Raw genomic sequence first — 225,531 nt, forward strand, 5'->3', positions numbered from 1 at the left:
CCAGTCCATTGTTCCATGTCCAGTTCTAACTGTTGCTTCTTGACCTGCATATAGATTTCTCAGGAGGCAGGTAAGGTGGTCTGATATTCCCATCTTTTGAAGAATTCTCCACAGCTTGTTGTGATCCACACAGTCAAAGGCTTTGGCATAGCCAATAATGCAGAAGTAGATGTTTTTCTGGAACTCTCTTGTTTTACAAAATAGATCAATGCCATTCTCTTTTACTTTCAATCCACTGGACAACTCAAGTTGCAGCTGGAAAGAAAAAATGTGTTATTGTTTTTTCTCAGTTGAAGATTCACATCCATTTAACCTGTATTGAATGTCTGCTATGGGCAGGGTACTATGTAAGTTATTTTCTTTAATCTTCAGTAACTTTCTGGTCTTTTATCTACTTAAATAAAAATTAATGGCATTAATTTAGTACAAGAGAGATGCAGTAACTGATTTCTTTTTACATCTTGGGGGATGAAAGCAGAACTTTTTTCTCATTTTTTTATTTAAAGTTATTAAAATTAATGCAAAAATTTTAAATTTATAAATCAAGGATATTATTAATAAAACAAAATATTAATTCTTGTCAATGAAAAAAACCTTTTTTATTTGTGTGTTTCAAAAAATTTGATAATTTCACAAAAAGCTTCCTTTCATTTTCATGCCTTTTAATTATAATGCCTAAAATACACTGTTCAGGGATTTTTTTGAGAGGCGATCACCCGTTTTAAATCGGTTTCTCCAGTTGCAAGGCCAGAAGAAACCACTAGGGGGCGAGCAAAGCTGTCGTTTCCCAAAGAACTCAAACTCACTGAACCAGAATAAGAGCAGGAAGTGACCCAAAGGTCACTGAATCCAAACTTCATATTTTATGGACATGAAAATGGAGAATCGGTGATAAAACCTAATTTTCTCAAAACCACATAGCCATCTATAGATAGAAGCAGCTTAGAAGTCAAGCTTTCTTATTCCTATCCAGCGCATATTTCTTCCCCATAGCAGTCAGTTCTATCAATATTTGGCAAACATTTACCATCAACTGATAAATCCCTTCTTAGCTCTTGTCTCTATTTGGGAAGACCTGAGGACTTGTGCTAAGCTTCTTGAAACTTCTTTCTGTGAGATCAGTGACATTAAGGACTGGAGCTGGAACTAGTAAGCAAAGTATGGACTCTCCTATTTCTGTCATTATTCAGCAAGTAAAGCATCGTCTTCGAACGTAAGTTCTGTGAATACTGTGGTTTGACATTGCTTTGATTTCTTCACCTATTTTGTATTTTGATGAATACTAAAACTCTTCGCTTCTCAGTTTATACTCTAGAGAAGCTTATGCACATGTACACAGGAGATGTGAATCTTAAAATCCCAGAGCAGCATCGCTCATAAAAAGACAAAAACGGAAAACGGTCCAAATACCCATCGGTAGTAGAATGGATAACTAGACTGTGGTCTACTCATACAAAGGAATACTGCAGAGTAGCAAAACTGAATGAATTGCAGCTTTGTGTATCAATGGATGGTAAATTTCAAACAGAAAAGCAAATCATACACAACCATATATGTTAGATTTTTTTTTTTTACATCAATTGGAAATGAAGGCAAAATTAGATGGTATATTGCTTAGGAATACACATATATGATAAAGCAAATAATAGAAACATAGAATTATTAACAAAGTTTCAACATATGGTTACTTGTGGTGAACAGGGAAAGGGGCATCACCAGGGAGAGGTAGAAAGGAAACTTCTAGGTATTGGGTATGTTCTATTTCTTAAGATGTATAGTAGATACATAGCTCTCCATTTATTCTTCTTCTCTGAATAGCACGTATCCATATACACACTATTGTGGCGATATGGTATATTTTACACTAAGAAAGTTTAAACAGTAACAGGCTAAATTTTAAAAAATAATTTGGATATTCTATATTGCAGTTACAAAGATATATCTTAAAAACTGTTTTCTTTTTTATTTAGAATTAAAGCTTGCTTTTAACTTAAATCTCAGAATATATTGAGAAACATAGTACAAAATATTGCAATAAAGACCATGTTTTAAGAAATACCCTTTTACTAAGAGTGGGAAGACTAAAAAATGGCTAGGTCTGATGTTGTTGGAAATAGCTGTATTTATATTGGGCCAACCCATTTGAAAAACCAAACTTTCTCTTTTCATTGATGTTTCAGGAAATATGACATCATATCTAGTGAGTGTTACACTGAAAAATCAAATCAACTTTATACTATTTTCCTCTTGTTTTACATGTGATATTATAAAAGCTGAAGTTGTCAAAGAGAGCAGCAGATACAATCTATTATCCAATTTAATACTTCTTCAGCCATTTGGATAACTGAAATTTGTTCTTACTGAAATTAACATTACCTTAAAATAAGCAACAACTATGTATGTGCGTATCTTAGCAACTTTAAAATTATTTTCTATTACCATGTGTGTATCTACTGTTGTAGATTATTATATTATATGGATATCTAGTTATATCACTAAGCTCTGCAAAAGTAAAGTCAAGACCTCTTGGCTGAAGGGTGAATCAATTCTCTATGTTAGTTGCTAGAGGAAGACATAGGACCTTAGACAGGAGATGGGAACTGAAGGAGTAGGCTCTAGGTTTGGGGTAATAGGCCAGAGAGACAGAACTCTCTTTCTCTTTCTAGACTTTAAATATTCTAGATGCCCATAAGCAAACTCTGGGAGATGGTGGAATGGCAGTTAAGTATCTTGTTACATAGTCAGTTTTTTGTGACACTTTCATAATCATTGAAAGTAGACTATCTTGAAGACCTGGGGACAGGGTACCTTTTCCACTTTGTACACATGTAACTTATATGCAGAGTACATCACGAGAAACGCTGGACTAGAAGAAACACAAGCTGGAATCAAGATTGCCGGGAGAAATATCAATAACCTCAGATATGCAGATGACACCACCCTTATGGCAGAAAGTGAAGAGGAACTCAGAAGCCTCTTGATGAAAGTGAAAGTGGAGAGTGAAAAAGTTGGCTTAATTCAACATTCAGAAAACGAAGATCATGGCATCTTGTCCCATCACTTCATGGGAAATAGATGGGTAAACAGTGGAAACAGTGTCAGACTTTATTTTTCTGGGCTCCAAAATCACTACAGATGGTGACTGCAGCCATGAAATTAAAAGACACTTACTCCTTGGAAGGAAAGTTATGACCCACCTAGATAGCATATTCAAAAGCAGAGACATTACTTTGCCAACAAAGGTCCGTCTAGTCAAGGCTATGGTTTTTCCTGTGGTCATGTATGGATGTGAGAGTTGGACTGTGAAGAAGGCTGAGCACCGAAGAATTGATGCTTTTGAACTGTGGTGTTGGAGAAGACTCCTGAGAGTCCCTTGGACTGCAAGGAGATCCAACCAGTCCATTCTGAAGGAGATCAGTCCTGGGATTTCTTTGGAAGGAATGATGCTAAAGCTGAAACTCCAGTACTTTGGCCACCTCATGCGAAGAGTTGACTCATTGGAAAAGACTCTGATGCTGGGAGGGATTGGGGGCAGGAGGAGAAGGGGAAGACAGGGGATGAGATGGCTGGATGGCATCACTGACTCGATGGACATGAGTCTGAGTGAACTCCGGGAGTTGGTGATGGACAGGGAGGCCTGGCATGCTGCGACCATGGGGTCGCAAAGAGTCGGACACGACTGAGCGACTGATCTGATCTGATCTCTGATGATGTGAGTGTGGAGGCCTGTTGGACCAGTCCATTGTTCCATGTCCGGTTCTAACTGTTGCTTCTTGACCTACATATAGGTTTATCAGGAGGCAGGTGAGATGGTCTGGTATTCCCATCTCTTTCAGAATTTCCCACAGTGTGTTGTGATCCACACAATCAAAGGCTTTGGTATAGTCAATGTAGCAGAAATAGATGTTTTTCTGGAATCATCCTGCTTTTTTTTATGATCCAACGGATGTTGGCAATTTGATTTCTGGTTTCTCTGCCTTCTCTAAACCAAGCTTGAACATCTCAAAGTTATCGGTTCACAAACTGTTGAAGCCTAGTTTGGAGAATTTTGGACATTACTTTGTTAGCGTGGGTTTCCCCTGTAGCTCAGCTGGTAACGAATCCACCTGCAATGCAGGAGACCTGGGATTGATCCCTGGGTTGAGAAGATCCCCTAGAGAAGGGAATGGCTACTCACTTCAGTATTCTGGCCTGGAGAATTCCATGGACTGTATAGTCCATGGGGTAGCAAAGAGTCGGACATGACTGAGTGACTTTCACTTCACTTGCTACCATGTGAAATGAGTGCAATTGTGTAGTAGTTTGAAAATGTTTGGCAATTGCCTTTCTATGGGATTGGCATTGAAACTGACCTTTTCCAGTCCTGTGTCCACTGCTGAGTTTTCCAAATTTTCTAGACCATCTGTGAAGGGCTTCAAAAATAAAAAAAGAGAGAGAGATTAATGCATCCCTTCCAAAGGCTGGCCCTTCCTGGAGATGTTTTGCAAGACTGAAGGCTCTTTTTACTTTACTTCCTCACTGTCTCTCTCCCTCTCTAGTCTGCCTTTTGACTTTAGTTTCTCCTTGCTTCTCTCTGGTTCTATAAAAGAATCTGGCACCCATACCCCCACAAGACGGTTATTTTAAGACATTATTTTGCCATCTTCTGGGTCAGCTGGCTTTCCAAATAGTCATATTCTTTGCCTCGTCTCTTGGAGGATTCATTGGCCTGTCATGCAATGAGCAGAGTGATCTTAGACTCAGTAACAGGAGTGTTTCAGAGATCCACTTGGAGAGCCTAGTGTGTGATTGGGAAGAACCAGAAACTAGTACCTGTCCCACAAATGAAAACTTTTGAGTGGAAAGAGACTTGGTAAAGGGGGCTGTGGTGGGAGGGTGATTGGAGTTGGTGTGATGGTGAATTTTATGTGTTAGCTTGACTGGACTGTGGGATGCCCAGACTTTTGGCCAAACATTATTCTGGTTGTGTCTGGGTGGGTTTTTCTGGATAAGATTAACATTTGAATTGAAGACTGAGTAAACTGGATTGCCATCCTTAAAGTGGGTGTGTCCCATCCAGTCAGTTGAAGAAGAAATCCTGAAAAGATGGAAAAGTCTGACCCTCCCACAAGTAAGGGAGGATTTCTCCTGGCTGACTGCCTTAGAGCTGATACATTATTTATTCCTGCCTTCAAACTGAATTGAAACCTCAGTTCTTCCCGGGTCTCAACCTCCTAGTCTTCAGACTAGAACTACACCATCAGCTTTTCTGGGTCTCCAACTTGTTGAATGTAAGTCTGGGATTCATCAGCCTTCGTAATTGTGTAAGTCAATTCCTTATAATAAATGTCTTGTGTTAAATAGCGCCCTGGGAGTTCAAAAAAATAACAGTGGAGGTGAAACAGGAGGGAAGGGGGTAGGGCACAATTTTTAAAATAATGACAAAACTTTTTAGAATTAACTAGATCCAAGATGGTGAAAGATTCGACTTCTAGTAGACCTTGAGCTTTGGTATACACTCATTGTAACACATAAGCAAAACAACACACCCATGGGTGCTTTAACAGTTTCAAGTGAAAGTGTTAGTCACTCAGTCATATCCGACTCTTTAGGACCCCATGGCCTGTAGCCTGCCAGGTTCCTCTGTCCACGGAATTCTCCAGACAAGAATATTAGAGTGTATAGACACTCACTTCTCCAGGGGATCTTCCTGACCCAGGGATCAAACCTGCGTGCTTTATGTCTTTTGCATTGGCAGGCGGGTTCTTTACCACTAACGCCACCTGGGAAAACTGATGGAGTGTGGTGGTTTAGTTGCTAGGTTGTGTCCGACTCTCGCGACCCCATGGTCTGTAGCCCATCAGGCTCCTCTGTCCATGGAATTCTCCAGGCAAGAATACCAGAGTGGGTTGCCATTTCCCTGTCCAGGAGATCTTCCTGACCCAGGAATCAAACCCAGGTCTCCTGCATTGCAGGCAGATGATTTACCGACTGAGCTATGAGGGAAGCCCTCTCATATTTAGAGAGAGTGTTTCTCTCTAAATAAGTCCACTTCTTACCTATCACCTTGTATCTCACTGAGTTCTTTCTGTGATAAGACATCAAGAACTTCATTAAATCCTGAGACCAGGCGTGATCTCAGTTAAAAGACCACAGGTTCAAGTTGCAGTCTGGGTTTTGGCTAAGTTTGAGTCCTGGCATGTGGGTTCAAGTCCCAGTTTGACTAACATGTTTTCAAAGGGAACATTATATTTGAAAAGACGTAAGAAATATCAAGTAATCACAATGTATGACCTTTTGTGGCTCCCCATTCAAATAAACCTTAAAAAAATAGGAAAATTAGGAAAAGGTAAATACTGACTGGGCATTGCACGGTATTAAGAATTCTTTTGTTGATTTTTAGTTGTAGCAATTTTGATTGTGTTTTTTATTTAAAAAATCTGTATCTCTTTGAACTATATAATCAAAAAAAGTGATTTACAGAAAAGTGATATGATAACCTGGAATTTGCTCAAAATAGTTCTGGGGTAGAAGGACAGGGATGCTGGTGGCTACGGGCATAGATGGGACAGAAATGACAGTGTGTTGATGATTGTGAAAATTGTATACATCAGTTCATTTTAAATTATTTCCTCATCTTTCATATATGTTTTTAAATGTCTATAATAAAGTTTTTAAAAATGTGAAAAAATTTTTCTGTATATAGCTACATTTATCTTTCTCTCTCTCATAGTGTTTCTGTTTGTTTGGAGAACTCTGATTAATGCGATTAGAAATAAGGGTCTGAGGACTTCCCTGGCAGTCTAGTTGTTAAGACTCCATGATTCCACTGGTTCGGGAATGAAGATTCTGCTAGCAGTGCAGTGTGGCCAAAATATAATAATAATCATCTTTTTAAAAGGTACCAGCAGATCTTGTGTCTGGTGAGGTGCTTAAAAAAAAAAATTCACTTTGAAAGCAAAAGAAAGAAGAATTTGAGGGGAGTAATAAAGGGGTTGTGTGGGGTGCGGCTGTGGTTTAGTCACTCAGTCGTGTCTGACTCTTGTGACCCCATGGACCACCAGGTTCCTCTGTCCGTGGTGGGATCTCCCACTCAAGAATACTCGAGTGGGTTGCCATTCTCTTCTCCAGGGGATCTTCCCGACCCAGGTATCGAGCCAGCTGAGCCACCAGGGAAGCAGCATGTAGGTTACATCAAAAAGAACCGGATTTGGGTCATCTTAAAAGAGACTCCACCACAACAGTCTTTCTAAAGGCAGGGTCGTGATCATCTAAAGGCTCAAGATGAGATGCGGTGGTTGGAGTGGGAAGTGGTGAGAATCCTGGTCATCAATCTGAAATAATTTTCTGTAAAAGGAAACTGGAGATTGGAGGCCCTCCATAGTAAGAACTCACAAAGTCAACTGCACGCGGCAGACAACACTGCCTTTGTCCTGGAATCCACCTCCTCCATTAATCAGACCATAGAGGAGCCACAAAGAGCAGATAGAAAGTGTAAAATTCAGTGCATCTAGGAAGAACCCCCTCCCTCACCCAACCCTGCCCCATTTCACACAAACCCACTGAGCCATTTCCCATTCAGGGCTTGTAGGCCTGGTTCAGGACTGAGGATGGAGGTGGCAGGGGTGGATAGGGACATAAAGTGAAACTTAGAATCCAATGAGATCATAACGTTTTAATATTAAATGGTACTGAGCTTTTAAATACATGAAATGACCAGAAAAACCCGAATGTCTGCCTCAGATTTCATCCAAGGTTGGAGTAGAATAATTTGACAGAGGAGATTTGAAAGAGCAGCGGAAAAAATGAACAAAGTGACTTTCCTTTGCCCTTGACTGAGTCCAGCTCATTCACTTACCCAGTAACATACAGTTACTCCAAAAAAAAAAGAGACAGAAATTTTGGGCATGCCATTTTATAAGACTCCCTTATGCCTACCATCACTATTTTATTCCTGAAAGTACAGTGGAAAGCTAACAGTTCCCTTCAGATTTAATCCCCAGGGGGTTCACTTTCCCTTTTGTTCTTCCAAAGACTGTGTAACAGGCCAGGGAACTCATTTCCTGAATCAATTGGATGATTCAGTTTCTCATCTCCAAAGTATAGCCTTAACATCCTTTAAGCAGATTGAATATTGTAGCTTTGTATGTATTGTTGCCATAATATATGCATCAAAATGACACTGAGACTTAATGAGCAAACAAGGTGTGTGATTAATTCAGGGTGGTAAGAGTGGTTGAAAAGGAAGGGGTGGTTCCTGGCTGGAATCTAATTTTTTTCTTAATCAAGGAAAGATACCTGCTTATGAGATGCAGATCCTGAAAGTTTTAGGGCTACAGCCTTCAAACACTGTCCCCTTTTCCAGGAAATAATACCTTCCCCCGTAAGTGTTCATAACAATTTCTCAGTGTTTAGCAACTCACTGCTTTTTGCCAGTCAGCAAAGTTCTCTGCTAAATGTTGTCAGATCATCAACCCACAAGCTATAAACCACCTACCCACTAGCTCTGTTCTTCAATACTAATTTTCTTTTAATGCCTGTTTGTTTGCCCGGGAGGTGGGGGAATAGGGAACTATTTTGATGATTTATAGCATCTGCTTGATCTCTAAGATTTGGTTTGTTTAAATATGGAGTCTGGTATTCAGAAAGCACTTGAAAAGTTTTGCAAATAAATGAATATCTTTTTCTTGAAATTAAGCCAAAGGAATGATTTAACCTTTTGGTTTCTTCTCGTTTGCCTAAAAGTGGAAAATTAGAAACAAGCATCAAAACGGAGGACGACCCTGATTTAAATACTCAGAGTATAAAACCTCCTGCATTATTAGTAATCTGGTTTTCCAAAGCATCCTCTGCATTCTTAGAACCTAATGAATGGGAAGAATTTTAGGACCACCAGTCTTATCTTGAATTTTCCACATTATGGTCATTTCAGATTTCCACATCCTATTTCTGTTCTTTCAAGAAAATCTTTATTCTGCTTCTACTCTGAATTTTCAAGTCTCAGGGAATGTTCCCTCTACACTTCTGCACATTGATAAAAAGCTAACATCTCCTGGTTATAGGTCCTTTTTTTTTTTTTTCTCAAAATGGGAACAAGAGAACATTACTATTACCAGTAATGACTAGAACCTCATCAAGTGCTCAGTGGCTGCTATCTCCAACATATTGGAAGCTCAAAGCCTGGAAAGAGTATATGACTTTATCTCTTTGGGTCACATTATACTTTGTTGTGGCTCAGTTAGTAAAGAATCTGCCTGCAATGCAGGAGACCTGGGTTCAGTCCCTGGGTTGGGAAGATGCCCTAGAGAAGGGAATGGCTACCCACTCCGGTATTCTTGCCTGGAGAATTCCATGGACAGAGGAGCCTGGAGTGCTGCAGTTGATGGGGTCACAAAAAGTCAGACACAACTGAGCAACTAAGTACACCACACACACACACACTTTGTCATAATTCTAGCTCAGGAACTAAAGGAAGTCTTTCTGCTTACTTTCACTTCAGTTTAGACATGCCATCAGTAACTTTTTTGGCCTAGCAGGTGACAATGAAGCTATTGATGGGCTTAAGAGGCAGGCAGAGAGAAAAATGAAAAAACAGAAGGAAATGAGATTAAGAGAGAGCAAGGAAAAGAGAGGCAAGTCCAGAGAAAGAGAAGAGCAAGAGAGGGAATGAAGAGAGAGATGGGAAAGGAGTTTCGGAGGAAGACTGGCACATTAAGAGTATCAGACATGAGATGTGTGACTAAGGATGACCCATGACCTCATGTAAGTAATAAGAGGCATGTGTATTGTACCAGCCTTTTGTACTTCCTAGTAACACAGAACTCACCAGAACATTTTATTTTCCTTGGTATATTTGATATTTTTGACCTCAGTCATTTTATTTTTGAAAGAGCAGGTGATACCTACTCTAGGTTTTGAGGAAAATTATATTAAATGGATAAAGTAGAGGTAGCATTTAGCTGAATGCCTGGCATCTTGCAAATGCTTGATGAAATGTTAGTGTCCCTTCCCTTTAAACAATAGGTAAAAGTTTTCTTGCGAAAGAAAAAGAGCATGAAGAAAAAGTAAAAATAAGGATGAAATCCATAAATAATTACATAACCTCTTTTATGTATGACTTCTAAACTCTTCCTTCATGACTTCTTCTACTCAGTGAATAATTAGTATCAACTGATTTGTGTTTTTCTTCTTCTACTTCCTCTATTAGACGTGGTGTTTGTTTTGCTTTAATGGTAGGGGAGAGTTATTTTCACAGAACCTTTTAATGCTCTGCTAAGAAGAGTGGTCTTTATTTCACAGGCAGAGGAGCCAAAGGCATTTTTCAACTGGAGAAGAGGGTGACAGGCTTTTCACTTAGAAATACTCATCAGGTGTAGGCATGGAGAGTGAAGCTGTAGGCTAGAAATCATTGATTCAGTCAACAAATATGTCCCAAGTGCCTGTTTTGTGTTAGGTCCTAGGTCCCTGATCTCTTGGAGCTGACCACATAGTAGGGGAGGCTGACTCACAAATAATTAAGAAATATGTACTTAGGTAAATGTTATGAAGGAAAATAATAGGTGCTATGGATGAAAGGAAACACTTCTCTGAGGAAGTGATGTTTGTGCCTGAGGATAAATAAGATTAAGTCAGATGGAGGAGCAAGGACTCAAAGGAAGGCCATATTTGGGAAGGGAGGACTTCAGCCTGCCAAGTGCTGAGAAGAACAATGAGGTGCGGGTGGAGGGAGCAAATAAAAGGTGGGCAAAAGAGGGGGCCATTTATGGTAGAAGTGATGGAATGTCACCTCCAAGATTAGGAGAGTGGTTGAGACAGAAAACTTCAGCTTCCATCTTGGGTTCTCTGTCTCTTTCTCAGATTTCCCATTCTAAGCAACCAGCTACCAAGTTTTATGAACAGTCTGATATTCAGTTTCTCTCCATGTGGGGAGAAACTGAACTCTGTTAGCAACAGCCACGCGTGAACGTGGAAGCCGACTGTCAGCCCCTTCACATGACTGCAGCCCTTGCCCACGACCTGACTCCGAGTTCATGAGAGACCCTGACCCAGAACCACACAGCTAAGCAGAAATAACATGAGATAATACATGTTTATAGTTTAAGCTGAAAAATTTGGGGGGTAATTTGTTATGTAGCAGTAGAAAAACTAATACAAGTTTCCATTTTAAATTTTTTCTCAAAAAAGGAAAAAGTACCTCCAAATAAATTTACGTCAATAAAGCTTTGAAATAAAAATAATACAATAATAGTAGTGCGAGCCTCATAGGTTTACTGTGAAGGTAAAATGTGAATCAACATACCGAAAACAATTAGAACAGTGCCTGTTCTAACACAGTGAACATGTTCCACATTTAGCTATTATAATTTTGACTATTGTTTGATTAAAAGGGAACTTAAAGATGATCTAATTCAGTCCCTTTATTTTGGAGAAGGAAATGGCACCCCACTCCAGTATTCTTGCCTGGAGAATCCCATGGATGGAGAAGCTTGGTGGGCTACAGTCCATGGGTCGCAATGAGTTGGACGCGACTGAGCGACTTCACTTCACTTATTTTGCAAATAAGGAAAATGTAGGCTTTTACTCACAGACCAAGTGGTAAAGCCAGAATTGAAGCTCAGGTCTTTTGATAACAGAATGAGGAACACAAGTACTTTTTTAATTGTTAAAGATATTTTATAATGGAATCTTTTGACTACAAAGGTCTTATGGACTTCTTTGCCTATGACCTTACAGGATTCTAGAGCAGATATTTTCTTTGTATTTCTGTTTTTGAAGTTTATTATGGGTCACTTTCATGCATTTCTAGGGATAATCAAACCTGGGATCTGAATTCATCTTTTCAAAGAATAAGTCTTATTTCCACAGGATGCAATGATCTGTCTATTTGATTTCAATAATACTCTTCTACTTGGTTCCCTATACTATGTTCAAAAGAGGAACATTTCAGTCAACTACTGAAAACTGGAAGTCATCTAATGAGATTCAGCAAATCACAAAAAGGCTCAAGAAATACTCCTATTCAGCTAAAACTAAACTGAAACCTAATATTAAGCAATTGTGATGCTTTAGTTTTGCCATTTGATTTTCCTAATAATCCTATGAAACACACTGAGATTTTTCCTTCTCTTATGGATGAAATAAAATAATCTCATGGAGTCAAAGTGACTTGCTCAGAGTATTATAGATGAGAAGTGGCAGAGTCAAGCCTAGAATTTTGACTTTCCTAACTGAATGTCCTTTTCAAAACATCTCTGTAAGTTCCACAGTAATTCTACACCTGGGTCCCTAACCTTTAAAAATATCACCAAGGTGTGCAAGAATATATGTACCAGGGTTTTCATTGTAGCATTATTTATAACAGTGAAGACTTGAAGACTATCTAAATATTCAACTATAGATGGTTATTTTAGAAAATTCATCCTATGGAAGGGACAATATGGAAGCGGCTATCTAAAACAATGAAGTACATGCCACACACAGTGACGTGAAAAACAGACCAAAAAATTGTTTGAAAAAAGCACGTTGCAGAACAATATATGATCCATTTTTAAAATTATTTAATTTTTAAATTTGTTTTTAATTGGAGGATAATTACTGTACAAAATTGTGTTGGTTTCTTCCATACAGCAACATGAATTAGCCATATATGATTCACTTTTATGTAAGGAAAAAAGCCTTATAGATGAATATGTCTGTGCAAGTAAGAGGTCTGAGAACACACAAAAAAAGTGTTAACAATTATAATCCTTCAGCAGAGGTAGTTAAGAGTGTGGGAGGAAAAAAAGCACATGAATTCCAACTTATATTGTTTACATTTTTATGATGGTTATGTGTTCCTTTATACTTGAATGTTTTAGGTTGAACTATTAACAGTTTTTAAGAAGTTATTCAACCTCTCAAATATTTACTGAATCCTTGCTATGTGTGTGTTCAGCACTCTGCCAGGGGTTAAAGAATTCACAAGGAAGTGATCTTGAGGAAGTTAGCATCTGGTTAGAGAGAAAAAGCAGAACTTAGAAAATAACAGGAGACAGTTTATATTTAAAAGTAGAGGAAATGACCAATTAGTATAAGGAAGAGTCACACAGATTTCATTCTCCATTGGACGTTGTATACAAGGGAAGTTGCCTCAGGCCCCAAATTTCCCTACTTGGGACCAAGTGCAACTCTGAGTATCACTAAAAATCAAAAATTTCTCACTATTACTTGGGCTGTTTAAAGTGGAGTAATTTGTCCTTTACTCATCTGTCATGTGTAGGTCTCAAAGAGACAGTTTGATTGGCTTCTTTTTTGTCGCTTGGCATCCACAGAAATTGGGCCAGTAGACAACGGTTGGGTGAAGCCACATCAGAGGCACCTGGTATCTTTCACCGCTACCCCATAGAGGTCATTTCTGGCTCGTACACCAGTTCTACATCCAAGCCAAGACGAATCATTATGGCTTGGGTGTCTGGGTTGGCTTTCCTGACAAAAGCATGAATTTGAGCCACAGAACTTAGAAGAATTGACTGGTGCCACTTTTCTTCATGGCAAATAGTATGGACTTCTCCTACAGTCTGTTTAGTGCAACAGATAAAGGAGAGAATAACAGAGGTGAAGGAAGAGCATCTTTGAGTATAACCAGGTTCAGAGAGAGTTCAAGAGAAATTTGCATCTATCAGTTAGCTCTCTGGGGCGGGGCTGCTCTGTACAGTTGAACAGGTTGTCCCTGCAAAGGAGTGTCTGCTGAGGCAGTGAGAGGACTGAAATACAGGCCGAGCTCTGCTGACCAAGGACCACACAGTGCTGGCTGTGTGCAGCCCTGTTGTGTGATTGGATATGTTTTTCCAACTAGCGTAAAAGCACATTGTGGGCTGGCAGGGGCCTTATTCTTGGGATAAGACTGGCTTGTAAATTATTAATAATAAACTGAAGGATCAGAACGAAGGGCCATTATGTAGGATAGGGAGGGAAGAAATTTCGGAGGAAATCTCAAGTAAATGTTTCCAACTTGACCCTGGTACATAGTAGGTACTCAATAAATATTTGTTAGGTGAATAAATGGTACTGGGGTGAGTAGTGAGAAATACAGAAGAAATCTTTGAGCTTTTGTAATATATTAAAGACGCAGACGGAGAAGGAAATGGCAACCCACTCCAGTGTTCTTGCCTGGAGTATCCCAGGGACGGGAAGCCTGGTGGGCTGCCGTCTGTGGGTCACACAGAGTCGGACATGACTGAAGCGACTTAGCAGTAGCAGCGAAGACGCAGAACAATATGTACTCTTTGGCACGATTTATATAAAAGGCATAATAAAATAAAATTGAGATATAGAAACTCTGTTACCCAGAAGATCTACTTCTAGATATTACCTAGATAAATTTGTGTAATTTGTACACCAGAAGACTTGTTTAAGGCTATGTTTGTAATAGCAAAAACAGAAAATGCAAACAAAACAAAATCTCCTAAATTGGAAATAACTCAAGTGTCCATTAACAGAATAATGGATACACTGTAGTATATTTGTAGAACAGAATTCCATGCAATGGTGAAAATTAACGATCTATTGCCACACACTGATTTGTGAATGATAGATACCATGCTTGGAGCTACGGCAGCCATCTTGACATCACTAAACCAAAGCTAACATCTGCCTTGTTGTTGTTCAGTCACTACCTTGTGTCTGACTCTTTGGAACCTCATGGACTGCATCACTGCTTCCCAGTCCTTCACTGTCTCTTGGAGTTTGCTCAAACTCATGTCCACTGAGTCAGTGATGCTGTCTAACCATCTCATCCTCTGCTGTACTCTTCTCCTTTTGCCCTCAATCCTTCCCAGCATCAGGATCTTTTCCAATGAGTCAGCTCTTCGCATCAGCTGGCCAAAGTATTGGAGTTTCAGCTTCAACATCAGTCTTTTCAATGAATATTCAGGACTGATTTCCTTTAGGATTGACTGGTTTGATCTTGCTGTCAAAGGGACTCTCAAGAGTCTTCTCCAGCACCACAATTTGAAAACATCAAATCTTTGGCAGTCAGCCCTCTTTATGGTCCAACTTTCACATCTGTACACGACTACTGGAAAAACCGTAGCTTTGACTATGTGGACCTTTTTTGACAAAGTGATGTCTCTGCTTTTGAATACACTGATTAGGTTTGTCACAGCTATCCTTCCAAGGAGCAAGCACCTTTGATTTCATGGCTGCAGTCACCATCCACAGTGATTTTGGAGCCCCCAAAAAGAAAATCTGTCACTGCTTCTACTTTTTCCCCTTCTATTTGCCATGAAGTGATGGGACCAGATGCCATGATTTTCGTTTTTTGAATGTTGAGATTTAAGCCAGCTTTTTCACTCTCCACTTTCACCTTCTTCATCAAGAGTCTCTTTAGTCCCTCTTTACTTTCTGCCACTAGAGTGGTATCATCTGCATGTCTGAGGTTGTTGATATTTCTCCCAGAAATCTTAATTCCAGCTTGTGATTCGTCCAGCCTGGCATTTTGCATGATGTACTGTGCATAGAAGTTAAATAAACAAGGTGACAATACACAGCCTTGTCATACTCATTTCCCAATTTTGAACCAGTCCATTGTTCCATGTCTGGTTCTAACTGTTGCTTCTTGTCCTGCATACAGGTTTCTCAGGAGACAGACATGTAAGGTGGTCTGGTATTCCCATTTCTTTAAGAATTTTTCACAGTTTGCTGTGACCCACACAGTCAAAGGCTTTAGTGTAGTCAATGAAGCAAAAGTAGATGATTTTCTGGAATTCCTTTGCTTTCTCTATGATCCAACAAATGTTGGCAATTTGATTTCTGGTTCCTCTGCCTTTTCTAAACTCAGCTTATACATCTGGGAGTTCTCAATTCACATCCTGCTGAAATCTAGATTGAAGGATTTTGAGCATAACCTTACTAGCATGCAAAATGAGCACAATTGTATGATAGTTTGAACATTCTTTGGCATTGCCCTTCTTTGGGATTAGAATGAAAATTGACCTTTTCCAGTTGTATGGCCATTGTTTTCCAAATTTGCTGGCATATTGAGTGCAGCACTTTCACAGCATCATCTTTGAAGACTTGAAATAGCTCAGGTGGACTTCCATCATCTCCACTAGCTTTGTTTATAGTAACGCTTCCTACAGCCCACTTGACTTGATATCCCAAGATGTCTGACTCTAGGTGAATGACCACACCATTGTGGTTATCCTGGTCATTAAGACCTTTTTTGTATAGTTCTTCTGTGTATTCTTGCCACCTTTTAAAAATCTCTTCTGCTTCTGTTAAGTCCTTGCCATTTCTGTCCTTTATTGTGTCCATCCTTGCATAAAAAGTTCCCTTGATCTCTACAATTTTATTGAAGGGTTCTCTAGTCTTTCCCATTCTATTGTTTTCCTCTACTTCTTTGCATTGTTCATTTAAGAAGGCCTCTTATCTCTCCTTGCTACTCTCTGGAACTCAGCATTCAGTTGAGTATATTTTTCCCTTTCTCCTTTGAATAGCTGCCTATCAAACTCAAATTAGCTTAGGTCATTGATTGTCAGGTTTTCTTATTATTTGTTGATGTAAACATTCTGAATACATAATAACTGAGAGGAAGTTTCAAGAATTATTAAGGGTGATTAATCAGGGGAACTTTCCAGTTTGCATTGTTGAAAATTTTTATTTTAAGAATATATTCATATATTATCTGGATAATTTAAATTTTTAAAAAGTTTAAGTGCAAGTCTATTTACAGTAGCCAAGACATGAAAGGAAGGCAAGTGTCCATTGACAGATGAATGGATAAAGAAGATGTATATATACACAATAGAATATCACTCAGCCATTAAAGAGAATAAAATAATGCCATTTGCAGCAACATGGATAGACATAGAGATAATCACACTAAGTGAAGTAAGCCAGAGAAAGACAAATATCATGTACTAGCACTTAATATGTAGAATCTAAAAAAAAGATACACATGAACTTAAATACAAAACAGAAATAGATCTACAGACGTATGGTTATAAAAGGAGAAGGGAAGGAGGGATAAATTAGGAATTTGGGGTTAATATGTATACACTTCAATATATAAAATAGATAACAAACAAGGACCTACTGACTAGCACAGCAAACTATATTCAATATTCTGTAATAATCCATAAAGGAAAAGAATCTGAAAAAGAATATGCAACTGAATTACTCTGCGGTACATCTAAAATAACACAATACTGTACATCAGCTATACTTCAATTTTTAAAAAATTCAATGCAAGAAAGCCAAGAAATAGAGTGATACATAATAAATCACATGGGCCAGCTTCTCAACCCTTCTCAACCGAGATTTTGTAATATTTACTTAACTTGCCTTCCAACCATCCACCCTTTCTTTACTTAGGATAAAGACTGAGCTCCTTAATGTAACCGATGATGCTCTTGCTTTCTCTGATTCACAGCTCTGTCTCACAAACCATTCTCTCTTTTGCTAATAGAGCTCTGGTTACACTGGCTTTATTTCAGTTCCACAAATGTTTCAGCTTCCCACCTTTTGAGCCTTCGACGTGTTTCTATTTCTTGAAATGCTCTTTCTTTTTCTCCTCCTCTCTGGACATGATTTGCATCTGCAGCTACCACTCCATTCTTTACTCATCTTCTCTGCCTTCTCTTCCCATTCTTTCCCCTTCTCACACAGGTTGAGAAGAAGGTCTTTTAGTAAAATAATACACCCAAGTTATACAATACTATAATAAGATAGCAATATTTTCAGGGAAAAAAAGTCACTTTAAAAATGTGTTTTGTGTGTTTCTTTTGTAGGCCCTTCACCCTAAAGACCCTGAAAGGCCTTGTGAATTAAAATAAACGTTTCATGGGTCTCACAATTGCCTTCCTAGGACTGTACTAAGGACTGGAATTTCCAATTTCCACACTTGACCACTGACTAGATAGAGAGGATACTGGGATATGGCAGAAAGGAAGATAAGGGAAGATGAGATGAGAGGAAAAAGGGACCCTGCCACATCTGCTGCTGTGTCTATATGGAGATAATTTCATGGAAAAAAAAATGAAGAAATAGTCCCACCATCCTTTGGACACTGCTTATAATTGGCTAGTTGGAGGGCCTCTCTCTGGGGATAGACTACACAATTACTCTTCCAGACATTCTGAGAGCAAAAGCAGGTTCACAGGGTCAGGATTCCATGCCATGCAGCATGTGGGATCTTAGTCCCTGACCAGGGATTGAACTCACATCCCCTGCATTGGAAGCACAGAGTCCCAACCTCTGGACTGCCAGGAAAGTCCTACAAGGTCAGATTCTTTGACAGCCTGAAGAAGTGAGGGAAAGAAGTGATTATTGGAACACACAGATGGAGAAGGCTTGTGGAAAAAGCTGCTTGAGACCTCGGTTATGAACACAGTCAGCCTACAATAACAACAGAGGAAGAAGCCTGGGGAGTAAACAACCCAACCTCTCTTTCCTCCCTTACTCTAATCTCCTAAGGCTCTAAGGCATTGATCCAACTCAGTGGGAAGCCCAGTGGGCAAGGGAGCCAGGTAATAGAGTCTATATAGGTCAATGTCTCTGGTAGAAAGTGGGGTGGGATGGGTGGACTGGATATGCAGGTCCAGTGGAAAATATCCAGCACAGTGCTGGTAGGTATGGTCATCCTCTCCTTGCAGGGAAGCAAAGCAGGAAGTCGAATTATAATCACAAAGTTGCTCAAAGAGTAAGAAATCACAGCAAGGAAAACTAGTTGGCTAATATTAAGTCTGATAGCCTCATATATACATTCCTGAGATTAGTGATCTTGCTGGGAGCTTGAATACGTATATCGAGAGAATTGCTGCTTCGTAAGCACAGTCATGAAATAATCTTTCTATAATTTCTTCACTCTTCATTCTTAGGGTACATATCTTGGCGCCTTTAGAAATCTTCAAATCACAAGTATTTCAGTAGTATGTCCTCTTTTTGGATAAAACTTTGAGTTAGGAAACACTTCTTAGTTAGACTGTTTCTCTTTTTCCACAGATCCAAACCAGCACAAAAAGTTGGCTTTCTGGTGGGATCATTTTCATAAACAATAATTTAAAAAAATTAATTCACAAGTTTCCTCTTTATATACAGATAAGAAGAGAACAACAAAGTTAATTTTTTAGGTATATTCCAAGCCATCCTCAGTAGGCTCATTCAGTAGCCAGAAATTCTGTGAAATTAGAATTTCTGTGTATAGAATTCAAGTTCTTACCACAGAAGAATTATACATCATTGAAAGACCAAGGATCTACTGAACAATTAATTATATTCACGATAAGAACTCCCTGAGGTTATGTTCATATTACTTTGGCTGGATTTTGGATGTTTGTAAAGCTTTTAAATTTCACGTTAATTTAATATCTCTTATAATGTATAAGTTTTGACTTTTAAGAATTTTGTCATTATTTATAACATATATAAAAGTGTTATCATTTATCATAATAAGTAAACACCCAGGTACCTGCCACTTAGTTTAAGGAATAGAATATTATCATTCTAAGTCCTCTTCTCTGTCCTTCCACTATTTCATCCTTGTCTTTCTTCCTTTTCCCCAAAGACATCTGCTACCCCTGAATTTTGTGTTTATCATTTCCTTGCTTTTCTTTATAGTTTTACTATATATGAATATATTACCAAATAACAAATTATTTAGTTTTTCAGATTTTGAACTTTGTACAAATGGAATGTGCTTTTTATTTTTCCTCAGCATACAGATTTCTGAAGTTCATCCATGTTGACATATATAGCTACACTTTATTTTCACTGCTGTATTTTGTTTATAAATAAACTGCAACACACTTTCTTGTCAACAGATATTTAATTTTTTTTCTGTTTGAAACAATATTGGGATTAAAATAATTGTATAGATTTCCTAGGTAAGAATTTCTTTACGGTATATACTTAGGAGAGGAATTGCTGGATTGCAAGATATATACTTCTTCAATTTTATTTGAAATGCCATAGTGTTGTCCAAAGTGTTTTTAAACAAAGTGGTGTTAAATACCAGAAGTATTTAAGGTTTTTCATTGTTCTGCATCCTTGTCAACACTTGGCATTGGCGTATTTTAAAATTTTTGCCAGAGAAGTCATTTTACAGATGGCTGAACATATCTTGATATTTTTATCTTTATATAATTCATTTTTGAGTTAAATTTAACCTCAATTGAAAGGTAACTTTTCCTTCCTTGCATCACTTATATTTCTTATTTATAATTTAAAATAAATCTACTTTGTAGCTGCTAAATAAAGAGCTGGATGATATTCAGATTGATTTAATAAATAATATTGATTATTTATCAGAGTGGTACCATCTGGGTAGTGCATTGGTACATTCTGATATATTCAGCATCCTTTCTATCCCTTTTCCCTCCCACCCATCCAACCCCCAAGAACAACAAGTCGTGGTCTGGGGAATCAAGCTTCTGTGATTTTGATGCTGAAACACCTAAAAGAGGTTGGCCTCTAAAGTTCATAAGTGTAATTTTAATATCATGATACATAACTCTGTTACGTGTTTGGAATTTAGAGCTACCTGCTGAATTCTGTGACTGCTAAAACTAAAATCTAAAAATTCAATAGATATTTCTCATAGACCTACTTTATTATTATTAATGCTGAAGTTCAACGTAGGGTTCTCTCCTTATGGTAGCAACCAAGTGTTTAGGTTGCAGGGTGAATCAGAAAGTACTTCTTATTCAGCGATCCTCAGTTTCACCTAAACATATTCTCAGTTTCATCTAAAACAAAGGGTCTGGTGGGAGGGAAGGAGTCCTGGCTATTAGTAGTAGTTAGGGCTAAAATAGGATGATACTCAGGAAAAGATGAAATGGACAAGAATCTGAGTTTAAATTGAACCATTTTAAATAACTACTAAGAATCAAATCCTCACAACCAAGAGGCAGGCAGATAAGGAAACTGAGATGTGGAGATATTTAAAATAACTTGGTCAAGAATCTCATGGGACTGGAAAGATGTAGCTAATATGGAAGCAAAAGAAAGAAAGAAAGTGAAGTAGCTCTGTTGTGTCCAACTCTTTGTGACCCCATGGTCTGTAGCCCACCAGGCTCCTCTGTCCATGGAATTTTCTAGGCAAGAGTACTGGAGTGGATTGCCATTTCCTTCTCCAGGGGATCTTACCGACCCAGGGATCGAACCCAGGTCTCCCGCATTGCGGGTAGAGGCTTTACCATCTGAGCCATCAGAGAATCCCATGGAAGCAAAACACATAGGCAAATAGACATTTTGTTTTTGAAGAATACCAAGACTTTTGAGTTATTTTTCTTTTAATTACATTTCTATTTTCTGTAAACCAGAAGCCCCACTCCAAAGCTTTATTCTTAGATTTCTGGCAGCTTGGACATCTACCCAGATGATTGGAATTTCAGTCATTTTTCTTTGCAAAGTACTTACTTGTAGGTGGCGGTGTTACTTTCAAACCCTACTTTGATTTTATTTTCCCCCAAGGAAGATTAGAAAAAGCCATCTGGTTAACATTTCCCTGAAAAATTCTCTGACTGGAGCTTCCTAAGAAGAAACTGCAAGAAATGAGAGTGTGGTATAGAGCTAGCTGGAATGCAAACAGAAAAATTTAGAAACTGAAGCATTACATTCTGATACCCATGAGAAATGATCAAATCAGTCAATCCTAAAGGAAATCAATCCTGAATATTCATTGGAAGGACCGATGCTAAAGCTGAAGCTCCAATCCTTTGGCCACCTGATGCGAAGAGTTGACTCATTAGAAAAGACCCTGATACTGGGAAAGATTGAGGGCAGGGGGAGAAGGGGACAACAGAGGACAAATGATTGGATGGCATCACTGACTCAATGGACAAGAGTTTAAGCAAGCTCCAGGAGATGGTGAAGGACAGGGAAGCCTGGTGTGCTGTAGTCCATGGGGTCGCAAAGAGTCAGACATGACTGAGTGACTGAACAACAACAACGAGAATTAGCTTTTTGGACAATAAGTGCACTTTAAAAATAACTTATTTTTGGTTGCACTGGGTCTTTGTTGCTGCTGCACATGGGCTTTCTCTAGTTGTGGCGAGTGGGGGGCTACTCTTCACCGTGGTGCTTCTCGTTGCAGAGTCCTCTCTTGTTGCAGAGGACAGGCTGCAGGAATGAGGGCTTCCGTAGTCGCAGCACAGCCTCATTAGTTGTGGCTCACAGGCTCTGGAGCCCAGGCTCAGTAGTCATGGTGCACAGACTTAGTTGCCCCAAGGCATGTGGTATCTTCCTGGAGCAGAGATCAAACCTGTGTCTCCAGCATCGGCAGGTGGATTCTTATCCACTGTACCACCAGAGAAGTCCAATAAACTCACTTCTCTTTCTAGCCCTCATCTTTACTTTTCCTTTTGAGGAAAGACTCTTTTGAATGAAACCCTGTTTTTTGATAACATGTTTTTTTAGCTTTTGTTGGCACTTAATCTTGCTCACATACTGCTTGTTCGGTCTTGAAGTTTGGCTCCTTTTCTAATTAGCTGTCTATTTTATTCAGGTTTTCATTACTACCATCCTCTACCTCCCAAGTATTGACATTCTTATTGTAACTATTTGCCTAGAAGACAATGGGTGATCAATAAATATTTGTTGATTGAAAGACTGATTAGATGAATATACAAATGAGTTAGTGACTGAAACCCTCCCAGGAGGGAAAGAAACAAGATTAAGAGAGAAAATGTGAAACAAATCCTCAGTGATGAACTATGTAAAGATGTGTTTGCAATATTGATTTTATTCTTTTACATGTCCCTAGAATTTGTCAACCTTTACATATCTTTGAAAAGTCTACATATCTACATAATTTCAGGACTCAGGTTAGAAAAATCAGATGCTATTTTTAAAATTACTCTTGAGTCAACAACAAAAAGGAGTTTTGGGGTTCTAATTGACTCATTTAACTGTTATGCTATTGAATTATCTGGAAAATATCACTGAGATTTTTTTAGATCCTCATTGTCTAGCAAATTACTCTTCCATTCACAGAAATTCTTTTACTTTGAATCTCTTACAATATTATTTTAGGTTGTTCAGTTCTTTTGTTTTCAAAGTAGTAAAAGTTAAAGAGTGTGATATTAGTCTGGGCCATATTGAATCATATCTGTTAAACATTTATGATGATGAAAATTGAGATTTTGATTGGCATTTCATTCTTATATTTGTCTTCATAAAATTAGCCTTTTAAAAAAAAGCCAGCTTTCAGGTCATACGCACTAGTTATACTGTATCCCATCAATTTTATTTTTTACTTCCTTCTTAATACATTTCTGTATTTTCTAAAATTTCTCCAGTAAGCTTTCATTACTTGTATAATCATTGAAAGCAGCAAATTTGGTTAACTCCTCTCCCCACTCAGTTAACCTCTCCCCACTAAGTTTATTACTCTGAGCAAATTGCTACTCAAATTTATATTTTACTAGAGTAATTTCTGAAGGCATAAGAATGAATGGCAGTAATTTCAACTTGAAATTTCCAAGAGCTTGATCCAGGTGAATGAATAGCAAACTACGTTCACAGTGTATTCACGTAGAGTTTGCAATTGTCTTGATTGTTCTGTCTATTCTCAGGCAATATCAAAGTTGAAATTACATGCTTATATATTCTAGATGATTTAGTACACATTAATTTATTTCCTTTTTCTCCATTGTTTTCTTTCATGTAAAATGAGGAGCATGGATAATTGCTAAATTTCATTTTAGTTCTAGTTCTCTACAATCATCTGCAAAGGTTGTTCTACAATGAATTTATTAAGAGATAGAACGATGGAGTAGTGTATTTTGAGTTCCCAAGAATACTGTTCAGTAGTCAGTACATGTTCTCTGCTACTGCTGCTGCTGCTGCTGCTAAGTCGCTTCAGTCGTGTCCGACTCTGTGCGACCCCGTGCGACCCCATAGACGGCAGCCCATCAGGCTCCCCTGTCCCTGGGATTCTCCAGGCAAGAACACTGGAGTGGGTTACCATTTCCTTCTCCAATGCGTGAAAGTGAAAAGCGAAAGTGAAGTCGCTCAGTTGTGTCCGACTCTTAGCGACCCCATGGACAGCAGCCTACCAGGCTCCTCTGTCCATGGGATTTTCCAGGCAAGAGTACTGGAGTGGGGTGCCATTGCCTTCTCAAGTTGCACCCAAAAGAATGCACTTTGAAAGTGTCCCATGACACGTAAAGGATCACACTGGATAGTGAGAAGTTGAGAAGTTTTAAGAGTTTTAATACTATAACAATCATCTAACTCTATCCTGTATCTCTGATTTCAGTCACTTCTTCCTAATCAGAAAGACATCTGTGTATCTCCATGTAGCATTACTTTAAGAAGAGGAACTTCCTAGGGTTTCTTTCAACCTCTGCTTCTCCAACTATGGAACTCAGTTTACAACATGGACTCCATTAATGACATCCTATCCAGTTACTTCATGACTTTCATACACATCACCAGGGCAATTCAGGATGTCTCTGGCCCTGTTTTTAGAAGAGGCAGTGCCCTTTAGATGGATTTTGAATTTTAAAAAAATTTATGCATATTCTTTTCAAAGCCCTTTTCAACTCCTCTGAGGAGAGTCAACATATCTGGGTAGCTAAGCAGTTAAAAATAACAGGCTTGGAGACAAACAAACCTCAGTTTGTCTCCTAGGTGTACTTTTCAACTGCTGCCTGACCTTGGGCAAGGTACTTTACAGTTTTGCCTCAGTTTTGTCATTTGTAATAGCAGTGATAATAATAGAACTCCCTTTGTAAACTTGTTTATAAGGAACAATTTCTTGCGCTACACAAAGCACTTGCACTCCATTTAGTCAAGCAATGTCTACTGAGCGCTAACCAAGTGCCAGGCATTGTGCCAAGTTTCTGTCTAATTCAGGGCTCTTCTCTTTCTTCCTTCAAATTTTCATCTAACTTCTATTCCTTCGTGTGCAAGCTCAGTTGCGTCCGACTTTTTGTAATCCCTTGGACTGTACCCCACCACGCTCCTCTGCCCATGGGATTTTCCAGGCAAGAATTACTGGAGTGGGTTGCCATTTCTTCCTCCAGAGTCTACTCCTTTAGATTTCGGCTTAAATGCACTTTCTAGGGAAGGCTTCTATGTTAGTTCAGGTCTTCCAAGAAGTGAATGTCAACACAGGATTAGACATGCAAGAGATTTACTAGAGGATTGCCGGGGTCCAGCCCCGGCTAATCCAGGGTATTCGAAGCGGGGACTGCGTCGGCGAGGATCAGGATACAATAGCTTCAAATAGATATTAATTAAAGATGTAAAGAGTAATAGAATGAGGATAGCTCAGTAGGAAAATTCAGTGGAGAAAAGAGGCTGAGTAGCTTGGTTTACGCGGGAGACCAATAAAACTTCAAGACCAGAAGCTTGCACCACTTACGTAGGCTGCAGGCGTCCTTCCGTTCTCCCCAAGGAGAGGAGACACTGAGGCCTCCCCGGTCGGATCTTAGAAGCCCAGGCAAAATTAGTAAGCTTCGTGGGTTCCGCACTCCAGATGGAGACTCAACCAGAGTTTGAGAGGGAGAAAGACATGGGGAGACCAGTATTTCGAGGAACTGATCCCAATTCTTTATTTTCCAGAGTCTGTTTTTATACACTGAGATGTTATACAAAAGTCATGCAGGGACAGCAGTCCTGACTTTTATTAAAGTCAGGTGCTTCACACAAATGTATACAGAGGTCTTAGGTGTGTTACATCATGTTCTGGCCAGAGGGGCCTGCTGACAATTTATGACCCTCTTCTTGTGACAGCGGTCAGTCAACACTTATTTCTCCAGGAGTGATTATTCTTAAAACAGACGTCACTCAAATAAAGTTACATTCCTATAGGGTGAGGGTGTAGTGGGTTTTAGTTAAGGAAAGAGTTTACTTGGCTTAAGGTCTAACGTGATTTATATCAAAGGTTAATACTTATTTCTTCTATATATTCATTAATGTGTATAAGGGCAGGGGATGTGGAGACTTAGCAGTAAACATTGGCTCAACAAATGAAAAACCCTTCACCAATACAATTTCTAATCAGCTCACTATACTTATACTAATGGTTTTCTAACTTTTCTAAGGAACCTGTTTTTAGAAGGTTTAAAGCATCTCATGCCTCTACAGTTGGGAGGCTGTGAGCAATCACATGTGGCCAGACAAGCCTGTCACGCAGGCTAGAGAACCTTCAGAGGAGTTTGTAGGTTGAAACACTCCTATCACGCCCAGGAATTATTATTAACTGGAGCTCTAAGTTAACTCCTTCTCTGAAAGAGGTGGTGGGGGACAGCCCCCCGTAAAGTCAGAGGTGTAGGGGAGAGCGCAAAGTAGTAAAGTAGGCAGGCTCTGGTTATGGGGGTAGATGCTTGAGGATTTCCAGGGGGACTCCTGAGGCTCCATCCCCCCTTTGCCTATGTCGAGCCTCCTTCCTCATGACCTTTGCCATGGGCGGAGTGCCTCACGCTGGCCCCCAACAGAGGATCCCTGTGGAAGATAAGGGAGGAAGCAGGAGTAAGCAGGGAGAGCCTCAGGTTCCAATGCACATTTGACATCTATTGAAGGAGAAGGAAGGAGAACTGGGTAGAAAAAGACTGCAGCACTCTTCTAAGAGAGTTCTGGCCAGGCAAAGGGGGAGTTTTCAACTCAGAATTGCCCTTTACAAGGGTCCTTTGTCCTACAGGAAGGCTGGCTCTAACACGTCTGCAGTGTTCAGTCACTGGCTGGCTGCAGTTCAGGAGGGGCAAAAACAGAAGATGCACTCAAGCCCCAGCTTTGGGGCAGAGTCAGGGAAGAAGGAAAGCAGAAAGGGACTTAGGGTGTTTTGATGATGTGGCTTTCATGATTGTTAAGGCTTCCCAAGCAGCTCAGTGCTAAAGAACCTGCCTGCCAATGCAAGAGACGCAGGAGACACAGGTTCCATCCATGGGTCAGGAAGATACCTTGGAGGAGGAAATGGCAACCCACTCCAGTATTCTTGCTTGGGAGTTCTACACTATCCCTGTCATTACAAATGACAAAACTGAGGCAGAACTGTAAAGTTCCTTGCCCTGGTATTCTTACCAAATGTGATGGTAGATCCACAGAGGCAGCAGCTGGGGTTGTCAGTCAACTATCCTCTCCCTACAGGAGATCTGAGTAGCACACATCCCTAATTATCATGCCCTCTGTTATTTGCTCCTATAGAAACATGCATTTTCTTTTCCTTGGTTATTATTATTAAAACTACATTTTTATTTTTTTAATTTGGAAAGGCTTTTTTTTTCTCTGAAATATATGTTACAGGAGAGTATGGACTGATGGATTGTGTTGTTTACTACTCCATCCCCAAGAAGCCCCAGAGGAGATGGCATGTAATAGGTACAAAATACAACAGTCTTGTATCTGTCATGCGAGTGTATGTTCCTCAGTTCTTTGTCTCGTCATAACAAAGATTTGGAGCAACGGACATTAAAGCCCTCGGCGCGTCACAGCTCTCGGGTCTTGGACAAACCGTATTACAGCTCCTAGGCAAATCAGTGTTACAGCTCCATTTTATTTAGAAGATAGCAGGAGAGTGAGAGAGAGAAAGAGAAAGAGAGACAGAGAGAGAGAGAGAGAAAAGAGAGTACGCACGCGGGGGAGAGAGTCCGAGAGAAAGCGCTTTGGCTCCTTCTTTATGTTTTTTCCTCCACCTGGGCCTGCCCTATGCAAATTGGGCTTAGCCAGGAGTGCTGTTTGTTCTGCCTGAAGTCTTCACTCTGGTCCTTGGACCTTCCTTGTCTTTTAGCCACCGCCATTTTGGACTCCTTTTCCCTATTCTACCTACCTAACATATCCATTCTCTCTATTCTATTCCACGTTACCATATCCACATGGAGAATGTAGAGAATATGCTACACACAGGCCTGTGCTATAATTAACAGGGCCTCTTTGAAAAATAAAAATGACTTTCTCATCACCCCCAGGCGAAGGGCTGGGAGCAGTAAAAAGTACATCCTGGAAAGACATCTTGCAAACAAGATGCTGAAGTACTGATATGACTCATGGAGAACTATTAGTGACTGTTCGGTAACCAGAGCCTTGAGGGAGTTGCTTGAGAAAGGGTGTTACTAGCCGAAGGGCTAAACAAAATCATGAAAGGCCTGAAGGTTTGACATTGAGGACTGTGCATTGTATATCTTTATCCCCAATCTGAGATTGTAAAGAACAGATATCTCTGAAGTGAAGTGAAGTCACTCAGTTGTGTCCGATTCTTTGCGACCCCATGGACTGTAGCCCACCAGGCTCCCTGGTCCATGGGATTTTCCAGGCATGAATACTGGAGTGGGTTGTCATTCCCTTCTCCAGGGGATCTTCCTGACCTAGGGATCGAACCCAGGTCTCCTGCATTGTAAGCAGACACTGTACCATCTGAGCTACCAGGAGAGCACGAATAAGGAAGTAGAAGTTAACAATAAAAGGCACGCAAGGATTAGGATCTGGGCTTTTGCCTGAGAATGGCATCAGCCCCCTGATCCCCACTTTATTTCTGAGTCTCATTCTTCATTCTTCTGCAGCACGGCTCCCTCAGGTCGGTTCGTTGTTGGGCTGGTACCAACAGTAGAAGTTGTAAATGACTCCACATGACAGAACAACTCATGATGCCAATCACATGCCAAATATAAAACTGTGTTGTGTTGTGTTGCGTTCAGTCGTGTCTGATTCTTTGTGACCCTATGGATTGTAGCCCTCCAGGCTCCTCTGTTCATGGGATTTTTCAGGCAAGAATACTGGAATGGGTTTACCATTTCCTCCTCCAGGGAATATATCCAAACTAAGGATTCAACTCCTGTCTCCTGCATTGGCAGGCAGATTCTTTACTACTGAAGCACTTGGGAAGCCGTAACAATCACAAAACCCACATCATCAAAACACCCTAAATCCCTTTCTGCTGTCCTCCTTCCCTGACTCTGCCCCAAAGCTGGGGGTTGAGTGCATCTTCATTTTTGCCTAGTCTTTTCATTTTCTTAAGTGTCTTGAAAGGAAGTACTTAATTCTGATGAAGTTTATCATTTTTTTCTTTTAAGGATAGTGCTTTAGGTATCATACTGAAGAAATCTTTGTCTAGCCTAAGATCTCAAATATTTTCTCTTGCTTTCTTTCAAAAAATTTAAAGTTTATATCTATAATCCATTTTGTGTTTTCACATACAGTATGAAATTTACTTATTTTTTATATGTATTTTTAAATCGAAAGATAATTGCTTCACAGGATTGTGTTGGTTTCTGCCAAACATTAACCTGAATTAGTCATAGGAAATTTACTTATCTATATTTACATATGGATATCCAAATGTTCCAGCATCATTAGCTGAAAAGTCTGTCTTTTCACCACTGAATTTTCCTTGGACTTTGTTGAAAATCATTTGGCCATACAGATATATGTGACTTTTAAAAAACTTACTATTTAATTTCATTGATCTGTTTGTCTCCCTTTACACTAATTCTATACTATCTTCAGGTTAATGCAGCTTTATAATAAATATTGAAATCAGGTGCTGCTGCTGCTGCTAAGTTGCTTCAGTTGTGTCCGACTCTGTGCGACCCCATAGACGGCAGCCCACCAGGCTCCCCCGTCCCTGGGATTCTCCAGGCAAGAACGCTGGAGTGGGTTGCCATTTCCTTCTCCAATTGAAATCAGGTAGTGTAGTATAAATTTTCCAATTTTGTTCTTCCCTTTTAAAGTTGTTCCAGTTATTCTAGCTCTTTTGAATTTTCATATACATTTTAGAATCATTTGTCAATTACTTATGAGATCCTCTGGGGATTTTGATTTGGGTTGCATTGAAACTATAGATCAACTTGAGAAGAAATTGACACTTACTGTATTGTCTTCTAACCCATGAACATGGTGTCTTTTTCTGTTTATCTGTCTTCTTAAATTTGTGTATTTTGTAATTTTTAGTGTATAATTTGTATAAATAAATGTATATTTATCAAACTCATCCATAAGCATTGGTATTTTTAATTTCAATTTCAGCTTGTTTGTTGCTAGTATAATAAAATCAGTTTACTTTTGTATATTGATTTTTATATAATGTAATCTTGCTGATCTCATTTGTGTTCCAGTAGCTTCTCATAGATTCTATAGAATTTTGACTGTATATAATATCAGTATATAAAACTGTATATAATGTCAGTATATAATGACTGTATATAAAACCAGATTTACTCCTTCCTTTATGATTTGGATGCTTTTTATCTCTTCTCACCTTATTGCACAGGCTGGAAATTCCTCAGTACGGCATTGAAGAGGTGGTGAGTGCAGATATTCTTGCCTTTTTCTGATGTTAGGAAGAAAACAGTTCTTTCCCATGAAGAACTACTTTTTACAGATGTTTCCATCAAGTTGTATGTATTCTCTTGTATTCCTAAGAATGGATACTATGTTTTTCCAATTCTATCATTGCATTTATTGAAATGATCATGTAGTTCTTCTTAGTCTTAGCTAATGCTCATTATATTGTTTGATTTTCCATGTTAATTCAGTCTTGCATTCCTGTGGTAAGCCTTCATCTGGACATAATGTACTATCCTTTTTAAATATTGTGGAACTAAAATAGGTAGAATTCTGTTAAGAATTGTTGCATCTATGTTTATAAGGCTATTGGCCTGTGGTTTTCTTTTCTTGCAACATCTTGAGTTTGGGTACCAGAATAACGCTATCCTTATAGAATAAGCTGGGAAGTATTTACCTCCTTCAGTTTCCTGTAAGACTTTTGTAGAATTTGAATTATGTTTACTCTTAAAATTAAATTATGTTAATGTTATAAAAAAGCTGTAGTGACTATATTACCACCAGACAGAGTACAACTAGAGAAAAGAATATTACCAAGAAAAAAGAGGGTGATTTATAAAGTGAAATTATTTAATAATGACAAAGTAATTTTCATATTCATTTCATTAAAGGTAAATTCACCTAAATAATAGAAAAATTCTAAATGTTTATGCAACTATTAGCAGAGCTTCATAACACATAAAGCAAAAACTAATAGAACAGCAAGAACTAGAAAAATTTGTAATTACAGTCAAGGATTTCAGTGTTCCTCTCTTAAATAATAAAATCAGTAGACAGAAAAATCAGTATGTTCTAAATCCCTCGCTCCACCCCACCCTACCCCAGGATTTAGATTTAAACATGTAGATTTACTAAGCTGCTTCAGTCATATCCGACTGTGCGACTCTATGGACTGTAGCCCGCCAGACTCCTCTGTCCACGGGATTCTCCAGGCAAGAGTACTGTAGTGGGTTTCCATGCCCTCCTCCAGGGTACCTTCCTGACCCAGGAATCAAACCCTGATCTCTTAACATTTCCTGCATCAGCAGGTAGGTTCTTTACAGCTAGCTCCACCTGGGAAGCCTAGTATCAGGCAAGTTGGTGTGATTGACATTGGTACATTTCACCCAACAGCTACAGAATAAACTTTTATTTTAAACGTACACAGAGCACTTACCAAGACAAACGAACCACACTGTGGGCCACAAGACAAATTTCAATAAATTTAAAATGATTTAAATTATATGAAGCAAATTCTTTGATGATAATGGTATTAAATTAGAAATCAATAACATATTCTAGAAAAAAATCTGATACTTGGAGACTAAAGAACACACAAATAACCAAAGGATCAAAGGAAAAAACTAATAGGGAAATTAGAAAGTATTCTGAAATGAAGTCAAATGAAAACACAATATATTAAAATGTGTGGGATGCAGCTAACAAAGTATTTTGAAGGAAACTTGTACTACTGAATTCCTGTATTACAAAGGAAGAGACATCTCAAATCAATGACGTCAGTTTCCAAGAACCTGGCAAATTATTTTAAAAACAACAACAAAAAAGAAAGGAAATAAACATAACAGCAGAAATCAATGCAAAAGAAAAACGGAGAAAACCTATGCAACCAAAAGCTGACTTTGAGATTTGCAATCAGTGAGGTTAATACGCCTCTTGCCAGATCGATCAGAAAAAAGCAAAAAAGACACAAATCACTAATTTCAGGAACCAGGGAGTGAGGTCCTATGTATTTTAAAAGGACAATAAATACTGTTAACAGATTTATCTGTTAACGAATAAATCCGACAGCTTATATTTTCACAACTATTAAAGCTCACTCAAGAAGAAATACTAAATACTCTTTGAATTAGTGAATGCTGATACTACGGACAGGGAGTAGTCCAGGCTTTACAGATAAATAAGGGTCCCCAAGCAGCTCTCAGATCATTAACGAGAAAAAAAAGAAATAAAGCTTAATACTGATCGGTGAAGAAGGGTGAGGGAAAACTTGGTCAGGAGGCCAGGAAAAGCTTCTCTGGGGAGGAGTCACTCCATGCAGACAGGAAGGACCGGTAAAAAAAAAAAAAAAATGCTTATCAGAATGTGAGCTTAGGGATGGGGTTCAGGGAAACCCTCTGTCTTTCTCAAAGAAGTCCCAGCCTCTACGCGCTCGCAGCTACGACCTTCCCGCAGCCTAACCGTGACGCTCCCAGCCGCGCGCCTGCACAGTCGAGCGCCTGCGCATTCGAGCCAAGAGCTCACAGGAGAGAGCGAGGCCGTTGCCGGAAGTATGACCTCCCGCTGCCTGTTCGCTGTTTCCATCCGGGTCACGTCGGTCTTCCGGGTATTTCCGATAGGGCTTTCTACGCCTCTTTTTTTCGGTTACTTTTCAGTCTTCCGTCTTTTGCCACCGCCCCCGAGCTCCCACACCCTTGCCGGCCCTGCCTTTTCTTGTGTTGCTCCTCCCTGCTGCCGAGGCCGAGACTTAGCGCTCAGCCCGGAGCCGGGCCTATCCATTCCGCGTGGGCACTACCTCCTTTGGCTCGGGAGGAAGCTAGGACCAAGCGCGCCAGGCCGTCACTCCTGGAGCTCCTGGGCTGGGGGTGCCGGTCGACCCTCCTGCGCAGTCCTTTCCCGAGGACACTTGTGAGTTAGCGGGTTTAAGAGAGGGAAGCCTCCGTGTAGGCCCGTTTGGGGGGCGCGGGGCGGGGCACCGCGGCGCGCCGGAAACTTTTTCGAAAACTAGTGTTTTGTGTGGGAGGTTCCGGCGGTATTTCCTCAATATCCCAGAGGTCTGGGCGGCCCCAGGACTGCTGAATTTGCTGAAGAATCTTAGAAACGGTGACGTTCTTCACTCATTTGTCTTCCTCGCGTCCCGTCCTCAAGTCTAGGACCAAACGAGGAAGAGCGTCTCGAGACTCTGCATGGGGTTTCAAAGGGTGGTGAAGAGCTAAGGTAAATACTTAGAAACTTAAGACTTTTCACTGAGTGGTTGTGAAATTGCCTCAGTTCTTCGAGTTACAGGAAAATGCACAGGTTAGGACTCTGTCCGATTGTTGTGTACCCGCTGTGTTTTGTTTTTGCCCCCTTCAGCCTTTGAGGATAGCCTCTTCAACTCTCTAGGCCAGAACGCGAAGGGGTACATGTGTCTCCCAACTTTTGAATCGTCCACGTTCCCTGCCTTGTTTGATTCTGTCTCACCTCTTTGTCTAAAATACCAGTTGTTTGTTTATATTGGTATACCAGTGAGGGGAACAAAAAAGAAACTGAAACTCAAGCTAAATTGGCAACTTAACAGGTGTGTGGTTTTCTACGGAAAGATCTTAAGTGAATACTAAGTCTGTGTGTTTGTTTTACAGGTAACATGCTACTTTTGTAAATACTCTCGTATGCTTCATTACCACAAGGCTTTTTAACATGGCATTGACAGCCTTGTACTGACAGTAACAATACTTTAAATAGTAGGAAATGTCCTGTAACGGGCTCTGTGTGGAATAGGCACTGAAGAAATGTTCCTTTGGAATCATGTGGCTCGATTATTTTTCAGCACTTGGGTGCGATCTAATTCTTAATCAAATGGACGTCTCTTTCACAACCTATGGATGGGTTGACAAAGGTTGAGCAGGATTTAGGAGTTAGACTATTTGTATTGTGAAGAAGAGTAGTAAGTTAAGGGGATCAGAGGCATTTGGACAAAGTGGACAGATAACTGCAGATTCCACTTCCTAGGAAATCTTGATGAAGGAGTTTATGTAATCTTGAGTGTTCTCTAATTCTTTGGAGGAGATCAAGTTTAGGATAGAAATTCCAATTTTTAAGTTACAGGACCAAAGGTTATGTCACTAGGAATTACTTTGAAAACTACTCCATTACAGCCTTGTCTCATGTATGATTATTTACAAATAGACCCGTATAATTTCTCAGTAGGCTTGCTTAGTCAAGAAGTAATCCTTAAAAGTGTCTCTTTAATCTGTCCTTAAGGCAGGAACCAATGCAACAGTTTTAAAGCAGTTCAAAATTTATTCCATTGTATAGTCAAGACAGATTGAGAAGTTGATAACTTTCAAACTAAGAAAAGTAGGATACCACTAACATCTGGATTTTCTTTATCATAAAATTTCTTATACCTGGTACTGTGGATACTGTGGGGTAATCTTTTTTTTTCTCTACTTGCTGAAAAAGCCTTTTATTCAGAATATAAGAAAAAAATTTAAAATTTTGTGGAAGTCTCCTTACATCTGGTGTGATAGTAGTTTTGCTGGATTTTATTCTCAGAAACTCTGTTTTGTTTAAAAAATGATCCCTTATATTGTTTATTGTTTGTGTTTTTTTTGTGAAGTTGCTAGGTAGTGTTTGACTCTTTGCGATCCAGTGGATGCTTTACCATCTAAGCCACCAGGGAAGCCCGATATTGTTTATAATAGGTTATTATTTTGGTGTCATTTTTATCTTCATCAGAATTAGTGTTGGAATGTATTAAGGGAGTAGGTTTCCTTGTGGCTCGGGTGGGAAAGAATCTCCCTGAAATGCAGGAGACCCAGGTTCGATCCCTGGATTGGGAAGATCCCCTAGAGAAGGGAATGGCAATCCACTCCAGTACTCTTGCCTGGAGAATCCCACGGACAGAGGAGCCTGGTGGGCTGCAGTCCTTGGGGTGGGTTGCAAAGAGTCAGGGACGACTCGGTGTGTGTCCTTTAATATTACTATCTTTGCGTGTCTTAATATTAAGAGAAATATTAGAAAGGAATAGAAATCCATAGGCTTTTGGTTTACTTCCTTATCTCTAGATGATTATGCAGGATATCTGTTGGAGAGCATTGAATGTCATGGGTTAAATTCCCTAGGAATGATTCTCCCCACTTCCAAGGTTGGCCTAAATAAGCTGGACTTGAAGGCCAAAATTCATCCTGAGGAGAACTGACAGATTCTTTGCTTTGGTGGTGCTCCAAAACCTTTGATGCTTATCTGGAATTTGGGATACACTGATTTAGGTAACTGCTCTAAAGTAACTAAGTATGCAATCATTCTTAGCCTTTAAGCTGTGGATAATTTGGTCATTAGCTTTGAAGAGTACTTCTGGGCCACAAAACATCTTTTGACTTATTCTGTCCTTATTCTGACCATATAATAGGATAGAAGTAAGCCCATCATCTAGGCTATTATGTCATTTTGGGTCTCAAGCATGAAGAAAATACAAACATATTTATACACATAAACAAAATATCTGGAGTTTTACCTATGGACTGGTTTAAATAAATCTGAATATAGAGTATTTTAATTCTAGTTTTTCTGAATACAAGTTCCTTCTCTTATTTGATCAGATCCATATTGTATGTCTGTATTACAGTAAAATTAAATATCAAGCACAGTTCTTTATAATGAATTGTATTTAATGTCATTTTCTCATGAATCCTATGACATAGTAATTGTTTTTTGGGAAGTTGGATCAGAGAAGCAGAGTCAGGGAGGCCAAGAAAGAGTGTGAACCCAAGTAAAGGGAGAAGGTGGCATTAGTGAGAGCCTTAGATCTGGCATTCTACTGTTATTGAGAGTACTTTTAATAAAGAATGCTGTGCAATCCTGCTTGGTTCAACATATTGTCTCTAAGCAGCAAACATCAGGCTGGAGAAGGAAATGGCAACCCACTCCAGTGTTTGCCTGGAGAATCCAGGGACGGAGAAGCCTGGTGGGCTGCCGTCTATGGGGTCGCACAGAGTCGGACATGACTGAAGTGACTTAGCAGCAGCAGCAGCAGCAAACATCAGAGAGTATAGTTTGGCAAACATTATAGGAATTAAAAAAAAAAATCAGTCTCCTATAGCTATAGAAAGGCCTTCTGAAGAAAGCTGACAAACTCTTGTTTTCTGGAGGTAGCACCTTGTCTCTGGTCCATGGTAGTCAGGCACCTGGGTTGGGATCTGATGGTGGCTTTTCTCCACAATCTCTTATGAACTTTAAACTGGTAAGTCTCACTATCTATGGCTAGCCTAGGAAATTTTAGTCTTTCAGAATTGAAAAGGAATAAAGTTTCTATGAGTGGTTTATTTGTTTCTTCCCAGAGCTTTCTTTTTTTTCCTCTCCTGTTGTCTCCTATTCTAGTTTTTCAAGCCATCTGGTCCCAATCCCCAGAGGCAATTACTATTTCTTTTAGTAGTATATATATTGTTTTCCTCTGTTGTTCTAAAAAAAAAAAAACACCACAACTTTTATAACTTGTTTTTTAGATTGACATCTATTAAAAATGAGGATTTAGCACTTTTATGTAGCCTCTCTCATCATAAACTATGATGTATATATACATGTAAATAATATGTAAAATATAGTATAATAACATACGTAATTGTAAATAAATACAATGTAGTAAGTAATATATAAATATATTATAATTTCGGGCTTCCCAGGTGGTGCTAGTGGTAAAGAACCTGCCTGCCAATGCAGGAGACATAAGAGATGTGGGTTTGATCCTGGGTTTGGAAGATCCCCTGGAGGAGGACATGGCAACCCACTCCAGTATTCTTGCCTGGAGAATCGCCTGGACAGAGGAGCCTGGTGGGCTGTAGTCTGTAGGGTCTCAAAGAGTTGGACATGACTGAAGCAACTTCACATGTATACATGTTATAATTTCTGTTTAAATCAATATGTTAAATATTCATGTTATTGTAAGAACTAAGTAGGTAACTGACTATATTTTCTTTTTTATATGACCTTTTGAGTGTGTTTTGTCTGTAGTTTCAGTAATTTATTTTTAACTTCTTGCATTTCTTTCTAAGACTTTATTTATTTATTGACTGGTGGGTCTTCAGTGCTGCACACAGGCTTCTTCTAATTGCTCAGAGTGGGAGCTACTCTTTATTGTTGTATGCAGGCTTCTCATTGCAGTGGCTTCTCTTGTTGCAGAGCACAGGCTCTAAATGCACCAGCTTCAGAAGTTACAGTGAGCGGGCTCAGTAATTGTGGCGCATGGGCTTAGTTGCTCCAAGACATGTGGGATCTTCCACGACCAGGGATTGAACTGACGTCCCTTGCATTGATTGCAAAGCTAATTATTGACCACTGGGCCACCAGGAGGCCCGAACTTGCTACATTTCTGTTCCTATAATTTTTTCTGCTCTGTTGGCCAAACTCCTCTCTGGTCAAATATATAAGGTAAACTACCAGTTCATTTTTTTCCTCCTTGCATATCTTCTTGTAGCCCTCTGTTGACGTGTTCTACTTTAAGCTGTCCCTTCACCAGCATCCTGGGGAATTTACTGTCTCTGACCTGTGTGAGAACTTCCCTTTTCCTAGATCTGGGATTTTCTTTTACTTTTTTCAATACCTTACATGTCTTGAAAGGGTTTTTATTCTCCTTTTGCACTGATAATATAATTGGGTATAGAATTATAGCTTGAAAGCATTTCCTACAGAAGCCTTGAAGGCATTCACTTCTTTGTCTTGTTTCCACTGTTGCTATTGAGTGGTCCAAAGCCATTTTGATTACCATCCCTTTGTGTGTTTCTTTTTTTTTTAATTGTACAGTTGACTTACACTGTTGTGTTAATTTCTGCTATACAGCAAAGCGATTCAGTTATACATATGTATATACATTCTTTTTTTTACATTCTTTTACATTATGGTTTATCTCAGAATATTGAATATAGTTCCCTGTGCTTTACAGTAGGACCTTGTTACCTATTCACCCCATCCCTTTGTTTATAACATTTTCTTTCTCTGTAATATTTATAAGCTTCTTTTACCTGGTATTCTGAAATTTCACTGTAATATGCGTTTATATATATATGTGTATATAGACGTGTGTGTGTGTGTGTGTGTGTATCTTGTGCTTTTTACTCATTGGATCCTTTCAGTCTAAGGCTTGGTGTTCTTCAGTTCTGACCATGTTCTTGTTTTATTTTCTTGGTAATTCCTTTTCTGTTCTTTCTGGAACTTAAGTTGTGTTGGATGTTGGACCACCTGGTCACTTATATTTTTCTCTTACTGTTTTGCCTCCTGTCTGCCCTCACCAGTTTTTCTTTCTTGTTCATTCCTCAGTGTTCTTTTAGCTTTCTGCTGGATATTTCTGCTTTTAATTTTGTAATTTCCAAGAGTCTTTCTTGTTTTTTAAACAACACATTCTTGTTTTACATATACAGTGTTTTTTTTATTAGTTATGAAATTAATGAGTTTTTTTTTCTCTCATCTTTTGTTTGTTCCAAGTGTTGTTTCTATTTATTACTAGGCCTTTTTAAAATTTTTAACTTCTGATGATCCATGACTTGTTTTTCTAGAAATCTAAATTGGAAGCTTCTGTGTGCCTAGGTAGGCAGTTCCGTAGTAGACTTCATTGTAGGTTTCTAGCAAGCTTAACATTTTCTTGGTGAACGACTGCTTCTATGTTACAGATTTCTTTGTTACTATATTATATGATTTCTCTTTCCATTATTTCATAGATGAATTTTTTAATTGCTTGAATTGGGAATATAAGCTGGGAATGCTATTTTTACTTTGTAGACTTTACTTAATATTTGTTTTCAGTTTGTTTTTTTATCCCACTCTTCTCTGAATTTACAGCCTTTTGGGGTCAGTCATTGCAAAGAATAAATATCTAGTCTCTTGGCAGGAGCAGGGAACGATTCTGATTGCGTTTTACATAGGTTTTCTCTGTTCCTGCAGAACAAGCTCTCTTATTGGCTGTTGTTTTTATAAGTTGTTTAAAATTTGAGGGGAATCTCAGAATTTTATAAATAGTTATTAGGTAATAAAATTCCATCCCTTGTTTGATCAGATCTGTAAGCTCTAAATCCTGGGACTTGGGTTGTCATATGAAGGCTTATGCTTTTGAATAAATTAAAATGGGGATAAATGTAAGAAATTGTAGATTTCATTAAATACATCTCTTGGGTGGTTTCTTTTTATTATCAAAGTATAATGGTGTTAACTTGATTTATAAGAGTTGTTGATAAATTTATGACTAATTTATCATGAAATTAGAAAATTGCAAAGATTTTAGTGTCATTTGAATAATATAGTTAATCTAGATTTAAAATTCATCATTAGTATTTTGTTATGTATTTTGTGACTTAAGAGATCTATTTGAGAAAATAAATTTATAAATGAAATTTGTAACTTGGTAACTTTATTAAATAGTAGATACTGGTTATCAAAAAGTTCAGTGTCTTTAATCTATAATAATTTGTCTTTAAAACTATTCTAGGTAGAAGAATACATGTTGTCTTTTAGTGAACAAGAGCATGTTCCCAAACTCAATTTTGGGTCGCCCGCCTTTCACTCCAAACCATCAACAACATAATAACTTCTTTGCCCTGTCACCAAGTCTTTATTCACACCAGCAGCTTATAGATGCACAATTCAGCTTTCACAATGCAGAGTAAGTGCACTGTCATTTTGGCCCATGTCATTTGTAAGTTTCAGTTTTTACTTGACACAGATCCTTTTTATGTGAAACATTTGGAGTTAGAGGAAATGTTACCATGCTCTTTCTTTGTTTTTGGTAGCTTGTCTAGAGCTGTGTCATTACAGCAGTTGACATACGGAAATGTCAGTCCAGTACAGACCTCAACTTCCCCATTATTTCGAGGAAGGAAGTAAGTATTTCTTAACTTATTTGAAAAGAAAAATGTGCAGTTTTGGGAACCGTTTAACACTGTATCTTGTATTAAGTTAAATGGACACTAACCTACATTTTGTTTCCTGGGGTCTGTGCAGTCAGTCATGTAACAGCATTTTCAAACTTCTAAGTATTTAAAATTTAGGGCTAACTATCTTCAGATAACTACTTTTAATTGCGTTTTTAACTAAAGCAGATGGGTTTCTGTATATTTGCTAGGGCTGCCATAACAGTTCAACAGAGTGGGTGACTAAAATAACAGATTAATTTTCTTAAAATTCTGGGGGCTAGAAGTCTGAGATCAGGGTGTTAGCAGGTTTGATTTCCTCTGAGGCCTCCCTCTTTGGCTTATAGATGGCTGCCTTCTTTCCTAATACTGTCATCCTCCTCTGTTTTCTGTGTCCTAATTATTCTTCTGAGGATACTAGTTATGTTGGATTAATAACCCCCAGTTTAATTTAATTACTTAAGGGCCTTGTGTCCAAGTAGAGTCACATTTTGAAGTACTGGGGTTAAGACTTAAATGTGAATTTGAGAGAACGTAATTCAGCTTATAACTCTTTCTATTAAAGTTTACTGTTTAATTTATCTTACACAGGTCAGGTTCCACAGTAAATATTATTATAGTGAAAGTTTCTATATGACATAAAGCTTTCTATAGAGAAGTCAGGAATCAATTCACTTGAACCAATTTGATTGAAAGAAATTGATGTATCACAGGGTAATCTTGATAGAACTTTAGGGGTGAGTATTAAAATAAGCCTTGGCAATATTTGCAAGATACTGCTTTTTAAAGCCTGTATAAACATTCCATAACTTTTATGTACAATTAGAAATAACACTAGATAAGAATTACTGTTCACCCACTGTGGCCTTCCCTCATACCTCAGTTGGTCAAGAATCCGCCTGCAATGCAGGAGACCCCAGTTCCATTCCTGGGTTGGGAAGATCTGCTGGAGAAGGGATAGCCTACCCACTCCGGTATTCTTGGGCTTCCCTTGTGATTCAGCTGATAAAGAATCCGCTTGCAATGTGGGAAACCTGGGTTTGATCCCTGGGTTGGGAAGATCCCCTGGAGAAGGGAAAGGCTACCCACTCCAGTATTCTGGCCTGGAGAAGTCCACGGACTGTACAGTCCATGGGGTCACAAAAGGTCGGACATGACTGAGCGACTTTCACTTCGCTATTGTGTTAGTTTCTGCCATACATCAACATGAATCGGCCGTCGGCATACGTATGAGTGAGCTCCCTACATCACAGAGCAAATTCCCACTGGTTATCTGTTTTATTCTTTACCCTGATAGCTAAGTTGGTAAAGAATCTGCCTGCAATGTGAGACCTGGGTTTGATCCCTGAGTTGGGAAGATCCACTAGAGAAGGGAAATGCTTCGCACTCCAAAATTCTGGCCTAGAGAATTCCATGGACTATACAGTCACAAAGAGTCAGACACAACTGAGCGACTTTCACTTTGCAGCTTCCCTGGTGGCTCAGTTGGTAAAGCGGCTACCTGCAATGCAGGAGACTTGGGTTCGATCTCTGGATCGGGAAGATCCCCTGGAGAAGGGAATGGCAACCCACTCTAGTATTCTTGCCTGGAGAATTCCATGGACAGAGGAGCCTGGAGCAACACAACTGAGCAACTAACACTTTCACTGTGTTCAGTTCAGTCGCTCATTTGTGCCCAACTCTTTGCGACCCCATGGACTGCAGCATGCCAGGTTTCCCTGTCCATCGCCAACTCCCGGAGCCTACTCAAACTCATGTCCATCGCGTTGGTGATGCCATCCAACCATCTCAGCCTCTGTCGTCCACTTCTCCTCCCGCCTTCAATCTTTCCCAGCATCAGGGTCTTTTCCAGTGAGTCGATTCTTCGCATCAGGTGGCCAAAGTATTGGAGTTTCAGCTTCAGCATCAATCCTTCACTGTGTAGAGTAGGCATTGTTCTAAGGACTTTGCAAATAATGGTTTGACAAAGTTTTACAACAATTTGTGAGGTAAGTACTGTTACCCCTCTTCTGTTGAGAAAGTTGAAGCACACAGAGGTAATGAATTGGGTAGAAAACTGTATCATGATGCTTAAAATATTGACTTCATTTAAATTTTTGTGTTCTAGAAATTGTCTTGATAGCCCCATTTGTGAATCATGAGTGAAAATAAATTCCATTAGTTCATAATTATATATATATTTAAACTTAACATTGACATTCTCAATAGAAATATTCATTATGTAAAGCTCTGAATTTTATGTTTAAAAATATTAAATGTATACTTATGGTTTTAGCACTTGTATACCTTTACTGTAAGTAGGAATTCTAGTTATTTTGTGGGTCTGTCAGAGAGAGAGAAATTGACGTAATCCCAAAAGAATATTAAAATAAAAACCTTTAGGTGGCTATGACCCATAAAATTTTAGAGTGTAAATAAAAGGATTGTATAATTTCCTGTGGTTTAAACAACTTAGTAATATTCATTTAAGTAAATACTATTTTTCCCAACAAATAATGACTTTTAAGTTGTTTTCTCTTTTTTATTTTGAATATTTTTAAGCTTCCAGAAAATTTTGAAAAATAGTACAGCGAGCACTTGTATGTGGTTTTCCTAGATTCATCAGTTTTGCTAAATTTTGTTTTATTCTTCCTGTTTCCTTCCCTACCCCACCACTTTTTTCTGAACCATGTGAAAGAAAGGTGACACTGTTTCACTTTATCCCAAAGCACATCAGTGCATTTCTCCTAAGGACAAGGACATTCTCTTGTATAACTAAAAATACATCAGTCATGACCAAGAATTTAACATGAATACAAGACTGTTATATTGTATATAATACTGTTATATTGAACTATATAAGTAGAGTTCATTTTCAGACTACTTTAGGTATCTAGTGTTTTTATAGTTAAAAAAAACAAAAACAAAAACAAAAAACAGCTCTCTCTTAATTTGGTCTTTCCTGCTGATAAACCAGAACATAGGTGGACTCCCAAGATCCCTTTTATGTACAGCACTCAGTTCACTTAATCTTATCCTCCTTATGTTAGAGTTTGGATCTTTTATTGTTAGTGATTCTATAAATAGAGATTTTCCTACCAAGTTTTTGTTGCTGATATGAAATATTGTGGTAGTTCAAATGCAAGAGACTAACCTTGATGTATATATTGGTTTGTTTTTTTAAAAATATGCATTATCATACATTTTTTCTAAAGGTGTCTCTTATACTGACTATTTTATGGTTCATTTAGAGCTAATAACATGGCCTTGCTGAAAAAGTCAGTATTTTCATCTATTATTTATATATTTTAAATTGTTTTCTATTTGTTATCAGAAAGTTATATCTTTAATCACTAAGGTATGTTGCTTGTTTTCAGGAGATTAAGCGATGAAAAGAATCTTCCTCTTGATGGTAAACGGCAGCGTTTTCATTCACCCCACCAAGAGCCAACTATAGTTAACCACATAGTGCCTTTATCAGATGAAAGAAGATACTCAATGTCACCATTGTTTCATACACACTATGTACCAGATATAGTCAGATGTGTTCCACCTTTTCGAGAAATATCAATTTTAGAACCTAGAGAAATCACACTGCCTGAGGCCAAAGATAAGGTAATTTTAATATAGACTTTAGTTTTATCTTTTGAGAAGTTAATATAAATAGTATATTAAAAGTGTCAGAAATATCTAATGTCTTGGATTAGGTAGAACATGCCCCTTTTCTGTACTATTTAAAAGACTCTTCAACATAGTTTCCTATCTAAATTTGATTCTTTGATTTTTGTGAGTTGTTCTTCTTTGGAAATGAAGCTTTCATATCAGGATGTCAGATTTTCTCTGATTCATAAAAATCTGGGATAAGAGCCTAAAAGAGTTGATTTCTTAGTTTAGAGAATTCTCTTGTTACCTATTCTCTTATAGTAAAACAAGCTTTCATATGGATACTGTAGTAAAGTATTAAAAAGCATGTTTTTCCTTGGTATATTTGTTTTTTTTTTTTTTGGTGTATTTGTTTTTATCTTGAGGTTTTTAATGTCAAGAATAGAGAACCCAGGAGTCAGTGAGAAAATAATACTTTCTTATATTACTGATATGATATGTGATATGATCAGGGAAGATTTATCAAAAACATTATTTGGAAAACAGTTTAAAATAAATGAAGCTCTTTCAGTAATACTTCTTGGAAAATGACATCAGCATTGGGGAATAATGAGTTAATACCAATATTAGAAGCATGTCTCTTCTGCCTCCTCATATTTAGTGAAACTCTTAAAAAAGCATTCTGGCTAATTTAGAAGAGTTTATAATATAAATATCTGCATTCTTTTGAATTGTCTGCAGCTTATATTTGTTGTTTTTGCATTTTCAAAGCTGCTTTACCTTCGAGAAATACCTCCTTTGTAGGCTAAGGAGAATGGGCCTGGAGAGTGTAGTGATTTTGTTTTACTCATCTTTCCATTCCTAGCAAGCAGCATAGGTCTTAAACATAGTAAATGTTCAGAAAATGTTGGGTCAAAAAGGGAATACTTGCTTCATTCCTTGCTTGTGCCACTTTTTATTCTGCTATCATTTTTTTTTCTTTAATTGAGATGCAATTTTATCATAAAATTCACTCCGTCAAAGTGTATAATTCAGTGGTTTTTATTATATTCAGAGGGCAGTGCAACCATTACCAATTTCTAATTCCAGTACCTTTTCATCACCTATAGAAGACACCTTGTACCCAGCAGCAGTCGCTTTCTCATCTCTGCCTGTCTCCCCCAGCCTCTGGCAACCAGTATTGATTTTTAATCTCTATGGATTTGCTTATTTTGAACATTTCATATAAATGGAATCATACAGTACGTGGTCTTGCTTCTTTCAGTTAGCATGTTTTCACGATTCATCCTTGTCATAGCAATTCTCAGTTCTTTATTCCTCCTTATAGCTGAATAAGAGGACACTTCCCTGGTAGCTCAGTTGATGACGAATCTGCCTGCAGTGCAGGAGACCTGGATTTGATCCCTGGGTAGGGAAGATCCCTGGAGAAGAAATTGGCGACCCACTCCAGTATTCTTGTCTGGAAAATACTGTGGACAGTGGAGCCTAGTGGACTACACAGCCCATGGGGTCACAAGAGTCGAACACAACTTAGTGACTAAACCACCACCATAGGGGAATACTATTCCATTGTATAGATATACCATATTTTATTTATGCATTCCTCAGTTGATGGGTTTGGGAGCTATTTCAGAATATTGCTGCTGTGAGTATCTGTGTATAAGTTTTTGTACACGATGTTTTCATTTCTCTTGGGTCTATACTCAGGTGAAATTGCTGAGTTATGTGGTAGCACTATGTATAACTTTTTGAGGACTTGCCAAAGTGTTTTCTAAACTCGCTGCATCATTTTACATTTCTACCAGCAGTGTGTGAGTGATCCAGTTTCTCTTCATCCTTGGCAAAACTTATTATTTGTCTTCTTGATTATAACCATTGTAATGGGTATGAAATGGTATCTCATTGTGATTTGGGTTTGCATTTCTCTAATGACTAATGGTGCTGATCATCTTTCATTTGTGTGTTAGCCATTTGTGTATCTTCTTTAGAGAATTGTCTATCAGATCCTTTGTTTTAATTTTTTTTTAATTGTCGAGTTGTAATAGTTCTTTATATGTTCTGAATACTGGACATGTACCAGATACATAATTTGCAAATATATTCTTGCGTTCTGTGCTTTGTCTTTTTACTTTTTTGATGATGCACTTTGAAGCATAAAAGCTTTTCATGTTAATGAAATCCAATTTATTTGTTTTTCTTTGGTTTCCTGAGCTTTTGGTATTATATCTAAGAAACCATTGCCTAATCCAGGGTCACAAAAATTAATGCCTCTGTTATTCTAAGAGTTTTATAGTGTTAGCTCTTAGATTTAGGTCTTTGATCCATTGAATTAATTTTTATATATGATATTAAGGTAGGGAGGTGTAAGTTCTTTTTTGCTCTTGGTCCAGTTGTCTCAGGACTATTTATAAAAATGGCTGTCATTCTTTATTCGTAATATGAAGTAGGAAAAGCATTTAGGCAATATCAGTGGGAGGGAAGAGAAAGCAAACTAACTTCGAAGTTTTGATACCCCATTTTTGTACCTCTCAGTTCTTTGTCCTTTCTTTGCTTTCTCATTTTAAAGAAACTTACGTAATATTATATTGTGAAAGCCTGCAGTAGAAATCAAATCAGGGCAATACTTTGAATGGAGATATAACAACCTTTTGCTCTATGTGGGATTTTGATATATGTATGTAGATAGGACCATATAAAAATTTTTAATTGAAGGATAATTACTTTAATGTTGTGTTGGTTTCTGCCATACATCAACATGAATCAGCCATAGGCCCATTTTTTATGGAATATATTATGCATAAGTATTGAAGCTCTCAATTTCCACTCTAGTATTCTTGCTTGGAGAATCCCATGGACAGAGGAGCCTCGCGGGCTACAGTCCATGCGGTCACAAAGAGTTTCGACACGACTAAGCAACTAACACACACACACATTTGTAAATAGTTAAATACTGGAACTGACTTCTGCATATGGATACGGTTTATTAATATATTGAGTCTCAGTAAATTTAATAACATTAGTCAGGATAAATCATCTAGTAAAATATGGTTCCATATCAATAACCTTTTCTTTGCTTACTAGCATAGAAAAAAATTCCCCTAAATCTTATGCTTTTGGCATAAGCACTTAACCTCAAGGGATGAAGATTATTAGTAGTATTCTATTGTTAAACCAGCTTCTTTGAGTGCTACTCTAACTTGCCAGTTCTGGGAGAAAGAAGGAAAGTTCATTTCTGTGTTCATTCTTTAAATGAACACTTTTTAAGAAAACTAACATTTATTAATGTCTCTTCTCTTCCAGGCATTCTACATATGCTATGTCATTTAGTCTTTTCAACAACCCCATGACATGGATATTATCCTAATTTTACTGAGGCTCAGAAAGCTAAATAACTTGCTCAAGGTCACAGCTAGTAAGTGACACAACGAAGATTTGTCCTTTGTCTCTAATAATATAAAGAGAAGGAACTTAAGATGCTTAAAATGAAGGGTAGGGAGATGACGTTCTTAGAATTGACTATAAAAGTAGGTCATCTGTGAGAGTAAAATCTAATATTTACTGAGTGTCTTTCTTTGTCAACAGTTTGTATGGTTTATCTCTGCTGGATTTTAAGATGAGTGGGAGGTTCAATGAGAAATAAAGTGTAGCAGCAGTTTGAGGCCTTGAATGCACAGTAGAAGGCCATTGAAGGTTTATGAGTAGAGGACTAGCGCAATTAGATTTGCATTTGGGAGAAGATAATTCTTGCAGTTTAGTGGAGTTTGGTTTGGAATAAGGAGGGCCTGGAAAGAGGTATAACTACCTTGAAGGCTATTAATTGTTAAATTTTTTTCAGATGAGAGATGCTGGAGATTTCAGTTATGGTGGATGGTGGTAAAAAAGATGTGAGAGACCATGCATAAGGAAAATTGATACCTGTGTGGAATGATTGAATGTGGGGGGAGAGGGAGAGAGAGAGATCAGCGACTTTAATGATTTGGACTGTGAACAGAGATGAGGAACCCAGATTTTGAGTGTTCAAGCTGATTGAGGAAGTAGTAGTCAAGAGTTATGTTCCTCAGTGCTTGGAACTATGGGAAATCTGCTGTAACATTTGTCTTCTTGAATGGCCTCATGTTCTGCAGATTGCATGCTAAGGCCATGGGAAATAGGGCTTGAGAGTACACTATGCAAAATCTAAACAGTTTAGGAACCAGAACGCTCTGAAGAACAATAATCAGTCCCTTAGAAAATGACCTGGATAGATCAGGTATGTGGCTTAGCCTGGTTGGGTGCTATTGCAAGGGATATTAAAAAATATACAGTATACACTTGACATATGCTGCCTTGTGGGGGTCACTGAGACAAGGCAGTTAAAGTGGAGCTGTGAGTGAGTGAGTCAGCTGTTAAGTAAGTCTCTGAAGGAAATATGCCAGCGGAGAGCTCCGTGAGGGTGGAGGTATGTTTAGTGCTTTTTGAGTGGGAATCCTAGATGCAGACACGTATCTTTAGTTGATTTAGATCTGTAAGGACTCCTTGTGTGCAGCCAAGCTAAGGGTTTTTTTTTTGTTTTTTTTTAAAATTTTTTGGTAAAGGTTACAATTCCACAATTTCTGCTCCACATACGAATCAGTCCAATTAATACATTAAATTGATACCATTGCCTTATTTATCAATCGTCTGTAAGCTAATTGGTATTGAAGAAAACGTGTTGTAGCTGAGCTGTCCGTATATATTTCAGAAGCATGGTTGGGGCCCAAGATACGAATACTTGCAATAAAAGTGACAGTTGAACTCCTGAAGTAGATTAGATCCTGTATTTTTTTTTTAAGTAATCAACAAAAATTTGTGAGTGCTGGCTATATGCTAAAATGTTGTGTTACAGCATTTTTCTAAATGTTCATGGTCTCTTTACCATGCACATACAGGATAGTGAGAGGGAGAGCCATTAGAAATGGTCATGCGAATTGCAGTTTTATATATTTATAAGTGTTATAAAGGACAAGTGCAGAGTTATCTCCATAATGGTGTGGAGGAGATAATATTTGAGCTGAGATCTGAAGGGTGAGTAGGAGTTAATCAGTCAAAGAGTGTTGGAGGTGGAGAGAAGGAACAGTGTGTCTGAAGGTTTACTGTGTGATAGAAAGGAGCATGCAGTCTGCGGAGAACTGAAAGGAGGCCATATGGTGGCTAGAGTTTGGTTGATTTAGGGGGAAAATTGCTGAAGTGTGGTAGGAGAAGTGGGGAATCAGGCAGATCATGCAAGCACTTTTGTATATCATTTTAGTTTTCACCTAAGAACTTTGGTAAGCTATTCAGGGTCTTTTTTTAAGCAAGAAAGAGATGAGTTAAAAATTGTTTTGACTTCATTTTAAGCAGTTGCACAAATGTGGAAGTAGGAAGTTATTATTGGGTACTAGGTAAAAGGTAATGGTGCTTTGAATTAGGAAGTGCTGATAGTTAAGATGAAGAAAAATTGATGGGTTTAAACTGTGTTGGGGGAAAGTGAAATTGATGGGATTTGATGATGCGTTATTAGATTAGGTCATCTAAGCCTGTGTACCGTTGATGTTTTAGACCAATTTTGTTTGGTATGGAGGGACTATCCCCTGCATCTTAGGGTGTTTTAGCCACATTTCTGACTTCACTCACTAGATGCCAGTAATCCTTGGTTATGAGAACCAAAAATGTCTTCAGACATTAACAGATGTCTCCTGGGGGGCAGAAGTGCCTCTAGTTGAGAACCACTGGTTTAGATAGAGAAAATACTGAGGATTACTTCCAAGTTTCTGGCTTCTGTAACTGGATGCATGGTGGTACCGTTCACTGAGACAGAACAAAAGGCAAGCGGAGCCAGATAAAGGAGTATGTGTGTTTAATAGGAATTGGAGGGTGAGCAGGTATCTTTTGAGTTCTGTGTACGTATTGTTTTAAACATACATTTGGAACATCAAAGTAGATATTAGGAGTTGATGGTTGAATGTATATAGATCTGGAACTCAAAGGAAAGGTATTGACCAGAAGTGTACATTTGGTGATCATTGGCATATAGATGATAATTGAAGCTAAGAATATGGATATGATTGTCTAGGGAGAGAGGAGAGCATGGATCATTGAAATAGGTTGAGGAAAGAGTAGGAAAATAAACGGAAACTAAGCATGTTTACAACTGTTTGGGGAAGTTTGGCTGTGAAGGGGAGAGCCAGAGATGGAAAAGTGGAACAAAGGAGTTTTTTTAAATTTTGCTTTTGAGGTGGAAGAAAGTTTAAGCACATGTAAATATTTATTGGAAAAATTCAGTCAAGAGAGAAAAATTGACTACTGTGGGGGAAAAAAAGTATAATTATGAATAAGATTCCTTAGAAGGTGGAAAGGGTGTGGGTCCTGCTTATATGTGGAGACATTGGCTTTAGGCAAGAGAGAATTTTTTTGAAACTGGAAGATAGGAGGAAAGGATAGGTGTAGTTACAAGAAAGTTTGTAGATATGGTATGGAAGAGTTCCCATAGTTGAATGGCTTCTTCATATTTTCTCTTTGAATTACTGTGCAAGGTCATCTGTTGAGAGTAGAGAGGATGAAGTGGGATATATGCGGTTTAAGAACAGTGGAGATGGTTTGAAGTAGTGTTTACTACTTCAAGTTAATTAGAGAAGCAGAGTGGAGAAGGTTTGACACAGTATTTGCTAGGTAGTGTAGAGGGCTCACTCAACATTGGTGATAATGAATTTATTATTAATAATAATGAATCAGCTGCTTTAGTAGGTTCCAGGGGAATGTATTAAAAGTTTTGATTAGTTTGGAAATTAATTCTGTTTTGAAACCTAAAAAATTAAGATTATGAAAATTAATATGTTTTAAGTTTAAATTGTTTCTCCATTTTAAAGTCTTTTCTGTTTTTGAAGTCATTATATTAGCAAACAAAACTTTTAAAGTAAAAAAATTTCAAATACTTTTCTGAATTTTAACTTTAGTTTCATAGTATCTTTAGATGAAGATGTAGTTGCCTGGACAAAAAAAAAATGGAGGTTTAGAGGAATCAGAGTTATCTGAGCTCCTGAATTCCATCTATTAAAAATGTTCTTCAGAAATTCTGGGTAGTTTGAAGATAACTATGTGAATTGAAGTAATTGATTCTGAATTTTGAGTTGAGATGAGGGTAGGCTGAGGTTTTCTTGGTACTGACTGTAAAGTAAAAACATAATTATGAGTGAATTGTTTAAGATATCTTGTGTAATTTTAATTTTGGAAAGGAGTAAGTTTTATGGAGCCTCTTTTCACCCTGGGGAAACATTTGTTTGGGGACAGTTTACCTTACAGATTTCTCAGAGGCTTTATCTTTAAAAATTTCAGTATTTGACCTTATTTAGAAATAACAAATTGAAAAAGGGGATAAAATATTTGTAAATTATTGGTTCACTGAATTTCAAGCAGTTGAAATATGTATTTGCCTGCATCTATCATTTTTTTTCCCAGCATTACTTAGATATGAGTGGCAAATAAAAATCATAAATATTTAAGGTATACAACATGATGCTTTGATATATGTATACACTGTGAAATGGTTACCATAATCAAGATAATTAACATTCATCACCTCACATTATTTTTTTTTGTGATCAGAACATTTAAATTTATTCTCTAAGCAAATTTCAAGTGTTCTGCACATTGTTATTAACTATATTCACCATATTGTACTTTATGTCTCCTTATCTAATTTATCTTATAACTAAAAGTTTATACCCTTTGGTCAACATTTCCCCGTTTTCCTTATCCCACTCCCTTCCCTGATAACTACCATTGCACTCTCTGCTACCATGAATTTGACTTTTTTAGATTCCACGTGTGAAATCATACAGTATTTATCTTTTTGTGTCTAGCTCATTTCATTTATCTTAATGTCTTCCAGATTCATCCATGTTGCAAATGGCAGAATTTCCATTTTTTTTTAGGCCAAATAATATTTCATTGTGTCCGTGCATACAGACACCCCACATTTTCTTTGTCAGTGGACAGTTAAGTTTCCGTATCTTGGCTACTCTGAATAACACTGCAGTGAACACGGGAGTGCAGAGTCCTTGTTGAGATAGATACTCTTTTCCTTTGGATGTGTACCCAGTCCTGGGGTTGCTGGAACACACGGTAGTTGTGTTTTTAGTTCTTTGAGGAGGCGTCATGCTGTTTTCCGATATGGTTGTACCGATTTACATCCTACCCGTGGTGTATACTAATTCCCTTTTCTCTGGATCCTTGCCAACACTTACCTTTTGCTTTTTGGTAATAGCCATCCTAACAAGTGTGAAGTGATATCTCATTGTGGTTTTGATTTGTATTTTCCTGATGCTTGGTAATGCTGCACATCTTTTCATGTACCTGTTGACCATTTGTATGCCTTCTTTAAAAAAAATGTCTCTTTAGGTCTTTTGTCCTTTTTTAAATTGGATCATTTGTATTTTTGTTAGAGTTGTGTGAGTTTCTTATGTATTTTGGATATTAACCCTTTTTTAGATACATAGTTTGTAAATATTTTCCCCCATTCTGTATGTCACTTTCTCTTTTCTTTCTCTCTCTTTTTTAATTGTTATTTTATAGAAATATTTTTGTTTTACATATTTCCACTTCTGGTTTTTGCTTTTGTTGCCTGTGTTTTTGGTATTAAAATCCAAAAAATCATTGTCAAGACCAACATCATGGAGCTTTCCCCTTATCTTTTCTTCAGGAGTACACTGTTTCAGGTCTTGAATTTAAGTCTTTAATTCATTTTGAATTAATTATTGTGTATGTTGTAAAGATAAGGCTCCAATTTCATCTTTTTGCATGTGGATATACAATTTTCTCAACATTGTTGAAGACTGTCCTTTTTCTGTTGTATAGTCTTGACACCCTTTAGTTAACCATATGTGTGTGGGTTTCTTTCTTGGACTCTCTGTTATGTTCACTGGTCTGTGTGTTCATTTTTATGTCAGTACCATACTATTTAATGATTACTACAGCTTTGTAATAGAATTGGAAATCAGAAAGTGTCATTTCTCCAGCTTTGTTCTTTTTGCTCAAGATTGCTGTAGCTGTTCTGGGTCGTTGGTGGGTCCATAGGCATTTTAGGATTGCTTTTTCTATTTCTGTGAGAAATGCCATTGGAATTTTGATAGAGATTGCATTGAATCTGTAGATTGCTATGGATACTATGGACATTTTAATAATTTTAATTCTTCTGATCCATGATCGGGTATCTGTCCATTTATTTATAGTCTTTAATGTCTTTCATCAATGTTTTATAGTTTTCAGTGTACAGCTTTTTTACCTCAGTGGTTAAATTTATTCTTAGGGCTCTATCTTTATAATGTATGTGTCAGTCAAATTTTTAAAGCCACTGAGATGTAGATTCATGTAAAAAATTTAGACCAATGTCAGCCCAAGAGATCCTCAAATGAAAGCTTGCTTTGTTTTCTCCATCCTCCTTTTATTAGGCAGTTTCCTCTTGACTAAGGTCAGGTAATTGTATGTGCCTAAAAACAATCAGGCTTCAGGGAAAAAAATCAGTTATTCAGACTGCCTAATCATTGTATTAGTTGATGAATTAGGAAGGCTCTAATTTGTGGCCATACAAAAAAACAGTACTTTAACATGCTAGTAAGGAGTGGGTTGTTTTCAGTATGATGTTTTCCTGATTCTATTTTATTTACTTTGAAGAGAAAAGGAATTCAGCATCAAGAATGAATTTAAACTTTTAATTCATATCTAGCTTTATTTTACTCAGTAATTAGTACCAGCTTTTCCTACAGTTTCATGTGTAACAAAGAATGAGACAATGAGAGAACCTGAGGAATTGTCAGTTTTTGTTGAAGTGTTTGTGACCTAATGGACTGTTTTCTGTACCATATTTAACTTTATTTCTTCTGTCTTGAAAGCTCATTGCTATTTTGTGTTCGTTTTTTGTAGATAGCACTTACGTTTAGCCAAAACCTGTTGCTCTTTTTCATGTATTGTAGAAAATGATCAAGTTTTGATACTCCCAGCTGAAAGGTTTATTTACTTTTATATGGGGACCCAGCTTCTAGGGACAGATGGAGAATCTACTGAGAATACCATGCAAAAGTTATACCTGAAGCTTTGCTGGCTCATTTAAAAACTTTTCTGACTCTAAATCCATACCTAACTTGTCTTTAGTGGCTTGTGTTGATCTCAGACAGTGATAGCCTTATTAGTAATTCGATTTGAGTTTGAGGAGCTTCCCTGGTAGCTCAGATGGTAAAGTGTCTGCCTGCAATGTGGGAAACCTGGGTTCGATCCCTGGGTTCAGAACATCCCCTGGAGAAGGAAATGGCAACCCTTGCCTAGAAAATTCCATGATGGAAGAGCCTGGTAGGCTACAGTCCATGGGGTTGCAAAGAGTCGGAGATGACTGAGTGACTTCACTTTCTTTCTTTCTTTCATTTGAGGATAGGTTATAATATTTTTTAGGAAAATTGAATATTGATATTTGGAAAAAATATTTTAATATTTTAAATCTGTATTAGGAAACTTATTTTCTTATGCAATTTTGCAAAGATATAATTTTTACATACAGTGGGAAATATATCTTGTACAAGTAATTTAAAAGTAATAGATCTGGCAGGCAGCCTAAACTGTAGTATTATAGAGATTTAAGCAAATTTAAGAATAATTTGTTTTACAGATACTTTGTTGCAATAGGTTTTTTTAAAACTAAGGAAAACAAGGAATGTTTTACTTCTGAATGAAACAAAAAAAGTTTTTGAAATGCCATTATGCATAGTCAGCTTGTTATTACATATACGATCTAAGTATTTTTTTGCTTAATTTTTAGCCAGGATTTCATATCAGACATTCTTCTTTTTTCCCCAGTTATAAGGCCATTGAGACATCTTTTGAAATATTTCTCTAAGTCTTGTTTCAGCATATATGTACATTTCTTTTTGTGTTTTTTTCTCATCTGGACTCTATATATCTGTTCTAAGATACAGTAACGTAATTTGACAATGTGAATCCATAATGTGACTAGACAGGAAGGAAAATTTACTTGTATAAAAATCTGTTAGATCTCCATTATAGTACTTGAGAGAGAAGAAATTTTCCCAGAACCGTAGAAAAGGGAGAGGAGCAAATATGTGGAATTTCATATTTTCTACCTAATAATAATTTTTTTCATATGTGAGTGTTTCTACATGAACATAGTCATTCTAATGAAAGAATTTTATTTTTTGGCTGTGCTATACAGCTTGAGGAATCTTGGTTCCCTGACCGGGGATTGAGCCGAGCCCTGGGCCCAGCCATGCAGTGAAAGCACCAAGTTTTAACCACTTGATCTCCAGGGAATTCCCAAGAAATTTTTCTCTTTGTTATTCAACAGATGTAGAGTATATGTTTTGACTTTTAGCAGTTTTGATCTGCCTGATTCTCTAGATCAAGGAGTTGACACAGCTTTTTTGATAAAGGGCCAATTAATAAATTCTAGACATGTGAACTACGTGGGCCCTGTCTCCTTTTCTTTCTTTTTTAAGCAATGCTTTAAAAATGTAAGAATCAGTTTTAGTTGGTTAGTCCTACAGAACAGACCAGAGGCAGTTTTTGGCTTACAGGTCAAGGTTTGCCAACCCTGCTGTAGGTAGATAAAACTTAATTATTCAAGTGCCATTTAAAATTTTAGATTAACCAGTTTAACTGGAGACCTTTTAAAAATCTTTTTGTAAATATGAATGCCTTAAAAAGCTTTTTATTATGGAGAGTATCAAATATATAAAAAAATAGAATGTAGTATTGTAAATCCTCATAAGACCAAGCTTGAACAGTTACCAACATTTGACCAATCTTATTTTGTCTATACCTCCCTCCCTTAGTAGTTTGAAGGAAATTACAGGTATCATAGCATTTCATAAATATTTCAGTATTCTCTTTTGTTATCTTTTTCATCTGTCCTTTTCCTAGTGCCATACTGTTCTGATTACTGTAGCTGTATGGTTAAGTTTAGAAGTGTCAGGTATGTTAAATCCTCTAACTTTTTTCTTTTATCTATTTATTTAGATGTTTTAATTTCTCTCAATATTTATAATTTTCAGAGTATAGGTTTTACATATCTTTAATACATTCCTAGGTATTTCATGTTTTTGCTGCTTTTGATAATTCTTAAAAATGTAAACTTCCAATTATTTTTTTCAGTTATGTATGCTTTATAGTCAGTTATCCTTTTAGGAAATTAATAATGAGAGAGAAAACCTTGGTTCTGCATATTATATTAAAATAGTCATTCGTTTTGTGAATATGTCTTTCTGGTGTGCTTCATTATCTGTAGGAATGTTACTCTTTGCATTTTTCTTACAAAAACTTTGTATGAGAATTGAATTGAATCCTTTTTAGGCATTATTTCTTCAAATATTTTTTCTGTCCTCCCATTCTCACCTCTCTTTTTGAGATTCCAATTCTTTTCTGTTAACTTATGTTTAAGGAAGATGGCTTTAGGGAGGCCCAGGTGGCTTGGTGGTAAAGAATCCACCTGCCAAACAGGCGATACTTGTTCGATCCCTGTGTCAGGAAGATCCCCAGGAGAAGAAATGGCAGCCCACTCCAGTATTCTTGCCTGGGAAATCCCATGGACAGAAGAGCCTGGCTAGCTCTAGTCCATGGGGTCTCAAAGAGTCGGACACAGCTCTTAGTGAGTAAACAACAATATACTACTTTCAGATGAGGTTGGGTAAGCTAGCTTTTTGCTAGGTTTGTGGCTGGGGGGAATCCTCTGCTGTGATGTAGTGTTCAAAAATATATCTTCTGAGACCTTTCCTCCTTTCCTTCTCTGCCTTTATCTAGATCAGGGTTTTTCACTTTTGGCAGTATTAGCACTTTTGGTCAGATATCTTTGCTGCGGGGAGTTGTCCTGGGCATTGTAGGATATTCAGTGGCCTTCTGGCCCACCCTGTGGTGCCCACTCCCCCAAGTATGATGACTGATAACCAGAACTGCTTCTCAGCATCGTCAGATGTCCTCTGGAGGGGCAGAATCATTCTTGTTCTAGACTTTCTTTCCTTTACCCCAGTGACTCTGTACTGCTTCGTTTAGATATCTCTTCCTGGCAGTTTCTGCTTGGTATGTTGCTGTGTCTTAGAAGGGAGTTTCAGTTAGTTTTGAGATTCCTGATGTTTGTGTGATTTTCTTGCCTTTCTTGCCTTGTGAGTTGTCGCCTGTGAAACCCCTTCCGAGTTTCAGTTGCTGTTTTACACTGAATTGGAACTGTCCATTTAAGGGAGGGGGTGGGAGGTAGTACTTCTAGGGAATTTGATTTCTGTTTGTTCTGGCTCCAGGGCTGTCCCAAATCCCTTTCCTCCTCTTGTTATGTTTCTGATACCATGTGGGTCTTGCTGCTGTTGGTGTTTGGTCCTAACTTGCAGTATTTTAGAATTCATGAGTAATATGTAGTCAATTGTGCTGTATTTTTTGGCCATTTTTATTTTGGATGGTTTGATCTGTTTGTTTTCTCCTAGTTGCTTAGTCTGTTTTGTCAGTCTGTCAGTCGTGTCTGACTCTTTGCTATTCCCTTCTGCAGGGGATCTTAATGACCCAGGGATCAAACTGGGGTCTGTAGCATTTTAGGGGGATGGTTATTCAGGATATTAAAAAACTATGTCTCTTTCATTGCCAGGTTATCCTGACTGCCTCTGCTTTCTTAAAATGAGTGTTCTAAACATGATAAAATATTTTAAATGATGAGTGAGACTTGTGCCTGGTCATGGACTTGGAGAAAGGCCTGGAGAGGGAGAGGTTGAAAATGCAAAAGACAGGTCAAAAAACTGATGGAGTATTTGTGCCCCAGAGGTGACCAAAAGGGGTGGATACAGAAGTATTTTTGATAGAGGGATTAGCTTTGGACCGAGAAACAGGACAGTTTATCAGACAGGAGAGGTAGGGATATGAAGTTTCATTCAGATAGTAGTTTGCAAGTTTGTAGTTGGAAGCTGAGGAATCTCACATTTGGTTTCTTCAATTTTCTTAGTAAACTTTAATGTGAAGTTACCTGCTGAAGGAAGTGAGATAAGTATAGGAAACTTGAGGAAAGGTATAAACATTTTGGAATGCTGATGGTGAAAAATGGAAGCGATATCTAACCAGAGACATTGAAGTAATTGCTGAGAGATGCTACGGGTTAAATCTTAGGTTCGTTTTTAAATTGTAAATTTGCAACATACCAATTTTGTGATTTTTTTAAATTTTTTTCCAGTTAGCAACTCACAAAAAAGAGCAGAGACAGTGGTTGTTTATAGGGAACCTAAAATTAGGATTTTGTTAGAGCATGACAGGGGTATAATGTTAAGGTATGATAAAAGAGAATGGTTCAAGGGATGCATTGTGGAGTATAGACTGGGTAGGGAAGGAAATCATGCTATTCCAGGTGCTGTTGGGTTGGGAGAAAGAGGATCCAAGAGAATCCAGGTTTGTGTGGTTCTCAAGAAGATGTGAGAATTGGACAGGAGATTGAAGCCTATCTTGTATACTGGAATTTAAAATTTCAAAGCTAGAGAAGTTTGTTTTGTTATGTCTATGTAGCACTGATGAAAAATAATTGAGTAAAAGAAGTTAAAATGGTGGGAGTAGGTCATGATAGTTACCCACTGTAGGTAAGGGAGTCACCTATGGTGATGGCAAGAGGTCATTTGGAGGGGAAAGTATGAACTGGAAAGGGGGATAAAGAGGGAGATCTGTCCGTAGATGGCCACAGGAAAGCAGGGCTCAGGGCAGTGCTAGAAGCATAGGAAAGACGGTGGTTTGCATGAGCACAGACAACCAGGGACTTCTCTTCTGAAGTCTGTTTTATTTGGTATTCATGGTATGAATACCAGGGGTTGGGTAACCTTCTTTAAAGGGCCAGAAAGTAGATTATTGTAGACTTTGTTTCTGTTGCATATTTTTGTTTTGTTTTTATAACCGTTTAAAAATATAAAAACCATTCTTAGTTCATGTCCCATATAAAAACAGGCAGTAACTGAAGGTTATAGTTTGAGGACCTATGAATTATACTCATGAATTCTCTGTGATTTGTCAGTGATACTTTGTAAAAATTGTAAACTATTTCAGATACTAAGTAATTATTATTACTTGAATAGTGGTCATTTTGTATAAGGAGATAATATATATTTATTTTAAAAATACTGTCAGTAATTTTATACTTCTCAATATGCTAGTAACTTCTACATTTCTGAATGAAATTTTTACCTTTTTTGTGGTGCATTCAAGTTGAGTCAGCAGATACTGGAGTTATTTGAAGCATGTCAGCAGCAAGTAAGTGATTTAAAGAAGAAAGAACTCTGTCGAACAGAGCTGCAGAGAGAAATTCAACTGTTATTTCCACGTATGTTTCCCTGTTTTGCATGCTCTTTTAATTATATGCATTCCTATTTTAATTTTAACTAAAACCTTATAATTCTCTTCTGTTTCTCTAGAAAGCCGACTTTTTTTAGTTGGGTCTTCTTTAAATGGATTTGGTACTCGGAGCAGTGATGGTGACTTATGTCTAGTTGTTAAAGAGGAACCAGTAAGTAATGAAACTTTTATTCTAAGTGTGCTTTTCATGTTAAGTCATTTAAGAAATTTCATATAAAAGTCATTGAGGGAAAAAACCCTACTTTGTTTTAATTGCTTCTTTAAATTCTTTGTTTATAGTAATTCAAGGAAAGTCAGGAAATGCTGCTTCTATTTTTTTTAAGGCATGTACAAAAAACAACAAATTATAGTATTAATTTATTTCTAAATTGTTAAAGTGAGGCAGTTTCACTGTGTGTTTTTAAAGAGCTCTATCTTTATTTTGAAATGCCATTGGGTTGGGTATGTTACCAGGATGCAGCAAAGAGGCAGAGCTTGTCTTATATCTGCTTGATTTATTTCCTTCTATTTGAATTCTCAGTGATTCAATTTTTAATCTGTATTATTTTTCCCTTGGAAGTACTATGGGATTTGGAGTTCTTATTATGGGAATTAAAAAAGAGAGATTTCTCTGAAATGTAAAATAAGACTATTGTGATTTAAAGTAATTATCTCTGATATTTTGACTTTGTTTCTTCATACTTAGCAACCAAATTTTATTTTTTATTTTATTTATTTGAATTTCCTGTTTACTGATACTCTTGTATGTCCTTAGTTCCACAAAAATTGCTGTTTATTAAACTTACCTGAGCAGCCTCTTGAATATGCTGAAGTCTCTTCTGAATTATCAAAGATTAATTTCAGTGTAATTTTAATATGCCTTGTATTTCACCTCTTAAAAAATAAAAAAGCCTCTATTGAATGGTAATATTATTCCTATTAGTCCAGTATCAAAAGTGACTTCTAGTTACTGCAAATCAGGAAGAGATTTATTCCAGGAAAGAAACTCCTGATACTTTCTAGGCTTTGAAATCATATAAGGGAAAACTGAAAAAAGAAAAGCCTCAGAAATAATAAAAATAATGAAGAATACTAGAGTTTTAATTAAAACTTTCTCTCATGCAGTTAGATTATACTTCAGTTCAGTTCAGTCGCTCAGTCGTGTCTGACTTTTTGCGACCCCATGGACTGCAGCACGCCAGACCTCCCTGTACATCACCAACTCCTGAAATCCACCAAAACCCATGACCATTGAGTTGGTGACACCATCCAACCATCTCATCCTCTGTCCTCCCCTTCTCCTCCTGCCCTCAATCTTTCCCAACATCAGGGTCTTTTCAAATGAGTCAGCTCTTCGCATCAGGTGGCCAAAGTACTGGAGTTTCAGTTTCAACATCAGTCCTTCCAATGAACACCCAGGATTGATCTCCTTTAGAATGGACTGGTTGGATCTCCTTGCAGTCCAGGGGACTCTCAAGAGTCTTCTCCAACACCACAGTTCAAAAGCATCAATTCTTCTACGCCCAGCTTTCTTTATAGTCCAACTCTCACATCCATACATGACTACTGGAAAAACCATAGCTTTGATTAGATGGACGTTTTAATCCTCCATTCTATTCACGTGTCTGAATCATGTTTGTCGCAACTTATAACAAAACACCATGGATTTGAACCTTATTTTTTAAGCATCTCGCAATCTAGATAGGGAAATAAAACATGTTACAGAAAGTTAAAATTCTGTTTATATTTCCTTGCAGATTATTTTTTGTACATTTATACTAAAGGAAAAAATAACATATAGCTGTTAAAATATTTCTTTTAAAGTTGTGCTTTCAAGTTTAAAATCAGAAATTGATTTAGAAATATTAATGTTAAAGATAGCATAAAGGTTGACTTTTAAATAGTGTAATTTACTGTATATTGAAAAATAACTCCAATGAAAAGTATACTTTATATGTTTTCTTTTTGTTGAGATACATTAAGAAAATAAAACATTGTTTAGAAAGATAATGAAAAAACTTTATTTTTAACTTTTCAGTGTTTTTTTCAGGTAAATCAGAAGACTGAAGCACGGCATATACTCACCTTAGTCCACAAACACTTCTGTACTAGACTTTGTAAGTCTGACATGCCTCACGTTCATATGTCATTTGAGATAACTGTTTATTTAAAATGTCTCTCACTGTGTTTATTTTCTGATAAGAATTGTTTTATTTTCTGGTGAGATTAGGTATAATGTGGATTCTTTTTCCCAAGTGAATTTAACTTTTAATTAAAGTAACCATTTATTTGACAATTCTTTGTACTGCAGGCTGTCCCACTGAAGGTAGTCAGGAATTCAGAGATGTGTAAGTTTTAGTTTATCCTCAAACAGCTGAGTGCTGTTAGGAAAGTTAAAGCATGAATGTAAGTAACTGCAGTGCAGAGTATCTCAAAAGCCAAAAGAAATATACAGGTCTTATTTATATGTGAGGAAGAGAGCATCTCATCTGTTTGCAATGATAGACATCTGTACTTGGTTTAAAAATATGATCACTGAACCCAAAGCCCAAATATATCACTCCAACTGAAAGCAAAATTAGTGACTTAGGCCATTTTATTGTAAGATTTTATACTCTTTGAATAAGCTGACAAAGCAGATTTTAATCCACAAGTTAAGCCATCTCAAATAATTTAAACTTCCGCAGAATATTGTGGACATTTGAAGTCACCCTAACTGTGTGATGTTGGATAGACTATTTGTCCATTTATTTAACAAATATTTCTTACGTGTTAGACTTTAAGATGGAAAATACAAAGTCACTTAACAGGTTATTGCCCTTGAACAACAACTTTTATCAGCTGTAGGAAAGAAATCAAGAGATTTATTTCAATGGACTTGAATTTTGCATTTGTAAAATAAAGGAGAAATTTGTACTTTAAGTGGATTTTTAATAATTATTAAAATCATAAAATATAAACAGTGAAAAGGACCTTAGAGGTCATGTAATTTAAATGAAAGGTTTCTTTTTTTTTTTTTTGATTAGTGTTTTTAATAATGGAGTAATCAGATTAAGGGGTAATCAATGAGTTTGGTGACTTACCTGAGGAGTATAGCTTGTTGGTGTCTGAGCCTTTACTACTTTTAACTCTTAATCTTATTTTTCATTATACCTCATTGAATTCCTGCACATAATTGTATTTGAAGCTTGATGTATATTATTATAATTTTGGTGGTAAAAGCACTATAACAAAATTTTTAGGTTTAACACGTGATATTTAAGTTTGGTGGAGTACAAAAATTTGATACATGTTTTTTTCATACTTATTTGAATTTTTCACTGTCCCATGTATTATGTTGCCAGCATTTCTATGTTTAACATTTTTTGTAAATATGATTCTATGACTGCCATGGTATCTTCCATGTGCTGTAGCAGAATTTAGCTATCCCCTTGCTGCTGGCCTAGATATTTCTCCTATAATGCTCTGATGAAATTCTTTATAAGTATTATTAGGTATTAGACCACATTTCTAAAAATAACATTAATACATAAAATCGTCTACATGGTATTGGAAGTTCCAGTCTTCGAAGAATTTGATAATGTCTTTTTGTCTTTGCTTCCTCTCTCAAAGACTGTATTTTCTTAAATTGTTTTAGCTAAGTAAAATACTACTTCAAAGAAATGTTCATTGGAATACTGAATTTGAGAAGCATTTACAGATACCCATTTTATCTTTTATCCTTCAGCTGGTTACATTGAGAGACCTCAGTTGATTCGAGCAAAAGTGCCAATTGTGAAGTTCAGGGATAAAGTCAGGTAAGTAATTACTGAATTTTTTCAGTTGCTTCAGATAATTTTTAGGTATTCTTCTGAGGTAGATAATTAAGGAGGGTGTGCTGTTCCCTAATAGCTTCATTAATTTTTGGAAATGATTTGTTCTCTTAGATGATTTTTTTGAAATAATCTGAGCAGTTGTTCATGTTAACTCTCTTAGCTATTCTGGTTGACATTTTGAATATTTGAGACTGTTCATAGCTGAAAGAATATAGTATTTTAGATTTTTAAATGATCTCTTCCTTTTGGAAATGTAATATGCTCTGAGAACATATCTTAATTCATGAAATTTGATGCATGTTTATATCAAAAGAGGTTGTTACTAGTATAATTATACATGTTCTACTATTAATAGTTTGGGTTCTGAATTTCTTATAGGCTAGGTATATACACTTGATCCTCATTATTCATGGATCCCATATTTGTGAATTTGCCTACTTGATAAAATTTATTTTGTAACCCCCTGAATTAATACTTGTAACACTTTTATGATTTTATAAAGAGTGGGAAAATTTTGAGTCACCTGATGTACATCTTCCCAAATGAGTTTAACAGTATGATACACTTGTCTTTTTGTTTCAACTCTGATACGCTGAACAGATTCCTTTTCACAGATTAGTTAGTGTGTTTTTCACAGTTTTGTGCTTTTGTGCGTGAATTTGCTCTTTAAAATGACCTCCCAGCATTGTGCTGAGGTGTTGTAGACGTTTTGTGCACAAAGCTGTGATGTGCCTTAATGGTGTGTTAGATGTGTTTTATTTTGGGATGAGTAGTGCTCTGCAATGGAAAAGGCAGTGGCACCCCACGCCAGTACTCTTGCCTGGAAAATCTCATGGACGGAGGAGCCTGGTAGGCTGCAGTCCATGAGGTCGCTAAGTCAGACACCACTGAGCGACTTCACTTTCACTCTTCACTTTCACTCATTGAAGGAAGTGGCAGCCCACTCCAGTGTTCTTGCCTGGAGAAGCCCAGGGACAGAGGAGCCTGGTGGGAGGCCATCTATGGGGTCGCACAGAGTCGGACATGACTGAAGCGACTTAGCAGCAGCAGCAGCAGTAGTGCTCTGCAGTGACTTCACTTTTATTGAATGAACAGTGTATTAAATGTCGTTAAATAGAAAGTTACATAAAACAAAATTACATACTGATCAGTTGATGAAAATGTGACTGTAGGCATATTGATAAATAGGCTGATGAAGCTGTGACTGGGGGCTAACCCTTTGTTTCCCCTAGGAGCAGTGGCTTAGTAACCACTAATTCAGTGTTTGTGATCACTATGTAGAAAATAACTACTGTAAATGATCAAAACTGACTGAATATATATATTTTTTCTATTTTTTTTTAAACAAATCTTTAGATAAGTGGTGGCTCAAACTTTGCCCTTCCTTCATCCAAACATCCATCCAGTCTATAAAGATTTACTAAATTTCTCTCAAGTAACAGTGGAACTTTATTTTTCAATGGTGGAGTGTTTTTAAAGCACAAGGATATAGAGAGATAAAACATATATGTAAACAAAACTGTTAGCTGATTATAATCATTTTTTAAAATGGTGTAGTTGTAATATAAACAATAAAACAAACAGTACATATAAATAAAACTATTAACTGATTATAATTGTTTTTAAAAATGGTTGTAGCTGTAACTATATAAACAATTTTATTCTTTTTCAATTTAAGATTATCATACATGGTTTTTTCATTGTTAAATGCTCTTTATAACCACCATTTTATCATCCTTCTATATATGCATCATTAAGAAAAAGGAACAACTGCATTTTGATCATTCAGATATAACTGATGTTAATGTTTTGGTGTAAACCTTTCAGTCCCTTCTTTATGCATATGAATGCATAAGAGCTTTTAAAAGTAAAATTGAGCTCATATTTATTACTTAGCAATATGGCATGAATGGTTGAATCATTGAATATCTTCTGGCTTAATTTTCAATCACTTTACAGTATTTCACTGAGTGGATTTACTGTCATTAACTTAACCATTCCCTGTTTAAATAAGCATAAAATTCTTTCCATGTTAAGGATTACTTCAAGTAGAATTGAAGAAAGCACTGGATATTTTTTAAGCTCTGGATTCATATTTTTGGAAAGTTTTTAATTGCAGACTAGTTTCCATCTAAGTGTTTTTTTCCTCTTTAAGTTACATAGAGGGAGTGCAAACTGGTTTTAGTGTACATTTGTACAAGCACAATTAAAGAATGTAACTCTACTGTTACACCATAAGTTTCCCAAAGCCAAATACATCTGAAATTTTAATATCACTACCCATGTTTATTAACATGCATGGATATGAAAGATTTTAGGATTTCTTTTCCCATAACAAAGAAAATCTGAAATGGTATATTTCAGATTTTACAGTTAAAAGCTATAGAAAGGAATTTTATGCTTTTTTTTAAGGCACTTTTCACAAAAAGACTCATTGTACAGAAGTTTGACCTGATAGTATATGAGCCTGTTACTTATGCATTAAGTAGTCATTTTGAGTTTAGCCGTTCTTTATATATACCATTGTTATTGCTGTGTTTTCTAAATTGTGAATTGCATGATACCCTTGGTTTCAAAGAAGTGTCCCTTCTGTTATGTGTTTGGCTCTAATGTTTTTACTGGACATCAGTAGCCAAATTTGTTATGATATTATAATTTGGTAACTCTTTTGGAGAGAAAATAAAGTAGATAGAGCTTTTATTTTTTTTTCACCTGTACTTTATTTGGCTTTTCATTCCTATTGTTTTAAAACAAATGTTGCTGTCATTCAAAATTGATTCAGAATTTATAACAGTGGGATAACTTGCCCAGAAATGTGTTTGGTCATACAGTTTTGTTTATCTGAAGAATATTACAAAATGAAAAGTTCTTGTGTTAAGAGTAATTGGAGCCTTATTGGTGTAATACATATCTTTCAACATCAGATCATACTAAAAGTTGTCTTTGGGCTCATGACATTTTGTATCATTGGATGAATGGATGGATATAAATTTAGTTACTAGGGAGTTAGTTTAATTTGTACTTGAGCTGAAATTTTTATCTTTTTTTTGAAAATAGTTGTGTGGAGTTCGACTTGAATGTAAACAATATTGTTGGAATAAGAAACACATTCCTTCTCAGAACTTATGCATACCGTAAGTTTTCTTTTGTTTATTTTCAGATAATTATTACCTTCTCTGTTTATCCTTTATTCCTTTATAAAGATGTGTGACACCTCTCTAATTATGTTTGTGTACAATGTGTCTCACTTTCTTACATATGTAATGTGTTACTGCACTGAAATCACATACCACCAGAGTTATATATAGCTCAGTAAAATGAATTTTGATAGTTGGTAATTTTGAAAAAGTAAAGTATGTTTTATATAGAAATAAGACATTTATGGTAAGCAAAATGTTTAATCGCAGGAGGGATTGCTCTTTCTATTGGCATGGAGTTGGGAAATAATGTAAACTTTCAAGGAAACTTGAAAGAAGAAATGTCTTCTTACCATTTTTAAGTTTTAATTTTACTTTCAGTTGAAAATCGAGTTCGTCCGTTAGTACTGGTGATTAAGAAGTGGGCCAGTCACCATGATATAAATGACGCCAGTCGCGGTACTTTAAGCAGCTATAGTCTTGTACTGATGGTTTTGCACTATTTACAAAGTAAGTATTATGGGTTTTTTTTCTAATTTAATTAAAAATGGAAATGCAGTTAAACTTGATTATGTTGTCTTTCCTGTTGATCTTATATTCAGATACCATTTTAAAAGGTTTTTTCTAAGGCACATAAAAACCTTCCTACTTTCCTGCTTTGAACAACTGTTTTAGGTAATGTTACCCCTGGAAAACATTATAAAGAAGTTTCACTGTATTTTTAAATTGGACAGTTTTCCTATATTTTCTTTAGTATTCAGAGAACTTTCACCACTGTATTATAGACCCATTGTCTTAACCCAGATGAATGTTTAGAGGCCTGTAAAAATAAACTCAAGCACCATTCATGATGTTCTTTTTATTTTTCACTTGAGCCAGGAATTAAATTATTTTCCTTTTTTCAAAAATGATTTTCTTGTTGGTTTAAAGGAGCTTTTATTTCTATGGGCAGTCATGGAGATTGGATGAAATACTTGATGTTAACTTAAGACCATTTACCAGTATATCTAGGCTGTGATGTGTTCTGGCTTAATGTTTCACAGTTTAGAAAGCAGTGTTGTAATATTTATGTTTATACCCTTTCGCTCAATGATTTCATATCTAGAAATTTATCCTCAAATAATGAGGGATGTTTATATGAATTTATATAAGGCTATTTTCATGGTATTTGTTGAAATAATAAAAGATTAAAAATAATTTAAGATTATTAAAAAACCATTAATTTAATGGTTAAATTATCATATATCCTAATATTAAATTTATATGAACACTAAAAGTCATGTTTTAAAGTTATTGAAATAGGAAACTCATGGTACGCTGTCATGCACAATAAAATGCCAATGTTATTAAAATAGTTGCTATGAATGTGTATATATTCATATGTATACAAATATTAAAAATGTATATGCCAGAAATTTGGGGTTATTTATAGACAGTAGTATTTATTTTCTTTATATATCATTATACTTACAGATGTTTTATGATATATATTAAGTAAGTATATTTTTAGCTGAACAAAGAAATCAAATGAATTTTTTTCATATTCTGAGAGGGACTTAAAATAGTTTAAATGGGCCAAAATTTTGTGATTCAGTGATGATCCGAAAGGTTAGATATTCTTAACTATTTCAAGCTAATTATAATATTTTTGTTGCTGAACAGTCTTGGATATATACTAGTTTGATGATTGATTTGCTGCGCCAAAGCGATTTGAAACATGATGTTGGCTGTTTTAGATGCTACTTTACATATCACCAGTTGTTTTTGTTCAGTTTTATAGTTCAATGTGAAACATACTACCTTTGATAATAGTGAACTCTGTTCTTTTGTGGATTGCATTTACTTTCATGAAAAATGGAATTGTTTAGAAATAATTCTTTTATAAAATACATGAAGAATAATATGGTTAACACTTATGTATTATCACCTAGTGTCTATTCATTTTTTAGTTTTAGTTGTGGTTTAAACATTAGGTTTGACTAAAACATATAACATGTATGAACATTCACAGTATGTGCCCTATCCCGCCATTCTTTTGGGTTACATTAGAAATTTTAATTTGATTGGTTTTTTAGGAAGTGTACTTTAATCACAGAGGCCCCATGGAGGTTTTGTAAGCAATAATTCAAATATTAGTGGGACTTCCCTGTTGGTCCAGTGGTTAAGACTCCACACTTCTGCTTCAGAGGACCTGGGTTCCATAACTGATTGGAAAACTAGGATCCTTCATGCTGTGCAACGTGGCCAAAAAAAAAAGACAAATTCAAATATTAGTATTTTACCAGTGTAATAAAATCATGTTAAAATTTGGTATAGATTTTGTTAAATATATTTTATTCTTGATAAAGTGGTTTTATTTACTAAGATGATTAGTAATTTATGGCACTCTAATCAGCCATTTCTAGATATTTGTTAAAAGACATCAGCTACCCAGATATACTGTGTAATTCTGTACTTTGGCAGATTTAACCCATTCCTCCCTAGAAGAAATTAGAGAGATTGAAAATAAGTAATTGCTTTTCTTGTCATGCAAGAGTCTTCAGGTGTATTGAGCAGTTCTAGCTCTGCCACAGTTAACTAATTTTTGTGATTTTGGCCAAGTAATTCTACCTCGCTGGCCTTAATATTCATCTGTAACACTAACAGTTAGATTAGATGACCCTTACGTTTCATTTAACTTTAAATGCTTTAATGTCTTTTCTGCCATGAACAGAGAAAGGAAATGGGTCCTCTCTATGTAGAAAGGATGAAAAGGTTAACTAATGCATTTCCTAGCACAAATTTCAACAATCAGGACTGGAACATGCCAGGCTCTTCTGTCCATGGAATTTTCCAGGCAAATATATTGGAGTGGGTAGCCATTCCCTACTCTAGGGGATCTTCCCAAACCAGGGATAGAATCTGGATCTCCTGCATTGCAGGCAGATTCTTTATTGTCTGAGCCACCTGGGAAGCCCCAATTACAAACTATGTATGCTTGAAAATGTGAAAGCATGAGGGGAAAACTCATTTGAGAAGAGAGTTTACTAGCAATCTAATATTAAGAGTTAATAGTAAAGGCAAAAGTGTCAATTGTTAAAAACAATAATATGAGTGAATGAATAGTCGTGGACTGTTTACCATGCTACCAGGTATAGATCTATCTTTAGGCATTTTTAAATTGTTCTTGCATTTTCACAATTAGTAGTGGTTTAGTGTTGTTGAAGATCTGCTTTTTTTTTTTTAATTAGTGTAATCTTGGATGAATTAGCATGGAATGTGAATGTGTATAAATTAGTGAAGGCCTGACAAGAAAGCTCTCATTCAAAATACAGGCAAAGTAAAATTGTATAGATTAAATCTGTTCAAGGTATTATCTGTTGATCATATCTTTTAATAATAAACTTATTTTGCTTTTGAGAGAGGAAAATATTGTGACTTCAACATAGATGTCATAATAGATGTTACAGAGATTCTTCCAGAATCTATATTGCTTTGGAATAAAATATTTGGAAAAACTACTAAATGTTTCGAGGTTACTATCAGGATAGCATTGATAAATAATTGCCAGAGTACATTAATTGCTTCTCTAATGACTAGTATTTTTATATCTTTAAGGCAAGGGATTTATCGAACGATAACCCTGCCCTCAAAAACTTCCACATTGCTTACTTCTAAAGACTCTTCATCTATTGAAAGACCCTATTCCAGTGGTTTGTGTTTATTTTTCTCTCCTAGCATTCTAGTTATGATTCTATCACTAGAATGAGATAATATTTTTTAAAAATTTTCTACGGTCTTTTATTTTACTGGGAGTGTTCAGTGGGTATAGAATTTAGATCTCTACACTTAAAACTTAAACTTTTTTAAATTTAATTTTATTTTTTATTATTTTTAAAATTATTATTATTATTATTTTTTACTTTACAATATTGTATTGGATTTGCCATACCAAAAAAAAAAAACTTAAACTAATTTCTAGTAAGAGTTTTCAATTTGACGTCTGTGTTATAATGAAAATTATTAAAATGCTATTAAAATGTTAGACAAAGACAAAGACTTTTAAGATTAAGTGACTGGGGCTTGAGTTTATTTGTAGGGTCTTCTAGAATTTGAGCATTTGAATGCCTTTAGGGAAAGAAAACAAATAGCCTTACTTCCTGAGGGTGATTCTGGTAAGTAATGAGTGAGTTTTTTTCCCCCTAATATTTTTAGTCGTATATTGTGATCGTTCCATACTATCATGGAAATTTATTCTAATTTTATTTTATTTATTATTTTGTTCTAATTTTCAACTTGGGAGTGAAGTGTGATACAGAAACTATATTTAAATAAAGCATCCTACGTTGTACTATGTGGTAAAAATTTAAACATTTATAATCATAGTTGGAGACCGTGTAAATTGATCATAATGGTTGATTTTGTGTTCATTAATGTATTCCAGTACTTATTTAAAAATTTTTGCTAAACAGCAGATTAAAAGTGAATTAATGATTCTTTGTTACTGAATTTATTTAATTACAGTTGACCCTTGAACAGCATAGGTTTGAATTGTGCGAGTCTACTTACAGATTTATATATATATATAGAGAGAGAGAGAGCAGTATTTATTACATGATCTATAGTTGGTTGAATCTGTAGATTTAAAACCTCAGGTATGGAGAGCCAACTATAAAGTTATATGCAGATTTTCAACTGTATAGGGGTTGGCACCCCTAACCCCTGAATTCTTCAAGGGTCAGCTGTATATATAATGTATTTATAATTCTTAAGCACATAGGTTACTATGGAGTATTGTATTATCTTAAAGAAATCTTATAAATGTATTATTTGATTCTTACCATATTCAAGACACTGTATTTTATAGTTATTTCTTATATTGTAAGTATTAAGCATTTTGCCTTTCGTGTTATTCCATCTACATTATAATGATGTGAAATTACAGTTAATGTATTTAATGAAGTTGGATTTGGGGAAAGCTATTGAAGGGTGAAGAATGGCAGTTAAAAACTACAGTGACATATGAAGATAGTGATTCTTGTGTATAAAATTTTATTTTATAGTGGATTGGTACAGATCTCCTGATTTAGATTTCTAAACTTTGCTGAGGTTTTCTTTTTTAAAATATATAAATGAAGTTGAAGATTTTTTTTCAGTTGTTTTTTCCTCAGTAGATCAATTTTCTAAAACTATCACAATTTTGATATTATTGTTAGAAGAAATTAAATAATAAAGAATTATGATAGAGCTGTTATTCTTACGATGTAGTGCCATTGGACTGCACTTTCAAAGGTTTTTTTTGATAGTTACAACCATCTTAACAGTGTCTGTTTAATATCTGTAGCACAATCCTTGTCTTGCTTATTTTGTGTGTGTGTCTAATGTTGGACCAAATGTGTGTCCATTTATTGGTGATCTATTTTTCTAAAACCATGTAAGGAACATTGTTTTACATAGAAGTATACATAACTTATTAATAGACCTTAAAATGTCAACTTTGATATATTTTGAATTTTAATTTTTAGGGATCAGAATTAATTTCACAAAATACGTGAAAACTGTTGAATTTTAACATAAACCCTTATAGTCTAGTCTTATACCTGGGGGTAGCTGACAAATTATTGCTTTGTAAAATGAATTACATGAATCACGGCAGCTTTAAACTTTTTCTTTTTATAGCCTTACCTGAACCCATCCTTCCATCCATCCAAAAAATTTACCCAGTAAGTGTTTCTTATAAATTATTATAATACCTGTTATGACAGTGTATGTGGAACTATTATGTGCAATATTATTGTGAATATAAAAGTAGAAATAGTTACCATCTAATATGATAATATTTTCTACATAGGCTGAGGTAAACATTGACCACTAGAATGTTAAAAATGTTTCATATAATTTTTTGGAAGTCTCTGCTATTTTATTTGATTATTAGCAGACAGTCTTGTCCTTTATGTTAATGATGGAACTTTTTGTATAACAGTCATGATTATCATTAATGGGAATTAAATATACTTAGTTGGTGAGGGCACTTTTGGACTCAGACCAGTTTTTTTCATGTTACCTTAAAATATAATTTTAGAACATTTCTTTAATAGCTCAGAAGTTTTATAGCCCAACATACGTGTAATTTGAAATCAGGGGAACATATTTCACCTAGAGCCAGACATCCCGGAATGTGAAGTCAGGTGAGCCTTGGGAAGCATTGCTACAAACAAAGCAAGTTGAGATGATGGAATTCCATCTGCACTAAGAAGTTGAAGAACTGGATAACCTTTTAATGTTTCATTTCATCTTATCAAGTAACATTCTAAGAGGTAACATGTACACTGTCCTTGTGTGTACATTATTAAGAATCCTGGTGAAGTTAATTAGAAACCCTCAAGAAATGAAGTGTGTCTACTAGAAAAAGTTTAATATATACTCAGTTTGAGTTTAGAGAAACCTAGGTAACGTACATATTAATAATCTATATGAATATTTTTATTTCTTTTCTAGTTTTAATGTTCTTTTCTTTTTTCCAGATTTCACTGTTTCTTTGTTTTATTTATATAAGTCTTACCATTTCTGTTTTCCTCCATAGTCATTCTTGTTCCTGGTTTTTTTGGAAATAATATTTAAGCTGCTTGCGTAGAATGTTTGACCAGCCTTTTAAAACCACATTTTTTACCTGTTAATTTATAAACTTTTAAGAAGAATTTTCTAAACTTACTAGTCATGCTGTATAGGAAACATAACATCCCTGTTGAGTGATCAAAGTTTTTCAAAGAACATATTTTATATGTATTAGAAAATATAATACATATATTGACATAGAATCTAAATTAAATGTAACATAATCTTTGATGATTGAGAAGTGATGTTCTTGTTTTTGAACATCAGTTATTGTAATGCTCACATGTGAGGTGCTGGATAATATGGGTTCACTGTAAATAGAGTCTTGCTGCAGTGGGGGCCTCTCAGTTCATGGGGGGTTGTCTGAGAAGAGACCATTTAACAAGAAGAACCTTCTGGAATCTGTATCTTCCTCCTTTTAAAAATAAATTTCTGCTATGAAGAACTATTATAATGAATGTATAGTATAGCTGGGTATCAGTATTTATGCTTTTTTTTAAGTAGTATGACAAGACTTCAGAAAGTGTAGACATGTAAGTAACGTGAACTTTTGGACCTATTCTTGAACGTTTTCTTCCCTCTATAAAGTATTAATTTTTTAGTTCATACTGAAAAGTCAAAGATAATGACTGGGTGTTTACTATTTCATTTATTGTCCCAACTTTATTGTTCTTTAAACACCTAGGTTTCAGTGTACAAGAGCTGCATATATTGTTCAACAAACAAAGGATTTAATAGTTTTAACTTATCCTTTAAAGAATCTATTATTGTGTTTTGAAAGATGCTTCTGTGGAAATCTTACTTAAAATGCTGTACTACATGGAACTCTTTTTACTATATAAAATGCTGATTAAGTTTCAGTTTAATAGCATTATGCTGAGAAACAGAAGCATTACTTTTATGATAAGATACTCAAATTCTTACTAGTATATTCTAGTTTAAAGAGCCTCATTTTTATTTCTGTGTTTCATTTTTCTAATCACCTGGCTTTCTCCCATCACTGGGTCCTGATTTCTGTTCACATGCACCACCTCTAAACCTATATTCTCCATCCTGTTTCGCTAATAATCTTATTTCTACACCTGTAACCAGGAAATAGATTTAATACTAGCCCAGCTCCAAGGCTTTGAAAAGTATTAATATCAAGCCCTGCTAGACTCAAGAATATCTAACTTGCTTTCATGTGTGGTTACATTGTCCTAAATATTTAAGCCACATTACCTTTACTATAAGATTGATACTTACATGGATACGGACTTAATACCCACTCTTCCACAGGTTTTTCTGTATTGTATGAAACCTGTAAGCCAATCAGTGGAGCATTTTTTTTGGTGGTCCATCTGATAGAGCAATTAAATTAGCTTGTTTCTTATTACTAGTAGTAACTATCATTTATTTATTATCTGTTTCATATCAGAGGGCTTCCCTTGTGGCTCAGCTGATAAAGAATCTGCCTTTAATGTGGGAGACCTGGGTTCGATCCCTGGGTTGGGAAGATCCCCTGGAGAAGGGAAAGGCTACCCACTCCAGTATTCTGACCTGGAGAATTGCATGCACTATAGTCCATGGGGTCACAAAGAATCAGACACGACTGAGCGACTTTCACTTTCACTTATTTATATCAGAACATATAACTTTTATATACAATATCTTCAGTCCTAAGCAAATATATTCTTCTGAGAAAGGTTACATGATTGATCCAAGCTTTTTAGTCACAAATTATGAATGCAGGAACTGGTGTTTTTCCATTATACTATGCTTGCTGGGGAAAGGCAGAATGATAGTAGTAGTCAATTTGTGTTGCTTACAACATTTTATTTATTATCTAATTGTTCCTATACAGATGTATTTGTATACCTTCAAGAAAAGCTGGTATGACAAAATTTCAGCTTGTAGTTTGAGAATAATTTTAAAAACTTTACAGTGACAGAAAAACTTTCTTATTACTTTACAAGGGAAGAACGTTTTAAATTTTGAGCTTCTCTGATATAGTTAAAATAGGATTAAAAACATATTGTTCAATATATTTTTTTGTCATTGTCATGCTTTTTTCAAAATTTAGAAAATATTAATAAAAAAGTTAGGGTAATATTTCAATTCAGTTGTGATATTGAATTATGAAAGAAAAGGATAAAAGACATCTTTATCTTTGAAAACTATATCATGATATATAGCATTATTGATTATTACTTCTTAATTATTGACTTAAAAAAAGCAACATCAGTGATAGAGGACAGAGTGTTGACTATTCAGTTAAAGAAATGAAGTTGAGAAGTTTAAATATATTAACTCAGATTAAGTGTATGAAGGGATTTTTATTTTAATGTAAGCATTTTATGAGATTTACCTACACTTAAGTAGATTTATCAAGACAACTTATATTTGTTTCCTTCCCTAGTGATATCTTCTTATTTTCAGAAACCAAAGTTAATTCCAAAGTAATACGTTGAAAGTTGCCGGAGGTAACCATAGTGTGTTATTGTAGATGTGCAGTTAAAATAATGATGATGCCTGGCATGTACTGAATAATTAACTTCCCTGGTGGTTCAGATGGTAAAGCGTCTGCCTACAATGGACCTGGGTTCAATCCCTGGGTTGGGGAGATCTCCTGGAGAAGGGAATGGCAACCCACTCCAGTATTCTTGGGGCTTCCCTGGTGGCTCAGATGGTAAAGCGTCTGCCTGCCATGCAGGAGACCCGGGTTCGATCCCTGGGTTGGGAAGATCCTCTGGTGAAGGAAATGGCAACCCACTCCAGTATTCTTGCGTGGAAAATCTCATGGATGGAGCCTGGTAGACTACAGTCCATGGGGTCGCAAAGAGTGGGACAGGACTGGGCGACTTCACTTCACTTCACTTCACTTCACTTCAATACTATTGTTACTTTTCTTTCCATATACATTGTATCATATAATTTGTATAACAGCCCTGTGAATGCTATTATTTTCCTTGTATTATGGATGAAGGAGCTTACCTTTGGAAAGCTGGGTAACCGTGGTTAAGTTCGTGTAGTTAATGGAAGAACAAAATTTCATACCTAGGCCTGACTCCAGAATTCAGGCTGTTCACCACTTTATAATAGTACTTCTATTTTGTGTTAAATACTTTAACTCCTTTCAAGAGTTGGAAGATCTCAGATCAAGTTTAAAGGCAATTTAATTATCAGTCTTTAATATACATCACTAGATTAGTGATGATCTGCATATAGTTAAATCTTGATAGAACTTCAGTGTTATCATTTAGTTCTGTGTCTATTCCTGTATAACTCCACTTAAATGCTCTGTATCAGTTATCCTTTTCTTTGAGATCTTCCTCAACATTTCTTTCTAGGCTTTAATAATTCATATTCTTAGAAAATTGTGCAGCTTGCATTTCTTTGCCTAGAGATGGGAAACAGTCATCTTTAATTTAAGCTATACCTTTCTTTAAAAAACAGTTACCAAGTAAACAAGTTAACCCAGTTTAATGTAGTCCAGAAAGTGCTTAATTGCTCACGTTTTGGACTTTGAAAATTACGACACAGCCTCAAAAAGTGATGGAGTCTGGCAAAAGGTGTTTTTGTTAGGCAGATATATGGACAGAAACAGACTTTTCAGATGTTTAAGAGATTACTTATTTAAATTTTTCTTAACTTGGTATTGTGACGAGAAATGGAAGATATGTGTCTTCAGTATTTAAATATCATTTGGACAATGTTTTTAGGAATTAAGCCATTGCATATCTGGGTATCAGAAGCCCAAAATAAGAACCATAAAAAATAATAAATATATTTTCTGTGTTAAAAAATTAAACCAATAAATATCAATAATCCAAAGGAAAAAAATGCTGTAAGAAACAGGTGTTGTATTGGTTAAATTGTTTTTCTGTGGATTTAGATTGTAGTTTTATAGGCTGCTTTTGTTTCTTTGGCTTTTGGATTACTCTTTCTGTGGTTTCTAATGTGTTAGCTTAAACTCTGCCCACCTTCATCCTAGCTGAAGTAACATACTCTGTTTCAGTACATAAATGCAATTGGGGAGGGCCTTTTAAAGAAATAAGTTGGATGAAATTTTTCTTAAAGCAGAAAATCTTTCTGTAATATGAATGATTACCAAAAATGGGGATTATTTAAGGTTAAGTAGAATTCCTTTTTACTTGTAGCTTCTTTTAGCTGGAGCCTATTTTTTGTTTGTTTGTTTGTGTTTCTCCTTTAGTTCTCCCTTAGTAGGTGTGATATGACCCTTTGTATATATGATCTTGAAAAAGAACAGTGGTGCTAAGAGAACACTGACCAGGGTCTTTCAGCATTTTAATACAGTAGGTCTTAAAACTCTGCAGTTTTAATCTCATAATTACTGATGTATTTCTTTAAATTACTGAAAAAAATAGAAATTTTAAAGGAGGTTCAAACAGTTTTAAACTTCAGGTAAGAAAATGGCTGCTCTGTTTCAGCATCATTTTGTAAATTGAATGTTTATTGTGCTAAGTGCTAGAAATCAAAATTAATAAGCTTTCAGAGCAGAAATTGTTAAACAGTGACCCACTTTTCTTTTTCCTGTCATTTGAACTTATAGCTTTTTGTTTAATTTGCTGGAGAATATTATTTAAATTTTACACTTTTAAATAAAGTCCTAAGCCCAATTTTATGCTTAACAAGTAAGAGAAAAAGTAAAGAGTAAGAACAACTGGGCGACTTCACTTTCACTTTTCGCTTTCATGCATTGGAGAAGGAAATGGCAACCCACTCCAGTGTTCTTGCCTGGAGAATCCCAGGGACGGAGGAGCCTGGTGGGCTGCCGTCTATGGGGTTGCACAGAGTCGGACACGACTGAAGCAACTTAGCAGCAAGACAAATAAGAGACCTGCTCTTCTTCTGCTATTACAAATCAGTGCTTGTCTCCTACTCCCCCTAGTCTTTGGGATAAATAAGATTTCTACTTGGGTCATAAACTGTAATATTAAATCTATTAGACTTGTAAGGCAAGTCCCACCTTTAGGAATGCCATCTTTGTGAATTGTGGTTGGAGTAGGATTTTTCTTCTGGCAGAAAGATAATCGCTTCTTGGTAGTTAAAGTTACTGATAAAATTATAGGTAATGGGGCAAGAAGAGATGTTTTTATTTTCTTGCCTCTTGTTTTTACTGATGTATTTTGAGACTACCGTTAAGTAGGTGCATTACCCTATTTCTGCACGTTACTGGGGTTATTCAGATGTTACTAATTGCATTAATATCCATAAGCCCGTTTGCTCTGTTGGGTAGTTGGGAACCTTAAGTGTAGTTGTCATTCTGCTGTCTGGTTAACCAATTCATCTTTTTGTTTAGTTGTTTTGTTTTTAAATCTGTTTCTACTCAGGTGGCAAAGGAGAATATTGAAAACCTTTTTTGAGGGCACTGTGAAAATTACCTGAAAAAGTATTTCCTAACATAACGGATATGTATTACTTGAGAATTTCTATAGATGAGTTTATTTTAGAGCCATAACTTGCTACTAATAAGGGAAAGATCAGATACGAAAATGAATGGCATTCCATAAGTACTCATTGGTGTTCTTTCTTTGGGCCTGGAATGCAAGCACATGATATCCTTCTTTATAAATATTGTACTAAAAGTGAATAGCTCAATATTGCTTGCTGATTTGATTTTTCAAGTTTAGTTCGTGTTGAACATTATTTCTGTTCCCTCTAAAGTGCAACATACAAAAATGAAATAAAATTGTAAAAAATCTTAAAATCAGTGTCAGTACTATTTATATAGTAAACTTTTATGACCTTTGTGAGAAATTTTAAGTGGCAGTTAGAAAAAGCTCTTACCTTGAGATATATTTATAAAGAAATCTATATTTATTGAATGGAATCTTGGTATGTACTGTAAGGTTTTATTTATGAATTAAAAAATCTTTTGCTACCATAAGAATTCATTTGGTTAATTGAGTGATATACCTCAGTTGAAGATTAGAATATCTTAGTTTTTCAGGTTCTTTCTGGCTTAGTCCATACATTGTTGAAATCTTTACTGGGACAAAATCTTCAAATTTCCAAATTGCCAACATAAAGAAAATTCTTTCTTCTCCAGACAGCCTTATATTAGGATTTATAAGGTTTTTTGGGGGGTGTGTTTTTAAATGGCCTCACACATTTTTCCTTTTTCTTTTTGATAGGAATCTTTTAGTCCTTCTATACAGTTGCACCTTGTACATCAAGCGCCATGTAATGTTCCTCCTTACCTCTCAAAGAATGAATCAAACCTTGGGGACCTCCTACTGGGCTTTCTGAAGTATTATGCTACAGAATTTGAGTAAGTGAAACTTCAAATTGTGTATATTTGTTTGTATATAAGTGAATGCTACAAATTGGGTCAGAAACTGTATTTATCAATTTCATTGTTAGAAACTAGTTCAGAAATGTGTAGTTTATAAAATGTAATACCTAATGTTTCAAGCTAATAAAAAAAATTATAGTTTAGTAAGCCTACTTGAGAGTCCCTTGGACTGGAAGGAGCTCCAACCAGTCCATTCTAAAGGAGATCAGTCCTGAGTGTTCTTTGGAAGGAATGATGCTAAAGCTGAAACTCCAGTACTTTGGCCACCTCATGCAAAGAGTTGACTTATTGGAAAAGACTCTGATGCTGGCAGGGATTGGGGGCAGAAGGAGAAGGGGATGACAGAGGATGAGATGGCTGGATGGCGTCACTGACTCGATGGATGTGAGTTTGAGTGAACTCTGGGAGTTGGTGATGGACAGGGAGGCCTGGCGTGCTACAGTCCATGGGGTCGCAAAGAGTCGGACTCGACTGAGCGACTGAACTAAACTGAACTGAAGCCTACTATTAGTTGATTTCAGTAGTGATCCCCTTTTATATTTAGTTGTCTCTTTACATAGTAAGACCTGAATAAATGTGTTGGTCCTGTGTCAGTTCAGTTCAGTCGCTCAGTCGTGTCCGACTCGTTTCAACCCCATGAACCGCAGCACACTGGGCCTCCCTGTCCATCACCAACTCCCAGAGTTTACTCAAACTCATCTCATCCTCTCGTCCCCTTCTCCTCCTGCCCTCAATCTTTCCCAGCATCAGGGTCTTTTCAAATGAGTATCACGTGGCCAAAGTATTGGAGTTTCAGCTTCAACATCGGTCCCTCCAGTGAACACTCAGGACTGATCTCCTTTAGGATGGACTGGTTGGATCTCCTTGCAGATGCTATATAATTTGGAATATATATTTTATAGGAACTTAAAATTTGTAGTAAAAAAATAAGCTAAAGCAAACTTGGAAAAAGATGTAGTTAATACTAGATATCTGGATAAATAGTTGTGTTTGTATGGTATATACATCAAAGAATACTTCTCATTTTTTCCTCTTTTGGTGAGAGTGATACTTAGACAAGAAATAGTAAAGTGTATGATTGGGCTGGCCATAACTGGAAGTTCTTACGGGAATTCTTAGTCCAGATAGAGTGGAATTAGGAGTTGTGTGCAATTCTTGTGATCAGTTTGGGAAAGCTTGAAGGAGGGAATGAGAGAATTTAGGAGTGGTAAAACATTAGAGGAGGAGAGCACAAGAACCATAGGATACTGTTTTGGAAAGGTTTGGAGAGGGGAACAATAATAGTAAGAGTAATAAATTGCTTTTACTTGGTGGGAAAAACTGTTCTAAGGAGATCATACACATTATCTTACTGAGTTTACATGAGTTGGTGTTATTTTATGCCTGTTTTACCAGTGGGACATACGGAGAGGTAAGGAAACTGGTCGAAAATCTCATAGGTAGTAAGGGGACTATTTCAGATCATTTTGAATGCGAAATTCACTCTCTTAACTATGATACTTTATTGAAATGTTGATACTGTCTGCTGTCATACAGTAGTTTTGAAGAAACCTGACTCATATAAGATGAAACATAGGGCCTGAAGAAGTGTTCTTTAAATTCCTTCAAATAAACTTCCATTTGTTTTGTTAATGTTTGTGTCTCCATTACCTTGCCCTATGTCAGATGATTGGTACTTGGAAAATACTTGTTATAGAATCATTTTGAAGGATAAAGATTATGGATATAAGTCAAAGATCCTTAAGGTGACTTAAAAATTACTGAGTTAGGTTAACAAAATGAGTAAGAAAAGTGCTAAAGGAAAGTAGTTCAATAAGAATGAAGTTTTAATAATTCAGGTTAAAAATGATTAGGACCTGAATGTAAGTCTAGGCAGCAAAAATATAAAGGAAGGAGGAGCCTTTGTTTATATAAAGGAAAAATTTAAGTCTGTATGGGACATAAGAGACTATAAAGATCATTCTGGAGTTAAGACTTTTTTAAGATGTTGCAATGATAATAGCTAATGTTTCATGAATGTTTACCTAGTGCCCTGCAGTATGCTGAGTGATTCCCATGTATTATCTCATTTAATCCTCACAATAACTCCCTTTCACGCTTTGGGAATTTGTGAACTTTGTCCTCTGATGATATAGTTAGATAACCAGAGAACCAAGACTCAGATTCCACTGTCTCCAAATGCTTAATGTGTCTCTCACATGCTTAATTGTTAGACTGCATCAGCATATCTGTGGTGTCATGTCAATTAGATATTGGGGAAAGTTTGTAGAGAGGGAAGGGATTCATAGAAGAAAGGTATTTTTCTGCCATGTTGAGTTTAGGATTAGAGCATCTAGGGAAATGCCTTGAAAATCACTTGATTTTCAAGTGAAATGACTGAAACAAAATGATAGGCATTCAGATTTGTGTGTTAGTTCACTTTGAGCTTGCTGTGTGGTGTGACATGGCACTAGAATGCTTTTAGATACACTTGTTATTACGAAGCATGATTCAGGTGACATTTATCTCCTGTTTGGTCATGTAGTGCACTGTTGTTTTGTACCAGATATTTTCAGAAATTTGACGATAGGGAGCATAGCCAAGAGTTAGTCATGGTAATAAACTAGGTGCCTGTTGTAGGAATCCTGGCAGCCATTAGAAGGGTTTGTAAGGATTTCTTCTGAAGTTTGAGATACTCAGTTAAAAAATTCGCTTTACTGAGAGACAAAGAATTAAATGCCTGTGAAAGGATGCTGGAGTACACGGTATAAATGTTGCAGAGATTTTTATACAGCCATTTAAAAATTGCTAAGATTTTCTTACCTTCTTCACTCCCAGTTTTCTCCTTAAACCTTGCTGCTGAAAATTACAAAAATGAAGCCAAGTTTCTAGAAATGTACCCCTCAGCAGGGAACTGACAGGATAGGAGAAAGGGGGTCAGATGGCTCAGGGAATCTGGGAGATGTACAGTCAGTTTAATCATTTATATTTTAGGAAAAAGAAAAATTTAAGTTTTAAATATCTTATAGACTCATAGATACTGGAGATTCTAGGAACCTTAAGAGGTATCTATTTTATAATCGCCTTTATTTTCTTGATGTCTAATCACACGTCATTACTGCTAGTCTGTCTGTTGAATTAAAAGTACATAATTATATACTTAAATACATACTTTTAAAAAAAATACAAAAGATCCAATTTTTTTATCTCCTTCTTATTTTTACTTATTCCTTATTTTATTTAGTCAGTAAATCACTGAGTGCCTACTGTATACCAGGCTATTTTCTATTCACTGGGGATATGGCAGTTAAAACTGTCTTCATGGAGTTTATGTACAGAGTCATGGAGAGACAGACAATAAATAAAATGTATACTATGTTAGATGGTGGTAAGTGGAGAAAAATTTTTTTTAAAAAGCAAAAAAGATTCTGATGTGTGTAGTTGTTGCTGTTTTAATACCTGTATTGCCATTTAATACCTAGCATAGAGAGAGAATATTCTCACCAAAAAGGTGACCTTTGAAAAAAAGATCCAGTGGAGTGGAAGTTGTGAGTTACATGTCTACATGGGAGAAGAACAGAAGGAAGAGCAACTGCAAAGACCCTGAAGTGGAGGTTTGCTCATGTTCAAGGAACAGCAAAGAGACCAGTGTGACTGGAACAGAGTGTAGAAGTTAAGGGTGTCAGAGAATTAAGGAAGTCCATGTCATGTAGGGTCTTATAATGAATTTTGATAGCTTTGAGTTTTTCTCTTGTAAGTGGGAAATCACTGAAGGGGTTTCAGTAGAAAAATTACGTGATCTGATTTAGTTTGTAACATTTTGCTGGATGAAAGTAAACTGAAGGGGGAGCCAGAGGCAGAAGCAGGGAGACTATTTAGGAAGGTATTGTGGTAATCGAAGAGAAACCATGTGACTTAGATAAAAGTGGTTGCAGCGGAAGTGGATGAGAAGTGGTCAGATTTTGCTTATGTTTTAATTTGCACCAGATTAATGTGACATAGAGAAAGAGAAGAGCCAAGAATGACTTAAAAGTTTGAGACCTAAGCAACTGAAAGTATAGAGATGCTCCTAGGTGCGATGCGAAAAGCAAGGAAGAAACACTACTGATTTTTAATGTTTTAAGATTGAGATACCCACAAAATATTCAAGTAGAGATTTTAACTAGAGAGTTGGATATGTAAGTCTAGAGTGCAGGAGAGAGGTCACAGTTTTAGGGGGTTTTCATCTGGTAGATGGGATTTAAAAGCTAGAAAGCTTTTTGATAAAACCAAGGGACTATAGATAGAAGAGAGGAAAGGTCCAAAGACTAATAAACCCTTAGATACTCCGATGTCTTAGGTATACAAGGTTAAGAAGATACATGAATGTTTTAAGTGATGCAATGAAGAGAGAGAGACAATTTAGATATTCTGTGAAACAACTGGCCTAATTTCTCAAAAAGTCAAAGTTTTAAAAAAGTGGAGGGAACGTTTCCAGATTAAAGAGATGGAACAATCAAATACAATGGATGAAGCTTGATTGCAGTCTGATTGGGGTGGTGAAATTATAAAAGGCATTTGAGTTACATTAATGTCTTAATGCTGCTGATGTTATGAAGGAGAATGGCCTTATTCTTAGGTATATGCCAAAGGATTAAGAAATGAAGTTTCTCTCTGCTAGAGCTTAATAAATGGTTTAGTTCAAAATAAACACATATAGGTACACACACAAGCAAATGTGGCAGAGTATTAACAACTGTTGAATTGCTTTTGAATTTTATGTTTTTTCATTTTTTTAAATTATTTTTTATTGAAGGATAATTGCTTTACAGAATTTTGCTGTTTTTTAATTTTTTAAAAACATTTTATTTCATATTGGGGTATAGCTGATTAACAAACAGTTCTGTAATAGATTCAGGTGGATAATGAAGTGTCTCAACCATACATGTACATGTATCCACTCTTCCCCAAACTCCCCACCCGTCCAGGCTGCCACGTAACATTGAGCTGAGTTCCATCTGCTATACAGTAGGCCCTTGTTGGTTATCCATTTTATATATAGCAGTGTGTACATGGCCATCCCAAACCTAACTATCCCTTCCCCCATACTTTCCCCCATATGCTTTTCATTTTTCCATTTGAAAAGTATCATAATATAAAGATGAACTAAAAATGAGATGTAGGTATGAGAAGGAACTAGTATGTAATGTAGTAGTCTAAAAAGGAAGACTCATTGAGAAAGGAGGGAAGCCAATAGAATGTTGTGTTTTGGAATCAAAGTGGGGAAAACATTTTGAGGAGGAAGGAGTGATTATTTGTGTTGCAGTTTTGATTGATCAAGTACGAAATGAGAACTAAAAGCTGACCATTGAAGCATTGGTCAATGTGGATGCTACTGGACCCTTGGCAGGAGCAGTCTTAGCGTAACAGTATGGACAAAAAGCCTTATTGGTGTGAGCGAAAGAGAGAAAGGGAGGGGAGGATTTAGATACAGGTGGTGTAGCGAATTCTCTCGGGGGATTTACAAACTTGTAAAGGGGGCAGTTGGTGATGGACAGGGAGGCCTGGCGTGCTGCGATTCATGAGGCCGCAAAGAGTCGGACACGACTGAGCGACTGAACTGAACTGAACTGAAAGGGGGCAGAAACAATAGGGTAGAAATTGAAGGATTAAGTGGAGTTGAGTATTTGTTTTTAGAAAGGAGAAATAACCCATGTTGATGGTAAAATTGGTGATACCAGAAAAGTTGTAAATTTTTAAAAACAGTTTTATTTATTTATGACTGCACTGGGTCTTGGTTGCTTTGTGTGGGCTTTCTCTTGTGACTGGGGGCTGCTCTTCATTGTGGTGCTCAGACTTTAGGTGCAGGCTTCACAAGTTGCAGCACATGGACTCAGTAGTTGTGGTACTAGGGCTTAGTTGCTCCACAGCATGTGGGATCTTCCTGGACCACAGCTCAGACCCGTGTCCCCTGTGATGACAGGTGGATTCTTATCCACTTTGCCACCAGAGAAGTCCAAGTTGAAGCAAAGTGTTGAACAGTCTTCTTGTTTGAATAGAGAAGAATTGGAATCTGTACCACAAATGGAGTAGAAGCACTGACGATTCATTATAATAATGGAAAATTATGTACAGACAAGTGTGGATTGATGTGGGAACTAGTAGATACTGTCTTTTGACTGCTTTACTTTTTTAGTGAAATGAAGCCTGGACGTCAGTGGGGAATGAGTGTGAGGGAGGAGGTTTGAGAGGTGGGGACAAGGCAGAATTGTTATGTAGAAGAGTGAAGGAGTGAGTGAACCGTGGAAATACAGGATGACTGCTGGGCAGCATTTAGGATTCTTTTGAGCTAAGTCATTATGAATTTAAACTGATCATAAATTCAAAGGTCAACATGGTTGCATTTTTTTTTTTCCAGTCCTGTTTCACTCCTTGGGAAAGGATTGGAATAAAGATTTAATTATAGTTGTTCAGTGCTGCAAGAGCAGGTAGGAGAGTTGAGGGATGTACAAGGAAGGGATTTTAATAGTTGACCGTGGACAGGGTATATTCAGTCTTGAAAATGTGGGCCCAGTGTTGTCTGCAGGATATCTTGTTGTAAATGTTGGTCTGGGGCTTAATAGCTGGAGAAAAAGACTTAGGAAAAGAAACATCAGAGTACGGAAGCCTGGCCTGGGATGGGTGGTCTAGCATTTGAAGAAGATTGAAAAAGACAAAGTCTTGATACTGGCATTTAAAGGGTCAGGCAGAAGAGAAGCCAGTCAAAACAGAACTCTAGGATTTAAGTTTTTCTGTGTACAGGATTTGAAATCCCTAACAAAGTGTTTGCTTCTCAGCCCTTAGTAATTACTAAGACCAAAAAAATAACATTTTTTCACTTAATTTAACTAGTTTTAGCATATATGTAGCCGTGTGGTATCAGACCCATCATTTTATCTTTGCTATAAGAATTTTTCTTTGTAATGTTGTTGAAGACTACATTTTGAATTTAATCAGTTGTCTCAAAATAAACTTTGTCACAAAAAAATGAGTACCAGTCCATTACCATTACTGATGAAAAAAGCCAATATCTTACCAATAAAGAGTCAGAAATCTGTTTTGTATTCAAAAGATTATTGTTATCTAATCTGTTTTAGATTAAATTAAGTCCCATATCTGTTGTTTTTTCTGAAACATCACTCTTTTATAGATTGTCTTATTTTATACTTTAATTATTGACAATAACAAATTTTCATATGGCAAGGAAGTTACAGTAGAGAAATATGGTATGACAAAAGGCTTACTTTAGAGCTTGTTTTAAAGAAGGAAATGTGTAGGGAAAATATTTCTAAATTACCATTTGAATTCTACATTGAAATTCACCTATAAGATTAAAAATTGTATAAAAGTTATGTATCATGTTTTATGATTTGAAATATTTAATAATTTAGACATATTTAAAAGTTCTTTAAAAATGTAGTCGTTTGAATCAGTTTAAATAGTAGTGATTCAAATATTCTTTTTTCCCCTCTGTGAAGTACTTCAGATGATACAGTCATTTAAATAATAATTTGGGCTGATTATAGGTTGAAGATTAAATAATATCTGGTTAGGGATGAAAAAGTGAATATGAATGTGTCACATATGTTTCTGTGATCCAGTTTAGAAATTCAGGGTTGAGTTTAATAGAAGTAAGGAGAGTCCTTTGACTTAAGGAAGTAAAAGTTTTAGTTTAACAGCAGGATGTGGTGTTTCAACGTTTTAAACTTGTCTGAGAGGGAAAAATCAGTCCACCTCTTTTTTTTTTTAACATAATGTTTCCAATATTAATTCTACTGCAGATTCACCTGTCCTGTAAGTTGACATTTGAAACAAGGAGTCTCAGGAAAAAGTTCATTTTTTAGTAGTGAAAGTTGTCTTACATGTAATAAAGTTAAGTAGCACAAGGTGTAATTCTGCTGTCCTCTTGTTTGGTTTGGCAATGTGATTATAGAACTCTCCCCTTGACGGTGTTGTCTTGAAGATTTTGGAAACACACTTGGGCCAGTAGAACAGTACTTCTTTTCTGTGTGAAGTCCATACTGATGGAGCTGCTGTACATTTAAGGACCTAAAACATCTTACTGTAACCAGTACTAAGTATTTCTTTTTGACAGCCCACTTACTTTTAAAAAGCGTAAATTCTGACATATATTTTTAAAGAACTTAAAACTGTCTTTGCAAGCTATTCCTAAACTGTACTCTGAATAAGAAAAAATAGTCATACTTTGAGGATCATTTTCAATTATGAAACTTCACAAGATGCAGTGTTTTCTTGCATGTTTAACATAGAAATTGGTCAGTTTTCCAGAAACAAATGCCATGTTGGATCCACGGTTATATCCTTATGGATTCTCTAATAAATGGAGGAATAGTAGGATGAGTGTTGCATTTGGAACGTCCCAAACTATCGTCTTCCTCCTCCTGGAATGATGGAAAAGCTGAACACAACTGAAAAAAAAAAGATACCAGCTTCCCCCAGACTCATTTTTTTCTTGAATACAAGCTGAGTAGTTATATGTTTTTAAAATGTTTAAAGGTATACAAAATTATTATAAATTAAAAAAACAACAGCGTAAGGTTAGGCCTTAATAAAGACTGGACAGTCAACCTTCAAGCATGCTGATAAAATTGCTTTGCTTGACTAAAACTTCACTATAAACAGCTACATCTGATACACAGCAATAACAGTATGTTTTCATAGAGTATTCTTTTTCTAAAATCTCTACCATAAATTGTATCGGTAGAGGTACACCTGAACAAAAATTACTTAATGATACTAAAAAACAACACAAGAAGATCACCTCTCTTAAAAAATAAAAAATTCTTACTGGGGTTTAACAAGAAACAGTTGTTTGCTTACTTACAGATTATTTTTCTTATTACATTTATTAAAAAAATATTTATTGAATACCTAGTTGATACTAAGCAACTAAATGAACAATAAAAGAACAAAACAAAAATAAATAGCTCAGCATCTTGGAGCTCTCATCTAGTTAGAGGAGACACAATAAATAACATACATAAGCAAATGATTAGAAATCTAAGTTTTATGGAAACAAAAGAAGTAGAGAAGGGGGAATGAGACTTGAGGTGCAGAGAGCTGAAGCAGATTTCAGTTCTATGAGAAAATCAGAGTATGCCTAACTATTGATATAATAAAAATAGTAAAAGGGAAGTTAAGAAAATAGTTAACATGATTAATGTTTTTCTTTTCTTTAAAGTTGGAGTACAATTGCTTTATCATGTTGTGTTAGTTTCTGCTGTACAACAACATGAATGTTTTTCTTTTTACAGCTGGAATAGTCAGATGATTTCAGTTCGTGAAGCCAAAGCCATTCCCAGGCCTGATGGTATTGAATGGAGAAATAAATACATCTGTGTAGAAGGTAGTTTTCCCACAACTAGTTTCTATTTACCATCCAACTTATATAGTACTGACAGAAGCACTTGAATAATTTCAGCATATATTTCATGTAAAAGTAATACATTTATGTCCTAAAGTGGTTTATAAGTTTTTTAATCATAAGATTTTAATTTTTAAAACACGGTTTAAGCTTCTTTCATTGTAAGAAATAATAAACAAATTTAGGTGTTAAATGTTTCTAGTCGATAAGATTTGAGCAGTCTGCATGCATCCCTCATGCTTGTAGTTTGCTGAAATTTATTTTCATGAGTTATAGGTGGAAGAAAATACTTTCTTCATGTGATGGTTCTTTGAAATGAAATTAGTTTTTTTATGCTTAAATATTGATAATTGATACAAGCTTGAGCTTGATTTTATGACTGTAAATTGATTTTTCTTTTAAAATTAAATGCTGTGAGATATTCTATTCTCTAAAATTAATTTACATGTAGTTGAATACTTCTTTAGGTTGGTGGAAACTAACTTCAAGAGGCAATATTGTTCTCACAGATTCCAGATTGATGACATTTGTAAATCTTGAGATAAAAAGGAATTAAAGGGTTGAAATATGGCATTTGTAGGAAAACACTCAAATTTAAAATATTTTAATCTTGAATTATAATGCAACATTTTAAGAGTTTATAAATGTGAAATTGAATCTCCTGCTTTAGTGTTTGATTTGCTAAATTGCACACTGTGTTTATATTTTAGTTACTTGGTTCTTGTGAATATTAAATACAGTTTTGAAGTGCTGCTGTACACTATGTGATTTGATAGTTGGGCATATGGCATTATCTGTTCTAAGAAGTACAGTGATAATAAACTCTTGTTTGAAATAGCCTTTCCGAGCAATTAAAAAAAGGAATTTTAAAAATTGTGGACCTGATTAGATTATATGACATACCTAAAGTTAACCTCTCCATCAGATTCACACTTTTTTGAGGTCTTCCCCCTCATTCTAATAACTTCATTCTCTTTCTGTTTAGTCCCTCCTTTCAACTTTATAGCATACATAGATCTTCTTATCTTTGAAAAATACTCTTGACTTGATCCTACTGATTGAAAATAGATCCTGCTGGATCTTTCTGTACTTTTTTTTCCTCTTTTTTAGTGCTAAAATTCGTAAACTCTAGTTTTAACCTGCTACTGGCATTATTTCAGCCCCCATTTCATTCCTAATGCCTTTAGTTATCCTCCCTTTCTCACTTTTATCTTCAGTTTCCTTGTTCTCTTAAATAGAATCAGTTTGTATATGAACTACTCTCTTATTTTGTGGGTGAAGGGTGAGTAGAGTAAGGATGAAGACATGGAAAGTAATGTTGGAAACACACACAAAATTTCTTCTTCTGTTCTCTTGTCTTGACCACTTGCTGTCCTGTTTTTCTCTCTTTCACGGCCAAGTCACCGTTCTCACTGCATTTTTTAAAGCCATTTAGTCACCCCATAATTCTCTGTACTGTCTGCCGTCCTCCCTGGTATTAAACCTCTACTTTCAAAGGCATTGACCTTTTTCCTACTAGACAAATCAGTGGTCTTCTAAGTTAAATTTAAAATTACCTTCCTGTGATATTTGACACTGACTGTATCTCTTGGTATAGTGGCTTTTATTCTTTTTGATAACTCTTTATTCTTTAACTTATATTTATTCTTTTCACAGTAGGTTCCTGACTCGCTAATTCTTCAGAAATCTTAGCAACTTTTGTGATTTAGACTTAATATTTTTGTTATTTAGACTTAATACCTGTGCTGGTTACTTCATTTTAGACATCTCACTTTAATTGTATCTACTTTGATAGTTCATAGCTATTATAAAACTGTTTTCTGTAAGCATAAATCTAAGAAGATGCAGTTGCTATTATGTAGGTCAGAAACTGTCAAAATATTGGCAGTTTCATGTAATTAAATAAAAAACTGAAGTTCTCATTTTAATAATATCTTGTTTATATGTGCATTTTAACATTGTAGAACCTTTTGATGGAACAAATACAGCAAGAGCTGTGCATGAAAAGCAGAAATTTGATATGATCAAGGATCAGTTTTTAAAGGTAAATAATGCATCAGATTAACTCTAGAAACATTAGTGCACTACTGTGCTTTGAAAATTAAAAAAAACAAGTATGTAATAGGAAAGAATAGCTCTGGTTCCTGTGCTGTGGAGCAATCAGTAGGGCACAGTGGGGACTTTATTACTTGAATTTAAAAATACTTTGCCTCTACAGAGATCTGACTCTGCTTTTACTCACATGGCTTTCACTTTGTGGATATAAGCATTTTCACAGTGAGCTTACTAACCTCTGAAAATGAGTGAATAAAATTTAAAGGACTCCCTTCTCTCCGTAAAATGTCAGGGAACCTGTAGCTTTAGAAGACAGCCATGTCTGTTCCATGTTTTTCTTCTGTATACCCAATTGTAACAAGGAACGAGGGCTCCATTTTATCTTTATTTATATTCTAGTTAAATATAGTTAAACAAGATGTGTGTGTGTGTGTGTGCACACATATTTTATGTATATATACTTTAGTCATATATATGTAGACTGTAGTTTATTCCTTAGCTCCCTAGTCCACAGTATGAATGTATTCATCAGTGATTTTGCTAAGATGGATTGACTCCTAGCTTCAAGTAATTCAACAGTACACAGTAGAAACACACTGATAGAAATATGTACTTTGAGACGTATAAGAGAGAGTGCTTCACAGAAGAAAGAGATCAAGGAATTTTAGAGGTTTCGTTTTTTTGTTATCAAGACAACCAAGTAGATTTTATTTTGATGATAATTAAAAATGCAAGTGTATCGTATTACAAGCTGTCCTTCAAATTAGGCCCTCTCAGTTTGTCAACCAGAATAGAAAATTTTTAATGAAATGGAATTCTGCAGGGCAAAGAAAGTATCCAAGAGGGAATATTTTGTCTATCAGATTAAATTGAGAACTCAAAAATAACATTTCTACATTGTCATTCTTATTAATGAGTGGGCCTGCATGCTTGCTAAGTCGCTTCAGTTGTGTCTGACTCTGCAACCCTGTAGACCATAGTCTGCCAGGCTGCTCTGTCCATGGGATTCTCTGGGCAAGAATACTATAGTCGATTGCCATGCCCTCCTCCAGGGGATCTTCCTGACCCAGGGTTGAGCCCCCATCTCTTAAGTCTCTTGTTTTGGTGGGTGGGTTCTTTACCACTAGCGCCATATGTCTCTACTTGTGATTGTTTAGGTATAAAACCAAGATTTTTAGTCAGTTGAACAATTGAAGTGAGAACAGACTCAAAGATTGCAGCCACATTTTTGGGTAGTGGGCCTAATTTTTAGCTTATAAACAAGAATTTCATTTTCCTTCTTTTTTTTTCTTCTTAAAAATTCTATTCACTCGTCTAGATTCATTGTATAAAATGCTTTATTTACTCTCTCCTTTATAAATAAAATTTTTAATTGACAGAGCTTTCTAGATACAAAATAAGTCAATCAAATAATTGAAGTAGTCTTTCCCTACTCTCTCAAACCCAAAGTTTTTGTATTACTTTCATATTTTAAATGACATCTAAATCTGAGAATAAATGTTAATATTGTCAGTTGCTTGTTTTTGTACCACCCGTGTGTGCACTTCTTTATGAATGAATTCGAACTATATAGATGTAAAAATTTTAAATAACATTTTGTTTCAGATGACAGAGGCAATACTTTTACTCTTGCTAAAAACTTGGGAGATTAAAAGCATACACAAAAAAAGTCACCCCAAATTTTACTGCCTAGGAAAATCACTGTTAACATTCTAATAACTCCCCTTTCAGTCCTTTGTTTCACATATATTTTAGGTTTTAAGAATGATTTTTTCTTTCTCTTCCAGTCATGGCACAGATTGAAAAACAGAAAAGATTTGAACAGTATACTACCTTTAAGAGCTGCTATCCTGAAAAGATAACTGGCCTCTATTTCTTAATAAAGAACAGTAGTAACATCATAATACGTTTTGTCTACCTTCATCGTGGTTTCTTTTTAATTGTTCTTGTTTTCATGTTTTATTCTTAAGAAGACATACTTATATAAAGAGTGCATATTTTATTATGATGTTTCCTAATAAAACCCTTTGATTTAAAGATGTATTTTTGAAAATGTTTACATTGGTGGTTAGTAATATTATGGCATGAATTTTCAGGAGATCAGATAAAATATTTTTTGGGGAATTATCTGAACAAATAAAAGGTTTTTGCTATAACTTTAATTAATTGTACCACGTGCTAACACTGAAGAGACATGTGGACTTTTTTGGAAAGGGTCTGATTCCTACATCCTTAAAGTAGGACCTTCAATAGATGGTTTGTTGCCTAAGTCTCTTCTAGTGAAGTGAAGGTTTGAGTCAGTTATTCAGTTACTTGAAGCAAAATGACATCTTTGATTTCATTCAAAGAACTACAGAGGCAGGAGATAGTGGACAGTTGCCCTAAGCCCTCACTTGACTGATCAGGAAAGACTGAGGCTCTGGTTGTATACATAATAGTATTTCATTAGTACCTCACATGCCTTTGGTGGACTCAAGATTGCTTTAAATTTTGTGTTGAACAACAGTACATTTTGCACTAGTAATATGAGCACTAACTCTATTACACAGCAGTTAGGGAATTGTTTTGAAGAATTGGTTCAGTGTAGACATTTCGAAAAGATTAAGTTCTCTGTGCTTTATGATAGCTTAGTGCAATATGCCCTTTTGCTTTACTTCCCATTTTCCTGCTTTTATTTTTCCTGTGATATGAAGCAACAGAAACTGAAAGATCAAAATTGAGATTATATCCTATTGATAGATTCAGAGTTTTATCTGTGTATAATTACAGGATTGTAATCTAAACTGGAAGTTGTCAGTAGTAAGCCACTATAAAATGTTCTAGATAAGACATAAAATTATTATAAATAAAAGCATAGCATTTGTAAAGGTTTCTTTTTTAGTATTTCTTTTCCACAAGAAGAAATAGTGGTGGCTGCTAAAAAAGCTACAGTGTTTATTAAGGTTGTTTTTGGTGTAAATATTTGTAAATTGGTCAGTGCCTGTAAATTTAAATATAAATAATCTTAAAAAACAGTTCTAACTTTTTCAAAAGGACTGTGTACAACTTTTTTTTAGACCTGCTGAGGCACAGTTTGTTACCTCTAATGTATTTGGATTTTTTGCAGACCAATTCAAATGCTAAGACTTGCTTTTTGACTTGTAAAAGGTGCATATTTTCATTTTTTTCTTTAAGTTTAAAATTTTGTATGATCAAATGGAATAAAGTTTATATATGAAAATTGATGATACGGTTTTTTTTGGGGGGCGTTGTTTGTTTTTTTCTGTGGAAGTCTTCACTTCTGAGATGAGATTGAGGGTGTAGTTCTCATCTGGAACTGAACTGAATCCGGTTATTGTGTGTAATTATTTAGATTATGCAGAGAATCTTGAAATCAAGTTCATTTTTGGTTAAGCCAACTAGCCACATCAGCACCTATTTCTCTGGCATTATTAGGAATGAAGCTTTCCACACAGATGAATTTTTTCAGTTTACTAGTGATTAATGCTTTTGAAGTAATTAAGCTTTAATATACTAATTTTTTTTCTGGAAATTTCTCTTAATTGTATTTTATACTGTGCAACTCTTCTTTATCAGAATGTGTTGTATTTAATATTCTAGTAATGACTCCAGGTAATAATTATAAACAATAAATAATAGCCATAGTACTCCATAATCCTGTGTAGCTCTCGGGTGTCTAGGGCATTATCCCTTTACAGTATTAACATTTCCTAGTAAAACCCCAGAATTTATCATGGACATCTTCACTGCCACTGTTTTCTCAGCTTTCAGTGACCCCTGGCAGCCCCATCTCAGTGCTCCTGCTTTTCAGCTGTATTGCTGTAACAAATAGATCAAAATGTTAATAAATTTATACCCAATTGTAAATCAATACAAACTGGGTATCAATACCCAGTTGTAAATCAAAGCTAAGATTATGCACTTGTGACTGCTAAGTATGTCAGATAAGTGGTATGTCAATATATGAGAAGTTTTTAGGCTTTTAAATTGTTTTCAATGTGAATTACTTATTTGTGTTGTGAATAATACATTCTCTTATTTTCTGTTTATATTGATCTGGCCATTTCTGTTTATTTGCATTGTTGAGAAAGTAGTGCCAGAAAGTTTAAAACATGCAGTTTGTACTGCAGCTCTAAATTGTGGATTGGTTTGAGCTAGGGTCTTCACAAATCTTGTTGACTGTACTTAGTGTTCATAACAGACTTTGAGTTAAATGGAGGGAGTACACAATGACTACCTGTGGTTTTGATTAGTATTTAATAGATGCCCATAGCTGTAATTGGTTCCTTTCTGTCCTAGTGAGCAGACATTTGGGGTTACTAATGCAAAAGCCTAGCTCCTGTAAGAGAAGGCATATTTCTGATGTTAAACCTGATTTAGTGAACGCTGGAAGACTGGACTCTGCTGTCTTCCCTCACATGGCCCCTGGCTGATGCTTCTGAACTGCGTTTCAACCAGCTGCAGGTCTTTTCCTCACAGACCTAATGCACACACAAAAGCTCATGTTACTGGGGAATACTGCCTAATTTACATTTATCATATTTAACAACTCTATGAATAGAATTTGCTGTAATTAAAAATCAGTGTTAGCTCTTCTAGCCATAAAATCATCCTTATAAAAAAATATGTATTGCAAAGATATCTCTACTTGTACATAGTTGGTCTTGGTCCTGGTCTCTTCAGTGCACGGGACATTGATTAAGCACCTAATATATGCTAAGTACTTTGCTAAGCTTCCATGCTTGTAAGAAATGGAGATAGTGGGACAAAGATGAGTAACAAACTAACCGTCTAGTCAGGGAAAGAGACACAATTTTAATATAGGATAATGTGGGAACTTGAAGCAGGAGTATTGAGCTTAAGCTGGGGATTCCAGAGAAGAGTACAGTCTTGAATCATGAGTATACAGGTAAATAAAGGCTGGAAGAAAGCTTCAGGGGAGAGGAATTTGTAAATAAAGACAGGGTGGTGTGACTTGATGTATGTTAGAACTCCTGACTTCTAAAGAAGAGAGCAGGCAGCTATGATGTGAGTTGTTAAGCATTTATCTTCCCAAGGAGCTTGAGCTTTAGTCCCAGAGCAGTGGAAAGCCATTGAAGTATATTAAGCATGGCACGGCATGATCTGGGCCTTTGGGTTGAATTTCAGACAAAACAGACTTTGGCCAATGTGGGGGAAATGATTCCTCTTCATAGTTTAAGATCTGTGGAGATAAAAGTTTCCTATCTGAATAATCCAAGGGTCACTCACTGAGAAAGAGAACACAGTTTATTGATTTGCAAATATAAAAGGAGACGGGTTCAAAACTGGGCTTTTGAAATGGGCAGACTTTGTCTCCCATTCGGTCGCTTTGCTAGCAAGGAGACCTTGAGCAAGCTAGGTAGCCATCCGAACTCGTCAGAGCCAAACCAGCATCAGTTAAACCTACCGCAGCAGAGTTGGCGGGGGATCATTACGAGTGCCTGAACTAGTAGGAAGTGCTCTGCTCTGTAAGAAAATAGTGGTTAGGTTGGGATAAGGGCCCATTGAGTAGCTCAGCTCGACCCCAAACCTAAAGCCTACCGAACCCACTCTAGAGCAGAGGCAGGGGCCAGGTGCCCAAAGGCCCGCCAGGAAGCTGCCTGGACTGGGGCGGGGAAGGCTGGGGAAACTGGCAGACGCCGGGGAAGACAGAAGCCGAGCCTGGGCCCAGCTCGGTGGCGAAACCTCTTGACGCCTTCTATTTAAAGTCGCGGGGCCCACCCGCCCCCGGGAGGGAACCCGAGCCGCCGAGCCGGGCCGGAGGCGCCGTCAGAGGGAGAACAGCAGGCGCGGCGCGGGCGGCTCCGGCTCCAGCTCCGGCCCGGCAGGCGCGATGGCGAGCAGCGACGGCAGCCACGCCGCGGAGAGCGCCCTAGGCGCCGACGAGGAGGAGACCCGGGCGCCGGACGCCGAGGAGCAGTCGGGGGGCGAGGAGGACGAGTCGGCCGGGGAGTCGGAGTCGGAGTCGGAGTCGGAGCCGGACGCCAGGTACGCGGGCCCTCGCTCAGGCCCGGGGGGCGGCCGCCGGGGGCGGGCAGGCGCTGCGCGGGCCGGCGCCGCACCCTGCCTTCCTATCTTAGGCGCCCGCGTTCGTTTCCCTCGAGCTAAGCGCTCCTTCTCTGGGGGCGCTGCCTTGTGAAGAGCTGGAAGGCGCTCGCTGTCAGCTGGAGTGACAGGCTCGCCTGCAGCGCCGAGTTCATCCCTCCCCACCCCTCCTCCTTCATTACCGAACCCTCACCCCAGCCAGCTCCTTGTGACGTGCGGCTCTTGTTTATTCCCGGGGATTTACTTGGGTCCTGCCTCACTGCACAGTTGTGCAGAAAGGTTTGTATTTGTCCCAAAGCCTAGGAACAGTCTTTAAAGCCTGAGCTAGAGGAGAAGAGTGTGTGTGTTGCGGGGGGAGGGGCAGGCGGAGAAGGCTTTTCTGGAAACTTCGAATGACTGGAGCTCTCCTGAATGTCTAGTGCTGGCCTAAGTCGCTAGAAGACGACTTCGTTTTGGGACAAAGGCCCATATATTCTCTGGAGAAAAGAAGTTTGAATTTTTGTCACCCCTGCTATTAAAATACTGTTTTTGTTGTTTGATTTTTTGGTCGCAAACATTTCAACACACATGAATACAATTAGGAAATACTATATACAGATATAAGTCTCCCTCTATTTCCGTCTCACTGCCTTCTTTCTTGTAGCCTCTAAAAATGAGAATAGCAGGAATCATCTCTTCTTGATTTGAATTTGGTTTTATTCTTCCTTGTTCTCTTTGAGTATGGAGTTTTATTGTTTGTTTTTAGTTTTAGGGTTTTCATTTGTTTGATTTTTGGTTTATCAGTCAGTCGTGTCCCTTCCTAAATCTGTTATTTCAGTAAATGGTTTGGTAGGTGACGGATGTGCATCACTGCAGAGAGCCCATGTACCCCAAAGGTAAAAGTGCTCCCAATGGAGACCAGCAGCGCTGGAGCTGAAATCGCCCACAAATGGCGCTGCTGAGGGTGAAGTGTCCCCCAGATAAGTCTGGAATGTCGGTCGCATGTTTACCAAGTGGGGAGCAGGCCCAGTCCCTGCCCTCAAAGACTTTCTGGAAGAAGTTAGGAAACAAATATGGGGACCGTGAGACGATGTGCTAGATGCACGAGAGCGGTGGGAAGGACAGCCCGGGTGCTGTGGAAGGTCAGGAGGGTGTGTAGGCCTGTGACTGCCTTCCAGATTGGTAGGCATGACGTAGGCCCTGGAGAATGGGCAAGAGGTGCAGGAAGGAGCAGCAGAAGAGAAGGCATCTGGAGATGGAGCAGGAGGAGGGACGTGTGGTTCCTGGGCTGTACTGGGAAGGCACGTCTGTCAATCCTAGCCTTGATAGCCCTTTTCCCTTAGTGGTGTCCAGGCTCCCCCTATCCTTGCCCAACCAAAATTTGCCCGCAGAGAATCTGAAAACTTGTTGACGCTAAAAAGTGAGCAGCTGGGACTTCCCTGGTGGTCCAGTGGTTAAGACCCCACTGCAGGGGGTGCAGGTTTAATCCCTGGTCAGGGAACAAGATCACACATGCCATGTGATGCACGTTCCCTCCCCCCCCCAAAAAGTCAAAATGTGAGCAGCTGACAGCAGTTCAGAGTACCACTTTGGGGTTGCATTGCCTTTCGACAGAGGTCAGGGTCTTCAGGTAAAGAGTTGATTTATCCGCAGTAAGCTTCAGCCTGCTGTGACTACACATGTAAGGTGGACACCAAGCCAAACAGAATACGTAGAGTGGAGGGAAGCATGAGGGGAGAGGTAGATGATGGTGGAGGTCTTGAAAACCATCCCATTAAAAAATTTTTGGATTTGATGACGTAACAAGAAATCAGTAAAGTTCTGAACAGGATTTAGGAGAACAGAGTGGTATTAATGAGACTCACTGGCAGATTGAAAAGTTGGGTTAGGGGAGGGCTCAGATCAGAGAGGCAGAAGCAGAGAGAAAGGAGATGTGTAGGGGTTGCTCCACGGTGGGGGTGGGGGGTAAGGAAGTGGCAGCTGTAGCGCCTTTCAGGAGAGAGACGCCAGGCAGGAGGAACTCCTGGGAATTGGGAGTCCCTAAACTTCTTCTTCCTTGAAGTGTGATCAAAACCCAAACCATTTTGATGGGCATGAGTTTGCAAATGTGGCCTAAAGTTCTTCTTTCTTCTGAGACTAGAATTGAGAGCTTGGGATATTCTCTAATTTATGGCAAGAATAAGGAGACAGTCTTCCTCTCAGCTCCTTCATTCAAGTTTTAGAGCCTTATAAGAGAGGGCTCCCTTACTCTTGATCAGGCTAGGTGCTAGGTGTTTGCATATGCTTTCTCATTTTATCTTACCTATTTTTAAAAATGTTTTATTTTAATTAATTAGTTAATCCACCTATTTGGCTGTGCCAGGTCTTAGTTGTGGCGTGTGAACTCTTGGTTATGGCATGTGGGATGTAGTTCCCTGGCTAGGGATTGAACACCGGCCCTCTGCTCTGGGACCGTAGAGTGCCAGCCACTGGACCACCAAGGAAGTCCCTGTTTTCTCATTTTAAACCCTCCCAGCCACACTGTGAGGTAAGTGCCCTGCTACATGTGAGAAAACTGAGGCTTTACATATTTGCTGAGGTATAAGGCAGGAAAATGCTGGTTCTGTTTACTGTCAGCCACTGTTAGACTTCCGCCACCTTCCTTCTTTTGGAGGAGAGACACTTCCTTGCAATAAGGAAACTTGAATGACTCCAACTAGCTTTTACGTGAAAAGATTATTAGAGGAAAAGGAAAGATCTCTTCTTTTGGAATAACAGTGGAAGTTTTTCTCTTCTTGAATGGAAACATTGTCTGCATTTCTTTAAGGGATCAGAACTATTCGCAGAAGATGAATTGCAAACGGATTTATTTAAATTGAGAGTTACATGAAAGTAACTGAATGGAAATAGCTTAAATAATAACAGAATGATTGATTATGGCATCTCTATGATGTGGAATTATTAAGCCATTTTTAAAATGTTACTTATGAAGAGTTTTAACGTTATGGCAAGTGTGTATATTGAATCTGAAAAAAATTTTGTATAATTTAGAATCTCACTATAAAGTACATTATGTATTGGAAAAAGGCTTAAAGGGTTAGTAAAGGTTAACATAATAAATAGCATAATAAAGGTTATGGTAACTTATTAACCTTAAGGTTAAAAAAAGTTAGTAGTGGTTGTCTCTGAGTGATGAGATAATGTCAACTAAACTTTTGTTTTTACCTGTATTTTTTGTTGTTTCTCTAATGAACAGATAGTGCACTTTATTATCAGAAAAAAAAAACTTCATTTTTTAAAATTTGAAAGATACAAAGCATCATCTGATTGTTTATCTTTTCTTTGTCCTTCCAGGAATAATATATAGAATTATCTATAGCCACCTTTGAATCCTGGGGGTGGGGGGAAGGAATCACCTTTAATTTTAAAGTAAAAAAAGAAAACCATTACACACACCAGTACTTATACTGGACCAGAGAGTTATCTTTCTGATGTATCATTCAGTGATACAAATATTGTTGGCAGGGAGAAGCCTGAGTGGAAACTCCGTTTTGCCATTCCATCATGGGCAAATTCTCTATCCTCTCTGAGCACCGTACTTCTCATCTGTAAAACAGTATAATTTTATAGATGTATGCAAAGGGGTAATTAGTGATAATTCCTAATCATAAAGTTGTCATAGAATTAAATAAACTATATGGACATGTGTAAGAGTGCTTTGCCTTTAGTAGGTTCCCAGTAAGTTGTAGTTTCTTACATCCCTTCAGATGAATCATTATTGGCAGTAAAGCTACCTTCTCTCCACCATTCATCAATGAGGGAAGAAAGATATCTCTATTTTCAGTATAAGAAATGGCCTTATTCCACTTGGCTTTCCTGTATTCATTCATTCGCTAAACATTCATGGAATGCCTACTTATAGCCATGGACCATGATGGGGATACAAACATTACTAAAATTCCGTTAACTGTCCTCAAGATAGTCACATTCTAGGTGGAGAAACAGATGAACATAATTATGTCATTAACTGTTAAATGAAATTTAAAGAAGGAAAGGTCTGTATAAAATACCTCAGAGCAGGTGGGAAGTCCTGGGGTCTGTCTTGCCTACAGGGATCGGGAAAGGCTTCATCCCGGGCCTTCGGAGCAGCATCTTCAAATCATAATGAACTGCCCAGAGGGCTCATTGATTGTGGGTGTTAGAAAAAGATTTTCATATTGCTAAAACTTCATACAAAATTTGTATGTTAAAAGCATCTCTATAAAACCTGCAGGATTTTAGAGCTAGGAGAGGCTATACAAACATCTTTTCCCAACCAACCCTTTTACACTCAGAAACTGAGTGTCAGGGGATATTTGTTTGAAATCACACAACTTTTTAGCCTCAGAATTAGGACTAGATCCAGGTGTCTGGACTCCAATGTTCATTTGTTTATTCATTCAATGACTATGTATTGAACTCCTACTATGCACCAGGCACTTACAGAGGATACAGTAGTGAACAAAAGGAACCAAGTAAGTCCCTGCCTTCCTGGGAGTGGCTTTCCAGGTTGGGGAGACAAATAAGCAAATATGTAGTATATCAGGTGGCATTAAGTGATAGGAGGACAAATACAGCAGAGAAGGGTTACGCTGTTTTGGATCAGGTGGTGAAGAAAGCCTCTGTGAGGAGGTGACGTTTGAGTAGAGACTGAAGAATGAGTATTCTAGTCAAAGAGGAGAGCTGGTGCAAGGATGCTGGGGCAGGAATCTTTGTGGCTTGTTTGAGGAACACAGGGAGGTCAGGTTGCCGGGGCAGATATGTATGGGGAGAGTAATGGGAAATGGGCTTCCCTGGTGGCTCAGACGGTAAAGCATCTGCCTGCAGTGCGGGAGACCCGGGTTCGATCCCTGGGTTGGGAAGATCCCCTGAGAAGGAAATGGCAACCCACTCCAGTACTCTTGCCTGGGAAATTCTGTGGACTGAGGAGCCTGGTAGGCTATAGTCCATGGGGTCGCAAAGAGTCGGACACGACTGAGCAACTTCACTTCACTTCACTTCACTTCACTTCACTTCAATGGGAAATGAGTCTAAAAGGTGGTGGGATTGCAAATCATGTAGGGGTTTGTAGACCGTGGTAAGGTCTTCAGATTTTGTTCTGAGTAATATGGGAAGCTGGGTTCTGCCTACCATACCACTCAGGGTTCAGAAAAGAAGAACATAGGGAGGGCATTATCCCATTAAATAGTAAGCATCTCTGTATATTCATATACTCACTGAACACCTGCTGTGTGCCACATGCTATACTAAATGTTCGAAGTTTATGGTCTCCAGTGTGGAGGGATATATGTAAATAGACATTCATGATTTTTGTATTTTTCTGACTGTAGTCTGATGAAGCCTGGCTTTTGGTCTTTCTCACAGATCACTGGGGCTTCCCTTGTGGCTCAGATGGTAAAGAATCCGCCTGCAATGCAGGAGACCCAGGTTTGATCCCTGGATCAGGAAGATCCCCTGGAGAAGGGGATGGCAACCTACTCCAGTATTCTAGCCTGGGAAATCTCATGGACAGAGGAACCTAGCATGCTACATTCCATGGGGTCACAAAGAATTGGACATGACTAAGTGACTAACACTTTCACAGATCACTTGGACATTTTTCAGAATTTTTGTTTTGAATCTTTTCTGTTGGTCAGTTTTAATTTCTGTATTTAAGCACAAAGGATTTTTGTTGTAGCAGTACCAAAAACTTAAAAATTACCTTCATTTGCAGCTTGAAGTGAAGTGAAGTGAAGTTGCTCAGTCGTGTCTGACTCTTTGCAACCCCATGGACTGTAGCCCACCAGGCTCCTCGGTCCATGGAATTCTCCAGGCAATACTGGAGTGGGTTGCCATTTCCTTCTCCAGGGGGTCTTCCCAACCCAGGGATTGAACCTGGGTCTCCTGCATTGTAGGCAAACGCTTTACCATCTGAGCTACCAGGGAAGCTTAGTGCCTGTTTAAAAAGGTCTGCAAAGCTGATAGAATTAAAATTATTAGTGACATTTATGTTGAATTAATCATTATAAGAAACAACCCTATCGGAAGGTGAGGCGAGTTTATAAATGGTTTTATCGGTGTGGAGCACTCTGTTGCCATGTATCTATTTATATGATGTCTCCCACTGCTGTACTTACCTAGGTGTTTTGACAAGGGTGTTATTTGAGACAGCCCTCTTTTGAGGTCAGTGGAAAGGGCTGAGATGGGACGGGTGACTGCTTAGGATGCCAGAGACTGAGGGAGGAGAGAAGATAAAACAGAGGCTCTTGAAGCCAGGAATTGAAGAGCTATTTAAGTGTTGGCTGCACGGGTATTACATGCCCTTGGTGAGACTTTGACTTAATATAGGGGACTACAGAAAGAGCTGGATTTTTCTTTTCCTTTGAAACAGCAAACCTACTAAAATGTAGCGCATTAACTGATAAAACTTTCCCAAAACAAATAAAAGGTGTCTTATCTTCCTGACATATTCTGAACATAGGCTCAATGAAAGCCTTGACTCATTTCAGACAGTGTAACCAAATCTCCCTTCCTTCCTGCTCCAAAACTTAGAGAATCCAATATTTCTATTGGATAATAAAATCACTATAATGTGAACTACATGTATAATTTAAAAATTTAAATTTAAATTTATATTAAAAAGTAAAAAGAAAAAGGTGAAATTAATTTTAATATTTATTTAACTCAATATCCAAAGTATTATCATTTCAACATGTAATCAATATAAAAACTCTTAATGGGATAATTTATTTTTTTGTATGCAAAGTCTTGAAATTTGTGTTTTACATTTATCACACATCTCAATTCTTGCCCCTCCAACTCCCCCAACCCCAGAGTGACATTTCAAGTGATCAGGAGCCGCAGATGGCTAGTGGATACCATACTGGACAAGAATGAGCTGGATAATACCTAGAAACCCACTAACTTCGCTGGGAATCCAGAGAACTGTTCATTGATAACAAATTCTATATGCTTGACCCTGTGATAGGCATGAGGGACCTACGTGATTGGATGGCACAGTTCCTTCCAAAGAAGCTCACAGCCTGGTGAGAAGCAGCAGTTAATTCCAACATAATGTCATAAGCACTACACTAAGGGCATTAACAAATGAAGGCAATGGCACCCCACTCCAGTCCTCTTGCCTGGAAAATCCCCTGGGTGGAGGAGCCTGGTAGGCTGCAGTCCATGGGGTCGCTAAGAGTCGGACACAACTGAGCAACTTCACTTTCACTTTTCACTTTTCACTTTCACGCATTGGAGAAGGAAATGGCAACCCACTCCAGTGTTCTTGCCTGGAGAATCCCAGGGACAGGGGAGCCTGGTGGGCTGCCGTCTCTGGGGTTGCACAGAGTCGGACACTACTGAAGCGACTTAGCAGCAGCAGCAGAGAAAAGACATATATTCTTCTTAAAATGAGATGTAGAATGATTCTGCCCAGGTGAACCTGAAGCTAGGTAGAAAGATATTCCAGACACAATATGTGATTACATATCCTTTAGTTCCTGGTTTTGGCTCTTGTGCTAATTCCTGCTCTGTCTCAGCTTTCTTTTTTTCATCCAGAATCACTTAGGCTCTTCAGGACTGGGAATATTTGTTGAATTAATAAGTTAACATTATGAATAAATGAGTGAATGGATGGATGAGTAGGTGAATGCAAGTCATCCAGACTCCTTCAAGAAGCACATTTAGTTGGGATGTTGAACCTGTTAGATTAAATAGACTTTCATTACTTGCTGACCATTCATTTTTCAATTGACAATAGCCAGGGACTCTGGAAATAAATAGCTTGGAGGGGACAGTGATAAGTACCAAGGATTGTTCAATTAGGATGTCTGTGGTTATCATTTCCCCCTTTTGTGACTTGTTGGGAAACCTCCCCTAGACTAACCTTTGAGCCAGATCATAGATGGACAGATAAGAATAGGCTTTACTCTTTGCCCAGAGTAAAGTCCTCTTAAGGCAACTGGAATGTACTCAGTTCCGAAATTCCATGTCCTGGTCTGATCAAGTCTAAGATATATGGGAAGATTAATTGATGCTGCCGAACTCTAAACACTCAAAGCCCTCTCATGGAGCCACTACTATGTTTTCTTAGTTTGGGTAAACTTCTCTTTACAAAAAAAAAAATACGCAGCTAAACCCAAAGTTTCATTGATCACAAATTTCTTCTTATTGGCTGAGTTCACTAGGGCACTTAAAATCGTTCAGTTGTAAATGAAATTAATTTCCTCCTATTATGAATTTGTAAAATTGACATTTATTAAGAGGAACATAGAGTGCTGGATGGTGAGCAGCAGTTCAGCAAAAAACTGCAAGAGAAATCAAGTCATGGAGGAAGTACATGGCATACCTCAAGAGACCACATGGGGAGGTCAAGGTAGAGAGAGAGGCAGAATCTGAGATACATGCCTTTATTAGGTCTATGAATAGAATGGTGTGGGTTCTTGGGCTAAGGTTGGAGCTGTCAATTTAAACCAAAATGAGTGGGTCTTTGGTTAACTTCACAGGGGTCTTTTTAAAGGTGTGCATAAAGGAGAAGGCCCTGGAAGGAGGGGGTGATGATAGAACACAAGAACTGTTGGGAAAGTAATATCAGAAATTTACTCTGAGGACTGTCTCCAGGGTATGTTCTTGCATGAAGAGGTTGTTATCAGTTTAAGGCCCCTTCAGGCCACTTGGAACAAAATGGATGCAGGAGGCGCAATGCCACAGTGTAGTTTTGCCAAATTTGAGGCACCTTGAATTTCAGAAATGTATCTACTATAAGAAAAGGCTCATTCATTCAACAAATAATTTTTGAGGGCCTATTGTGTGCAAAGCAAAGTAAATTAGACCTGGAATGGTGTTGGAGAAGACTCTTTAGAGTCCCTTGGACGGCAAGGAGATCAAACCAGTTGATCCTAAAGGAAAACAACACTGAATATTCATTGGAAGGACTGATGCTGAAGCTGAAACTCCAATACTTTGGCCACCTGATGTGAAGAACTGGCTCATTGGAAAAGACCCTGATGCTGGGAAAGATTGAGGGCAGGAGAAGAAGGGGACGACAGAGGATGAGATGGTTGGATGGTATCACTGACTCAATGGACATGAATCTGAGAAAACTCAGATCTGAGCAAACTCAGGGAGGTAGTGAAGCCCCAGGAAGCCTGGCGAGCTGCAGTCCATGGATACAAAGAGTGAGACATGACTTAGTGACTGAACAACAACAACAATGACAACAACTGGCAGAGTGAAGAAGACAGAGTTCCTAACCTTTAGAAGTTAGTCTCTGGAGAGGGCAGATGTTAAACAAGTAATTTCACAAGTACTTAGTTGAAGTGAATGTGTTGGTAAAATGAATTGGACCTGGAGAGCAGAGGCAGGATTCTGATAGGATACTGGTCCTTCAAGTCCTAGTCTCTGAAGCCTCCTTGCTCGTTTCTGTAGGAGTTTTCTGTCAGTCTCCCAGTCATCTTGCTAGCAACTTCTCTATCTGCCTACAGCAGAAGGTGTCATTGCCCTGTGGTCCACATATTGCAGGAAAGCCTGGCTGCTGATGATACTTAGGCTAGACAGGACTTTAGCACCATTTCCCTGACCTGTTTATGCTTCTGATGAGTAAACAAGAGACCCAGAGAAGGAACGGAAACCAACATCAACTCAAGGAATAGATAGTCTATTCCACGCATGGTCACTTGTTAGTTTGGGTTATTTCCACAGTAGCTCTATGATAGAGGTACTGTTTTCACCCCCATTTGATGGACAAGAAAAGGGAATCTTGAGTAATTTACCCAACGTCAGATGGCTAATAAGTATACTAGGATTATGACCCTAGTCTATTGGCAGAGGCAGTGCTGGAACTCTCATGAGTTCAGTGCTCATCTCAAGACTGTACACACATCTGTTTGTATTAGCTAATTTCTTTTTTTATTAGTGTATAAATTTACTTTTAAAAATATTTATTTCAATTTATTTCTCCTTTTATAAGCAAAGCATGAAAGTTCCAGATAATCTATGTAGTAGCTAATCCTAACTAGCACCTCAGCTATATTAAGTTTCCTACTATGTAATAGGGAGAGTAGGACTTAACGTTTAAAAATAGATGTTAGGCAATACTGTGTGCTTGAATTTTCGTAAGGTCAAACATAGCAACACCAAAATAACTTTGCTGCATGCTCTATGGGATCATATGATAAATGTTCAATAGATGTTTACTTGTAATATCTATAAAATTCAGATTCTCTGTTTAAAAGACAGAATTTGTATTTGATTTAGCATGATACACTCTGAATTTTTCATATCTAGTTTCTTTTTCTTTTTTTCAAGAGAGAATGAGGAAAGAGAGTGAGACAACAGTCTGTCTCTTCTTAGAGTTTTGGGATCTCCATGAAGGACTTCAGTAACTTCTCTCTTCATCCAGCACCATTTTGGGCATAACCCAGATTACAATGCAAAAACACTTGATATGATTGAAAAGACCTGGTTTATATTCTGGCCCTGCCATTTATCAACCATGTGACTTGGGGCAAGATAACCTCTCTTGGAACCCCATAGCTTCCAAGGCCCTACCTGACCTGCTTACTTATTGGCTCATCCTGTACCCTTCCTCTATGTTCACTGCATTCCAGCCACGCTGGCTTCTTTCTGAACCTCCTGTGTGCTGTGCTAAGCCTGTTCCTGCCTCCTGGAACTTGCTGTTTTCTCTTCCTGGGACCCTTCTTCCCCAAATCCATTTCAGCACAAATGCCACTTTCTTCAAGAGGCTTGCACGCTGGACAGCCTGCCCAGCGGGCTGTCTTCCCATCTTTTGCTATCCCTCCGTTCACTGTTTCACATTCCTCTTCACGGCACTATCACTGTCTGAATGGTATGTTTTTGTGTGGTTACTGGGTTTTGCTCCCGCTAGAGTGGAGACTGCATGAGGGCGGGGTCTTGCTTCTCTTCTCTGCTGCATCCCCAGCAGCTCGAGCAAAGTGTCAGGCACACAGTAGATGCTTAAGAAATGGTGGTTAGGCGAGGGGTTTGCACAACAAACTGTTTTACTCCAGGATCTCAGGTTTCCTCCTCTCAGATGGATACCACTTAGGTGTGGAGCATCTTGTTCTTAGGTGCCCAAACAGGGCCATGGAGAATGAGAACTAAGAGTGGGCTTTGAATTTGGAAGATGAAAGTCAATAGGAGAGGTTAATGGTGTAGAAATGCAAATGTCTTTGAGAAAGTTGATAGTTTAAACCTATCAGCATCTATTTTAGATTGAATTCCCTTCGGGAAAAGTCCCTTCAAATGTAGAATCTCAGAGACCCTGCTGAGAGAAGAGGGGACCAGGAAGGGGAAGGAGAGCACTTGAAGAGGAGTGAGAGGGCACTGCAGGCAGACTGGCACTGTGGCTGTGCCCCTGTCTGTCCTGCTCAGAGGGGAGAGCTGGGGGGACAGGTGCAGAAGGCAGCTTTCTCCAAACTCCCGGCCCTGAGAGGGAGCCATACTCTTACTTCCTTGACTCCTTAGCGTCAGGATACAAGAGAGGCACGGGGGTGGGGGGAAAGCATGCACAGAATTAGCAGTGTTGATATCTGAACTAAAATTGCCTGATAACCAAATGTGTAGTTCACTTGGCCTGAAACTGTGCAACTCACATTGGGGCTTGAACATGTGGGTCGGGACTCAAACACAGCCAAAACTCAGATTGGGATTTGAACCCCTGTCTTTCGTTGAGATCACACATTTGGTCTCAGGATTTGCTGAAGTTCAGGTTCTTTGTCTCAGTACAGAAGGAATTCATCGAGACACAAAGTGATAGGTAAGAAGTAGATTCATTTAGAGAGATACACAGTCCATAGACAGAATGCAGTGGATCTCAAAGGTGAAATATGGGGTGGTTGGTTTTTTGGGGTTGGATAATTTCATAGGCTAATGAGTGGGAGGATTATTCTAGCTATCTTGGAGAAGGGATGGAGATTTCCAGGATTTGGGCCACCATCCACCCTTTGGCCTTTTATGGTCAGCCTTGAAACTGCCATGGCATTGATGAGTGTGTCATTTAATGTGTTAATGTATTACAACGAGCATATAATGAGGCTCAAGATCTACTGGGAGTCGAATCTTTCTCCATCTTGGACCTAGTTGGGTATAACCAGTTTATGTTGCATCTTCAAGGGCTATGTCATTCTTTTCAAGATTGTGCCCTGCCCTCTTCCCTCCTGTTTCAGGCTGATCGAATCAGGAGTCTTATTTTATTTACATATTGATGCTTTGAAGGAAAATCCTCATGGAATCCCTGGATAGCAACCTAGATTGTTGACAGGGAGATGCAGGACCAAGGCAGAGGACTGCCAGCATCTGTCAGGGCCTTATCATCTGAATAACTTACAATAGTCAACAACCTACTTTATCTTGGAGGAAAATGGCAAGAAATGGCAGCCACTTCTTAAGGTTATTCTCTTTCTCTTTGCTCCAGTTCCTACTTGCTGCTCAGCCTGCTAAAGTTTCCACTTGTCAATCCCCTAAATTGCTGTGGAACTGAGTTTGCATAGTTTAAGAATTTAAAATCATGAATTCAGAAACTCAAGCTTTAGTAACAATACTGCCACTGAGCAAATGCCTTACGTGAGCAGAGCCTTAAGTAAGTGATTTTCTCTAGGTGAAGGTGCTGCTTTGGGTTCCAGAGTCTGTCAGTCAGGGTTTTCAGTTGCAATACAAACTACCTGTGACAGATTTAAGGAGAAAATGGTTTTATTCGAAGAATATTGGTAGCTCACAGAATAATGAGAACTGTGGAAAAGTAGGTTTAGGTAGTCAGGAACGACCTATAAAACCATGCCTTAAAACTGATCCAGTGAACTATACAACATAATTATAAAAAAGACAAATAATCCATCTTAAAAATGGGCAAAGGATCTGAATCAACAGTTCTCCAAGGAAGATATATACATGTCCAATAAGCACATGGAAAGATGCTCACCATCATTAGCTATCAGGGAAATATAAATCAGAACCACAATAAGGTACTACTTCATACCTGCTTCAGTTTAGTTCAGTTGCTCTGTTGTTTCTTTGCAATCCCATGAACTGCAGCATGCCATTCCTCCCTGTCTATCACCAACTCCCAGAGTCCACCCAAACCCATGTCCATCGAGTCGGTGATGTCATCCAACCATCTCATCCTCTGTTGTCCCCTTTTGCTCCTGCCCTCAATCTTTCCCAGCATCAGGGACTTTTCAAATGAGTCAGCTCTTCGCATCAGGTGGCCAAAGGATTGGAGTTTCAGCTTCAACATCAGTCCTTCCAATGAACACCCAGGACTGATCTCCTTTAGGATGGACTGGTTGGACCTCCTTGCAGTCCAAGGGACTCTCCAACACCATAGTTCAAAAGCATCAATTCTTTGGCGCTCAGCTTTCTTTATACTCCAACTCTCACATCCATACATGACCACTGGAAAAAACATAGCCTTGACTAGACGGACCTTTGTTGGCAAAGTAATGTCTCTGCTTTTCAATATGCTATCTAGGTTGGTCATAACTTTCCTTCCAAGCAGTAAGCGTCTTTTAATTTCATGGCTGCAGTCACTATTTGCAGTGATTTTGGAGCCCAGAAAAATAAAAGTCAGCCACTGTTTCCCCATCTATTTGCCATGAAGTGATGGGACCAGATGCCATGATCTTCGTTTTCTGAATGTTGAGTTTTAAGCCAACTTTTTCACTCTCCTCTTTCACTTTCATCAAGAGGCTTTTTAGTTCCTCTTCACTTTCTGCCATATCTGAGGTTATTGATATTACTCCCAGCAATCTTGATTCCAGCTTGTACTTCCTCCAGCTCAGCGTTTCTCATGATATACTCTGTGTATAAGTTAAATAAGCAGGGTGACAATATACAACTTTGATGTACTCCTTTTCCTATTTGGAACCAGTCTGTTGTTTCATGTCCAATTCTAACTGCTGCTTCCTGACCTGCATACAGGTTTCTCAAGAGGCAGGTCAGGTGGTCTGGTATTTCCATCTCTTTCAGAATTTTCCACAGTTTATTGTGATCCACACAGTCAAAGGCTTTGGCATAGGCAATATATCAGAAATAGATGTTTTTCTGGAACTCTTGCTTTTTCAATGGTCCAGTGGATGTTGGCAATTTGATCTCTGGTTTTCTGCCTTTTCTAAAACCAGCTTGAACATCTGTAAGTTCATGGTTCACGTATTGCTGAAGCCTGGCTTGGAGAATTTTAAGCATTACTTTACTAGCGTGTGAGATGAGTCCAATTGTGCGGTAGTTTGAGCATTCTTTGGCTTGCCTTTCTTTGGGATTGGAATGAAAACTGACCTTTTCCAGTCCTGTGGCCACTGATGAGTTTTCCAAATTTGCTAGGGTGACTGTAATCAAAAAGACATATAATAACAAGTGTTGGTGAGAATATGGAAAAATCATAATCCCCATATACTACTGTTGCAAAATACATAATGCAACATTGTGCAACTGCTTTGGAAAACCATCTGGCAATTCCTCAAACAATTACACATAGAGTTACCGTATGACCCAGCAATTCCACTTCTAGATAAATATGAAGAGAACACATATGTCCACATAAAAACTTGTACCCAAGTGCTCCTAGCAACAGTATTCATAATGGTCAAAAAGTGCAAATACCTGAAATGTTCAACTATTGAATGAATAAAATGTGGTATATTCATCAATGGAATGTTATTCAACCATAAAAAGGAATAAAATACTGATTTTTTTATAAAACATGAAACAATAAACTCTGAAAACAGTATGCTATGTGAAAGGAGGCAGACACAAAGGATCACAGATTGTATATTTCCATTTATGTGAAATGTCCAGAATAGGCAAATCTTTGGAGATAGAAAGTAGGTTAGCGGTTCCATAGAGGGAGATCAGGGAGGAATCATAGGAGGACTTAAGGGATGTGGGGTTAATTTTAAAGTAATGTAAATGTTTAAACTTGATAGTGGTTATGGTTGCACAACTCTGTGAATATACTAAAAACCAGTGAATTACACACTTTAAGTGGTTGAATTGTATGGTACGTGAGTTTTATCACAATAAAGCTGTTGTTTGTTTTAAAACAGTTTCCTGGTAAGGAAGCACTTGTCATTACCGTTGGGCACTAGATGGCATGGTTTGTACTGTTGCTGCTTCCATCCCAGCAGCTCTATATGGCCCCAGCTCTCACCTCGGCATTTCTTTTTTCTTGGGGATGGTCTTGATCCCTGTCTTCTGTACAGTGTCATGAACCTCTGTCCATAGTTCATCAGTTACTCTGTCAGACCTAGTCCCTTAAATCTATTTCTCACTTCCACTGTATAATCATTAGGGATTTGATTTAGGTCATACCTGAACGGTCTTGTGGTTTTCCCTACTTTCTTCAATTTAAGTCTGAATTTGGCAATAAGGAGTTCATTATCCGAGCCACAGTCAGCTCCCGGGCTTGTTTTTGCTGACTGTATAGAATCCATCCTAAGGGAAATCAGTCCTGAATATTCATTGGAAGGACTCATGTTGAAGCTGAAATACTTTGGCCACCCGATGCGAAGAGCTGACTCCTTTGAAAAGACCCTGATGCTGGGAAAGATTGAAGGCGGGTGGAGAAGGGGACAACAGAGAATGAGATGGTTGGATGACATCGCTAACTCAATGGGCATGAGTTTGAGTAAACTCCGGGAGTTGATGATGGACAGGGAGGCCTGGCGTGCTGCAGTCCATGGGTTCGTAAAGAGTTGAACACGACTGAGCAACTGAACTGAACTGACCTGACCTTTTCCATTAAATATCAGCTGCATCTGACTACCCCTGTGTATTCCAGCTTTAACTTTCCATTTTATGATAAATACAAACACTTCTTTCATTTAGTTCTTAGCATGGCCTATCTTGATACCTTGGTATCTATACTTTGGGGTCTCAAAGCCCTATTAAAATCTGTTAACTGTTTACTATTATCAGAAAATTAATTGCCTTCTAATTAATTTAGAAGGACTGACTTCTAGGTCAGTCCTCCTCTGGACAGTTGTGTTCTGACTCACAAGTTGGGCTACTCTGACCCTGGTCAGGGGGAGAAATGAGACTCAAGTAATGTCAGATTCTCTTTTCTGGTAATTTAGAAATGGAGACATGGATTCTGTTTAGCTAGTTTTTGAAGGGTTTGAAGACAGGTCTCAACCTTTTTGGAGGTCTATTAGATGTTATTTTGATCTTTTAAATAATATTTTGTCATAGAATATTGATTGTTATGTTTTTGAAGATTATTAGTTTATTTTTCTATTAGTCAAAAAGAAAGTTTTTAATTTACATTTGTAAGCTGTCCAAATTGCTGAGCATAATTTGGTGTCTGGGATGGTATGCAGAAAAAAAAAAAAAGGTATTTAATGCTAAATAAATAAAGCTATCTGTCGGGGCAGGGATCCAGAATACAGTAGTCCACTCTTATACACAGATCTTTTGCAGGACCCCCAGTGGTTCCCTGAAATCACAGATAGTACTGAACCCTATTACATGCTATGTTTTTTCCAATATACACATATGTACAGTAAAGTTTAATTTACAAGTTGGGCACAGTAAGAGATTAACAACAATAACTAATAACACAAATAGAACAGTTACAACAATATACTGTAATAAGTTGTGTGAATGTGATCTTTTTCTCAAAATACCTTTTTTAAAAACAAGCGTGTTTCCTTATTTGGCTGTTCAGGTCTTAGTTGTGGCTCGAGGGGTCTCCACAGCGCCCCGCAGGATCTTTTGCGGGGGCTTATGGACTCTCTCGTGGTGGCGAGCTCAAAGTGTCTTACTGTATTACATTCACTCTTCTTGTGGTCCTGTGAGATGGTAAAGTGCCTGTGACATGAGACAAAGGGATGTAGATGACCTGACACTGTGATGTAGACTACTTTAGACCTGACATTATGTCAAAAGGAGCATCATCAGCTTTGGGTGGCCCTGGGTCATGGAGCTGGGGTGATGTTGGTGGTTGGGTGTCAGGAGCAAACGATGTCCGTGTTGGGTGGGATGGAGTAGGGTGCTGCAAAATTTGATCATGCTGCTCTGAATGATATGCGGTTGGAAACTCAATTCTGAAATTTCCTTTTGGTATTTTTGGATCATCACTGACTGTGGGTAGCTGAAACATAGAAAGGGAAACTGTGGCTGAAGAAGGACTTCTGTATGGAGAATGGATTTTGAGGAGACCCTTTACAGAGAGGAAGGCTAGGTCTCTGAATACAGGATCACCCAAATGAGTTTCTAAAACCTTAAAACAATCCACCCAAAATAGAGCACCCACAAGGAATGACTGGCTCAGAATTCTGTGAGTACAATATTGTTTCCAATCTGTGCTTCTCTGGTGGCTTAGATTTTAAAGAATCTGCCTGCAATGCAGGAGACCTGGGTTTGATCCCTGGGTTGGGACGATCCTGTGGAGAAGGGAATGGCTACCCACTCTAATATTCTTGCCTGGTGAATTCCATGGACAGAGGAGCCTGGTGGGCTACAGTCCATGGCATTGCAAAGAGTCAGATACAACTGAGTGACTAATGCTTGCACTTCACTTTCACACCTTGTTTCTACCCATCTATAAGAGAGTGAAAGTTGTTTGAACCTGTTTGTTACCCATGAGGGCTCCGTCCTTCTTCAAAGCAGGCTAGGCCAACAGCCAGAGGTGAAATCACGTCACTTTTTCCATCCCTGTCTCTTTGTTCCTCGGAATCTAGAGATGGGAAGAGGGAGAAGCAATAAAACACATTTTCAGAAAGCCAGGAGCCTCTGCTTTTGCTTTTGGTGTATCTCTTAATCTCCTTGGGAAAGAATGGTCTGTTACAAAGAATTAAGAACTCCAGGATGACTTCGTAGACTCTGGAACTGCAGGTGCCATTTGGTGGCAGCTGTGTTGAGCCATGTGCAAGAGAAACAGAAGCAGCTGTGCTAATGGGGAGGGAGACACACACAGAGAGACAGAAATACAAGGAGTTTCCTTGTTCCTGGTGGCTTTCCTTTTTCCTCTTCCCTGTGAGGCCTGGACACCTCTCCTGCCTGCCCTGTGATTTCATGAGACATCTCTGTTTCCTAAAGATAAACCATCTATTTAAGCTAGAATGAGGGCATTTGCTTCTTAACATGCATAGTCCCTCACCTCTTCTTAACACTTCTAACAGCCTTGTCCCCCTACAGACCTTCGCTACACATGTGCTCTTTTCTCAGGGCTAGTCAGAAAAACCTGTAAAGCTGCAGTCATGACCCACAGTCCCAGAAATACTTTTTTCTCACCATCAGGACACCTTTGAATATTGATAGCCATGCTACTGAAACCCAAAGCTGCCATTGGTGTATCATGACCCCAGCATATTTTTTTAAAACCCATCTCAGATCTAAGGGTAATAATCCTTCCTATCCACGTGTCTTCCCATTGCCTATATTTTAAGGTCTACTAACATAGAGTTATAGGCCTGAAGAGAGGTTTGTGATGAACTAACACCAACTTTAGCATATACCATTCAGGTACTGGGAGAAGGAAGTGGCAACCCACTCCAGGATTCTTACCTGGAGAATCCTGTGGACAGAGGAGCCTGGAGGGCTGCTGTCCATAGGGTTGCACAGAGTCGGACACGACTGAAGCGACTTAGCATGCATGCATGTATTGGAGAAGGAAATGGCAACCCACTCCAGTATTCTTGCCTGGAGAATCCCAGGGACAGGGGAGCCTGGTGGGCTGCCGTCTATGGGGTCACACAGAGTCAGACACGACTGAAGCGACTTAGCAGCAGCAGCAGCAGCAGCATTCAGGTACTGGTATGAAAAGTTCCTAAACAATCTCAGTTTGACCTCAAGCATCAGAGCCTCAGAGTTTCTCTGTGTCTCCCTTGAAGTTGTTAATGCCCGAGCATGCACAGTTCTCCAGAATATACTGCTGAGAACCACTTGACCTCTTTGAGCCTCAGACTCTGCACAATGTATATGTGTGTGGGGATGGGGTGAATGAGAATATGAATGCACAGGGAAATCACGTGGGCCTGGAACAGAGCAGAGTGTGAACAAGTGTCAGTTCCCCTTCCCTCCCTTCATATAACTTGTCAGGACCTCTTGGCTTGAGTATTTTCTTGGGTTCGTACTGCCATCTCTAGCAATGCTATTCCCCAGAGAACACTCCTCACCCCACACCTTAGTTAGGGTGCACGCCCAGATGCGCAAATAACTCTCCTTGACTTGTGCTTTGTTTAAATTTTGAGGTAAAACCAGGAGTGAACTTCAACGTGGACTGCACCTATCTCACCAGGGTCTTTTCTCAATTTCCTTGATCAGGTTATCATAAAACGTCACAGCTTTCTTGTTCGTATTTGGATCCATTTCAAGGCCACATTAAAATATCCCGGTCCTAAAGCCCCACTGCAGTAAGTGTCAGCTTTGAACCAGAGGAGGTCTTGGGGTGACGTCCCCGCACTCACCGAGATGCACAGTTGGCCTAGCTCTTTCAGCATAATTTCGTGAATGGCTTTTCTCCAAATTCAGGTTTTGGTGTGATCAGAGAAATAGCATTCTGGCACTAAAAAGGGTTTCCTTTTACATTTCTGTTTTGTTTAGGGACTGGGTGTAATCTGTCTTTGGAACACACAGTACACACTTCTAGGTGCTGACTGACTGAGAGAGTGACGATTGAGTGATGCAGGGGGGAATAATGAGAAAGCTCGTCAGTTTTGCTTAGCTACACTTTCCAGAGGTAATCACTGTTAACGAGATGCCGTCTGTCTGTCTGAAGTATAGCCTTGTTCAGAAATCAAAGTGAATTTGCGGATCCTCGGAGTTCGGATTTCACAAGGTTAATTCAGCATTGGAAAGGGAAAGGAAGAGAACAAACGAATGGCACATTTGTTATTTGCCTAGTGTGGTATAATGTGTTTTACACATAGCATTGCAACACAGCTGCCTTACGAAGTGCATGTTAGTCTCCCTGTTACCATGATGACCTTTAAGCTCAGGGAAGGACAGGGAAGTCATTTGCCCCAGTTCGCACAGCTAGTAAGTGGGGAGGCCACGATTAAACCCAGGTCTGTCTGCTGAGGTGAAAAATGTTCTTTCCACGATTGCCCACTACTGTCTCTTCCCCATGTGTGTGGCCCTGTGGTGTATTCTGTGATAATGAGGCATGGCTTCTGTCTCAAGAAACCTGTTGTCAAGTGGAAGTATCACATGGGAATACTAACGTACTAATTCAAAGTGGCAGTAAATAACACCGCAGTAGAATCATCAGAGAAGTACTCTGTGAGCAGAGAATTCCAAGAAATCTCAAGTATTACGTTTCATCTAAGAGGGAGCTCGCAAACAGCCAGCTCAGTCACATTTTGATTTTCTAAAAACAGCCCTCAGGATGGGATTCACATGGTCTGCAGTGTTGATAGGGATGCAAATTAATAAACCTCTCTGGAGGGAACACTGACAATGTGTATAAAAAGTCTAAAAAAATAACTGGGTTTGATCCTTAAATTCTACTTCCTGAGGTGTTAATACTAAGGAAGTGAATGTGCAGTCGGGGCTGTCTATAAGGATGTTTGTTGTGGCTTCTTTTGTAATGGCGGAGACTCGGAAACAGTAAATGTTCAATGACACGGTGTTGGGTAAAGTGTTATATCCTGTGGTGGAATGCTCGCTTAACCATTAGCTAGGAGGCTCGGTGACAGTGGTTCTCAAAGCGCGGTCCGTTTCAGAGCGGTCCTCAAGGTCAAAATCATTTTCCATGTAATCCTAAGACGTTTGCATTTTCCACTTTCATTCTCTTGTGAGAATGTAGAATATGTATCAATACGAATTGTATTCAATATCTTTCTTTTTCCCTCTGAAATTTGAGAGACTTGCTTTTACGGAGTTGGTTTTTTCTTTTTAATTGGAGGATAATTGCTTTACAGTGTTGTGTTGGTTTCTGCCATACATCGATGTGAGTCAGCCACAGGTATACACAGCCCCCTCCCTCCTGAACCTCCCTCCCACCTCCCGCCCTGCCCCACTCTTCTGGGTCATCACAGAGCGCCGGGCTGGACTCCCTCTAATGTCCAGCAACTTCCCCCTAGCTACCTATTTCACACGTGGTAGTATATAGATGCCAATGCTACTCTCGTTTCGCCCCACCCTCTCTGCCCCCTGTGTCTACAAGTTCATTCTCTGCGTCTTCATCTCTATTCCTGTCTTGCAAATAGACTCATCAGTACCATTTTTCTAGATTCCATATATATATGTTAATATAGAATATTTGTTTTTCTGACTTACTTCACTCTGTATTGGAGAAGGAAATGGCAACCCACTCCAGTACTCTTGCCTGGGAAATACCGTGGACGGAGGAGCCTGGTAGGCTATAGTCTATGGGGTCGCAAAGAGTCGGACACGACTGAGCGACTTCACTCGCTCACTCACTCACTCTGTATATGGTGTTGGTCTTATCATCTTCATTTTGTGGTATATAAAAGGCTCCTTTTTTCTTCCTAGTGGTGGTGTTTGAGCCTGATGATGAGACTATCAGATAGGTCTTCACCTCCTAGTTCTCAACAGGCTGCTGCTGGTCTGTTTTCCACTTTCTAGGAACCAGGTACCCTACCGCCAACCTAACATGACAGAGTATATTAAAGTGTTCAGTTCAGTTCAGTCGCTCAGTCGTGTCCGACTCTTTGCGACCCCATGAATTGCAGCACGCCAGGCCTCCCTGTCCATCACCAACTCCCGGAGTTCACTCAGACTCATGTCCATCGAGTCAGTGATGCCATCCAGCCATCTCATCCTCTGTCGTCCCCTTCTCCTCCTGCCCTCAATCCCTGCCAGCATCAGAGTCTTTTCCAATGAGTGGCCAAAGTACTGGAGTTTTAGCTTCAGCATCATTCCTTCCAAAGAACACCCAGGACTGATCTCCTTTAGAATGGACTGGTTGGATCTCCTTGCAGTCCAAGGGACTCTCAAGAGTCTTCTCCAACACCACAGTTCAAAAGCATCAATTCTTCAGCGCTCAGCTTTCCTCACAGTCCAACTTTCACATCCATACATGACCACTGGAAAAACCATAGCCTTGACTAGACGGACCTTTGTTGGCAAAGTAATGTCTCTGCTTTTGAATATGCTATCTAGGTTGGTCATAACTTTCCTTCCAAGCAGTAAGCATCTTTTAATTTCATGGCTGCAGTCATCATCTGCAGTGATTTTGGAGCCCAAGAAAATAAAGTCTGACACTGTTTCCACTGTTTCCCCATCTATTTACCATGAAGTGATGGGACCGGATGCCATCATCTTCGTTTTCTGAATGTCGAGTTTTAAGCCAACTTTTTCACTCTCCTCTTTTACTTTCATTAAGAGGTTTTTTAGTTCCTCTTCACTTCCAGCGTGGTGTCATCTGCATATCTGAGGTTATTGAGATTTCTCCTGGCAATCTTGGTTCCAGCTTGTGCTTCTTCCAGCCCAGCATTTCTCATGATGTACTCTGCATATAAGGTAAATAACCAGGGTGACAATATGCAGCCTTGACGTACTCCTTTTCCTGTTTGGAACCAGTCTGTTGTTCCATGTCCAGTTCTAACTGTTGCTTCCTGACCTGCATATAGGTTTCACAAGAGAAACCTATTAAAGTGTGATAACCACTAAAAGGAGAAGAGTGTAAGAATGTAGAATGCCCAGATAATTGCTTGGAAACTTAAAAAGGAGAGACACAAAGTTATCAATGTAGATTTTATGAGCAGACTTCGTAAACTGTGTTCTCGAGAGATGAATCTTTCAGATTGCAATTCTCTAGTGTTAGGGCTGCATTGGAGAGGGAAATTAAAAATGCATTTTTAAAAACAGGTAAAGCATCCCACACAGTATTTATAGATCATTGATTTGAGAATAAGGAAAAATGGAGATTGAAAATTTTTCTAAACATTTTCTTTGTGCACAAAAGACTCCCTAATATCACACTTGCAGAAACTAGCAGAAAATGTCTAAAGATTTGTCCTTAACTGTAATGTCATGGATTAATTTTCCTTGAGGAATTATTGGCAGCATTAGTTTGGGGACTAGGTCAAAAGTCCATGGAGGAGCCCTTGGGAATTAAAGAGGAGGTGTTTGGTTGTCGCTGAGTCAGAGTGTTCTGGTCTGGCTTCTCTCCCTCTTCCCTCTTGTATCCCTCTGATTCCCTGGTGGCTCAGCTGGTAAAGAATCTGCCTGCAATGCAGGAGACCTGGATTCAATCCCTGGGTTGGGAAGATCCCCTGGTGAAGAGATAGGCTACCCACTCCAGTATTGTGGCCTGGAGAGTTCCATAGACTGTATAGTCCAAGGGGTCGCAGAGAGCTGGACGCGACTGAGCGACTTCCACTATAGGTAGCACACAATACTGTCTGTGATGGTCTGTCCATGGGTGGAGGGCACCCTCCATATGCCTCTGGGAGTGTAGCTCTGTGAGATTCATCCACATAGCCCCAGGACAGCCAGCCCACTGGCCGCAAAGCCTCTCTGCTGACACGGGCAGAAGTCTCCTCCCCTGGAATCTCCAGAGCTGGGAGGATTTTCACCTAGCCCTACTCATCTCACTTCAGTTCAGTTCAGTTGCTCAGTCGTGTCTGACTCTTTGTACCCCATGGACTGCATCATGCCAGGCTTTCCTGTCTATCACCAACTCCCGGAGCTTGCTCACACTCATCTCCATCGAGTTGGTGATGCCATCCAACCATCTCATTCTCTGTCGTCCCCTTCTCCTCCTGCCTTCAGTCTTTCCCAGTGTCAGAGTCTTTTCCAATGAGTCAGTTCTTTGCATCCAATCCAAAGTACTGGAGCTTCAGCTTCAGCATCAGTCCTTCCAATGAATATTCAGGGTTAATTTCCTTTAGGATGGACTGGTTTGATCTCCTTGCAGTCCAAGGACTCTTAAGAGTCTTCTCCCACACCACAGTTCAAAAGCATAAGTTCTTCGGCACTCTATTTATGGTCTAACTCTCACATCCATACATGACTACCAGAAAAGCCATAGCTTTGACTAGACAGACCTTTGTTGGCAAAGTAATGTCTCTCACTAGCATCTGCTGGAGTGAGGCTTTTGTGTATTTTATTACTGTTATTTCCTTTTAAAAAAACAACAGAGAAAAGAAAAATATTGCCATTATATGCTAGGCCTGTGGACAAACCCTCATTTCATCTAATAGAGGAGCTGAGTTTTATTTTTACATATATTACTTTTATTTTCAAGGCCACAATCTGATGGTTCTTTCTCTGTTGCAAACTTAAGAAAAAATTCAGAAGGATAACTAAGAAAATGAGGAAACGTGATCAGCTTTCTCCTACTTATTGGACCAATTAGCCCTCATCCTCTGTGCTTTTATGGAGTTATAATTGTAGTTAAAAAAAAAAAAATGTCTGCCAAACAGCAGGGGAGAAGTCTGTCCTGACTCACTGGTTTATTTTAAAAAGATCTCAGCCTGACATATTCTATTCAGATGAAGTGCTCTGTCTCTTAGTAACCACCACTCAACCCTCACAGGAATTTGACAGCCGGGGCTGGTGGGGCACAGTTTCTGTTCTGTGCTAATACTCAGTAGCTGTTGAAGAATTCTAGTGCTAAAGAGCTAAGCCTGTATGTAACTCCTCAGCTGGGAATCCCAGAATATGGAATGTTCTTCACCTCCATGGTTTTTTCCTTTATATCCTCAGCCAAGGTTAATGTTGCCTGTAGTTGATTATTTATTTTCTATTTCACTCTTAGGTCTGCCTATACCAGTGATCCTCAACTAGTGTAATTCTGAAGACATTTTTGGTTGTCGAAACTAGAGGTGGGATTCTATTGGCATCTAGTAGGTAGAGGCCAGGGATACTGCTAAACATCCTCAGCACACAGGCTAGCCCCCCACCCCAACATGTACCCCCAAAATGTCAGTGGTGCCACTCAGGAACTCCCACCCTTGAGGAGCTCCCAAGACCACAAACAGTTGACTTGCCCACGTTCTGCTCTGAAGTAGTCACTGAGCTGTGAACTAGCCCTGTCACACCATAGGTCATTGATTTTGGTTCTCTAGACCTGGCATCTTTTGCCCTTTGTTTTCTAAAATAATGGGGAGTTTAGTGGGTGAGTTTTTATATTTCTCTTTGGGGGATCCAGATGGATGTCTGCCTGTAGTTTGTTCGGTTGAGATATAACCCCCAGCTCTTGGCCAGACTCTGACCGGGTAGATACTCCGTAAGGTTTTATAAATTGATTACTCACTCCAAAATTCAGATTACTCTGTTAACGCTGGGCAGATGCATGACGTCTGTAATTTCATTGTTCTGACATGTCCTGTAACACCTCCCATAGCAGGTAGACATTCTCTTACTCTTCTAAGATTCCCATTACTTTGCACAGTATGAGTACTTGTTAGAATTTAAAAGCGAAATTTCCACTATTTATTTTACTAGGCTCAGTTTTTGTTTAATTTTTTTATTTGCAAAATGTTACTGATTAACTGCATTATCTCTGGTTATAGGACTGGAATAGGGGTTTTGTGGTAGTTATGGGAGACTTTTTGTCTATCAATGTTAGATTAATTTTTAATGACAAGAGTATTTTCATTTCCTTACATAATAAAAATTAACTTTATATTTCTGTATATCTCAAAAAATATTTTCTGTGCCAAGCAGTACAGATGTTTAATGTTGGAGTGAGATGTTTAATGATGACTGAGAGGTGTAGTTAGGGTTTAGACAAGAAGTATTAGATAAGATAGCCCTGGCTACTGTAACAAACCAGATGTCAGTGACTTAGAGTAATAAAAGTTTCTCTTGAGCTCAGTTAAAAGTACACTGCAGGTATTCCTGGCTAGGCAGCTCTCCTCCAAGCAGTGACTGAGGGGCTGAGGCACCCTAGCTCTTATAGCTCTGGTTTCTTCAGTACGTGGCATTTAAGGTTGCCATGCTTCAAGCTGTGCATGGGAAAAACTAGAGGATCACTCCTGGGAGATCTTAGCTTAGAAATGGCATACATTACTAGGGCTCACTTTCCATTGACTAGAACTCCATGACTTGGCTGCCATCTGGCCACAGCTACCTCAAGGGAGGCTGGGAAATGGAGACTTACCTGTAAGCCCCTCAAGAGCAGTAGAAAGTTAGCCATCGCTCATAGTGAGCAAAGAAACAACTTTTTGTATACCAACAGAAAATGCAATCTATTAGAAGAACTTTAAAGAGCTCACAGGTAGACTGGAGAACCCGGCAGGAGCCAAGGGAGTGCTGGGTGGAGCCCAGGGAACAAGAAAGACTGAGTATCTGGCCCAGGTGCCATTCTAGTCACTCTGCTTAAGATTCAAATTCCTGCTTGAGGAAGGGTAGGAGGATAAATGAACCTCAACCAGCCTGAGTAGCTGCCCATCTCTAAGTTGCTAGAAGATGGCAAGGCTGACAGTCCAGTGGCTTACCGTCTCATTTGGAGTGAAATTGAAACCCTTTCTGTGGACTATAAGCTCAAGTAAACTAGCTCCTGCCTACTTTTCTGACCTCATCTCTCCTTCTGCTTGCTATACTCCAATACATTCCCATTTTTACTGTTCAAGTTTGACAAGCAGTCTCATCTTAGCAACTTTAATGCTGTTGTTTGCTCTGCTCTTTCTCCTGCTATTAATATTTGCATGCTCACTGCCTTCAAATCTCTGCTCAAATATCTCTTTCATTGTGAGGTTATCCTTGACCACCTTCTGTATATAATATAGCATTCCAAATCATAACCATTGCCCTCTATCCCATTTATCCTGTTTTATTTTCTTCATAGCATTTATCACCACCTAACATTTGTTCATTCTCTGTCTTCCCCTCTGATAAAATTTAAGCAACATGAGATAGAGACTTTGTTTTGTTTACATGCTGAAAATCAAGACAGTGGGTGAGCATCCAAGAAAGCACTAGAATCCAGGTTTCCTTCTTCCTGTTAACTGATGGAAATTAGCCCTAAGCCAGAGCAACCTGAGGTATTTAAGAATACCAGCTATTATCTTTTTGCATTGTTGTTGTTGCTCAGTTGTTAAATTGTGTCCAGCTCTTTGCAAACCCATGAACTGCAGCACGCCAGGCTTCCCTGTCCTTACTAGCTCCCAGAGTTTGCTCAAACTCAGGTTCATTAAGTCGATGATGCCAGCCAACCATCTCATCCTCTGTCGCCCTCTTCTTCTTTTGCCCTCCATCTTTCCCAGGATCAGAGTTTTTTCTAACAAGTCAGCTCTTCACATCAGGTAGCCAAAATACTGGAGCTTCAGCTTCAGCATCAGTCCTTCCAATGAATATTCAGGACTGATTTCCTTTAGATTGGCTGGTTTGATCTCCTTGCTTTCCAAGGGACTCTGAAGAGTCTTCTCCAACACCACAGTTTGAACGCATCAATTCTTCATTGCTGAGCCTTGTTTATGGTCCAACTCTCACATCTGTACATGACTACTGTGTTTTTTTTTCTTTTTTGTATAATCTGAGTCATATTGTCAGTCCTTATTCTTTCCATCTCATGGACATTTTTTTTTTTTTTTTGCCATGGCTGTACCATGTATACCTGTGGAGGATTCATTTCGATATTTGGCAAAACCAATACAATATTGTAAAGTTTAAAAATAAAATAAAATTAAAAAAAAATTTGTCTGTGTTGCTTATAAAGCATCGTGTCAACTATTGTAATTACAAAGTTCTTAAAGCTTGTTCTTATAAAGAGACACATGCCTGTGTGCTTGTGAAGGATGGCTCTGCCATCAGGGTGTTGTGTTTCTGAGTTCTGATTGGTGAATTTCTCTGTCTGATAGGTCCCCATATCAGTTTATGGTGGATACTGACAAGCATATAGGTTATCTATCTGTTCTTGCTGTCCAGTGATGTCCTTTGGGCTTTACCAACTGCTGTACATGTGTTCATTTATTTATATTGGACTTTGGCAAGTATAATTACCTCTTTTCCCTGCCTAAGATCTGAAACAAGTGATAAGTAATCAAAGGAATAGCAGATAGAGATCAGAACATCAGCTTTATTACTGATAAAGCTAATATCAAAGAATGTGGCTTAGGTGTAGGACAACCGTGTGCTTTCTAATACCTAATCTCAGAAATGCATGGGTTTATATACCCAGTCATCACCTCTGAAAACGTACAGGCTTCTGCACATGAGGACCTACCTTGTGTATTTAATAGAATTAACAGTGTAGAATGGGGAAGAGATAGAGGGAAGCTAGCTAGGAAGGCGTGTTACACTAATAGATGTCCTTCCAAATGGAAAGAAACACCTGGAGTGAGAAATTAGTGTCCCAGCTAATAAGTTGAAATAAATTGCTATCATGTATTTTAAGATATTTTATAGATTGAAAGATTCCTTTAAAGAAGCTAAAAAGATGTGAGTAGAGTTTACTCGTACACACTTGTGTAGATGAAGCAGGAAAACGTTCACATACTAAGTGTTCTCAGGCCAGGCTGGGGAATGCTGATGGTGTCTAGTGGTGCTCGTGTACAGGTGAGGGCTGAGGCAAGCACCTAACCTGCTTTACCGTTGAGCTTCCTCTAGTAGTGGCAACACTGAAATCATCATAGGTTTCAAGAGAGCAAAATAAGAAAATATTAACTTATAGTTTGGTCTATAGCTCAGACCACATTGGTTAATGCAAAGTGACTGTAAAGATCTTTTAGAAAATTTGCACCAGATGGTTGTCTTGCTGTAAAAAAAAAAAAAAAATCGTGCCTAACTTAGCAATTAGTACATAATTGTAGCTCAATAAATAGTTGGATGAATGAATCTTGACCTTGGGCTTCAATGTGAAATCAGTTGAAAGTGAATGTTTCATAGTTTTGAAATTATCTGAAACAGAAATGTCATGGGCATAGATGAGTGGAAACCAGAAATGAAAGAGAAAGAAATATGAGCTTTTTCAAGTTATTTTCCATTAAACCTAATTGGCTGGTGTAACCAAAGCACCCTGATTTCTCTGTAAAACAGACTGATGCCTAACGCAAGTTAACCATCCCTCATAGCAGACTCCTATCTAATAATTCCAATTATTTAAATTTTTTTTCTTTGCTTTTAGTTGGAGGATAATTGCTTTACAATGTTGTGTTGGTTTCTGCTATACTACAATGCAAATCGGCTATAAGTATATACATATATATCTCCTTCCTCTTGAGCCTCCTAATACCCATCATTTTGAATTGCATTTTTACTAAGGATCAGCTGTGATTATTCCAAAGCTTTTTATCCTGGTTTCAGTTGCTTTTCAGATCAGTTGCTCAGTCATGTCCAACTCTTTGCAACCCCATGGACTTCAGCACATCAGGCCTCCCTGTCCATCACCAACTCCTGGAGTTTACTCAAACTCATGTCCATAGAGTCGGTGATGCCATCCAACCATCTCATCCTCTGTCGTCCCCTTCTCCTCCTGCCCTCAATCTTTCCCAGCATCAGGTTCTTTTCAAATGAGTCAGTTCTTTGCATCAGGTGGCAAAAGTATTGAAATTTCAGCTTCAGCATCAGTCCTTCCAATGAATATTCAGGACTGATTTCCTTTAGGATGGACTGACTGGATCTCCTTGCAGTCCAAGGGACTCTCAAGAGTCTCCTCCAACACCACAGTTCAAAAGCATCAATTCTTTGGCGCTCAGCTTTCTTTATAGTCCAACTCTCACATGCATACATGACTACTGGAAAAACCAAAGTTTTGACTAGACAGAACTTTGTTGGCAATGTCTCTGCTTTTTAATATACTGTCTAGGTTGGTCATAACTTTCTTCCAAGGAGCAAGCATCTTTTAATTTCATGGCTGTAGTCACCATCTGCAGTAATTTTGGAGCCCCCCAAAAATAAAGTCTGTCACTGTTTCAACTGTTTCCCCATCTATTTGCTATGAAGTGATGGGACCAGATGCCATGATCTTCGTTTTCTGAATGTTGAGTTTTAAGCCAGCTTTTTCACTCTCCTCTTTAACTTTCATCAAGATGCTCTTTAGTTTTTCTTTGCTTTCTGCCATAAGGGTGGTGTCATCTGCATATCTGAGGTTATTGATATTTCTCTCAGCAATCTTGATTCCAGCGTGTGCTTCTTCCAGCCCAGCGTTTCTCATGATGTACTCTGCATATAAGTTAAATAAGCAGGGTGACAATATACAGCCTTGACGTCCTCCTTTCCTGATTTGGAACCAGTCTGTTGTTCCATGTCCAGTTCTAACTGTTGCTTCCTGACCTGCATACAGATTTCTCAAGAGGCAGGCCAGTGGTCTGGTATTCCCATTTCTTTCAGAATTTTCCACAGTTTATTGTGATCCACACAGTCAAAGGCTTTGGCTTAGTCAATAAAGCAGAAATCGATGTTTTTCTGGAACTCTCTTGCTTTTTGGATTATCCAGTGGATGTTGGTAATTTGATCCCTTGTTCCTCTGCCTTTTCTAAAACCAGCTTGAACATCTGGAAGTTCACGGTTCATGTACCGTTGAAGCCTGGAGAATTTTGAGCATTACTTTTAGCGAGTGAGATGAGTCCAATTGTGTGGTAGTTTGAACATTCTTTGGCATTACCTTTCTTTGGGATTGGAATTGCAGTTGTTATTGCGTGATATAATTAAATTTTACCAAAGATGATGAAATGAGTGCAAAATAAAAGAGTTGTTCCTCTGAAGATGAAGGTAAATGTTTTGGAAAGACTTCACAGCAGGAGGGCTCCTGAAAGAATTGCTATAAGATATGATCCCTGCTCACAGGTAGTTTACAGCCTTGTAGAGTAGCTAAGATATATGACAAATAACTCTAATGTATGGTGGTAAATGCCATAGAAGAAGATTACATGAGGATTCTAGAATTTCAGAGGAAGAAAATTACTTTTGTCCTGAAGAACCATTGACAGCTACATGGAGAGGTTGATATATGAGCTGGTCTCTGAAGGCTGTAAAATTAGAAGCAGAGATGATTCATTTCAAGTAGGATGTAAGCAAAGCATGCAGGGTAAGGCCAGTGTTTGGCTGGAGCACAGGATTCATGAAGGGGAAGAGTAGAAGGTAAAGCTAGGAAGATGACTGTACTTCAGATAGTATGAGGCCCTAAATTCCAGTCATAAAATTTCTGGTCACTGGGACAATAAGATACTTATTCTTCTCATCCACAGTGAACTTGAGTGGTCTTTATTATGTTACAAAATAAGCACTTGATATTAGGGCATGATAAGCTGTATAATAATTTTTTCATGCATGGTTTAATGATTTTCTTTAACTCTCTAATGGCTTATAAGCTACTTTTAACCTATGCTATTTTATATTACTTTTGTTCAGCAATGCATAGGTTAATTTTCTGCTAAGGACATGGTTATTCAATTAATTCTTAGTGAAATATTAATTGTAGAGTTAGTGATTATGCTTTTAAGACCACTTGGTTCTTTCTTCAGGACCCACATAAAATGCTAACAAATCATAAGATCACACACTTGCTTAGCATTTTAGGCTTTTAAAAGCATGTTTTCAAAGTTTGAAACATAAGCAAGATCATATATGACTTCATTGCTGTGTTATAATAATTGATACTAAGTGCATTTTAGCAGATTTAGTAGGAGAAAATCCTATCTATTGCTTTCTTTTGTTTGATACACTTCTTGTGAGTGTACTATGAGTGCCGCACCTGAGGTAGAACAAGACATCGTAAAAAGCCAAGGTATTGTTCATAGTTACACTCCTATAAGGAGCGCTAATGCCACTTTCACTGGTGGTCAGAGGAAGAGACTACCAGTTCCCAAAATACAAATCTTTAGTCTAAGAAAAATAAAATATAAAAGTTATAAATCTCAGCCTTCAGATAAAAATAGTTTGAGGACCTGTTTCTCTACTTCAGAAGAGTAATTTTTATTTCCTTTCATGAAAAATGAAAGTGCCAATTCAAAACAAAGATGATGATAAAATAAGGAAAATTATTATTTTGATAGCTCCTCTTTGATAACCATTTTCCTCTTTAAAAGTTTGTTTGGATATATATATGTATTACCTTTCTTTGGTTCCCTCACTTGTAAAATGAGAAACAGTATAAAACTATAAGGCTTTTTCCATTCATGATTGATTATTAATTTTCAAAAAGTTACTAGTTGCAGTTTCAGCTAAAGTGAAACTGCTTAAACAGGAAACAAGGACTTTCAGATATGGTCATATTCCAGGACCTTATCCTTCATTTTGAAACTTTAGAAGTTAGATTTTTCCAGTACATTTAATGAAATTCATCTTTTGATAAATGATTTATATTAATACAACTGAAAATAATTTAGAAAACATAATGTCAATTAAGCAGTGGGATAAAAGAGTATTATTGGCAAGCATACCAAAACACTATTAAGGAATTATCACATTCCATCCTTACTATACAAAGGGGCATGAACATATACATACTACTGTGCCACACAATGCAAATATAGGGTTTATGAACAAAGCTAGTGGAGGTGATGGAATTCCAGTTGAGCTATTCCAAATCCTGAAAGATGAAGCTGTGAAAGTGCTGCACTCAATATGCCAGCAAATTTGGAAAACTCAGCAGTGGCCACAGGACTGGAAAAGGTCAGTTTTCATTCCAATCCCAAAGAAAAGCAATGCCACAGAATGCTCAAACTACCACCCAATTGCACTCATCTCACACGCTAGTAAAGTAATGCTCAAAATTCTCCAAGCCAGGCTTCAGCAATATGTGAACCATGAACTTCCTGATGTTCAAGATGGTTTTAGAAAAGGCAGAGGAACCAGAGATCAAATTGCCAACATCCGCTGGATCATGGAAAAAGCAAGAGAGTTCCAGAAAAGCATCTATTTCTGCTTTATTGACTATGCCAAAGCCTTTGACTGTGTGGATGACAATAAACTGTGGAAAATTCTTCAAAAGATGGGAGTACCAGACCACCTGATCTGCCTCTTGAGAAATCTGTATGCAGGTCAGGAAGCAACAGTTAGAATTGGACATGGAACAACAGACTGGTTCCAAATAGGAAAAGGAGTTTGTCAAGACTGTATATTGTCACCCTGCTTATTTAACTTATATGCAGAGTACATCATGAGAAACGCTGGACTGGAAGAAACACAAGCTGGAATCAAGATTACCAGGAGAAATATCAATAACCTCCGATATGCAGATGACACCACCCTTATGGCAGAAAGTGAAGAGGAACTAAAAAGCCTGTTGATGAAAGTGAAAGTGGAGAGTAAAAAAGTTGGCTTAAAGCTTAACATTCAGAAAATGAAGATCATGGCATCTGGTCCCACCACTTCATGGTAAATAGATGGGGAAACAGTGGAAACAGTGTCAGACTTTATTTTTTGGGGCTCCAAAATCACTGCAGATGGTGACTGCAGCCATGAAATTAGAAGACGCTTACTCCTTGGAAGGAAAGTTATGACCAACCTAGATAGCATATTCAAAAGCAGAGACATTACTTTGCCAACAAAGGTTCGTCTAGTCAAGGCTATGGTTTTCCTGTGGTCATGTATGGATGTGAGAGTTGGACTGTGAAGAAAGCTGAGCGCCGAAGAATTGATGCTTTTGAACTGTGGTGTTGGAGAAGACTCTTGAGAGTCCCTTGGACTGCAAGGAGATCCAACCAGTCCATTCTAAAGGAGATCAGCCCTGGGATTTCTTTGGAAGGAATGATGCTAAAGCTGAAACTCCAGTACTTTGGCCACCTCGTGCGAAGAGTTGACTCATTGGAAAAGACTCTGATACTGGGAGGGATTGGGGGCAGGAGGAGAAGGGGACGACAGAGGATGAGATGGCTGGATGGCATCACTGACTCGATGGACATGAGTCTGAGTGAACTCCGGAAGTTGGTGATGGACAGGGAGGCCTGGCGTGCTGCGATTCATGGGGTCGCAAAGAGTCAGACACGACTGAGTGACTGATCTGATCTGATCTGAAGGGAAATATTAAGGGAAATTTTAGAAATGAAGAAGTAGCATAGCACACAGTTCCTTCAAGTTCTTATCTTACAGAGTCATACTTATTAGTGCATAGCTGGACTTTTATGGAAAGGGAAGGTCTCATGAATGGGGATTGTACTTATTTAATGCTTAAGTTATTTGTAGGGACGTGGATATAAAAGGCAAGATTGAGAACTCTTGTCAGAGAACTGGAAACAGTAGAATGGAAATCCTAGAACTTAAAAACACAACATACCATATACATAGAAATAAAAACAGAGAATTAGGCAAAATGAAGTGACAGAGAATATGTTCTGAATGAAGGAATAAGGTAAAAAAAAAACCCAGAAGAATAACTAAGTGGAAGGGAGATAAGCAATATGTCTTACAAACAGTTCAAGGTAATGATCATAATGATGTTGAAAGAACTCTGGAGAAGAATGGATGAACACAGTGAGCAGTCAGAAGCTTCTAAGAGTTAGAAAATATAAAGAAAAAACAAACACAGTTGAAGAATATAATAATTGAAATAAAAATACACTAGAGCTAATCAACAGTAGATTAGATGATACAGAGGAACAGATCTGCAAACTGGAAGACAGAGAAGTGGAAATCACTCAACCTGAACAGTAAAAAGAATTTTAAAATATAGGGACAATTTAAGAGACCTCTAGGGCAATATCAAGCATACTAACATTCACATTATAGGAGCCACAGAAGAAGAAGAGAAAGGATCAGAGAACATAATAGTTGGAAACTTCCCTAACCAAGGAAAGGAAACACATCCATGTCTAAGAAACAAAGAGGGTCTCAATTAAGATCAACCTAAAGAGGACCACACCAAGACACATTATATTCAAAAGGGCAAACATTAAAGAGAGAATACTAAAAACAGCAAGGGAAAATCAACATGTTATATACAAGGGAACTTGCATAAAGCTCTCAGATCACTTTCAGCAGAAACTCTGCAGGCCAGAAGGAATGGTATGATATATTTAAAATGATGAAACAAAAAGCATTAAATGTGTGTGCTGGGGGGAGGGGAGTAAAAATATAAGATTGATAAAATGTGATTGAACTTGAGAGATCAACATCTTAAAAAAATCATATATCCTCAATAAAATTTTAGTAAACAAATTCAGCCATACTTTAAAAGGATCATACACCATGATCAAGTGGGATTTATCCCAGAGATGCAAGAATGGTTCATTATCCAAAAATCAATCAATGTGATACACCACATTCATAAATTGAAGAATAAAAATCACATAGATGCAAAAAAAGCTTTTGACAAAATTCAACATACATTTATGATTAAAAAAACCCTCTCAGTAAATTGGGTATAGCAAGAGCATACCTCAACATAATAAAGGCTACATATGACAAGCCCACAACTAACATCATCCTCAACAGTGAAAAACTGAAAGTATTTTCTCTAATATCAGGAAGAATACAAGGATACCCATTCTCATTACTTTTATTCAACATAGTATTCGAAGTCCTAGCTACTGCAAATTAGAAAAAAGAAACAAAAGTTATTCAAATTGGAAAGAAAGAAGTACAACTGCCACTGTTTGCAGATGATGTGATGCTGTACATAGAAAATCCTCAAGATGCCACCAGAAATCTAGTGGAATTCATCAGTGAATAAAATTGCAGGATACAAAACTAATATCCAGAAATCTATTGCTTTTCCATACACAATGAACTATCAGAAAGAAAACAATCCCAGTTATAATTGCATCAAAAAATAAAATACCTAGGAATAAATCTAACTAAGAAGGTGAAATACCTGTACTCAGAAAACTATAATGTACTGATGAAAGAACTTGAAGATAACACAGATGGGAAAGATACACCATGCTTGTGAATTGAAAGAATTAATATTGTTAAAATGTCCATACTACCAAAAGCAACCTACAGTGTAGTTCCTATCAATATTCAATGTAATTCCTATCAAAATACCAATGGCATTTTTCACAGAACTAGAAAAAATAGTTCTAAAACTTGTGTGGAACCATGAAAGACCCTGAATAGCCAAAACAATCTTGAGAAAGAAGAACAAAGCTGGAGATATCACATACCCTGGTTTCAAACTATACTACAAAGCTATAGAAATCAAAACAATATGTTACTGGCACAAAAACAGACACACAGATCAGTAGAATAAAACTGAGAGCCCAGAAATAAACTCATATGGTCATTTACTCTATGATGCAAGAGGCAAGAATATATAATGAGCAAAAGGCAGCCTCTTTAATAAATAGTGTTGGGAAAATGACAGCTACATGCAAAAAAATCATGCTGGACTGCTTCCTCACACCATATACAAAAATAAACTCAAATGGATTAAAGAATTAGATGTAAGACCTGAAACCATATGTCTTCTAAAAGAAAACATAGGCAGTATGCTACTTTGACTTCCCAGGTGGCAATAATGGTAAAGAACCTGCCTGCCAATGCAGAAGACATAAGAGATGTGGGTTTGGTCCTTGGGTCGGGAAGATCCCTTGGAGGAGGGCATAGCAACCCACTCCAGAATTCATGCCTGGAGAATCTCATGGACAGAGAAGCCTGGCAGGCTGTGGCCTATAGGGTTGCAAAGAGTTGGACACAACTGAAGTGACTTAGCATGCAAACGTGCTCTTTGACATTGACCTTAACAATACTTTTTGGTATGTCTCCTCAGGCAAAGGAAACACAAACAAAAATAAGCAAATGCAAAAACAAAAATAAACAAAAGCAAAAATACATCAAACTAAAAATCACAAGGGAACTGTCAATAAAATGAAAAGACCACCTACTGAATGAGAGAGGATATTTGTTAATGATATATTTGATAAGAGGTTAATTCCCAAAATATATAAAGAATGCATACAACTCAACATCAAAAAAACAGACAGACTATACAACCAGCTTAAAAAATAGGCAGAGGGGGACTAACCTGGCAGTCCAGTGGTTAAGACTCTCTGCTTCCACTGTGGAAGGCATGGGTTCAGTTCCTGCTTAGGGAACTAAGATCCTGCATTTTGCATAGTGTGGACAAAAGAAAATGTGGGCAGAGAATCTGAATAGGCGTTTTTCCAAAGAAGACATTCAGATGGTCAGTAGGCTCATGAAAGATGTTCACCATTACACGTCATCAGGGAAATGCAAATCAAAAACACAGTGCGGTGTCACTTCACACCTATCAGAATGGCTAGTATCAAAAAGACTATAAACAAGTGCTGGTGAGGTTGTGGAGGAAAGAGAACCCCTGTGCACTGTTGGTGGGAATGTAAATTGGTGCAGTCACTATGGAAAACAGCGTGGAGGTTCCTCAAAAAATTAAAAATAGAGTTATCATACAATCGAGCAGTTCTATCCCACAAATCCAGCAGTACTTATCTAAAAAAAAAAAAAGAAACACCAGTTCAAAAAGATATCTGTACCCTTATGTTCATTACAGCTTTATTTACAATAGCTGAGATATGCAAGCAACCTATGTGCCCATTAATGGATGAACAAATAAAGATGTGGTATATGTGGTATACATAATGGAATATTACCCAGCCATAAAAAGAATGAAATCTTGCCATTTGCAACACCATGGATTGACCTAAAGGATATTATGCTAATGAAATAAGTCAGACGGAGAAAGACAGGTACTGTATGGTTTCACTTATATGTGGAATCTAAAAACACATGAGCAAACAAGACACAGACAAAAGTTATAGATACAGGGGACAAAGAGGAGACACAAATCAGAATTGAAAAAATGGACACAATTTTAGATCTTACAAAAACTTAAAAGATCCTGAGAGGATACTATGAACAAATTTAATCCAGTGATTTTTAGAATTTAGGTTAAATATGTCAATTCTCAGAAAAATGCAGCATATCAAAACTGACACAAAAGAAATTCCATGTAGTCACGTAACTATTAAATAAATTGCTAATTAAAACCTTACCGTAGAAAAGACTACAGATTCAGATGACTTCATCACTAAAGTCTGCCAAACACTCAAGGGAGAAATAATATAATCTTCCATGAACTCTTCCAGAGAATAGTGAGAGAACACTTCCCAATTTGTTCTTTGAGGCAGCACAGTATTTTTTTTGGGTGGGGCTGGGGGACGGCGGTTATCCTCAGCCTTTGTAAAACCAGACACAGGGAAAGAACTGGATCTGGGGACACTTGTGCGGTCCTAACATAGCAAATGTTTAGCCTGTTCTGATTATTACAAGAGGCAGCCCAATCTTGATTAAAAAAACCTGACAAGCACATTGTAAGGAAGGAGATTACAGGCCAATTATTCATGAACACAGGAGCAAAATTCTTAATAAAATTCAGCTTTTTAATATGAAAAATATGATACATCACAACCATATTGAAGTAATTTCAGGAGTTCAGGGTTGCTTTGATATCTGGAAATCAATCATTGTAATTCACTACACTAACAGTAAAAAATATGGTCATCTTTATAGTTGTATTAAAGTTGTATAATACAACATTCATTCATTATGAAAAATTTCTGTTAACAAATAAGAACAGAAGGAAATCAGATAAAGGATCCTCAAAAGGAAGAAGGAGTCTTTGGCACTCAGCTCGGGTATCAGTCTGTTCTTGCCTGGATCTAACTCAGATCTGTTGAACCTTCTCCTTGCACAACTCTGAAAGAAGGAAGGACATGAACTCCCCAGGTCATTAACATGTATTTCTTTTCACTCTCATAGATAAATCTGCATGGGAAGCTGAGTAATAATCAGAAGGTTGATTTGTGAGAATCAGAGGAGAATGAATAAGATCATGTTCATAGCCAATACTGTTAATTATAGAACATTGTTGTATATATTAATGTCTTTGCATAGATGAGCACACTTGTGTTCTTGAGTAACAAACACTTCTGAACTCTATGGGAACCATTGATCTCTTGTTAAGAGAATACTTTGTTCATGCTGAGTGTAATTGGAATACTTGACTATGACTTTACACATACGAATATAGTTATTCTCTGATCCTATTGGCTCTATTATCCTTCTGTTCCTTTGTTCCTGTCCAGTAATCCAGACATCCCCCAAAACTTTGGGTTTCTTGGTGAGCCAAACTGATTTATTTGTAAGTATGCTTTTTAATATTCTGTGACATTTTCCTGGAATCACCTTCCCATCCTTGTACGACCACCATTCCTCATCCGTTTGGCAAACTCCTATGTCTTCTTAAAATTCCAATACAAGTATCTTTCCTCTGTGGTCTTCCCTTCCTTATAGTCTTGCTGGATCTTGACTATCTTCTGTAGGTGAACTAACACCACGCTATTAAAATGTTTAGTTCTGTCTCCCTGTTAGACTCTGAATTTCCTGAAAGATGGTTCTGTGTTTTTATGTATTTCTAGCATTTAGACTCAATAAAATAAAATTTTATTACTTTGCTAGCAGGTGAAATGAGTGTAATTATGCAGTAGTTTGAGCATTCTTTGGCCTTGCCCTTCTTTGAGTTTGGAATGAAACCTGACCTTTTCCAGTCCTGTGGCCACTGCTGCATTTTCCAGATTTGCTGGCATATCAAGTGCAGCTCTTTAACAGTTGCATCTTTTAGAATTTGAAATAGTTCAGCAGGAATTCCATCACCTCCAGTTAGGATTTCAAATCCTAAAAGATGAGGCTGTTAAAGTGCTGCACTCAGTTCAGTTCCGTTCAGTTGCTCAGTCCTGTCGGGCTCTTTGCAATCCCATGGACTACAGCACCCCAGGCCTCCCTGTCCATCACCAATTCCCGGAGCTTACTCAAACTCATGTCCACTGAGTCGGTGATTCCATCCAACCATCTCATCCTCTGTTGTCCCCTTCTTCTCCCACCTTCAATCTTTCCCAGCATCAGGGTCTTTTCAAATGAGTAGGCTCTTCGCATCAGGTGGCCAAAGTATTGGAGTTGCAGCTTCAACATCAGTCCTTCCAATGAACACTCAGGAGTGATCTCCTTTAGGATGGACTGGCTGGATTTCCTTGCAGTCCAAGGGACTCTCAAGAGTAAAGACCAACACCACAGTTCAAAAGCATCAATTCTTTGGCACTCAGCTTTCATTATAGTTCAACTCTCACATCCAAACATGACTACTGGAAAAATCATAGCCTTGACTAGACAGACCTTTGTTGGCAAAGTAATGTCTCTGCTTTTGAATATGCTGTCTAGGTTGGTCATAACTTTCCTTCCAAGGAGTAAGAGTCTTTTAATTTCATGGCTGTAGTCACCATCTGCAGTGATTTTCAAGCCCCCCAAAATAATGTCTGCTGCTGTTTCCACTGGTTCCCCATCTATTTGCCATGAAGTGATGGGACCGAATGCCATGATCTTAAGTTTTCTGAATGTTGAGTTTTAAGCCAGCTTTTTCACTCTCCTCTTTCACTTTCATCAAGAGGCTCTAGTTCTTCACTTTCTGGCATAAGGGTGGTATCATCTGCATATCTGAGGTTATTGATATTTCTCCTGGCAATCTTGATTCCAGCTTGTGCTTCATCCAGCCCAGCATTTCTCATGATGTACTCTGCATAGAAGTTAAATAAGCAGGGTGACAATATACAGCCTTGACGTACTCCTTTTCCTATTTGGAACCAGTCTGTTATTCCATGTCCAGTTCTAACTTTTGCTTCCTGACCTGCATACAGGTTTCTCAAGAGGCAGGTCAGGGGTCTGGTATTCCCATCTCTTTCAGAATTTTCCACAGTTTATTGTCTGGCTCTAGGTGAGTGATCACACCATTGTCATTATCTGGGTAGTGAAGATCTTTTTTGTATAGTTCTTCTGTGTATTCTTGCCACCTCTTCTTGATATCTTCTGCTTCTGTTAGGTCCCTGCCATTTCTGTCCTTTCTTGAGCCCATCTTTGCATGAAATGTTCCTTTGATATCTCTAATTTTCTTGAAGAGATCTCTAGTCTTTCCCATTCTATTGTTTTCCTCGATTTCTTTGCACTGACTGCTGAGGAAGGCTTTCTTATCTCTCCTTGCTATTCTTTGGAACTCTGCATTCAAATGGGTATATCTTTCCTTTTCTCCTTTGCTTTTCACTTCCCTTCTTTTCACAGCTATTTGTAAGGCCTCCTTAGACAGCCATTTTGCTTTTTTGCATTTCTTTTTCTTGGGGATGGTCTTGAGTCCTGTCTCCTGTACAATGTCACAAACCTCCAGCCATAGTTCATCAGGCACTCTGTCTATCAGATCTAGTCCCTTAAATCTATTTCTCACTTCCACTGTATAGTCATAAGAGTTTTGATTTAGGTCATACTTGAATGGTCTAGTGGTTTTCTCCACTTTCTTCAATTTCAGTCTTAATTTGGCAATAAGGAGTTCATGATCTGAGCCATAGTCAGCTCCCAGTCTTATTTTTGCTGACTGTATAGAGCTTCTCCATTATTGGCTGCAAAGAATATAATCAATCTGATTTTGGTGTTGACCATCTGGTGATGTCATGTGTAGAGTCTTCTCTTGTGTTGTTGGAAGAGGGTGTTTGCTATGACCACTGTGTTCTCTTGGCAGAACTCTATTAGCCTTTGCCCTGCTTCATTCTGTATTCCAAGGCCAAATTTTCCTGTTACTCCAGGTGTTTCTTAACTTCCTACTTTTGCATTCCAGTCCCCTATAATGAAAAGGACATCTTTTGGGGGTGTTAGTTCTAGGAAGTCTTGTAGGTCTTCAGAGAACTGTTCAACTTCAGCCTCTTCAGCGTTACTGTTTCAGGGTATAGACTTGGATTACCGTGATATTGAATGGTTTGCCTTGGAAACTAACAGAGATCATTCTGTTGCTTTTGAGATTGCATCCAAGTACTGCATTTCGGACTCTTTTGTTGACTATGATGGCTACTCCATTTCTTCTAAGGGATTCCTGCCCACAGTAGTAGATACAATGGTCATCTGTGTTAAATTCATCCATTCCAGTCTATCTTAGTTTGCTGATTCCTAGAATTATTGGTAAGAAACCTGAATTTAATCATGTATGTTTTTTTGAAGTGGTTTAATTTAATACTTATGCTTAGTGGTTTTTGAGCATAGATTTTTTTGTTGTAGAAAAATTATATTTAAGCCAGTCAGTAGTTTTCTGTTTATATCAATCTTTAACTTAAAGGAAATATAACTGCTGAATTGGTCAGGCTGCTGAATTGGTCAGGGTTGGTAACACCAGAGGTTCTAAAACAGCCTTGAAGAGTAGATAGAATTTAAATATGCAGGAAAGCTAGTTTTAGGTGGGGGAGAATTATAGATGGAGGAATGGCATGAGCATGGGGAGGTGGGGTGGTGTAAGAAAATTCCAGAAAAGAGTGCTGTGAAGTCTGAGACAGGCCCAGTGGCATTTCAAAGGGAGAGCCAAAGCCAGCTACCTCTTGAGGGTTAGTCCAAGAACACCATCTCTCCAAACCAATTGAGTATGACCATGCCTAGGCTCCTATGATGGAGAAAGAAAAGACAATCCACTCCAGTATTCTTGCCTGGGAAATCCTGGGACAGAGGAGCCTGGTGGGCTGCAGTCCATAGGGTCGCAGAGTTGGACATGACTGAAGCAACTTAGCAGGCTCCTTTGACCCAAGGATTGTATGGAAGACATGATACTTTGGCCACCTGATGTGAAGAACTGACTCATTGGAAAAGACCCTGATGCTGGGAAAGATTGAGGGCAGGAGGAGAAGGGGATGACAGAGGATGAGATGGTTGGGTGGCATCACTGACTCAATGGACATGATCTGAGTAAGCTCCAGGAGTTGTTGATGGGCAGGGAAGCCTGGCGTGCTGCAGTCCATGGGGTCACAAGGTGTTGGACATGACGGAGCAACTGAACTGACTACATGCAAGGCACATTTCATGTGTGTTACTGAATTAAATCCTCACAGCAGTCCCATAAGGTAGATTCTCTTGTGACCCCTGGTTTACAGATCAATCAGGTACAGCACAGTAGGCTGCTGTTTTTTTGTGATGTATCTGTATTCACTATTTTTCCTCATGGCCCTGACTCACAGTTCCTATGATATACTAGACAGTGAGTTATCTAGTTAAAACAGAAATGTATCAGGTAGGCATAGGGTGGAAGTGGATACTTGGAAAGAAGGGCAGATAGGGATCAGAGAGTTAAGTATCTTGAATTAATTTTTCTACAGGTATGAGGCATTTACTGACATTTTTGAGCAGGAAGTGGCATGATGACCATTTTTAGTAAAATTGGTCCGAAAAGATAGGCAGGATGAATTGAGGGTGTGAGGAGGGTGGGAGGTAAATGTGATATCAGCTGACCAGTTAGGAAGCTAATGAAATAGTCCGTGGCAGAGTGATGTGATAAAAAGCTGGGTCACAGTAGTGATAACAGTAACACGGAGCCACAGATCAAAGAGCCATTATGAAGGTCCTGGTGACTGTTGTCATATAGATAATAGCAAGTCTGAAGGGCTGGAGGAGTCACAGGAGGCTCACTCTCTGATAGGGTGATAGGAAGGTGGTGAATTTATTTTTATTTTTTATTTATTTTTTTATTTTTAAATGTTTGTTTATTTGGCTGCACAGGGTCTTAGTTGTGGCATTCAGGATCCTTAGTTGGAGCATGTGGGATCTAGGTCTCTGACCAGGGATCAAACTCCAGGCCCCCTGCATTGGGATCATGGAGTCTTAACCACTGGAGGACCACTGGGGTAAGTCCCAAAGGTGGTGAATTTAGCGTTAGCTTTTTTTTTTTTTCTACTTTGCAGAATATTGATTTCATTCCAGTTTGGGATGTGTTATTGTATTTGGTATCCTGACTTCAATTCTTAGACTTTATTTTGTGTGTGTCCCGGTTTTTGGTATGGATGGCATCATTTATCTGTATATTTTAACTTCACATTAATCCTTTACCTAGTAAAAATAGGATCTTTACTTATTATTTAATATGTAATTAAGATGTTATTATTATTACTATATGTAAATTGTCAATAATATTATCATTTACTGTAGGTTATCAGACCAGGATGAAGAGGGCAAGACCGAGAAGAAATGTATCATATCTGACCCCTCCTTTTCCATGGTAACAGTTCAACGGGAAGATAGTGGTATCACCTGGGAGACCAGTTCAAGTAGGCCTTCCACTCCTTGGGCCTCAGAAGAAAGTCAGAAGTCTGGTGTGTGTAGTCTGGAAGGGTCGACTCTGAATTCTCCTCCAGGGAATGTTTCCTTTATCTTGGATGAAGTTAAAAAAGTTCGGAAAAGAAAGCCTAAGTCAAAGCATGGCTCACCATCTCTGCGTCGGAAAGGCAACAAAAAGAGAAATTCTTTCGAATCCCAAGATGTTCCTGCAAACAAAACAAGTACTCCTTTAATTTCAGAAAGTCAGGAACTAACCACCCAGAAAGACAAGTCATCTGCTGGCGCTTATGATAAGATGAGAAAAAAGAAGAGCACCTCAAGTACACCTCCCATTACGGGGGCAATATACAAAGAATACAAGCCCCTAGTGTTAAGGCCAGTCTACATAGGAACAGTACAGTATAAAATCAAGATGTTCAATTCTGTTAAAGAAGAATTAATTCCTCTGCAATTTTATGGAACATTGCCAAAGGGTTATGTCATTAAAGAAATCCATTATAGGAAGGGGAAAGAAGCATCCATTAGTCTGGAGCCAGAGTCAGGCGATCGTGATCTTAAAGTAGTTTCCAAAACAGGCAAGTCAGTAGCCCAAAGCATAGAAGATGTTAAAGTAAAAGAGCTTGCTCCACCCTGGAGAGATGCATTCTCCAAAGGATCAAAGTCCCTGACCTCCTTATTCAGTCATGAAGATCAGAAGAAAACTTATGATGATTTTCCCTTAAGGGCTGCATCTGCCACCCAGCACACACCTTCCTCTCATACAAGTCATGCCATAGCAGAACGGGAATCACAGCTCAGCCCTCCTCGGGTAGTGCCACGACTGCTGGTTGATGAAGCAAAGCCCCGTGAAATGAAGCCTTCCTCTCTTACACCCGATACATCTGTAGCCGCGTTCCTGGAAACCGCAAAGGAAGAATCGGAGGCTGATTCACAAGAAATAGTAATTGCAGAGCCTGACTCTTCAGTCTCACCGCCTGTACTGGATGAGGTGAAGACGGAAGACATGTCTTCGATTGACCATTCCATTTCACTAGAGGCAGAGAAGGGTTCTCTGGAATCAGGTGCACCAGGTCTGACAGCCTCTATCCAGCAAGATTTCAGCCCTGAGAGAGATGAGCTGGATCTGACTTCTCAGGAAAGGGTAGAAACAGTCACTGACCAACTGACCCCTGCTCATCTCATCATCAAAGGAGGGAAGGGAGAAACTGTGCCCGAGCCATCCATTTCTCTTTTTGAACCTCTAGTGTTAGAGGAACCAGAGAAGGAAGAAATAGAAATGCCTCTACCAATGGCTGCTACCCCTGAACCTGAAGATTCTAACTTAGTGGAAGAAGAAGAGATCATAGAACTTGATTACCCAGAAAGTCCATCAGTTTCTGAGGAGCCCTTCCCACCACGCTTGGCCCCTGAAGTGGAGGAAAAAGAGGAGACCCTTCTGCCATTACTGACAACTTCAACACCTGAACATGTCACCTTGTCTGAGGAAGAAAGAGAGGAAAATGAGTCTGTTTCTACTGATTCTGCTTTTGTGTCAGAGTATTCAGCCCCACAGGACTGGAACTATGAACTAGAGAAGCAAGAAGCTGAGCCAGTTTCTTTACCTCATGTGAAAGCTGTATCTGAACATGAAGTTTTGTCAGACGAAGAGGACGATAAATTTGAGCCTTCTTCCCCAACTTCAGCTTCTGTATCGGTCTCACCCTCCACAACTGAGAAAACTCTTGAATGCCAGTCCCCACTGTTTTCAGCAGTTACACCAGAACCCATGATCCTGTCCGGAGAAGAGGCCTCAGAAAGTGGGCGTTACACACCGGATTCCACATCTGCTTCTGAATATTTAGTTCCCTCTCAGGCAACAGAAGAGTCACCAAAGAAAACAGTAGACCTTAAGTCCCCATTAAAGTCACAAGGTGTTTCTGAACCCCTGATTCTGTCAGAAGAAGAGAATGAAGACCCTGGGCTGTGTTCCCCAGAGGTGGCCTCTCTTTCTGAACGTTCTCTCTCACCACACACAACTGAGGGGACTTCTGAAGGCCAGGCCCCACCACTTTCAGCTGTGACATCTGAACACGCCATCCTGTCAGAAGAAGAGAACCTAGGAAATGAGGGTGTCACACGAGATTCAGCACTGACCTTCCAAAATGCAGTCCCACCAAATGTAAGACAGGAATCCCCAAAGAACATAATTGACTATGTCTCCCTGTTGAAATCAGGTGTTTCTGAGCACAAGACTGTGTTAGAAGAAGAGAAGGAAGACGCTGGATTCTATACCCCAGAGGTGGCCTCGTTACCTGAAGGCTCCCTCCCACCATCCACAACTGAGGGGACTCCTGAATGCCAGGCCCCTCGACTTTCAGCTGCCCCACCTGATCATGTGGTCCTCTCGGAAGAAGAGACGGTAGAAATGGAGCGGTATACACCCTCTTCCACCTCTGCTTCTGAACTTTCAGTACCGCCATATACAACAGCAGAATCACAGGAGGAAGAAATTGTCCACACATCCCCTTTAAATCTAAAAGGTTCCTCCTCCCCCATGATTTTCTCAGAAGAAGAGCAAGAAGACATCGGACCTTTTTCCCCAGACTCGGCTTTTGTGTCAGAATTCTCATTTCCACCCTATGCAACAACAGGGAAGAGAGAATTTGAGTGTGATTCTCCAATATGTTTAACATCACCGTCTGAACACACTATTTTGTCCGATGAAGACACTGAGGAAACGGAACTTTTTTCTCCAGACTCAGCGTCACAGGCTTCCATCCCACCATATAGGATCCCAGAAATGAACAAAAAGGAAATTGAGCCTGATTCACTGTTAACTGCAATGGCTGCATCAGGATATCCCCGCTTCTTAGAAGCAGATGAGGAAGAAATTGCGCCAACGACGACTACTCCTGTACCTGAGCATCTAAGTTCATCACAGAAGCAAAGAGCTGAACCTTCGGTGTCTGCACCTGAAGACTTGAGTCAGCTCCCTTCAACAAATGAAGCAGAGAAAGCAGAAATTAAGCCTGATGCTCAAACAACATCAACATCTGTATCTGAATATCTCATTCTGGCACAGAAGCAGAGAACGGGAACGTATTTAGAACCTGAGCCTGAAGACTTGGTTCCACCAAATTTAACCAGTGATTCAGAGAGGGGAGAAACCAAGTCTAGATCCTCGCTAGCTGCAGCACCTGCAGTAGAGGAAGTACCCACAGTAAAGGAAGAAACCAAACCTGTTTTGCCGGCATCTCAGTGTTCAGGTTCACCTGATTCAGTACATGCAATTAAGAAAGAACAAGAACCCCAAACATCCCTCACTCCAAAATCTGCAGATGAACAGATGGCTTTGTTAAAAGTTGAAAGTAAGGAAGAAATTGTGCCTGATTCTCAAGAAGCTATAGCACATGTATTGCGGGATCAAGAAATGGAGCCTCAGCCTCCAAATGTCCCAGAGTCTGGGATGAAAGATTCAGTTCTGCCTGACTTGGCAGATGAGCCAAAGAAGGATGTCAAACCCAATTTAGCTCCAACTGTGACATCTGAACTAGAACAGAGAAGGTTGTCAGAGAATGAGCCTGAAGTCACGAAGCCATATTCACCTCTAAAGGAAACATCTTTATCTAGACCTGAGATTTCATCAGTGGTAAAAACAGAAGTGAAAGTTGATTCTAAAGTAACTGGTACACCTAGAGTGCTGCATTCAACTTCACCAGGAGTGGAACAGGAAGTTGAGCATGGACCACCTGTACCAGAATTTTCAGCTTTGTCAGAAGAAATAAAGAAAGAAATTGAACCCAGTTCTTCAATAACCGCAACATCTGAGACAAAGCATGATTCAAACTTAACCAAATTAGCAAAAGAAGAAATCCCAACAAATTTACCTCTTACCACCCCTATAGAACATCCAGTCTTAACAAAAGTAGAAAAGAGTGAATTAGGAAGTGGTTTACCACCTGTAGATGAGCATTCACTTTTTAAAGAAGACAAGGTAGCAATCAAAGCTAGTCCGTCTCCCACTGAAACTGCTGCATCACAATATCCAGCTTGGTCCGAAGTCGAGAAAGAAATTAAATTTGATTTACCTGCAAGCATATCCTCTATATCAGAGCATTCTGTTTTGTCAAAGGTAGAGACTGAAGACATTAAACCTGGGTTGGCAATAACCAAGACTTTGTCTTCTCAGCATTCAGATGTATCAAAGGAAGCAAGGGTGGAAGACAAACAAGATCTTTCATTTCCCACAGTTCTCGACTCTGAATATTTGGATTTATCACAGAAAAAAAATTCTGTGTCTGCCTCAGAGATGTCAGGACCTGAACATGTGCCTTCGCTCAGCCTAGGTGGTGAGATAAAGAAAACAGAAACTGAACTTCCTTCCTCACAGAACATGTCACCTGCATCCAAATATATAGTCCCAAAAGGCAAAAATGAGGTGACAGCAAGTTCTGTTCCTGAGTTGGAACATTTAACATCAGAAGACTTAGCTTCAGCATTCTTAACCTTCAGTGGTGATAAGAGGGAACAGGCAGTAGAGACACCCTCTGTAATTCAGGGAGATTTCCGGTCAGAAAAACCAGGTCTCGCTCTGGCACAGCTGTCTTTGGAACCTGAGAAGAGAGACAAGACACATCCAGTATCAGAATTCCCTGATACTGGAAATGCTGGCTCAGAATTCGCTGGTGATATAAGTAGGCAAAGTGGATCCATACAGACAGAACATATAAAATCTCCCCTACCTGAAACAGAGAATTCTGCCTTAGCAAAGGGCCTACCCGAGCTCAGGAGCAAAGGAGAAGGAAAAGAGGAAAACAGGGAACTTCATGTGTCAACTACAGTTCCTGAAATTTCAGAGGTGTCTTCATACCTTAGGGAGGAACCTCAGATTCAAGAAATGAAATCTCTCTCTGCTAAGGTAGTTAGCTTAGGATCAAGGGAAGCATTTACCTCTCAACTTGAAGGAGACAGCCTAGAAGAATTTCAGTCATACACTTTATCCTCAAAAGGATTATCAGAAGAGCTAAACCGTTCAGCTGACTTTAAAAAAGAAGAAAAACAAGAAATAAGCCCATTACAGCCAGCAGGAAATTTGAAGGCACAAGAGACAGAAGATACTGTAACTAAGCTAAATGAAACTGACCAACCAAATTCATTTCATGTACTGCAGAGTATAACAGAGCCATCAAAGATCACTTCTTCTGACCTCTTCGTGCAACAGAAGCCTGAAGAAGCACTTGATTCAGATCAAGCTGCTACATTACCTGAAATAAGCAGGTCTTTTGCAGATAAACAAAACCTGGGTATTAAACAAGTTTTGTTTATGAAAGAAAATTTGCCTTTGGAAGAATCAAAATTATTTATGACAACTGAAACTACAGATGTTAGAGAAACACACATGAAAGAGGCCCTTATTTCTCCAAAGGATGAAAACTGGATGCTGAAAGAGCCAGAAGGAGACTTGGTAAGTCATCATGAAGAAAGAGCCATGGGATCTGTGCAGCTGGATTCTTCTGGTACCAGTGATCTGATGACAGGGCAGCTCAAGCCTGCTCTGCCAGAGAAAGACCACATGCCTGAAATCAGAAAGCAAATTCTGCCACCTTCTGCAGAAGAACCTCACGTAGCATTCCAAGAACCAGTGCCTACTCTCGATACCTCCCGTGATAATGTAGAGACCTTAGCAACTGAAACTTATGCTTCTGAAGACATAAAGCTGGCCCCCAAACCAAAATCTTTAGTTCCAGCTGGAAATGTGGAGAGAAGCGAGGCAGAAGGGAAGCAGACCCTTTCTTTTGTTGAGGGTGAAAGTTTGGTAGTGGAGAAAGCAAAGACAGAAATTTCCAGGCCTTGCAAAGAAGACAGCCAGGAAGAAATCAAAACACCTTATGAAGGAGGCCACCAGAAACCAGTGTCTGGCCCATCAATGGAACAAGTCAAATCAGAAACTCCTCCCTCTCTTGTCAAAGCTGCCCGTGTCTTGGCTGAAGAGGCAGAACCTGCACTGGGCGTTGAAAAAGAAGCACATGGCCGTATATCCCCTTTGCCTGGAGAGAAGCCATTAGAAGAATCCAATGTGGTTCAGCCAAAGGCTGCAGATGATGCTAATGAGAGAGGGAAACCACCATCTGAAGTGAAAGCACCCACACAAATAAAACCACTCTCCTCAACCCAAGAAAATGAAGAACCTCAATCCCTAGAGTCACCTGAGGTGATACAAAAGCCGCCCAAGCAGCAGAAGGCAGTGGAGCCAAGCATCTCTGAGGAAAAGGGAAAGAAAGGAATTTCATCTTTCACATCATGGGTGTCCAGTTTCTTTTTTAGATCAAGCACTCTAGATAACAAAGTTGCTGAAAAAGAAGATTTAGAAGCTCAGCCCAGCCCATCTGAAGAAAAAACAGTGACTGTGATAGATTCTGAAGGTCCTGCTCCAGCTGACGTTCATGGAACTGAGAAGCCAGTGGATCATCTATTCCCAGAGGCCAAACCTGAAACTGCTTCAGAATCCACAGATTCTTTAGTTAAATCTGGTGAGCATCAAGATTTTAAAGAAAAACCTGCATTGTTATCAAATGTAGAAGTTTCGCCACAGCCAAAATCCAACTTTGAGGCATCTAGTGACGATTATGGGAAGAAAAAAGTCCTAGACTATTCAGGAGAAATGGACCTGACCTCAGTAGTTACTTCTGCTGATGGCGAGGGACATCTTAGAATTCAATCTGATTCTCCCATGGGTGAGAAATCCATTATGGAAGAAGCCAAAAATGCTGTTCCTCTTCATGTCACTGACAGTAAAAGACTCCAGAAGCCAGAAATCTCCCCTCGATCTAAATGGAATATTTCTATTCTTAAAGAAGAGCCAAGAAGTGATCAAAAAGAAAAACCACTCTTTTTAGTTGATGCAACAGATAAGGTGCCACAACAGCCAGAATCAGCTTCATCTAGCTTTGCAAGTAAAAATATCACAGGGGAATCAGAGAAGCTGGAGTCAATAATTTTGCCAGGAGAAGAACCTAAAGGCAGTTTAATTAATCTTGGTGAAGACAGACTAGGGAAAGAGATGCCAAAACCTGTTTCCTTGAAAATTTCTGAAGAGGAAGTAAAACTCAGATCTGTTAGCCCAGCTGAGGAGAAAGGTAACTTGGGAATGAGATCATATTCTTTGGCAGAAAAGAAGGTGCTGGCAGAAAAACAAGAGACAGCAGCCCCATTAGAACATAAAGATATTAATGAAATAGAGAAGGCAAAAATTATACATGGGCCTAGCCCTGTTAAATTGGAAGAACCAAAAGCTGCTACTGTGCTGCAGCAAGTCTATCAAAATGAAGACCACAAAGAAAGATACAAAATTATTGAGGAGGAGAAAGGAGAAGAAAAAGAAGAGCGGTCACATGCATTTTCAGAAGGGAGGGAGCAGGAAATTCAGCCATATTCCGTAAGTATAGCCGGGCATCCGCCTGAAGAGTCAGATATCTCTTTCCGTCTTACTTTGGGTGAAACCCGACCATTTTCATTAGTTAAAACTACAGAAGCTGCTGAAACATTAGAAACCACGATCTCAGAGGCTTACTCTGAAATCAGGGAAACAAAGGCAGTAGGAAGTCAACCACATCCATTAGAAGAACGTGAAGTTTTGGTGGAGGAAACCAAGGCTTTCCTTCCCGTGGATCTTCCTTATCATGAGGAAATAAACGAGCCCTCTTTACCTAAGGAAGGAAACCTGGTACTGGAAAAGTCAAGCAGGGATGTGGTGACTCACAGTGAAGAAAAGGGACAGGTCATGGTGTCAGAGCTGCCAAAAGCTGGCTCGGTTGGTACCACAGAAGAACGTAAACAAGGCTCTCCATCTAAAGAATCTGAAAGGATTTTAGATCGTCCTTTTGGCGAAACAAAGAGCTTAGAAACACCTTCATATCTGTTGTCATCTGTGAAACCTCAAACACTCACTTCAGGAGCATCTCCAGAAGTTAGTCTAGAGAAGAAACAAGAACTACCATGGTCAGAAGTGACTCCAGATAGGCCTACAGTCCATACTACTCAAACATCTAAAGATCAAACATCTGAAATGTTTGAACAGCCTGTTCTTGTTTCAAAACACCACTTGGAGGCTGTAGAAGACTCCCAAGTATATGAACCATGCCCTTCAGCAAGCAGTAACTATGCTCAATTTATTACTAATGCATCAACAATCAGTGCTGAGGAAGTGGTTTCTAAGGAGCCTGAAGACACAAGCGTAAGAGATGAAGAATTTACAGTGACTAGTAAGCCAGCTGGACTTTCTGAAGAGCAAAAGAGTGCCTTCAGTATCATTTCTGAAGGTTGTGAGATACTGAATATTCATGCTCCTGCATTTATTTCTTCAGTTGATCAGGAAGAAAGTGAACAAATGCAAGATAAGTTAGAATATTTGGAAGAGAAGATCTCATTTAAGCCTCTACTCCTCCGTGATGAGAGTGAGGAAGTTGCTTGCCATAAAACACTACAGAGTAACTTAGAAGATTCTGATATAAAAGTTATATCATTGAAAGAAGACCAACAAAAGGAAATTCATACAACCAAAGAGGAGATACCCACAGACTCAGAAACTGGTGATTTAGCCTTTAATCAGCCCACAAGTCCTGATGAAGAGGATTACTTTGAAAAATATACATTGATTGATTATAACATCTCCCCTGACCCAGAAAAACAGAGAGCTCCATGGAAATTAGAGGCAGGACTATCAAAAGAAGTTCCAGAAGAAACTGTCTCTTTCCCAGAACATTCAGAGGAAGGTGCCCTAGAACATGAATATGACTTGGTGAAATTAGATGAAAGTTTCTATGGACTCGAAAAGGACTACAGCAAATTATCTGACCCAGAGACCCAAAAGTCTTTGGTTATCCAAAAATTAACAGACAGAGATGCTCCAAAGAGCACAGACAGAGACGTGGACTCAAAGTCACCTGGGATGCCTTTATTTGATGAAGAGGAAGGAGTTTTGTCACGAACCCAGATATTTCCTACCACTGCAAAAGCCATCAATCCTGAACTTCTGGAGGAGCCACCTGCACTTGCATTTTTATACAAAGATCTATATGAAGAAGCAGTTGGAGAGAAAAAGAAAGAAGGGGAGACAGCGTCTGAAGGTGACAGTGTGAATTCTGAAGCTTCATTTCCAAGCAGAAATTCTGACACCGATGATGGAACAGGAATATATTTTGAGAAATACATACTCAAAGATGACATTCTCCATGACACATCTGTAACTGAAAAGGACCAAGGCCAAGGTCTCGAAGAAAAGCCAATTGATAAGGATGATTCATACCAACCAATAACTGCAGAAGGGGAAATTTGGGGCAAGTTTGCAACTATTGGCAGGGAGGAGAGTCTGGAAGAGAAACAGAAAGCAGCTTACAGGGAAGGAGAATCAGTAGGCCACATGGAGACCCTTGACAGTGTAGCCATGCAGAGGAAAGCTCCCATCACTGAGGAAGTGAGAGTGGTTACCCAGAGGATAAGCTATGCGATTCCATTTGAAGACACTCATCATGTCCTGGAGAGAGTAGATGAAACAAGCAGTCAGACTAATGAAGCAGCAAATGCAAACCCAGAGGTCAGTCTGAATGTCCCAGTGCAAGTGTCCTTCCCAGAGGAAGAATTTGCATCTGGTGCAACTTGCATGCAAGAAACACTGCAAGAAGAACCTCAAATAATGGTTCCCCCTGAGCCGAGTGAAGACTGGGTCCGCAGTAGCCCTGTTCAGGATGAGTATGAATTTGCTGAATCCCTGAATTATGAAGTGGTTACTCAAGACACTCTATCAGAAGACCTGTATTCAGAGTCCACCCCTGAAGATGTGTTATCTCAAGGAAAAGAATCCTTTGAACATGTCAGTGAAAATGAACTTGTGACTGAAGCAGAACAAAGAAAGTCTGCTGAACAGAAAGAGTTGGACATAGAGATGGCAGAACAAGACCAGTTACTATCAGAGTTGGTAACAGAGAAGGAACAAAAGGAAATGAAAACATCTCAGATTGACACATATTGCTACACATGCAAAAGCCCAATTTCTGCTGTTGACAAGATGCTTGGCACTCACAAGGACCATGAGATTTCAACACTTGATACAGCTATAAGTGCTGTAAAGGTAAATAGATTTTAAAGTGTATAAGTGTGTAATCATACGTAGACAATTAATCTGTTTTCTCATTTTCTCAATTTAAAAAATGACCAATATTTGATACATTCATCTTTAGGTATAATAGTCTGGAAAAAAAACCTAAGAATATTTCCCTAGTTATTTAGTTAACATCACTTTGACAGACATTTATTGGGTACATAATATGTGCCAGTTTTTTTCTAAATTCTCTGTATACCAGGATAAATAACTGGCATTCCCAGTTAACTTTCTTTGAGGTCTCTTATTTTATAAAAGTAGCCCTTAACATTATCCAAAAAAGAAATAATTTCAAATACAAAAATACATGTTAGAGTACAGAATGCAATTTATTTTCTATTATCTACAGTATGATCCTTTAAAAATACACATTATATCATATTAAACAATTTTATTGCAAGTTTTATAAAATGTTCAAGATAGTAAGACATTTAAAATTTTTATTTTCTCCACATTTCTTCTTTATTTATAAAATTGATGGTAGAATTGGAAAGTTTTTGCATTCCTTCTGGCTATGTCTATAGACTCCCAATGTTAGAAAGTTAGTCATAACACCTATCCTTATAAATATCTTACTTCTTAGAAATACTATTGGAACTCAAACACTTAGTCTTTAAGATTCTCACCTACCTTTCAGTAGCCTTCTAACTGGAATCTCCACTCTTATCTCATCAATCTACTCTCCATGCAGTAACAGAATGATCTAAAATTCCAAGTAATAGCAAGAACTGAGCACTTACTATGGGCCAGGCAGTGTATTAAGTTCTTTATATACAGGATATCTTTTAATTCTCACAAAAACCCTGTCATTGTCTTTGATTTGCAGGTAACAAAATGGGCTCAAAGAGCCCATTAAGTCCAAGGTCATAGAGGACAGAACTAGGATTGGTACCCAGATCTGTCTGATGCCAGAGCTCATGCTTTTGATGTGCACCTTTGTTACTCTGCTCAGGGCCTTCGTAACGGTAGCGGTTTTCAATATGATCATTCAGTTAGGTCACTGATCATTGTCAGATTCATTTTGATTCAGTAGGATAACACATTTGAATCTTAGATTTTTTGGTCTTTTTTCTGGAAAAGTAATCCTTCTCAACTTGTATTTTGTTGAAACTTTACCTAGTCAAGTTTGGGAATAGGCCGTGGTTCAATTTCTTTTTGGACTCTCAGGCATTCAGATGCATCAGCACCAGTGAAACATGCCCCATTCTTTGATGACACTTGGTTTTGTTAACTAACAACTAGTGGGTACTGTCAGCAGAAAGAAGACTTTTTTTCAGCCTTCTTAATTATATTCTGTTTATCTCTGTGAGTTTTAGAAATTAAAAAAATAATTCTGTCTAAATCCTGTCAATTTAAAACAAATTTCAGAAGTGGAAAGATATGATGTCTCCTGCTTTAAAACCATTTTAAAGTTCTTTTTATTTTTTTCCGGACCTTCTCCAAAGAGTATGAACAGAAAGTGCAAAACAAATTGACTAAGCCAGAGACTTGCTTCATTCATTAAATGGACTGTGAAGATTGAGTTGGTTGCCACTTTTTAAAAATTAAAAATAAATTTAAGAAGTTGTCACTTGAGAATTCTCTAGCATCTTGTGAGTGACCATCTGTGATTTTTCGGGAACTGACGGCTGCATTTGTAGATTGTCCAGGTCCTGGCTTCTCCTTCCACTCCATCCCTGTTTAGGTGGATTATCTTTTATCTGTCATTTATTTCTTCCATCACTCTCTTCCTTCCCTCTTTCTCTCTCCCTTCCTATTCCATGTTAAGAGCCGTGCTCATCATAGGGAATAAAAACAAAAATAAAGGAACCTGGACTTGTAGCTCCCCAAAATCAAACAGCATCATGGGAATGCAGTGTTCTGAGCGAGAAACCCTCTGGGAGTGAGTGAAATGCTGGAGGGGGACTGGAGAGATGGGGAAGGTATCTTGAGAAGGTGCAGCTTTGGCGAGCCTAAATAGGATAGAGTTCTTCTAACAAATCAGGGCAGGGAGGACATTCTCGAGACAGGGATTGCCTTCTAAAAAGGCACATAGGTGAGAGAATCCTGGAGCCCTGTGGAGAAGAGGCAGGGGCGTGAGCAGGAAGCAGAGAACCAGATCCTGAAGGGACTTCCCACAATGTAATCTCTCCATCATTCTTTGGATAGTGAAACAGGCAGATGGAAGCTCTTTTATTCTGTGTTGTTAAGCTTTGCAGGATGCTGCTGCTGCCTCTGCTGCTGTTAAGTGGCTTCAGTCGTGTCCGACTCTGTGCGACCCCATAGACGGCAGCCAACCAGGCTCCCCCATCCCTGGGATTCTCCAGGCAAGAATACTGGAGTGGGTTGCCATTTCCTTCTCCAATGCATGAAAGTGAAAAATGAAAGTGAAGTCGCTCAATTGTGTCCAACTCTTAGCAACCCCATGGACTGCAGCCTACCAGGCTCCTCCATCCATGGGATTTTCCAGGCAAGAGTACTGGAGTGGGGTGCCATTGCCTTCTCTGCTTTGCAGGATAGATTACAGCTAACTTTATAACTAAGAAGTACTGTTGAGGGTCATTAGAATCTTAAGATCTCTTTAGTAGATAGTTTTCATTGTTTGGTATGCTAGATTTCAGGCCTGGTGATTTCTCAGGGTCATGTGAGGCAAGCACACCTGAAACCATTGGTGCAAATGTGAGCAGGTTTCTCAGATATGTTGGACCAGTTCAGAGAAAAGTCTGCTATCTAAGAAGAAAGACAGTGTATAACAATTGAGGCCTTACTAAGGAGAAAGAATTCAATTCATAGTTTACTAAAACAAGTATACTTTGAATTCACCAGCTGACCAAGAAGGCCTTCCTCTTGCACAGGATAAAATAAACTGTTTATTGCTCTCACTCATAAGCCTCCTAATTGTTTATCAGACATTACCTATATAGTCAATTTAGATGAAGCAGCAAAGAAAATTTAAGTTGATTTGTTTGTGAACATGATATAGTGTATCTCTACCAAACATACAGAATTTATAAGGAAATTGGAACTCTCTGCTTGAAGTTCTTTTCTCAAATGTAATATACTAAGGATAGCTTCATTCTTTTCTTCAGGTTCAATTAGCGGACTTTCTAGAAGATTTGCAAGAAAAGTCCTTGAGGATTGAAGCCTTTGTTAGTGAGATAGAATCCTTTTTTAATACCATTGAGGTAAGTTACCTTTTCCTTTTTACTTTATCCCAGTTTGCTTACAACATCACAAGTAAATAAAGCTAAAATGACCTGAATTGGGGTTTGTGTGTGCATTTGTGGTTTGCCATTGTTGGTTTTGTTCCATTAAAAGTAGTCCTTAAATCTTCCCTCTGTGTTATCAGTGAGATTACTTCCTGTCTAAGGATAAATGATGTGCCCTTAAAAACACATCAGATCAGATCAGATCAGTCGCTAAGTCATGTCGGACTCTTTGCGACCCCATGAATCGCAGCACGCCAGGCCTCCCTGTCCATCACCAACTCCCGGAGTTCACTCAGACTCACGTCCATCGAGTCAGTGATGCCATCCAGCCATCTCATCCTCTGTCGTCCCCTTCTCCTCCTGCCCCCAATCCCTCCCAGCATCAAAGTCTTTTCCAATGAGTCAACTCTTCGCATGAGGTGGCCAAAGTACTGGAGTTTCAGCTTTAGCATCATTCCTTCCAAAGAAATCCCAGGGCTGATCTCCTTCAGAATGGACTGGTTGGATCTCCTTGCAGTCCAAGGGACTCTCAAGAGTCTTCTCCAACACCACAGTTCAAAAGCATCAATTCTTCAGTGCTCAGCCTTCTTCACAGTCCAACTCTCACATCCATACATGACCACAGGAAAAACATAGCCTTGACTAGACGGACCTTTGTTGGCAAAGTAATGTCTCTGCTTTTGAATATGCTATCTAGGTTGGTCATAACTTTCCTTCCAAGGAGTAAGCGTCTTCTAATTTCATGGCTGCAGTCACCATCTGTAGTGATTTTGAAGCCCAAAAAAATAAAGTCTGACACTGTTTCCACTGTTTCCCCATCTATTTCCCATGAAGTGGTGGGACCAGATGCCATGATCTTCGTTTTCTGAATGTTGAGCTTTAAGCCAACTTTTTTACTCTCTACTCTACACATATATAAATAGGGTACTAACTATGATAGGGCAAACGCTTTACATGCTTGTCCAATTTGATCCTTACAGCAACCATATGAAATGGGAGTTATTGTTGCTCCCATTTTATAGATAAGAAACTGAGATTTAGAGTTAAGTATATTACCCAAGGTCATAGTAAGCTGATAGCCAAGATCGGAACTTACTTGCTCTACCATCCTGCCTTTCACTGGGTTGGCTCTGCAGAGATGTTCTAAAGCATCGCCTGGTGTTCCATGCTACAGACAGATGAGTGTCTCTCATGGTACCGCTGTCTTTGATGAGTTCATGCCGACCCTGCTCTCTCTTCAATGAAGGAAGGGGATAGGAATGCTCCTTTGATATATGAATGCAGCACAGACATCCTTACTGATCAGTCAGGATTGACAGGCTTCTGTGGGAGGCTGGAGTGCAGTTTCTCCGTCACTCCTCATTCTAGCTTGCTTGTGAAAGGTCTGCTTAACTCCTGTTGTAAATCAGTTAAGTGAAAATGAAGTCGCTCAGTCGTGTCCGACTCTTTGCGACCCCATGGACCGTAGCCTACCAGGCTCCTAAGTCCATAGGGTTTTCCAGGCGAGAGCACTGGAGTGGAGTGCCCCTGCTGGTTGTTTTTAGTGCTGTTGCTGGCCAACCTCCACTGCCACCAAAGTGTTCCTTTTAGACAGTAAATAATATGATCACCTTATCGCTAGCCCTCTAGTCAGGAAAGTCCTGTGGGTGGAGGAGCCTGGCGGGTAAGGCCATGGGGTCGCAACGCGTCGGCCACGACTGAGTGACTGTCACACACACTGGTCAGGACAGCTAAGCATCTGAGTTTGTCCAGACGGGCCGTGTGGTTTCTCCGACTCTGGCAGAAGGTGCCCCTTCCCTGGAGAGCATCTGTGGCTGTGGCACCCTGTCCAGTATCCTCGCTGTTCCCTTCTCCACACTTGATTTTAGTAGAGTGGGAAAGATGGCACTGAACCCTCTTGGCTACCTGATCTTCATTCATCGTGATGCCAGGTTCTGTCACGTGGGAATGCAGGTGGGCAAGACTTCCCTACAGATATTTTTGTGTGTGTTTCATTAACTAAATCCTTCTCGATAGTCTTCTTACAGTGAATTCTGTTGCAGAGACAACTATGGCAAAGGAGGTTGATAGGCTGAAAATTCAGATTGTGTGCATCATCTGTGATTCTCTTACCAGAATGCCCAAGATTAATTCTTTAAAAGGCTAGTATTTCTCGTAAAAAATACATGTGCTTCTTTTTTCACTCAGAATTGTTGTGGTTTTTTTTTTTGTTTTTGTTTTTTTTTTTAGGAAAACTGTAGTAAAAATGAGAAACGGCTAGAAGAACAGAATGAGGAAATGATGAAGAAGGTTTTAGCACAATATGATGAGAAAGCCCAGAGCTTTGAGGAAGTAAAGAGAAAGAAGATGGAGTTCCTGCATGACCAGATGGTCCATTTTCTGCAGAGCATGGACACTGCCAAGGACACCCTGGAGACCATCGTGAGAGAAGCCGAGGAGCTTGACGAGACCGTTTTCTTGACTGTAAGCACCATTTCAAACAGATCCAGACACCTTGAACCCAGTCTGACCCAAGTCTATTTTTTAAAATTCAACTTTTGCTATTTCCTGAGATCATATATATTTCTCTGGGGAGTTTCTATAATTCTCATTTAAAAATTATTAGGGCATGCCAGATGCTCATGGAAAAGGCCCATCCAGTCCTTAAAGCCATAACACTCAGATCCAGCCAAAGGGTGCATGGAAGCCAGCCCGCAGCATCATCTGTCCGTTCTGTCACAATGGATTGATCGCCTTCTAAGAGGGAGGGAAAGCAGCCTGAAAACTTAATTTGTGCTATGCTGCCTGTGGGTGCAGGCCTGATCTTGCAGTGCCCGTCCCCACTTCACGCCCTAATCTGAAATGACCTCTCGACCGTGCCCTCTGAGCCTCACCAAGTGGAGAGTAACATTTTGGTACACTCAGCATGCAAAAGGATGACAGAGTATGACACCTCTTTTAGGTATCATGTTAATCTTTTTACAAGGGTCTTCCTGGGCACCAGATTCCTTAATTCAGACAAGTACCTTGTGCACAGGGAATCCCTTGGGTGCTCCTCCAATTTCGCCCAGAGGCAGCTCTTTGCTCTCCCAATTCCCTAAACCGGCAGTAGAATACTGGTTCTCCTCAGAGCCAGGATTAACCAGGAGTGATGGCGTTGTTTTCCTCCAGGGCAATTCCAGACCCAGTTGTCAACTCTGAGGAAAGCACCTTTCTATGATGAGCTGTCAAAGCTCCTCTGTCCTCCCAGCCCTTTAGTGAAGACTGGAGATGGAGCAAGGCAAAACCGGGCAGAAAATTTGGGTGGGATGGACGTGGCATCCTCAGAGGAGGGTGAAAATCATTCAGTTGCATTATGCTTAATTAAGGCAAAGCTTTAGTATTTTAAAATTAAGTACCTCATGTGCAGTATAACATTAATAAAGTGCTTTGTGTTCCCTAAGAACCTTACCTGGGTTTGATAAGAATATTTTCTTCTCTCTAGAAGAACAAATTGTGAAAAAGAAAGCATGTTTTTCCTACTTATAAAAGTGATATATATCCAGTTTAGAAAATTTGGAAAATATAGAAAAGCACAGAGAAGGTATCATCTAGAGATAACTACTGACTACATTTTGTTCTCTCTCTCTCACACACTGAACACATTTAAGTCATTTTTCTTGCTTCGGAGAATTCAGTTCTGGAAACTAATCCATTTGTTAATGAATAGAGAGAAGCAGAGCAGAGGCAACTGTTGCCACTTTGCTGATGGTAGAGAGTAGACCTAAAGCCCCCTCCATCCGAGACCCCGCTCCCCACCCCTTCTGAGCACTAGTTCCTTTGCTGCGTGGAATGAAGCCCCCCAAAGGAAACAACCTCAAAGGTAGCTGAGGAGTGTAATGATTATTAGAACGTACAGTCTTAGCGCTCTAGGTCGGTTTTTCTTTATGGTTGTTAACTAGTTTCTCTCTCTCTCCCCTCCCCCTCCCCTTCCCCCTCTCAATCTCTCTCTCTGTCTTTCTCATTCCTCCGTAAGTCGTTTGAGGAAATCAATGAAAGGTATAGAAAGCGTGGCTCAATGTAGTGGTGGCCGAGAACAGCATGACTGTGTGCTTTATTTTTAATATTTTGATGCTTTATAGAAAATGAGCTGCCAGTTAAAAAAGACATACATTTAGTGAGCTCCTGGGTTTGCACTTTGAGCTACAGTGCTTTTAAAAGCTAAATGAAAGCTTTTGAAAGAAAACTGCATGTGCTCTAGTTAAATAACAATTATCATAATGTAGATTTTTAACTGCTTCTTTGAGATGTAGTCTGTATTTCCAACCTAATCTAGACTAGGCTATCTTTTCAGTCACTGCGTACAGAACATTTTGTATATGCTTCGACTTAATTGGTTATATATGAGTATTTGAAAGGATCATTCATATCTGCCTTGAACAATTTGTTGACTTATGTAATCTTTAATGGAACGTTCTCTCATTTTCTCTTCAAAAGACGGGCATGCGTTTATCTTCTCTTTCTGTTCCGCTCACCTAAATGAATCTTCTCTTGATTTTTGTTTCGTGTTTGTTGTTGTATTTAACACTCAATCTAAAAGAAGTTCTTCATTCATTTAAAAGGCAAAACACTCAACAAGAAATCAGGAAGTGTTGTTTATAAAAACACATAACAACAAATCTTTGTTTATCTTCTGAGCATCTGATAATGAAATGCTCATACTGATCTGACTCATTTTCATTTCTGCCCCATAAACAGGCTTGAGGTCTTTCCTACAGGCTGAGCCTAATGTTTTTCTGTTTTTTAAAATCAATTTTACCCTTTTAATGTAAATTTCTAAAATTGTGAATATCATCTTCAGTTTGCTTCATTCAGTCTCAAATTGTAAAATAGCATAAAGTAAAAAATCAGGAATTTGTGATATATTAAAATATAGAAAAATGGTTTTCAGTTAGAAACCTGATTTTTTAGATGAGAACCACACAGATGGATCCTATTTACCTGTTAAGGAAATCTATTCAACAGAATATTGCCAATATATAAACATTTCTTCCATAATTTAATCACAATTAGTATGAATAAAAAGATATGGGCAAGGAAATAGACAATGAAAAAAATTGATAACAAGTGTATAATGAAACTAGAACTTCCCCCTTAAAATTTATGTTTCTTATCTACATTAGACTATATTTACAACTTCTGGGAAAAAAAGAATATTGCCAAAATGCTTTAAGAAACAGTTTGTATATTAATATTGGCAATAATCAATAAGGCTTTTATTACAGTGGCTCTGTTATAAATAGAAATACTCAGGGAGCTTTAAAAAATGCTGATGACTGAGTCTTACCTCCTGAGATTCTGGCTTAACTGCTGTGGGATGTGGCCAGGGCACTTTTAAAGCTTTCTAGGTGATTTCAAGGCACAGGCAGGATTGAGAACCTCTGGTTTATAACAGCCTGTCCTCAGGCCCACTGGTGCCACAGACTGGCTGTGCCTGAATTACCTGTGTGGTAATTGCTGGAGCTCCAGCCCAGATCCACTACAGGAGTATCCAGCAGTGGGCCAGTTCTGACACACGAGCCAGAAGCACACTGCGCAGGTCTGAAAACTGATACCCAGGCCTTGCTCCCAGTTTTCTTTATTTTTTTAAAATTACACACTTCTTCTAAGTATTATTGACGTTTATTTTTACCCCCCAAAGTATATGGATTTAGAATGCCATTCTGTATGCATTGGACAGCATACAGGCATTTTTGCTTATTTATCATACTTCATCCGCTTGTAGAAGATACTAATCAGCAAGAAAATTTAGTGAATGAAAATTTGCAAATGCGTTTGCCTTCAAAAATGCTATAGTTTCGCATTTTTTACTTTCCTAAACATTAGAATATTAACTTGCTAATATGCGTTGACATGCGTTTAATTCTAAATACCATTTCTTTGGTTTTGTGCTTGAACTTGTTCATCTGTGTGTCTTTTTAATTAATTTTGATCTCATTGTCCAATTGGCAATGAGTTAATCTTTGCTAAAGCTGCATGTTGCCAAAAGGAAAGTATACTTGGGATAACCATTATTTTTCTGTAAGAAAAAAGATAACAAAATTTGAGATTTGATGAAGAAATATGAGCAATTAAAGAAAATCTTGTTAAATGTGCACAAATGTGATGAAGATTGATTTTTTTCACTGAAATGAAACCTTTCAGGTTCTCATGATAACTTGTACCTTAAAGTCTCAATGTTATTGGTGTTCCTGTCTATGAGAAATGCTAATTTTCTAGTTTCTTCCCCTTGCGGCTTTTTCTCCCTCTCATCGTATTATGTATCTAAAGGCAATGCTTGCATATTAAATGATTTTTCACAACACCAAAAATGCTTAAATTAAAGAATGCTGTCAAGCATATTTAGACTCAAAATTTGCATATTCTGAAAAACACATTTGCGTAGAAAATGCTGTTCTGTTAAGAGGACGCATGTTTTTTCTCTGTTTTGCTCTTTTGTGTTATAATAATGGAAGAGAGTCTCAACCATTTGTAGGACCTGCTCATAAAAAGACATCGGCCTGCCCTTAAACACACTGATAAATTTTAACAGATCAGTGCATAAGGGAAAATGCAAACATTTTACATGCTTTATCTGTAGCTACAGCTTCTGTGCTGCGAAGAGTCCTCCATGTAGTCAGTGACACGTACTGAGAGGGCTTAGTATATGCACACGTAACCCCTCTTTGTTCATTTTGAGTCTATCATTTCCACCCTCTGCATCCCTAAAGCCTTAATTAAGGTTCACGTTGCCGTCCCTCATCTAGAGCATCCTGGGGCCTCCCAACTGGCTTCACCACCTCTCCAGGTGCTGGAGATCTTCCCTCAGACTCATGCCAGGGTGGTCTTCTAAAATTCCCTTGTGTAAAACCTTCTGTGACTCTCCCTGCCTTAAAGGGCAAAATGGAAACTCTTGGTGGACGTGAAAGACTTCCCAGTCAAGTCACAAATCACCTTTCTAGTTCATCTCTAATTGTCTCCATTTCCCAGTTCTCAAGGTCCATGGTCCCCTGTGGCCCTTGAGTGCGTCTTACTTTTTTATAGCCCCATGCCTTCATTTATGCTGTTCTCTCAGCAACACTCATACTCTCTTTGTTGCCTAGGTAACTCCTAAATATCCTTTAAGACTCAGCAAAAGTTACCTCCTCTTTGAAGCCCCTAATGGAGCATCTCCCTCAAATCAGAAGATAGTGAATTTTATTATCCCTAACACTTGTAAGCATAGTGAGCACTCTTTAAATATTTCAGTTATATTTTATCATTTTTTCCACTCATACTGATAAATTTTCCAGACCTAAGATCCTGATATTCTTACCCAAAGGAAACCTTGTCCTCTTACTGATTCATATATATTTATGGAAAGCCTACTATGTGCCAAGAAACATGATACTGTAGTGAAACCAGCAAAGTCCTTTTTTGGCATGTAGATTATACTCAGGTGAAGTAGACAGACAAAAACAAATAGGTTGTAATGAGTTTGAGGAAACAGCACAACAAAGTAAGAAGCAGCAGAGGACTGGCTTCTCTGAGGGGCTGACATTCTAATAGAGATCTAAATTAAGTGAGGTGGGAGCCACACAGGTGGCCAGGAGAAGAAAGTTCCAGTAGCAAGTGAAAAGGCTTAGAGGTGGGTGTGTGCTGCCCAAACCCCAAAGTCCATGGAGTTCCTAATGGTTGACTTAATTTCTGGAAGGTATTTTCCATACTCTTGAGTAAGGTACACAGAGGAGAGCTCCTCACCAAAGTTTAGGCCCTCATGCTAAAGATAAATGCTTCTGCAGTCCTTCCTTCCCCTGTTTCCCTCTTCAGAATCAACCCTTTTTTTTAAGTCCATATTTCACCTGGATGCCAATGCTGAGTGCATCCCTCCTAATAGGGTCCTGAATATAAAGAAAAGTTAACAATTTACATACTGTGGCTTATTTAGTCTTTCGAGAATAGATAGACTTTATCCTTCTTTGTTGCTGACCCATAGCAGTGCCTGGCACTTAGCAGATGTGTGTATTTTCTTGAAAGACTAAATGGCTAGATGTGTAATATTGAGAATTGAAAACAGCAAAGACATCACAAAGTATGTGACTTTCCAGATGGGCTCTGAACCTTTTTTATCTTTAGGGAATAAAAACAATCATTCAAGTGTAATCATTTTTAGGACTAACTTTCTAGAGGCAAAATTAAGACTGTATAATTCAATGGAATCTGTTCAATTTAAGGATATAGGAATGGAGTTTCTAATATTACCAGTTGCACTAAAGAATCCTATGAATAGATTTTAGACATATCTTTCCAGATTTTGAAACATTTAAAAGCCTTTTTGGCTACAGTGCCTCACAAAAACCACCACCACCACCAAATACCAACAACAGCTTCATTTTGAATCATTGTTCTTAGCTTTCATTATGTATATGTTAATAATTTCTTGACTTATACAGAATTATTTTCCCAACAGGTTGCTTTCTGCAATGGAGAACACTGCTTCTTTAGAGAAAATGCCTGCTGCGTTTTCACTCTTTGAACATTATGATGACGGCTCAGCAAGAAGTGACCAGATGTTAAAACAAGTGGCTGGTAGGAGCTTCCGTATATTAATTACCTCAGTGAAATCTGGCAGTTATTTCTTGTTTGTTTTGTAAAGTGTTTGAAGCTAAGGAATTATAACTGGAAAAGGAAAAATCTTTCTTGTAAGAATTTAAAGCTAGATTCTGAAATAAACTGTGAGACTAGCATACCATTTCAGTTATAAACGGCATTTCCATTTGAAGCTTTGTAACTGTGCCGGAATACTGAGGAGGTGGAAGGACGGAGCAGTGGAATCGAAGGGTCCTCTCTCTTTTTTTCTCAAAAGAAGATTTCTCTCTCTTAGAGATTATTTGCTTCACGCCAGCAGCCAGGTATAGAAGGAAAGAGAAATCAAATATTTTCATATATGTTGTACAGGTTTTTTCTTTCGGAGTGGCTTTCCCCTCTTCAGTTGAGTTATTTTTCCTTTTTTTTGAAACTAAACAGATTAACGTAGAGAACTAACAGCTCAGCATCATGCTCTGTAGCCAGGAGCCTCCTCCTGCTCAGCTGTCAAAAGCATCCTGCCGACTCTTCAAAATATTTTTTAATGTGCTATTTTAACAAACAAGACAATGAAATTTATTTAGATTTTTTTCAATGCTGCTGTGTTTCATTGAAGTAGCCAAGTTTCACTTACTGTAAAATGTACTTAGACGCCCTCTTTAAAAGATGCTATAATCTTGCAAAGCAAACCATAAAGACAATTTCTGTTTTCAAATTGAGAATTAACTTTTATTCCTGTGGGGAGAGTTTTAATTTAGTAACTAGTAAGAGTCTACTGTGTCTTCAAAAAAACTGAAAAACAAAAAAGCACCCCCTCCAGCCCCCAACACTATATAAAATGAAAAATTCAGTTATTTGTCCTAATGGATTTTCTTTAGGTATATCTCAGAACAAAGGGGCATTTTCTTATCATGTCTTTAAGAAGCATTTGAATGGAGCCAAGATTGCAAACCAAGAAATTCTGGTCAACAGAGTAGCTCTTTTATTTTTAAGGGATTCTTTTTTTTTTTAATTATTTATTTTAATTGGAGGCTAATTACTTTACAATATTGTGGTGGTTTTTGCCATACATTGACATGAATCAGCCATGGGTGTTCCCCATCCCGAAACCCCCTCCCACCTCCCTCCCCATCCCATCCCCTAGGGTCATCCCAGTGCACCGGCCCTGAGCACCCTGTCTCAAGGACATTCTTTTGAATCTGATGGGCAGTGAGGGGGCATTTGTACATTGCAGAGGTCACAAGGTGTTAATGGTGCGTTCACAAACAGTACATGTGGCCGTCCCAGTAGTTCCAAGCTGCTGGGGGGCACTGGTCTCTGAGAGATGAATGCCGCACATTGCGCCTCTGCTTCAGAGAGTATAGTGAGAAACAGAGCGGCCCTGACGGTTCTTCCCTGCTTACGTGATGCTGGGCAGGGTGGACACTGTTTCTGGTTGGACTGTCCCTCTAATCTCACAACTCTAGGAGACAGGTTTTATTGTTATTCCCATCTGACAGGTAAGGAAATAGACGGAACAGAGAATTGTTTTGCATATTGCTCTCGATACACAGCTGTTGGGGATGTGTGTGGCGGGGGTGTTTGGCTTTCAGAGTCTCTGCGCTTGATCCACTGGTCTGCACCAAAGAGGCTGAGTGTATTGCTGTGAAAGGGGGGATAACCATAGATTTGTGACACCCCAAGGCTTCTTGACTCTGCTCCTAAGAACTTAAAAAAAAAATCGTGTAAAATAAAATTGACCATTTTAACCATGCTGAAGCCACCATTGTACAACCATTACCACTAATCCAGCTCCAGAATTCTTTTCATTTTGCAAAACTGAAACTGTGTATCTGTTAAATAACAGTTCCTCATTCCTCCCACCCACACCCCCAGCCTCTGGCAACCACCATCTACTTCCTGTCTCTATGGATTTAACTACTCTAAGTACCTCATATAAATGGAATTCTGCAGTACCTGTCTCTTTTGTGACTGGCTTATTTCACTGAGCATCGTGTCCCCTAAGTTTACCAGTGTTGTACCATGTGTCAAAATGTCCTACCTTATTAAAGCTGAATAAATCCCATTGTATGTCGATACTGCATTTTCCTTATCCATTCACTTGTTGATACCCTTCTGAGTTCCTTTCACCTTTTGGCTACTGCAGATAATGCTGTTCTCCTGGGGACTTTCTTGAAAGCTCAGTTGCGTGGGACTCTGTATCCACTACAAGTACTGAAGTGCAGGCTGATCTAATGCTTAGCTCATTGAGCGTGACAGCTCTTTATGGGCATGCTCAGTCAGGCAGAGGGAATCCATGGGGGTGATGCCTTTGCCCAGTTCCTTAGCCTATGACTGGAAGCCTTAAAATCATTTTGCACTTTTGGCATCACTCTTACTCAAGTTTCTTACTCTAGAAGTGTAAGTAGTGTTGATAATGTATAAAGTCTGAGCCTCTAATGTTCTTGTGCCGCATAGAAAGTGTAAATCAGCCACTGGTAGTAGTATTACATACACGGAATATTCATACTCCCTTTTAAATTTTAGAATAGTTTAAACAATAGAAGTGGTTCTTGTTTTGAAATAAGATGTTTTAGTTTCATTGTTTTTAAAGGACTAGATTAGGTACAAAATTATTTCTAGCCTACATGCATTGCCTAATTCCCTACAACTGCCTATTCCTTAAAATTTTTTAATTTGGGAGGGGAGCTCAATTATCAATTTAAAGTTTGCTAAGCTACCTGATATAGAGATTTCTGAAAAGATGTTACCATTTTAAAAAGCAGGTAAAGCTCAATGTATAATTCATAGAGGAAAAGGGAGCATTTTCATTGTTTGTTCTTCAAAAAGTTCTCCAGCACTACTTCAAAGATGATAGACAATAGTCAACCTGCTTGGCTCTTCCATAAGGCAGGGCAACATGAAAATTTACTGAACTACATTTATCTGGTGGACCCCTTTAGAATGTGACACTGATTTTCTGCTGGGAAGACAAACAGAAAAGTCAAGGATCGTGTAAGAGCCTCTGAAGCACTATCAGCCCTTGGGGAGGGGCTCTGACAGGTGGGCTTCCTGCCTTCTCAGGCAGCCTCCCAGCATGTCTTACGTCTGTGGTCCCTCTGTGTTTACCAGATGAAGGGTCTCTACTTCAGCTCCATCATCAGGGGCTTCCTGCCCTCTCCCCTGCATTTTCTGTGCTCCTGCAAAGGCCGTGTTTCTTTCTGAATGTTAACACTGGTTATGTGTCAAGTACTTTACTAAGCACTTGATATGCATTATCTTGCTTTTTACAACAATCCTGGGAGGAAATAGTATTATTGTTGTTTTCCTGTTTTAAAGATGGAGGAACTGAAGCTGAAGTAACAAAGCTTACAAGTAGGGGATCTGGCGTTTAACCTTAGGCCAGCCTCTGCCCTCCGAAGCTCATGAACTTGCCCATTCTCTTATCTTCCTTCTCATTTTTCATAACTATGTATTTCTTCAGCTCTTTATCTCTGTATTGAATCTCTTCAGTGTGTCTCTTTTTGTTCCATTCTCTAAATTTAGAACCATTTATTTCTTCTAATTTCCACTTTCCTATTAAACTAACCTTTGTTTTCTTTCCCTTCATTGTTGACTTTTAATAAAGTAATCACATAAAATTTAGCCTATATTATTCAGCAAGCTCATCTCTCAGGATTGTTGACTGGAAAATAATAACCACAAAAATAAATTTTAAAACAGTTCATCTGTTCAACTATGGGAGTAACCTTTTCCTCTAATTTGTAAACTATACTCAATGCTTTTGTATCCCAAAAATTTTGGAGAAGAATTTCATAGGAGCTTAATTTATGGCATTGTATATACATAAATGTTCAATATGCATAATTATAAACTTTTTAAATCTCTAGTAAAATACTCAAGAATATTGTTGCCTTTAAAATGCAGAACAATGAATTTATACTAGATATCTAAACCTGATATTCAAATCAGTTAATAGGGTGCTTTCCCTCATGGAATTTTTACATTTTTTAAGAACTAAAAAAAATTGTAGGTATAGTCATGTTGGATATGGGAAAATGGGATAGTAGTTTCAGAAAGTGTATTTTCATATTTTATTCATGCAAGTCTTTTGCAGCCTTGATGATAAAGCAACTATAGCTAATAAGGATTTCATTGATCTCTATTTGAATATAGATTCTGTGTTGACATAGAAGGATATGATATTGGTTACTAGCAATGCAAACTCAAGGTTTTGTTTTGAAGGAAAACCAAATCATTTGGTGCATCCTCTAACTTGTATAAGTTTATTACTCGAAGTATAGGACTGCAGAAGAATATAATCAAGTGATCCCATTGGGAGATCCATTTCTTTTTTTCCTATGTGTATCATAGTGTATATGTATGCGTGCAGAGAAGACATTTTGGAGAGAGTTACACACAACTATAATAACAGTGGTTGCTTCCAAGGGGTATCCTTGAGGTTGGGGGGCTGTTGAGAACAAGATAGCCCTCCCATTTTTCCTCCATGTACTTCTATATTGCTTGTATTATTATCAGTAAGCACAGGTGACTTTTGCAAAAAGAAAAAGAAATCAATAAAACAGCATTAGTTATAATAAATCTTGCTCATATTCCAGTTCCACAGCCTCCTAGATTAGAACCTCAGGAAGCCGGTTCTGCCACTGGTACAACAATTGCGGTTTACTGGAGCAGGAACAAAGAAGACGTCATCGACTCATTCCAGGTGTACTGCATGGAGGAGCCGCAAGATGGCCAAGAAGGGAGCGGTAGGATCGCTAACATATTCAGATGCATGTGTACATTTCTACATCTTAATTGTCGTATTTAAACATATACCTATTATGACTCTTTCCACAAAGCATTTGTAGCCACTTATAAAAGCAACAATGAACCAGCAATTATGTAATGAAATGACATATAAGCAAAATTTGGAAATCAGGACCAAAGAAAACTAGAATGAATAAATATTATCCTAATGATGAATACTTTAACATGAATAAAGGTCATGAATGAATACTTTTCAACATGAATATTTTAACAAATTCAAATTCGGCTTTGAGTTCTCGGGTTAACAAGAGCAATTGAGTGATTCTCATTTTCAGGCATGAGGTAACATACCAAAGTGTTGAAAACAAAGTTTCAGTCAGAACTGAAGTCTAAAACACAAGCATAAAGTGTCCCACTTTGTAGAGGAGAAATGAGCTGTATATAGGACACTGTCCTCCACAGTAATTTTAGTGCAAACGCAGCGTTGGATATCATGGTTGGCGTTTTCTCAGATCCCCCTTTGATAAAAGCTGCAAACAAACTATAAAGGTAAATTCAGAGTTCACATTTCTCAAGGCATGAGAAGACTGTATGGTATAGTCTTCTGGTGTCCCATATTAACGTGAAGATAGAGGTAAAAGTGCTTGGGAGGGTGAATGGATTGCATGTCTTACAGCTGAGCCTTTCGTAAACATCTCTCTGTTCAGTAAGACCTCTAATAAGTCCTGGAAGCCATGCGGTTTGATGGATCAGAGTTGGGAGTGCTGACATTCTGTGTTGCCTGTTGAAGGTAGACCCATATTTTTGGAAATTAGATGAGCATGTGACAAGATTGACATGGAATAGGAACCAATTTGTAATAAGAAATGAATTATAACATTTCACTGTTAATCAGTATTTAAGTCTTTCGGGATGTCATGTGATACTTAAATTAGAAAAAGTAAGAAAGCAACCATAGGCATATTGTAAAGTTGGCTAAATTTGTCTGTAAGAACTCATATCTTACTGGGAACCTGTTACCATACACCTCTCACAGCACAACAAGAAAAGTGCTCTTATTCGCATTTGCAGTTGAGAAAATGGATGTGAGATTAAATAATTTGCCCAAGACCACAAAAATTACTTGGGACCAGGACAGGTTTTAAATAAAGATCTTTCAGACTTCAAAGCTTATGTTTTTATTTGCTTGACTCTGTGTTTGTTTTGTTATGCCACACTTCACCTCCCTGTATATCCAGTTATATCAAAGAACCTCATGGCTCTCCAAGACTCCTCTTAACAACTGTTTATTTCCTGGAGCACTTTATAAAAGCGCTCCACCTGCCTACCTTCCCCTGCCATGCCCCAAACACATACCTGTCTTGTGTCTCATTCCTTTGATGCCTTGAACTCTGCTGAGGCCAGTTCAATAATCTGATGGTCTAGACTGTGGTACTGTGTTGTGTGGAATAGGTCCCCAGTAACATATATTATGTGCTTTGTTAAAAGGAGTACCAGGCTAAACGACTTAGTCTAAAAGGAGAATTCTCTTGAGAACTGCAGTCCCGGGTTCTAGGCTATGGGGGAGATGTTTTTCAGTGTATATGTCTTTATGATGTTATTTAAGCCAAAATTTCACCCAGAAAGTATATCTCACTGGTAAAGAGAGATGCAGTTGAAGAAACCTGCTGAGTTGAAGATTTCCTAAATTTACTTTAAAAGGGAATAATCTGGGTTTCTTAACTGCAGGGGTTTTGAAGATATGACATCCTAGAGTAATATGAGAGGATACTTGGAATTGCCAGGGGCTAATTTAGAAAAGAAAATTGTTCTTTTAAAAGGAAAGAAATTTCAGTAAGAATAATCAGATTGGCCCAAGGGGCAGGTGTTCAGAGTGTTATTGAGTAATATTTACTACTAAAATACTTAAAGTAAAATAAGTAATTTTAGGAAATGTCTTGATTGAACAAAGTTATTTCTTAGAACAGTTTATGCTCCTTCAACAGTGTTTAAGTATTTCTATCAATTATGGAAATCTCTAGTTGAAATAATTCTGGAATTCATGATAAGGAATCAAGATTTGAAACTTTGAAAATCATACTGAATGGTTTGCTAATCTATAAAGATGCTTTTTAACATTGTACATTTAGGAAACATGGGATTGTCCTTATTTTATTACATACTCTTTTAAAATATTGCCATTGCTTAAGACTTTTCTTGAGAGTGTATTACTGAGATTAACATAAATTCCATGCAATTTTAGTATTTGCTATTAAAACAAGTTACTTTAATTGTGGTATATGAATCTTACTAATGTGCTATTATGTTCCAGTAAGTGTTCACAAGTAATACTATGTCATTCTACTTATCTTTTGGAATGTTATTGCTTGAATGTTCTTAAATGTTATCTACCACATAGTGATATCTGTAAGTTTATCAGTTTGTATTTCCCACTGAAAAATGTGTAGTTGAATTTTTCCAATAGCTATAGCTTTCAATTAACTTAGGAAGATACCTCAGAGTTTATGATTGTGTTTTATGCTAGATTTGGTAGAAGAATACAGAGTGACCGTGAAAGAAAGCTACTGTGTTTTTGAAGATTTAGAACCTGACCGATGCTATCAAGTGTGGGTAATGGCTGTGAATTTCACAGGATGTAGCCTGCCAAGCGAAAGGGCAATCTTTAGAACAGGTAAGGAGATGGTAGGGGCTTCCCAGGTGGCTCAGTGGTAAAGAATCTGCCTGCCAATGCAGGAGACATGGATTCGAACCTTGGGTTGGGAAGATCCCCTGGAGAAGGAAGTGGCAATCCACTCCCGTATTCTTGCCTGGAGAATTCCATGGACAGAGGAGACTGGCGGACTATAGTCCAAGGGGGTCACAAAGAGGCGGACATAACTCACCAACTAAACAACAATAAGCAACGACAACAAAAAGGAGATGTTAAGGGGGTGTTAAGAGGCAATACTCAGTTCTTCACAGACTATTAAGATCAACCAATAAGCGTTTGTTAAGCACCTGTTGCATGCTGGGTGTTGTGGGTGCTGCATTTGCAACAGTGAATAAGACTGGGCTCCTCTTCTCAAGAAGCTCATACTCAAGTGGGGGAGATACAAAACAAAAAATCATAGAAAATGTGTGGTAAGGGCCGTGATCCAGAACACTCTAGAAGGATATCCAAGACTGGCTGGGGCAGGGACAGGATCAGGAATGGCTTCCTAGAACTCATGCCCGAGTGGAATCATCAAAGGACCAGGAGGAAGTAATATGTTAAAGGAGTGTATTCCATCTGAAGAAGACATATGAGCACAGGTGTCAAGGTAAGAAAGAGTAGGGAGTGTGCAGGTTGCAAAAAGAATTTTGGTATTATTTCTTTGACTTAAAAAACAAGGGGAAGAGGACATGAGCTAAGAAAGGCTAGTACATAGAGTTCACACTTGCTAAGGTAAGAAGCTCAGGCTTTCTCATATGGGTGCTAGGAGCCCCCAAAAGACTTTCAGTAATGGTATTCAGCTGGAAATGCATTCCCATGACAGAATCTTTTCACAGGGGCTTAAGCAGGTGTGTCATAAGCCAAGTTTGCATTGTATTTAAGATAATTGTAACTGCCTTAGGGGGAGAAATTACTTACTCCCTCTGTTTTATCCTTTCTTCTTGCCTTTTAAAACAACTTATTGAGTACCTATTGACGTCAAGATCATGGCAGCTAACTTTTGTGTAAAGGAAGGGACAAAAATCTTCATATTCATTTGCTTGTATATGTATGAAGAAACCGTGGTAGGATTTATAGAAGAATTTATAGAAAGCTACTATTAGAAGCTGTTTGGGGATGGGTGAAAACTGGGCAGTTTGAAAGCAAAGATGAGAGGGAGACCTTTCACTATGTATATTTTTATACCTTTTGGGTTTTCAACTCAGGACATATTTTAAAAAAATTAAAACCATCCCCAAGCCCAGCGACCAGGGAAGCAGAACTGCCACAGACAGCTCCACAACTGCCCTGCTTCTCTCCCCGCAGCCCCCTCCACGCCTGGGATCCGGGCTGAGGACTGTACTGTGTGTTGGAACACAGCCACCATCCGATGGCGGCCTGCCAGCCCGGAGGCCACGGAGACCTACACTTTGGAGTACTGCAGACAGCACGCTCCCGAGGGCGAGGGCCTCAGGTAAGGACCCCTCTGCGTGGGAAGAGCCTGGGGTGCCAGAAACCCAGCGCAGGGCTCTGGACCAGCCTCTAAGGTTATGCTCACAGAGAGAGAAATGCTTCCTAAAACCCTGCTGTGCTAGTGAAGCTGTTGACTTGATTTGCAAGTCTACCACTATTCATCAATGAACCTAAGTTTGTAATAAAGCACGCGCTACAGTGCAGAATGGTGGCTCCCTTGTAAGAAAAATGTATGTGAATTTTAATAAGATAGAACATTCTTTGAGGTATATTTAACTTGAATCATTAGACAGGATATTGCATATGTTCTGTGCTTTTTTAGTAGTCATACAGAATAGGTACCACCTAACTCAGGAAACTAATAGTGAGCAGGTATATAATGTAAATTTGAATGTCTCCATAATATATTGGTAATAAAAAGGAGCTAATTACATTTATATTATCACAGACATACTCGCCTCTTTTACAGCATGAAAAATCTAGAGATTTTCCAGGAAAAAAGAAATGTAAAGCTCTCTCAATAAAAACTATGAAGCTAAAAGTTATTAATAAAAGGCTGTATATCCAGTGGGTCTTTGTTAAATGTTAATTTATTTACTGAGGTGTTTTGTTAACCTCCAATCTGTGGCAATAGGGAATGATGTTCCATGATGAATATTTAGATTATTATTATTAATATCCATATTTTGCTAGAGACATTTAAAAATCAGTAATTTAATGAGGTAAATTATTTTGGCAGGATATGGAACTTGGAAATAATGGTATGAAATCAGACAGCTTTTTAATAAAGTCTATTATTTAAGCTCTTGATTATCTTCCTGATCAAGCCACAGCTATTTATTTAGTTATGATGTGAAGTTTCATTCAACTGAGCAATAATTATCATTTCTTTCAAGTATCTGAGGATAAGCTTCACAAAATAATGATCAAAGGATGAATTAACGCTGAGTGGAGTGCGTAAGGGTGAGACGTAGGCATTTCAGCCAAAGTGAGAACACAGTAAACATACAAGAAACAACGTCTCTGTTAATGTGCCAATTGCTGGAAGGCAGGCCTTGATGATTAGCAAATAGCTGAGTGGTTAACTCGGAGAGAGAAACACACACACACACACATACACAGAGACAGAGAGACGTAGGAAGAGAAAGAAAGAATTGAGGAAGGAAGACAGAGAGAGACAAAGACAGAAACACACAGAGAGATTATTACCGGCTTCTGTTAAGCATTTACTATATACCAAGTCACTGTCCTAAATGCCTTATGTATTTTGCTTTATTTAATCCTTACATACACTCTGAGAGCTAACAGATGCTTTGAGAGCCTAGCAGCTAGTGAGTGGCAACCAGGACTGAAATCTTGTTTTATTAGATTTCAGAATCCAAGCTGCTAACCACTGTTGAATGTCACTCATGAGAGTCCTGGACATTCTCTGCATAGAAACTCTTGATGCTGTGAGAGCATCTGATCAGATGTGCCCAAGTCCCCAGGCTAGCTCTCCCATCATTCTCCATCATCAGTGAGGAAAACCCAGTTCTTTCCAAGGCAAGACCAGACCATGAAGGAGTGCTTTGGAGTGACTCATCCCTGTTATAGCATTGGTCCTCAGCCGGCATTTGCATAAATAATACCAGCACAGTTGGGTTCTAAAATCAGCAGAAATCTGGAAACCCTGAAACCTAGTAGCCGTTTCACTGAGGGAACTGTGATGTCATCTCCTAAGTGTGGCTACAGGGAGAAGGAAAAGGGGAGAAGGAAGGAGGGCCTTCGACATGTCAGGAGCTGTGCTAAGTCTCATCTAACCCTCTCAACAGTTCTAGAAGGGAGGTCATGACTTCCATTAAATGAGACTCAGGGAGGTTAAATAATTTGGCCAAGGTATTAAATGATGGAGTGAGAGTTCAGAGTCAGGATGCAAACTCAGGTTCGTCTTATTTTTTCTACTAGTTCTAAAACTTGTGTCATTACACAGACTGCGTTAACATACCTAAACAGCATGACAACTTGGAGTTATTGTATATCCTTGGTTTCTTTTGTCATATGAAAAACATAGATGTAAAGAGAGAACCCCTTTAGTTAACAGTTTTCCTTTCTCTGGTCATTCTGAGGCTCTCAAAAAAAGTTGATTTGATATCAATGATGAAGAATGCATTCCAAACAAATCCTTCATCAAAGCTAGAGAAATCAATGACAGTTTCATTTCTAGGGAAAAAATGGCCTTCCATCAATCTCATTAAGACAAAAGTTGAACTTATTAAAACATGACTAGTCATTCATTTATCCCTTTGAGACTTTGCCAGTGGGTTCTCTTAATTTTTCTTGCCAAAGGAGAACATCTGAGAGGCTGGATAAGCAGAAGTTTATAGAAGTTATGGACCAGTACAAGAATCCTTTGTTATTGAATGGACCTGGTCCAACAAGTTTAGAAGTGAAGGGAAATTCTGCATTCTGAGCCTTGTTGATAGCTTGGGGCTGTGTTGGAGATGGACCTCTTTTCCAGTTGGGTGTTAAAAGACCACTCAGTGCCAGGAGGTAGAATGGTATGTTCAATCCACAGCTCAAAGATGAGTCTCCAGGCTCTCTGGACACCTGATGAATCTCACAATAGGTCGTTTTTAAGGCAAGCACAATTTTGTTGGCCGCAAATCACTACCCTGTTTGATAAGTCACATCAGAATGATCCCTCATGAATAAAAGAAACCTCAGTGCTTTATATCTCTGGTTGGCATCAACAAACTATGAAATAATTCATCCTTAATTTCAGAGGCCCAGGGCTGCAAAACTCATTTGTATCTCTTTTGGTTCTCCAATTTAAGAGTTCAGGAGGGAGAGAAAATTCAACTTTCGGAGTGGTCATGTGTCTTGTGTCTTTGACCATCTGGTTCTTAAAACCAACTTTAAAACATTCCCTACAATGTCTGATGGTTCAAAACTCTACTAAACATTAGCTATTTAGCAATCATCTATATTGCCAACCTCTAGAATGTCAGCTGTAGACAGCTAGTCAGACAGTGGAACTGATAAACAAAGAATCTCAACATTTTATCACCCCTAGCTAACAAAGCAAACCATCCCTAGTTTTCCATTTTATTAGAACCACATTCTTCACTTTGGTTTCTGCATAGGAGTGCATAATTGAAGTTATTTTGTGTCTTGGAAAGAACAGCAAGCCAAGGATTGTCTGATCCCACTCACTTGTTGGCTCCATAAAGGGATTATTATGTAAAGTTGCAGCCTCAGTGCTTGGGACAGTATCTGGCATATTGTAGCTACTCAATACGCATGTGTTACCTGAATGGGTATATATCATTAGCATTGAATACATAATACTGACAACAACAATAAAAGTTAGGTCAGTTTTGAGGATAATGTCATTCAAAATCAGAAAAGAAAAAAAAAAGCAAATTGTGCCCACAGAGTAAAGAATAATGGTGAATGAGTTAATTTTAGTGAATGGATATTTAATTAGGAAATAGGACTAGTCTAACTTGGAAGACTGGATACCTTTTCATGGATCACTTATAGGGAAGAACACTTATAATCTTATTTATCCATTGGTTACATAACCCTTGCATACCTTCTAGGTTCTTTGCAAAACCCCTACACTAAATCAGATATAAAAACAAAACACATACAAAAAACCCCATAAAAAACCTGGGTAAGAACAGGAAGCTTTTCTGTGCAGCTCTTCATTACAAGTCTGTTTAATGAGTGAATGAGTAGATAATGATGGCATTAGCCAATCTCCTTTTGTCCTTGCCAACTCCAAGTCATCCCACTGACTGGAATCTCTAGCAAAGAAAAGATGGAGAACTAAACAGAACTAAGAACTAAATGAATTTAGATATTTCTCACCCTCAATCCCTGAAAAGACAGACAGCCTTAAAAGCTCTCGTCTGGAGTAGGAAGAGAAATTGAAATGAAGAGAGGAAAAAAGGATGACTAATATGAAATTGCACATACGCACACGGGGGGCATTGATTACCCTTTAGATTAGGGAGTCTAATTTTGGTTGCCAGAACAGAAACACATCCATCTTCAGACTGGCATTCACTCTCCCAGAACGATGACCTCTAGAAATTCCAAAAAGATGCTGGTTGACCTCTTAGAAGAGGTGTTTAAATGCAGTGAGCCCATTGCGCTCCCAAGCTTCCTGACGTGGTGTCTGAAACAGCCGAGCAGTTGTCTCCATGCCATCATCCTCACAGAAAACACATTTGCATACTTCGGTGTGTGGGCACAGTGGCTCCAGCCCAGCAGTCGGCCCCTGTTGGGCTCGGGGGTGGGCGGGAGTGACAATCCCTGGCTTGTGTGTGGGGGCTGAGGGAGCTCCTACTCAGCCTTTCCTGTTTTTCTTTGAATGCTCTCCTCAGGTTGGGTGGGCTCAAAACACTTTGAAAAATTTTCCACCGCTCGGCTGTTTCCTCAGCTGTTCTGTCTCTCCTGTGTGGAGAGAAGTCAGCAGAACTGTGGGTGGAGGAGGGAAAACTGAGAGAAATATAGTACAGGGATTAGCCGTGTGGGCTGTGCAGAAAGAAGCTGTGTACTGAATGACAAATCTGTGAGACTCAATACGCCACGAAAGTGGTTGGTAGTGCACTTCCTGCTCCCCAGCCCCGGCCAAGGCGATGGGTGGAGAGACCCTCCTGGGTCACCCTCAGGGTGGGCTGGGCTCTGGGTGCTGGATCTATGAGCTCCTGTTTCTCCTGCTTCCAGCTTTTGGGGTCACACGTGGTGGGGCAGAACAGGATTGTCTGTCACAGCTGGGGATCTAGCTGGGGACACCTGCCACTTTGTCCCTATAAGGAAAAGTAAGGGTGAATTTCCTAATGAACTCAATGCCTGGTCAGGAGATGAAGATTCCCAGCATTTGAAAAAAAACAAAACAAAACATTTTTTACTAAGCTTTCAAGTGAACAGGTGATGACTGACCACACAGTCTAGGGCAAGTGATTTGACCTTCTGCACAGCCTGTGGGTAAAGGAGACAGTCATTCCTCCCCCATGCTTGCTTCATAGGATGACAGGAGCACCACTGACATGATTGGGCCAAAATTCACAGAGCAATTAAGAGGTAATAGGATAACCTACCCCCCCACAACTCCACCTCCACAGAAATTCTTGGCATTCAGCTTTTTCTAAATGAAATCTTTCTTCCCAAATGAATCTGATTTAACTTTGATCATTTAAAATTCTATACACCTCCTGCTTGTATAGTAAAGCCTCAGTCAATGGAAAACCAACCTCTTCTTTTACTTTTAACTTATGATCTGTCAGTTTTCAAAACGATTCCAGTTGTTCACAATGAAAGACTCAGTCATACTAAAGCCACTAAAAACAACCCTGTAAGGGCAAGAGCCAGATAATGCAGAGGTAAGGAGGTTGTTTCACAAAGCACAGGTTAAGAACAATACCTCAATGGAACATGCAATTTAAATATGAACTTCCTGGCAGCTAAAGTGAAAACAGAAGAGTGGGGGAGAGAGCAAGAGGGAGAAAGAAAGAGATTACATAACTCATCTGTTTTAAAAAAAGGAAGCACAACGCTTCACTAAGAGAGACAATTCTATTTCTTGACATTCAGTTATAAGATGAATTTTTCATGTAGATCTTTATATAAGGGCTATTGAACAAGATAATAGTGATTGTCTTGAAGAGCAGTTTTACAAAAGATGCAAAAGCATTCCCTATGTAACCCTTTTTTAAATGGGCTCTGAAAGCATAATTTAAATCACCATTCTGTGCAGGTAGTTCTATGGGACCTCAGGTAATTGTCCACCTGTGTGACCTTGGAGTGGTAAAGGAGAGGTTGGAGAATCCAGAAGAATGAATAGATGTTACTAGGTTCTTGGGATTCTCTGCCTGAAATGTAAATGGTATCATTTCAAACTTTGGAGGGTAACCAACTATGGAGAAAACTAAACTCTAGGATCCTTCTGCTGGAAAGATCTCTTTGATTGACTCTCTTTGATTTTGTGAGAGATTCTAATTATAGGAAAGCCTGAGTTCCATGGGTCATCAGGATTCTGCCCTCATGTTACGTTTCTACACTATTATGAACTAATAGTGATGTTTAGTTAACACTGAGTCCTGTAATAAGACTCATTTATCAAATAAAAAAAAGGCCTGTTGAAAAATATCTATTTACTATGTTTTTAAAAAAAGTAAACATATAAAGAATTTATGTCTTAATCCTGATTTAACCAAAAATTTTCATCTTAAACAGAAAATTCCGTGTTTATGGTTAATTAAGGTTTTATAAATGGCTTCCAACAGCTGAAACTGTTTAGTTAGTTGTTCTTGTATTTCATGTTGCTTAAGCACAAGCTGAAATCAGGATTTCTGGGAGAAATATCAATAACCTCAGATATGTAGATGACACCACCCTTATGGCAGAAAGTGAAGAGGAACTAAAAAGTCTCTTGATGAAAGTGAAAGAGGAGAGTGAAGAAGTTGGCTTAAAGCTCAACATTCAGAAAACTAAGATCATGGCATCTGGTCCCATCACTTCATGGGAAAGAGATGGGGAAACAGTGGAAACAGTGATAGACTTTATTTTTGGGGGCTCCAAAATCACTGTAGATGGTGACTGCAGCCATGAAATTAAAAGATGCTTACTCCCTGGAAGGAAAGTTATGACCAACCTAGATAGCATATTGAAAAGCAGAGACATTACTTTGCCAACAAAGGTCTGTCTAGTCAAGGCTATGGTTTTTCCTGTGGTCATGTATGGATGTGAGAGTTGGACTGTGAAGAAAGCTTGAGAGTCCCTTGGACTGCAAGGACATCAAACCAGTCCATTCTGAAGGAGATCAGTCCTGGGTGTTCTTTGGAACGAATGATGGCTAAAGCTGAAACTCCAGTACTTTGGCCACCTCATGCAAAGAGTTGACTCATTGGAAAAGACTCTGATGCTGGGAGGGATTGGGGGCAGGAGGAGAAGGGGACGACAGAGCATGAGATGGCTGGATGGCATCACCGACTCGATGGACATAAATTTGAGTGAACTCCAGGAGTTGGTGATGGACAGGGAGGCCTGGCGTGCTGCAATTCATGGGGTCGCAAAGAGTCGGACACGACTGAGCAACTGAACTGAACTAAACTACGTTCTCATAGATTTTTCTTCTTATTCCTATTTCTCCTTCCCACCCCTTCTCACCCTGTGCTATCTTACAATTATGTTTTTCAAACCTAACAGATCATTAAAACAATAACAACCACTGGGATGCTTGTTAGAGTTTAGAGTCACAGGCCCCTCTTAAGGATTCCTATTCAGAAGGTCTAATATGCCCAGGCAGGTATGGGAAACATACTTTACTAGCTGGTCCCCGTAGAGCCCAGCAGTGTGCTCTCTTCACTGTTCACGTTAAATGGTGTTGATTGACTGGCTGAATGTTGGTGCTGTCAACCATAAGAGCCCACTGTGTTTTTAAAACACAGTTCATACTTAGCCATCTGTTTGCTCTGCAGTGACAGCACCATCCGTAGGCTGCTTCCAGGAGTCATGGCACTGGGTTTCTCCATGTTGTTTGTACACATGCCGCCCCCTTTTCCTGGGAGGAAATATGTTCAGATCCGGGTATTGGACATGGCTGTGCAGGGGATCCCCACTCCTCATGGTGACCAGCCCTCAGCTTACCTTGAGCACATGTACACCTTCCATCAACACAAATTGTTGCATTATAAAATTCCTAGAGAAGTTACTTTATAGAACTCAAACTAATGTGCATTTTGCAAACACATTTAACCAGCTCCTGAACTTGTAATATAGCTCTGAAAGTAAATTGTTTAATTTTCAGATAGATAATATATGAATATGGTACAAATTCAAAAGACACACAAGAGAATACAGTGAAAATTGTCTCCTTTCTATCTATACTTCATTCCTCATATCTCCCCTCCCCCAGAGGCAATTACTGTTATCTGATGCATATTTATCTTTTTAGATAGTCTGTGCATATGTAACAGCTATATTTTTTCAACAAATTGTAGCATATTATATATATTTCTTCCACCTTATTTTTCTTATTTAAAAATATTTCTTGGTATCTCATGGCAATACAAATGGAACTGCATCGGTTTTAAAAAAAAATTTCACTGTATTCTAAGAACATAATCAATTTTTTTGACTAATTGAGAGGCAGTTAAGTTGTTTCCATTGTCACAAACAGTACTGTGGAAAAACCCTTGTGCATATATCATTTCATACATGTGCAAGTATATCTGCAGGGTAAATTCCTTGGAGTATCAGCATTGGTTAGAAAGTAAGAACATTTTGAGTTTTGATAGATATTACCAAATTGTCTCCACAGACGCTGTAGCCGTTTGCACTCAGGCAAGCAGCATGGAAGAGTGTTTGGTTCTCCATACTTTTGCCTACACAGGGTGTGATAAAACCTGATCTTTCACAGTTTGATAAGTAGAAAATGGAATCTTATTATAGTTTAATTGTGCATTTCTGTTATTGGGTTGAACATCTTTTTGTATGTTTCAGAGTTATGTACTTCCTTTTCTATGAACTTTTCATTTCCTTTACCCATTTTTTTCCTATTAGAGTGTAGTATTTTTTCTTATTGATTTGTAGAAGTTCTTTGTTTTTAAAAGACATCAGTCTTCATCTATGATACAAGCTGCAATTTGAATTTTTTTTGCCATATATATATATTTTTTAAATGTTAATACTAGTTAATACATACTTTCAAGAGGAAGTGTGGAGTAGGGAATCCAACTTTATTTTTTCTAATATGGCTATCCAGCTTTGCCAACATTTTCCTTTCTGATTTGAAACTAGTTCCATTATTATATATTTAAGAACTTATGTGTTTGGTGCTATTCCCAATCTTTATAAACTGTTCCATTGACCCATCTATTTATGCCCTGGTACCATGCACTCTTTATTATAACTTTATAATTTTAGAAGTCATGTAGATTAGGTTGCCCTTTCATGACCTTTTTTTTTTTTTGGCTAGTTTATTTCTCACACGACCTTTAGAGTCAGACTGTGTAGTCCCCTCTACTCCTCTGGCCCTGATAATTCGGTATTTGCAGTGATCATGTTCAGAGAAGGCAATGGCAACCCACTCCAGTACTCTTGCCTGGAAAATCCCATGGGCGAAGGAGCCTGGTAGGCTGCAGTCCATGGGGTTGCAAAGAGTCGGACACGACTGAGTGACTTCACTTTCACTTTTCACTTTCATCCACTGGAGAAGGAAATGGCAACCCACTCCAGTGTTCTTTCCTGGAGAATCCCAGGGACAGGGGAGCCTGGTGGGCTGCCGTCTATGGAGTCGCACAGAGCCTGACACAACTGAAGCGACTTAGCAGCAGCAGCAGCAGCAGCAGCAGAGATCATGTTGGGTTGACAGATTAATTTAGGGAGCATTAAAGTTTTTATGATTGTTGCATTTTCCTTTCCAAGAACTCATCTACCTTTCCTTTTAGGCAAGTCTTTAGTGGGCTTTCCTTCATTATCATTTTCAAAAATAGTTTTCATATAAATCCTACACACTTTTGCTATGTTTGCCACTATTCTAAATAAGGTCTTTATTTTGCTTTATCTTCTATCTAGTTGTTATTTGTATATGAAAGACTTTGATTTTTTATATTAGATTCACATCTAGCTATCTCACTAAATTCTGAGTTTTTCAGCTGAGTTTCTCTGGTTTTCTAGATAGCAGTCATATTATCTTCAAGTGATAATAATTTTACCTCCTACTTCTCAATTTTTTTAACCTCATGTCTCTCTCTGATTTACTGGGAATGCTTTTAGTATTTTCTCATAAGCATTAAGTCCCTAATGGTTTTCTACTTCATAAAGATCCTTTTCAGTTCTCATGTGAGGTATTTCTTGCCCCATTGTCTATGGATAGTTGTGGCAAACTTTTCAGTCATCCCCTGCAAAAACTAAAGAATGAAAGGGCTCAAACGAGAGAAGCCTTTGTTACATTGGGCAAACATCGGCCTTCTGGGGTCTTCCACTCATTTCCATCTGAAATAGCAAAAGAGGGACCAGTCTCATTCACATGGCAGCCCTTCAGACTTCTGAGGAGACAGTAGGTCTCCTTTGAATATTTCTCTCTGCCTTACAACATTGGAGTTTAACAATATTCACATTCCCAGAACTTCCAATATAAAGCCTTCCCTTCCCACAGTACTACGGTGCTTGTAGAGAGGATCCCACACTTATGACCCAGAGTGAAACTCTTTGGGTCATATTTCTTATTGTGTTTTGGATTTTATTATTGGCTCTGAACTTCTAAAATCATCAGACTGGTCACATTGTTGATAAGACTGAAATCTCTTCTTACCTAAGCACCAATAACTCTCTGGGGTTCCATGTGCTATCTAATCAATTACCTCAATTTGGGTATTCTGTGAATTTGAATTCTACTCCAGACTATGTGAAGCTCATTATAACCATGTGGATTCAGTTGCAATTATGACAAGTTTTTGGTTTTGAAATAAAAATATCATAATCTATGGAGGAGTGCCACTCTTCAGATTTCAAATTGCAAAATTTGTGAAGTTTTCATTTGGCTTAACAGTAGGGACAGCTGACATGAAAACTTTTGTGGCATTCAAGTGAGGTCAGACAGAATAAATAGACATAGGGTTGAACCATTTGTATCTGAGCTTTTTTGCTTTCGTCTCGGTGTTCGAGCATGTGATAGCCACTTATAAACAATAAAACCCTACCATATTTCATATTACTTTCATTTTCATGCCTGGTGCTTTTATAGATTCAGTGAGGGCATGGTGCATATTTGTCATGTCCACATGGCCTGTTTGCACAGTGATCCCATATATTGGATTCTGTACTGTGTAGACTTTTGTTCTTTAAATGACTAATAAGACATAGCATGTAATCAACTCTCTCTCTCTATATATATATATAATTTGCTCCTTGACAGACTTTATAAAATTTTAGAGCAAAACTTAACCCCAGAACAGCATCCTTGGCATTTAACAACTGCATTATCACAAAATGAAACCCATATGTTCTATCCAATTTATAGAGATAAAATTTCCTCACCTAGTCCTGTCAAGCAGGGGCAGGACCTGAGCATATGATAAGTGATCAATAAATATTTATTTAATGAGTAGATGAAGCCTGAAATTCAGTTCAGATCTGAGTGTGCTTATTGAGACAATCAGATCAGATCAGATCAGTCGCTCAGTCATGTCCGACTCTTTGCGACCCCATGAATCGCAGCACGTCAGGCCTCCCTGTCCATCACCAACTCCCGGAGTTCACTCAGACTCACGTCCATCAGCTTGTTATAATTAATGTACACTGAAAACATATCTTCAGTCATCAGTTCAAACAAGATCAACAATACATTTACCCCAGAATAATGATGTAGATACTAGTTTAGACTTGGATTTTTAGTCATAGCACCTGGTGCTTTGTTAATTAGTTGAAGCATAATTAGTGGTCAGTGGACATGTAGCTCAGTTTCATCCATCCATTCTCCCCTGCATCTAAAGAGAGTCCCCTCCAAGGGCCTGGCCAGGTGGGAGGTTCTGAAATTACAACCAATAAGGTTTGGGGAATTTACAGGGACCTTTTTCAGGGGCAAATACTAAATAGCAATGGCACCCCACTCCAGGACTCTTGCCTGGAAAATCCCACGGACAGAGGAGCCTGGTGGGCTGCAGTCCATGGGTCTCAAAAGTCGGACACGACTGAGGGAATTCACTTTCTTTCTTTCTATAGTTCCTTTTGGAGGAGGAAATGGCAACCCACTCCAGTGTTCTTGCCTGGAGAATCCCATGGATGGAGGGGCCTGGTGGGCTTGGTCTATGGGGTTGCAAAGAGTCGGACATGACTAAGCAATTAACACACACACACACACACACACACACACTAAATAACAAATATACAAATAGACCCAGGCCTCTCCCCTCTGTGGCCCCTCTTGCTGAGAAACACATGGAGTTTCCCTGCTTTTAGACACAGGGCTGCTGTGGTTGGGGAGGGATTGTTACTCTGTACAGATTTTCTGCTTTGAAAAAGTCTAAATTAATTTGTTTTCTGGATCAGTGATACTTTTGCCTTTTCATGGTCCTTCATGGTATTCTCTAAGGTAGGTATTGAGAATGAAATAAATCAACAGAAGGAGGAATAACCTGAAAAAGAAAATCAATCTGAGAATGAACAGTGGCCACTCTTTGATTCTAATGATTGTGTGGAACATTCATTAATAACAAAATAAACCCAAAGAAAATAAAAACAAACAAAGCAAACAGTTTAAAAAAACAAACAAACAAACTCTCTCTCTCTGAGAATGGATTTGAAGGCTGTTGTCCTGTTGTTTTCAATGACTAGTATCCAGTGCACATCTAAGAGGGACAGGATTCTGATTCTGTAGCACTCAGATTAGAACTTCTCTTAGCAAGGAGCCTAACTTGTCCAAAGTCTCCCCAAATGGAGGCTAAAAGAAGAGCACTTGTATACTTTGTATAAATGCCCTAGGATATGATAATCACACAGATTAAAGAGAATGGAAAAGAGGCACAAAAATTATTCCAGCTCATTTCAAGTTCAGAACTCCATCTTCAAATCCAGCAAGTCCATTTAGCGTAAATGGTTGGGATGTTACCGTGTACTTGCTGAGTCTACTGCCATTCCAGTATGGGAGGTTTAGGAACAACAACTTTGGGGATTTTATTTGGCAGTTAGAATTCTCTTTTCTTGCCAGGATTAAGTTTTCTCTAAAGGATGTTGTCTTCTTTAGAGATCCTGAGTTTTATTAACTTGGGTGGCTTTGACATGATGGTTATGTACAAAATCATCACTTCAGGTTTTCCACTATTCAGGATCTGTTAATGAGATAGTGTTTTTTTGCATTATAGATTAGTTTAACATCATCTTAATCCACAAGTGCCCTCTTGGCCAGAATTTCATAAAGAAAACAATGTATGCTTGGAGACTCATTAACCACAAAATTAGTCTATTTTCTGAATTTAAAAAAAAAGTTTCATTGACTCTGTTCCAAAGAGCATTCTGGAAGGCATAATATTAGACAAAAGTTGACCAAGGTAGAAATGATTTGATAAAGTAAACTTACTGGAAGATGGCCATTTTCTAGAATCTGACTTGCTAACTCCATGGTCATAAAAAGGGAAAAAATAAGTGATTTGTTAATAAAAGATGTTCATGCACTGCAGAACTGAAATATGATATATTGTTTAGCACGTAGCATTATATTTAAAATTATTATTTTCCTTTCATGTTTAGATCTTTCTCTGGAATTAAAGGACTCCAGCTGAAAGTTAATCTCCAACCCAATGACAATTACTTTTTCTACGTGAGAGCCATCAATGCATTTGGGACAAGTGAGCAGAGTGAGGCTGCCCTCATTTCCACCAAAGGTACATCCTTTGCACACAGAGAACTACTTCCAAGCATTCCCGTTCCTTTCCTCCCACCACCCAGGGAAAACATCCTAGAGGGCCACTTCTTAAGCTCCCAGACTGCTGGCAATGCTAGGTTTTTGGCATAAGGACCCAGGGTTGGCCAGAGGTCAAGGTGTTTCTTTTGTTTTTCTGGTTTAAGACATTCTCAACCTTGGCTACCCATTAGCTATCAGCCAGGTGCTTAAAAAATTAAAAAAAAAAAAAAAAAGATGCTGGGGGTCCACTCCTGAAGATCCTCATCTAATTTACTGAGATATGGGCTTTGACATGTTTTTAATGTCCTCAGATGATTCTTGTTTGGTTTACAATCTGCTGTAGATGGTGGGTATGTTTTGAGTCTGTGAGTGTGTGAGTATGTGTGTGTGTGTGTGTGTGTGTGTGTGTGTGTTGGGAACAGTGGGATTAAGATATTCTTGATACATGACACTGTGAACTCCATGAATAATCTTCCAGTCTTATTCTTCTAATTATTTTCCATGCCTAGCTCATGATTGGTGCCAATTTATGTTTGTTGAATACATGAAGATATGAGTAACTCAAGAAAATGATAACTGTTCAAGGGCCTTTTGGGGAAAATACCCTGATGATCCCAATAAAAAATACTGGGCTGTTCTCAATTATTGTGAAAAGAAATAAGGGATGGAAAGGTGATCATTTTTTATCTTATCCTAGACCCAAAGATTGAGGCAGAAACTGGAGGGTGGCCCATTAAGTGACTTGCTTAACCAGCAAAAAGTTGTGCATGAGCCATGTGTGTTGTGTTGTGTGGTTAGGGACAGCGTGATGTTTGTAAAGAGAGAAAACGGGGGGACTGTCTCTCCAGAAGTGTGTTCCCTGCAGTCGCAGAGTGGTGCCTGTACCTTCCACTGTTAGAGGCACTCCTGGAGGTTACACCAGTGCGTCTTCAGACTTGAACGTGCACATGGGTCTCCCGAGGAGCTTGTTAAAATAGAGATTGTGATTCAGGAAGCCAGGGGGAAGGCCTGAGATTCTGCCTTTCTACCTAGTTTCCAGGTGAGGTAGGTGCTGGGTGGGGAGCATACTTCGTATAACAGAGTAGGTGCTAGATTTGGGCTGAGGGGGTTTCACACATCTGTGGCACCAGGCAAGGTGACAAGTTACTAGCTCACGAGTCCTGATCACGGATAGAATTTTGCCATGGACCTGAAAACACCCTGGGGGGGATTTTGATGTCAGAAGCAAGGGGAGACTAAGATCTGAAAGGTGGGGCTTGGCCTGGGACATTGTGGTAATGTTATAATCCTGTTTTCTGATCGCAATAGGAACCAGATTTCTCTTGTTGAGGGAAACAGCTCATCCTGCTCTGCAGATTTCCTCAAACGGGACAGTGATCAGCTTCGCTGAGAGGAGACGGCTGACAGAGTGAGTAGAAGGAGAAGGCACGAGAGGCCTCATGTGGTCTCACCCGCCACATCCTTGGTTCGGTACACATGCTGTGTGACAGCAAGCCCGAATTGCAGAGTTCGGTTATGGTTCGTTACTAAGGGAAAGTGTTGGAGATAGTTCAAACATGGAGCAAGTGTCAATATTTTTATTGGAAATACAAGCACAGATGGTTTTGTTTAACACATAGACTGTTGTAAGGCATTAACTCTGGTTCAGTGAAAAAAGAGCCTGGGTTCATTCTTCTATTATTTTCAACAGCAAATCAGATTTTGTATCAGTCCACTTGAAAAGGAATAGAGGAGAATGACATTTTGTTGAGTTTCTGGAGCTGGCCCCCTCTCCCCCAGAGGGACCCACAAAAGGAGAGTGAACATGTTAGTCATTCAGTAGCCCCCCAGGTTCCTGTCCATGGGATTCTCCAGGCAAGAATACTAGAGTGGGTTGCCATTTCCTTCTCTAGGGCTTACCCAGGGCTCAAACCAGGTCTCCTGATTGCAGGCAAATTCTTTACTGTCTGAGCCACCAGGGAAGCCCCCCACAAAAGGAAGCAGCAAAATAAAAAGAAGGCAGAAGCTGAAGGCATAGCATGGAGAGTGCTCTGCAATTTGTCTGCAATCACTCATGGTTATTTTGAGGGTCCACATGAAAGAAAGTGAAAGACTTTCGAAAATCGTAACCCACGTGAAACACGCTCCTGTAGGCACTGATGTGCCTGGGTTGGACAGCCAGCAAGCTCTCACTACCGCCCTGAGCCCACCAACAGCGACTCACACTGTTTTCTTCTTGGGCTGCTATTCACCTGTCTGTGGCTCGGCTCAGGTGTTACCTGCTCCTGGAAATGGCCAAGCCTTCTCTGGGCTCTGGTGCCCTTTGATCGCATCTACAAAAAGGTCTGAGCACCTGTGGAATCATTCATCAGCTACTCCATCTTGACTGGTCCTCAAGCAGCCCTGTCTTCTACATCTTTGAATCCCCAGAATCTATCCTAGGGTCCAGAACACTGGAAGTGCTAAACATATACCAATGAGTGAATTCAGGGGGGAAAAAAGATTTAAGAAATAGATTGAGCTTTTCTGTCTCTTTTGGATTGCTTAAAAAATCAAAGAGAAAAGAAGTATATTGGAGGTTGGTTCATAGATGACTGATGATAATAACTGTTCAGTTCAGTTCAGTTGCTCAGTCGTGTCTGATTATTTGCGACCGGGAAGCACACCAGGCTTCCGGGTCCGTCACCAACTCCTGGAGCCTACTCAAACTCATGTCCATTGAGTTGGTGATGCCATCCAACCCTCTCATCCTCTATCGTCCCCTTCTCCTCCTGCCTTCAGTCTTTCCCAGCATCAGGGTCCTTTCCAATGAGTCGGTTCTTTGCATCAGGTGGCCAAAGTATTGGAGTTTCAGCTTCAGCATCAGTCCTTCCAGTGAATATTCAGAAATGATTTCCTTTAGGATTGACTGATTGGATCTCCTTGCAGTCCAAGAGACTCTCAAGAGTCTTCTCCAACACAACAGTTCAAAAGCATCAATTCTTCTGCACTCAGCTTTCTTTATAGTCCAACTCCCACATCCATACATGACTACTGGAAAAACCATAGCTTTGACTAGACAGACCTGTTGGCAAAGTAATGTCTCTGCTTTTTAATATGCTGTCTAGGTTGGTCATAGCTTTTCTTCCAAGAAGAAGTGTCTTTTAATTTCATGGCTGCTAATAATAATAGATAATAACTATAATGTATTTTATAGAATTATGTTAATTATTAATCTGAAAATTAGTTCATACATATCAAGCAACCAGGTTTTGCTCCAGAGAGCGAGCACCTGTCAGTAGCCACCTCTCTGAAATGAGGTTGTTGGGTAAAGACACGAGAAAATGAAATACATTCCCTTGTGTAATCATTTTCTCACCTGTTAAAGGGGAGCGGGAGATTGTGCTGACTGAATATTAATGCTGCCTAAATTAAAAATGCTTCCTTGCTGTCTCAGCCATTTCAAAGCAAAATTGAGCAATTCATGCAAACAAGGTCACCCATCAGCAGGTGAAAGTGCTTTGGTTCACTTCACCATGCCTGTTGCAAAAATAGCTGAGGTGAGACAAAAAGAGACCTTTCAACAACCTCTCAGGCGTAGCTACTGCCATCTAAGAGGCCCCAGTCCCCAAGACTGTTGACCGCAAGCCTCTCCAGAGCACGAACAACACACCCGCTTCACCTGCACTGCCCTCTGCTCAGGCCTCCCCAGACGCCCGCTGTCAGGAGCAGCACCTGGCTTGGTCTGTGTGCCCAGGAAGGTCCTCAGACACGGGAACTCATGGTTAGAGGTTTTAGAGACTCCATTTTGTGTGCGTGCAAGTTTTGGGGGAAAAAACTTTCCAAGTCACACTCTCTTGGAGTTCTCCTCTTGCCTCCTTTACGTTTCCTCACTCCCTTTGAAAGCGGTGCATGCTGTCACTTCAGTCACGTCCGACTCTTTGTGACCCCATGGACTGTAGCCCACCCGGCTCCCCTGTCCATGGGATTCTTCAGGCAAGAACACTGCAATGGGTAGCCATTCCCTTCTCCAGGGGATCTTTCTGACCCAGGGATTGAACCCATGTCTCTTCTGTCTCCTATCCTGGCAGGTGGGCTCTTTACCATTAGGGCCACAGATTGGTGCCATTTCTTTTTATCCTATGCGTGTGTGTTCAGTCGTTCAGTCACGTCTGATTCTTTGCAACCCTATGGACTACAGCCCGCCAGGCTCCTCTGTCCATGGAATTTCCCAGGCAAGAATACAGAATGGGTTGCCATTTCCTTCTCCAGGGGTTCTTCTCGACCCAGGGGTCAAACCTGAGTCTCCTGCATTTCCTGCATTGGCGGACGGGTTCTTTACCACTGAACCACCCGGGAAGCCCTCTTTTTTTTTTTTTGGAAGCCCTCTTCTTTTTATCCTATCGTTATTCTAATTATTTTCTAGTTCCCAGTTCCTCTAAGAGATGCTATGTGTAATACATGCGTGTTGTGTGTGGCAGTAGAACTATGTTAAAGCATGTTGAATGTTTGGGGAATTCTGTGGCCCTCAGGTCAAGGTCAGGGACAGCATGGACAATGAATATCTTTAGTCAAATTCCAGCAAGGATATTTGCTGCAAGGATATTCCAGCAAGGATATTCAGCAAATTATCCAAGGATAGAATCCTGCTTAAACTGTGGGTGCGTTTATGAATGTTGATGTCTATGAAATAAAGGTTGCCAATTCCTGATCAACTTTGCCTGCAGAATCCCATCAGTCCTGGGTGAGGAGCTGCCTGCCTGTGGCCAACACTACTGGGAAACCACCGTCACAGACTGCCCGGCTTACCGACTGGGCATCTGCTCCAGCTCAGCTGTGCAGGCTGGTGCCCTGGGACAAGGAGAGACCTCGTGGTACATGCACTGCTCTGAGCCACAGAGGTAAGCTGGGGCCTGCCCCTCTTCACCTAATCAAAGTGTCTAGGCCGAGGGCTCTGAGGGGCCCAATAAGTAGCATCTCACTTCCCTGCCCAAGTTCTGAGCCAACTGAGAAAGAAGAGAGTCAAGTATTGAGTTGGCCCAAAAATTCATTCAGTTCATTTCTGTAAACGAACTTTTGGGCCAACTGATACATGGAGACTCAACTATTACTCTGATTACTGAGGAAGCCAGTTTTAGAGAATGTGGTTCATAAGTGAGAGCAAAACTGTTTCTTATCTCGAATCCTCTTTAATAGATTTGTACCCACCCAAAGTCTTGGCCAGGCCAGCTTCCCATACTGCAGGACAGAGTAGGGAGCTGGAAAAGGATGTGTGTCTCCTCAGGAAGCTCAAAATGAAAAGTTAGGAAACTGGGTGTGTGGCCAGGTTTTCCTTCAAAGTCCACCCCAGGGTGGGGAGAGACCACAAGGGTAATGCTGAAAGGGCACCCTCCATGGAGGAGTCAAGAGGACTAAGGAAGAAGTGGATCCCAGCACCCTGTCTCCCCCACGTCTCTGGTCTATATTAGGGGTTGGCAGACTACAACCCACAGGCCAAATGGGGCTGACTTTTTTGTAAATAAAGTTTTATTGGAACACAGCCAAGTTCATTTGTTTACATATTGCCTGTGGTTGCTTTTGTGCTACAATGGCAGAGTTGTCTAGTTATAACAGATACCAAATGGCCCCCAAAGCCCAAGATATTTACTCTCTGGCCCTTTACAGACAAAGTTGACCAACCCCTGGTCTATATTATTGGTGTGACTGACCTGGGGTTCTTGGACTCTTTTTTTTGCTGTTCTTTTTAAAAATCTTTTGTTGTTTTTGTTTTATGTTTTGGTTTTTTGACCATGAGGCATGTGGAATCTGAGCTCCCTGACCAGGGATCAAACCCACACCCTCTGCATTGGAAGGTGGAGTCTTAACCCCTGGACCACTCGGGAAGTCCCCTTAGACTCTTTAGTCAGTTTCCATTGATAAGACTCTAGAGGAGGAATTCAGGCAAGGCTTTACTGGCACTTGTGCTGCAGCATGAGCGAGCAAAGACAAGGAACGGGTTCCCTTGCTCCCTCCCTGAGAGGGGTGAGCTGGTCCCTTAAATGGAATGAGGGGAAAGGTGGATTGGTGGGTCAGGCTGGAGCATGGCTCAGGGGGTCTGCCCACCCCCTTGGCGGTGCCGTGTGCATGTATCACGGGCAGTACCCTGCTTTTGCTCCCAGCACCTCAGAAGTGGCAGTCGAGTTTGGGCCTTTTGTATCTTGTTCATAATTTGCCCAACTGGGCATCCACGTGGTTATTTCTAGTTTCTTGGTATTCTGCTGCTCAAGGAGACATCTGTCCAGGTGCAAGTGCTGCAGTCGACGGCCCCCAGGTTGTAGACTGTCTCCTTAGGGTTGTCTAATTGGTTGATATGAAAAAGCCATAAACCTGCGTTAGTCTCAGAGAGATAAGGCAAGCATGCTATGAACTGAACATGTGCACAAGACGGTCTAATAAAAGAGCATGAGACTGGAGCCAGGAACCTAATTTGAGTCCTGGCTCCATTCTTGACTAGCATCCTATTGACTACGCACCAGAAGTTGGTTAATCCTGTGAGCAGATCTGTCTTGGTTAATCTATGCCTCGTGTCTTGTCAGGGGACAGTGACACCTAGTCTGCTCCATTTGGGGGTTGTGAGGGTCACATGAAGTCAGGTACAAGGAAGAGCTTTGAAACTGTAAAGACTCAAATGTGAGGCATTATTCAAATGGAATGCTTAAAAAGGAAGCAGTGCTTCCAAGTTCCCAGAAAAAGGCCCACAGATTGGATTTTGCATATTTCTCGCTGCACATCTCTCCCTGTATCCTACTTGACAGAGTTTGATTCCCTGACAAGGTTCACAAGGACACCATCTCCAAGAGCTTTTCAAAGTCACATTCCATCAAATCAGAGCAGTTATGATTAAATGGTGTTCAGTGCTGTGCGATCCTTGAGGACCCATCCTCTACCCAGAGTTGAAAAATCATTCAAACCCAGAGTTTATGATCGGTAGAGTTGGAACTAGGTATTGATTTCATGAAGATTTCCTTAGACAACTGAACCCTTAAGAACATAAAGGCAAGCCTCCAGTAACAAAGTTCTAGACTCTAGAGAACAGAACAGTTAATTTCATTCAGCAGGTTCAACAGCTTTGGTCTTTGGCTTTTGTCACCCAGGGTAGGTTCTGTAGATTCTGGGAGAAGGGACGCGCCTGCCTGTATGATCACAGCACAGAGAGGTCAGGTCTTAAGTGCCTCATTCCACGGTCCAAACAGAGCACCCTGGCCTTCAGGCCTCTGAGAGTGCTGCTACAGCAGAGCCTCCTGAGTTTTTCCATTTTTCTGGCTTCATGATTTAAATGAAGCAATATTACTCTTGATTCTACTTGCATCAGGTGTAAGACGTCACGGTGGGATAGGAGAAATGAAGAGCCTTAAGGAGAAAGAATCAGTTGCATTTCTTCCTGTCTGTGCTAACTTACTCCTCTGGTTCAAGGCTTCACCTTACCAGTTTCTCCCACGGCCCCCGGGCCTGTGCCCTTCTTCTGGTCTCTAACTCCAAGCCGTTCTAAGTGTCACCACTGCGAAAGTTTCTAAACCGTCATTTACATCACGCCCCTTCATTTTTTGCTAAAGAAATCTATAAACATGAACAGTGGGGTCAGCACTCTGGGACCACAGTGAAGGCGGGAAACCCGGAAGAATGTAAGCAGTCTGGGGGATGGGAGTCCTGAGGGAAGCAGCCACCGGGGTGGAAAGGAGTCTGGGCTCATTCTCAGCCAGCAGTGAGATGCACCAGGGTGGGCTACACAGGTAGGGACCCTCGCCCAGGCAGTTCCAGGGTCAGGCAGATGTCAAGAATCAGGCTTCCGAATGACCCTTGTCTGAACAAGAACTAACAACCCAAAGGATGGGGAGGGAGTCAGGCCACAGACAGGCCTTGTTTCAGGCTGGAGTGCAGCTTGGAGAATGAAGTGATGTGCTCAGTGAGAAATGGAGCAGAAGCAGGACAGGGTGAATTCCAGGCCCTGCAGAATGGTTGGGTCCAAGGCTCCATGGAATGTCTTTCCCTCCACGGTAGCGACTTGCTCAGGGACTGACTGGGGCTGGGCCTGTAGGCCCTGGGGATCTTCCAAGCAGGGTAGGGAAATAGCTCAGATGGGCATTCAGAACCCTCTTGATCAGCCCTGTCCAGTCACACATTCTGAAAAACTAGAAAAACGGTAGATGTGGCTATTGAGCACTTGGAATGTGGTTAGCAAGACTGATGAACTGCATTTTGAATTTTACTTAATTCTAATGTAAGTGGCCATATGTGCCTCTTGACTACTATATTAGACAGGGCAGGCCAGTATAGAGCCTGGCCTCTGACTTACCTATCCAGGTAATACTCTCAAAGTCATTCACATGTCCCCTCCTGACTGGTCAAGCACATGACATACAGGTTTATTCTGCCACCTCATCATTGCCTCTGCTGCCCCCACAGCTTGGATCACCTCACCCTTTCCCCTCTTATCCAGTCCTGACCTTTCTTTGGCTGAACATGCACCCATCTGCTCCCCAAGCCTTCTGTAAGAACGCCAGCTACACTGCTATTCCCCTCATTGCCACTCACAACCTGTGTGCTTTACAGGTTCTAAAATTTCATAGTGTTCTGCCATATTTCACATTGGCAAGGCACTGAATAGGTCCTTTATCATTGTGGAAGTCTTGCTCACCTTCCATCCCCGTAAACCTCTGCCCTTTTGAATGAGCTTCGTTCGGCAAGGAAGTTGCCAACTTGCCATTCCCTGCGCTCAAGCTTCTTAAGAGAGACGCTGCAAGTCTTCAAGGTCCTTCTCTGCCTTGTATGCAGGTTCTATGGCCCCAGTCTGTCCAGTGTCACTCCCACCCTCAGACCTGTCAGATCCACAGACCACACACCTGTCCCTCAGCTCTTCTCTTCTCCTGCTTTCAGGGCCCCAGCCTCTAAGATCGCCAGGAGAAAACTTCCACCTTATGTTACTCTTTTGCACAGAGCAGTTTCGCTTTTTCTGTTCAGCAATTTCTCACTCCCAACCTGTCCTTGAACCTTTCCTTTCACAACCAAACCAAGTCCATGAAATGTGTCAGAAAACACTTTCCCCATCTGTGCCCGGAGCTGGAGTCTGAGCCCCAGCCTATGCTAAAGTCATAAAGTTTTCCTTCTAGTTCAGTAGAGTATGGGTTTCCTTGAAGGCAAGGACAGTATGCTGTGGTCCTTCATATCAGCCAGAGGTGCTGAGGTCTAACAAAGTGTGGGACATACACATGTGCCCAGTGAAAACATGGTGAACTGAATGTATCTGAACTTAAGAGAGAAATCAGAGGTAACCCCCCTTGGCTGTAAGGCTGCAGAAAACATGGAGAAGATGAAAAGGAAAGTTGGTTTGGGGCAGGGGCATTGTACAAAGGATGAAGTTGGACAGAAATAACGACATATTTCTTAAACTTCATTAAGGCCCTTATATAAGTTACTTACAAATTTTTTAAACAGTAAAATTAATGCATTTTATGGAAGGCGAGCCTGCAGTCCTTTTTACAATACATGGCAGCCTCGAAGGAGTTTTATTCAAAAGAATGACACACCATGAATGCAGTAGTTAAAACATGTGGGCAGCTGGGAAAGAATTAAAATGTGGAGAAAAATCACAAGGGAGGCATATGTTGGTTATTCTGGGCCTGCCTCCTAATGTAGAAGTAGCAAAATGATTAAAAAACGCTCGTCTGTTGGCAAGAGCTATGCATGTTAGCATCTAGGAGGGATCTGGCTAAGGTATTTGGGGCAATGTTACTGCAACTCCTTATTGTGAACTGAGATCAATAATTGCAAAATTGGTTGTCTCCAGGTGATTTTCTTTATCGTCGTTCAAGATTTCCAAAGTTTTCACTTTCCATTCTGTTCCATTTCAGATACACATTTTTCTACAGTGGCATTGTGAGCGATGTCCACGTGACTGAGCGTCCCGCCAGAGTGGGCATCCTGCTGGACTACACCACCCAGAGGCTGCTGTTTATAAACGCTGAGACTGGACAGATGCTCTTCATCATCAGGCACAGGTTTAATGAGGGCGTCCACCCTGCCTTTGCCCTGGAGAAACCTGGAAAATGTACTTTGCACCTGGGGATAGAGCCCCCCGATTCTGCAAGGCAAAAGTGATCGTGGGCTTTCAGAGTTTCCAAGAGCAAAATTCAAATTTTGGAGGAGGGGGGTGCTCTGTTGTTCTCTCCTGTGGGTGCTAGACAGCATTCAAAACATTTGAATACAGCATTCAAAAAACACTTGCTCCAATGATAGCTTCATGCACGGTGATCAACATGAGAGCCAAACCACCAAGAAAACCTTGAGTTTTCATGTGAGGAGAAACCTAGAGTGTCGTGTGAGGAGAAGATGGAAAAAGCAACCTCTGCCCTTCAGTTTATATATGTTTGAGTTCTTCCCTAAGTGAAAAGGATTTATACCTGACTTGGGAATCGAAACAGTGAAATGGACTCCCACCTATGTCGCTGGTGAAAGAAATCCTCGAGGGACAGCTCTGTGTCCCTTCCTGAGTGAAGGGAAGGTTGTGCTGGTAATATATCTCCTCCGACAAGAAACAACTACTTTTTCCATAAGACATATGTCACCTCACTTCACTAAAGAATGCTGAGTCCTAATCAGTAGAGAAAATGTTTTAACCATTCTAAGCTGATAATGAACTCTTTTGTAACCATTATATACTGTAGAACATGAGTCTCTTTTCCCTGAAATTTTAAATGTAGAAAAACGCTAGATGTTAGGGATTTCCTTTTTGTTAAATAAATGGTTAGAGTCTATAAAACATAACATGTTATGTGAACTTATTACATGTGACTTGCGAGCCTGGCGTCTCTGGACGGGACAGACTGCGGATAAAGAGTCACCACACTGCAGTGGGTGGTACTGCCACTCATTTTCATGTGAGAATTTACACATGTAAGCTTTAAAATCTAAACATTTTCAGCCTATAGTTACAGACAACTACCAGAAACTGAGAATCTCTTTTTGCTAAAAATAAAATGGTTGGTCATTTTAAGATATATTGAAATCTCTCAAAATCTTCCTAAAATATGTATGTGTAGAGCTGATAAATATAAAATGCATGTTGAGATGATTGCTCCTGTTCTCCACAAGACAAATACTTTGATTGTACTTGTAGATTTCTTTAACATTACGAATTCAATTGTTTTCTTATATCAAGAAATACTGTCCTACTTTTGGTACATACCCTAAAATCTATTGTTTAATAGCTGGAAAAGCCAAATTGGGTGTATAACTACATTAACAGTGACTTCAAAGCCTTCCTCATCCTGCTTTGAAATTAGGGCAACTGCTGGCAAGAAGGATAGTTAATGAAAACAAGGATTAACGTGCTGCTTTGTGGGAAACTCTGTCTTCCTTTTTAACAAGCCTTAAAATGATAATCAGGTTCTGACTAATCAGCAACTCATGGTCATTATTACTTTTGGGGGTGGGAATATAGTGTAATTAAAAACAATAACAAAAGGAGCAGCAACCAAGTGGATTTTAGAATTGGACTCAGTTTGGATTCCTCCAAAAGTAGACCGAAGAGATAAAGATTTAGTACAAGTTATTTACATAGGACGCAATTCTAGGAAGCACAGGAGAGAAGTGGGGAAAGTGAGAAAGGAAGAGGCAAGAGCGTCTAGAGGACATGTTTTACGGGTGGGTTATTACAGTGTGGACACCTGGGGCTTGCCCGTGTTGGGGGCACCCTCCGAAACCACTAGGAACATGCCAGAGGTTAACGTGTAAGCACTCTTGTCCCACCGAGCTGGGTGAGCACTGCCCCTGGAGACCTCGGGGGACACTAAATTCCCTTCCCTACCTTTCCAGGTTGTGTTCCTTGAAGGCTCTTGTGGCCACAAGAAACCCCTCAAAGGACACAAGAAACACAGGTGCCTGATACAGCTGACAGCAGCCCGAGCACCCTCTAACGCAGCGGCTGGAGCACTCAGGGGAGCCACGGGGAGGCGGACAGGACGCCAGCAGCGCCCGCCGTCAAGATGGAAGCAGCTCCGGTCTTACGGCGGAAGCCGGGTAGTAATGGGAGGAGCTAGGATCAAATCGTGACTCAGCCCCTTTACGTCATGACTCAGGGCAACTCAGATGCTTTAAAGTGATGCCTTTTTCTCAGGATAATTGTAAACAAAAGGTTAATAAGCACGTGAAACAGCCCAGTATTTTTAGCTAACAACGTCCTGACGAGGATGCCAGAGACCCTCTGTGGCGACCTTCCACCGCATCCCCGGTAAGGGGGCCCCTATCTCTGACCCCGTAGCAAGTGGATGCTGGCAGGGAGGACACTGGGGTTGGGAGCTCATGGTTTAGCTGCCTTTGTCTGTTAACCGACAGGCGGTGGTTCCTAGGGGACTGGTCCCATGCAGACAAGTAGAGTGAAGCTAATGCTGTTTCCCCCACATCCTCCTCCTTGGCCCTTTACTCTCTGAGCTCCCTTTGCGTTCTTGTCCTTCCTCTTCACACAACACAGATTCTCAGCGAGAGGAAAGGAAGGCAGCAAATTTCTGTCCAAATATCTCCTCTGGAATTCCAATCTGTTGATGGTCAATATATAGTCTTAATGCTCATCAGGTCGTTGCACAATAAAAATTCCCATTTTATGGATGAGGAAACAAGTCTCAGAGCAGTTAACTAACTTGTTCATAGCCGCAGCTGGCAAGGAGCAGAGCATGGATTTAGATATAGCTTGCATCCAAAGCTAGAAGAATAAAATGATTATATTTTGTTTCATTTTTAATCACAGATCATTTTTCTACATATACATTGTACATGAAAATTACGTGTCTATGCATACTCATATGCACACCACACATGCACATATGAATATACATATATATACACATATTTATTCATACATCCACTTTCTCTTCCCTCCTGAATTGACTTCCTTCCCAAGCCTTTTGTTATCAGTGCTGTCCTACTCACAGCAGACATGGGATACTTTAATTCTTTCTTCAATACCATTGAGCTTATTTAGGATTCAGAAGTGTGTATAATATTCTATTTGTGCAAAATAAAAAAAGTGAAACCACATGCATGAAAACATAGTGTTGCCTCTAACAGATACAGGGCCGAAAGAGAGGAGTGTGTGGAAGAAAGATTACAAGATGAGGATGAACCCTGTGGTCCTTCTCTATCTCTTTGCACCTGGCAACTCTGCTGGATATATTCTTTGTCAAAATTAGAAGTATTTTTCTGCTGGAGCAAACCGGAATATGTCCCTGTTGTTTTTATAGAAGTGCTTCCCTAGTGTCCAACAGAATTGTCTTGTACTTCATCACACTCACTTACAAAACTGTGCTTTCAGTGCTGAAAACGAACACTCTCCCATCAGAAGCATCTTTCGGGCCTCAGAAGGGCCAGTATCTGAGGTCCCTTCTCACCCTTGCTGTGTTCATTACCCATTAATCATCTCAACTATTTAATTGCTGAAAGAACTCACAGGACTCAGTTTATGCTCACGGAAGAGCTTTATCACAGGCCAAGAAGACAGTCCAGCTGCACAGAGGAAGGGTCAGCACTGAAAGGGTCCTCCTATACATCAAGCGCAGGTGTCCTTGTCCACCCGTGAGTGGGATGCACAGTGCGCACTCATCTCCAAGCCTCAAAACATGCACCATCAGGGTGTGTGTGAAGCACCTGGGTAGCAGGAAGCCCAAGTTTTGTTTCAGGGAGTTTGGTGTGGAGGAGGGGGGCTCTCATATTGAGCTGGTCATGTACTTTCTAGCTGTGAAACTAGCCCTAATTGTTCAAACTTACCTCCCTGCCCCCTACAGGCTCTACCAAAGATAAATCTAATGATTATTACTAAATTATGCTGACAGACTGATACAGCTTGCTCCAAAAGAACTGATCAATCCATGGTTACAGAATATCACTTCTTTTTAGTTAATAGATTTCCATGGCATTAGGCAAGGATCAGTAACTATGTGGATACACAGGTGGTCAATGAAGATGAGTGGGAATGAACCCATGCTAGGCAATTACTGTCCTGAATTCCAGAGCCCAACTGCTGGGGGTGCTTCATGAGTAATAGTAATGAGAGCTGAGTGCCTCTCCTGCCAGTAGCCATGCCCCATGTCCCTAATTCAGTGACTGCTAGGCAGTGATCAAGGGCTCATCCTTGAGCTGAATGAAGTGGGACCTGCTTTCCAGCCCCCTCCACAGTGGGCAGGGGTGTAGGCAGGGGAACATATTTTCTGTAGTTTTCACATTAGACAAATGGCATCTCTCATTTTGCTTTTCTACCCCTAGAGTGTGTGTGGTTGTGCTCCGCTTTTACGTGCCCCTGTTTTGGTCTTAACTCTGTCAATATTGAGTTCATTTTCTCTAATCACTATCAGTAACTTCAGGTGCCCAAATAGTATATGCACTGTAAGAATTGCTTGAGGATAGTTGGAGGGTTGAAAATGTTTAACCTGGAACAAAGACAAGTTAAGAAGGAAATATGAGTTCTTCAAAGACTTGCTGCTGTTTAGTCCATAAGTCGTGTCCAATTCTTTTGTGAATCCATGGACTGTAGCCCACCAGGCTCCTCTGTCTATGGGATTTTACAAGGGAGAATACTGGAGTGGGTTACCATTTCCTTCTCCAGTGGATCTTCCCAACCCAAGGGTTGAATCCTTACCTCCTTCATCTCCTGCTTGGCAGGTGGATTCTTTACCACTGCACCACCTAGGAAGCCAGAGACTTGAAGGGCTGTTTTATGGAAGGAATCAGGCTTATTTTGAGTTTTACACCAGGACCAGTGGGGAGAAGTCCCAGGATTGAGGAATTTGGTTCAAGAGAAGGGAGAATACCTAATCAGTAATAGCTGGCTAACAGACATACTGCTTAGCAGGAAATGAGCACTCAGAGTCAGGCTGAAAGATCAACCATCTGAAATTTTAAAGAGCATATTCTTGCTTTCAGTTCCAGATCCATGGTTTTTAAGCTGTATTCCTGGGGTGCTGGGATTCCCCAGAGGGGCCTGAGGACAACAGTAGGAAAGCCAAGTGGGCATAAATTCAAACCCCTACTCCTTTCCATCACAGTGGCTCAGTTTGGATCTGGATTCCATATAATAGTTTATTTAATAAACAGGTTTCTATGGTGAGATAAAGTTTTAAAAGTAGCTAAACGCTGAGATTAAAGTCTAAACTCTGTGATGCTGAATTCACTTTAAGGACCCCAAAGTCCCTAAATCTTTAATTTTCTCCAAGTCCCTTGTCCTTTACTATCCAAACACTGATGTCATATTGATTGTAAGAAATTTTGATTCTGATTCCAAATTTCCAAGAATTTCTCCAAATGATTGCTTTCTCCTTGTTGACATCTCTGCCCTCCAAATTCCCCTCCACCACCTCTAGCCACCTCTTCTTCATGCGTCCCTGGTCCCTTTTGACTTTCACAATAGAGAACATTGACACAATCTCCATTGATTCCTTAAGGCAGTGCTAACACAAGGCTGACATTGGTAGCAGTTAACATAGGTTTTGTTGAAGACTTGGAGTTAATAAGGGAAATTTCTTCTTAGATAATAATGCAAAGTAAAACTGATTGTGAAGCATCCCATGTTGCCAGGAGCCGCCGTCTGAACTCCTTTAGCCTGGCCTTTCAGACGTACTGAACAGACAGACCTCTCCATTCCATTTTGTTCTCAAAGTTTCTAGCTTCTATTCAAGCTTTGTTTTTCTCAGATCAGCCAATGGAACTAGAAAACATAAAACTAAAAAACACTTCTCTTACCAATATAGACATCGTTTATAATAAACTGAGAACAAAACTGTGCCCTCCTGTCTCAGCCTCTTCTATCCTGCCCAGACTTTAGGCCTTTCTTTGAAGAACTAAAAGCCCCATTAAAAGCAATTCCCTAAACCAGAGAATACTTGCCAAGATGAATTTGGCCATTACTTCTTAGAATGGTTTTAGAATCCCCTTAGTATCTTCCCTTTTGTGGGTTTCTGTACAACTAGCTAATGATGGAAAATCCTTTTTCAAACTAACCCAAGCTCCCAGACTTCATGTTGGGCTGTGTCAACACCACAAAGAATCTTACTGCATGCTCGGCACTTTAAGGAGCAGTTGGCAGTCATCAAATCAGACAAAATCCTTGCTTTCAAGGAGTTTATATTTTAGTGGACAATAAATACATACATGCATCCCTGGTGGCTCAAACAGTAAAGAATCTGCCTGTAATGCAGGAGACCCAGGTTTGATCCCTGGGTCAGAAAGATCCCCTGGAGAAGGGAATGGCTACCCACTCTAGTTTTTTGCCTGGAGAATTCCGTGGACAGAAGAGCCTGGAGGGCTATAGTTCACGGGGTTGCAAAGAGTCAGACACGACTGAGTGACTAACACACTCAAATACATACATAGTATGTCAGTGGGGAGTAAGAACTAGGAAGAAAAATAAATCCAGGTAAAAGAATGAGAGTGATAGGAGGCAGGGACTGCTCTGTATTGTAGGTATGATAGACAAGTGTCTCTAATCAGGTGATATTTGAATAAAGACCTAAATAAGGGCTTCCCAGGTGGCACTAGTGGTAAAGAACCCACCTTCCAATGCAGGAGACTTAGGAGACATGGGTTCGATCCCTGGGTTGGGAAGATGCCCTGGAGTAGGAAATGGCAACCCACTCCAGTATTCTGGCCTGGAGAGTCCATGGACAAAGTACCTAGCAGGCTAGGGAACAGGTCATGTGGATACCTGCAGTGGAAGATTATTGACCACAGAAGGAACAGGAGTATCGAGGTCCTGATTCAGCACATGGGGGTGTGTTAAAGACCAGTAAGGAGACCATGGAATTGGAGTGGAATCAGCAATGAGGAGAGAATGCTACAGATCCAGATAGTAGCTGGGGGCCAGTTCATAATGGCCTTAAAGGCCAAGTAAGGACTTCAGGTTATATTCTGGGTGAATTAACAAGAAGTAAGGCATTAGGAGTGAGGCAATGGCAGTCTCAGAGAACTGGCTTTTTACGTGTTTGGGTATTCTGTTTGTGAGCATTAAACAGTATGTTTCATAAAGGCTCCCTGGGCTGGCCTTTGCCAGCTTTCAGCTCCTGCAGAGAGGACCTGATGTAGGTGGGAGAGAAGAAAAAGTGTTCCTTGTCTCCCTCTTAACTCTGTCCAGGAGCCCTGTGGTCCTGCTCACTTCCTGCTTCTAGGGGAGCAGCACTGCTGACTGGTTGCCTTTAGGACCAGCCTTGTGCAGAAATGTGGGGGAAACTGCTATTGTACCTGGGCTGGCTTGTGTTGAATTGAGTTTGTTTAGAAGCCCCAGTACTTTGGCCACCTGATACAAAGAGCCAACTGATTGGAAAAGACCCTGATGCTGAGGAAGATTGAGGGCAGGAGGAGAAAGGGGTGACAGAGGATGAGATGGTTGGATGGCATCACTGACTCAATGATATGAGTTTGAGCCAACTCTGGGAGATGGTGAAGGACAGGGAATCCTGGTGTGCTGTAGTTCATGGGGTCGCAAAGAGTTGGGCACGACTGAAAAGCAATAGCAAACAACCTTTGATAAGTTGGCAGTCAGCAGAGATGGAGAAATACAAGCACATTTGAAGGAGTATTTTATATTTTTCAACTCCATTAATTTGCAGTTATCGGGAAGAGGAGACCATGATGTCATTTGGGGACTATGTGGCCAAACAGGGCCTCGGACAGGCTGATGGGTGTATGTTTGTGTGTGTGAGTGTGCTCATGTGTGCATCAGTATGTTGTGTATATTTCATGTCTGTGTGTGTATGTGTTCGGGTGTATGTGTATGTGTGTGTAAAGGGGGAAGGGTGGTTTTTCTGAGTTAGCCTTGTCATTACAGTTCAGGGCTGGTTTTCCCACAGAAGACCTAGGAAGTGGATTGGTCAGAGCTCTCAATTGACAGGTCCATAGAGATTCACCCCCATTAATCAAGCCCACAGAAGACTCATTAATAATTTAGAATGTCAATCCCTTAATCTATAGTGAACAATTAAATTGCCAAAGGGGCTAGAGAGCATACACCTCTGGTCAGAGGACTCCCTCTCCAGGCCCCTGAGCTCTAGAACCTGCAGTCTCCCACCATGGTCAGTGTTGGACACTCATACTCCTCTCAGGTCCCACATGCTCAGGAGAGCTGACGGATTTCCACATGGGAAGCTCTGTGTGAGTTTAAGGATCGTTTGGTGATCAAGGCAGGTTATGTGGAAGACCTTAATGGCCAGCATTATTAAACTGCCATGGCTAGCCATGGGCCCAAATATTTGGGTTTGCTACTCCAAGTACTTTCTCCTGGCATCAGCCCTGAGGATTTTTCCCTGAGAAAAATCCTTGTCCATTGGGGGTTTTATTTATTCAGTACAAATTTTTACACTCACAATTAAAAAAAAAAAACAAACTTAAGACCCTTTTCCAGGCTCTGTTTTTTTCTTCATTTAGTGAATGATTAGGTTTCTAGGCCAAGTTCCTTCTGTTTTTGATCCGAATAATAGCATGCCTGTTATGATGACCCCTGCAGATGATAGAACATTATCTATTATGTGAAGATATTACCAATTTAACAGAAGGAAACCACACTTGCAAGTTCTTACGTGACATCTCATTGTTTCTCCCATGGACTGACTGCATGTGGGGGGAGGAGGAGGATGCTTTTATTCAAGGATTTGTTGGAATTGATGAGAGTGGGTTAGAACCAGATTATCATGTAGATCTGGGTTGAGAGAAACTGGGCTCTGCTCCTTTGTAGCTGTGTGATTTGGGGCAAATTGCTTAGTCTTGTTTAGAGTTCTCATTGTAAGGAAGGCATCAGTTCAGTTCAGTTGCTCAGTCGTGTCTGACTCTTGGCGACCCCATGGACTGCAGCACACCAGGCTTCCCTGTCCATCACCAGCTCCCGGAGCTTACTCAGACTCGTGTCCATCAAGTCAGTGATGCCATCCAACCATCTCATCCTCTGTCATCCCCTTCTCCTCCTGCCTTCAAGTACTAGTTATTATGTCATAAGGTTGTTCATTTATTCATTTGAATACTAGCTAAGATGCCAGCCACTGCCATAGGTACTAGGGATCCAGCAGTGACCATAACTAACAAATAGCCCTGCCCACAGAAGGTTTACATTCTAGTGAAGGACATAAGTAAACTGTTGAGTATCGAAAGTGATAAATGTGATTAAAAAGAATGAAACAGGGAAGGGTTGTTGTGACCTGTAAATGAACGAATTAATGTGTGTAAAGTTCTCAGCAGAGTGCCGGCCATATGACAAAAGCAAACATTTTAGCCATTATTAATTCAGCTATAATGCAGGGACTTCTTACAGCCAAAGAGCCTAGTGTCCCCCTCAGCTAAGCACACCGTTCTCACACGCACCTTGGTATGTTATTATCCTCTCCATGGCCATTGTATCTCCAATGAAAGTTTAGTATTTTCCTGTTTTAACTCATTGCAAATATTCAGGGAAAGTATTTAGCACAAAAGATAATTATCCTTAATTTCACCACTCATAGGGAAGCAGTGTTAACATTCAGTGTGTGTCCTCCAAATGCTTCGCTTTCTTTCCTTTGGGTACACATACACACACATGCATGCGTGTGCACTTTTTAAAATGTAAATAAAATCGCTGTTACATAATCTGCTCTTGTTACTTAAGGCTATGTCATGAACATCTTCTCACATCAACAAACAGATTCACATCACTATTTTAATGCCCAAATGCAGTCCACTGGAAAGATGGATTGTAGACTACTCAACCAGTTCATTTTGAGAGCTATTCAACTGACTTCCAACTTTTCGTTTCTAAAAGGTTGGCACTAAAGACATCACCAGATGGTCAACACCAAAATCAGGTTGATTATATTCTTTGCAGCCAAAGGTGGAGAAGCTCTATACAGTCAGCAATAACAAGACTGGGAGCTGACTGTGGCTCAGATCATGAACTCCTTATTGCCAAATTCCAGACTTAAATTAAAGAAAGTAAAAACCACTAGACTGTTCAGGCATGACCTAAATCAAATCCCTTACAATTATACAGTGCAAGTGACAAATAGATTTAGGGGACTAGATCTGATAGACACAGTGCCTGATGAACTATGGATGGAGGTTCATGACATTGTACAGGAGACAGGGATCAAGACCATTCCCAAGAAAAAGAAATGCAAAAAAGCAAAATGGCTGTCTGAGAGGCCTTACAAATAGCTGTGAAAAGAAAAGAAGTGAAAGGCAAAGGAGAAAAGGAAAGATATACCCATTTGAATGCAGAGTTCCAAAGAATAGCAAAGAGAGATAAGAAAGCCTTCCTCAGTGATCAGTGCAAAGAAATAGAGGAAAACAATAGAATGGGAAAGACTAGAGATCTCTTCAAGAAAATTAGAGATACAAAGGGAAGATTTCATGCAAAGATGGGCACAATAAAGGGCAGAGATGGTATGGACCTAACAGAAGGAAAAGATATTAAGAAGAGGTGGCAAGAATACACTAAAGAACTATACCAAAAAGATCTTCATGACCCAGATAATCACGATGGTGTGATCAGTCACCTAGAACCACACATCCTGGAATGCGAAGTCAAGTGGGCCTTAGGAAGCATCACTACAAACAAAGCTAGTGGAGGTGATGGAATTCCAGTTGGGCTATTTCAAATCCTGAAAGATGATGCTGTGAAAGTGCTGCACTCAATATGCCCGCAAATTTGGAAAACTCAGCAGTGGCCACAGGACTGGAAAAGGTCAGTTTTCATTCCAATCCCAAAGAAAGGCAATGCCAGAGAATGCTCAAACTACCACACAATTGCATTCATCTCACACACTAGTAAAGTAATGCTCAAAATTCTCCAAGCCAGGCTTCAAAAATACGTGAACCATGAACTTACAGGTGTTCAAGCTGGATTTAGAAAAGGCAGAGGAACCAGAGATCAAATTGCCAACATCCGCTGGATCATCAAAAAAGCAAGAGAGTTCCAGAAAAAACATCTATTTCTGCTTTATTGACTATGCCAAAGCCTTTGACTGTGTGGATCACAACAAACTGTGGAAAATTCTGAAAGCGATGGGAATACCAGACCACCTGACCTGCCTCTTGAGAAATCTGTATGCAGGTCAGGAAGCCACAGTTAGAACTGGACATGGAACAACAGACTGGTTCCAAATAAGAATAAGAAGTACATCAAGGCTGTATATTGTCACCCTGCTTATTTAACTTATATGCAGAGTAAACCATGAGAAATGCTGGGCTGGATGAAGCACAAGCTGGAATCAAGATTGCCAGGAGAAATATCAATAACCTGAGATATGCAGATGACACCACCCTTACGGCAGAAAGCGAAGAAGAACTAAAGAGCCTGTTGATGAAAGTGAAAGAGCAAAGTGAAAAAGTTGGCTTAAAGCTCAGCATTCAGACAATGAAGATCATGGCATCTGGTCCCATCACTTAATAGCAAATAGATGGGGAAACAGTGGAAACAGTGTCAGACTTTATTTTTGGGGGGCTCCAAAATCACTGCAGATGGTGACTGCAGCCATGAAATTAAAAGATGCTTACTGCTTGGAAGGAAAGTTATGACCAACCTAGAGAGCATATTCAAAAGCAGAGACATTACTTTGCCAACAAAGGTCCGTCTACTCAAGGCTATGGTTTTTCCAGTAGTCATATATGGATGTGAGAGTTGGACTGTGAAGAAGGCTGAGCGCCGAAGAATTGATGCTTTTGAACTGTGGTGTTGGAGAAGACTCTTGAGAGTCCCTTGGACTGCAAGGAGGTCCAACCAGTCCATTCTGAAGGAGACCAGTGCTGAGTGTTCATTGGAAGGACTGATATTGATGCTGAAACTTCAGTACTTTGGCCACCTGATGTGAAGAGCTGTCTTATTTTAAAAGACCCTGATGCTGGGAAAGATTGAAGGTGGGAGCAGAAGGGGATGACAGAGGATGAGATGGCTGGATGGCATCACCGACTCAATGGACATGGGTTTGGGTGAACTCCGGGAGTTGGTGATGGACAGGGAGGCCTGGCGCACTGCAGTTCATGGGGTCGCAAAGAGTCGGACATGGCTGAGCAACTGAAGTGAACTGAACTGAAAGGAACCAACTTCACTATTTGGCTTAGAATTTTTCTTGAATTTGTCATGGAGAATTGTGTATTGTTTCCATATTTACCATGAACGTGAACCAGTTTTCAAGTCTTGTTGGGAAAGCCTAACAGAAACTCCTTGATAGTGCAAGCTTGCCACCCAGTTTTGTTTAGAGTCGATTAAATATATTATATTTAACTATGTTCAATTTAAATGTAGATTTTTTTTTTTTAATCTACCGTGTCAAGATACCATACTGATTCCTGCTGGGAACCAAGATGAGTAAGCACAATCTCTACCTTTAAACAGGCCATGGCAGAACACAAGGATCGAATCAGCATATAGGCTGAAGAATCATGGGGTACAGAGCTGAGAAAGAACGTATGTGTTTGTTATGACCAAATGATACTGGTTTTACGTCACTAGTGTGTTGAATAAGCAAGACTCTGGAGATATAGTCATAAAAGACATTTTATTTTTGTCTCCTTGTAACTTTTTCTGTTTATTCAGTGAAAGGAAGTGAAAGTGTAGGCAGAGGAACTTGGGACGACTTAGGTGGGCTTTCTTAGAAAAAATGTCTGTGCTGAGACCTGATGGCCGAATAAGAGTTGGCCAGATGGAGGGGAGTGGGTTATGGAAGCAGGAGGTGGCAGAGAAGAGCATTTGTGACATAGAGCAAAGGTGAGGAGGTGATAGATAGCCTGATGGATGAGAGGGGCTCAGAGGTCACTATAGCTCTATGTGTAAGAGGGGTGGGGAAGTGGGGAAGAAGTGGCCATTGAGGTGACTCTAGGGTACGGCTGTGGAGGGCTCCTGCAGTGGAGACATTTTTTCCTGAATACTCTAGGTTTTAGCTTAGGGCCTCGAGAATTTGGGCAGTAAATAAATATTGTTGAAAGTGAAGTCAGAAAATCATACAGATTTTTGGTTCTTCTTTAACACAGTTTCCCTTGTCACCATTCAGAATCCCTATGTGTCAGCTTTCTACTTCTCTCTACTGGAAAACTTAAGGGCTCTTTCCAAACAGTACTTGGATTGTAAGTCAGAGGGAGAAAAACAGAAGTTCCAAATGGAGTCTGAGTTTCCTCTATGACTGGACGTGAGTGAAGGATCTGAAACCTCAGGGTCAAAAATTATCATCCAGATGGGGTGAGTGAACCTGACTTGTCCAAAACACAAGCTGTTTGAAAGGTCATTTTCTTAAGAAAACCTGTTGGTCAATGGTATATTTCAGGAAATCATCTCTGTTGAAATTTATAATGCTTTTCACCTTTCCTTCTTTCAGTGAATTAAACTATAACTAAGCTTATTTCTTGATTTGCATTTCTCCTTAATTATTCTGAGCTAAGTTCTACCCTGCAGAGCTCCAGAAAATGGATAAAATATGCATTTGAGTGTTGAACAGCAGTGGCAGACACCTACACACCAAACCCTGGCTGTGTGGGACGCTGCCTTTTTCCCCAAGTCATTTCAGGTCAGAAACACCTCTGCTCCCAAAGAATAGCATTTAGGGGCCCCCACACAAAGTCTTTGTGTGCACCTTATAATGTGAGAGTCAGGGAGCCATGCATTGCTCTGCAACCTCCCAAGAATAAGCTCAGGGCTATTTCTTCACCTCTATAGGCATAGAAATGAGTTCCCAATTATTCAACCTAATGGGAAACCCTATGGATTACCTGTATGGGGCTTGAAGTTCAAAAATCAGAAAATGATTTTGCCCTTTCCCTATTCAATGAACAGAACTTTCTTTTTAAAAAGAATCACTATGAAACTTTTAGAAACTATGGAAAATGATGACTAAAATAAACAGTATCCACATTCCCACAGACCTAGACTCAGTTAGTATGTTCTGTGACTTTGCGCCTTTTGCCTTCTGTCTTCCTCGTGTGTAGATGCAATGCCTAGAGTTATCATAGGCATCTTGCAACCTTGAGGATGAAATTCACATGCTGAGCATGAAGGAGCATCAAGATGGGAGCCCAGATCCTCGGTGACATTGTTGAGACATTTCTGGTCTCTAGTGTCTACTTCTAAACTTTGTGTGGCTTGAGTCATGCAGGAGACGCAGGTTCAGTTTCTGGGTCGGGAAGATCCCCTGGAGAAGGAAATGGCAACCCACTGCAGTGTTCTTGCCTGAAAAATCCCATGGACAGAGGAGCGTGGTGGGCTACAGCCCAAAGGGTCACAAAGAGTCAGACAAGACTGAATGACTGAACACATATGTGTGCGTGTATAAATGCACACATATATAACTTTGATATATATTTATAGATTAATTATATATAGATATAATTAGATATTATATATGGATATAATTAGATATAATTATATATCTATAAATATATATCATCAGTTTTTTAACATATGGTGCACAGTAGAAATCAAAATGTAGCTTTCCCCTAATGGAAAAAAAGTTGGTCTGATCCCATTTCATGAATCCCTTTACCATTGTCACCTTTTTAAGCCTAAGTAATTTCAAATTGTTTTTTGTTGTTACCAACAGCCAGAGAATCCCATCTGATGCATGTGTATGAGTATGTATGCACATATTTTCCTTCATATCCTTAAATATTCGTTACAAATATAGTTTTTAATATGTGCTGAATATTTCATTATAATGATATAGCATCATCTATTTAACTAATACTCTGATGCTGGACATTTGTTTACAACTTTTGGTTATTATGAATGATTCTAAAGTGGGTATCCTTGTCCATAAATATTTGCATGTACATCTCATTATTTCTTTCAGTATGTTCCTAGAAATACAATTATGAGTTAAAAAGTACAAATTATTGAGTCAACAGAGTGAAACACAACCTGAAAACGCATGTGGAGAATGTGCTTTTAGAGTACCATAATCCTGCAGTAGATAAGCTGATAATACCATCTTTAAAATACAAATATATTTATTTAACTTTTCTTTAATAGAGTTCATTGATTTTTTTTCTATTGTTTACCTTCTTAATGACAATAGAACTCATAAAATTGAAAATTACTTGCCCTAAATGTGAGATTGGCTGTGTAGGGCTACAAAAAAAATTTCAGCATAAAAGCCTGCCTATTTATTTCTAGTACTTGAAGCTGAGAGTGCAAGCAATGGAGTCAGGTAGTTCTTACGTTCATCACAGCATCCCTGCTGTCTCTTTTCGCTCATAGAGTCGTTTCTTCCTTTATTTGGCTGTTGCCATTTTCTTTTCTTTTCTTTGTAGGCTAGAGAGGATCCAGGAATGACATGGAGATAATACGGTGTTTTGGAGGACTTGATTGGTGGAGGGAAGGGAGGGTGGTGGGAGGAAACTGCTTCTGAATACACAATTCTTCATGTTTTGTTTTTATAGCAAGTCATGGAAATGGAGGAGAGAAGTAGCACCAGGGGAGGTGGAGCTTGCACCCCAAAGGGATTAAGAAAGACTTTAAAAGGCTGCTGACTAATCGTAGTCCTCAGACTAAGCAAATGGTCCCAAAGGTGTCACCATGGCTATTTCTTGGAGAGGGCAATGGCACCCCACTCCAGTCCTCTTGCCTGGAGAATCCCATGGATGGAGGAGCCTGGTGGGCTGCAGTCCATGGGGTCACTAAGAGTCGGACACGACTGAGTGACTTCACTTGCACTTTTCACTTTCATGCATTGGAGAAGAAAATGGCAACCCACTCCAGTGTTCTTGCCTGGAGAATCCCAGGGACGGGGGAGCCTGGTGGGCTGCTGTCTATGGGGTCACACAGAGTCGGACACGACTGAAGCGACTTAGCAGCAGTAGCAGCAGCAGACTGTGAGAGAATGAATTTCTGCTGTCTTTCACTTGCCCAGCATGTGGGAATTTGCTATGGCAGCCCTAGGACCTTATCACAGGACATGGGGCTTTGAGCGCCCCGCTGTGGTGACTGACCCAGGAGATCTGAACAGATAAGTGGGTGGAGCAAAGACAGAACTGCACGTGGCTGCAGAACGGCTCTAGCCTGCAGTGTTCCCTCACAGTGTGACTCACCCCAGTCAATATGGGGATTCAGGGGTGCTGAGACCTTCCAAGACACATTACATATGTATAGTTGGACTTGAACTTTTTAAAAATTGTGTCAAAGAGTACATAACATGCACTTACAATCGTAACCCTCTGTAAATGTGTGGTTTAGGGATAAGCATAAAGCAGTCTTCCCACTCATCCGTGGTTTCGCTTTCTGCAGTTTCAGTTAACCTTGGCCAATTGTGGTCTGAAAAGGTTAAATAGAAAATTCAAGAAATAAACAATTCATGCATTTTAAATTTGCATGCTATTCTGCAGAGTGTGATGAAATCTCATGCTGTCCTGTGCCATCCCTCCTATGGCAACCATCCGATGGACTGTCAAGGTAACACTTTACTTACTAACGGCACAAAGGGCAGAGGTAGTGATCTGGCAGTTCAAATATTCTTTTACTATGCCTAATATATAAATTAAATGTTATCTAGGTATGGCTATATAGGAAAAAGCATAGTAGGTTCAGGCAGCCACTGGGGATCTTGGACTGTATCCCCCTCAGAAATGGGGGGACTAGTTGTATTCACTTTGCTGTGGTTCTCTGAACATTTTTAGGGTAAAAAGATAAACACTTTCAAAAAGTGATTGAAATACAGTTATTCTTACTCTTCACTCCCTAAACACTGATTACAAGCCTGAGTCTTAGTAATGATTCTCTTTCTTAAGGGTACAGAGTTTACATTGAATCAAGCAGGTGAATATGAGGTTCTGGATTTTGAAACTACAAAGAGGTCATCTCTTAGCAACTAATTTAAAGCTAATGTCATACTTCATTTGAAATTGTTAAATTGGCTTTGGTCAATCAATGCTAGGTTTAAAAAATAAGAGGGAGTACGTGGGACGTTCTTGCTCCATTATGATAAATGTTGTTACTGCTCAAGGGTGTGGCTGTGGACGATGGGATGTAGAACTCAGCCCGTCTGGCACAGTGCCTGCCGCTTTCCAGAATGAGGAGAAAGCTGACAGTTGGAAAAACAAAGGCTTTGTGGAGAAAGTGTCATCAGAGCTGACCTTCAGGAGCAAGTCCAAGGTTGTCACAGGCAACCCCGGGTAAGTTATTGCAGAAAGGCCAGAGGGAATCACTGGATCAAAGGTGAGGAGCACAGGAGGCACTCTGGAGGAAGACGGTGTGTAAGCTGCCCCAAAGCTGGTAGGGGTCTTCCAGTCTGCACTGAGCTTGACCCCAGTCTGCATAGAAAGCCTCATCACCAAGGTGATGGTGTAGTGATGGGAGGTTCCTCTTGGTCCCCTGGCTTTAAACTTGCCCATCACTGAGTCTGACCTTCCTGGGATGAACCAGCTCAGGTTGGAGAAGGGGTGCATCCCAGTTCTTTCCAATGCTAAGCCACCTGAGCCAATGGCTTCAAGTTCTTGATAGCGAGGCTCCTCACGCGGGAGCCTGTTGGAAGTGGGGAGCACAGACACAAGCCCCCTTTTCCACCCTCCCCTCTGCTAGGACATTTCTGCCGGTGAGGCTCATCTCCTAGATGTGACACTGGTGGGTGGAGCAGTAATGACCCATCTAGACTGGGGGGAGGCTGGGCTGAGGTTCTATCTATTAATTAATGATCACTTGCCCCAGGGAAAGGCCAAGACAGGCAGGTCAAGCATCTTCTCCTTACACAGAGCACTCCCACCCTGTTGGCCCAGTATGACTTCTTTTGGTGTTATGAATGTAGATTAATTGATTCCCCTGAAAGAAGATTTGGGGGGAAAATCCATGTTTCTTTAGTAAGGATAGTGCCTCAATAACAAAACCCTGGAAAGCTCCGTAGCTTATAAACCAAGGTTGATTTCTTGTTTTTGCTGTATGTCTATGGTGGATTGGCTGTGGCTCTGTCCCATTTTATCTTTACTCTGGGACCAGGCTGATGCAGTAGGCTATTTCCTGCTGGGGAGGAGTCCAGTGAACCATCCATTCGCTCTTTAAACTTCTGCTTGGAAGTCATGTAAGGCTCTTATGCTGCAATTCCACTGGCCAAAGTCAGTCGGATGGCCAAGTCTGCGGTCTGTAGTACAGTGAAAGAATGATCCGCCCCCAGGGAGTAGAATGAGATATTTGTGGAAAATAATATAATATGCCACACCTGGTCACCGAGGGAGTTACTTCTCAATTTTATTGTAAAATGACCACCTTAACTTACACATACTGGTGGGATCTGTATTTGACATCTTAAGAAACAGTGGGAGAATTTGAGTGGTAAGTCCCAGTGCCTGGATGGTTGAAGGTTTCTCAGGTTGGGTGAGGAGTTGAACGACAACAGATGCAAAATGCAGGATGTGATTTAGGTTGAAGGAACAGGGTGGGAGGTAAGTTTGGGGAAGAACGTGGAGTTTGGGTGTGGAGGACCATAGGCATTAGGGGGTTAGAATTATTCCTTAGGCAGTGAAGTTGCTTGGAAGATTTTAGAGTGTTGAGACACCTCCTCTTCCTAGAAAGATATCCCAAGGCATTATTAAGGATTAATTGAAGACTGGGTACCAGTTAGAAACCATCACTAGAAGAGTAATGATGATTTTAGAGCTTTGGAAGAAAAAAGAGATACGGGTATTTAAAATCCAGAGCTTGATTTCAGTTTCAGACTTTATTATTTGTTTGTTTTAATTAAAGTATAGTTGATTTACAATGTTGTGTTAATTTCTGCTGTACAGCAAAGTGATTAAATTATATATATATATATATATATATATATATATATATATATACACACACACACACACACACACACACATTCTTTTATAAAAATATTCTCTTCCATTATGGGTTATCATTAGTTCAGTTCAGTTGCTCAGTCATGTCCAATTCGTTGTGACCCCATGGACTGCAGGATGCCAGGCTTCCCTGTCCATCCCCAACTCCCAGAGTTTACTCAAACTCATGTCCATTGAGTCGGTGATGCCATCCAACCATCTCATCCTCTGCCGTCCCCTTCTCCTCCTGCCTTCAATCTTTCCCAGCATCAGAGTCTTTTCCAATGAGTCAGTTCTTCGCATCAGGTGGCCAAAGGATTGGAGTTTCAACTTCAGCATCAGTCCTTCCAACGAATATTAAGGACTAATTTCCTTAAGGATTGACTGGTTTGATCTCCTTGCAGTCCAAGGGACTCTCAAGAGTCTTCTCCAACACCACAGTTCAAAAGCATCATTCTTTGGTGCTCAGCTTTCTTTATGGTCCAACTCTCACATCCATACATGACTACTGGAAAGACCATAGCTTTGAGTAGATGGACCTTATGGATTATCATAAGATATTCAGTATAGTTCCTTGAGCTATACAGTAGGATCTTGTTTATCCTCTCCATATATAATCACTTACATTTGCTAACTTAGCCTCCTATGCCACCCCTCCCCCAAGCCCTGGCAGCTACAAGTCTGTTCTCTATGTCCTTGATTCTGTTTCTATTTCACAGAGAAGTTCATTTGTGTCATATTTTAGATTCCACATGTAAGTAAATCATATGGTATTTGTATTTCTCTGACTTACTTCACTTAGTATAATAATTTCTAGTTGCATCCTTGTTGCTGTAAATGGCATTATTTTATTCTTTTTATGGCTGAGTAGTATTCCATTATAAATATGTATCATATCTTCTTTATCCATTCATCTGTCAATGGACATTTAGATTGTTTCCATGGCTTGACTATTTTGAATAGTGCTGCTATGAACATAGAAGTGCATGTATCTTTTTGTATCTAGTTTTGTCTGGATATATGCTCAAGAGGGAGAAGGCAATGGCACCCCACTGCAGTACTCTTGCCTGGAAAATCCCATGGACGGAGGAGCCTGGTAGGCTGCAGTCCATGGGGTCGCTAAGAGTCAGACATGACTGAGCGACTTCACTTTCACCTTTCACTTTCATGCATTGGAGAAGGAAATGGCAACCCACTCCAGTGTTCTTGCCTGGAGAATCCCAGGGACGGGGGAGCCTGGTGGGCTGCTGTCTATGGGGTCGCACAGAGTTGGACACGACTGAAGCGACTTAGCAGTAGCAGTATGCTTAAGAGTGGGATAGCTGGATCATCTGGTGATCCCACATATGGTAATTCTACTTTTATTTTTCTGAGGAACCGCCATACTATTTTCCATAGTGGTTGCACCAACTTACATTTCCATCAACAGTGTAGGAAGGTTCCCTTTGCTCTATACTCTCTCCAGCATTTGTTATTTGTAGACATTTTAGTGATGACCATTCTGATTGGTGTGAGGTAGTACTTCACTGTTGTTTTGGTTTACATTTCTCTAATAATTAGCAATGTTAAGCATCTTTTCATGAGCTTCTTGGCCATCTGTATTTCTTCTTTGGAGAAATGTCTATCTAGGTCTTTTGCCCATTTTTTGATTGCGTTGTTTGGTTTTTTGTTGTTGAATTATATGACAAACATGTTTGCCTTTCAAATATCTGCCTTTGAAATATTATAGCTGTATGATTCTGGAGAAGTTTCTCTGCCTGTCTAACCTCAGTTTCCTCCATGTAAAATGGGGATGATAATAATAGTATTACCTTCCATGGTTTGCTGTAGGGACTAAACAAATGAACATGCAAAATGCTTAGCAAAAAGCAGCACACCTTGGAAACCCTTCATATGGAAAAACAGGGACTTCTTTAGAATCAATAGAATTTGGTCTTTGGTGAGGATGAGGGAGGATATGATGGAAGTATCGAGATTTCCCGGCTAGGGCATAGCAGTGCCATTCATCTACCCAGAAGCTGGTGCTGGTTAAGGGAGAGGAAACACTGAATCTGAGATCCCAGGAGGACATCTGTGGGGAAGGCTCCCCGCTGGTGCTTAGAAATCTGAGCTTGGCCAGGAGATCCGACTTCTACAGCTAGTCATTTGCTGATTGTGTGGACAGATGATTTCTGGGGGCTTCACTGCAGAAAACACTGAATTTTCTACATTTGAGCATACCTGTATACTCCCAAGAGCTAGGGGAAGAGACTGTTGTCCGGGATGAAGATTTTTTAGGATGGTGGTTTTCAAACTTGAGTGCATCAGAATGATTGGAGAGCTTCCCAAAGCCCAGAGCTTCTGGGGACTTCCCTGGTGGTCCAGGGGTTAAGACTCCACACTGCCTATGCAGGGGGCACAGGTTTGATCCCTGATTATGGAACTAAGATCCCCCATGCCACATGGCCAAAAGATTAAAAAAATAAATAAGGCCCAGAGTTTCTGATTTAGTTAGGTCAAGGGTGGGCGCTGAGAAGAAGCATTTTCAACAAGTTCCCAGGCAGTGCTGCTGCTGCTGACCAGGATACTTCAGGATCTGCTGCCTTAGGCTGTTTGCTCCAAAAGGAAGTGCCTCCCCTGTGCCCAAGAGACCTTCACAACCTGTTGTCCTTGTTCAGATACTTCTCTCATCAGTGAACTCTTATTTTAACTGAGGGTTACTTCTTTCCAAAGGATGGTTTCTTTCCAAAGAAGTTGAGAAAATAAATCTCTGGTGTTTCATTTCCAAGCAGGGAAATGTGTCAGGGAGAGGAGGTGTCTGGAATCAAGCAATGGAAGCATCACAGTCAAAAAAGCTACAGGCAGGAGCCAATGTGTGTGGGGAAGACAAGGGCTCAGGGCTGCTGCTCCAGAAATGACGTCCAGGTTCACAGGCTTGGTGTTGTGTGCAAGAAACACAAAGCCAGCAGCCTCGTGCTGGCTGAGGGCCTATGAAATGGACCTGAGTGCACAGATATTGACCTAAGATCAGTATCTTGAAATATCATAGAGCTAGTACTGATGTCAGTGCGGAAAGGATGCCTAGTCAATAAATGGTACTGGGCCATTTGGCTATCTATGGGGGAAAAGTTAGATACCACAGATTTCTTTTTTATACTTTCTATAAATAAGAACAACAGCCTATATAACCATGATAGAACTACCAAAATCAGAAAATTAGTATTGATACATTACTATCATCTAATTCTCAGACACCCATTTGAGTTTCATTAATTGTCCCCCCAAATGCCCTTTATAGCCAGAGTATACAGTTCTGAATCACAGGTTACAATTAGTTATGTCTCTTTAGTTTTCATCAGTCTGGAACAATTCCTCTGCCTTTTCTTGACTTGCATAATCTTGACTCCTTTGAAAATTATAGGCAAGTGATTTTGTAGATTAGTCATCAGTTTGGCTTTCCTTGATGTAACCTTATGATTTGATTTGGGTTGGGACTTTTTTTTTTTTTTTTGTAGGAACAGTGCAGAAGTACTGCTGTATTCTTCTGAGGCATAAGATATTAGGCAGAAAAAAATCCTATAAACTACCTACCAAATGATTTCTGCCATAAGTGTGATATCATGCATATCTGAGGTTATTGATATTTCTCCCAGAAATCTTGATTCCAGCTTGTGCTTCATCCAGTCCAGCATTTTCTTATGATGGACTCTGCTTATAAGTTAAATAAGCAGGGTGACAGTATACAGCCTTAACGTACTCCTTTCCCGATTTGGAACCAGTCCCAACCATGTTCCATGTTCAAAACCAGTCCAGTTCCATGTCCAGTTCTAACTGTTGCTTCTTGACCTGCATACAGACTTCTCAGAAGGCAGGTCAGGTGGTCTGGTATTCCAATCTCTTTCAGAATTTTCCACAGTTTATTGTGATCTACACAGTCAAAGGCTTTGGCATAGTCAATAAAGCAGAAGTAGATGTTTTTTGGAACTTTCTTGCTTTTTCGGTGATCTAACGGATGTTGGCAATTTGATCTCTTGTTCCTCTGCCTTTCTAAAACCAGCTTGAACATCTGGAAGTTCATGGTTCACGTGTTGCTGAACCCTGGCTAGGAGAATCTTGAGCATTACTTTACTAGCGTGTGAGATGAGTGCAATTGTGCGGTAGTTTGAGCCTTCTTTGGCATTGCCTTTCTTTGGGAATGAAAGGCATTTTCATGGAATGAAAACTAACTTTTTCCAGTCCTGTGGCCACTGCTGAGTTTTCCAATTTGCTGGCATCTTGAGTGCAGCACTTTCACAGCATCATCATTTAGGATTTGAAATAGCTCAACTGGAATTCCATCACCTCCACTAGCTTTGTTCATAGTGATGTTTTCTAAGGCCCACTTGACTTCGCATTCCAGGATGTCTGGCTCTAGGTCGATGATTACACCATTGTGATTATCTGGATCATGAAGATTTTTTTTTGGATAGTTCTTCTGTGTATTCTTACCACCTCTTCTTAATATCTTCTGCTTCTGTTAGGTCCATACTATTTCTGTCCCTTATTATGCCCATCTTTGCATGAAATCTTCCCTTGGTATCTCTAATTTTCTTGAAGAGATCTATAGTTTTTCCCATTCTATTGTTTTCCTCTATTTCTTTGCACTGATCACTGAGGAAGGCTTTCTTATCTCTCCTTGCTATTCTTTGGAACTCTGCATTCAAATGGGTATATCTTTCCTTTTCTCCTTTGCCTTTCACTTCTTTTCTTTTCACAGCTATTTGTAAGGCCTCTCAGACAGCCATTTTGCTTTTTTGCATTTCTTTTTCTTGGGGATGGTCTTGATCACTGCCTCCTGTACAGTATCACAAACCAAAGCCTCTAGATGAAAGTGAAGGAGGAGAGTGAAGAACTTGGCTTAAAACTCAACATTCAGGAAAGTAAGATCATGGCATCTGGTCCCACACTTCATGGCAAATAGATGGGTAACAGTGGAAACAGTGACGGACTTTATTTTGGGGGGATCCAAAATCACTGCAGATGGTGACTGCAGCCATGAAATTAAAAGATGCTTGCTCCTTGTAAGAAAAGTTGTGACCAACCTAGACAGCATATTAAAAAGCAGAGACATTACTTTGCCAACAAAGGTCCATCTAGTCAAAGCTTTGGTTTTTCCAGTAGTCATGTATGAATGTGAGAGTTGGACTATAAAGAAAGCTAAGTGAAAAGAATTGATGCTTTTGAACTGTGGTGTTGGAGAAGACTCTTGAAAGTCCCTTGGACAGCAAGGAGATCCAAGCAGTCCATCCTAAAGGAAATCAGTCCTGAATATTCATTGGAAGGACTGATGCTGATGCTGAAACTCCAATCCTTTGGCCACCTGAAGTGAAGAACTGACTCATTGGAAAAGACCCTGATGCTGGGAAAGATTGAAGGCAGAAGGAGACGGGGACGGCAGAGGATGAGATGGTTGAATGCCAACACCGACTCGATGAACATGAGTTTGCGTAAACTCTGGGAGTTGGTGATGGACAGGGAGGCCTGGCGTGCTGCAGTCCATGGAGTCACAAAGAGTCAGACATGACTGAGCAACTGAACTGAACTGACCAAATGATTATTCCATTTTAAAGAAAACCTACAAAACTAAATAACATATTTAAAGATACATATATCTCTTGTGATACTATAAAGAAAATTAAGGGAATGATGAACACAAATTTAAGATTCAGGATAATGATAAACATCTAGGAAAGAGGGAGGGGGATGTGACAGAGGTTTAAAAGACTTCATCTATTATTTTATTCTTTATGCCTTACTTATATACATGAAATATTTCATAAATTTAAGAAAAACTTATTTGAGACTCTCCTTTTTCTGATTTTGTAGTGTCCTAATGGAAATTTCTTCTGATCTTTGAGCTAGGGCTTGGAAACCATGTCCTAGCTCACAATGATGGTGCAGATTGGCAGTCTTTAGATGTATACCTGTTGCCCAGCCTCATTATTAATAGTGCTTTCAAAAGTGTTCCAGTTTGGAGGAGAAATTTTATTAAGTACTGCCTACATGTCTATAGCACCCTCATTTTCAAGAGTTCAGAGAACTTGAAAAACTCTCTTCCTTTCGGTCCTCACCCATTTTATAGATGATGGGAAAGCACCCCTGGAAGAATCAGTGACTGAACTTGGTCTTGTGTTTGGCCAGTTCTAAAGCTGAACAGGGCAAAGATCTGGAACGGCTGGGTCACAGGGGTAGTGCTTATATTTTCTATAGGCAATTCTTCCAACTTATTGGAAGACTGATTAGAAAGTACGCAATAAGATCAATCCGAGTCAGTTGGAGTTAGTGCTGTCTGAGTTTTACAAACTAATCAAACCCCATATAATCTTTGTCTCTCTAAACTGAGACGTCTTGATTTTTCTCTCTTCCCTTTCCAGAAACTTCAGATTATTATTTAGTGGGGTTTTTGCCTCATTGTTTCAATTCCTAATGTGCTTTCGTTGGCACATACGTATGCTTGGCACAGAGTAGGCATGATAAAGACTAGCTTCTCTTCCCTTTATTGTTACCGTCATTATTACCACTAGTGTTACCATCATTATTGAACACATACTCTGGTTTCCAAAATCCTCATCAAGTATGCAAAACCATTCATTCTAAGTTTGACCCCAGCAATTGAACCAGGTTAATTTTTTAAATAAACCTACAATGGCTCCTAGGTTCCATATTGACTAGTATAGTACGTGTATTGCAGTACATGTACTGAGGTGTCTCACTGTGGTTTTAAATTCTATTTTCTGATGATGTTGTGGGCATCCCAGGTGGTGCTGGTGGTGAAGAACCTGCCTGCCAATGCAGGAGATGTAAGAGATTCGGTTTCAGTCCCTGGGTTGAGAAGATCCCCTGGAGAAGGGCATGGCAACTCACTCCAGCACTCTTGCCTAGAGAATCCCATGGTCAGAGGAGCCTGGTGGCACAGAGTTGGATATGACTGAAGTGACTTAGCATGCACATGTGATGTTGTACACTTTCTGGGACATCATAGAAAATTCAGATATTATTTTATAAGTATAATTTAAATTCATTCTCCCTAAATATATAACTGAACACGTTTTCTCCTTGATTTTTTAAAAATTTATTTGGTTACACTGGGTCTTATTTGCAGCATGTGGAATCTTTGCTTGTGGCCTCTAGTTCCTTGACCAGGGACTGAAACCATGGCTCCTTGCATTGGGACCATGGAGTCTTAGCCACTGGACTGCTAGGGAAGTCCCTCTCCATGATCTTTTATCAAGGTCCTTGTCAATTAACCTCTCATTGAGAGACTACTCTGTGCTTTGTCCTGATCAGATTATCATTTAATAACCTGAAAAGATTTCTGAAAACTGGAGGTTTCCTGAGTGTTTCTTACTCTTCATTTAATTTTAAAATTTAAATGAGTGTTCCCTAGAAACTTTATTATGGTTCCTTCTCTATTGAAAGATCAATTGACTTATCCCTAGCCTTTGTTTTCTGTTTTAAATCAGTGCTGTATTCATGACAATATTTTGCCAATCTCTAACCATATCCCTAAAAATACATTTTCTAGGAGTGCTGTATGTGTGTGTGTGTGATGTATTTATGATTATGTCCAAAGTTTGGGAAAATGCAGATTATGAACTCAGTGACATCAGGCTTATGCCCCCACCTCCTTGCTTGATGAAACCAATGAAATATTGATTCAAGTTTCAGCCAAATTCTACTCCTAGTGATGTGATGACTGTAAGTGGGGAAACTCCTTTCTGCTCTCTTATTGCATTTCAGCATTTTAGAGAAAAAGGAAGGGTGGTTGACAGGCAGAGTTGTTCAATTAAAAGCTGAAAAAGTCATTGAATGCCAAATAATTCAAACTCCAAATAAGAGAGTTCAAAAATGTCAAACCAGCAGTAATTAAGGGAAGAGTGAAAAGGAGGAAGGAAGTCTCCCTGTCCAGAAGAAAGGGCCACTTAGTCTATATTGCTTCCCCCGCTCTTCCTTTTTCAAATTAGGGATGAGGAAAGTGACAAACTCTAGAGAAGACAGATGAAGAGAGAATAGAAGACACTCTGGCTGGGTGAGCTCTGCATAGGCAGAGGGTGAGGGGCCCTTCGTGCTTAGAAGGATCTGAGAACTGGGTGAAGAGCTGCCAACAGCAGGAATATGAATTAAGGAAGCTGACCTTACAGAAATAGAAAAAATGACCTCTCTCTGAGATCTACAGGGAAAAGACAAGGATGGTAACTAGTTAGGGGAAAATGTCATTTCATATCGGAGTGTGAAAAGACCTTAGAGGTCATGGAAACCAAACTCTGGATTTTATAGATGCACCAACAGCTGAGAAGAATGAGGCGTTGGAATCCAAACAAATCCACCACAGTATAATACGTTTGCATTTGAACTAATAAAAAGTAAATAAAATTGACAAACCATTAGCCAGACTCATCAAGAAACAAGGAGAAAAATCAAATCAACAAAATTAGAAATGAAAATGGAGAGATCACAACAGACAACACAGAAATACAAAGGATCATAAGAGACTATTATCAGCAACTATAGGCAAATAAAATGGACAACTTGGAAGAAATGGACAAATTCTTAGGAAAGTACAACTTTCAGTTTCCAAAATTGAACCAGGAAGAAATAGAAAATCTTAACAGACCCATCACAAGCATGGAAATTGAAACTGTAATCAGAAATCTTCCAACAAACAAAAGCCCAGGACCAGACGGCTTCACAGCTGAATTCTACCAAAAATTTAGAGAAGAGCTAACACCTATCCTACTCAAACTCTTCCAGAAAATTGCAGAGGAAGGTAAACTTCCAAACTCATTCTATGAGGCCACCATCACCCTAATACCAAAACCTGACAAGGATGCCACACAAAAAAGAAAACTACAGGCCAATATCACTGATGAACATAGATGCAAAAAAGCCTTAACAAAATTCTAGCAAACAGAATCCAACAACATATTAAAAAGATCATACATCATGACCAAGTGGGCTTTATCCCAGGGATGCAAGGATTCTTCAATATCTGCAAGTCAATCAGTGTAATACACCACATTAACAAATTGAAAAATAAAAACCATATGATTATCTCAATAGATGCAGAGAAAGCCTTTGACAAAATTCAACATCCATTTATGATAAAAACTCTCCAGAAAGCAGGAATAGAAGGAACATACCTCAACATAATAAAAGCTATATATGACAAACCCTCAGCAAACATTATCCTCAATGGTGAAAAATTGAAAGCATTTCCCCTAAAGTCAGGAACAAGACAAGGGTGCCTACTCTCACCACTACTATTCAACATAGTTTTGGAAGTTTTGGCCACAGAAATCAGAGCAGAAAAAGAAATAAAAGGGATCCAAATTGGAAAAGAAAAATTAAAACTCTCACTGTTTGCAGATGACATGATCCTCTACATAGAAAACCCTAAAGACTCCACCAGAAAATTACTAGAGCTAATCAATGAATATAGTAAAATTGCAGGAATTAACACACAAAAATCCCTTGCATTCCTATACACTAACAATGAGAAAACAGAAAGAAAAATTAAGGAAACAATTCCATTCATCATTGCAACAAAAAGAATAAAATACTTAGGAATTTATCTACCTAAAGAAACTAAAGACCTATATATAGAAAACTATAAAACACTGGTGAAAAAAATCAAAGAGGACACAAATAGATGGAGAAATATACCATGTTTATGGATTGGAAGAATCAATATAGTGAAAATGAGTATACTACCCAAAGCAATCTATAGATTCAATGCAATCCCTATTGAGCTACCAACGGTATTTTTCAGAGAACTAGAACAAATAATATCACAATTTTTATGGAAATACAAAAAACCTCGAATAGCCAAAGCAGTCTTGAGAAAGAAGAATGGAACTGGAGGAATCAACCTGCCTGACTTCAGGCTCTACTACAAAGCCACAGTCATCAAGACAGTATGGTACTGGCGCAAAGACAGAAATATAGATCAATGGAACAAAATAGAAAGCCCAGTGATAAATCCACGCATCTATGGACACCTTATCTTTAACAAAGGAGGCAAGAATATACAATGGAGAAAAGACAATCTCTTTAACAAGTGGTGCTGGGAAAACTGGTCAACCACTTGTAAAAGAATGAAACTAGAGCACTTTCTAACACCATACACAAAAATAAACTCAAAATGGATTAAAGATCTAAACATAAGAACAGAAACTATAAAACTCTTAGAGGAAAACATAGGAAAAACACTGTCCAATATAAACCACAGCAGGATCCTCTGTGACCCACCTCCCAGAATATTGGAAATAAAAGCAAAATAAACAAATGAGACCTAATTAAAATGAAAAGCTTCTGCACAACAAAGGAAACTATAAGCAAGGTGAAAAGACAGCCTTCGGAATGGGAGAGAATAATAGCAAACAAAGCAACGGACAAAGAATTAATCTCAAAAATATATAAGCAACTCCTACAGCTCAATTCCAGAAAAATAAAAGGCCCAATCAAAAAGTGGACTAAAGAACTAAACAGACATTTCTGCAAAGAAGACATACAGATGGCTAACAAACACATGAAAAGATGCTCAACATCACTCATTATCAGAGAAATGTAAATCAAAACCACAATGGGGTACCATTTCACGCCAGTCAGAATGGCTGCTATCCAAAAGTCTACAAGCAATAAGTGCTGGAAAGGGTGTGGAGAAAAGGGAACCCTCTTACACTGTTGGTGGGAATGCAAACTAGTACAGCCACTATGGAGAACAGTGTGGAGATTCCTTAAAAAACTGAAATAGTACTGCCATATGACCCAGCAATCCCACTGCTGGGCATACACACTGAGGAAACCAGAGTTGAATGAGACACATGTACCCCAATGTTCATCGCAGCAGTGTTTATAATAGCCAGGACATGGAAGCAACCTAGATGTCCATCAGCAGATGAATGGATAAGAAAGCTGTGGTATATATTCACAATGGAATATCACTCAGCCATTAAACAGAATACATTTGAATCAGTTCTAATGAGGTGGATGAAACTGGAGCCTATTATACAGAGTGAAGTAAGCCAAAAAGAAAAACACCAATATAGTATACTAACACATATATATGGAATTTAGAAAGAAGGTAACGATAACCCTGTATGCAAGACAGCAAAAGAGACACAGATGTATTGAAGTCTTTTGGACTTTGTGGGAGAGAGCGAGGGTGGGATGATATGGGGAAATGGCATTGAAACATGTAAAATATCATATGTGAAATGAATCGCCAGTCCAGGTTTGATGCATGATACAGGGTGCTTGGGGCTGGTGCACTGGGATGACCCAGAGGGATGAGATAGGCAGGGAGGTGGGAGGGGGGTTCAGGATGGGGAACACATGTATACTCATGGCGGATTCAAGTCAATGTATGGCAAAACCAGTACAATATTGTAAAGTAAAATAAATAAATAATTAAAAAAAATAATCCCCCCCAATCTTCAAAGAAGTTGTGTTAATATAATCCTAGGAGATACTAGTCAAGGCTATAGTTTTTCCAGTGGTCATGTATGGATGTGAGAGTTGGACTGTGAAGAAAGTTGAGTGCTGAAGAATTGATGCTTTTGAACTGTGGTGTTGGAGAAGGCTCTTGAGAGTCCCTTGGACTGCAAGGAGATCCAACCAGTCCATCCTAAAGGAGATCAGTCCTGGGTGTTCTTTGGAAGGACTGATGTTAAAGCTGAAACTCCAATACTTTGGCCACCTCATGCGAAGAGTTGACTCATTGGAAAAGACTCTGATGCTGGGAGAGATTGGAGGCAGGAGGAGAAGGGGACGACAGAGGATGAGATGGCTGGATGGCATCACTGACTTGATGGACATGAGTCTGGGTGAACTGCGGGAGCTGGTGATGGACAGGGAGGCCTGGAGTTCGTGCTGCAGTTCGTGGGGTGGCAAAGAGTCGGACACGACTGAGCGACTGAACTGAACTGAACTGAGGAGATACACTCATTTTACCCTGGGGCTTTTTGTGCACTTAGCACCATCATACCCTGATTAGAGAGGGATCAGATTAGAGGGAATTGCCTAAGAGCTACAGCTTGTTCCATGAGGTGACTACAAATTTTAAGTATTTGGATAGGTATGTCAGCATCATATTTGGTGCCTAAGCAATAGTTCCATACGTTTTGATTATTTCAATACATACGGTATTCGAACAATTCTGTGGTTCACATTCAGTTGTGTACACTTGGTGGCTGAGGGGATCAGAGCCAAGGAAGATGACGGGGCTTGTCCCCCCTACCCTCATACCCGGCCCCAACCTGGCTTAGGCTAGCCTCCTGTGGGTCTTCCTGCCTCCTGTCTTGTCCATTCTGACCCGTCTCTAAGCCAGTCTTCAGAGTGACTTTTCAAAGATGCAAATTTGATCACATCACTCTTGGAGCAACTCATGGGCCACAGGTTAGGTTCTAAACTCCTTAATCTCCAGATCTTCCCCTGCCTTGTCCCCTCACTTGTTCCCCTCCTAACACTACGCACTCAAGTTTTCATTTTTCTTAGCTCCTCAGGCCAGCTTCAAGTGGCTATCCCTTTGCTAGTAGTTCTCCTCTGCCTCGGACGTCTTTCTCCCCTTCTTCCTCTCTCTGGATAACATCTGTTCATTACTGAAGATTCAAAGCAACACTTACCTTACTCTC

General features: G+C 39.2%; 2 protein-coding genes and 3 non-coding genes across 13 annotated transcripts; 3 read left to right on the top strand and 2 right to left on the bottom strand.

The window, feature by feature from the left end:
- The first annotated feature begins 30,177 nt into the window (after window positions 1–30,177).
- Window positions 30,178–92,072, top strand: TENT2 (terminal nucleotidyltransferase 2). 9 transcript variants are annotated; one of them, XM_055536665.1, is made up of 17 exons: window positions 32,726–32,865; window positions 33,106–33,174; window positions 37,117–37,365; window positions 39,413–39,586; window positions 39,714–39,803; window positions 43,190–43,427; window positions 58,629–58,743; window positions 58,835–58,926; window positions 60,793–60,871; window positions 62,482–62,551; window positions 65,627–65,703; window positions 66,088–66,216; window positions 71,365–71,408; window positions 78,438–78,574; window positions 87,871–87,962; window positions 89,945–90,024; window positions 91,823–92,072. In XM_055536665.1, the coding sequence occupies exons 4-17, from the start codon at window positions 39,450–39,452 to the stop codon at window positions 91,895–91,897; spliced, it is 1,455 nt and encodes a 484-aa protein (XP_055392640.1). In that variant the 5' UTR covers window positions 32,726–32,865; window positions 33,106–33,174; window positions 37,117–37,365; window positions 39,413–39,449; the 3' UTR covers window positions 91,898–92,072. The 9 variants fall into 9 exon arrangements, with proteins under 9 accessions (XP_055392645.1, XP_055392647.1, XP_055392644.1 ...); XM_055536666.1 differs by lacking the exons at window positions 32,726–32,865; window positions 37,117–37,365 and adding an exon at window positions 32,509–32,563; XM_055536664.1 differs by lacking the exon at window positions 37,117–37,365.
- TRNAG-GCC (transfer RNA glycine (anticodon GCC)) lies at window positions 74,951–75,022 on the top strand. The gene has a single exon. It is a non-coding gene; the product is annotated as a tRNA-Gly (tRNA).
- Window positions 92,073–95,774: 3,702 nt separating the features above from the next.
- On the top strand, window positions 95,775–194,911 carry CMYA5 (cardiomyopathy associated 5). Its single transcript, XM_055536663.1, has 13 exons — window positions 95,775–96,044; window positions 139,857–150,090; window positions 153,189–153,284; window positions 155,538–155,771; window positions 157,303–157,325; window positions 161,755–161,873; window positions 166,469–166,618; window positions 169,144–169,290; window positions 170,617–170,764; window positions 184,000–184,133; window positions 185,462–185,561; window positions 188,839–189,012; window positions 193,999–194,911. The coding sequence occupies exons 1-13, from the start codon at window positions 95,890–95,892 to the stop codon at window positions 194,243–194,245; spliced, it is 11,961 nt and encodes a 3,986-aa protein (XP_055392638.1). The 5' UTR covers window positions 95,775–95,889; the 3' UTR covers window positions 194,246–194,911.
- TRNAC-ACA (transfer RNA cysteine (anticodon ACA)) lies at window positions 101,952–102,023 on the bottom strand. Its single transcript has one exon. It is a non-coding gene; the product is annotated as a tRNA-Cys (tRNA).
- On the bottom strand, window positions 134,026–134,155 carry LOC129622170 (small nucleolar RNA SNORA72). Its single transcript, XR_008699848.1, has one exon. It is a non-coding gene; the product is annotated as a small nucleolar RNA SNORA72 (small nucleolar RNA).
- Window positions 194,912–225,531: the final 30,620 nt, after the last annotated feature.

This window comes from Bubalus kerabau, chromosome 10, assembly GCF_029407905.1.
Source record: "Bubalus kerabau isolate K-KA32 ecotype Philippines breed swamp buffalo chromosome 10, PCC_UOA_SB_1v2, whole genome shotgun sequence".
NCBI classification, from domain to species: domain Eukaryota; kingdom Metazoa; phylum Chordata; class Mammalia; order Artiodactyla; family Bovidae; genus Bubalus; species Bubalus kerabau.

What these genes read in the sequence shown, in the direction of transcription:
- CMYA5 (XM_055536663.1), top strand. Translation starts at nt 95,890, where the DNA reads ATGGCGAGCAGCGACGGCAGCCACGCCGCGGAGAGCGCCCTAGGCGCC. An exon ending in ACGAGACCGTTTTCTTGACT is followed by an intron (nt 155,772 to 157,302) that starts GTAAGCACCATT and finishes TTCCTCCGTAAG; the next exon opens with TCGTTTGAGGAAATCAATGA. An exon ending in CACTGCTCTGAGCCACAGAG is followed by an intron (nt 189,013 to 193,998) that starts GTAAGCTGGGGC and finishes GTTCCATTTCAG; the next exon opens with ATACACATTTTTCTACAGTG.
- TENT2 (XM_055536670.1), top strand. Translation starts at nt 39,450, where the DNA reads ATGTTCCCAAACTCAATTTTGGGTCGCCCGCCTTTCACTCCAAACCAT. An exon ending in AAGTTCAGGGATAAAGTCAG is followed by an intron (nt 62,552 to 65,626) that starts GTAAGTAATTAC and finishes TTTTGAAAATAG; the next exon opens with TTGTGTGGAGTTCGACTTGA. An exon ending in GGTTTTGCACTATTTACAAA is followed by an intron (nt 66,217 to 71,364) that starts GTAAGTATTATG and finishes TTCTTTTTATAG; the next exon opens with CCTTACCTGAACCCATCCTT.